Raw genomic sequence first — 282,471 nt, 5'->3', positions numbered from 1 at the left:
ATCATTCTACTAAGACTGATTTGGTGGTTTGTTTTTTTGATTGTTTGGGTAATCATTATCTCTTTCTGTTCTAGGTTTTACTCTGCTGAAATCAGCCTAGCATTAAACTATTTGCACGAACGGGGGATAATCTACAGAGATTTAAAACTGGATAATGTGCTACTAGATTCTGAAGGGCATATTAAACTCACAGATTATGGCATGTGCAAGGTAAGCTGCAGTTCCTTGCTAACCAGTAAAATCAACAATTAAGAAATTGTTCTAATTTAAAAGATGTAGAGACATAAAATGGTGAAGGTTCCAAGTATTTGTTTATCCACATGCAGATAGGCTGTATACTCATTTCAAAATGAGAACAGTTTATTCAGGACACTTGCATTAATTCCAAGTGCAGTCTTCAGTGGAGTGGGAGAGTGGAATCTCTTCCTAAGATTTATTTTGTCTCCATCCTTTTTTTTTAAAGGAAGGACTGAGGCCTGGCGATATAACTAGCACGTTCTGTGGAACTCCAAACTATATTGCTCCTGAAATTCTTCGGGGGGAGGATTATGGTAAGTTGCATTTTTCACTGCTCTTGTATAACTTTTGGCTTATCTCTTACTCAAGATGTTTGGCAGTGGAACATACAAATCTCCATCACACACCTGATCCATTTAACTCAACATTCTTTCTGAAAGAGTGAAAAAACCCTTCAAAGACAGGAAACATTACACCAAGCAAACGAGACACCATGCCTCCCACATCGTAACTTTTTACCAATCTTGAAGAATAGCATGGGTCTTCTAAACTTATTCTTGTTTATAACTATTTTATATACTCTTAAATATTTACTTGCTGTCTTGAATTGTGTTCATTTTTGGACCTTTGTATTTGGCAGCAGTGATCGTAATAAATGTATAGTAATAAATGTATTGCAAAGGGCTTAGATAATGGACATCCCTTTCACAATGTTCAGTGTTTAAAAAAATGAAATTGTCTATGCAATTGCTTGTTCAGGAAGTCCACATGATTCCTGAAACGAGATAAGAGAGTACAGAAGGCAAAGGGTTTACCGTGTATGTTTCCTCTACTTACCTTTTCTTCCTAAGCTTCCAGTGCTGTGCCAAGCAGATCTTTGATCTAACAGACTTCAGACTATATCAGTCTAAGCCTAGCTGCATTTTTTTTCTTTAGCAGTGCATAACAATATAGCTATGTTCATCTCCATAAATGACTGTCTTGCTACTATTAAGAACCATGTACTTCCTTCTTGTCCTTCCCCCGCCTCAGATAATGCACTGTTGGTTAGCAATGACTAAGCTTATATATAATCTAAGACTTTAGGGTTGTAACACCAACCTTTAAACCTGCTGAGTTTCCTTTTCTTTGTACGGCATTCCTTCTTACCCTGCACCCAATGAACCAAGTAATGTCTGTTACAGCTGTTACCTTTCCTCTATTCAGTAGGTCACACAGAACTACGTAATCAGAAATTTAATTGATACTTAAGTTTCTGAGCTAATTCTTCTTAATGCAAGTCTTGCTTTAGCCCTAAAAATGTATTTTTGCTCTAAAAAAAATTAATCGGTATTTTCTCATGTGAATTCTAGGCTTCAGCGTAGACTGGTGGGCACTTGGGGTACTTATGTTTGAAATGATGGCAGGCAGGTCACCATTCGATATTGTTGGAAGTTCAGACAATCCCGATCAGAACACAGAAGACTATCTATTTCAAGGTAAGTACAATGAATGTTCATATACTTTAGTGCTTTGTCTCTACTTACCTTTAATCTAACTTTAAAGATGCAAAGGCTGATGTGAACCTTGGTTTCTTGCAGTAATTTTGGAAAAACAGATCCGAATTCCCCGATCCCTTTCTGTTAAAGCAGCAGGTGTTCTAAAGAGTTTCCTTAATAAGGTAAGAGTTAAATCAGACAATTTGAGACTTCTCAAGAGAAGCTGTTTTTTAAAACCTGTTGACTAATTGTTGTGTAGCAGATGTACCTTATCTACTGTACACAGAGATAGGGTAGAAAAGGTGTGGACATATTGCAGAATTTTAATGGGGCTGGGAAATGTGTTTTAGATATTTCTCTTAGAACCTGAAGTTTTAGATTCTTAGTCTGGAGTTGAGAGTAAATTTCAAATTAAAAGGTTTAGAAATACTCTAAATAATTTCTTTAACTTGAGGAATTGGACAACTGTACCAGATTAGTATGGGTACTTAAATAGGAGTTCAGCAAATCACTCTGACAATTTCTGATGTCCTCCTTGAGGAAAATGCAGAGGCACTATGTACTTGCTATTTGCTGATAGTTAACTAGCCTGATAGTCAAAACCTGCATCCGTGGCAGTGGATTAGTCTAAGCACATGCTGGATTTTATTTAGTGAGTTGCAAAAGTGGGGGGAGAGTAGCAGGAGAAACCAGATTTGGTTAAAATTACTCAGAAGGTAATACTGTTTAAGAACACTGCTTCTGTTGCAGCTTCCTCCTGTCCTCCTGTATTGAGAGCTGTAGTGTTACAGCCTCCTAGTGGAAGGACTTGTTAAAATAATCTTTCAGCTGTATTTATCAGGAACTTGCAGTTGCTATCCCAGTGCAATTGCCTCACATAGGCAATCTGCTTATTGAGAGGGAAGAGTCAAATTCACTTGTGTGTTTCAGAGCTGGGTTAGATGACAGTACGTTTAAACAGGTCCAAATAAAAATGAGGATAGATGGGGTGGCTGTTTATATACAATTCAGTTATAGGCTTCCATATATTTGTGCCTGTTTCAGACAGTAAATTGGAACATTTTCCAAAATAAATAATGTTAACTTCGTTCTCCATTGCCCCTTGTGACAGAATTCATAACAATTCGTAACATCTCACAGAATTCATAATGTGTGTCTTTTTATTCACATGTAGGCTGTGGCACCAATTTAGAAATATTTTTGTTCTTGCACAGGATCCAAAAGAGCGTTTAGGCTGCCATCCTCAAACAGGATTTGCAGATATCCAGGGACATCCATTCTTTCGCAACGTTGATTGGGACCTGGTATGTGAATACCTGTTGGTCTGACTTACTTCCTTTGTACGCAGTGATAACTTGTTTTTGTTGTATGGGATGCCACAAAGAAAAAAACTTTCAAAAACTGTAAGCTCGTAACTGGTGTACCATAGTCATAATACAGAACCTTTTAATTCTTTTTACGTACTGTAAGTACAGTAGTTTAATAGAATGCTCACAGAAAGCATACAAAAGAAAATTAAGGGTAACTTCCAGCCTCGTTTAAAGATAATTCAGTAGGTTGTAACTCATTCTTGGTGTCACTAAATGCATTTATTCTTAGATGGAGCAAAAGCAAGTGGTACCTCCGTTTAAACCAAATATATCTGGAGAATTTGGTCTGGATAACTTTGATTCCCAATTCACCAATGAACCTGTGCAGCTCACTCCAGATGATGAGTAAGTAATACAGAATTTAAGACATTTTGATAAGTCAGTGAAGGAGTTAGATAACTTCATAGAATAGCTGTATTTATAGTACAGAGGGTGTATGTAAAGCAGTAAATAATTATTTCTTGTGTTAGTTTGGAAAATTCTTGTGTGACCTCATAGTAGGCTCAGAGTGGATGGATTCAATATTGTGCTATTGTACGATGTAAAAATCAGCAATTGGAAAGCTACTATAAAGAATTTTAGTTTAAGAAAGGATGAATAAGTGCTATTTTACAAGTTTTAATGGTATCACTTGAAAGAAACTAACACGTGAAGGAGAAGACCTGTTTTGTTGTGTGGTTTATTTCTGCATTTTGTTTCTCGAATATTGCTCCCGAGTGGTTTTGTCACTGTCGCAGGGGCTAGAAAAAAAGTTACAAGGAAAGAGAGGGTTAAAAGCAAGAAAGGGGGATGTTCTCAACTGCAGTCTATTGTAGAGGTCTATGTTTTTAAGACGAACTGCCAGCTAATCTTGCTGCTTTTGAATTTTGTTGAGCTAACAACTTTTTTTAATCTTAATAGTGATATTGTGAAGAAGATTGACCAGTCTGAATTTGAAGGCTTTGAATACATAAATCCTCTTTTGATGTCAGCTGAGGAATGTGTCTGAATTCTCCATTTCTGGACTGTGCCAATTGTTACTCTGTTTGTTTTTGCATGGATAAACATCTCTTCATTTGAATGCACTTGCATAAAAATGAATAACAAAACGTCATACCGTTGCCACCTAGTGTGGATTAGTCAGTAATTTTTGTATTAATTGTCGTCTGGGACAGTCGTCGTGCTGAACCTTGGGCTGCCAGAAGATTTAAAATGTAAACTTCCCAGCAGTCTTGCCAAACTTGATTCTTAATATGGACGTTGGTCTCTGGGGTTCCTGACTGAACAATGGGATCTGGCTGTATACTTTGCCAATACAGTGTTCTGATAAAGGAAAGTTTTCTTATTGCTTTAAGAATACAAATTGCATTAGGGGAAGTAATAAAATACCATTAAAGGACTTCCATTTTTCCAGCAAGACAAGTAAGACCTCATGACTTTTGTAGTTCTAAATCTAAATGTATGATAGCCCTGTTCTCCTTAGATGTCGAAGTTGCAGCTCCATCTTACAGCTACATTTGCCCTTCAGATTTAAATGACAGTAAGGAAAGCAGATTTTTTAACTGAATAGGTCAAGAATGGCTGTTCTCATAGAGTATATTGATCCTGTCCTAAAGGAGTTGATTAACTCAGTATTAGAATCAATAGGCTTCACTCCAAAATGATATACAAGGATTTGCACGCAGTTTGATACAGAGTGCCTTTCTGAGCCTGTCCCTTTCAGTGAGGGTTGCGTGGTATTCAGTGTCAGTTTAAGTAAGTGGAATTCAATTAATACTTCAAAAATTAAAATTAGTAGAGTGCAATTTAGCAGGAATGGGCAGCTAATACTGAAGAGTGCAGAACCTCATGCTATTATTTATTGCTTTCACAGTTTCTGTCTTACTGTATTAGAATTGCATACACTACAGCTATGGCCTAGGTAAGGGCATTGTTTCCCTTTTTTTATTTTAAATCTCACTGCCATACTGTTGCCGGTGGAAAAAGCACGTCTAGAAAAAAATAGGTGCTGTCCACAATGACTCCCTTAACTTTTCCATTTATAGACAGTAATTTGTAATCAAAATCAAACCTTACATGTTGGTAGTAAACTCAAATCTAATAGTAAAGCAATCGGAATAAATAGAACAGTTCAAACTAGGACTTTGTGGAGGTATATTTCTTACATTTCACGTTAGTAAACAGTGTAATATACAGCATGGCTTATTTTTAATGTTTGAGGAATAGTTTTGAATGTCTTAGGCTGAAGAAATGCCAAATGTATCACTTTTTTATTTTTATTTTGTATTTTTGGGAAAAGGGATTAAGAGATATTGAAGAAAAGAATCTGTGTTATATAAATAAGAGCTGTATGGCAGGCTGAGTGTTACTGAAAGCAGATTTAAGTGTCTGTAAACACACATTAGCAAACCTTATCTGAAGCTTTTAATAATATTTCTGTTTAGTCAATGTCTCTCCTTGAAAAATCCTTGTGTGGTGAAACTGTAAATTCATAGCACCAATCTTATGGTGAATTTTTTCACTTACACGTTAGCTTCAGGGGGAGAGATTGCACAATTGCACAGTAGTTGATAGTATGGGATTTGGTTCATACTTTTCTTCGCAACGTGAGTAGGAAACAAATATCGGACTGAATTTTCAAAACTGGGAAGTGATTGGAGGGGCTTCAATTTCAGGGAAACGTTGAACCTCTGCACTGTTAAGTCAGGTTCCCTTGAACTCAAGTTGTGTATTTTCAAATGTAAACTATCAGAGTAAACCTATTTCTAAAGAGCAGCTAGTAACTTCAGTGTGGTTAGTTCATGTGAAATGAACTGCTTGCATGCAGTTTTAAGATTGTGATCAAGTGTTTAGCCTTTCACTCTTACACTTGGGTGACTAGTTTAGACAGCAGGACTTAATTGGTATTAAACTTGGAAGTTACTTAAAGCAAGCAAGAAAAATGTTGTACAGTGGCTTAATTTCATATGGGGTATTATTAAGTAAAATGGCTTTACATAGGGAAGGGCATTTCTGCTGTTCATCACAGAAGTGTTATGGGGTAATACACTGTCTTTTGTGCTCAAAGCAAAAGAAAATGATAATGTTACAGAAAAGAATACCTTATTTATATATCTAACCATTGTCAATGAGATAAACTACAAAGGTCTTACATGACTGTAAGTCCATTCTTAAACTTTAATTTTCTCCAAAGTGCCATGATATTAACAGTTATTTTTCACTGTTGAGCATATAGCAAGTATCATGAATATTCAGAAGGGACGTAGGGTGTAAACAGTTCAGGGCAGTAGGCTTTGTTTTTTTGAATACAATGTCTGCATCAGAAGCATGATGTATTTATGTGGAGTTAACCTTTTTGTACACAAGTTGGATTCTTAGGTGCTCTGCTAGTTAATATTGTCACTATTTTCCTGTTTCATGTGGAATGTGGTCTTGAACATTGTTGTGTAATCATTCCCTTTATTTGTGCACAATTTTTACTTTAAATAAAACATTTACATTAGGCCTCTGTGTGTTAACCTCAAAAACAAATACTGCAAAACTCTGGCATTTGTTTGGGATCCTTGGAAGACCCGTAACTATCCAATATACCTCTGCCAGCCCACGTTTTCCAAAGATGTCTTGTACACTGGAATGCAGGTCCCTCACGAATGTGCTTCAGGAGCCCTATATTCATCGCGCTTTGTGGAGAAAAAGCATCAGTGTCACTTCTGTCTTTCCTTCCAGCACCAGTGATGAAACAAAACTAACACAGGCTTCAGTCAGCTGTGCATATACAAAAAAAAAAAAAAAAAAAGCCTTCAAGTAAAATTTAAAATGCAATTCTAGCTTGTTTGACCAAGGACCTTTTCCAGCTGGAGCTTCTAAGGCGTTTCAGCTGCTGGGGATTTGCAGTTCAGAGCAATGCTGTCATCATTGCACTTATCTTCGTCTGACTTCTGTTTCTTTCACTGCTCCCCACATATTCTCAGATTTCTGACACTGTGGCAAGGGCACTTTGCTCATACCCTGTTACAGATGCAGCATTTTATTATATCTGTATATTAATGCCTGCTGTGTATCTTAAGAAGCATTTTAAAAGAGACTTCCTCTTGCAGCCTGGCTTCTTAGTAGAAGCATGTAGCAGTAGTCCTAAACAAATGCTACATACAGATGGCTGCATATCTTAAATACTTGACCTTCCCCCACGCATGCTTCTTGTTTCTGTTCAGTTTGGTGGCCAACTGCTCTCTGCTCAGTCTGAGCAATTGTTTATGTTAAGACACTCTATGGAAGAAATTAATAGCTTGCATCAGCTGTATGTGCTTGATAACTGCTAACCATGCATTCTCACTCCTCGATGGATGTTCGCAAAGCAATTTAAGCAAGAAAGGTATTTGAAATTGAATATGATTCATGGTGTTTTCCTGAGAGGAGGGAGTTGGGGCTTGGAGCCCCTTTCAAAAGAAGGAAATTTTACCATGTCTTGTATTTTCTTGAGGAGTTCAGTTAGGATGCTTTTTTATTATTATTTTTTTTGTTTGTGTTAAAGGAATCTGAGGGGCACACTTGATGTGTGATCTGACTGTTACGTATTTAATCATTGATGATTAAAGCTAGGGAAGCATCCGTCTCCTGGACCTGTTCATCTTTTTGTGGGCGGTGGGCTTTTTCAGACAGAAATAGAACTGGAAATCTGTTGTGCAGGCATTTGACTTCTAAGCTTGAACCAAGTGGCTGAGCTTAGATCCCTCTTACTTTGGGTGCTGAAGCATTGAGCTAAACACCTAAATTTTGACCGTGATTTTAGATGCAGAAACTAGGTCGTATTTCACAATTTTTATTATATACAGCATTTGTTCATAACTGTTTTCAAAGTAACTTGTTCTGTAAGATGTGTATCATGCTCAAATCTATCAGCTTTTTGAGTTCTGCAACATGAGGTGCAATAGGGTTTCTCTAATACAGCATCTCGTCTGTATTAATCTCTTGTAGTAGGTTTCACAAATACATTGAGTGCTCTTCAGTACTACAACTCGCCATTAAAATTGCCACTAAAATATTTTTTTTTCTTTGAAGACAGTAGCATGCACGTTTTTACAGAGAACACTTCCCTCCCCCGGTCAGTGTTGAATTGTCCTCTTTTGCAACTTTAGAGACTATATGGGAACACTTCTTAAAAATACACTGCTTTTTCCTTTTGTCAGAACAGAAGCTTGTTTGTAAATACACGACTTAAATCTTATCCATTAAACTGTGACAAAATTCTTTACATGCTTAGCAGTGTGACAAACAAGTTTTTGCCTGCGTTAACCAGCTCATCTGAAAGATGATTTCATTTTGCTGTAATACGCTCTTTGGCACTTCATTTTATACGCAGTTGTTTAGAGGACTTATTTTTATTTGCACTTAGAAATGCAGATTAGTTTGTCTCGCTTGCTCTTCTTCTTAGTGCGTGAGTGGAAGAGGTGCAAGGGATCAACCCAAGAGACTGCCAAAGGTGGCCTGCAAGGAACAAAAAGAGGTATGTGTGTGAGGAGGGCAGGACCTGTTCTTTTTTGAAACATACTTTTTTTGATTTATGGTATTTTGGAGGCCTGTATTTTTGCATGTGTCCTGCTTGGTGGTATTTTAGAGATGTATGAAATAAATTATATGCTTTCTGGGAAGCCTTGTGGTTTACCATATGTTATATATGCCTCACTTCTTACTCTAACTGAAAAATGAAACTTCTGCAGTCACTTTTTAATTAAAAAGGAAAAAAATCACTTTTTAAAAAATAATAACTGTTCTTCCTTAGAGCTGACTTTAAAGACAAAAACTCTGTACAGGCTGCCTCGGTTTTAAACCAAAGGTGTTGAAACCTAGCAGTGAGGGTGCTATTTGTGAATTACACTTTAAGACAACTTTAAACGTTAATTTTGTAAGTTTCCGAAGAATTTGAAAATTCAGAACAGTTAGCAACAAAAGCCAGATCCCTCCCATGCTCTGCTATTGCAGTTGATTATATCTTGCAAGGGTTTGTAACTCAGGTTTTAGTTCCTTTTGGATCTGTTTTGCACAGTCCACAGTAAAAATTGTAGGTGGAGTTAACCTGCTTTAGACAGTCCTCTACCTAGAAACTTTCTTATGTTGCCTAATTATTGTAGCTCTATAGCAACATTATTACAGCACAATGGTTACCGGGATTTGCAATTTGAAATGGAAAATGTGCAGAACTTTTAAAACCCAAATGAAATGATGATGCTGAATTCCTAAGCTTCCTACATCAGCAGGTCTAATAAAAGATGTAATATCCACCCACATGCAGCTTGCTTGTATCCCCCTCAGTGGCACGCATCCTCCCTACCCTGGGCAAAAACAGTTCATGTTTGCATGTAAGGCTGGAATCTCTTGTACTGTTTAAACAGAGAAAATTACAAATGTTTATTAAATCCCTCTACAGAATCATTAATTTTACTATTTTCTGTCATTTCCATTCTGGAAATGCTGCAGATGTAGCAGCAGTGCTTGATGTAGCAGCCAAAAAGGAAGCCAATGCTTGCACAGTCATGTAATTCTGCATTGCTGCAGGCTAAAGAACAGCATTTATGAGAAGTACCAGGGTGCTTACTACACACTGCACAATGTTAGAATTCATTTAAACATATTTATAACACTTCTGTGCTTTGAAATGTACAAACAACAAACGTAGGTATCAAACTGCATGTTGAGGTGGAATGACTGGTATTTATTAATTACTGTGCGTTGCTAAATTAGATCAAGTGCAGTCAGATGCAAAGATGAGCCAAGAGTAGTTTTATGGACCAACATCTGTGAAACTTCCTTAAATACACAAATCTTATTTGCAGTGCATGTCAAGTGGCTGGAAAGTACAAAGTTATCAGTCCTGATCAGCTTCCAGTTCATGAAACTCAGAGTGCGTAGAGGCTGATGTTTTCAGGTGCAGACGTTTCAGCTGCGATTCTGCTGCTACAGAGGACTGAGTCTGGCAAGTAGTAGGGTAAATGTAGGGAAGGAAAAGGCGCTTCTCATAATGGTAATAGCTATTATGATAAGTGCTCCCGGAGGAAGGGCTGAGTCAATCTTTAGTGATCTACAATAAAAATAGAGAAACAAAATGAGGTTGGAAAACGCCAAATAGTAGAGTATTAAAGGGAAAAAAAAAATATTTCTCCATTAATTGTGTTCTTCCCTATGACTAAATCGTGGTTTCAGTTTTTAGGAAGCTTTTATCTTTACTTTGGCCTATGTAGAATGAAAGGGATTTATACTTTCCCTTCATTTTCTGTTTTCTCTAGCCCATGAAAAGGGACATAATATTTTTCTACAGGAATTCTATGAAATGTCTACCTCAAGCAGCTCCAAGAGGGAGCACACTTAATTTCAAGTAATTTGGAGGTTTATATCCCTCAGTAAAATTAAGGTTTTCTTTTCGGTACCCCTTCATTTTGTAGGAAAGCCTTGCTTCTGCCTGAGGGCTCTGCAATATGGCAACAGTAAAACAATGATCCTTCTTCTTACACCACCTTCCAATGAGCGTATAAATGGAGGTTGTGCTGTGCTTCAGATTTATGATTCCTTCATCTCTACCCAAATTCTTTAACAATAGAAAGGTCAAGTGGTTTTCTCTAGGCTTTAAAAAATAAATATAACCATTATTGTCTTTATGATCACTGTTACTGTTAAAAGCCCAGGCACAGCTGTTTACACAGTTACTCTAAACCCTGTAATACTATTTAAACTGCCAGCAATTTATTGTTTTTGCAATATAAAGCACCATGTGTCTCCAGGATTGCGCTAGGTGATGTGCAAGCATACAGTGAGATGTTTCCTACCTGCAGATGTTAACTTCAAGGGCAAAACCTGCAAACAAAATAATGTCACACACCAAGGGGAGTGATAACAGAGAAGTCTGTACTTTGTGTATCAGTGCACAACCAATATATGTAGTTTGTAATATGTGAAAAGGAGATTATGCTTCTTTTTATGCATATAAGGGACAATTATATGCTTTAGAGCAATCCTGGAGCTCTACTTTTCTGCCATCATCAGAAGGAAGCGCTGCAGATGTGGTATTTTAAAGGAGAGCTAAAGGAGCCTTGCCAAGCTGTGCTGTGGGGCTGGAGCCCCGCTCAGCCCGGCCTGCCCTGAGGAAACCCGAGCGCATCAAAGGTGCGAAGGCAAAGACTAAAGTGTGCCCAAATCCTCAGCAGCAAGGTAGGCTTTGTTTTTCTCTCTCTGATCATCCTTGCACCCTGGTGCTAGGGAAGGAGAGGACCGAGGCTGCTCACCGTGAGGCGCAGAGGGCACAGGGGGGGCATGGCGTGCCAGGCCCGGGGTCTCCATGCCCAGGGGGACCCTGGCTGAGGTGACCATGCCGGGGGTGGCCATACCCGGGGCCACCAACCCGGGGGTGGCCGTGCCCAGGGCCGCCAGCAGCCGCCTCAGCGGGGCTCTGCCTTCCCTCACAGCCCGGCCCTCAGGGAGCTGCCGCCGCTAAGCGCTGAGGCGAACACCGCGCGGAAAACACCCAAACACCATTTTTTTTCGTTTCATTTCATTTTATTTCCTTTCCTTTTACACATTTTTTTTTATTTTTTTTCACCGTGCCGAGCCGGGGGGGGGGGCGGGCAAGGCACCCTCCCTTCCCCCTTTACGTGAGGCGCCGGCGGCGGCTCCCGCCGTGCCCCAGACGGTGGGCGGGGAGGAGACGGAGAGGGAGGGAGGGAGGGAGGGGGGGGAAGGAGGAGGCGGTGCGCGCCCCCGGCGGGTTCGTGCCCGCGCGTCGCCGCCGCCGCCGTCTCCGCAGTGAGGTCACGGCGGGGGGGGGGGGGAAAGGGGAGCGAGGAGGGGGGCGGCGGCGCGTGCGCGGCGCCTGCTCCGCTCCCGGGCTGCCGGGGCCGCCGCGGCGCCGGGTGAGGGAGGCGGGGGCGCGCATGGAGGGGGGGGGGGGGGCGGCTGAGGCGAGGCTGAGGCGGTGAGGGGGGAGCGGCGGCGGCGGAGCAGCCCCGGGGCCTTGCGGCGTGAGGGGAGCGGGGAGGGGGGCACCGGCACCGGGACGCTGCCCGCGGGGCCCGGCTAACGCTGATTTCCCCCCCCCCCCTCCGTGTGTCTCCCCGCAGGCCGTGTGTGGAGGGGAGGAGAGGAGAGGGGAGGGGACCCCCGGCACGGCCCCGAAGTTGGCAGCGCGGCGGAGCAGGCCCCGGGAGCCCCGGCTGAGGGGCTGGGAGGCTTCTGGTACCTCAGCACCGAGAGGCTCCGGGTGGTTTCTGAAGGGAAAGCGGCCGAGGATGGCCGCTCCCGCACCGCCTCCCTGCCTGCCGAATCGCCCTTCCCGGCGGATTGTGTGAAGCGGCGGCGGGGTGCGAGGAATAACCCGTATCACGGCGTGTTTTTGTAGCAGAGAAGCGAACAAATATTTATAAAACTTAATATCTAACCTCTCCAGTCTTAATTTTGTAGTATTACACGCGAAATGGGTCACGGTTTTTTTTCCCGTTGGAGGCTGAAGCGTTAACTTCGTACCGACAGGAATGCAGAGCGTGGTGTGCCGGAGGTAACCGAGATCGCTTCAGGTTGTCGTGGTTTTCGTATTTTTTTATACAAACCAGCAGGAAAATGCACGCTCGAGACTTTTAATTAATTAAAGGGTCTGGTGTGTAGCGATGGAAAGCCCGCAGACAAACTTCCCGCTGGGTCTGGTTTCAGAGCAGAAGAGGACGGGGATGCAGGAGGACGGGAGCCCCCCGTTCAAAAAAGCAATGACAGAAATGCACGTAAGCAGCCAAGTGCGAGTCGTAATAAATAAATTGCCAACAATAAAGAAGGAAAACTTGGACGACTATGATGAAACTCCTATGGAGGCTGATGGGGAAAATGCCAAGCCAAACAGTACTTCAGTCTCTGAGCCTTTGAATTTAAATCCAGGTCTGAAACACACGTTGGCACAGTTCCACTTGAGCAGCCAGAGCTCCCTGGGTGGACCGGCAGCTTTTTCAGCGCGCTATTCCCAGGAAAGCATGTCTCCCACCGTCTTCTTGCCTCTTCCATCACCACAAATCCTGTCTGGGCCGCTGCTCATTCCTCCAGACAGTTCCACCGAGCTCACTCAGACGCTGCTGGAGGGGGAATCCATCTCTTGTTTCAAAGTCGGAGGGGAAAAAAGACTTTGCCTGCCTCAAGTGTTGAATTCGGTTCTCCGAGACTTTTCTTTGCAACAGATTAATACCGTGTGTGATGAACTGTATATATACTGCTCAAGGTGCACTTCTGACCAGCTTCATATTCTCAAGGTTTTGGGAATTCTTCCGTTCAACGCTCCCTCCTGTGGGCTGATTACACTGACTGATGCTCAGAGACTATGCAATGCTTTACTGCGCCCTCGCACTTTTCCCCAAAATGGCAGTTTTCTCCCCGGTAAGAACACCTTGGCCCAACTGAAAGAGACTGGCAGTGCCTTTGAAGTAGAGCATGAATGCCTGGGCAAGTGCCAGGGTTTGTTTGCACCTCAGTTCTACCTTGCGCCGGACGACCCCTGCATCCAGTGCCTGGAGTGCTACGGGATGTTTTCACCCCAGACGTTTGTGATGCATTCGCATAGATCCCCCGACAAGAGGACCTGCCACTGGGGCTTTGAGTCAGCCAAGTGGCATTGCTACCTTCACATTAACCAAAAATACTTAGGGACGTCGGAGGAGCGGGAGCTGAAGCATCTCTTGGAGGAAATGAAGGAGAAATTTAGTGAGAAAAACCAGAAAAGAACTCGGTCCAAAGTAAGTTGGCCTGCTCGTGTAGAACTCCTGAATCTTTCTCTGCTCACGTGTAAATACGCTGTTTGGAAGCACGTTGCTTGCCTTTTGTAAATGGGAACGCTTGTCAAATCAAGCCCAAGTTAAATCTGTGACAGGGCTTCACCATGGAAATATATTTTCGATGAGCAGGTGCTGTCATTTCCCTCTTCGGGCCCTGAGTAATTTCATTCAAGCCGGTTTGGTTTTGTCGGTCCTTTTTCCATTTTCAGATCGGCAGTCTTTGGAAAGTTCAGAACTGTTGCGGAAATACTCATTCTCCCTTTTGACCTTTGAGTACGTTTTATGCGGTATGCCTTGCGGCAGCTGAGCCCAGCAGAAAGGAGCTTGAAAATCAAGTGTTGCGAATTTCTTTGTCATTTGCTAGGTTTACACCAGCACACACGCTCGTGGTGTATGGCCACCTAGCCTGCCAACCACCCATCCCACGACTGTGTGCAGGGTAATGGTGCATCAGTAAGTTGCTGTTCAGAAGCCCAGCTTGTTCAGCTTTCTGTTTAAACCAGTGGTACAGAGAAATATGCCAAAAGAAGAGGGGGTTTTAAGCTGTCCAAGTAATGAGCTGTAGGCCGGTATCTTGACAATGGTTAATAATAGACATAGTATTTTTTCCTAAAATACCGCTGCAAGTCTGCAGTGTGGCTCAAAAATACAGAGCTGCTTTTTCCCCAGTTTAAATAATAAGACGAGCATCAGATACATGGTGAACGTTGCTGGGGAAATAATCATGTCATGCTCAAGGAATAAGTTTTTAAGAGTATATTTGGTAGGAGCAGAGAGTAACAAGTAGATGACAATGAAATGTGCAGGGAATGCCATCAGAGATGTTTGCCTTCACAGAATATACAAGTTTATTGTGCATAATTTAAATTTAGATGTTCTGAAATGGTTCCTGCCCTGCGCTGTGTTTCTTTTTAGTTTATTGGTCATTTAAATGTCTGCTCGCTGGCTGCTGGTTTGATTGATCCCTTTTGCCTGTTGGGTGTTGGGTTGTGGACTCCAAAGGAGCAGCAGCAAGAGCAGGCAGGATCAATGGGCCCAAAAAGGTGTGCAGGGTATTTGACACCTTTCAGTGTAAGCTCCTCAAAACGTAGTGTTGCAGAAGGGCTTACGACAGGAACAAGGATTTGTACAGCTGTGCCAGCCTGCTGTAAGGGATTTTATCAGAACATTTCCACGAAAATCTGCAATATGGCTTGCTTCCACGTGCTGAAGTGCTTAGAGATACAGGTGAGCTCATAGCGAGGAGACTGCTTGTCGTCTGATAAAGGCTGTCGTGACAATCTTTGTCCTTGCAGTGCCAGTACAGGTAATAAACTGTCGCGGAGTGCCTGCATCTGTGGAAATAACCTTCCAGAGTCACACCTACAACACTGCTTGCTTCCTGCTTTATGGTGGCAGATTTCTGACCACAAGATCTTTCAGTTTCCTGTATACGGATGAAAAAATAGCTCAAGTTAACAGTAGCAGTCATTTGGGCTGGACTGCTACAAAAGAAATATTAAAAAAAACTCTTTCTGGAGTCTCCCATTGCACACCTGTATAGTTCTTTCTTCTAAAGCAGCACATGAAATCAGAGTGGGAGAAAAACTCTGAAAACTTGAGCAAAGATAAAATGGTGGGGAGGGTTTTTGCCTTTTTTTTTGGTCTCGCGGATATTCATCTTGAAAGTACAAAAGGTTAGAAGAGTTTAATAGGGGAGTGTTGGGATCACAGCCGCTGCTTCCTTGTCCTGGGGAAGTTTCTGTAAAATAAGACCCAAAGCAAGAAGAAGAAGCTCGGAGGTAGTAATAATAAATTTCTAATTAAACCTTCTAATTTCTCATTTCTAATGTCTTTGGGACATTCCAAATGAGATCCTGTGCCTTGCCTCTCTCCTTAGCATTTCACTCCGAGCTTACTCACCTCCCAGCGTACTTACGCTTTTGCTTTCAGTATTTTAACAGTAGCCCGATGTTGGCCCTCCCCTGCTGTACTCACACGGTTTTGTACTAATAAGAAAGCTGTAGGCTGTGCGTTTGCCACCAAGTTTCTTGTTTTCTGGCGAGTTCTGGGCTCCGTGGCATCACGCCTGCCTGCCCACTGTGGAAGTGCCTTTGGAAGTGCCCGCGGCACAGCCCTTGGCGTCACCACGGTTCTGGTGGTTGCTGCACTAAAACTGTCCTTGGTTCTCAGGCCACGAGGTGACCACTGTGGTTAACTCCAGAAATGTCTCGAGACAAATGACAAGACTTACTGCCTAAATACAGAATGCACAGAAGGTTTTTCTAAGTTGATGTCTTCTGATGCATCCGGAGTAATCCTGTTTGTTACTGCGAAGGGAATGGAGTTGTCAGGTTACTGCAGCGGCCTTGCCCAGATCCCTAATAAAAGGTCTCAACTTCCTTTAGTGGTCTTCTCTCTAACACCAGTCGTTTGCACTTCATTCTTATGTTTCGTTTTGTAGTAAAGCATCTGGCAAGTGCGTATTACGATGTGGATAGTTTATTGTAGAGGCTCATACAAGCCTTGGAAGTATGAAATCCGCTTTCTGCCTCTCTCAAGCACTCGTAGCATGTCCCTGGCAGAGTTCTCAGCAGAGCTTTTATGTAGGTTTGTAAAGAGATTTTCTTTCGGTTTCATTGCTCCTTTACCCATAATGGGAAATTGGAGATGGAAGAAAATTCTGGTGCTTGCATCACCCTGTACCTCTGCCAAAGGCTGTCTGCTTTCCAGTACCCCAGTTTGTCTGCTGCTGCCCAATTCTGTCTATCTGTATTAATGAAGTGCCATTCCACTCTGAAGTGTTTATTAAAATGTGAATAACATGTGCCTCTCTATTACAGGCACAGTTACTGGGTTTTATTTATTTATTTATTTATTTTTCTTCACTTTAGGTGGATTCACAGCAGAGCCTAGATTTATCCCAGTGGTATCCCATTATAAAGCAAGAAGCAGAAGCTGAACCTCAGCCACCTTCCTTTTTCCATCCCAGGTAACTGAATTTCCTGTGCAGAACTCTGAGCGTCGTATGCATGGGTTAAATTCTTTTAACTATTTAAAGATGGTTTCAAGTGGGAAAAAAAAGTATGTACTTGCAACCTGAAGTGTTAGGAAGAATAATCGAACCCTAACTTTTATTAATTTCTTAGTGTAAATATTAATGAACTGCTTATGAGAGAATTATTGGTACGGGACTCAAGTTGTGATGTATGAGTGTTCTTCAGTAGGAAATAAATTTGAAATGTAATTACAGTTTCCCTTCTCAGAGTAGAAATGGCAGAAGCTAAATTTTAATCTTTCCTGTTGTAATGTAACTCATGTCTGTGAAAAGCTGCACAGGGCCTATTTACCATGAGTGCAACTTAATTTTCTTTCAAAAAAAACTTGCAAAAACTGTCTGAAGACTTTATCCCACACTGAAACAATGACTGCAGCTGAATTGTTGGTTGATTAGTTTCCTGGTTTTAGAAACCAAGTGCGTGTCCTTCACATAGTGTGCACTTTGTATTCTGCATCAAGCACAGAAACAGCCTTTGTTGAAGTACCTCTTACCCTGCATCCCTGCGGGGCAATGCATTTAGTTTGTACGGGTGAGATCAGGCTCTGTGGACGAGCAGCACGCATCAAAGCGACACACATGCACACTAGTTCCATGCAGACTCATGAATAGTAGAACATTTCTGATGGTTCCTCTGTTGGCTGCTTCTATTGGTGCCCCTCCAGAACCAGGAGGAAGGAAAGTGGTGAAGGCAGCAGTGTTGACTCCAACATCATGACAGTAATTATCTGGCCACTGACCTTAACAGATCTGGCAGTTTTTCCTTCTGTACTAGATGAAAGCTGAGTGGCTAGGTTAAGGAAATAGAGACAATTTTTCCTAGAAGTCAGGAGCTGTGAAATCCAGACAGATTTGTAAATGTACGTGGAGAAAAAAGGTGGTCTGATGCTGGTCTCAGGTTTGCCACAGCACTGTCAGTACACGGCTTCGCTGTTTAAAGAGCAGTTTGCTCATTCCCACTACACTGATCCCTTCCGCCATTCTCCGTTGCTAATACGAGGATTACGAAAATGCTAGAGTCTGGATCTGGTGCCACTCTAATTTTACTCTTTGCATTTAAATGAAGACTTCAAATGAGTTTGGTATGATTTTTTTAATCTGTCATGTTTGAAAAATCCATTTTTTGATGACTGTAAAACTCTAGATAATCTAGTCAGTAAAGATGAAGTAGGTCGTTAATTTCTTTTGTGCAGGAAAAATTTTGAAAGGATGTGCTTATTTTTCATTGGAACTTTTACTGTTTGAAATCAGATTAAATTAAACTTACTGCTCTCATTCATCATTTGTTACACATTTTCATTCTTGATTGTACTGTTCTTCTGTTGCAGTTACTACCTTTATATGTGTGATAAAGTGGTTGCCCCAAATGTATCCCTTGCATCACAATACAAGGACGTTGCAAAAACAGCAGTCAAAACTTCAGAAGTAATTAAATCTTCACCTGGACAGTCAGAGAAAAAGCTCAGTAGTGGAAAGCACAAAAAAGTTGCCTCGTATCCAGAGCTTTCTCTTGAAGAACAGGAAAAAATTGACTTGAAAACTAGCATGGAACAGCATAAACATTTAGGTGAGTGAATAAGCTATAAAGAAAATTATGTTGAAAACTTTTCAGTTTTTATAGCATATAATTTTGGAAAGCTCAACACCAACCCAGTATTTTCTGATTGTTTCCACTTCAGTTTTCCAAAAACTCTTTTGACCTTTTCTTAATCTTCAGTCCCCTTTGCATTTTTTTTTTCCCACTCTAAGCTTAGTTTCCTGTGATTATTAGGCTGTGTTCTTCTTTTATCTATAGATCCACCTGTGTCAACTCATTCTGCAAGAGGTGGAAAATCCGAGCGCATTTCTACCAAAAGCACTAGAGACTCTAGACGTGTTGAAGTAGGTAACGTGAGAACCTTGTCCCCCACTCTCATGAAAGACATCAGTTGTGAAGATGACAAGGGGAGGATCATGGAAGAAGTAATGAAAACCTACATCAAACAGCAGGAAAAACTAAATACTATTTTGCGGAGGAAGCAGCAGCTTCAAATGGTACAGTGCCAGTCTGAATGCCTTTAACGTTTGTCTACAGAAAACTAATGTTAGATTTTTGGTTCTAGAATCAATCTCACAGGTGACTTTCATGTAAAAGCACCAGAACACACAGATACTTTTTCACCAGCTTGAATCCAGACAGCAAATATTTAACGTCCTGTGCTTTTATTAGGTTGGAGTTTACTAATAATCGATGTGTTTTCAGTTTGTAACTACTGTGTTCAAGGAGCTCCTTTTATTTTATCCACATGAAAACTACCTTCGAGTGTTTTCCAAACATATAAATATAGTTTAAGTCCTCTAAAAATTTCTCAATATTTAGGATTTTAAGGATCCTAATATCCATCAATATCCTAGGAAAGATGCTATCACTGCCATGTGTAACAAGAATACCACCTTCCTATGTCTATTTGATAAATCTTGTTTTTAGGGGTTTTTATTGATCTTTTTAATAATGGATGACATTAGAAATTGGTGTTCATTTGTGATTTTGCCTCATTTCTATTTTCTATATTAACTTAGGTAAATACTGTCTTGGCTGCTTACATTCATAAGCCAGACCTATATTTTTTAACATTAAGCTCAGAGTTGGTCAGCTCAGATAGGGTCTCAGCGCTGCTGCTTTTAAGGTGTTCTGCTGTTGGAGGTAAAGCTTAGAGAGAAGTTTAAATATATATGTATATTTTGATATTTTTCAAAAGGTTTTAATGTTAACAGAAATAGAAGCCAAACTGTTTCTGGAAACGCTGGGTACTTGAAAATATAAATTATGTCATTATATTGAATGGAGTTCTTGCTACAAAATTCCATGGCAGCACTGATAAGTAATAAGTACCATTACCAGGCTATTGTTACCTTAACGTAAATGTGCTTTTTTGGGCCTCATTGTTTCTAGATACACATTTAAATAACAAGACCAGTGTTTTGCTTCCCTGGTGTTAGAACCAAGGTGTATGTAATCCTGATCTGTCTCCATAGGAAGTGGAAATGTTAAGCAACTCTAAAGCTATGAAGGAACTAACTGAAGAACAGCAGAATTTGCAAAAAGAACTTGAATCTTTGCAAACTGAGCATGCTCAAAGAATGGAAGAGTTTTATTTTGAACAGAGGGACTTGGAGAAGAAACTGGACCAAGTGATGAAGCAGAAGTGTACCTGTGACACCAATTTAGAAAAAGACAAAGAAGCGGAATATGCTGCACAGGTGAGAAGTGTATCAGTAAATTGCAAAGTTATCTCTCATCCAATGTAAGGTTTCGTCTTCTCCATATCTTCTGATGCCATAGACTAACTCTGAAATAAGGGACAATGACAGCATGTTTATTTCCCTGTCCCTTGACTGAAACTGAGGGAGAAACTTACAGAAACACTTCATCTATCAGGTGCTGCATGGTTCCCATTTCAGATACTTGTGTCATATTGCTGAGGAAATAATTAATCATGAACATAAGGTCTACAGTATTCTCATTTAAAATAAGTCATGTTTTTAATGTATGTAGGCTTGTCCATGTTACAGAATTAAACATTATCATTTTAGTTACAGAAATAAGCTGATAATCTTTTTCTTCTTTTTATTGGGAGGGAGGGAGGAAGAGGCAAGTACCAAACCTCTTGACTTCTTTTGCATCAGGTTAGCAGCATACCTTGCTGCTCTTTGTGTTCCTTGGTGGTACCATCTTCTGCACCATCTGATGAAACCCATTCTGTGCTCTATCAAAGTATCTGATCAAGAATTCTGTTTTGGAAATTTTGGGGGGATTTTTGTCCCCCTGTTCCTGTCTTTTGGGTTCAAATATCATAACCTATGGAGGTTTTTCTTTCACCTTCTTTTTGACTTTTACTATTGCTTCTTTTTGATGGAGGTTATTCATGTCATTGCAATAGGAAAAATCCACTACATGACCAAGACAGACTTGGAAAGGCCCTCTTCAAAATTTGTTGCTGTTATGATTAAATGTGTATTGAAGTACTTCATGCAGTCACAGAAAACATAGTCTTTTAAAACAAACAAAATCCGAAACATAAACTCAGTAAAACTTTGTGGTCATTTGATCATAGTTTTATATATTATCTGTTCTTATTGTCTCAAAATAAGAAACAGGCTGTACTTGAGAGACTGGTTTTGGTATTTTTAGGGAGTAGGGCAGTGACTAGCATCATAAATCCTTCTCATGAATTTAATTTCATGACATCCCGCTCCACAGATTCCTAGCCTTTGCTGCCAGAACTAATCCTCTCTGACTAAGGTCTGATTTGCCAAACATCTGGTACAAGCCCTATTACTGCAAGTAACAACATGTTCTAATTTATGAAGATAATCACGTATGGTGTGTTTTGTATGGCTTGTGTAGTTTACGTTCTTTAGAGGATAAAAAACATAGATTGTTCCCCAAAGAGGTATATCAATTGTTTCATTTGATGTTAGAATACTAAATATGTTCCTTCCATGAAAGTATTCTTGATTATTAGTTGTCTAACTATCTGGAATATATCATTTGACTCTTTTTCTTCATTTACCACATCTATTTTTTGGACCCCGGGTTCCAAGCAATTGTCAGAAGCATCTGAGCTAAGCAGAGGTCCTGGCAACAGTTAATTTCCCAGAACTGTCTATACAGCATTAAAACCAGCTTTAATCTGATGTCTTCTTGAAGCCAGTTGCCCCTTTCTCTCTGAGAACTGTGGCCTGAGAAGTACATTTGTACTCTCTGTACATTAAATGAAATTAATGAAAATAGAGGGGTTGGAATTTGGGTAAATGTTTGCTCTTCTATCCAGCCCTGCCTGAAGATGTACTAAGTGTTTTCTCCTCCTTTTTTTTACTCCTTTGTTGACTTGCCTAGTTTAATTGCTGCTTTACCCTGTCAATCACAACAGGGCAGTATAACCAGTACTGAAGCCTTTCCTTACAGCTGGAAACCAAAGCTCAACCAGAGACCTGCTTATGTAGTACGTGCTGTGACATGCAGGCAGTGGGCTTTACCGTGCTGCACCAGTCTACATAATCAAAGCAGTGGAGTCAGAAGACTTGTGTTAGTAGGCTAGTACTGTCTAAGAACTACTTAAATATTTCTGATTATATTAAGAACTGTTTAAATGGTTCTTATTACACAAGTGAAGGTCGGTGTCCATTGAGCAGTATGTTTCTCTGAAATAAGCACAGCAGTTTCTTTGCCAAGGTTGCTGTACAGCGTTCAGCAAACACTAGTGCTCCTGTATGTTCCTCCTTTTTTAATTCTCATGAGCTGTTTTATTTTTTTTTTCAGTGAGATGTACATGTAGCGATTATTTAGATAGACACCCATCATCATCATAAATGCAGATGGAGTTTTTAGATTCACTCCACTTCTGAATCTATTTTTAAATTCAGTGAGGTCTTTTCATAAGAAACAAACATGTAAATCAGTGGTAGACAAGATAACTGGTTTCTAGTCTCCCTGTTGTAACTGAAGGTAGCATACATGTAGGCAACTTGACATGAACTTGGTCACACTTGAAAAATTCCTTAGACTTTTCCAGATCTCACTGTAAAGAAGTTTTGATGGGAAAGAACTGACCCCAATAAATTCAAATCAGTTTCTTAATTATTTAAATCTAGGTGCAATATTTATATGTATATAAGTATGGAGTTGGACTCAATGATCCTTATGGGTCCCTTCCAACTTGGGATATTCCATGATTCTCTAAACAAACTGTGGTTAATTTTAAAAAATGATTTTGTTTCATATATATATATAACAGAAATGCCTTTTTCAGTAGTGGCTGGTATCATTTGGTCTACTTAAGTCTTTCTGATGGTCTGGCAAGTTTCACATTCATGGTACTCCAAAGATTAAAAACTTATTAAATTTTCTGCATTGAAGCACAAAATATTTCATAAGAAATCCTGGATAGACTTGTGTTTATATTTGAACACACATAAATGCGGTTATATTCAGGATTTTCTGCATCTCATTTCACTTTCATTTATGCTAAAGAATATCAAAAGCAGTGTTGGTAGTTTTTGTGCATTCTAAAAATGCATTAAGGCTTTGGAAAAAAATGTAATATTTTGTCAGGTGAGAGAAGTTAACTTGGGAAGTGGAAGAGTGCTATTTATTTTGTAATTTGTGAAACATCTGATGCAGACATTATCACGGTCTTCCATTACATATTATTGATATGGGCTGATGTGGCAGTTCATCTAACTAGAATTTATATGTGTTTAAAAATCAATGTCTTCCATTTTTTTGATTATAATATGATGTTTGTGGAACTTTCCTTATTGGTGTCATTTGCTACTGGTATAGTAGGTGTAGCATAATCCTTGATAACTGTAGAAAATGAGCTGATAAATAATCGTGAAAAATATTTCTATCTGATTCATAGGGTGGTCATCAGTGGGTTCTTGAATGATTGATGTTTACAAATACGTTTGCTAAAATTAAATGTCTGTCTTCTCTTTTACAGCTAGCAGAATTGAGACAGAGATTGGATCATGCAGAGGCAGATAGACAAGAGCTTCAAGACGAACTGAGGCAAGAACGAGAGGCAAGGGAAAAGTTAGAGATGATGATAAAAGAATTGAAGCTACAGATCTTGAAATCTTCAAAAAATGGAAAAGGAAAATAGAAATTCAAAGAGGAAGCATGACTGTGTCTTTCAAACAGGGTGTTTTGTTTTTTAACGAATTGTAAGCTGTTTCTGTGTGATAAGAGAAAGTATTCTCTACAGATTTCTATTTGCCAGACAAGTCCAGATGAAGATATACATATATATAAATAAATAGATAGGTATACATTTTTAGATTTTCCTAACTAATGAAAATCTGCATTTATTTGTACTGGTGTTTCTCAAACTATTGAAAAAAAAAAAAAAGAAACTTATGATTCAGAGTGACCAGTTTCTGTTTATTTCTAATGCAGACTTGAGGACCCACCTTTTAACATTGTCTGTTAAAATGTAGTTGGTGATCTTTATTTTAGTATCAGTTGCACATCCAGTTATAAAAAAAAATAATAATAATAAAAAATTGAAAAATCTGATTCCTTCAAGGCCAAGAATAGTTTGGGTTTCAGTGAGAATTTTTTGTGTTTTCTAATTGGAGAAAGTAAAGGCAGCTTTTCATCAAAAGGTAATACTCAAAATCACCATGACAATAGATGATTATCAGAAGTGATTTGCCAGCATGAGTTTTTCCCATAATTTTGTTACGTGAAATCAAGCTGATCTTTTCCATATGTGCTATTTAAGAATTCATTCTCTCTAAAGCATTTTACAGTAATCATTTGGTTACTATGCTAGAAGAAGAAAACATTAGGCTTTTTTTTTGTAAATTAAAAAAAAAGCATCAAAAATGAAATCTTCTGAAATATAAAAATCACATTTTCTTTTATTGTCTTCTGTACTGCAGGTAAAGCAGACTGTTTATGAAGGCTTGTAGTGACAGGAGAAAGGGCAATGGTTTAAAACTGAGGGAAAGTAAATTTAGATATAAGAAATTTTTTTTAATGATGAGACACTGGAACACGTTGCCCAGAGAAGTTGTGGGTGCCCCATCATTAGAAGCATTCAAAGCTAGGTTAAACAAAAAAAAAAATTAAAAAGGAAATAAAAAAAAATAAATAAAAAGGAAAGAAGAGGAAAAAAAGTATTGGTTTCTTTGGTACCCCAAGCCTCCATGCTTTGAGCTTCTTGCTAACTAGTGGGTTTTTCTTTCATCACATAAAACAGGCCTTAACTGACATAATGATAATTGCTTAGAAAAATCAAGTTCTAAGATATGGCACTTTGAAAATCACTTTGATAGTTTCTACATTTGAATGGCATGGTAACGTTGCCATGAATTAAGAAATACAGCATGTTCGTTGAGCTATAACATTTAAAAATGTGTAATTGTACAGAATTTCTGTTTTATGTATATATAACATTTACTTGAGTACTTCAGAAGTCTGATGCCTGGTAGATTCAATGCATGACTACAGATTAAGATGAAGTACTTCTTTGCACTTCTTTCCAAAAAGTTTGATATAGCTGACAGGTGTTAGCTGATTATGTCGATGACTAGAGATGTCTTAGCAGTTTTGTTATTTCACTACATAATTTTAAACTGTGCTTTAGCTCCTGTTACATTTTTTAAGGTACTTAGGTTTATAACTCTCATAATAATTCAGTTAGTACTGGTGAAACCACTAGTAAAAGCCTACTAGCACCGATTTTTATTCTGAACTAGTAAAACTGAAAACTTCTAGTTCTTCCTTATCTCTCTGTTAGTGGTATAATAGAATTGAGTATCATAGAGAAAGATAAAATTGCACAAATCTTTCAATCGAATGAAAAATTAGGTAATAAATGTCATGGAGTCATAGAATGATTCTTTTATAGCTGTATATAATTTTGTCTATGGGCTCTATGTCATATTTACACTGATAATTAAGGCAGGTTAGGTGAAAAAAATATGAAACACTTTGGCAATGTTAATCAGAAAAGAGGGCCCAGATTACATTTTTCCCTTCTTCCTCAACTCCATCTCCAAATTATGACTGAAAAAAAAAAAAGAAAAGACTGTCTTTACAGCCTAGTGATGGTTTGGAAGGAAATGTACTGATTATAAATTATTCTGCTTGCGTGTTCACCACTTGCTTTAAGATCACTTGTATGTTTTATTTTAATAACCACCAAGAACATGGCTGTAGGGGGAGTGGGCAAGGATGTTGGTAAAAGTGTGATTATTGGGCGCTGCAGCTTGAAGTTGGATTAGCTAAATTGATAAATAGGAAAACACCATCATGGGGAATGACAAAATTTCATCTGGGTATTATCAGAGGATCAAAAGAGACTGTTTGGAGCTGCTTTTCAGTATCAGTGTTTTGAACCAAACTTGTTCACTTGTCAGTGTAGAGAAGGCCACGCGTTAGGGCTGGAGTACGGGATTTACGCAGTGTTTGTAGCTTAGCTGTCGAATGTATGGCATCCTCACGGGGTTATTATACCAGAGTACTGTATATTCACTCTTCATTCAGGTCTTGTCTATGTTACGTGACTTCCGCTCCCATTTTGCCACTGGTTGCAGTGGGGGACCAGTACAGCCGGGGGTCCGTGCCTCAGGCAGTGCTTCCACTGCGTGCCACCCAGGCTCGCTGGCTCCTGCTGTAGACCAATAAAATGCTGGTGGCCGTAGTTTGTACTAATATTTTCACTGCTGCAAAAACTTGAGCAGTTTATAGCAGTTTTAGCAATTCCAGCTGCAGGTAAGGCCTCCTAATACTTCTAAAACATCTGGCTGAAAAAGCTAATTGAGCATTTATTAAAATGACTTAAAAAGTAGCTGTGTAAATATTCCATTTAGTTAATCTGAAGTTAGGATGCATTTTAAATTGTTGTAATCCTCTTAAAATTCTTAAATATTACTTTCAGGTTCTTTACATAACATAAATAATTTTCATATGTGTAGACTTAATTTTATACTGATTTTAAGTAATAATGTATACATAAATGTGCCATAGATTTTGTGTGTTCGGTCTTTGAAAGATAGTTTTTTAGTAAATTGTAAATAATATGATGCAAGTTCCAGAACAAATATGTTGACCCTTTTTCACTACCTTATGCTAGTTAATATTGAGTGGTTTATTTTACAACTCAATACAGGAACTTGGATTGAACGCTTAAGGGCCTTCACTTAAGTGCACACCTAATGGTAGAAGTGAATTCTGTCACTAGGTACCTGCTTTTAGCCATGGCATGCTCGTTTTATGTATTATTGTTTGTTCTGCCTTCAGGTTTTGGTTGCTGACCATTTAGGCAGGAAGCTGTTCTCTCAGATAGTTGTGACATTAAGTCTTTAGGAAGAAAATCCTGGAATTGTTCGCAATTTTAAATCTTCGTTATTAAACACCTAGACTGAAATCAAAGTTGCTTAGTGCACCTTTTGGAACAAAGTAGGATTCAGGCAGAAATACCTAAATTGCTCCTACGCTTTTTGACAAGAACTTTCACAAGCTTTGTGTGCTCTGATGAGCAAGAGAATATAAGAATTGAGAGAAATTTTGCCAGTCTGAAAGTACCCTCATTCATGGTGTAGCCATGTGTCCTTAGACGAAAGAGATTTTATGTAAAATCTCCAAACTTGAGTCCGTCTGTGTTTTAATTTTTGTAAAGCATATATTTTAGCTTGAGAACTTAGGTGAATGTAGTTACGTTTCACATCCTCCAACTAATTTTATTCTATATTTAATATATTAATAGCCTAGGTGTAAAACCATTTGTATATAGTAAAGGCGTAATGCAATTAGTGAAGTAGGAAAAGTGGAGTGGGAGCATAAAGCTACCGGTGGCCTGAAAAAATACGGCTTGGTCCATATTTTAGAAGTCACAACTGTTTATTCATGCATTCTTGATTTATACTGGGGGTTGGATAGCTATAATGTGTTAAGAAATTTTTGGAAAACTTTCCTAGCATTAGTTGTGAAGTTGGCCTTGAAGTGCTGTCACGGTCAGCTTCCTAGAATTCACTTGTTTGTAGAGTATATATTTTGACTGTCAGCAAAGATAACAACTTTGTATTTTTTCTGCACTTAATTCATGTAATTGATCCACACAACAGAGTTTTCTATAATATGGTGAAGTCAACAAACGATATAACGACACCTACCTGTTAATCTGTGCTTGAACTATACCAGTAGTTTTATTGAAGCTGTCAGCAGCAAGCAGCAAGAAGCTGCAAATTTGGATCTTTTTGCTCATTTGTAGTGAGAGAAGTGTTCATCAGTGTTTTCATTACAGAAAGCTTGTAGAATTTTCTATTTGTTGCACATCTATTTCAAAAAGATCCTTTTTTTTTTTTAGCTTTTGTGAAAGCAGACATTGCTTACCAATCGCACGACAGGTTCACTGTGTGTCTCTATTATTTAGATTTTTGCCATTACTTTTTTTTTTTTTTTTCCAGAGTTAGTGGTTCAGTTGGGAAATGCTTGAAAAATGAGTTTTAAGCACTTCATCAAGCACAGCAAATGGTTAAAATTTTGTATTTGGAAAATTGATTATATGTAACAATACCAATTGATTTTTTTTTTGTCTTCGAATATAGATACCTCACTTAAAGGAAAGCACAGTTATACTGTATTTAAAATAATTCTAGGAAATAATAAAAAGTTGGTCTAAAATATTTTGTTGCAGTTACGTTGCTTTCTGTGATGGACAAAATCTGTTTTTGTGTTTTCCTACTTGCTCTCAGAAGTATTTATTGATGTTGACATGCCAATACGATTATCTGAAATTCCAGAAAGTAGTTGCAAAACACCAGTCTGTTTAGCTCAAGGCGACAGGGTGGATGACTATTCCGAAACCGTAGTAAAAGCCTGTGAAAACGATCAGTGCATTCAAGGATTTTTAATACTTTGCCAATGATGTACAGTCTTACTGCTAGCGTTGCTGTGGTTGCATTACATGACACACAAAACTGTCCTCTACCTCACGTGAGATTAACAGATATTTTATATGGTTTTAGTAAACAAGAGGCTTCTATCTGGTCACTTAGTTTACAAATTTTGAATTATATTTATTGAAACATGACATACTGTGCTCTTAGCTTATACCTCAATTGTATTTTGTGCTGTTATCCATTTTCATGCCATGTAAATACATGTACAGATTGTGGACTCAAATAAAAAACTGTAATGTCACAACGCTTGTCTCCGTAATGTTTTTGTACACTGAGATACAAATGTGACTTTCTGAAGGTGTTTAACAACGGTGCTTTTTTAGAGAAGACAATCTGCCTTGCTTTGATCACAATAAATGAAGACCTGATTACACTGAAGCTTTGTTAGCAGAACTCCCACAGCCTGCAGCAGCTCCCCACTTTTATAAAGGGCATTTTTAGCAAAACCTACAAGATCTCCCTCACAATGAGTCCATTTCCTAAGCCTCGTAGGGCTCCGTGAAGATATCGACAGTAACATTTCTCTGTATCTTGACACAGAGTTGGTGTTTGTATGTGTAAACACAACCACTTGTGTATTTGGCATGTTCTCCGGTGCACAGCTTTTGTTGCTACTTAACTACTCCAGCAATGTTTGAGTCGTTCACACCTCTCCTTATTAGATTAGTAATGAAGAAAATAACGCACATCACCATATAAAACACCGCGATGTATAACCATTTAAAATCAGAAATGATAATTATACTTTATTTGCTGAAAAATATTTTTATTTACTGCTGATGGAAACTCTGCCCTACAGTGGCTCTAAGGAGTTCCCAGGTTTTGTAAAACCCACAGGATTACATGGTTTCAAATCTAGGAGATGATGCTGTGATCTGTTGAACACAATCATGTCTTCCAAGAAGAACAATACTAGTTTCACTCGAGAGATGATGTTTATCTCCTGAATAACAAATGAGCAAACGTATTTTGAGGGAAAGATTAATCCACCTAGAACCAACCCCTAGGCAATGTGGAGATGGCACCCGGACATAAATAACAGCAGTGAGCATCGAGGAAGTCAATGGCAAGACAGCAGGCAGCATGGCTTTACAAAAATGCGATTAACCAGGCACAGAAAATGAAACGACAAGGAGCGTAGGCAATGATATAATGCAAAAGCAAACATTAAATTTGTGTTTATTATAAAAGCTCATCTTTACAGGTGATTTTCATCCCTGTAGTACTGTTTAGGCAGTAACTACAGTGTTCAGATGAGGTTGTGATGAAACAAAGCTGTGGCCCCTGAATTGTGATGCTCAGGAATGTGAAAAATAAGGCTCTGCATGGTCTTATTCGTGGTTTTTACTTTGTTTGCTAAGGAACAGGAAAAATACTGCTGGATGAAGAGCAGGATATGTTTCATTCACGATTTACTAACCCTGGAGCATGGCTTTCAATATTTCTGTTTCATCAACAGCCACAGGAATGAATCAGTCACTGTTCGGTATTTTGCATCTGATTTTTCCCCTGCCGATGCAGTGCTGGAGGCACTCCGCTAGTGGTCTCCCCAGGCACGTTTTTTTCCGTGTAAATCCAAACCCTCTGCAAAATCAGAAGCTGTGGTGGACACACAGTGATGACATTCCTTTAGGGATGTGTTGGCGTCCAGTAACATAAATGTGTTTGCAATAATACCAAGTAAAAAAGGGAAAACAGCGTGTCTGCCTGTTTCTGCAGATACAGGATTGTCTGTGAAGTTTTCCTTTTGACATTTGGAAACGGGCTGTTCTTTGTTTTATGAGGTAGGCTAAAAGTTACGCCCGTAATGAGTCTGAGTAAAAAGCCACTTATTCTAAATGTTAGCGTTTAAAAATGGAAATGAGGTGCTGCCTAAAGCAAACTTAAGACTCTGAGGGTGTTAATTAAGACTTTTGAAACCTCAGGCATGAGAGAACGCAGAGATGGCTCTTTTATGTTTTGCAGTTACTGAAAACATCAGAAAAGAAACAAGACCAATTATGTGCATTTACTGCAGGAGTGCCGATGGCTCTGAGGAGACGATCAGTTCCGTCTCTCGAGTAACTCTGTCCACCACGTTTCTTGCCTTATTTTTCCATGATGTGACAGAAAGTGTGATCGTTTGTCTTCAGCCCTAAAACACCGCTTTGATTTTTATCTTGAGCCTGAATTTTCAGCAGCCGGGCTGCCTGCACGTGAATAAAGTAGCCTGTTTTGTCGTCTGAGCACTGGCGGAGGCGATTCTGCATCCCCTGTCCACATCCTCCTCCTCCTCCAGCTCCCTGCGATGAGCTGGCAGAAGTTGGGGCTCCCCCCTTGCTCCTCCCATGCGCTGTGGGGCTGGAGGCAGCTCTGACCCCTCCCAGGGAGGGAGCTGGGCAGAGGCAGCCTGATGTGTGCTCGGGGACCTCTTCCCACCAAAGTCCAGTCCCTCCTGCTCCCAGCTAGCGGCAGGTCCTGGCTGCACGCGTCCTGCCCTGCCTCACACAGCTCCGCAGCCTCCACTGCCAAAGCTTTGCCCCTGCTCTCCTGCCCAGCTTGTAGGACCAGGGCCTCATCGCCATGGTGGCCACCTGCCTGCACCTGGCTGGATTTGTCTGCAGTTTCATCGGGTGGATCGGGGTGGTGGTGGCGACCGCCACCAACGACTGGGTGGTGACGTGCGGCTACACCATCACCACCTGCAGGAAAATGGACGAGCTGGGCTCCAAGGGGCTGTGGGCAGACTGCGTCATGGCGACAGGCCTCTATCACTGCAAGCCCCTCGTGGACATCCTCATCTTGCCAGGTACGTGTCCCCCTCTGTGCCCTCGTCCCTCCTGCCCCAAGGCGCTGCTCTGTGTGGTGCTGCTGTGGGGTGAAATGCTGGCGAAGCTCCTTCTGCTTCAGCAGCCCGGGAGATGGTCCATTAAATATGCTAAGGAGTGATAGCCCTTAACATGATACCCATTAAGTTCTACCTGTTTTTAATCATGTCTAGGTATGATGTGTTATCTCTGGCTATTAAAATCCACTTAATGCTATCAATCATTGCTCTTAATAAACACTCGCCGTTTCTTTCACGTCTCATTTCCAGGTTGTATTGCAAAACATACATAGTATATTGAGATCTAAGAGAGTATTTCAAATTTCGCTTTGAGATGATGATGAACTGTTACAAATGTTAAGGATCAATTCCTTGAAATGATTTTGAGTATAATGAATCCTTTGGCATCTATTATTAATGCTGCTATGGCTTTTAATCTTCTGAAAGATTGTCATCAGTCTTGACGGTCTTTGGATATGTTCTAACACAAGACAGATCTTTTACACAGTAAAGAGATATAACTACCCTTAATTTGTCATGATACTTTCTAATCATATAGTAATTTTCATCTAGTTTACTGCAAAGCAAACATTAAGCAAGGTGTTCCATCAGTGTTAGTACATCTTTTGAGCTAACTAAATCCGTCTTTGTGTGATCCTGTCCCTGTAAGTTCAGTTAATTATTTTACCTAATGATTTTACCTATTTAAATTGCTGTTAACTCTATGGTGTTTCTTTGTTCTGCTACATTTTAGAGTACACATCATCAAGAATTTCAGAGGTGCCCCTTCCAAAACTGGCAGGGCAGAAATAACCATTCCTTGTAGCTTTCATTCATTTTTCCTTATTTATTTGTTTAAAATGTTGTGGAAATAATTTCACAGTTGCTAGAAAGTTTATTTCTGAAATACTTTCTGATACGATGCCTAGTCAGTATTACACAGTGTTCGGCAATTTTGAATCTCTCAGACCAGCTCCTATTCTTCCCTTCTGTGCATGTATACTTATATTTTAGTAGATTTACTTTCCTTATAGCTACTATTGTTAAGCATGATGCAGCACAGAAGTGAGAGAAAAAGCTTGCCCAGAAGAAACAGTATTGAATGAAATTTAATAAATAAGTAAATAAGTCTTTCATCAAAAGAAAGAAATGTTTCTTTTCAGCAGAAACAGATCACAAAGCAAGATTCTTCTGCTTGTAACTCATCTGAGACCCATAGCTGTCCACGAGAGAAATTCGTCCTTGCTCTGCCTGCTCGCTGAATTGTATTTAGAGTCTTTCATTGACTGAGCCAAGTCCTTAAACTGGTGTGTTTGTGTGCATGTTTGATTGAGATCGATTACACAGAAACCACACTGGGCATTGCCATCTTCTTTGTTTTCTCATTTTCTGCCCTTAACCCCTTAGAGAACTTTTTTTGCTCAGTTTCCTGCTGAAAAATCAATGAAATGTTTGTTATACCTGGGCTCTGCCTTTTCAGGAGGAGTGAAATCCTCAGTGCTGCTCTCTTATCCATATGTTGGTGGGATTTGCTTGAGGCACTCATCTGCTGCTATTCTTTGAGGCATCACAAAACACCGTGTCTGCGTGTGGCAGCTTCATCTTGTTAACAGGAGGGGAAAGAGAGCCAGCATTGTCACTCCGTGGGGGCTGTCCCGAGAGCTATATGTACTCAAAACTCAATATGTTCTGACACAGTCCCTCACAGACTGGTAGAAATAGCCTGCCCTGCATAGCCCCTGTTGTCCCTCACTGCCTTGTGCTGCCTGCTGCTGCTGCAGGGGACAGGAAGGGCGCGGTGGTGACTGATGGAAGGCCAGGGGATCCCGTGATGTCCAGAGGGACCCAGATGAATAGCTTGGCTTTGGCTGTGAGAGCTCAAATAACTACAAAGTGCAGTTATTTCTCTTCCTCTGTCTGTGCCGGTGGTCAGCTGGACTCCTGTTGTGTGACCCTGGTTGCTGTCCCTCCTTCTCCCCGGTCCTCAGCTTCCCCTGGTGGCAGTATCTCATGGACCTGCATGTTTGAGTGATGGGTCTTCAGCTCTGCGGCCCTCCTGACCACAAACCTCGTCTGGTGGTAGCAAGCTGATCTCTGAGTCTTTAAATTCTAGTTATTTATTCAAGGCTGAAGAGATTCAAAAGATCCTTCCTCCCAGTTTCCTTTGCCATCCCTTCCCCTATTTCCCAGCTCCATGATGTCTCCGCATCTTGCTGGGAAGGCTTTGTGTTTTCCAGACAGTGCTCCTTATGCTGTGGAAAATTTTGAGCTTGAACACCCTGTTCATGCACTAACCATGGTACTGTGGTTTCACGGTCAATATTTATTCACACAATGGCTTGAACCTGTCTCCAATACTCCATGCACATGTTCTGAGCCCATCAGGCAGGAACCTTCACCCAAAGTTCTCCACCTCTTGAGCCGAATAATCAAAATCCCTTTTCCTTGCCCCACCAACAGGGTACGTCCAAGCGTGTCGAGCACTGATGATCGCCGCCTCTGTCCTGGGCCTTCCTGCCATCTTCCTGCTGATAACCGTCTTGCCCTGCATCCGCATGGGCCACGAGCCCGGAGCCGCCAAGTACCGCCGTTCCCAGCTGGGAGGGATCCTCATCATCCTCCTGGGTAAGGCGCTAGTGGTGCCGCATGGTGCCACCTCCAAGCCCCCAAGCGGGCCGGGTTAGGCCAGGCTGGGCCTCAAATGCTCCAACCAAAGGCATGAGCAAGAGGAGCACCAGGCAAAGTTAGCTGAGCCCTGTGGGATGTGAAGCCCACGAGTCAGGGGGTGCTTTTCTGTGGGGACATCATGGGGGAGAGCACGGAGGTGTCCCCCCCGCCTCCTGCCAGCCTCGCCCCCCGGCCTCCGAGTTCCCCAGGGAATTTCTTCCCGTCCTCGGGGCCCGCGGAGGACATTGTTTTGAGCAGCTCAGACTGTGGAGCTCATTGTCCTCCACGCAACACCTGCATGTTCTTGAAGCCTCGTCATCTCAGCAACAGGCTGCGGTGCCTTGTTTTTACCCGTTTGTTTGGCAGAGGAGGAGGGGAGAGGGAAAGTGGCCTCTTTGTGCAGCTCTGCTGCTCGCTGGCAGCCAGCGCTGACATCATCCTCGTCTTTTCTTCTTCTTCTCCTTATTTTTTTTCAAGTGGGCACCACATATAGCTGCCATGAAAGAGGTACTCGGTGCTGCAGCTTGGGGAGCTGCTGCCTGCATGCACCCAGCTGGGGAAGAGCCCATGAGGCAGGCAGTGCTGAGAAGCTTTTAGGACGAGTCAGGATGTCTGAAATCTAAGGGAAAGCACAATGAGAGTGAAACCAATGTGCCATTTCACTTGCCACAGCTGGAAATCCTACCACCAGCTCGATGGGGCCTGTTCAGGACATCCTGGGCAGGAGCAGCCACGCAGGAGAGCTGTGGGAACATGGCCCTGATCCCTGTCCTGAAACCTTGAGTCACAGATTTGGTCTTGGCAGAGAAAGAAAGTGGTTTTTTTTCTTGTTGTGAATGAAATTTTAGAGATGGAGGAGTCTACTCTGCCTGATATCTTAGTCCTGGGATGCAGAGGAGTGCCAGCAGAGCTGCATTTTGTACCAGACAACTGTGAATTTTTGGTTTCGGTCAAGGAGAACCATGCTGTAAAATCAGCCCCATTTAGCATGGCTGCAGATGTGGAGCTGAGAGCATTGCTGCAAAATCTGCTTTGCTGAAGGGCAGCAACAGGGTTACAGCAGAAGGGCGACAGGCTTACAGGACCAGCAGATGTGGCAAACAAATGGCCGTGACAATATGGAGTTACACAGGAACAAGTGGTGGTGGACCAGGGGGTTTGTGGTCTGGTGTGCCACCACATGCCCTGGTCCTGCAATGGTGTAACACTGGTGGGGAGAACAGATGTAAGAGGATGAATGAGAGGAGCTGCAGTGCCCCACAAGCTGCAGGAGCAGAAGTGAGGCCACCAGCACACCAGGCTCAGCCGTGCGGCTCCTCTCTGCCTACAAACGGGCTTCTCCTGTGAGAATGGCAAGAGTATATTTACAGAGACCTTGGCAGACAGATACTCTTCGGGACAGGTTTGGTCTTCTCATTTTTTTCACCCCTGTGAGTTGTGGAGCATCTGCAGCAGAAGGGATTTGCTCACACCACTAATGTCCTGTGTGAGCTGGGCAGGGGCAGCCCCAGGTCCTGGGAGCTCGGCACCACACCACCCTAACTGCATTGCCCAAACGTGTTTTAGTCACAGTTACAATAGCACTATTTTTGTCAGATTACAGATAAAGAATTTAAGTGTTCCTTTTGCTCTTAAACATTTCAAAAAATATAACCAAGCCATATTTATTTTTACTCTTTTTTTTTTTTTTCCCCAGTCTGATTAGCAAGAGAGTCCTCTTGGAAGGACAGCAATGTACAGAGCTCGGGGGACTTTGACATTATTTAAGCTGATTAATGATCTGTTATTTGAAAAACGAGGTGTTACCATTCCAGAGCATTTAATAACTATAAATATCAGGCCTCAAAATACATAATACTGACTTACAAGTCACTAAGTCCTGGTCTGTTCTTATTTACTCTCTGGTCACTGAACCCTCACTTGTGGTTTTCAGTGTTTGCTCCCCAACCTGAAGGGCTCCAGCCTTTTCCTCTAAGTCAAACCCAGCTCCCAGAGGTCTGGCTAATAGAAATTGAATCCAAAACCACTCACAAACATCGCAAATATATTGAGAGTGGGGATGTGATCATGGAAGTCGGCCCCACGGTAAAACATCACTTGTTGCTCAGGGAGGGGATGGCAGTTTATCACTGTAGTGGTTAAAAAGGAAAGAAGGGGTTGAAACACAGTGTGGAACCAAAAAAAATATATAAAAAATATATATATATATTGAAAACTTGCCAGGAAAACAATGGGCTCAGATATTCCATTGATTTTTCTGTCCACTGATAATAGCGGGCTGCAGAGTGCAACATGTGTGCACACCCTCCTATCCTGCCTGCTGATGTATTTATGTCTTTGCTCGATCCTATCTGACCAAGAGAATTGATTTATTGCTCAAAACAACCATCAGCAGTGGTTTGCTGTGAGCTGGTATGAAAACATTTCATACGCTAGTGTTGATGGAAAAAGCCGGGCCCATCCTGTGTTGTTGATACTAATTCAGGAGACCCCTTGCTGGTACCCAAGCGGTGATTTTCCTAGGGGAAGTGAGGGACCTGAGAGACTGAAAACCAGATGGAAAATATGTGAGTTATTGGGAATTACCACCACAAAGTGTCCATATTAGCTATTGTGTACTAAATAAATGGTATTAATAGGTTCTTCTTGACATGGCTTTCTCTCGGAGGACTCTATCCCAAGAAAGCCAAGGTTTGAAAGTGTTTTTTTCTTTTTTCTTTTGGGAAGCTGTAGGCACTAAAAGACCTTTGTAAACCACGCTGTTCCCCCTAGAAGAAATCACAGAGTCATTGAACCACTTAGGTTGGAAAAGACCTTCAAGATCATCAAGTCCAACCAATTAATCCCTTTACACTGCAACACTCAAACTGTGGCTTGAGCCTCAAAATTTTCCCAGGTGGGCAGGTGGCTTAGGTAGAAGGGAAAACTGGTATCAGAGCAAATACAGAGACCTGCGTATGGTCCACTGACCAAATGCTGTGCTGTGCACGGGTAAAATGGTTTTGCACTTTTGGAGGCCAGACCATGAACTCCAACACTCTCAGTGCTGTTCTGTGATGTTATTTAGCTGGAATGACTTTATGAGATTTATTTGTACAGCCATAGATATCCAGATAAAAAGACTGCCTGTAAAAGAGAAACAAAAAATCACATATCCATTATTTCATTCTGCAAGACCAACTGCTTTGAAAAAGAAATCTTGACTTTGAGTTGGCAACTCAGGATAATTAAATTTAGCCATGAAAGAGAAGCATTCTTTCTTCCGCAGATAACTTGTAACTTACTGTTAGGGAATTTGGCAGGGACTCGCCGTCCCTTGAGCTAGGGCTGTAGTGCTTTATCCTCCCCACTTTCTGTCCACGTGTGCTTCCACCGGCTAATTAAACCATGCCTATAATGCCCGATATTAAGAGATTCAGCTCAATGGATTGAGCAAGAGCATTGCCAAAAAGGACTCAGGCCTGCTGGCAGCCTGGCAGTGTGACCCCAGTAGGTAAAAGCTTTCATGGGGTTCAAGCTGCAGAAAGTGGGCAAGCTTTTCGGTATGCGTGTGCCCCAACACATGCTTCTGATTCCAGCTAACTTTGCTGGCTTAATGAAAAGTATTCCTTCTGTTTGCAGGCCTTCTCTTATTTTCTGCTGGACTGTGTTGACAACAACAGCTGTGCTATCTGTACTCATTCTTTTTGAGGGAGAGGCAGAGTCTCTCAGCATTAGCACAAAGAAGAAGCAGCAACAGTTCCTACTCTAGCAGCTCCTCCTTGTAGGGAGCCTATCATAAAATGCACTGGAACATGCCCTACAATGCCTTTTGCAATTCTTTTGGGTTCCTTGGCAAAACAGCTTATCTTCAGTCTTTCTCTGTGATACTAGACCATCACCTGAAAGAAATATCGCAGTTCCAGACCATCCTTTTCACACCTCGGTGTAGGATTTACCATGCCCAATCCACATGGAGCAATGAAACCTTGGGGCAATCCTCCTCCTGGCAACTGGGCTCACTGGTTACTGACAGCAGCTGGTAGCCTCCAGAGGCAGAGAGGCCGAACCAACCCCTGCAGAGCCCTTGGCTGGTGTTTCAGCTTCCTAGGACTGTCAGCATTAAAATAACGTGCTTTCACATGTGGCTGATCCATATGCACAAGAGCTGCTATTGTCCGAGCATCCCTGAGAGCTCTTCTCAGCCCAGTGCAAGTGTTTTCTTCGGTCCCGTCTCGGGGGGAGGGCTGGAAAAGATAAGGCTCTTATATTCTATGGACATAAATATATATATATATTTACTGCTGACAGAAAAAGAAAAGATGATTGTGTGGTTTTGGACAACAAAGACGCTTTTTGTCTGGAGCCCATCAGAATGCTTTGCAGATTCTCATCTGGTACATTTTTGTTTTAAAGCGCTGAGGCTCACGAGCTGGGAGCAGGACTGATCCCCACGCCGAACGGCTCTTCTCCCCTCCCTGCCTTCTCCAAAAATTCCTTCCAAAGCCACAGGGTCCTTGCTTTGAGAAGGCCCAAAATTATTGCTGGCTTTATTAGCATCCTCCAATGTTCTCCTCTTTTCCATAAGAAAATATTTTTTCTCATAATAACTGCAGCTATTGGGGATGGGTTTTCTGCTATACCGGCCAGGAGCTCGGGTTTGTTCTCCGCTCTAACTAAACAATTTTATTTTTTCTCTCACCCCTTTTTTTTCCCCTCTTGCAACCTTAACTTTTTGACACCGCCCCCAGATATCTTTTAACGCGGTCGGTGGAAATCTGTACCGCTGCCACAGCCCTGTTATTGTTTTGCTCTGATTCTCCGATAGCCACAAGGATGGAGTCCTGCACAGCTTGTCCCAGAGGCAAGTAAATATTGACGGATTAATTCTTGTCAGATGTACCGGCCATAAAGGAGTATTGTTTTAAGACCTGCTCCTGTGAGCTGCTTAACACAGCCGCTCCTGTTGCACGTGGGGGCTTTGCGGGATGGAGGAAGGACCCTCGGTGAGGGCGAGGAGCGGGGTGACACGAGCAGGATGCAGGGCACGTATTTTCTCCATGCTCTGAGCACACCACACACAGAAAGCACTGTGCCCTCCAGCCTGGCTGCCTGCAAAGTCCTGAATTCAAACACTTCACTATCCAGAGGGTGCCACACGCCACCTGCCCAGCAGCCTTCCTGCTTCTCGTGGAAAAAAAATGAGCAAAACTTGAAATCCTCCGTCATTTTTTTGACCTGCTTTGTAGACTGTAGGTTGCATACCATGTTCCCTTAGGATGAGGTCTCGTTTCTACTCATTTCAACAGGTTTCTGGAAAGCCTTGTGGGGTTTGTCGGATTGTTTGACAAGGGAAATTTTCCACGGGGAAGTGGAATTCACTTTCCAGATTTGGGATACATTTCCCTCTCCATAAAACAAACAAACAAACAATCTAAATACCAACACCCTGTACTGCTGCTGCTTCTATTCCTGCCCATTTTCTGCCTGTATTTTGTGAACCCTGCTCTGTCTTGCTAAGCACTGGGATATTTCGTGAGTGTTTGTGGCCATTCAGTTAGAGCAACTGCAGTGATGCTGATCGAAATGGGCTGAAGCTGTAGCACACGAGGTTATGCAGAAACAGTGATTTAGAAGAGTTAACTCTGAGCCCCAGGTTTTACTGTCTTACCCCTGGTGTGCCCGTGGTCAGCATGGGGCTGGGCCTGCAGTGACTCTCCCCTCCTGTCTCCCCAGCCATGTGCGGCGTCGTGGCCACCATCTGGTTCCCCGTCTGCGCCCACCGCGAGACCACCATCATGAGCTTCGGCTACTCGCTGTACACGGGCTGGATCGGCTCTGCCCTCTGCCTCTTCGGTGGCTGCGTCATCGTCTGCTGCTCGGGGGACGCCCAGACCTTTGGCGAAAACCGCTTCTACTACGCCTCGGGCTCCAGCTCCCCGACCCACGCTAAGAGCGCCCACGTCTGAGGGTCCCCGGCACCTCCATGGCCGCCGCCGGGCGCGTTGGCTGCTGGCACCGCGGGCGCCGTGCTCGCTTCTCCTGGCAGGCGCCGCTTCCAAGACCCCGGGGGAAGACCTTAGAAAAGCAGCCCCACTGCCCGGTGGTGCCAAGTGTTCCCGTCCCCACCTGCCTTGTCCCAACCCTTCTCCAAAAAGGACGCCCCAGCCAGCCCGACCCCTCCCTCCTGCCTGTCTCGTCCTCACCGCCTGCCCCATCTTCCTGCAGCCGGGATGGCTCGGATGGTTTGGGGTCTTCAGGTGGGGTTTAGGGTTTTTTATTTTACTGCCTAGCTCACCTGGTTAAAGGAGAGTTTAAAGCAACAAAACAAGACACGAGAGAGACGCTTCCCTGCTGTTGAGAGGCTTCCAGCAGCTCTTTGCTTTCCCCCGTTCAAGGTCACTGCTTTGGCAAGGTTCGGGTGGGAGGGCAGGGAGGAAGGCTGCAACCCTCCAACCAGGCAAATGTTTCTCTTTTGGAAGAGTAGGGAAGTTTTTCTGCCTTTCTCTGTAAATACTTTTGTATGGATTTGATCATTTTAGTAACAGTATTTCCTGCACTCCCCCGGTCATCAGTATGAAGGAAGCAGAACCCGAAGTCCTAACCACACGGTAAATAACAGCGCCTCTGTACATAGTTTCAAATGACTTTGAGGGCTCTAATCTCTGCATTCTCATTTTTTTTTTTCCTTCTCTTTTTACTTTCCTTTGTACAGATCAGTTACTAAAAAAGTATTTTTACATTTTTAAAAAATCTTTGCTTTTTTTTCCCACAAGTTTGTGTTCTGTCTGTCTTGCATCATTAAACAGCATGTTTTTAACTCAACGTAATGCACCTGGTACAGCACAATTCTGGTGAGTACTGATGATGCCTTTGTACTTTAAGCGAAATACTGTACAATAAATAACAGAGTACCTGCAAACACTGCCTTCTCTTTTTCCTTCCTTCCTGTGTGTTTCCATAGCTGGCTTTTCCATGACACGGGTTTCCCAACGATTTTGAAGTGTTTTTTTTTAAAGCAATTCAGGATGAGAGATATTGCTGTGAATTTAAGTGTTAAGTTCTCAGTCCCTCTTGTTTTGGGGGAACCTTTAAAACCCGAGTAACCCCCTGTATGGTACCGACTGCTGCCTTGCACATTCATTCTTTCAATGTTCCCAATAGCGGCTTGCACCAGGGAAGGGATTTGCTGTACCCTTCACATCTGGGAGATTTAGAAACCCACTGGGACGATGGAGGTACAGCCCCAGCACTGCCTGGGCATGATGAAGTCCACAAGTCATGATGCTCTGAGCTAAAATAAGAGTCTGATCTGTGGCCATCACTCTCTTTGATTAAAACTGTAAGATGGAGATCTAGCTCTGTCCTTACGAGAGGCTGTAGCAATTTAATTACGTTGATACTGGATCCCATCTGTTCCCAGGGACATTAACTCCGTTCAAATAACTGGTGTGAGCTGGGCTTCAGGCCCAGGGAAAGAGCAAAGGCCGGGGGCTGCTGCACGGAGCAGGAGAGGAGGAGAGCTCCGACCCGGCACTTTGGGGTGGTGGGGAAGAATTGGAAAACAAGGCTGCAGGTCGAGCCATGCTGGACTGGGGTCTGTCTGCTCATCTTGGTCTGCTTCGGTTGGAGAACCCCATTATTTCCAGGGGAAAGGATGCTGCAGCTCCATGCCTTACCCTGCTGGGTGAGACAGGAGCATTTAAAAGGAGAGGAGGAGGAGGACAGCCGTGGAAGCATCTACCTTCGAGCCCGGGCAGCCTTGAGCAGGACTTCTCCTGCCTGCAGCACCCTGCAGCACCCACAATGTGTGTGCCAGCCGTGGGACACTTGTGGCCATTACATCAGGGGCAGGGCACAGTCGGTTGTTGTGTGCGCCGCGGGGACGCCGTCAGTGCTGCCATTGATGTGCGGGTGCCGCGGGCCGGGGCAGCGCGGGGACGTGCCAGCTTGTGCAGGCGGCCGGGATTGTGGATTGTGCGCCCGTTAACCCCGGGGCTGGCGGCGAGGGAGCCCTCGGAGCAGGAACCCGCTGTGATGCTGCCCTACAAATGGAGGGGAAAGCTCAGAAAATCTTGTTGGTGCAGCAGGAGGAGGGAGGACGGCCAGAGTGGTGTCAGCAGGCTTGTTTTCCAGCACGGTGTTGGTGCTGCAATGAGGCTGTGCTGGTGCAGGACCCTATGGGGAGAGAGCCCTTCCAGGCAGCACTTGTTTTGTTTTTTTTATTTGTTATGATTTGGGCTGCAACTCAGCACCTTTAGGCATGCAGGGCTAGGGGCCCTGCCCAGGGTCACTGGGTACCCGCAGCTGATCCCAAACCCAGCCCCTGGAAGGCTCCAGGCAAGCTGCTTGGAGGAAGGAAGATGCTTTATTTTGGGGAGGGGAGGGGAGGAGAATAAGCAAAGCAAAACCATCTCAGAGCAGCCACAGTGAAAATGCAAATCTGCAACCCGCAGTGTGCGGAGCGAGGAGGTGCCAAGTGTGGGATGGGACCGGTGCGGGCATGGCAGAGGGTAGATTTTGGAGAGATTTCGGGGGGGAGATTTCTGGTGGCACCGTGAGCAGCTGGGATAACACCGGTGCCCCCAGGGTGAAGGAGCCCCGTGGGGCTTCGCGCTGAGATAGTCAACCTGTGGTCATTGGCTCTCAGTTTTTTTCTTTTTTTCTTTCTTTTTTTTTTTTTTTTATTGTGTAAACGAATAACCATTTTTTTTTTCACAACAGTGCAAGTAAATACCAAAGTCAGCCCGTTGAAGTGGATTTTCTACAAAGGAAATTTTGAAGCATTTAAGGCAAGATCTGTTCACCTCTAATTTCAATTTAGCATTGAAAAAATATTGGACCCTCACTGATCAGCTTAACAAAATTTATACGGGAAAATTCCATTTTTTGTTGTTTAGTCTACCATTTAAAAGATTTACATTACTATGGAAGTTGGTACTAATATACATTTGTCTCTGACTTCCTTTAAAAATCCATTAGTTCCTCTTTGTTTGTTTGTTTGTTTTAATGTAAAGGCACACAATAAAGCTTTATGCATTTATTAAAATATACAGATTTTGGTAAATTTAGATTTTTTCTTAGTATCTCGATAATATATATATATATATAATATGTATATTTGTCAACAACACAATCATCTGAAAATAAAAGTCACTCCATAACATATCTGCATATTTTTTTCTTTCCCGTGACACACTACAAGACCCCATTGTACAGTGCACCAATGGGCCGTTGGAAACCACAAAAATAAATAAATAAATAAAAAAGAACAAACTCCGTTAACAAATACACCGATTTGATACCAGAACCGCGGAGAACTGTTACACCAGAAAGTACCACCTGCAAGAAAGCAAGATCTACATCAGAAGGACCGAACAGAACAAGAGGAGTGAGGACCATTTACAAGCCGGATCCGTGATGCCCGAGCGGGCTCGGGGTGTGATTTTTCTGCGGCGTGGGGGCTGCTGGCGTGCTGGGCCGCGGCGTGAGGAGGTCTCTGGAGGGACCGAGGGCTGGCCAGCCGCTGTGGGAGGCGTGAGGTATTTCTGCTCCCCCTGCCCCAGGCCCCAGGGTGCTGAGCGGGGCCGTGGCGGTGCTGGCGCTGCTCTGCCCGCGCTTTCCTACTGCTTGCTGCCCAGCTTCCCGGGAAGGGATGGGAACATGGAAGGGGTGGGGAAGGGATGGAGAAAGATAAAGGGCTGCAGGGGAGCTCCAGCAGCCCCTCTCAATGAGTTGATCCAATGGAGCGGTGCCTACAGACACCAGGAGCAAGGATCAGGCCCTTGCCAAATGATACCCAGGCAGACACGACAGACACTGGTACTGGAAACTGCTCTGTAGCAGGAGATTAAGGCTGCAAAAGGAACAAGAGGATTTGACTCGATGGGGTGCTTGGGCACGTGTTTGCGGGCCGGCAGATGCCTAAATGCCGTGCGGAAGCGGGATGAGGACAACCACCACATGGTTTGGTAGGAAATTAGCATCAGCCGTTCTCCTGGCTGAGATAAAGCCAGACCTGCGAGGGGCCATCCTCCTTGGGCATCTCTAAGGCATCCTTGAGGAGAGCAGCGACCTTCGTGAGGGCTCAGCACCGCCAGGGACTGAGCACGGAGCAGTTTCCCCAGCGGGTTAGTGGACATCACGACAGCTTTTGGGTGGGAGCCACTTGGGGTTTCTGCTTGCAAAAGTCTGGCAGGGGCGGGCAGCAGGAGGAGATGCCAGAGCAAAGCTTACAGGTCCTGTACCAAATCCTTGCTCCCATTCTGAAGCCCTCCCATGGCTTGGCCAGGACACTGAAGGTTACAAACTCCAGCAGTGGAGGTTGTTATCCACTGGGAAAGGGGCTGTCGCTGGCAGCCACCTGGGACAGGAGCAGTAGGTGGGACACTTCTGTACCCACGGCCAGAGCCTCTCCTGGCAGCACTGCAGGGGGACGGGAGCAGGATGGGGCCATGCTCTGGCTGTACTGGAGGGTTTCATGGTGAGAAACATCTGGCTGCTGAGCGCCTCTGCCTCGTGATCCACCGCCTCCTTCTGTTTTGTGTGACAGGAGCAGCCGTGGGGCACGGACGTGCCCTGAAGCACAGGGTCAGAACAAGCACTGAGAGGTGCCCAGCGCTGTTAGGGAAGGGAACAGGTTGGTCATTTTGTGAAAGACACCAAGTGGTGGGCACAGCGTTCAGCCTCAGTGACATGGCCTGCGGGGCTCGATGACCGCTTGCACAAGGTGGGCTAAGGCAGGAGTGGGTCACAGCCCGCGGTGCGACCAGAAACAGGACCAAGCTCAGATGTGGGGATCTCAAGATTTGTTAGAGGCTGTCCCGAGAGGAGCAAGACATGGACTAACTGTGAATCCCAGTATTTGGGACCTTTGGGTTCGGGGTCTGGGGACGAACACAGGGGCAGCCCGGCTGCATGCACTGAGCGCCTTAGCTCCAGCAGGCTTGTCCATCTCTGCTTCCCACCTGCCTGCCCCTCTGGCTAAGCCATCACTGCTGGGCGCTTCAAGGAAAAAAAGGAAAACCACACGTGCTAAGAAAGTGCCAAATACGCAAGAGCAGCTTCACACCACTGCGGACATCGTGTGAATATTCCCCGGGGAATACCCCATCTCGTCCCCGCGCGCGGCTCCTTCCAGCCCTCAGAGCCCTCCCGCTTTGGCACATCTCCCCTCAGCACCGCCTGGGGCTCGCTGGGCACCGGGGCTCCCGCGTTCCCCGGAGCACGGCCCAGGACACCCTTGGGTGGGGGTCAGTGGCGGTCGCAGAGTGTGTCCCGAGGACCGGAGGTGACGGGGCAGCGGCGGGGGACGGGATGGGGCAGGGGAGCCGCGGGGCCCCTTCCTGGCCGGCCGGGCGGCGCGGCGTGCCCCTGCCCGTCCCTCTACTCGGGCGAGTAGTCCAGCTCGTCGTTAGCGATCAGGGCCTCCGAGGGCGGTTTGTGCCTGCCTTTGCTTTTCGATCTGCTACCGGTCCGATGGCTTTCCTTTGCTCCCGCCATTTGCTGGTACGAGAAGCCCTTGTCCTCGGCGGGGCCCCAGCCTGGGTAGCTCTCGCCCTCGGCGGCATAGGAGAAGCCGTCGTCCACGGAGAAGGGGTCGACGTCCACGTCGTAGCGCTGGTAGGTGCTCTGGTGCAGGGCCTCCTCGCGGGCGCTGATCTCCAGCGTGCTGTTCCACATCCCGTAGCCGAAGTAAATGAGCAGACCTGGGGCAGGAAAGAGTGAGAGGATGGAGGGGAGGCTGGCCCCATGCCATGCCCACATTCCTCTCCCAGCCCAGGCCCCTTAAAGCTGCTCCTGCCCCCAAAGCCCATCCCAGTGTCTAGCCCCAGTCACCACCAGCCCAGCGCCAGGTTGGCTCCAGCCAGCGAGGGCCAAACCTAAATAAATGCTTTTATATTGTTAAGCTTGTGTGTGTTTTCATGGGTGTCTGGTCTTTGAAACCATGCAGTGTGTGTTGTCCTGCTCTCGGCTGTGACCGGAGAGCTGTGTGCTTTAAACATCAGCTGGGACGGCTGCTTCACCATGTGATTGTGCCATCTGCAGCCTTGGTGGGAAAGCAGCTCCCGGCAGGCTTGCCCCAGCCTCCTGCGTGCTGACAGCCAGTGTTTCCCTCCTGGCATCCTCCAGGCCATCCTTTTCCCTCTGGAGTTTTCCTGTGCTCTCAATCTCTCTCCTGGTGGTACCCGCAGCACTGTGTACCCCAGGGTGGTCAGGCTCAGATCATCTGGTACTCAAACAGCTCCGAAATCCTGTCCTCCCCTTCCCAGAGTCTCTTTTCACATTATCCCTCTGGCCCTGCCTCATCTCACCTTCCTGCTTCCTACAGGAAGGCTGGCGGGGTCCTTCACGCGTCAGCCGTGTGGCTTAATTGACTCGCTGCCACTGCTGACAGCTGGAGAGGTGTTGGATGTGCCCACAGGGGAAAGGATTAATCACAGAGGATTAACTTGATGCTTTGAAGTGGAAGGGACAGGTGGAAGGGCTTTCCCTCGCTCTGCAGCTTCACCTATTGCCTGGGAGGGCCAAAAAAGCACTGAGTGTGTCCAGCCCAAAGGCTGCTTGTGGCAGCTACTGCCAGCAGCTCAGCTTGGGGCCAGGGGATGCTCAGAGATGGAGGCTGCCTGCCTTCCCTGTCCTCCTGCAGCAAAAGGGGGAATGGCAACGTGGAGGAAAAAAGGGGGTAGCAATCTCCCCATGAAGGACGGGAACCCTGAGGCTGCACTAAACTCTCAGAGATGCCACAGGGAGGTCCGAGGTCTGTTCACATTATCACCTGATCATCCCTGCCCTTATGGGATTCAGCAGCTGCCTCCGACCTCAGTGGGTGCTCATATGGCTACTATTTCTCCTAAAAGAGCCCTTGGCTTTGATATTTCCTCCTTGCTTCAGTTCTCTGTAGTCCAGACGTAGGAGCCTTCAGGAGAAGCTATGAGCCGCTCCTTTTCTCTTGTATTTTTGGCGGATGTGAATTGAAATGTAAAGCAAAGGAAGCTACGGACATGCCAGGCTGCTGGCTACCTGCCAGGAGGCTTAAATTTGGCCAAAATGGTCCACAAGAGAGCACTGCATGTCCTGAGAGCCCCTTGCCGCAAAGTGAGGGGTTCAGACCAAGCCCAGGAGCTGGAGCCCACCGTCCCACGGCCCTGCCATTCCCAGGGCTGGTGGGGTTGGGCTGCTCTGGGTTTTGGAAACACAATGCTGAGATTTGAGTGTGGGCTGCTGAAAGAGCTCAAGTGGGTGAAACAGCAAGAAAGCAGGCAGATTTCTGTAGGAAACCTGCCTGGGAGGCAATTTCCAGAGCCCACCTACTTTGCATCAGAATGCTCATCAAAACAGTCACCTTTGCATGCAGCAGTTTACTTCCATCAAACTGACATTTTTCTGGAGGTGTAATTTTCCAGTTAGCTATAGTTTGGGGGCTTGATTAACTGAGGTTTCTAAGATCTTCAGGTGTTACATGGGGCAAACGCAAAGGACTGGGTAGCCCAGCTGAACAGCATCAGCCTAAGCGCTGATTGGCAAAGTTGCTATTAACACCCTTTCAAAACAGGCTCAGTTAAAAATAAACAAAATAAAATAAACAAATCTGGGACTCACCCACAAAACACCAGACGGCAAATCGGATCCATGTGACTGTGGAGAGCTTCAGCATGAGATAGATATTCACCAGCATGGCGAAGGCGGGGACGAAGGGGAGGCAAGGCGCCATGTAGGGCAGCTTCTTGGGGTTTTCTGGCTGCTGCAGGATCACAAACACCAGCACGACGATGAGCAGGACCATCAGCACGACGAGGAGGACAGCCCACCAGCTCTGCTCGGAGATGTAGTCAGCCCCGAAAATGATGAAGGAGCAGAAGATGAACATCAGGACGAAGAGCAGGAGCACGCAGGTGGTGACCGTGTGGCCGGTGGCCGCCGTGGGGCGATCCATCTTCCCAGGCAGCCCCAGGTGGATCCGCATGGTGTAGTAGCGAGGGCCGATCAGCTTCTTCAGCTTGATGAGGTAGATGTTCTCCGACTCGTCTGCCTCGATCCCCGAGGTCATGTCGACCGTGCCGTAATTGGGGTGATTCACGCTGTAGGCGGATTTATCGGATTTCCCGATGAGCATCTCGTTGTCCCCCAGCGACGGCAGGTTTTTTGCCCCGCACGTGTTGGTCGGTGGGCCAGAGAACTCTTCTCCTTCGCTCCCCGGGGAGCAGGCCTCCTTCTCGCAGTCGGCCAGGATGCCCTCCTTCTTCTTGGTGTGCTCCTCCGAGAGGAATTTGACGAAGCCGTCGATGTCGCTCTCGGGCTGGTATCGGAGGAGCAGGACGCAGACGGAGACCAGCGTGTAGGCGAGCAGCGTGCCGATGGACATCATTTCTATCAGGTCCCGCAGGCTGACCAGCAAGGAGAGCAGCGCCGCCAGGAACCCGGAGACGATGCAAGCCACCACCGGAGTTTCTGTGTAGGAACTGACGTGGGACAAAAACCTGGAGCACGAAAACAATTGCAGAAGGTTAAAATTGCATGCTGACATGGCTCCCTGTCACAATAACCCATACCTGGCTGGGAAGGCTCTGAGCTGTAATCACTTCAGCTCTTCTTGGAGCTTGAGCTCTGGACAGCCAAGGATTGGGAATACTGTGGAGACTGAGGCTGGAATTAGATCTATCTCCAACTGACCTTACAATCTGAAATGGACACTTGCAAATTCAAACAAGTGCCAAGTTTTTGTGGAAAATAGGCTGCTCCCTTTTGCAAGAAACTCTTGAATTAAATGCTCATCCTTGCGTGAGATGAATCTCTAGGCACCAACAGCAAATGAGCAACTTTTGTGTAGACCTCTCCTGATTTTAGTTTGGTGCAAGCCCTGCTCCCCAAGCCCTGAGCCTGTGCATGCTCCTGTGCTCCCTGCAGTGACAGCTCCAGGCTGACGGGGCACAGGACAGCCCCTGTCCCCCCAGCACTCTTCCCCTCCAGGTCCCACAAATAAATACCCGTGCAGGTGTGACTGACCTGAAGAGCAGCCCATCTCCAGCCATGGCGTAAATGACTCTCGGCATCGGGAAGAGGGAGCCCAACAGGCTGACGGTCAGCCCAGCCACGGACCCGATGGCAACGATGAACTTGGCTGCGTAGAAGCCACGGGCCACAAACATTTCCATCAACGGGGACTCGGTGTCGATGGCATCATACGGCACCATCAGCGTGAGGATGATGCTCACCTGGGGAAGGAGAGGAGCAGATGTTTCAGATCCCACCAAAGAAAGAACCCTTGTTTGAGGGTTGAACAGGCACACTGACTAATGAGGAGAGGAGTTGAGAAGGTGCTCAGCAGGTACTATGAGCAGGTATCCAGCAGGGACATGCTATGTGTGTGTATATATATCTGCACACATAGCTAGTACTTACGGACACGTATGCTGTCAAACATGCAACGAGTGAGGCTGTGATGGCATACGGGATGGAGGTGTTGGGACTTTTTGCTTCTTCTCCCGTGGTGGCGATGATGTCGAAACCGATGAAGGCGTAGAAACACGTCGCGGCCCCCTTGAGCACCTGCATGGAAGACATGAGCAAAACCAGTGGTTGGGCAAAACCATTCTGCACACATCCTGCCTGTGCTGATCCGGCAAGAACTGGGGAGTGGAGTTAGGCCTGTGTGAGGGCACTGAACATGCTGTGGATCTGCCAGGTCCTGCCCATCTCTGGGAGCCCAGATGTCTTCTATGAAAACCAGGAACTAGTATTAGGCACGGTGTCTCTTCTCAAAACAGGTGCTTTAGTGAAGGAGCCTGGTTTGGAGGGTGCGTATGTGCAGCCGGGTGTCCCCCATTTGGGGAATGACCCTGGGAGCACCCATAACCCAGTGGTCTGTTCTAGGGAATGCATTTCAGTGTGCCTCCTGAGTCACTTGAAGCACCTGCAGCCCATTCATGGTGCCCCACAGACCTGAGCCTGCGCAGTGCCCAAATCTGCTGGGATGTCCTGGCAGTGGCAGGTGAGGAGACTGACAAATTTCCCAATATTCCACCCAAATCCTTTTATATTAGTAGGGATTTGTAGCATGTTGACATGCTCTTTCTTAGCAAGACGTCTCATGGGGCAGCAAGATCTGCTAGCAGAGGAAGCAGAACAGAGCACGAACAGTCAGACGCGCGCTGCTCTCCAAACAACCTCTGCTTTGCTTGGAAGCTGCGGACAGGTTGGAACACTTGGATGAGGAATTATTTGTACTGCTTAGTTATTTTCTTTTATTATCTTTTTTTTAATGTACAGTATTAGCAAGGACATTTATAGGAAACAAACGAGGCAGGCTAAGGACTGTGTAGCTGTAAGGAGAGCTACTTTACAGTTCCAAAACCCTTTCATGCACCTGGCTAGCTGGATACTGTGTGCCCATCACCTCTCTATCTCAGTTGTTTAGTGATGGAGCACACAGGAAAGTTCACCTCTTGCAGGGGACTACCTCTAATAACTTTTCAAAGTTATTAACCTAATACTAGTTCCTGGTTTTCATCCTTGTGCTCCTGCGGATCTCATGTTTGTGCTGTGGTGGATTACCTTCTGCAACCGATTTTGGAGTGAGACAGCCACCTGAAAATCATGGGAAAACCCTATTGATTTTGATAGTGTTTTGGATATATTTTTTTTTAAACCTATGTATTTTTGCCAGGAGATATTTGCTAGGTTGAATTAGAGCAAAACAGCTATTCTCTATTTTCTTTTTTTTGGTTCAGATTGTATGGCACACAAAGCCAAGCACAGTCCAAAGGTAAATCTGACTGCTGCTCTCAAATGGGCCTCAGTGCTCTTCTCCTCACAGCCATGCTCTGGCGGACAAATACTGACTTATCGAAGGGCAGTGAAGGGACTGCATGGCAGCCTGGGACCCTTTCAGTAATTGAAATTCTTGGTTTACTTTGCTTTCTTGCTTATTTTTCTGCACAAAACCCCAATGGAGTCAAGCAGTGTAAATCTGAGAAATTATCTTGGGCTTGGGCCAGCTGAGATATTTTCAGTCTCTGTTCATCCTTGGATAAAAACCAGTGCAAGCAAGCTAAAAAAGCCAAATATGTCCAAATTCTCAGTAAGCTCTGAGGGAACATCCATAAAATAAGCACTGGCAGGTGGCATTATGAAGTGCTCAAAACAAATGCTCAAGAACATTGTTGTTGAAAAACAGCCAACGTAAGTATCTCCCCCTCCGCAGAGGCTGAGCTAGCTCCTCCTGAGTGCCCTTCCTTGATCGGCCACTGCATCGTGCTGTGGTGAGCCTGAGGATTAGTGGCATTTCCTGGGCTACACTGTCACATGCAATTTGGGGGAAGAGCAGGGTTAATTCTAAGAGATGACAGGAGACACGAGCAAAGCATCGCAGTATCCCTGGGGTCTGGTGGGTCAAGGAGGGCTCTGAGCCTGCAGGGCTGGAAGCTGGAGGTCTCTGGCCGAAGAGCAGGTGGGTTTAGCAGGGCCAAGACTTGGGGAGTGAGGTGGAAGCAGGGTCCGTACCCTGTGAGCAAAGCTGAGGGTGTGGAAGGGGGGTGGCACCATGTAGGTGCCATGTGCCCCACCGCCTGCATGCACGGGACTTACCCCCGGCCACCCAAATGGCAGGAATTGCCCTTCGGACCAGTTGTCAGCTTTGACGAAGAAGAGCCCAGCAATCATGATGAAGATCCAGACTGCCAGGTTAATGACGTTGAGCACGTTGTTCAGCCCCACCGAGTTCTTTACTCCCATGGCCACGATGATGGTGACAATGACAGCGATGACCAGAGCAAGAAGGTCAGGGTAAGACTCCTCTCCTTTCCCTGGGTAAGAGAAAAGAGGTGCGTAACTCTTCATCTGTAGCTGCAGAAAGCAACTCCAGAAAATCGGGGGGGGCCTTTAGAAATGATTTTCAGACCCTGAGGTTTTGTAGAACAATTTGATCTCACTGCAAAGGTGGTCTCCAGGTGGCCCTGCCTCTGTGAAGTAGAGCTCTTTAATTAAACTGAGAAATCCTGATGCCTCCACACACAGGAGTCTGGGAAGGGCAGCAAACAAATTATCAGATCCCAGTTTGCAACATGTCTATCTGCTAATTAAAATTAATTAAAAAAACAATCAAAGATTAACTTTTTGTGACAAGGTTATGGGACAGCTAGCTGTTGTTACTGGTAGGAGCTGTGGACAGTTACTGGTCGCATGGGACCATCACAGCACCGATCTTCAACAGGTTAGTTCAACAGGCACTTCCTAAGAGTCTCCGTGTGTGCTTCAACAGGACCAAGCTGAGTCCTTGCCCCGGGAAATGTGCTCATTAGCAGTAAAAATTAGACTAATTTTTCTGGGTATTTATTCTGCTAAATGCTGTCTCAGTTCAAAGAGGCTCAAAGCACTGGGATCATGTATCTCTGGCCCCCAAAACCCAGCCCATGGACCAGATGCAAAGGCAAAGTACCAGAGGCAGACAGATGGTAAATAATGAATGAAACCTAATATCTATGTCTGACTTCTGACGTGCTTCCAATTACTTTTGGGGCCCTAATTAGTGGAAGAAACATGGCAAGACGTGTGTGCCTCCGGCCTGGTTCTCACCCAGCCCGTTCAACGTCCCGACGCTGCTGATCATCCATCGGCTGATGGTGTGGTTGGCCAGCGAGTCGAACATGCTGCTGAGGGCGCTGGCGCCCGCGGCCGTGCCGATCAGGTACTCCAGGATGAGGTTCCAGCCGATGAAGAACGCTACAAATTCGCCCACCGTCACGTAGCTGTAGGTGTAGGCAGAGCCCGTGGTCTTGGGGACCCGCACACCGAACTCAGCATAGCAAACACCTGTTTAGAAAAAAAATATCACAGAATCACAGAATCACAGAATTTTCTAGGTTGGAAGAGACCTCAAGGTCATCGAGTCCAACCTCCAACCTAACGCTAACAGCCCTCCACTAAACCATATCCCTAAGCTGTACATCTAAGCGTCTTTTGAAGACTTCCAGGGATGGTGACTCCACCACTTCCCTGGGCAGCCTGTTCCAATGCCTCACAACCCTTTCTGTAAAGAAGTTCTTTCTAACATCTAACCTAAAACTCCCCTGGCTCAACTTAAGCCCATTCCCCCTCGTCCTGTCACCACGCACGTGGGAGAACAGGCCAACCCCCACCTCTCTACAGCCTCCTTTAAGGTATCTGTAAAGAGCAATAAGGTCACCCCTGAGCCTCCTCTTCTCCAGGCTGAACAAGCCCAGCTCCCTCAGCCGCTCCTCGTAGGACTTGTTCTCCAGGCCCCTCACCAGCTTCGTCGCCCTTCTCTGCACCCGCAGAGAATATATGAAGTAACTTAAGGGAAAAGTGCCTGAGGTGCCAGGAGTTATGAAGGGCTGCAGTCAGCATCAGAGCCCAGGGACATGGCAGTAGACCATGGTGACTCCCCATCCCCAGTCTCTGGGCTTCCAAAGCATCCCATTTCCCATTAAAATTAAGTTACAGTGGATATTTTTTGAGGACACAGTTCAAACCACCCAAACATTTACAGCCTGTTGCAGAAGAGCCCTCTCACAGGTCCATGCCTCATTTTCACGCCGTTGAATCAGTGTCTGCAGTGCTCTGGGGAGAGCTTTGTCTTTTCACCCACAGCCTTCCCTGCAGCAAGAGCTCACTGCCGCGTGCACCCCCGGCACAGCCAGCTGCAGCCCCTTGCAGGCACACCGTGATGTTGGGGGAAATTCATCACCAGGGAGCAGAACTGGTGCTGCTGCTGATGGTATTACCCTGGTGGCCCTGTTTTCATACAGTAGCTACACTGGTGACAGACTTCTCTGCCTCCTCATCCCATAGTGGCACTGTACAATGATTTTTTTTTGCCATTTTTTCCTGAGATTTTTTCCCAACAATGGTTCCTTCAGATGTATTATTTGTGGTGCAAATATGCCAACAAGATCCCAGCACTTGAAGCTGCAGGAGCCACCATAGCCCTGGGGCTCGTGGGAGAGTGGTGGCTGCAGTGAGACCTGCTGGAGGATGGACTATGAGCATCTTCAGAGTAGTGCAGGGTATTTAACTGGAACAGTCTGGGAGAAGATTTCGGTGGACTTTAGTACTCACCAAACTCCTTGTGTACTTACTATGTCAGGATACTTTTCAATAAAAAACCTGACCCCGACACATTGCTGTCTTAAAACAACCAGCAAATTTTATTTAGAAGTTGTGGATGGACTTAGAAATTCCCAGGATATTAGTCAGTATGAGTGCTGGGAGGGCACGCCGCCTGTCCCCATCCCTGCGACCCCAGCTCAGCTTTGCTGCCCTGCCTCCCTGCTCAGCAGTGTCACACACCTTAACGGCGTCGGGATGTTATTGTCATTGTGTAAACACGTACTAATTACTGAGTTCTGTCTCAACCACCGTGCTCTGTTCTGAAGATAATAATTGCTTCAAGTTTGCAATCAGTTCAGTAGATAAAGAGGAATGAATAATTTATAAAAAGTTTGTGAGCTTGCTGCTCTTGCTGTAAGTGCACTTATTACATGGCACAGACACAAAATTATTGGATCCCTGAGCTTAATTTGGGTGTGTTTCTTGTCCTGTTATAGGGGCTTTGTACATTCCATTCTCTCTTTAGCTTGCACGCATGATGCTGGCTGTGCTTTTCAATGCAACTCTTCAAAAGCTGATTTCTGTAAGGCTGGCCCAACTGCAGGAGCAACAAGATGTACCGATCAACCCTCCCCACGCAGTCATTATTCAAAGCTGATTAAAAATGCATGCACTCTGCAAAGGTAAGGCATTCACAGATAACTGCAGGCCTGAATGATTTATGAAACAGGTGCTCTGATGGGGACAAGTATCTGGTTTCTTTCTTTGAAGGCCTTAAAATCATATAATCTTTCTTGGTGGCAGCTCTACTTTTAGCCAATGACAAGATAAGGCCTAAAGAGGATTGTTATTGATGCAGAGTGATAGCAGCAAAGCAGAGACATTAATATGTATAAAATGTTTGAGTCTTCAATTACACTACAAGGATCCCAAAATAGAAGGGTAATCTTTCTCTGTGCATTGGGTACCGCAACATGTTGGCTATATCTGCATTAGGTATCAGCATACATTAAGAAAATAAACTAATTTTTATCACAGCGTGTGGTACCAGCCCAGGGGATACAAGATGCAAGCTCTGCCTCCCATCCCACTGCCACTGACCGTGCCAGCTGGCATTAGTCAAACCACTTTGTGATGCTACAGGTCCTCCAGCAGAAGAGGGGTTCACAGCACTTCCCTCACTGTGTACTGCTTAAAAAAGAAGATAATACAGTAATTTATCAGGGAGCAGATTTTATCTCAGTAATCCCTGCTTTATCTGTAGTGTAATGGTGATAATAAAACTGTGAAATTAAACGTGAATCCATGGGTAGAGCTGTAACAAACCTGTCCTGTACTTGTGAGAGAGCAAAGGGATGCAAGGGCAGAGCCCAAACCCTTCCAGCGTGAGGAGCTGCGTTTGGTCCCTGTGGGAAACTGGCCTCCAAGAAAACCACACAAAAACAGCAATTGTGCAAACAGCCTGCAAATGCTGCCTCAAGTAACACCATCAAATTCAGTGGCACTCCCGTTCACAAAAATGATCCCCAAGTTTTCGTGGAACTGGGGCCTTGCAGCACCGCTGGGAAGCTCCAAACTCCGTTTCCGAGCCCTTGCTGGGTTTCACTTGCCAAAAACACGCTGCTGTTACAAACAACAGCAGCGCCAGTGATGAAGCAGCCAAGGAGACTATGAAAACACCGCATCCTTGGGAAAGCACGTTCCCAGGGCTACACAAGCAAGGGGAGATGAAAGTGGAGCTGGGAGTGGCAGAGCCGTGGGCTGCGGGGGCAGCAGAAGCACCCTGTCGCGGGGCAGGACCCACGGCTTGGGGGAAAAAGCCCCATTTTGGAGGGCGGTGTGTTTGCTCAGAGGAGACCTGCCCAGGCTCACCGGGTTGCTCTGCTTGCACTTGGTTTGAACCATGAAATGGGAGGCGGGCAATGATGAAAGCACGACAGTCTTGAAAAGCAGAGCTGGGTCATTCCCGTCTGGTACTCAAGTCCTCTGCCACTGACTCAGGGTTTCCTGCTCAGGAAAAAGCAGGACGCCAGACTGACACAGCAGGCAGAGCCCTGCTAGCAGGGAGAGCGGGGACATCACATCATCGCGTTAGCGCTGATCTGGAAAGGACAAACGCCAGCAGGACTGGCTTCATGTGGAAACTGCAGCTCGGGCCATATGCTCAGCTGGGGTCACAGGAGGCGATGGAATTCACTGACTTTTCACTAAAATATATAATTCCTCCCTCTCCGCAGATTGCTCTGTTTGTTTGTCTTTTTGGAAACTCAAAGAGTGATCCTGAGTGAATAGGAGCCAACAAAATCAGCTCCAAAACTATCTGAGGGGTTGTTTAACCGCCAGTAACGTCCACAACAAGAGAAGGCAGACCCGGTGCTGCACAAGCCGCTGACATCCCTCCCATCGAGGCAGGGCTCCCACAAGCTCCATCCCTGTGCCGTGGCCATGCTCTGCCCTGACCACACGCAGCAAAGCTCTCCCTGGTGGCTTTAAGTGCATTAAGCACAGGATACAACCCACGGTAAGCCATCAGTGGGTCATTGCAGGCTGCTGGCCCGTGGCAGCACGTGAAGGAGCGTCCACCCCCCTAGAGCAGCCAGCAGGTGCTCGGGGCAGTGCCCCACGCACAACAGCCGCCCGCGCCGCTCACCTGACAAAATGGAGGCGACGGCGGCGATGATGAAGGAAACGATGACCCCGGGCCCTGCCATCTCCTTGGCCACCAGGCCGGACACCACGTACATGCCGGTGCCCACGCAGCTGCCGACGCCGAGGGAGATGAGGTCCAGGGTGGTGAGGACCTTGGCCAGACGGGCTCCCTGGCCGGCAGCCGTCCCCGTGCCCTCCAGCATCGACTCCACGGGCTTGGTGCGCAGGACGCGGGTGCGCAGGGCATGGCCCGCGGCCCCCCAGGGCACCCGCCGCGGGTCCAGGCGCGAGACCAGGCCGCTCATGGCTGCGGCTGGAGGAGCTCCTGGATGGATCCACGCTCAGGGCTGCGGCTGCATCCCAGTGCCCTGGTTCCTCCCGCTCTACGGCCCGGCTGCAAGAGAGAGAAAACACCCTCATAACGTGGTTTTTAGATGAAATAGTGAAGGAAGAGGGGTTGTGCCACATTGGGAGAGACCAACGTGGGGCCGTGAGCTGCTTGCTGACTGGTCTCCAGCCCCGGAGGAGCTTTGCGAAGAGAAGAGATGGGCTTTTGGAGCAGCAGCAAGAAGCTTTGGGGTCTTGCAGAGCTGAATGAAACCCAGAGAGAAGCTCAGCAGCACCGCGGCTGCTGCAGTCATCTTTTAATACTTCAGCATTATGCTGCCTGAACCCATCTGCTCTAAATGGCCATTATGCCTTCCAAATCATAAGATCGTCTTCTAAATCATGAATTATCTTGTGCTTTTTCATCTTCACTCATATTCTCAAGCACTGTTCAGACACTGCCCTTTCTCTGCCCTCTCTTTCTCTTGTTTTTTAACAAACTGCATAGTTCTCAGGCAAGCAGAAATGACTTCCCAGTGACATGTGATGACTTCTTGACTTTGAGCAAAATAATCAGAATTGACAATCTCTGCATACTAAAACAAGGAAAAAGGAAAAATGGTTTATTTAAGATGAATTGTAGCCTGACAGTTTCCTTCCTGTTAATGCAGAAATCTTTTTTTATTATTATTACCTCAGAGACAAAACAATTATTTTTTCCATCTTTACATCCAAAACAAATTACACTGTGTCTACCTGGCAGCCTTGTCTTGCTGGAGTTTATTGAATAAAGCACAGCATTCATTTCATGTCTTGGTTGATCACAGTCCAAATTGCGCTGATTCTTACTTTGAGTTACCATCCATGTTCTACCTAAGAATAATAATAACAAAAAATAGATACCACTCTTGATCAAATGTGCACCTTTGGGATGAAAATAAAAACTGGGTATGGCTGCTTCAGAGCCGTATGCCCATGTGCTGGCACCTCTGGGGCTGCATTTTAGCCATGGGACAATGAACTCGTCTAACCAAAGTGATCTCCACCTCAAATTCATCCTTCTTTTCTCCACAGCTGTCACACAGCATCTCTAAAGTATAGGCTGGCAAAGAGGTGTTGTTACACTTCACTTGACTGTGTCCCATCCTTTATTTTTTTGTTTTCCTTAGTGTGCCTTTATGAATGCTCCTATTTGAGTTAGAAGGACTCAGGTCACTATGTTTAGGTTTGCACCAAATGGACCTCAATTAGCCAGGGAATTGGGCAAACGTTTCTGTTTTTTGAACTGCTGCAACCCAGACGCCCTAATCTCTGTGCAATTTCCTCCTGCAGTTTGAATGGAAAAAAAAAAGACATCCTTTTCTGGCCGGGGTTGCTGGACAAGCCCAGGCTGAGACCATGGCACACACAGGCCCTCTTGAGCCACCAGGTGAAAAGCCTCAAAATCAGCTGAAATGAAATCACTTCATAATTGCAGCTACATTCGATCAAAGCGATTATTGGAAACTATTCCAGGTGTTTAAGTGAGATCGACATATTGCTGCTCGGCAGCTTGGGAACAGACTCTCACCCCACCTGCAGCCATAAAACATCTCATGGATGGACAAGGTTTATTTAAGGTTTACCTGGGGCAGGGACAACTCATTTTCTGCCCTGCTTCACTGACACCTCAAAAGACACTGCAAAGCAACCGGCAGTCAGGGAGAGCTTTTTGGTGAGGCTGATGCGCAGGCGCTGCTCTGCGATTCATCCATTCCACGACTATGCAAATTTTGAAGCCTTGAGAGACTGGGTTAAATCCACAGCCAGGAGGAGAGAGCGGTTTTCCTCGTGGCTGCTGTCTGCTCTCCTTGTTACACACACAGAGGCTGAGGGGAGGCCGAGGGGAGGCTGCAGTAGCACTGGCGCAGCAGCGAGGGCCGGCCCGGCTCTGCTCACACTGCTGCCACCGCGCGCTTGTTAGCAACTACTGTTTGTACCACAACACTCTTCTTCATTAGGGTAAATTAACTAAAACAGCAATCAAGTCGGAAGGAGAGGCCTTGCAGTTTACAGGCGTGCATCCTTCAAAGCCTCTGGTTCTGCGCCAAAGTTTTCCTGACCTAAAGCTGCCGTCCTCATCACCCCCAGCTCATCCCTCAGGATGCCTCATCTCACCCTTGTGTTAATTAATCCCATCTGCCCAGGGGGTCGCCAGAGGGTCCCTAAGCAAGGTCCTCTGCTAAATAATGCCGGGAATACAAGGAGCAGAACGTCGATGGTGATGAATTAGAAACCAGAGCTCCTGTTGGTGTATCGATGGGGAGGCTGTCAGGGGCACTCATTAAGATGAATGTCAGAGCCAGAGCAAAGTTACCTCATCACCCTGGGCTTGGAGGTGCCCTAGTGCTCGGTGAGACGGGGACAGAAATCTGGAGAGAGTCAGGAACACCCCGATGCCCCCTCCAATGACAGCGTTCTTGCCCTGGGCCCCCTGCCCACCCCATGCAGGGGCTGCGTGCTGCAGCATCACCCGCAGGGACAGCAGCGCGGGAGGCTGGCAGCAAACCGCTGCAACCCGAGATGCAGGAGAAGAGAAAGTGAGAGAGAAAAAGCCTTGCTAGCCTCGCTTCCCTGCCCCCTTTGTTGTTTTCCTTTTAATTACCAGGCTGGTATCTGTGAGGCAGAGTGGTGGGAGCAGACACGAGATGCTCATTCCCATTTCAGCCCCTACAGCGGGGAGAGAAATGACGTCAGTGTCAGGCGGCCGCGGACCAGAGGGATGCGTCTGCCGGGCTGCTCGTCATGCTGCTGTTTTCATCGCCAGTGCATTCAGATTTGGGGTTTCGTGCGCTTGTTTTTACAGCCTCAGGCCCCAGCCAGGCTGCCCCTGCCACAACTGGTGCTGCCGCTGCCTGCAGCCCGCTGCCATGACCAGGAGAGCCCGGCACGGAGCCAAGCGCTCAGGCTGGTCCCTGCCACCACTCACATCGTCCAGCTTCAGCATCTGCCCTCTGCCTTTGCAGATAATTTGTGTTTTGTTTTGTTTTGTTTTTTTACTCTCTGTTTTTTTACCTCTATTTGAGAAATTCAAGTGGAGCTGTGGTTATTTAAAACTAAAATTCTCGCTAAATAAAAATAGCGACGTATTTTAGGTTTAAGTGCAAATTTGTGTTGTATCTACTAAAAACCAGGTTCTTTTTTTTTCCTTTTTTTTTTTCCTTTTTTTTTTTTTTTTTTTTCTGTGTGTCTTCAGAGCAAAATGGAATTGGAGGGGTCAAACCACATTTTTCTGTGCTGCTTTCATCTGTGTTATTTTAGGTGCTTTACCAATGTTAATGTTGCTGCAAGATGGCCAAAGCCCATTATCTTCTTTTGAGAAGTAAACATAATAAAAGGGGAGTTATTTAACTTGGCCAAAGGCATAAGGCAAGGGTGCCACACATCCAGAGCACATTCAGGAGTCCTTAAACTTTGTATTCCTGTCTCCAATACAAGAAAGAGTCAAACTAGAATGGCCTCCTTCATGGCTTGCAGCCACTTCCAAAGCTAATTAACCAATTAGATATTTGGGCACCTATGCCGGCATTCTGGTTTTGCATTTTTCCACCCTTTTTGTACAGGTAGCAGTGACTCTGCGTGGTGCAGAGCAGTGTAGGACCAAGAGCAGGACGCTGATGGCAGACACAGCCATCTGTGATGCAGTGCTGTAAGTAATGCAATATGCATGAAGGGCTCCATTTGTGTTTGCAAAAAGCTATTTAACCAACAGGAGGAAAAAAAAATAAAAAAATAAAAAATAGTTATGGAGAAAGAGGTATAATCAATTTGCACATTTCTAAAAAGGTCTAGTTTGTCATTGTTGTCTTGAGATGGCAAAGTAAAAGCCTTAAAAAACATAATGATGCTGCTAATGCAGGGAAATGACAAATCAGTAGATGGGTGAGCTGAGCAGAAGATGGGGAACCAGGAACTTCTTGGAACTACGCTGGCAGGCTCCGTCTATGAGCATGATGAGACCACATGAAATAACTAAATTTATTTCTCCCTCAGTAAATGCAGAACGCAGCTCCCTTTCAAAAGTGCACAAGTGGTTAATTCAGTCAGGTTTTCTAAGGAAGCTGCAGAGAAACCACACTAAAAACGACTGATGCTCCTCTAGCCAGATCCTGTTGAAAGCAATGTTGCAGGGTGATCTGCAAAAGGACGCCCACGGTGCCGTGCACATTTAAACCCCCGTTTGCCGCAGCTGCCTGACTTCACATTCAAAGCCCAAAAGCTCGAGGTTCTCAGATACGGCCTCCCCTGTCAGAGCCACGGGACAGTCAGAGAAATGAGACCCCTGAAGCGGGCTGGGGGGCACAGCCTGAGGCTGTCCCACGGGGATTGACATGTTGCCCTCCAAAATTCAAGTGCTAAAGCTCTGTGGAGGGGGCACCCAGGACCACCAACACCAGCACGTACTTTACAGCCTCTGGTTCTGACCACAGCCGCTCACAACAGCTGTGTGGGCACCTTTTGGGGACCATAGTGAGCAGCCTGGTCTCAGTGCCACAGCAATATTGCCTTGTATTTGCAGCTCCATGGTTTTTCCTGGGTTATATTTTCAGTAATTACTGCTTGGGTGAGATACACGCTTTCTGTAACACATCCCACTGCCATAGAGGACCAGGGCTGCCTTTCTATCAGTGAATTGCTTAGACCTGGGTTACCAGACAGAACAACATTCATTTTAAAAATGTCTTTGCTTTAATAACATGCAGGAGGAAGCCGTTGTAATTACTTGGTTACACTTTCTTTTTCTTCCTCTGCAGATCCATACTTTTGTGCCATAGAATGAAAGTCATTACGGTTTGCTCCAGGCCAGCCATGAGAGCTTTCTTCATTTGACATAATTCACAGAGCGAGTTACTTATTAATGTGTGAGCCTCTCTAAACAAAATGGATTTTTACTGTTGCAAAGTCTGGCTGATGCATCATCATGACAACTTATTTCATTTCAGGATACCGTTTTGAATTTCAGTGGCAAAAATACAAATTACATTTTTCAGTAAAGTACTGATGTAACTCTAAGGTTTGTTGTCCAAACCAGAAAAAAATAATGACCTGTATATCATATGTGGGATCTGAAAATCCACTGTTTTTAAGTTTCTACTTCTATTTTAAAGATTGCTCTTTTTATAGAGATTCCTTTATTCCCCACTAAGAAACTGGTTTTTCCTCCCGACTCTCACCACCAGTTTTTGTGGCTCTCTGCAAAGCCCTTCCATGAAATAAATTAGCAGGACTCTGGTCTTCTGCGCTGTAAACACATCAGGCTTACACGCATGGTGCAGCTCCTGCTGGCTTTCAAATGCATTTCTCTTTTGTATGTGCACAGGGTCTCATTAATTAGTTATCGTGTTCCATCAGCAGTTATACAAGTGTAATTGATTATGCCTCACTGCCCTGTTTCCATGATTTTGTCTATTAGCTAATTAATGCAGGAGAGGTTCTCAGAGAAATACATTCCCCAGAAGGAGCTGGAAAGAGGCATTCTTCAGTCCAGAGCCTCCTGAAGCCTCCAGAAGCAGCAGCAGCAGTAGTAGATGCAAATCAGCAGGCTTTTTCCATATGGAAAAGGCAGCCAAGAGCTTGCAGGGCAATTTGGGTGGTTGCAGCCCGTGTCACTAAATTCCTCAACAGAAGTGTGAGGTAGATTCAACGCACATCTAAGGAAGTGAATAGCAGCTCCTGCTGCTTCTATTACACATTTGGCTGCTTATTATTATTATTCGCTAGGACAAAAAATCCCTGCCTTACATGAGTAATCCTCCTGCATTTCAACAAAACTGATTACATGAGTAATGTGGACACAAGTTGATCAAAGAAGATGATTTATAAGAGATTTTCCGTGTTTAGTCATTTATCATCATAAGTCAGGCAAATGCACTGCAACACCTCAGCAGTGTGTGGTGTGAGTAATACCTTGTGCTGTAGCATGAGTGCTTTTTGACATTTCCCAACAAGTGAGTTATGAATGTGCAACTAAGACTACATCAGCATATAGGATGCTTCTTGTGGAGCAGAATTAAATGAAGAAGGATGTGTTCTTAAAAATGCTAATAGCTCAAAAATTAGGGTGCTATAGTACTCCTGAGTAAGGCAAACAAACTGTCTGGAGATGTCCTTGAGTAGCAAGGGAATCAACACGAGCAAACATGGTTATCTCTAGCTTAAAATTTGGTTGCCATTGAAGCCCTGCTAGCTAACCGTGTACTTTGTCTCAGCCTCCCTTAAAACTGAATTGAATAGAGTTGCTGAAATATTATTGCTGTGGTCATTAAGACCTGGTTCAATAATGCTCTTGGGCACATGCTTAAAGCGAAGATTTAATCAAGCTGTTGCCGGTGAAACGTGCCCAGATGTGCAAGCAGCCTCTAAACACATGGGGGTGGCTCCAGCCTCAGGTTTAAGCGTGTGCTGAAGGACTTTGCCAAGAAAGACCCAGACAGCACCAGGGGAGATGAGGACCTACAGGAGGAGCTGATCAAAGCACTGACTTACATCCCAGTCACTGACAAGTGCGGGCAGCAAGAGTTGGTGGCTACTGAGGGCCAGCACCCAAACCCTGTTTACTTGTGGATCCAGCTTGTTTTTTAATATTTACATGAAGTTTAAACACACATCCCCCTGTAGACACTTGTGGCATAACAGCAGGAACTCTTCCAGCAATAATCCCTTTCCCTGTAAGCAGCAAACCGCTTGCCCCTCTAACTCCGTACTCCCAAAATTATGATGCAGCATTTGAAAAACCTGCTCTCTGTTTGTTCACCTGCCAGGTAGATTCAATTTATTGTGTGATGTTGTTCAGTAAATTATTGATATGGCCATCATGCAGAGGAACAGAAACAATAGAATCACGTGTGGTGTGGCTCCACCCCACTGTTTTTGTTTCCTAAGTGCTTGGGCTCCTCTCTGACAGTCTTATTGCAAGGAAAGAATAGTTTTCTCCTAGGGCCGTTCCATTGAGGTGACAGCAAGGGATCGGCTGCGGTGGCAGCCTCAGCACCAGCTGGAGCACCCAGCCCTGGCTGAGCCCCGTGACGATGACCGTGGAGTCTAGGGCTGCTATCTGATGAGCCACAGGAGACGTATACAAGAAGAAAAATTGCTCAGTACTAGAAGGCACTTTCCAGTAGACAACCATAACTTTGCTACATCTCATTGCTTTCAAATAGAAAAAAAAAAAAAAAGAAAAAAGAAAAGGTGATGAGTTTCTGTGGCTCACGGATCTAAGCTGGAATCTGCTCCAATTACATAGTGGGTGGTTTAATGACTTCAGCAGCCACCCTGGGCTGAGGCAAGACTCTGGCCAGGATTTCATCTGTAGGAATCAGCTTAAAATGCTTCCTATATTTCTTGACAGGACCCTTTTGCACCCTAGATCTACTGTCTCTCACAAAAATTACAGGTTTGGGCCCAACCATGTCATTATGCTTTATAGAGAGAGCCAAACAACAACGTGCTGGTTCAATATACACATTATGAGCATCTTAATAGCTTAGGTGCTCTGAAGGCAAAGTTTTAACTATTTGGGGGCTAAGAAATCTGAGGGACTAAGCAAATCCTCATACAGACTACCCTGTTACCATCATAACCATTTTTTTCCATGAAGAGCCTGGGTCTGTATTTACATCTCTATAAGCTCATGCCACGTTTGAAAGCTACAGGTCTTCACAGGAAAGATATTAATTTACTCAGTGAAAAGTGGTCCTATTCTCAATGAATTTTTTAGAAAAACTCCTGATGCCTTCAAAGGAAGATGGATGAAATCTTATTATATGTAAATGATCTCAGAACTGAGCAGACTGTCTTGTGCTTCAAAAAGGAAGCAGTGTTAAGTGAACCTATACATATACCCTTTAAAATATTTTGGATTGTGATCCTTGTTGATACGATCCCATCTGAGACTCTGGAATTTCATAAACAATGAATTTTCATCATTTTCACATGATCTTAAAAAATATATATATCTAGAGAAGGCTAAGTTATGTCTTCACTTAGGAGTCATGACTGAATCCCCAAGGAAAATGATTTACGTTGTAAATTGCTTCACTTCACTGCAAAGCACACAAAGAAAGGGATCCTCTTTAGGGAGAGTTAATTAATGAGGCAAGTTGAAAAAAATAAATAAATAAATTGGGGTTTTCAAAATTCAAGTTGGTCACTCATTTGTTCTGCTCTCAGTACATGGCTAAAACTCCCCCTGGGAATATTGTGCTTGCCGAGAGGGGAGGCTGGGGCACCTGGGAGCAGAGCTGTACGCCCCTGTGCCTGACCAGGAGAATGAGGGATCAAAGGCACCATTAAGTCCACTGAGTTCATTTTGTCTGAATTAGCCATTAGCTTCCATGCAATTAATCCTGCAGGGAGCCAAATGACTTGCTTTGGCTAAGTTGCATCATTTGGGAGAACGTCAAGTCTTGACATAAACAGATGGAGAGTCCAGCAGGTTTTCTGATAGCTCCTTCATCAGGTCATCAGCCCTCCACTGTTCAAAAATGTGAGCCCTCACTTAAATCAGAATGTTTTGGCTTTAGCATCTCAGCACTAATTCATGCCGTGCCTTTCTTTGACAGATGGAGAAGTAACTCAGTGCCTGGTAATTTCTTTCTGTAAAGGCTCTTAGATTTGTGAATCAAGTCACCTCCCACCCTCTTTTTTAATGAATCAAATTGACCAGGTGCTGGAGTTCTTCCATTATAAGGCCTTTTCTCCAGTACTTTCAAGCTTTGGCTTTTCTTCCTTTTTTTGAACTCCAATTTTAATGTAATTTTTGTTAATATCTACTGCATCCTAGCAGTCTCAATTGCCAAAGACAGAGGTAAAATTTCCTTGTCATATCTCTCCTTGCTGAACAGCAGCTTTATGAGGCCTTTTTGGCCTCAGTTCTCCTCAACTGCTCATACTTTTTTTTTTTTTTTTTAACTTTAACTAAATCAATACATATTGTACACATTGCCTCCTTTCTATCTTCTCAGATATTTACTGTACATTTGACTTTACTTTGAGTGGACCCAGGCTGCTTCATCTGCATCATTTACCCCTCATCAGTCTCTGTTTTGCTGGCAAAGTGTAACACCTTCGACAGATGAAAATGGGGAACAGCACTGGGGCCTCAGATCCCCACAAGAACCCCTTACTTCCCTGCTGTCACGCAGCACGGATTCCCCACGGAGCTTAATGTTTTAAGAACAGCCAATTAGTTGGTTTAATCTAGGTAACTGCTCACTCTAGTATTGCTTTTGGCTTGTTCGGTTTTTTTGTTTGTTTACAACGTGTTGTTCAACTACGGTAAGTCATATGCCTTGTGTGTGCCGATAAAAGGAGTCTATGTAAATATCTGTAGCAATCAGACTTTCAATCTCATGACAGCTTTTGGGCAATTAAACAAACGCCTTGGCATGCTAAAATGTCCTTACCTACTACTTAGGGGCGCTGGGAGGATTAATTAGTTAATATGCTAGATTAAATCAGACGCGGCCCTTTTGAGCTGAGAGTCTTCTCCGGGGCTGACAGGAGTAAGGCTGCTTCCCAGCCCTCCCCAGAGCCCGTGCTGGTTTCGGAAGCCCTATATTAGGGCTCCGTATGCACGGGCTGTCGCGGGAAGGCACCGAGTCGATCTGTCTAAACTAGCATTTAATAGGCCACGGAACCCAAGCAGGGAAGTGATTCCCAGAAAGGCGATGGGGCTGTTCCATGAGGCGCAGCACAAGCGCACCCAGCGGGGGCTGTCGGGCGCCCCCAAACCCCCCTGTGCCATGGACAAGCAGTGACCGGGGGGGGCTGGGGTACCGAGGATGCCCAACTCCAGCACCGGGCCCCGACTCGGAGCCACTTCTGCCGGCGGGGCTCCAGCACCGGGGACAGCGCCCGGTCCCCACGCCTGGCCCCGGGGCTCCGCATCCCCCCGGACCACCCCGGGGGGGGTTCACCCCTTCTCTCCCTTTCTTTTCCCACCCTTCCCCACCAGCCCCATACCATCAGCCCCCCCCGGCTCGGTGATGCCCCAGCATCTCCGGGAGCGCTCCGCACCTCGGGGGCTCTGCGGAGGAGCCGGGACCGCAAGAGGAGCCCCCCCCAGCGAGGGGCAGCGCAGTGCCTCTTCCCTTTTTACCTCCCCAGCACTCTCCATCCCCTGTCCCTGTCTCCCCCCCCGGCCTTTTGGGCACTCACCGGAGGCTCCGGGGGCCGGCGGGGGCGGCTGCGCTGCTGCAGGCGGCTGGGGGGGGCGCTGGGCACCGGCGGCTCCGGCTCCCGGCAAAGCGCACGCAGGGCGGAGGGAGGGATGGAGGAGGGATGGAGGGAGGAGGGAGGGATGGAGGAGGAGGGAGGGATGGATGGAGGAGGGCGCTGCAGCTCCTCAATTATTCAGCGCTTCCCCCTCTCCGCTCTCTCCCCGCCCCGGCAATACCACCGAGACGGGGCAAAAAGATCTATCCCCCCCCCGCTGCCCCCCTGCCCAGGTGTCCTGAAGGATGCCCTTGGCCTTCCTCCAGTGGCCCTGCTGTTGTTTTTTACCCCCCCACCCGAGGATGGGTTTCGGCACCCCGTGGGGAAGCTCCCCCTTCGCTTTCTCCTGGAGCCGCACGCCGAGGTTTGGGTGCTGATGCTGTAATCCCGGAGCGGGCAGAATTAGGGCTGAAAGAAAATGCCTCATGCAGTGCAGCCTGCCACGTCCAGCCCTCTGCCTGGGAGGAGCTAGCAGGTGCAGGGCATATTTTATATCCCTATCTGCTTTTGAGGATAGCTGCGCTTCGTGTTCACGATTATTTCCTATCTTCCCATTGCATTTTTATTTCTCGGCTCTTGCTATTTGTTTCCCCATAGAAGTGCTCCCTCTCTGCATCCATATTCTTACTGCTCCAACATCAAACCCAAAACGTTTTTCTCTCCAGTGATGTCTGTGGAGGATCAGATTTCAGTCTCCATTACAGCGTCATGCTGTAACTCCTAGCGTGACCCATTCCCAGGTGCACACTGTGCCTTGAAGCTATTCACTCTTTTAGCACTGAAATAAATGTCTGCTGGTAAATATTAGGAGCGATCCTTCAGCTTCTGTCTGGCTTGGACCAGTGCCTGCCTAACATGAGCGACCCCAACAGGAACAGCATCAATGCGGGGACCTTGTGGGGGCCTGCAGAGAAACACCACACACACAAACCTTGCCAGGACGTGCATGATCCTGGCTTCGGGCAGGATGGAGGATCATCTCCCATTTCCCTGGTACTTTCTGTGGCTTTCCAGATGAACGCCATCATTTTCCCAGTTTCTTACCAGGCTCCTTCCTCTCCTCAGCTTGCCTCTGCCTCCCTTTCAGCCCTCCCCAAAGCAGTCCTCTTGCAGCCACTCTCTTCCCCAAGGAAGGCAGAAACAAGCTGCTCCCAGGCTATCCCAGCCAGCAGGAGCTGTCACAACAGAACCACACTCTGCTCCCCTCGTGCTGCTCCATCCAGCACAGATCAGAAAAAGCCTCACTGGAGCCCAGTGCAGCCACCCGGTTACTGTCCTCACAACCAGCAGCATTGAAAACCCCAGATTTGCTCTTTTCCTTATTCTTTGGTTGCCCATAAGCAACACTCGGAGCTGCAGCTGCTCTCCCCTCTGTTCCCCGTGCTTCCCATTTGGTTGTTGTCTCTCTTCTCACTCACTTGCTTCCCCCTGCTGCTTTTGCTCAGTTTGTGGGCACCAAACGCAGCTGTGGGTGTCCGACCTTAGGAGCATGCCTGCCTTCCACTGCTCTGGCTGTATATATGTATATTTGCTGTACATAGTCTTCCTGTCCCTGTTACAGCCCAGCCTTGGTCTATTTTTTATATGTCTGCTTCTCTTTTATCCTGTGGTACTTACAGTCAGCTACCCGAAACAACCTGCCATCACCTTGAGCAATAAAGGGAGTAAATGTCTTGTCTGAGGCTCACTTAAGCTCTTTCTCATTATTCCTTGCCCTGTTCTCATGAATTTTGTAACTTCCAGTCTTGCAGGAAGATGAATTTCTACAGCTGCCTCTCTAATGGTGCTCTTCTGTTTGATTAAATGCGTCTATCACCTGGATAACAGCTGGGGGAGGCCACAGTACCCTCCAGAGAAGCCCCACCAGTGAGAGCAACCTCACATTTGGGTGAAATTTCCCATAACAGCCAAGCACGTGAAAATACCCTCGTGGCAGAATTTCCTCTGCCCCCAGGCACTGAGTAGTTTCTATTCCAAAATTAAATTAAATTAAATTAAATTTAATTTAAAAATCTGCTAATTTTCCCCAAACGGCAAGTGGCTGTCTGACCAGTCATTTAAGTCCTTAACCCTATTGTGAACTTGACTCAGGCTTTGGCCTCAGTTGCACCCTATAGCAGGGACCCCCATCTGCTAGCTCATTGTCTCAGCAGCACCACATGTGGCCTTTCCAATTTTGTGGGACATAACTTGCTTTCCCTGTGACTGAATAAACACAGGCAGAAGCCACCCTATTGATTTTCTTTCTTCCTTTTACTAAAATGTTTATTTACCTCTCTCCTAATCCCCTTGTACTTGTCTCCCCCGTGACTAATTAATTAAGTTTTTAAAATACCACATTTCCTGCAGTTTTCTGGGCTGTTTCTTTGTTTACGGATCTTTTTAACTTTTGGGCAACCAACAGACTCTTGGCCTGCTCCCTCCAAGTTCCCCCTGGGCTCTCAACATCCTGACCTCACGGCCTCCTTTCCCTTTGTGAAACCTCAGAGAGGACAGGCTCGTCTTTGATCCCTTTATTTTTCTGAGTCTTCTGCAGCGTTGTTTCTGACAATATTTTGCCATCATCACAAATGACTAACGATCTCAGGAGAGATGGTTTGGGTTCCCCTTGGATTTACAGCGTGCGCCCAACCCATGTGTTTGGCCACCCCATCACATTTTGGCGCATCTTACACCATGTCCGGAGGAAATGTTTGCCCTGGAGTGAATGTAGGTCCTGTAGGAGCCTTCTGCGATGCTCAGCACACGCTGTAACCACTGTGGCTGGTGGCAGGGGTCACCTGCACGTGGCTGAGGTTGGCAGGACGGCCTCAGGGCAGGGAGAGAGCAGCGCCTGGGGGACCTTCCAGGGCCAAGTAGCTCAGTGCCGCCTTGGTTCTTCTGATGTTCAGGTAAGAGACCCCATCCCACAGGTGCCCTTTGGAAGCTCCTGCTCCCTCTTTCCCCTTTCTGTAAAATTGGAATTACAGGGATGCTGCTGGAGATCTTTCTCAAAACAGTTTCCGCTGGAAAAGGCTGTTTTCACAGAGCTGTCATTTGTGGGTTCGCAAAGGTCGGCTGATTTGAGCTATCCTTGCAAAGAAGAAGCTCTTTACCCAGACTATTTAGAAATAAGATCACATGCCAATCAGAAATTGCATTTGAAATCAGCCTGAGAGTTGAAGATGATGGTGTGTTTTCAAATGTTCGCTCCTCAGCATCTCTGGGTGCTGGCAGGGTGAGGCTGCAGCTTCTTCCCCTCGATGTCCCCGTGCCCACAGCCCCTCCGGCAGCCTGACGAACAGGCTGAGGGCACGGCCTCCATCACACACTTTATCATTTAACAAAGGCAGCTGGCGAGCATCATCCAGCCCTCGGGGAAGGCTGATGTTCTGCAGCAGAGAGCGGCGTCTGCCTGCCAGCAGCAGGCTGCGCGTGGGGACATCCCACGGACACGCTGCTGGGAGGTGCTGGGACCTCCACCCACTCGCTCTGCGTGCCCAGTAACTCCTGTCCACACTCTGGTTTGCTCCGTGGCGTGACGAGACGTCTCGCCAAGCTGCAGGACCTCCCGGGCACCCGCTGCAAGGCTCAGCTGGCGCGCCTCCGAGCAGCGACCAGATGGAGCCCTGCAGCAGTGCCGGTATTTTTAGAACCGTGGCCAGGACGCTTGGCCCCTTTTTTCCTTGCTTTCGCATCACTAGAAAACTCCATGAGTCCCCTGCAGGGGTCAAAGTGATTTGGGCATTACTGCGGGAGGATAAGAAGAGGGATTAATCCTGCCCTCTCGTCTCCTGCGGGTGGCTGGGGGCATGGGGGTGCCAGCGTGAGGAAGGGCAGTCCTGTGCTAACGCCCTGACTCCAGACCTTGCTGGGGTTACTGGCTCTGCCACTGCTTTTCTGGGTGAACTTCCTCATTCCTTGCAGTCTTGAGGCTGAAAAATAACAGTGGAAATACTGCCTGGTCCCAGCTTGTGTCTTGCCTGCTCAGAGAGGGATTTCTTTGGGTCAGGGACTGTCCCTGGGTGCTTGGTGGTGCTGAAGCTGGTCGAATCCTGACCTCGCTGGGGCATTCAGCTGGGCAGATGGAGGTGAGCCCTGTGGGAGCAGGCTGAGCCTGCCTCCTCCCCGACCCCATCAAGTGTCCCCCACACATGCAGGGATGCAGCAGAGCACCAAAACATCGGCATTAACCTCGGCCTTGGGGGACAAAGATCGATGTGATGGGGGCTGCATGGGGACGGGGACAGCAGCGGGGACCTCGGGGATGGGAAGCAGGAGGGAAGCGGCTCCTGGTGGCGCTCCCCTTCCCGCTGCAGATGTGCCCTGGGGAGGCTGGATAAAGCCGCCAGCGAGAGGGATTAAATGATTCAGTGTTTGCTGGCTGCTGCGCTATTTAAAGGACCACACACTTTTTCTTTTTCTTTTTTTTTTTTTTTTCCTATGAACAACAAAACCAGGCAGAAGCATCTGCTGCCCTCCAGTTTCCTTCAGCCTGTGGTTTGATGCTAATGCTCCAGGCGTTGTATAGCTGATGGGAGCAGTGTGTCCCCCCCGGGTCACACCATGAGGAGCTGGAGATGTCGCTGAGCACCAGCTCCCACTGGCCTGCAGGCACCTTGAGCTCTTCTGGATTTCAGGGGAGCAGGCGATGGCAGGATTTGGTCTTAATTTTCTGATTTTTCAGATTTTTGGACTAATCAGAACCATCTCAGTTTACAGATCTTGCATCTTATTCTGTAGCCAGGACAATAAGTCATATTAGATGAATTTGGATCTTCTCCAAATGGGCCTCTCACAATCCACTCTGGATTCACTGCCTGGTCTTGTCTATGGGGGCAGCCACGTCAAGAGGCAGACAAATAGATGGTCAGACTGGCAGTGCCTTGGGCAAGCAGTTCTACACTTTGTAAAACTGCTTTCTTGGAGGTTCTTGGGGGTTTTTGGCACTTGTGCCAGTCGAGGGCTGTCGAGAGCCCCCATCGCTCTCACCTGCGCTCCAGTGGCAGGCCACAGCCTTTGTTTTGGGATTGCACATGAGTAGCTTGCTCCCTACTGCTGGGAGTGCCAGGGTACAAGTACTGGAGTATTTTAGCATTTACCTGCTGCATTTCACCCAGAGACTGAGCCAGTTCTGCTTGAATTGAAATAAAAATAATAATAATAATAAAAAAGTGCATGCTTGCTCGCAAACCGGCTGCTTGATTTATCCATCCTTTTATTAACGACAGACGGGGTTTTGCCCACAGCAGGGTTTGCAGAGGCTGATGTTTGCGCCGCTGCTTTTGCTTTGCATGCAGATGAGAGGGTTCATTGTCTGCTGTTTGTTTTGCACAAGAAGTGCAAAACCCTCCAGCAGGCAGCAAAAATCTGCATGCCCAGCATAGCAGCTGCGGGGGGGGCGAGCAGGGAGGGACAGGTCCGTGGGTACCCCACTGGCTGGCACTCAGCACCATTAAATATTCAGCAGGAGGGTGCCCAGGAGCTGGTGGCTCTGCAGGAAAGAGAGGAGTGTATTGACCTGATCGTTTGTTGTCATTGACGTTCCCATTGATCCGCTGTTCCCCCATGGTTTCGTACTGCTGAAGGCAAAGGGCAGTGCTTGGGGAGGGCCGGCACCGCGGGTGAATGCGTTATCTGCAGGAAACCACGGTTTTCTCTGAGCTAAATGCAATTTCTCCAGCAGATGAAGCTCAGCCAAGGTATTTCCGATAGGTCATTCCAGGTCTGTTCCAGCTTCAGATTCTGATTTTGGATCTTGGCTGAAGGACAATGGGCCAAAGCCTGCCCCTCTCGAGTCCCTGCGGATTTAATATCGTAATGCAGCCTTGGTCGAGCGCTGCCCCAAGGAGAAGCGTGGCACCTATTGAATTACCTGCACACATTACTCCAAATCTCCTGCTCAGGAACAGGCAGGGCCTGGCGCAGCTCAGCTTTCAGGAGAGCCTGATAAGATCGTAGCCCCTGGTAGCACAGTATCAGGTTTTGATTTGGTATTCATCACATCATGGTCAGCGATCGGGGTGCCGGCTCACTTACGAGCTGCTGCCGGGATCTGGAGCCCTGCAGCTCCCCAAGCCCAGGCCAGGAGCTCCAGCTGGGGACTGGAAACACTTTGCATTCCCCTGCCAGCCCAATGCATCTATTTTCCAGATGTGTTGCTTCTGTGCCCAATCTGAGCATCCTCATGATGATGAGTACCTCCCCATCCCATCCCACAGGCAGGAAGGTAACAGCATCATCCCGTAGGAGATGCTGGCCCTGGGTCAGCGGGAGGTTTGCGAGGGTCTGAGCTGAACCTGCATCTCTGGGGGGTATCTTTCGATGAGAGGAGCCCAGCGAGGCTTTAAAAGTCACGCAAGATGGACCAGATGGCTTAACACTGAGATTGGATTTTAGGTTAGTTTGTGTATCTTCTAGTACCTTAAAATAGCCTCCTTTCGGTGTGGTGAGGCAAATGAGACAAGACATTAATATGCACATCGTGGAGTAAATAGGTTTCAAGCAAGCTTCTGCAGCACTGGGGGAGGATATTAGGACGGGGTGTTTTTCATCACTCATGTGCCAGCTAGTATACAAAAAATCTTCTGATCTTACAATATAGGGAAAGGGTTGGAAAATTGAGGAACAAATAAGTTCTTCTACTAGTGCATAGACAGAAAAAAAAAAAAAAAAAAAAAAGGTTAATCCAGAGTGCAAACCACATAAAAGTATTGCTCAAATTCAGGTAGATTTAGCATTAAAAATTGCACATTTAGAGGAGTGTTTTTTGAAGTGACCCAAGTATAGGCAAGATGTAGATCTTGAACTCTTGTGGACAGTACACAAATGAAATGCTCTTCACATTGACTCATCTTGTATTTCTTTTTGCTGTTATTTTCCTGGCCCTTAACTTAGCACACTTATGAAGACTGGCTTTTAGAAATTACATTGCCTGGAAAAATCCACCGGGCTTTTCTGCAGAGGAGTTAATGGCTTTTATGAAAAGGTTTACCTAATCTGAGCTGATGTTTTCAGTCTCATGAAACCAGCGCTGAGCAGAGCTGGAAGCGAGTGTTAAAGATGCGGCTGGTGCCGTCTCCTTCCTGCAAAGCACACGGGAAAATGAGGGGCTTTACCCTGTGTCCTGCTTCTGGGTACAGCAAAAGTAGATTTCGATTAAAAACCGGGAGTGAGTGAGTAGTTTCTTCATGTGTCCAGGCAGGAAGAGAGCGATGAACACCTCAGCTGGACAAGCCAGATTAATCTCAGGTGTGTCCTCACCACTGACACAGAGCATCGTCAGCCCGGCTTCTGTTCAAACATACCCTGATAAAAACTAGGCAATATCCGATGTATATTTACCTTCTTGATTTACAAGAACAGAGATCAGAAAGGCCCCTGAAGCAGATGATTCAACCTTTTTCCTCCCAGCTTACCCGACTGCTGGCCAGGCAGGGGAGGTGAGGGATGGGTGAGGAGGGGCAGCTGGAGGTCCCCAAGTCCTCCCGTGGGGACAACAAGGACAGCAGGCATCCCAGCCAGGCTCAGGGCACTTCTTGGGCAAACAGCATGTGCTGGGGGCTTGGTGGGGGTTACAAAGCTAACAAAGGGCAGGTTTTGCCATACAGGAGCATGAGCGAGCAAGCAAACCAACCTAAACATCAGAGGAGTTGTGTTGCACTACAAATGGAAGGAGGAAAATCCCTCTGCTTCGTCTTCGTCAGCATCTCCACCATATGCAGCAACATGAGCAATTAAAATATGCTAATTCTTCATTATTTTCATACCAGCCTAATACAAACGGGTTTGATGCCAGGCTCTTGTTGCCATCCTTTTGCACAGGCTGACATGGAGCCAACGGGGGCTGCCCTGCAGCAGGGCTGTTCTGCAGACCACATAACTGGGGCTGTGCCACCACGTCCCTGCTCCTGGGAACCTTCCTGGTGGCAAGCATCAACCTGAGGGGCTTGGGAAAATGTCTTTGTGCTTCATGGAAGTGGCACAGTTAGTGGTCGACCCATGAGCTTATCCTGGTGTCACCCCAGGGGACAGCAGGGACCTGCCCGGCTTTCACTGCTACCCAGTGCATGGGGGGAAGATCCTGCAGGGGAAAAAGTAGCACTGATGGCAGGTAAAAAGCAACCTGATTTTGGTAGCAGATCTGTGGTTTAAGGAGAAATTAAAACTGGTTGTCCATTAATGAGTTTATCGTGCTGATACAGGATTATTTGGAGTTCGAGATCTGACTGCAGACTTGGCTGCTAATTTTAGCACTACTGGATTTCCTGGAGTATTTTTATTACACAGATAGGAGCAGGGAGAGTTGTGCATCATGCACATTTGCTGTAGGATAGCACACATCACGGTGTGCAAGTTATTTAAGCTCCCAGTTTTCTGTCCCAGACACAGCCAAGACAAAGCTGGAGAAGGGGATGCAGGAGGATGCTGTGCACTGTGCTTCACTGCTTCCACTCTCTGCTCTGCAAATGTCTGTGTTTATCAGAGGAATGCCCCTTTCCTGACAGGCACTGGTCTGGAGGTGCATTCTGCTTCGACACAGCTCAGGAGGAGCATGGCTGGCTGCCTGTCGGTGGCTTGTCCCAGGTCTCTGCCATCGGTTTGACATCGTGTGTGTTTTCCTTCTAATTTTCTTTTTTTTAAGCAAGAAGTGCCACGGTTTTGTTGATGCAGAACAAGTAACAGTTCATTTGCAGCTCCCCAGATGAAGCTAAATTACTCTGAATAAATTGAACATTAAAGCAGCATCTGAGCAAACCCAGTTTTCTGTCGGATTCATAAATCCTGCTTGGAAACGCAGACCTGCAGCATAACAGGTTTCTTACAGATAACAGCACATGGCTCCTGCCCGCCCTGCCAAGACCCCCACTCATAGTGCTTGTCTAAGTCAATCCTCCATTTTTTTAGGGCTTTATATGATTTACAAGGTATGATTTCCTGCTGGCAGTGGGTTGCCTGCAGGTTTGCGTGGAAGATGTTTGGGAGAAGCCTGTGACCCTTCCCAAGTGGAGTAACGCCAGTCGGTCTCACCACACAGCAGCTTGGGTCTGTACGGATGAAAACAAATGAGCACTTAAATTGAAGGGTGATTTGGCATTGTGCAGTTGGAAGAGATGTTCCCTTATGGTAATTAATGATCTGAAGGCAGGCGGCAGAGGACGGGCAGGAGGAGCAGCAATGTCTGGGACCTCACTGGTGGCTCTGTGCAGAGGAAGAAGCGTGGATACCCCTGGGGAGGGAGGAAATTTGTACCCAACACCAGCACAGAAAGCCAGAGCTGCACCCTCCCTAGGGAAATGTGTAATTGTGTCTCCTCGGCAGGGAGGGCTGCCGGGTCGTATGTATCTGTCTGCGGGTGCCACGTGGCCAAGTCTGGCAGCGGAGCCGCACGCGCTTAAATCAGGGCTGGGTTTGCCCTGCTTACTCTGTTTACCGCTGCCCTTTTCTGACATTGCTCCCCACTGACGCTGTAATTTTCTGTCAGAACGTAACTGCAGGGCTGTGCATTGCAATCCCGTGTAATTGCAGCCCTCACCCCCCGGCCATCCCATGCAGCCCGCCTTCACACCCCCTCGCCCCCGCAGAAGCGCACTGCCATGCCATCACATCAGGTGGCTGCGGGGGGACCTTGCTCTCCTCCTGTCCATCCTCCTGCCATTATTTTTATCACTCCACCTCGAGGTTCGTTGCTGCAGGGATGGCCTCTGCCCCAGCACTCCCTCCCAAGGCGGGCAAGGGGGTCCCGAGGGCCGCCCCCCTCCCACCATCACAGCAGAAGTGACTCAGCCCTGCATTTTCGGGGCTTTTGGTGCAGGCTGGAGGAGGATGAGTCACGGGAGGCGCAGGCAGAGGCTCAGCTGGCAGCAATCACTGGACGGTTCAGCCGTGCTGAAGGTCCGTGGCCTCCCACAGCAATCCCTCCCACCCACGGCGTTGGCTGCGCTGGGTAAATGCTGCACGTGGCAGCTGAGCTGAGAGGTCCAAATTATCATCAGGTTGATTGCAGCTGAGAATAATAAGAAAAAAAATATATCTTCTTGCCTAATGAGGACTGGGGAAAATGGTTCTCTGTTAGCAAAACCCTTGTCAGCCTTCTGCTGCAAAGGCATGGGGGTGTTTCCACTGGGGATAGGCAAGCCCACTGTGTCCCAGCGCTCAGCCATTTCACAAATGAAGCCAGTGAAGTGGGGTTTGGCCTGATCAGTGCTTGTAGGAAACACTATTGATTTATTTTTTCCCCAGTGTCACCGTTGTTCCCCCATTCACGCAGTGTATTGAGCCCACTCAGTCCTCGCTCGCTCAGCCGGGTGCTGTGTCCTTCACATCCTCTTCATCACGTCAGGTTGCTGCAGCTCAGACTTGGTGCAACTCAGTGCCAATAGCTCTCTCCTGGACAGATTGCTGCTACAGAGGCACTATCAAGCAAAAGACACCTGGGGATTGCTTTGTTTTCCTTTGTGTTTGGCTCATTGAACCTTTCTGTACAGGCGATGGGCTGTGACTCAGAAGGCAACCCCTGGATGAGCTGCCCGTAAACCATCAGCGATGAAAACCGATTTTTGCACACTAATAAAGAAGCAGAGTTGTCATCAGCTTTGTATTAGGTTTATTTACAAACAGATGCTTGGCTGCTGATGGGAATGGTCTCAGTCCTGTGCCCGCGCTGAAGTGAGCACCAAGAGGCTCTGGTGTGGAGCAGCAGAACTGCTGGATACCAGTGTTGTACACCCAACGCACCCATAAAAAAAAAAAAAAGGTTGGTTTGCCCCCCTGATAAACATCTCCTGTGGGGTTGGGCAGGCAGTAGACATGTACAAAAACCCTCCTTTTTCACGATGACAGTGCTGAAAGACAGGTGCCTACGTGGAAGCAACACTAGTTGGAAGCCCACGAGGTGGCCAAGGCGTTCTCCTGCTTTGCACCCTGACCTACCCTAGCGAAGACTGAACAAGAAATGTGCGTGAGCTCCTGCCCCAAAGCCCTGGCTGCAGGCAGGGGGAGGAAGCCCAGGTTGCACGGATGGATATAAATGGACCTGGTGGGTTTTTACAGAGCAGGATCTGGATGAGACCTCCTCACTCTGAGCTGAGGTGGGCTTTGGCTCAGAGGAGCCCGAGGGAGCATTTCCATGAACTCTGCCAGGCTTTGCCTAGGGCCCCTCTTTGTGTCTCTGCTTTTGTGGCTCACAGGTAAGTGACTCCTGTTTGTATAACCTTCATTTCCTGCAGCTTCTTGAGCAGAAAGCCTGTTGTGCTTGTAGACACCTTCCCCATAACATCTTTATTCTTATGGAAAAGATAGTTTAAAAAAATAATAAAAAAAATAAAACATTTTAGATGTTACTCAGGTTTTGACTGAAGACTTTGTTGTATCCATTACAGACAGTACAGAGGAATGCTGCAAGCATAATCATTGGCATTTTGAGCAAGGGTAAAAGTTTAAAATACATGGCACGGAGTGAATAAAAACAAACCATGAGCAGTCCTGCTGTCAGGTGCCCAGTGTGAGCAGGAGAGAGGCGAGAGCCGTGGTGGATGCAGCGTGTCGCTGGCAGCTTTCTCTTGCTGGGTCCATAAATTCTTGTCCAAAGCCCAGAAAAATCCAGGGGCTCCTACTGAGTTCCTTGGCCTTGGGATTAAGCAGGATGTAAAACAGGAGGACGTGGACAGTGATAACATGTTTGGGAAAAGTTATGCAAATGCTGTTAAAGTACGTGGGTTAAAATATTAGCTCTGGCAGAGGAAGACTGCTGAAGTTTCAGTCGAGCGGAACGGATACTCAATAAATTAAAAACTCAGGAGCTGGCTTTCAAGCAATTGCTTTGTAAGCAAATGTTCCCTTTTGCGGTCTGCATGAAATGTGCTCAGGGAAGCAATATAGCTCGTCTGTGTTCTCTGGGGGTACACATTGCCATCACCAAATCCACCTGAAGAAATGGCCACACTTGCACTTCTGTTGGCATCTGGAAGCTTGACAGAGGTTCAAGAACTCCTTCCATCCTTCTCCATATTGCATGGATCTTGCCAGAACAGAGTTGTGACCCATTTGTAACTGTGGGAGGAAAACTGCATCACTGCTGTCAGGTCAGAGCCCCTCAGCACCAGCCCAGCACCCACCATGAGCAAGGGCTGACTCGTATTTTGAAATTAAAAGCCTACTCCCAGAGGTTGTGTTGTTTGTTTTATTATTTTTTTTTTTTTTAAAAAAAGCTCGCTTTTTTTTTTTTTTAATGCTGTAAGTATGCATGTCTTTGATGCTTTCAAGGCAAAATCTAGATCACATAACGCTATTTTCTGTGATGATTTCAATTATCTAGTAAATCTGCAGTGCTTTTATCCACCACAGCTTCTTCTCCCTGGGAGGAGAAACGAGGTCACAGACTACAAGGAGGAGTTGGCGAAGAGAAGTCATTTTTTGGCAGAAGGAGTAACATCTAATGGCAATGAGCAAATTTATAAAATTAAATTAATAAACTGTGACCAGTCAGTGCTAAATTGCTTCTGGGCAGAGGAACAATGCCGATCCAGTTTGCCTCCCAGCTGCAGAATTTCCAGCAGCTCGAACAGCTTCATATTTTTTTTCTTAATTTGTAGTGGGTGCCATCCCTGAGCTCCCACCCCAGCACCCGCTGGAGGAGCTAAGGGAAAGGTAGGTCCATACCATGCACTAGGGATTGCCCCTATAACTGTTCTCCTTGTACGAAACCTCCCAAAGCTTGTGGCTAGGCAAAGTCTTGACCCGTGTTTGCTCCAGCAGCAAAATCAACGGGCACGTTGCATCAATGTCAGCAAGGAACTGATGGCCAGCACCTGGGGATACACCACGCTTCAGCCTGGACCTCGGCACCTACCCCACCACCCCTCTAACTACCCACCCTCATAACTAACCTGCTTTGTTGCTCCCAAGGGGCTTTTGGGGGTAAACTCAGTGATGCCCTTGGAGAGACACTGATGTGTTGAGACCCTCTGGTCTTTAAAACAATTACAAGAAAAGCAAAATGAGTGTTAAAGGTTTTGCTTTTGTTTTTAAATGGTTGAAAGGATGTTGGAGCAGGAGGCTGGAGCTTTATATTGCTGAAGAAAACTGAATTTTGATTAGTCCCTGATCTGCTTTTCTTTTGGCTTGGGAAACAAAAACACACACAAAATAAAACCAAAGACATTTCTCTTGCAGAAACAATTTATTTGCACTGCATAACAGCAGAGCACTGGGACATGGTTTGTCCCATTTTCAGGTTTTTAAAGTACCAATTTCATGTGTTTTTTCCTTGCCTGGATCCTTAACACTCGCCTTTCTGCGTGTTTTTTGCCAGCAGGGTTTTTCAGCCCAGCCTTGGTGTATCAGAAAGGGGTTTCTGTCCTTCTGCTTCCCGGGCAGAGCAGCATCTCCGACAGTGACCCTGGAGCTTTAACACTGCAATTCCCACTGATGATGGCAGGTTTTATCCACCACAGCCCCCGGCTGCTTGCTGCGACCCATGGCTGTGAGCTTTGGCAAAGGCTGCGTTGGGCAGACCCCAGGTGGGGCTGTGGGGAGAGCAAACATGATGTGGCCAGAAGACAGCAACGTGCAGGTCCTGTGGAAGCCCATACACCACACAAGTCCCTAAAATGGCACCAGCAAGAAGATGACAGCCTGTACTTTGAGCCCCTCTGGCTTTGGCTGTCCTCTCTCTCATACCGGTCTCCGTGTACAGACTGAAACACAAAACTCTGCTGCTGCATAAAGGACACAGAGCCGCATTAAGGAAATTGAGCGTGGCATTACTCATCCCTACCCACACGGAGGAGGTCAGTCCTGGTGGTCCTGGTGCTGCTCGGCTCCAGGAGCCATCTCCCTGTACTTTTGGGCCATGCCAGCAATGCTCCTGGCCAGTCCCACAGGCATCAGTGTGGGTCAGAGACCCTGCCACTTCGTTCTGCAGGTGGAGGGAGTTAATGGCCATGGGCATGGCTCATCCCCTGCCAGCTGGCCATCATCCAAGGAAAGAGTCCCTGGCACTTTTAATTGATTAGCAGAGAGGTAGCCTGATTGACTTGGCTGTCTGCTTACTGGGAGCAGAGACTTCTGTCAAGATCTGGTCATTTGGAGGCGGTGAATCTGTGCCTCAGTGAGGACTTCTGGATCCGACCCAAAGTAAATTAGTTGAGATGAGTTGAAAAGCAAAGCAAAAAGGCCCAGAGGGCCTGATACAAACTCTGAGTTGTGTATGAAGGGCTATGCAGGCAGCCTCTTTATCGTGCTTTTCTTTTGGCGTTCCAGGGGATACACTGGGCAAATACCCTGGGAATAAAGGAAATACTTCTATCAACAGAAAATCCACAGACAGTCTCCAAAGGGCAACCCTGCTAACGAATTTGTTGATGGTATGTTCTGCCTTGGGCAGAAACTGCTGAGCACCATGTACAATGCTTAAACTTGATTACTTCGTGTTGTGCAACTATAATCACTTCTGAGCATTAATGTAGGCGAATTAGGAGCAGGATTAAAATTATTTTGGGGAGTGAAATGCGGTCCTTCTGATGAGGCATAAAATTAGCTGTGTCTCAGCAAAGGCCCGGCTAAACTGTTGTTTACAGGGGCTTCTTTCAGAGTTGTGACGTTGATGGATTGAGTCCAGATTTAATAAAAAATAAATAAAATAAAATAAAATAAAATAAAATAAAATAAAATAAAATAAAATAAAATAAAATAAAATAAAATAAAATATATTAATTATATGTTCAGAGCCTTTGTGTGGTGTTTTGCTTCTGTTGCTCACTACAAGATAGGGTTTCTTTTCCACTGCTACTTAATTTGTCACAGAGGCATGAAAGGCAACCTAACTTTTTTAGATAGGAACCTGTGTCCCTTGTTGAGAAAGGTGAAAAATACAGGATTAGAAAATTGACTTGAATAAAGCAGCTGATGTACAGGGACTCCAGGAGGAGAGCACACAAACCGTGTGCATGAGACGCGGGGTAATGGGAATGAAGTGGTCACGCCTAACCTCGAGGGAAATGCTAAGGCAGAGTAGGAACCTCCTCGCTTTTAATGCCCTGCTTCTGAGCATTGTACTTGTACGGATAAATGATCCAGGCTTTGCTTCAGAGAAGCTGTGCGTTGCCATTACATTATCAGAAAACAAACACACACCAAAGTTGTAGGAAAGTGTCAAAGCCAGTAACCATCAGGAGAAAGATGCCTGATTTCATTCAAAATGACCTTCACATTAACTTTCACCAGATAGGGTATGACCAGAATAATGAATCGAGAGCTGAGTCACCACACACTTGTGCTCGGGTGCCTGAATCACCCCCTGAGTCATGTCTAACCCAGGGTGTTTCTGCAGGAATACCTGCAGCTCACAGCAGCGCAGGGTATTTGGCTGGGGCAGCTGAGAGGCCGTGCCTTGGGCTGTGCTGCTGTCCCTGCTGACCCCAGAAACCTGCCTGTGGCCACAGGCAGCCCCATCCCACTGTGCTATGGCACAAAACCACCCTACATCCACCCCTCATCCCGCAAACCAAGGGACAAGGTGTACTGATACCCGTCCTAGTGACCTAGGTGCTGCTGGAGGACCACAGGGGTGTCCTCTTCCAAAAACTCAGCAAATGGTACATTTTATAGCCACGATTCTCAGCAAGTTCCCAGCTGAGCATGCTTCTGGCCAGCAGCAGCTCCGTTAATTCCTGCTTTTGTGGTGGTGCCACAGCTCAGCGTGGGACGAGGGGGTGGAGGCTGGGAGGAACGCGTGCCAGCAGCATTAGTGCGCGCTGCTCGGCTGTTGTAGGGAACGGGTAGTTTTCACAATGGGGTCTGCAATTTTATACTGAAATTTAATGTCTGGAAAATGAACAGTTTGCGGTTTTAATCCAAGTATCTCTGAGCAGGTAAGGTTTGCATTGTAAATGTTGGTAGGGCTGAGCCCTGAGGTAGTTCGTGCTTTAGGAACAACTGGAGGAGGCTCACGAGATACAGCTCAGAGCCTGATCGGGGTCTCTTGGTGGGGGTGGCTGCCTCCACCACAGCCTTGTGGACACACACAGGTCCTTCCTTCTGGTTAAGTTCCTATCCAGAGCAGTGAGCAGACATTTCTTATGAGCCTGAGTGGGCCCATGGGCTGTAGGAGGGTGTCTGCTTGTTTTGTGGACTCTGCAGGTCAGAGCTACCGGACATCAGGCTTGGGTAATGACTCCTGGAGCAACGTCAGAGCCCACTCAGAGGATTTACGGATGAGCCAAAGGTCTTAGGACAGTGAGGAAAGGAACACGCAGTTCCTGGCGCCTTCATCCTCCTCCAAACACACAGCTTATCGTATTTCTTTCAGGCCATGGAGAAATGTTTTATATTCAGGTGGACATTTGATCCTGTCAGCTGCCACCTTTTCATGTGAGTCATTTGCTTTGAGGTTTAGCCTGCAGCTCAGGCTGCAGTGAGGAACAGACACCCTGACACTCAGGAGGCAAAGGAGCAAAGCCCCTGCCCTGGCAGGGAGCAGTGAGCAGCCCAGAGCCTGGCGTGCAGTCCCCCCTCATCACAGCTCATGGTTGCACCTACACCTGCTCCAAATCTCTGATCCAATCTCTCGGATGAGAAAAGGGTTTTGGCTGCGGTTATAGCTTGGTTTTATGGATGTTGTCTTGCCTTCCAGTTCTTTGTTGGTGTTTCTTTTTTTTTTTTTAATCAAGAGATAACCAGCTAATTCAAAGAGTGAGGAAACCTGCCAGACATAGCACGGTTGGTTTGCTTTCCTTCTGTGTAATCACTTCTCTACTCCTTTTTCATTAAAATGTATTTCCATTTCATCTTCCTAAAAACAAATGCATCTCTTTAAAGACATGCCAAGAAAATGAAAAGATCACTGCAAGGCCACGGCGATGTCAGACACGGGCTCCACTGGCTATTTACACTGGGACCCTGGGGCAGCACTGTCCAGGGGACGAGCTGGGCTTCCAGGGGCTGGCATGCTTTTGGTGGCACCTCACCATCCCTATCTGTCTCCTGTGTGCCCAGGTTTTAATTGCTGTTCCACATCACACCTAGTTGGCCATGGTGTTTAATGCCAGATAATGGAGGTTTGCTCATTGCTAGCTTTAGAAAAAGGTTTGCAGCTATAAAGTCTGGCAAAGAAGCTTGCAATGTGGCTCCGTGTGGTCAGTTTTCATGGATCAAGTCTCACCTCTGAGGGGTGGGCTGCTCTGCTTGGCTGCTCCATGGGAAACTGCTACAAGCTCAGAGAAAAGGGTCAGCACAGCCATATCTGCATCTAAATGCTCTTTTGCTTTATCTGCCATGGGTTTGTGTGGTGGTAGATCGCCAGATGTTGGAGAATAAATGCTAAAACTGCTGCTGGAACACTGCATCTCACAACAGGAATGAAGAAGTCGCCTGCTATGTAGTAAGACTGAATGTGTATGTAGCAGACAAGAAGTGCTGCGATCAGGCACACGGTTAACAACAACATTGGATTTAATATTCCCAATATTTCCAAACAAGAACGCTTCCCCCAGCAGCCACTCAATCTGAGCATTAATTAGAAAGAAAGATTCTAAAACACACCAAGGACATATTTAATTGCAGAAGGGCTTTCCCACTTTGGCTGAGGTGCCAACCAGTGTCCGGCTGCGGTCACCTGGGAATCCTCCCCTGGGTGTCATGCTGAGGGGGACGCCGGGGGTAAGGCTCTTACCCAGTGCATTATGTCTTCTCTTGAAAGCTGCCTCTCTAGAAAATAAACCGGGCCATTCACGCCAGCCCTCTGGCACCAGCTCTGGATGCAAATCCCAGCTTGCCCAGCTTGCCCTTCTCTGCGCTGCATGCACCGAACTGGGAGGCGTTTTGTGCGCGAGGCCTGCGGCCACAGACAAGCCCCCACTTTGTGCTGGGCAAACACTGACAGCTTTATTCCTTGTTTGCTCGCTCTCAGAGACCCTCAGCATCCTGGTTTGAATCGGGTATTGTGGCTCCTCGCTGGCAGAAATGTAAATAAGAGAGAAATTTCATGTATTTTAATTACCTGAAGGCGGCTGTTTTAATCTGGTGGATCCTCTTATGTGGTAAAAGTGAGGTTGCTATAGAAACTGTGTCTACAGGAGAGGTACCGCCAGCCTGCCTGCAAGCAGCCAGGGAAGGGGGGCAGCGAAGGGACTTTTTGGCCACCTGGCACAGGCCTGGGTTCCCAGTGGGAGTTTAGCCCACGTTGTGTTGCTCTGTGTGTGCTGTGTGATGATTTAACCACGAGCATCCCCTGAAGTGCACGTAAATGTTTCTTCCCTACACTCACCCAAATGCAGCCCGCCAGCAGAAGCGGCATGTTTATATGCCCTGACTCTCTCACCAGTATTTATTAAGGTATTTATTAAGGGCAGTGTTGATTTTTAAGGTTTTTACTAAGGGCAGTGCTGCATCCCCGCTGGCAGGTTCCCAGCAGGACGGGCTTCCCCTGCCCTGCCCGTGGCTCTGCGCTCCCATCCCAGGGCTGTGTCGAGGAAGAGTTGATTCATTTACTAAGGGGAAGTGCTGATAAGAGCCATGTGATAACTGGCAATAAAGCAATAACGACAATATGTTTCAATATATCAGCAAATTTTCCATTATATAAACCTTCTCCCCTTTTCCGTTCTGTAGATTAAAAGGAACGGGCTATAAGGAGATTTCTCATTTTAGTTAAGCCCATAACATTTGGCAGATGTCTATTGTGTTCTAGGATGGACTTGTTTTGCAAGGGTCTGGCTACCCTTGGAGGCACTGCTCATGCCCTGTGTGTTGGTCCAGACCACTATTGACGAAGAATCCTCTGTTATAAGTCTGGAAATGATCCTGAGCATTTCTAAAGTCTGGGAAGCAAAAGAAGGGAAAAAGATGAAATCTTGAGTTCGTTAAATGCTTCTAAATTCATTACATTCATTAAATTCATTGCATGTTAAACAGAATACATCGTTTGCCAAAAAAAACTGCATAGTGATCACTGAAAAACAAGTGCATTTTGATTCATAGGCTGAGAAACTACAGCTGTTTACTCCGTGTGCTCTTCATCCACATATTGACAAGCAGCAAGAGGTAACCTATCTCTGTCTTGTCACATGGCAAACGTATGATTTCCATGAACAATATTTCCATGAGGAATTGTAAATTTTTGCCAACCAAACATTTTGTGTGTAAAGAAAATCCCTGCAGGGTAACCATAAGACATGTATGCTGCATAAATACATTTGTTTTACAAATGATTATTTCAGCCAACACCATCAATGTGCTGACATAACTAGAATGTAATAATTCCCTTTAATATAGGGCAAGGCTTGTTGTAATTGAAAATAAATGCTTGATGTTGTCCAACAAGCTTGACTGCCATAAAGGGGACATTCAGCAAGAAACTCCAACATCCAAAGCAACATTGGAAGATGTTTTGGAGCCAATATGGAGTTCCCTGTGGGGGCACCGTGTGTACCAGCCCTTATCCCAGCATAAGATTTCAGTGGTTTTACAGATTTCATCCAGACTCATCCATTAGATGATCATACCATAGCAAAATGAGTCTTAAAGAATTCTAATCCAGTTCATGGAAAATAATTTTTCTGTCCCAGCTACCTCAGTTTGAACCTGCCTCACTGCAAACAGCATTAGGGACAATTAAACACCATCCACGCTGCGCAGGTAATTCCCAAGTGCCCTTGTCTGAGACGGTGATTTAGGGAGAGGGGTGGCAGGGGAGTGCCAGCACACGGGGAGTATCTGATTCCTGGGCACAGAAATATTGCAAACCACGTCTGGGTACTGCACTATTAGGTTAAATTAAAGTCCTGTTCCTGACATAGCTCCTGCCCAGCTAGATATGAATCATTAGCCTAAAAAACAATTTCCTAATTATCTTTCCATTGCAGGATAATGCAATGAATTTTGTAAAGCTGTAATTTTATCCTGGTTGATCTCCATGTCCTCTCTTTTCTCCAGGGACGTGCTCTGCCCTCCTCTGAGGTTGTCTGTGACGTGGTCTTTGGCAGCAGGCGGGTGGTGGTGAGTGCATGGTGGTGAATTAAGGGAGCTGCTCTCCCCGCCTCACGGGGAGGTCTCACCAGGAATCTGTGAGCCTGTCCGGGTGTTTGATGTCCTCTAGCGAAGCAAATAGTCTCTCTTAATGGTTGAATTGATCTTTGTGGCAGATAATAGGACTGCTTTGCTGACTGACCTGCTGTATCGTACCATACATAGTTTTAGGTGGTTTGTATTAAAGAGGTAAAACAAAAAACAAAGGATCAAGTTATGAGGAGGTTCTGTGATTGTGCCTGCAAAAGTGCTTGTGTTCATAGACATTTATTTCAGTACTTGTAGATTTTTTTTATTTTTTTTTAATGGAATTTATGAATAAAGCTAAAGCACGAAAGTGTTAAAGCAGGAAACTCTGGCACTCCTCACCCTCCAAAAGCAAAGATATTCACAGGCACAGGGCTAAATGGATCATGTTCAGAAACACGTCCTCTGCTCAGAAAGAGGGAAATAGCCCAAACTGATGTCCTTCATGTGGTGATGGGAAGCAAGAGACATGCCATCACCCTTGCCTCCCCGTGTTGCCTGGCCTCAGCACCCATATCCAGGTCTCCACTGCCAGGTCCCCAAGGCTGGGAGCCTCCCGATGGCTCTGCCACTTCGTCCTGGGAGGAAAATCCACAGCGTGCACAGGAGGGGAAACATGGGAGAGTCCCCAGCTCCACTTAGTGGGCAAAGCACAAACAACACAGCCCTGCAACAACAGCTGAAGATAGCTGAGCAGCACATTTACAGTGCTCAGCTGAGCCTCGCGTAGGACAAGGCTTGCTTTTGCTCCAAAAGTTGAGTAATGCCACAGGTTACACTGCACACACCTCTCCTGAATCATTTGCTTCAGTATCTCGTGCTCCAGCTTCTGGCATTTCATCAAAATTGGTCTTCTGGGGACGTGGCTTAATTAAAAGCCTCCCCCAGCCTGGCTGCAGCTCACCCTGAAATGCCCTTCTAGTACCAGGGCTTCGGCCCCCACAAAACGTGAGAGCATCAGATGCTGTTTTTTTCTTTATTCATCTTTAAGAAACAAAGTTACGGTGGAACCAGAAAAAATGGAAGTGCCTCCATTCAGAGAGGCTGCAAAGAGCAGATAGTGCTTGGTGTTTTGGGTGGCTCTCTATTTGGGATATCCAATTATTATATATGTGGATTATCCAATTATCCAATATATGCACTTATATTGCATTCCCTCCTGTGAAATCCAGCCTAGAGAACCAGGTTTGCCCCCCAAGCCGCTAGTGTTTCCAACAGTGGCTGGATTTTTTTTCCACCCTTCCCACAGCCCCACTGCGGCTCCCCCCTGCTGAAATCACCCTGTGAAGCTGCTGAGCACCCAGGTAGCTGCACAGCAGATGTTGGCTCCTTGCTATAATTTTTGGCAGTTAATTAGCAGCTCCATTACTCACATCAAAAAATGGAAAGCTTTAATTAAACTCGCAAAGGGACTGTGCAGAACCAGCCAGCAAGTAACCCCTCGGAGCTGGGGCGCGTGGGCTGCCAGCAGAGCACCAGCACCGCAGCGCTCAGAAAACAGGTTTATTAGAGAAAAAAACAACAGGGGGGGCAGAGCTGATGCTGACCTCATCCAGGTGTCTGTAGCTGAGTGAGCTGTTTGCACTCAGAAGTGATTTTTTTTTTAATTTTCTTTAATTTGGTACACCAACCTGGCTCCAAACAGGGTTTGTGTGTCTTCGCTCTGTACTCCCTGTCAGTGAGTGTCTGCTCCTTGCTTCATTTTTTTACAAGGGATGTATCTCTCCATCCTCTCCAGTGAACTTTACTCCTTTCATTCCCTCTCAGGATATTGGCAGCATTCAGGTTTCCTTTCTCATTTCATGCCTGACCCCTTTGTGACTGCTTGAAGCTCCTGCGGGACTCTGCAAAGCAGAGTCTGTGGTGACAATGTCCCTGCAGCCCATGTTAAAAGCTCCCTTTTGGCAAAGCGAGCTCCGTTTGCATGGTGAGGATCTAAAATGCCTTTCCTTTTTGGTACAGACAAGTTGGTTTGAGCTCAAAATGGAAATGCAGAGCACGAGGAGGAACATATTTGTAATTCTGCGAAGGCAGCCGGCTGAAGGCAGAAATGAAACCCATCAGTCCCGTGCCGTGATGGGCCCTGTTAAATTGCAGGCACCAGAGGGTGGTCGTGGGATAGATACAGGAGGCCCTTAGCAGAGGTTTTAGTCCTAGCTGTGTGCTGGTGCCGATGTCTGTTGTAGAAAGGTTTTGTTCTGAGACTGAAAAAGACGTGTTGCACTGCGAATCCAGACTAGCACGCTGCCTTATAGATTGCATTTAAAACATTTTATTGCTGCACTGTGTGATATAATTAGCTAATGTATTTAACATATTCAGACAACTCAGTTCTGATATTTTCAGCCTGTCTAAGACAGTTTTTCTTACCTTACAGCTCCAGGCAATCCTGTGGCCTTAAGCCCGATGAGCCATTTCAAGCCCAAGGCTGGGGCAAAGCCCCATATTTCGTGCACAGGCTGGCTCTGGGGGGCACGGGGCCTGGCTCTGGGCTCTTCTCATGTCAGAAGAAATGCTGTGCTGCTGAAATACCCCACATGCACCATGAGGCAGGCAGGGGGGACATGCACACTGCATGGCAGATGCTCCTCATGCACTTCCAGCATCCCGTCTCCCTCTCCAGCCAGGAGAAACCTGCCTGTGGCACTGGGGGAAGTGTGGGCTTTCCCTTGTGCTGCCCGGGTAGCTGGTTCAGCCTCCAAAATCCATTTACATGCTGTGCATCTGCCCGAGCTGTGCTCGGGAGGGAGGTTGTTGCATTAAGCCGCAGATCTCAGAGATTGCAGTGATATTTTACACGGAGAGATGTGATGTCCTGAGGTGCCCCGGCTGGCAGGGACCAACAGCCACCACACGTATTTATCTCCTCCCTCAGTTATCTCCAGGCTGAGCCCTCACAGCCATGCATTGCCAACACACCTCAACATTTTGGAAGGCAGAGCGAAGCTGGGGAGCGGCCGGGAGCAACCCCAGAACCAGAATGAATTTTTTTTTTCCTCTCCCCAAAGGTGGTAACCTATTTTGGATCAGTCTTTAAGAGGATTATAATTCTGCTGGCTGAAATAACCACAGACTGCATTCACTCACAAAGTGCCGGCAGCTTTCTGCCCACACTTTGGTCTCTGGCTCTGGGGGGAACAGAAGCAGAGGCTGCCCTGTGGCTCTCGGCAGTCAGGTCACTACTTAAGGCTGTGATGCTCCACAGGTTTTTTTATATTCTGCATGAAAAATAGTAATTAAAAAAAAAAAAAATATATATATATATATATATTATTTAACAAATAAGAGGGTGATAAGGGGGTGATGGCTTTATTTCAATTATTTTCCTCTGTTTTGTTCCCTCTGGATGCCAACTGCACCTCAGTATTGATGGGGGGGGGGGGGGGTACTGATTTTAGTGCCACTAAAGGAAAATCTGTGACTCTAACCATGCAGATCATGCAATTCTGGGCTGCGTGGGGGCTCCCAACAGTTATTTTATCAGCCACAAGCCACTGCTACATTAAAGAATTGGGTTTTGTGTAGCCTGGCATGGGTTCCCATGTGGTACTGAGGCAGCCAGACCTGGAGCAGGTCCTTAATTCAAGTTTCTCTTGAAATAAGGGGAGGGAGCCAAGGCTGGCAGTGCTCAGTCCCCTCTCACAGGACTGCGTTCCCACCTGCAGAGCGGTGTGTGAAGAGCAGTGTGTGAAGACGTACTCAGACAGTGACATGTGAAGCCAGAAGGATCTGGCAGGATGCTGCAAGCCATGAGAAGAGGCTTGTCATGAGGTGGTGATGAGGAAGGTGAAAGAGAGATTGGTGCAGGAGCTGCAAGGTTGCTCTGAAGACCTGAGATGTCTGAGACCTCTGAACACCAGGCTGCAGTTTGAGCAGCTCTGTGCAGTTAATGACCTGACCAGGAGCACCATGTCTGAATAAATGTGTGTAATTAGAGACATCTCCTATTTTTCTTCTGTTTTGGTTGACAGTCTCTTCTCACACAGTTCTCCAGCATATTTTGCATGAGCACATTAATTAATGCCTGCAGTAGCATGGAGAAATACAGGAGCCCATGTGGTGGTCTGTACTGCAGAGCTTTCCCTGAGGTGGAAGTCCTGCTGCAGGCACTGCATGCACTGCACATCCAGCACCTTGGGCTGGGTGGGGAGGTGAGATTGGGCAAGTATTTATGGCACTCTTTGGCCCCTATCAGGATGCGGTGTGTGGCTTTCCTCTGTCTCCCCTGTGTGCCTGCCTCCAGCCACCGGGTGCAGCCCCTGGGCCATGGCCCTGCTGTGAGCCAGCTTCAAGCTGAAACCATGACAGAAACCATGTGAGGATTTTGTGTCCAGATCTAGCCCTCGGCACAGACCAAGCTGCAAAGTTGTTCATCAGCAGCAGCTGCGCAAGAAAAATTGAAACTCTCCTTCTCCTGGCATTTATCCACGGCATCTATCTGCAGCCCCTGAGCACAGATATCAGCCCTTTAGCTAAATGCTCGGGAATCTCTCCATGATATCACCGTGCTTGGCTCCTCTCTCGCAGTGCTGTCCTTGGAGCCTCAGCCCAATAAGCCCCTCAGGAAAGCCCGGCCCCCGCAGCATCACATCAAAGGGTCAGGGACAGGGCCCACAACCAGCAGCTCCCGCAGACCCGAGCCTCCTCCCAACAGCAGATTTCCCTGCAAAACAGAGGTGCTGTGTCTGTTATCTCGGGCTGGAATAGCCTCTCCCAGGCACTCCAGCTTTGTCCAAAATGGACTAGACTAATTGGAGGCAAGAATTTATGTTTTTATGGAGCCTTTCTCTAATGGTGTGAGCCTTCTTCTCATTTCCTTCCTAAATTATTTATGGCCAGCTCATTCCCATTAGTTCTTCCTAGCTTAATTATTTTCTTTTCCTGCTGTTATTCCTTATATACTAATAAACAGCAGCAACATCTTTTCTCAGCCTTCTACTCTTTGAGCTAAATATACACGAAGACCTGATCTGGACCCTGATCCCAGGTTCTCCCCCCTCCATGGGTGAAACACCATTACATGGTGGCAAAGAGAGAAGCCTAAATAAATAAACTGCTTTCTAAATGTGGGTTTATGTGTGTATATCCACGGCAAGCCATTAGTTAACCCACTTAATTATCTCTGTAACCGCTGCAAAGAAGAACCCTCTGCATTGCTGACATAAGCCTGGCATTCAGAGGTTAAAGAGGTCTTCCAGGTTGTATTTCTGCTTCATCCTCACTGATTACATTAATTTACACTAAGCTGTAATGCAGAAAATTGAGTGATTTTTGTGAGAGCCTTTCACAGACAGCATTTCCATGTGAATAGTTTAGGGTTTTCCTTATTATCTCCATCACCAGCCCCCTCACTCAACCTTTGCTGTGCCCTGAGGTCTGCCTTCAGCGTGCTGCAAAATGCAGTGCCTGCACGTCTCTCCCTGAGACTCAGAGCAGAGTTTTGTTGGCATCAGCAGCACAACGGTGCTTAGGAACCGTCTCATGAAATTTCATCCAGTTTTGGATTCTCCTGCTCTCTCCCCAGATTTATCACTTCAAATTTGGAGCTATAAATGGATCATTTCAGAGAAGAAAATGCAACTGAAACCCTAGGAAAGCACATTTGGCGTCTGTTCCATGATTCCATCCATCCCCAACATGCTAGGTCCATGCAACATCACAGGATCACAGCATTGTGGGATCATTTATGTCAGAGAAGACCTCTGAGACCATCGAGTCCAAGCATTAACCTAGCACAGCCTCTGCTTTCCTCTGAGGCACCAAGACAACAGCCTCATTTTCTGCAGCACCCAGCAGCACCCACTGAGTGCTTCTGAGAGCTGTTTTATTTTGTTCTGAAAATCTGATGGGATGCTGGAAAAACCTGGCTACGAATGGCTGTGAAAAATCACGCCAGGCTGCCTTATTTGCTTTCTGAAAGCCCCAGTTGACTGGAAACTAACTGCAACCCTAGCAGAAGGATTAATTCAACTATTTTCTTAAGGAAAGATAATTACTATGAATCTCTCCAAGCTTACACAGAGTCAGCAGTAAGGCCTTCCCCCGCGCTGTCAGCTGTGACTGCGGATCTGGCTGCGATGCTGTAAAAATCCATCATTCCCCTCCGGCGGGGCCAGCCAGCGGGAGGAGGCACCACCAGCCTGGCACCTGCAGGCACAAAGCTGCTGCCCAAACCTCCCCTTCGCTGCCTACGGGCGGCTGCAGCATCTGCCATGGCTGCTGGCTGTGAATGTGTATGAGGGAGATGGGTTTTGTTTAAAAGATGCCGGTCCTGTCTTACTGGAGGTGCACAGACCGGCAGGATGCACAAAGGTGAGTTGTGGTGGGACCCCAGGCTCAGCTCTGTGGATGGTGAAAAGGGAAAGGGAAAAGGGAAAAGGGAAAAGGGAAAGGGAAAGGGAAAGGGAAAGGGAAAGGGAAAGGGAAAGGGAAAGGGAAAGGGAAAGGGAAAGGGAAAGGGAAAGGAAAAGGAAAAGGAAAAGGAAAAGGAAAAGGAAAAGGAAAAGGAAAAGGAAAAGGAAAAGGAAAAGGAAAAGGAAAAGGAAAAGGAAAAGGAAAAGGAAAAGGAAAAGGAAAAGGAAAAGGAAAAGGAAAAGGAAAAGGAAGCCTCTCTGAAGGGCAGTTCAAGAGAGAGGGGAGGCAGCAGAGCTGGAGCTGAGCAGCACTGCGATGCCCATGGCCTGCTCCAGCACGGGTGGGATGGATTCTCAGCAGGGACTGACTTTCTTGAGTTGTGTTCACACTTTAAGAGATTTCTCACAGGAAAATGTCAGGTTAAAAAAAAAAAAAAAGGTGTTTTTATTGTTTTCTGCTGTCACCTTTTCCTTAAGGATCCCTCTTTCCTCACGGTAAGCTCTCCAACCAGGGATTTATTTACCATTTTCAAAAGATTGGCATGAAGGTACCATGCCAGCAGAAATAAATACCCATAATGATATGAATATTCATCTTATGTTGGTATCTTCCTTTTGAAAAGAGACGAAAAACCAAAATGCAAATTGTTTCTGGGTTAACTTGAAGCTTCTTTGTAATTAGTTGGTTTCAAAGAGTTTTTGGAGGCAGAAGTGATTTTTTTCTACCAAAAGACATTTTTTTCTACCCTAAGGATTTTTCATGAGACGTGAAGCATGGCCACATACACTTTATCAGCTCTTCACATGACAAAGATTTGCCAGACAAAAAAATCAGGTGAGGTGGAAGTCCCTCTTTTGCCCGAGGAGATCGCATCTTTAATGGCTTTGGAGATCTTTATGGCTTTGAAGACAAACTCACAGGTTTCTTCCTAATTTTTAGCTCATGGCTTCTTGCCTGTTGAGGGAGGTTGAACATCTGGAGCTGTTTGGCCTCTAAACTTCAATCAAAATCCAGAAGAAAGGGGATTGCAGCTTGTCTTTTGGGTACCTGCGAAATGTCGCTCCTCCAACCATGGTACAAGTTGTTGTTCAAAGCCCTTGAAAATAAATTGTTCTGCACGTTGAAGAGTTGGGGTCTACCTGGACCCTGGGTTGTGTGCCTTGCTCCCATCCCACGTCCCTGTGGGTCCCCGTAGGCCTCCTTGGGACTCCATGAGTCTGGTACCCAATGCCACAGCAGATTTGCTCTCCACATCTCCACTTAGAGTCTGCAAATGGAAATAAAAAGCCTCTGAAAGAAACTGTAAAAGTCATTTCTCATGATCCTTTCCAGGACATTTTAAAAAATGAAAAACCCTCTGCTCTGTCTAGTTAACCAAGGTCCTTTGGAGCCAGGAGACTACTGAATATTTAAAGAACAACATTATTTGCAGCAGTTCATAGCTAATGAAGTCTCGATTCATATTTCACAGTAGGTGAAGAAGAAAAGCAAAATCCATTCCCATCACAGCTGCAATATATTTTCCAGCCGCTTGTGGAACAGATTGTGCTCAGCACTGCGGCCTGAACCACCAGCACGGCTGGCACGGGCACAGGGGTGGTGAGCCTGGGCTAAAGATGCTCTCCTTCCTCTGGCACTGTCTGGTGTGTCCAGACTGTTGCATATGTTGTCTTTTTAGTGTGTTTTTGCAATTCATTTAACTCCAGTGAGCGTTGGGTGGTGGTGGAGGTGCTGGAGATCTCTCTGGCATGTGGCTGGCAAGGAGGCTGCTCTGGGACCCTCTCTTCCTGGGATATCGCGGTGCAATAGGGAGGGAGAGGGCTGTAGGGGTGGTTGGGAATAGTGGGGCAGCCTGGCTGTGCCTTGCAGGGTGTCGGGACCCTGCTGGCTGAAGATCCACCACCACGTTCCCCTAGGGGCCACAGGTGAACTCCCTGATGCGCTGGGGTGCAGTGTTCTGCTGGCAGCGAGGGCGAGCATCTTTGGTCTGTGCTTTTTCATGGCACACCCCAGCTGGAAGGAGAGATAAGGAGTACAGACACACCAGTATGTCTTTCAAAGTGTAAAAAACAAACAAACAAAAAAAAAAAAAACAGAGCTGGAGTTCGGCCACTTCGGGTCCCAGGTTTGTCATCCACCCCGTGCTCTAATTGCATTAAAAGTGAGCATCTCAGGGGCTGCCAGAGACTCCATTTTCATATTGCTTTGGCTGGGTGCTCTCCTTTTTACTTCCAGTTCTGCTTTTGCTAAGTGCCTGCAAAACAAATTAGAGCAAATATTCCCTCATCAGGGCAACGCTTTTTAATTCACCGAGCCTATTTGTTTGTACATGTTAATGCAGCCACCTACGTTGTGCTGCTGGGGACCTTGAGGGAAGGCACAGAAGCACAAGGGTCATTAGGAAATTTAATTTGCTGGGTTATCAGCCGTCTTTCATTCGTCCTGGTCCCTTGGATTCAGGATCAGAGGAGAATGGCATGAACTTATGTTCAGCACAACATTTTAAATATCCCTGCAGTAAACAAGAGCTGGTGTTTACCTCTTTCCCAGCTCAATGTAAAAGTCAATGTACAATTCCTGTGCATTATTCTGGTGTGGTGCTTGAGGCTGGAGGACTCCTGGGATGCAGAAAGACTTTTAACAGCCTCTCTGGGTCACCGGACTCCTCTCATCTCCTCCTCGTCCACAGGAAGCTGCTCCCAGGTCTGCTGGGCACTTAAAATTTTAGGAAAAAATGCTCATCTCTAACCAGTGAGACAAACTGCCCAGAAAAACAGATATGGGAGGAAACTTCAATGGTTCATGTAAACATTTTCCAAGGAAGGTTTTGATTTTGGTTAATCAGCCAAGAAATTGCCTGTCAACACAATTCCTCAGCTTGAGGTCCTGGAGATCCATCATTTGCTGCTGGGTTGTGCTAGTGCTCTCTGTCCCATAGAGGCAGTATTTTGGAGCAGCTACTTCAGCAAGCGAGCTGGAGCATCCTGCTGGCTTATCTTTCTGTAGTGAAGTAAAATCCAAGTGCAGACTCTTTAATAGTTGGGTCCTGAAGCATTTAAGCTTCAGTTTTCGGGCCTCAGGGTATTGTGAATAATATCTACAGGGTGACATCAATGCCCGTCCTTAGAAATAATAGCAAAGGAGGAATATGAAAGTACAAGTGGATGTGCCTGCACATACCAACGCCTTCATTCTTAGAGTTAGTTAAGAAAAATACCCAGGGAAATGTAAATCAGATATGGATAAAGCACTCAGCTGAGAAAGTACATTGTGCACAGCTGGACCAACCTGCACCAGCTGGGCAAGTCACGCTTTCCATAATTGTGCATTCACCTTACTGTTTTTAATGAATTTTCCCCCAACACTGCACAGGGATACTTGCAAGGTGTTCATCATATTGTTCTTTGCTGGAGACCTGGATCCTTTCCCTGCTTTTTTACCTGACAGTAAGCAGCCCAGAGCAGTCAGTTACAAGGGATGTGTAAAAGCTGAGCAAGCTGCTGCACCTGCAAGAAGCAGAGCAGTTGGCACAGCCATGCCATGGTGGGTGCCCAGCAATGACCTGGTCCCCCTCTGGCCCTTGGTCGAGTTGATCTGAGCACATTTAGGTCCCCCAAGTCCTGTTATTTTATTACTGAGACATCAAATCCACCAGTTACCTGAGAACAATCAATTTAGTTGTAGTTGCTCTGGACCAGTTCAGGGAGCTCTGTGACAACAATGCTGTTATTACAGGGGACATTTCACCACTGCCCAAACCTCTGTTTTTTGTGGTTTCACTTAGCATGGGTTGGGCTGATCTCTGATTGCACCTGGATGTTTCAAGCCCACAATTTTTTGGCAGATCTGCTGGCAGAATATGAGAGCAATGGCTCCCAGATGGACCTGAGTGCTTTGATCAGCATCTCCTCTCTATCAGCATGTCCTGGGACAACACTTTGGTGCAGCTGGGTACCAACACACACGAGGATGAGGTGTCCTGGGATTGAGCTGCTGCTGGGACTGAGCCTGCACCACCTGCCCAGGGGGCTGAGGGTTTGGGTCATGTCCTGCCTGCAGCTGGGGGTCCTGGGCAGGGCACAGCTGCAGCTCTGTAGGGCAAGACCTGATCCCCTCCCAGTGCAGCAGGGACAGAGCTTGCTGCTCGCTTCACATGTTGGAAGCAAGCTCTGCCTTTATCACAGCCCGACATGAGAAGTGCATCAGATACGTTGTCAACCCCCCGGGGAAGTTTCGTGAAAAATGAGTGCAGCACTGCTTAACCCCTGCCTCCAAGCCAGATAAACCCTCCTGCTATGAATTTCACATTAAAAGATAAACCACAGAGCTCTCCCAAATATCAGGGAAAGCCGTGACTTAACTCAGTGCTCTGCCTTGCAAGGATTGCCCACTGCATCTCCTCAGGTGTGCTGCTCACCCATCCCATGTCAATCTGATGCTACCCCAGGGCCAGTGTTTGCTCAGGGAGGGCTCTCATTATGAGCTCTTCTGGAACAAAAGCTGTTTTTTTTTTTTTTTTTTTTTTTTTTTTTTTGTTGTTGTTTTTTTTTGTTAGTTTGTATGTTTTTTGCTTGGCTTCTGATTTCATGGGTTTTATTGATTTTTCAGTCACACGGAGAAGCAGGCTCCCTGCCCCAGGTGAGCACAGAAGCTGCAGCTTTACACCACAAATCCTGCAGCTTGCTTCCTCAACAGATAATTCTGCACCTGTAAAAACATCGGCTGCTTTGTGCCTCTTTATTGTGTTTGTGGGGGGAAAAACAGAGCCCCCTAGAGCTTTCCAGTGTGGGTTTTCAGAACAGCTGATGGTGTTACGCCATCACTTCCACGGGATTTCTTTTAGCTTCTGTGCATCCCCTCAGTCCACAATGAGGCTCCAGACTACTTGAAGGCACCAATATTTCAGAAAAACATCGTTATTCTTCTCCCCACTCACAAGGGTGTCAGGGCCCGACCCAGAGCTTGCTGTGCTGCCCCATGAGTGGGGTTCAAGAAGCACAGGGGTGCAGCCAGGGCCGGCTTTGCCCAGGCAGATGCGACCCGCAGGAGAGCAGCACTGATCTTCCCATGGCATAGCGGGTTAATTTGGCTCCATCTTCTGCTGGCTTTGCAGATATGCGCCTGCTTTTTAAGAACTGCAAGCCTGGCAATAACTGGTGTTTGGAGAAATAATTGGACATATGTATGGTAGGAAAGGAATTTAGTGTGTTAAACACACAGATACCAACCCTGGCTTGGGAACACCCTGAGCAGGGGCTGCTGCCAGCCTGTGGGTATGGCCAATGTGCTTCCTGCTGATCCTGACCCCTGCTGAGGAGGTCCTGGGGTCCAAGACCCTGGGTAGAGCCCAACACAGTTTTTTTACCACGTGTTTTGCTTAAAGCCCTTGGAATGACATGGTTTCCTGAAACTGCCGCCTGGGTTTAAAAACTGAATTCATTTCTATCTCTCCTGCCAAGAAGAGCTGGGAAATACTACTCCTTAAGCTGTGGAGGAGTGAAAAATATTTCAATATTCAATGGTTTTTAAGCCAATATCATGAATTTTGGTGCCCTTCTGTGACTCTTGAGCACTGTGCCTTGGCAGCACAGCTTGTGAAGAGCTTTCTTGTGGCAAGCCCGGCTCTGATGCAGAGGGCAGCGTGCTGTGCCTCTGGAGGGTCAGCAGTCCCTGCTGTGCTCTACAGCAGCATCCCCATTCCTGAGACTACCCAGAGAAAACAGGACTTGCTCCCTGCCTCTATCAGTGCCTCCAATCCCACACCTTGAGGTGTAGGAAATGGCGGGGCCTGCAGCGTGCTGGTGGCAGCTCCCTCCTGCTTTGGGCTGACCATCCCCTTTCTGCCAGCCCTTTCCAAGCACCCACAGCTCTGCCCATCATTTCTGCCAGCCCCATGCCATGTCCAAAGCCAGGTGCCACGGGGGGCTCGTGCCCTCCCCAGGGTCCCAGCACCCCAGGCTGGGATGGGGAGTGGGTGACAGGGAAAGGCCTGGGAGCTCTGCAGCTCCCGGCCCACTGCGTCAGCAAAAACCATCGCTATCTTCGAGCTCGCTGCCTGCCAGAAGTGTAAATATTTTCTGAACGAGCTGGAAGGAGGAGGGCTGGTGAATACATTTTTGCAGGAAAATGTTACAGAGCTGGGAACAGGGACTTCTGAGCACCCCCTTATCTGTGCTGGCCGAGAGGGGCAGGCAGGGGCTGCAGGCTGGCAAAGAGCGCCTTGGCCTTCAAAACAAAGGATTTCAGCCACCTGCTCCCAATTCCAACATTGGCACACTTTGTTGGTATTGTTCAGTGCTGCTTTTCCTCACCCTGTCCCAGCTGATGTTGTTGTTGGCTTTGGCACCAGGAGGGGCGGCTGGGAGCATCCCAAAAGTGTGCGGGGGCAACGGAGCTTCTCAGTGCCCCAGTGTGCCATGAGAAAAAACAAAAACAAACAAAACAACAACATGATCCCATTTAAAACCACCACCAAATCCCTAACATAATGGCAAGAGCACTGTAACACAGCTGAGACATGTATCACGCTTGGTGCTTGCTGTTGTGGGGAGGGGGTGTTTAAGCTGTCTTGCCAAGTTCAACTACTTAATAGAAAAAGATTTGTTAACAGAGTATTAAAGCATTTCTCTCCTAATTGCTTATTTAGATGCAGCTTGGAGGGGCAGCAACTGCAAATCCTTCCCAGCTGGTAGCTCGTCAGTGCTTTGTGAGTTTAGGAGTCCCCAGAGCACAGGGATTCAGGGGCCAAGAGGTAGTGGTGCAGATTTAAGGCTGGAGGGGGCCTGGAGGCAGCATCTCACCTGCTGTCTGGGGGTGTCACCTGCCTTGGGGCTGTTTCAGGGTAAGTTTCTGATACTTTTGCCCCCTTTATTACTCCTCTCACTCCTGTTTTGTGCTCTGCAGCTCTCAAGGAGCAGCTCTAACAGGAGCTAGGGCTCAGGTATCAGCTACAGTGCCAGCACAAGCCTAAAAGTGGCTTTGTGCAAGCATCCTGCCCAAAATGTGCATGTCCTGGGGGAAGCATGTGCTGGGAAGCTGTATCAATAGGGACAGAGGGAATGTGGAAGTGGTCTCCAAAGGCAGCAGATGCTCAGCATCACCTCCCTGGTGGTCCCCAGTTCCCTCTACCAAAGAATGCAGGGCGCTGTGCCTGGGCACCTGCTGTAAAACCATCCCTTCTGGGGGGTGAGGGCTCCTCCAGCTCGTATTTGTGTGCTGCTGTGAGGGCAGAGCCCAGGGCTGCCAGAGGAAACCCAATGCGGCAGCATGAGGAGGCTTTCGGCCTGTCTGATCTGCCCGATGAGATTTCTTCCTTTTGTTTTGGTCTTTAAAAAGAAACATTTTATCCGTGTTTTTGTCTATATTCGGTGTAATCAGATCACCCCCTCCACCGAGGCTCATTTCCTGCCGCTGGGTACATTGAAGCTATTATTATTTGTTTTTCCATGGGCCTCTCTGTTTCTAATTACTTTTCGTTGATGTTATGTGAATGTGTTGAGTCTGTGCCACCCTTAGTACCTGCCAAATGCTGGCTCTACCATACGCAGTAGTGCCCCAGCACATTTCCAGACATTTCAAGCTATTAGTTACCTCCATTTCTGACCTTATTACTTGGGGGTGTATGTTTAAGGATAATTTCTGATGGGCCAAAAGGGCAAGTGGGCAGAAAGCATGCAGGATGCAAGGACATTTAGAAATGACTCTTACTAGTGATAGTTAAGTTTGGTGATCATTTCTTTCTCTTTTTTTTTTTTTTCTTTTTTTCTTTTTTTTTTTTTTTAATGGAACTCAATGAGAGTTTTGCTGCACTAGAGATAATACTGCAGAAAAATATATATATATATTTCTATATGCTCATATATAAATAGCTTATGTGGAGCTGCTACTGCTGCTCTGTCAGCAGCTCTTTCTCTTAGAAATCTCCACTTCATTTTTTTTATTTGCCAAACATTAAAATTTTCCACGTGCAGGAGGTCTCTCCTAAAACAATTTTATTTGGAAGAGCCCAGCAGAAATGTTTTTTAAGAAATGAAAGGGGGAAACATTTATCTTGAAGGAACGGGGGTGAAAATTACACACATAACATATGTATAATTTCATCTAAATTAAAGCCATTTAAGACTTACAGTGCAATTGCACTCCCAAGCTGCAGGCCGAGGGCTTTTCAAGCTGCTCGGGATCCTCTCCCTCTCACCACAAAGAACAGAATTAGCAATTTAGCAGCAGGGTCCAGCTGGAGACAACACCTGGCAGCTCCCTGGCCACTGAGCCAGCACAGCAGAGCTGCCATGCTCGGCAACTTGGGTGCTGTCAGAGGACAGACACTAAAATGTGGATTTTTTTTTAATTGTATTTTCTATTTTCTTAAAGCTAAACGTGATTCTAATCTGGATTATTTTAATGAGCTTCCTTATGTGAACAACAACAGGCTCTGCTTCCTGGCCTGCCACCTGCATCATACCTGGCCTCTTCAGCTGTGGAACAGGTGAAATTATGAAAAAAATAATCAATTTCCAGGTTTTTCTAAGGTTGTCTTCTTGTCTGTGCAATTCAGATTTTTTCATTATTATTATTTTATTTTTTTTCCCCATGAAACCCCAAGGAAGAAAAGGAATTCCTGGACTCCATCCTCACTGCAGGTAAGCTCAGTGACTAATACAACTCTCACAAGCACTTTGGCATTTTTTCTCAAAAGCTAGCCATGAAATAAATTGTCCTGCTCCAAATCCCAGGTGTTGTTTTCCTATCTTTTGTCTAATGATAACGTGTGCCTGTTGGGCAATGTAACTACACACTGCTTTAAAAGGACGGAAAGATAACAAGGCAGCTTGATCCTATTAGCTTTGATTTTGTTTGTGGTTGTTACATTTAATCTGCACAGTTTTGTTGTGTCAGCCCACTTTAAAGGGTGTACTGTCACATAAAAGCACAACTCTGAAAAAACAGGTGGAGATGTATTTTGAAATACAATTGTTAGTCACGGTATTTGTTGCTTAACTAACTCAGTGCAGCAAAGAAAACAGACTGGTTGTGTTTTATTTTTCTCAACTACTCGCAGCTTGACTATAAAAAACAATGCTGCTGCTTCAATGCAGTGTCAGCTTCCAATCCTATAATCACTTGTAAAAAGCATGAGCAGCTTTTTTGGTTTCCAGTAAAGCAAGCACATGGCCACCTTCAGGTGCTTTAAAATCAACAGAGAGGACTCCGTGCCTAATGTGAAGTGGTTCGCAGCTATTTGCTTTGCAGGAAGCAGAAGAGCAGTACCTGTTTAAAGGGCAGCGATAAACACAATTCTAGACTCCTCCAGTTTAAGTCTACGTTTATTTGACACAGAAGCCTTGAGAGAACAGTGCCTGGAAGCTGGCAGTCTGCAGGCTCAGCACCTGGAACAGCCATCGGTGCTGGCAAGGTAAGCTTTGTGCTCAAACGTCAGCAGCAGACAGCCCAGGTGACACGCTTGCTGCGTGCCTGTGGCATTTTCTCTGACCTTAAATGATCTTCCACAAAAAAAAAAAAAATTCCAAAGCAGCACTCTGGTATGGTCCAGTTCCCTAGATCAGGGGCAGGACTTCAGGTGTTTTCTTCAGGTGTTTCCACTGAAGTAAAGCTCAACATGCACAAGCAATGAAATAATTAGCACGGCAGCCAGTTATATACCCTGCTCCCTTACTTCTGCTGGTTCTAAAACAGAAAAATTAAGAGAAAAAAACAACGAAGCAGTGATTCCCCCAGTAGCTGTGGTTCAGCTGCTGTATCCTCTTATCTCCCTTGGCCCTATTTCAGTAACAGCTGTTCAAGCAAATTGAAAAATGACAAACGAGACCCCAAGGCCTTTGACGACATTTATCTCCCCTTTCTGTACTTTTCATTTACATTTAGGTAGCACCAGAGGGTGTCATGTGGCTGTTAATGCATTGCTTTGTGCTTTGGCAACTCTCTAGGCTGTCTTAAAGGTTTGCCTGCAAAAACAATGCTGGAATAATCAAAAGTTCACGAGGAAATTAATTCCGTAGGCAGGCTTCAGCTTAAACTAGCGAACTTGTTCAAGCAGAAAGTTCAGAATTACAGCCCATATGCATCCCTATTCTACATTACACAAACGTGGCATTATTAATTCCACAGTTAACTCTACCTAAAACCCCCGTTTCTGCCTCCAGGTGTTTGAAAGCCCAGTCTACTTGGCTGATCCGAAGGAATTGGCTGCCTCCTAACAGCCTTTGAGTAAATTCAACATTGCACAGGAACCCAATTTATCATTATCACAAGCCTACTTCCAGCTTCATAGAAATTAGTATGTATGCACTAACTATTGCAACTGCAGGCTCACAAGCACTTTTTTTGGTAGTAGAAAATAAAGTTTCTCTTTATATGACATGAACCTATGACCCGATTCCTAATGTCTGGAGTGACTTAGTTCCAATGCAGAACAAGACACATATTAGGATTAAACAAATAGTCCCCAAATTCAAATACAAGAACTATAAAATACATGATCATCAAAGTAGAAATACCTACGTGGATTTAATGGGGTCATTTACTGACATCAAAGCACATTTCATTGGTTCTTTTAATATTTGTTTTAGGAAGGTGCTGGTTAATGAGATTCGTCTCTCTGTCCTTACATGTCAGTTACAAGATTTGTTAGCTAGATTTATATTTGTTATACTCCCATTTTACTTGTGGTTAGTCATGGGAATACCACAGCCAATTAATGAGTTGGACAAATCACATGGAAATAAAGTCTTGTTCTGTTAAAACATTTAAGTTTTTTTAATAATTAAAAATATACTTTTATTAAACATTGCATCGACTCCACATAAGTTAAACAAAGAGCTGGTACTTTTACTCACAAAAAGCTCTAGCATGATTTGTACAAATATGATTAAACAATGAAGATGTCCTACAGTTTTACTGGGTGAAGGGCTCAGTTCTGCTTTTCCACCTGGACTTTCACGGATGCCATGCTGAATAGCCCTCACTTCTGGCAATAAAAATAGAACTGCAAATCAAATGATTTCCCCTGCTGTCCCGTAATTACAATGTAAGAAAAAGGCTTGAAAACTAACCACACTCTGTCCAACAGAGTACAAATTCTTTATTCACCAATAAGTTAAGTGTTCTCATAAATAGATGTTCTATTTTTTTTGTACACTGTAGTAAGTATAAAGGTAAGCTTCATCATTCCTCAGATTCTGATCCTTCTTCATCTTGACTGATTTGGAAGTAGCGTAGCTCATATGTCTCCTTGTCAGATGCAACCACACGAAGCCAGTCACGAAGATTGTTCTTCTTGAGGTACTTCTTTGTGAGGTATTTCAGGTACCTTAGGAATATTAATTATAAGTTAGAACTCTGTCATTTCGCAATCCCTACTACAACTTGAACTCCACCCAAGACAGGGTCTATCAGGACAATGCAACTTTTACATGCTGAATTTCTCAAGGAGTGACTCAACACTAATTACATCAAGAAATCAAGAATTATCACGTGTAATAGGTAATAAACCTACATCTTCATTCGTGATATATTAAAACTTATTATTATTTGCATTTTGACCAAGTAACTCAAGGCCAGTTAACTCCAGAGCACTAAGAAGTAGCTCTAAATCATGTTTAACACAACAAATACTGGGACGTTGATATCAGAAAAGAGAAGCGAGAGTGTGGGGAGGGAACTGTACGCCTACATCAGTGTAGAGATCTGCTGCGTGCCTTAGCACACTAAATAGATCAAGGCCTCATTTGACTCTAGGGCTTCTCTTGCCACAACACATACCGTGTACACGAACCTTTTAGAATCATTATGCCACGGGCAGGGCCCCTCCCACCAGCCCAGGCTGCCCAAAGCCCATCCAACCTGAACACCTTTAAGACTGGGGCATCCAGTGTCTCCCCACCCATTTTAACATAGCTAAGTAATTAATAAACAGGCACCCATGATATGAATTCAGCTATGACCTTAAAAGCATGCCTTTCCTCATTACACTTTTAACAAACTATATAAAGTCCCTCCGTATCAGTATGTCTGTATTAGAGAAGCACTGATTTGCAGTTAAGTCCTGAGCTTTAAGAAACGTTTTTTAATACCTGATCTTGTAAACCTGTTTGAACTGTCTCTCACTAATATCAACGTGCATTACAAAGATCTAAGCCAACACCTTCTCTGTACACATTTAAAATGCGTCAGATCCAACAGAACAGTGTTTAAAACCCACAAACAGAAGGCAGACCTTTTAGAAAACTGCTTCTCAGATGTCACCGTGATCTTGTTCTTCAGACGCTCAATGTGAACGGTGTTCCCCAAGTTTCCTGTTTTTCCATTGACCTTAACTTTCTCCTTTAGGAACTGTTCCTGTTTCAACAGCAGAGAAGAAGTAGAACACTAGGGAATGGGACCCTAGGTATGAACTAGGGAAGGGACCCTAGCCATGGAGCAACGTTAAAAATGACTATAATAAATGTCTATAATGCAATAAAACTTTACTTATTTATTTATTTTGAATTGCACACTGTAAAAATAACCACATTAAGAAAGGATTCAATTTAAAATCTATGAATAGGTTAAAAAAGTATCTATAAACTAAGCATAAGCCCAGGATCCTCTCAAACCCCGCCGATTAAAGAATCGTTAATTTCGCCGCTCCCCAGCCGCCGCCCGGCCGCCCCACAGACCGAGGCCTTCGCCACTTACAAAGTTGCCGGAATCGAAGATCCCATCTTCGACAGGGTGGGTCAAATCGAGGCAGAATTTCCACGTCGCCTTCTTCGCCTTCCTGTCCTTTTGCTAAAACCAATAAATAAATAAGTAACAAATCAGTACCGACCTCATCGAGCACGCCGCGGCCCGCAGCCCTCCTCAGCCCTTGCACTCACCGCCCCCATGCTGCCTCCGCCGCGGCCTGCCGCCGAAAGGCCGGCGCCGCTTCCGCTCCCTCCTTTTATAGCCGGCCCGACGTCGTGACGTAGCACGCAGCGCGGGACGGCGCGCCTGCGCGGGCGGGGGATGCTGGGAGGGCGGGGCTGGGCGCGGCCCCTGAGGCGGTGTCCCCGCACCCCCCCCCTCCCGTGACAGAGCACTCTGAGGCGCAGCGGGGCGAGTCACCTTTTTATTGAAATTGCCACTAAAACAGCAACAACAGCGCTTCTGCCTCGTGTACAATCCCAGGCCGAGCTGCTCGAGCGTTAATAAACAGTGTTAAGTCACCCGGCAAGCACAGGGGCCGGCCAGCAGCGACAAGGCGCCTGACAGAAAAGCTGCAAACACCTCAGAACCACCCAACGGCACCCAAAATGCACCCAAACTGTGCCCAAATCTCACCCAAACCAACACAGCCCGTAACCACAAGCACCCCACCTCACCCCCAGCCCCGTAACAGCAAGCACAGCTCAGCTCCCCCACAACACCGAGATCTTTTTATTATTTCTGGAGCAAAACAGACACTGACATTTCCCACCCGGTTGGCGGTGCGGTATAAAACAACGCTTCTGCTAAAACAAACACGGGGAGCCGGCACCACGGGGACACACGTTCCCTCAGGTGATGGCTCTGACAGGGTTTGGGTCCCCCAGAAGCAGGGGGCACCTCCCCACGCTCGCGCCAGGGCACGGTTACAACACACAGCACATTTAAGAGGGGGTTCAGCGACACAGCAAACATCGAGGGCAGCTCCCACGGCGAGTTATTCCTGCAGACAGAAACCGTGGGGCCGGACCACAGGCGGCGAAGAGGCTCCGAGTATCCTGGCATGCCGAGCCGCTGCTCCACGACACCCACAGGAGCCGAGCCTTCGGTGGCTTCCCAGCATGAGACGCACGACAGATCCTTTACGAGGTCTTTTTATCCTGAAGTTTAATTCTACTGTAACAAACTACGTTCTAATTAACCAAAGAAAAGTGGGATTTTATTGATTTTTGAGTTCTGTAAGACTGACCTGCAGTAACCATAAGAGTTTCAACTGTCAACAAATTTGACTTCTTTACAGATTCTGTAAAATTACCTGTATTGTGAAGCTACAGACTGTGCACCATTTCTTGGTACGTTATGGGTTAGAAAAACCTGCAAGAGGCTTGAAAGCAGTTACATTAAAACAATGAAGTTCAGCTAACTCCTTAAAAAAAAAACAGCCCTGAGAACATGGCTCAACTAGCAAGAGCCTAGTTGAAAAACCACCATTATAAGCAAAAAGTAGAAGGATCTATTGAAATCTTGAAATATTATGTGCCAACATTTGAGGCAGGAAACACTGCAGTCTTTCCAATTCTGTAAAGTAGCATGAGAAACTCAATGGATTGGAGCCATAAAAAAATGCATCATTATTTGGAGTGGAAATACTTTTCTTTGCTTCCTAGTCTTCTCAGCCTTTATTTTAAGCAATTGCAGCAGCTTATAGCTTTCCGTTTTGACACAATTTCTTTTAAAGTGTTAAAGACAGTACTACAAAACAAGTAGATGGATAACGTTTGTTTTAAAGTAAAGCTATGAAAGAGGAGTTTCCCTAAGCATTTGGTTAGGAATCTTACAAATACGCATCTAGATGGACTACTGATCACAAGCAAAGTTTGTTGCAAATTATTCTGACAGCAGACAGACACCTTGGAAAAAAAAAGTCTCGAAGTTTTGTTCTAATTTAGAAGCAACGTTCAACCTTACTGAAACTTGGAGGTTATACTTAAGACTCATGCTTATGTATTATTACCTATGGGAAACTTCATGCATGACAAACCAATGCTACGCACTTCTGTAGTGTTTGAAGTGCTTCACAAAAGACAACTAAGTATATAAGAACAAACCTATACTGAAGTACTGAATCATTTAAGTCTTGCAGAACTGAAGGTTGTGATAGGACATCCTGAAGTCCCAAGGAGGGCTCTTCCAGCAAGCTGGAGGCCATAAAACCTTGATCTTTAGATTGCTGCAGTACCTGGAAACTCCATCCAGACCAGAAGCCCACTTGTAGAAACAGGTTAAAAAACAGCCCAGAAAACTTACAGTCTAATTAAATACCTAGACTGTGGGCCGGTTGCATCAAATACCTGTCTTCCAACAAGGTTTCTGGGGACTGACAGGCACCTGAAAGTGGACTAAAGCCCCGCCAGAAGGAGAGCAAATCCAAGTCTTGTAGACTTCAAGCATTTTTAGAAGCATTTATAGCACAGTAACAGCATTAGAGCTTGCCTTAGTATGACAGCAACCTCTGACTTCCTGTGTGACAGCTGATCACAGAGATCAGCCTGCTGTTAAGACCACGATCAATGGTTTAGTCACCTCCAAACCTTACAAAGCCTGTCCCTCAGATACCATTGATGGAGGCAGAAAGGAACATAGCACAGACTAACTTAAACTCTTAAGCATGTCTTTAGAAACTGCTCTGAATTCCTTTCCATCTCTTGCTTCCACCGCTTTTTTTTGTCACTTCAGTCAAGGTGCTATTTGTAGAGTTCACCTGCAGCGTGCATTGTGCTAGGCAAGAGCACACAGCACTATCTGACTTCTCTGCCAGGTGTCCCAGGTAACTGTGCTTCATTACCGGAGTATGTTTGTTTATTGCTGTCTTCACCTTCATTGAACTGCTCTCCCTGTCGTAAGAAGTCTATGAAGGACGCGTGTTTTTGCCACCTATGTTAGACTTCTGAGGTTTGCTAAGCCCTACCACACTACGTACGAGGGCTGTTCAGGACAGTTGCCGTGAGCCCTTTGGGGATTAGAGTACATACTATTAAGCCAAGAACATTTTAAGAGGTTAACAGCAGTGTGAAGTCTGACTCTCACTGCCAATAGAGTTTGAATCACGCAGGCTGCCCAGGGCAGCGTGTTTACAAGTTGTCCTCCATCTGCTAACAGCTGCTGAAGCTTAAGGCAAGTCCACGGAACAGTTTATCCACTGTAAGGGAAGGTTTGAGCCATGGGCTAAGAAGTTTCCCACTCATGAAGAGTCAGTAAGTCTTAGAATTGAAGCTGAATGCCATAAACAGGAGTATGCTAGTTATCCTCCCGTGACTAGTTCGGAAAAGCTTTGCGTTTGCCTATTAAGCTAGTAAATAGAGGCATGCATGTGTTTCAATGACTCCTGTGGATAGGAGCTTTCTAAACTATGTAGCAACTTGTTTATTTTTCTAGTTAAGCCACGGTTGTTCAGTATTGTCTGTCAAGTCTATATTTTAGAAATACAATAATTCTATTTTTTTAAAAAGAATCACATGCATTTAGTTTAGGCTCGATGCTACAATTTGTCCCACTTTCTGAAAAACATGTGGTCCTTGTGCTACAAAAATATGGTCTGAACCTGAAGATTAAAACCTAAAGCTGGAAGCACTGCAACAGATTCCCATGGAGTTTGTCACCCTTTTATAGTTTAAGATAAATACAATAAAGGAAAGCAATTGAACTGCATTTTTCTATTTTTTTTTCAAGTCTGACAAAGGCCTCGAGTGAAAGTCTATAGCTTTAGCATCCATTCTCACCTTTGTGTCCCCTTGACCTATCTATGTCTTATCTACCCTATACTCCAACTGCCTGCCTAAACCACAGGTAGGCTTTGACACCATTTTAACATTACAATAAGCCAACGAGTTGGCAAAGAAGAATACAGAGGTAATACAGTTAAGTTGCACATGGCCACTGGGGCTTGGTCAAGCCAGCTGGCATTTTTGATCACTTGAGTTTCTTGGTCTAAAATTTGTGATTGGCACCTACAGTTCTGCAAGAGTCCCAATCCACAAAATACTTAAGCTTTAAAAAAAAAAATTGCTACTTTTTATTGTCAGTTCTATCTAAACATGTCAAGAAAAATACTATTTGTGCTCTAGGTCACTTTATAATCCTAGATACCTACTAGCTTATCTAAAAGCCCCTGAATACTGGATTTTGTCTGTTCATACAGACAAACACTGTTTTGCTCAAGCAAATAAAAATATATCCACTAGTAACACCTGATTGGTTTCTTAGATCCATAGCTGAAACCCACAGGAATGTTAAAATAGTTACAATTAGGAAATTAAAGTCTCAGTGATTTTGAAAACTGCCAGTTAGCCTGCAACACTAATCCAGAATCCAGCACTGCTTTTTAACAATTCAAAAAAGAAATGAGGTTGCTTGTGAAGGCCAGAGCTTTGGTGACAATCAGAACCAAATTTAAAGATCTGTGGTTTGTCCAGACCTGAGCAGTTGCCCGGGGCTGGCGATCCTCTTTATTTGCAAGGCTTTATGGCTACAGCACATTCTTCATTCATTGCACTTATGACGGATATCTGGAAGACAAAGACAAGCAGGTGAGTTCCAACCCCGGACAAAAGAACTGCTCCTAGAAGTTCACACCATCGGACGTTCACGCCATCATCTATCCCACCTTTCATTTGAGAAGAAAGGATGCTGAAGCTGTCAAAATTAGCAGATGAGACTATTGTAAATTTATAATCAAAACAAAATTGCTTTCAGCAAAAGAGCCAGCACTAAAGCTTTTGACATCTAAGGGTACTACACTATTTCCTTCCAAACAAGCTAGACCTTCACAGTGCAAGACCTAAGCACATCACGGCTTGTTTTCAGCTTTAAGCTGTTTCTATAGCCCAGATTACATCAAAGCTTTACACAAGGAGGAGTGGAGGCTCCAATTTACACTGCGTGGAAAGCGCTGTTGGAACGTATCTAGATGTTTGAAACCCCCATATCACTTCACTGTCAACTGAGCCAGGTTTTGGTGCCTTATTGGCTGCTCCAACACAGAATTACTTCCAAGGAATATCAAAGGACCAATTCCCATACTTCTAACCCTCTCTTTATGAAGAGATACAAATGGTTGATATTAGAATATTGAGTTCTTCATTGTACAGTCAAGCGCAGTTAACCACAGCTCTTCTTGTCTGCTTTATTCTGTACCTGCACATCTTCATTGGCATTGAACTTTCCTTCGATTTCTTTGCCCAGATCACCTTCTGGCAACTTTAGATCCTCACGAACTTCACCACTTTCTGTCAGCAGGGAGAGATACCCATCCTGAATACCTATCAGCTGTGAAGAGAAATTCATTTTTATAAAGTTTAACATTAGCGCTCACTAGCAGGCAGCAGCTGAAGATAAGCAGAAGGCCCAGCTAACTGTTACAATCTCAGCACTAAAGAATTAGTGTAACAGTTTAAAAAAAACTAATTTAAGTCAATTTAAACAACAGATTAAATCACCAGAACCCTTCTGGTTCCTTCTGGTTATTTCCTAGTATGTAGGGCACTGCAAAACTTTCTTGTGATTTACAAGATGTCTGCTTCCAGGTCACTGGATCAGCTTTTTACATTTGTGAATTAGAAGCAATAACTGGAACAGTGTTCTCTGAATAGCGTTCCTTTTCTAAGGTGTAGCAAGTACAGAATTGTTCAACTGTAAGCTTCGATACCTTCATTTGTGCAGTGATATACTATTATTTATTTTACAGGCTAAGGAATAAATAAGGGAACATCCCCCAAACTCTACACCACTGTTACAATGCTGTTTTCAACCAAATTGAAATCCTGAGCTAAAGGAACAGCCGTTTTGACAGAGCGGGTTAGGGTACCTGCAACACGTTACAGTAAATCCCAAAGGCAGCCCTAACAAGTCTGAAAACCAGCAAGAATTTCAGTAGCATTAAGGGCCCAAGAACAGGAGAGAAAGACCACCAAGACCACATGAACAACCCCTTGGAAGCTCTGAGCCCCAAGAAAGGCTAGTCACGCTTTAAACGGAATCAACTGTTCTGAAGAGCTGCTAACACTCCAACTTTGGCTTTGTTGAGCAACTGCAGCTTTCCCAGCGATCAGGATGCACCAGCTCCTGACCAGAACTACCCCACTACTCCCAAGACAATGGGAAGATGGCTGAGACATTACAACTCAACCTGAATTAGGCCACTTTTAGGATCACGGAAAGCGTTACAGAAGCCTGTCAAATTCCCTCCGTACATATGTATTTCAGAGCAGATTACTGAAATTACTTGAGCTCAACTAAAGCCAGCTCCTGCACAAGAAGCAGAGAGCACCACAGCAAGTTAGTACTGGCATCAGAAGTGGCTTAAGAGTGTTTTGTTGACTCACCTGTGTAAGGGGGAAACTGTGAATCACAATATATGATTAAATTCACGTTTATGTGGAAACCTGGTTATCCTTTAGATAGTAGTAGTACCTAATAGCAGGGAAGCCTCTCTCTAAAGGATGCCAGTATCTCAAAGAATAAAAAAGTGACCTTACAACATCAGCTAGAAGAAACGCTGTTCCAAATTATTTCTACTACCCATCATTTCTAAAGACTGCTGCATGAGGTTGGTGGTACAGGGAGCAGCTCTCCCATACAGCAAACTCCAACACTTTTAACAGTTCAGTAAATGCTACTGGTGCAGCAATGCCCCACTGAGACAGCCAAGTGTGCCAAACCATTAGTTCTCTACCTTCTGGCAACAGCATGTTATTAATTGACAGACAGTTTGGAGGTGAAGATAGTTTACTTTTGGTACCGGGAGCTTTAAGCTTTGCAACGTGTGGGTAGACACAGTGACTATTAACTCACTTGGTAATCATTCCTCTTGATGTTTGGAACATCCATGTTGTGAGTTGATGGGCAAATATCTTCGTATTTCTTACCATTGAAGATATCGATACCAACCAGGTGGACCTACAAGAAAACAGAAATAAGCTCAGTTACCTCTTGTCCTAGAGGAGCAAAATTCCACTGCCATCAGTACCATTTGTCCCATGCATGTTTCTTTTTTTTTTTTTTTTTAATTATTATTTTTATTTTTTAAGAGATCACATCAAACGGACAAAATCCTGCCTAGCCCCTCTGCTTGCTGTATGAGAGCAGCCCAGGCCCTGAGAGAAGGCCTCTCAGATATCCCTTCGCAGCCCATTACAGAAGATCACCCAGGGAGTTATCTTGCACAGCCATGGCCTACCCGAGTCCTACGATACAAGCCAAAGCGCAATGTGGCACAGGACTGTTAAAAGGCTATTTATTTCAGGCTCTAGCTGTTCGGAGAAACAGAACAGGGACAACGTGAGGGGTAAGGAGACCAGAAGAGGTGGCCATGCACTGCGATTAAAGCAGCTCCCACTTGGATTGCTGGGTTACCGGCCACTCTCCTCAGCTCCTTTCACTTTTGCAACGGTTTCAATATCTAAGAATGCAGGAGAGCCTAATAAAACGAGCCAAAAAAGGCAAAGGGAGGGAGAGAGGGAAAAAAAAAAAAAACGGTAAGAGCTTGGTAGCGAGAGCTCTAGCTTTTGACTTCTAAGCAGCCTGGTTGTTGTAAAACTCCTGATGCCCACCACGCAGCCCCACAGCCACCACGCAGTCACGCTGCTGAGCAGGCCCCAGCAGCCCTCACGTCCCCGGCAGGAGGGACGCGGGAAGGGAACACGCTCCGTGCTGCAGGATGGGAAGCAGCAGCAGCAGCAGCACGGCGAGACGGCAGAACGGGGCCCAGGCAGCGGCTGCGTGCCTGGCGTTACGTAAGGCACTGGGGGCACCTCCCGCGGGCGAGCTGCTGGGGTCGGGCACCACGGGGCTGTGCTGGGGCTAGGGCAGCACAGCACGGCCCTGTAAGCCCCACCACCCCGCTCACACACCCTGTGAGGGTCCTGGCACTGGGGGGGGGGGGGGCATTACACCCCAATGGCGCTGCCCCGTCCCCAAATCTTTACGGTGTGGGGCTGTGCTCACCTTGGCGTGGCCGTGCTTGCCCGTCTTGGAGGTGGACATCTCGACGATCTTGCAGGGGCGCCCCTTGAGCACCACGAAGCCGTTCTTGCGCAGCGCCGAGCACTGCATGGGGTAGGTGGACGAGGCGCCGGCGTCGCCCGTGGTGAAGTCCAGCTCGTCGGCCATGGCGGCGGGCTGGGGGGGGGGGGCAGCGGGCAGGGGGCGTCAGGGGGGGGACACCGGGACCGGGACCACCACGGGGGGGGGGGGCACCACGTGCCCGGCGGGGCGGGGAGGCGCCACGTGCCCGCACCCCCCCGGTAGCGCCCAAAACCCCCTCAGTGCCCCCCCAGAGCCCCTCAGTGCCCCCTCAGTGCCCCCCATTCCCCCCTCCCGCTCCTCCCCCTCCACAACCCAAGCGCCGTTAGCCCCGGGAAGGCGATGGGGAAGGGAATGGGGTCACGGGCTGAGGGTGGGGGGGTTATGGGGTGGTTATATGGGGTTATAGGGGGTTATCGGGGGTTATGGGGGGGTTCCGGGGGGGTCCCGGCGGTGCCCGTTACCTGCGGGGGCCGCACACGCGCCCGAGCACTGCGGCGGGAAGGGCGGCGGGCAGCGCGCGCACCACGCCCCGCCCCCCCCGCGCTTCCCCCCCGCGCTTCCGCCCCGCGCCCCGGCACGAGGGGGCGTGGCCTCACCGCGAGGCCCCGCCCACTCGGGTGAATCCTCGCCTCATCGCCGCCCCGGCGGCCTGGCGGGGCGCTGTGGTGCCGCCGGGCGCTGCCGTGAGGGGGGGTGGTGGGGTGGGGGTAAAGGGGATTTGTTAAGGGTATTGGTGGTACAAATGGCATTTATTAAGGGTATTGGTGGTACTGGACGTGGTGCTGGCTTCATTAAACGTGGTGGTGGTACTGGACGCCGTGTTGGTGTGAAATGTGTTGGTGTGGCCGTTGTGTGGGGTTGCTGCTGCTCTGTGTAGCGTTAACTGCGTGAGGACCGTCACACAGGAGTAGTGTAGGACGTTATAATAGTAATATGGTATAATCATATACAATTACATTATATTTACATAATATTAATAATTCCAATTATCACTGTAATACACAATATTATACACTAATACTAATAAAGGCCAAATATCATAGAATCACTGAATCCCAGACCCATTAGGGCTGGAAAAGCCCTCCAAGATCAGCTGGTCCAACCACCATCACCCACCAAACTGTGTCCCCAAGCACCACGTCCAACCTCCCCTTGACCACCCCCAGGGATGGGGACGGCACCACCTCCCTCAGCAACCCGTCCCCACGCCTGGCTGCTCTTCCTGAGGAGAAATGTCTCCTCCTTCCCCACCCGAACTTTCCCTGGCTCAACAAGAGGCCGTTCCCTGGGGGTGTTCATTCCTGTCGCCCTGTATCTGATCCAGTCAGCTCAGGCCGTGGCTTTTCTGGCACCATCTTCCTGCTGCAGGGCTCTTGGGCAGCCCCTGGGGCACACAACAAGGTTTTAGCAAACCAAAGGAGGAACGGGTGTTCCCAAAGTCTGCTCGAGAAATGTGTTTAACAGCCGACGCAAAGGTCATTTGTCAGTTCAACATTTCTCCTTTACTGTCAGAAAATAATCAGAAACAAAAGCGTTTTGCAAGCACTGCGTAATCAGTCAGTCAAAAGGACTTGAAGCTGTCTAAGAGCAGTGATGAAAGCTTGTTTTAATTAACATAAGGCTCAGATGGCTCTCTGTAAGGTGTCCTACCCATCATCTACAGCATTAATAGCACAGCCCTCGTTAGCCTCCGACATCAATCCTGCTCTGCTGTCAGGGGAGAGACATTCCCAAGTGCAGCGATGAACGCAGCCACACAGAGACAGATGGATCCCGAGCAAAACAAGGCCAAATGGTTATTAAAAAAAAAAAAATTAAACACACACACACAAAAAAAACAACCCTCCAAGTCATATTCTGTAATACTTTTAGCTATTTGACTAAATTCACCCAATGACCTTTCTGTGGAGTTGCTGTTGGATGAGTGGTGCAGGGCCCAGTCCTGCCTGGGGCAATACAGATACCTTACTTTAAACACCACACAAACAGAACTGTGGAAAATCCAGAAAAATGGTGAGATGTGTGTGGTAGTATTGTCAGAGTGGGTCCCTGCAGCTGGCACCCTGAGCTAGTTTGCTGCTCTGCTCTTCCTGCCACAAAATCCCAAGTTTATCCTCACTGTTCAAATGGGGCTGCAAGAGGGCTGGGTTTTAACTCCATGCTTTTAATCAGTTCGTCAGCAGTTTCTGAAGTGTTTTTTTGTTAATTGATGACAACCCGTGAATAGATCCCACTTCAATTTGTGCAGTGTGTACCCAAGCAGATAGGTGTGACTCTCCTTTACGGGCCTCCCAGCACCCAGGGGCGCGGGCTCTCTCCCGTTACCAGGGCGGGCAGTGGGTGCTGCCTCACGCAGGCTCTGTGATGATACACATTGCCCTGGGGAACTGCCCATTTTTCTTCTGTGTCAGCTGATAAGCAGTGTCTGAGCTTTAAGTGTTTTTACATTCACGGTGTGTGTATGCTTACCTACAAGTGTGCGACTAGTTGCACGTGCTCGAGGGCATTTTATCTTGTGATAAAATACTTTATGAGAGAACTCCCGACTCTTCTGAGCCCGTTCTGGAGCAGACTGGGGCTAAGCACTAACAATAATATATTTTCTCAGTGCTTCAGGGCATAAATTTGGTTGATTTTCTGCAATTAACAGATTCATTTTAGATGATCTGAGAGATCTTCCATACTAAACCTAGTTTTTTGCTGAGGTGCAACTGTAGATGATACATTTTTTTTGAGACACAAAGTAAATATTCCAAGGCAGTCTTTATCAGAGACTCAGTTAAAGAAAAATGGAAATCAGATGCAGCAGTCATTGCTTGCAGATCTCTCTCTTTTGTTCAGATCAACAGTTACTAGAAAATAAAGAGTTTCTTGATTGTACTAATGTGATTATCCCATTTTCCGTGCAACAATAGCAATTTGATTTCAAAGTGTATTTGTAAATACCATGCCTTTCATGTTTAAACATATTTCCTTTCCTTTTGTGCATGTGTGCTTAGAACACTGCGCAGCTGGATCACATCTTTCCTTTTGAGGAGGCTCGGTGTGTTATCAATCTTCAGCTCCTCTGTCCACGTCTTTATATAAATTGCACAGCAGAAATTATCAAAGAGAGCTCCTCTCTCCAGCCACCTGCCTGGCACATCGCTGCTGCAGCCTTACTACAGCCTTACTTCTGGGAAGAATCGCTCTGGGGAACATCGAGGAGGACAGCAATGTCCTGGGACATCCAGGTGTAAAACTGCTGAGCCATCTTACCTGGGATCGCAGTCGTGTCCTGGCTGCTGGGGATGAGGATTCATGTTGGCTTCTGGGGGCAGCCTGGGCTAGGAGGACAAAAAAGGGTCTGGGAACTGATGATCCTGTCCTGTAGAGGGCAATTCCAGGCTCAGCAGCCCCTCTGTGTTCCTAAATACAATCTCTCCGTGCAGCCTGAACAAGCCGAAAGAGCCTCTGCAGTGACCTTGCCATAGGCATCCCGCTCTGCTCCAGGCTCGGCTTTAATCCTGTGTGCACCTTCTGCTTCCTACAAAGATCGAACCAGTGACTCAGCCCGCTTTGCATTGGCCTTGAGAACGGGATTCTGGGATGCTGGCTTCCTACAGCTATTAGGGGCTGCAGGCCGTGGGATGCTTAAAAAACTACCTGAGATGCTTAAAAACGACTGCAGCAGTGCCTCTGCCCGCCCCGTGCTCGCTCCTGACTTGATCAGGCGAGGGGTGTGTGTGCAGCCGCCGGCTGAATCACCCCGGGCACACGCTGCAGATAAGAGCTGATCAGTGAGACAGTGCCAGGGACACGGAGCTGGCTGGAACCAGCTGTAACTTGCACCAGGAAGGGGGAAAAGGCGCTGCGGGTCCAGCTGTTCCCTCCTCCTGCGGCTGACGCAGCACTGCCACGGGACAGCCGACCCATGACCCCGGGAGCCCCGCTGCACTGCGCAGTCCCGAGGGCGAGTAAAGGGGGCAATGCCAGGCACTGCACGAACGCCTGGTCTGTAGTTCTGCATACAGCCTGTAAGATTTAAAACCCACTGAGTTGCAGCCAGGATTTATTGCCATCCTGCGGGGGAGGACAGTTCTCTTCCAGCGCGGCTGCTCACTGGTGCCTCTGGGCGCAACCTGCCAGCGGTGCTTTAGTGAAACTCTCAGCGCAGCACTTAAATTAAATCCCATCTTTCCGTGTGCTCCTGGAGCCAGACCTGCTGTCCTGACTGGCAATTCCTCAGCACCGATAGGTCTCAGCGAAAGAAAAAGACACAGAGCACCTCAGAAAATACATCAGACCCTAAAGCCCGGTGCCCTGAATATGCAGCTCCTGGTTCAGCTTCATCATCCTCTGCCCATCAGCTCAGCAGGGGGAAGGTGCCTCTGCTCGGTGGTGAAAAACAAGCTGAAGTGAGGCAGAAAAATCTGTGATAAATTAGCGTGGAAAGTGTTAATGGAGCCAAATGTCCTGAGCTTATTGGATTAGGGAAGTCAAACTAATTTTTAAATTACGCCTCGAGAGTGGGAAAGTTGATATTGTTAGCCATTTATCTGACACAACAGAAAAGTCTTAATGGCTGTCATCTTAGCACATTAGGAAAACACTGTCAAAGCTCTTGCTGACAAGATGCTTTCTTAGGGGCTATTAATTATATTGCATTATTAGCTAACTACAGGATGGGAACATACTTTGCATGTTAACTAAAGTGCAATGACCATTTAGCTAATAAGTATGACTTGGTCTTTTAAACCTTAATGATTAGCAACTTAATAAAACTGTAACAGAGATAAAAATAATGATTGAACAAGCTGTGTCATAAGAGCAAGTTTCAGCTGGAACTCACATGTAGCGAGGGTAGATAAAATGCTAATTGCAGCCTGATGGGATGAGACAGACGTAGACACGGCTGCAGAGCTAACAAACTCCTCTGACCCTTCCCTGCATTGCCATGCACGGTACAAGCACAGTGTGACAGCTCAGCCCGGTGTATCTGCTTCATCCATCCCCAGCAGCCCCGGTGAGGACAGGGATTGCCGTAGCATTTAGCAGCACCCAGCTCTGCGCACCCTCTCCCAGGCTGCTGCCTGCCCCATGGACAGCACAACCATTAGCAGAATTAATTTGAAACATCCCAGGACGAGCAAAACATCGTCTCTGGGGGGCTATACAGGTAAATGAATGAGAACAGCAAAATGCACCAAGGCGTGTTGTCCAGCTGTGGTCTGAGAAGGTGAGAGAGGATGCCCCGTGGGGGTCCCAGCCTGGAAGAAGACTCGTTTCCCTTTCTCCTGGCTGAAACTCAGCACGACCAAGCGAGGAAATGTCCCGTTAGCCTGCAGGAGGCCCAGCACACCGGCAGCAGGCCGTGGAAAAGCAGCTGGGTGGGAGGAACTTGCTGACGTGTGGTGCCTGCTAGCGCTGAGGCTCCCGTGGCAAGCTACCTGGCCTGGGCTGTAGCTCAGCCAAAAGCTTCACAGAGAATTTTTTTTTTTTTTTTTCAATAGGCAAATCAGGCTCTCTGCTGGCATTCATTTTGCGATAGGCAGGAAAACACAACCTGCCCGGCTCAGAGCCTTGCTCAGTTAGTGACCCCGCACCGCTGGGTTAGGAGCTCTGAATCCAACCCACCACTGGGGCCCAGTAGGGATGTTTGGGGACGGTGGGTGCCATGTGGAGCCCTCCCTGCCGCTGCTGCCCCATCCACCTACCCTAATAGTGGGGCAAACACACCTCGAGCCCCGTCCCTCCCACAGGCTCCCCCTGCAGAGGCACAGCACCAGCTGTGAGGCTGCCCCAGGCTCCGTGCAAGCAGAGCGGTGTCTTACAGCAGAGGGCTTGCACAGCAATTGCTGCCTGCGGAGCAAACGCACCCTGCCAGCAAAACACCTCCCATCTGGAGCTGGACATACGGCTGGGATGTACGGACAGGAAAAAAAACACAACAGCACAAGCCAACAGATGCCACAGATGTTGTTCATTGCCACCTTTATGTAACAGACATAGATAACCGCTGTTATTGCAGGCATCCCGGGAAAGCCTCCGGTGAAATCTCCTTGCTCCAGTGTGCACACAGGGCCAGCTGCTGGGCCAGGGGAACCTCGTGCCCGTGCTCCAGCTGCTCAGAAGGAACCAAAACTTGCCTTAGGGTCTTAATGCCAAGTACACCCAGGAAGGAGGTTCAGGCCTGTGGAAAGTCCATGAACCTTCTTGCCTGAAACCAAAGCCACGGCAGCCGGCTGTGGTCCTCCTTGGCCCACCTCTTCTCATGCCTTTCTTCATCTTTGATCTTCGCTTACACCATGGCCCCTGCTCACTCGCAGTTGCTGTGAGCTCACGGTGACCCAGCAGTGCTGGTGCCTCCTCTTTAAATAAATACGGGGTGTCTGTCCTGAGGAGCTTGCTGGGCAGTAGCCGGGTGTCACACCAGGGAACGTGCAAACCTTAAAAGCTCGAGCGGAGAGCAGAGAGCAGCACATTTTCCCCCAGAAGGAAGAAAAGTCCTCACAGTTTGCTTTTGTCACCTGGCATTCTCTCACACAGAAGCAAAATGAGCACGAACAAGGCTACAGAAACACAGCCACCTCCCCCCCACACGCTGAAGCACAGCCAGCAAACGAGACCCCAGCGGTGCCAGGCAGGGGGCACCTCCCAGTCAGTGGGGCAGGAGCCATTTACCCTTCGGGGTCCCCTTAGCTGTTACGGTTGGCCTGAGCACCATAAATCATGACAGGAAGATGGGCACAGAGGGTGGGGAAGGAGGGCAGCGAGGGAGGGGAGCGAGCAGCCATGGCTGCCCCGTCCCCGCGGGGCCTGTGTCCCTCAGCACCGCGGGCGCTTGGAGCCGCCGGCACCGCTGCCTCGCTGCTGGTTGCCCAGGGCCTCAGCTCGTTCAGCAGGAGGAAGCGGTGAGCATGAGAAGAAAAAGTGAAGGCACGACGCCTCAGCATCACCCCACACGGTCCCTTCGCTCCAGCCGGGCGAGGGCCCTGCTCGATGCAGTGCTTTCCCCGCTAGTACGGCTATCAGCTCAGCACGATGCGAGGCGTGGGGACACGCATATAACGTGTTCATCCCGTGCTTCCCCCGGCTCTTCCTGAGCCCGTCTGTGCCCGTGGTGTCAGAGCAAAGCGCCAGGTGGGCACCTGTGGCTGGAGGGTGCAGGCGGCCGCAGTCAGCAGTCCCCCTGGGCTGCCGCCTGCCAGGGTGGCGCAAAAGGAGACTTTTGCCCAGCGTTTCCCGCAGCGCCTGAGGGAAGCCCAGGCTCCGTCCCTTCTTTCTGCCTGCGTGGCCGTGCCTACGCCACCTCGCCGCCTCGCAGCTCTTCCAGCTCGGTCATGGTCTTGGCCTGCAGCTTCTTGCGGCGGAACACGGCCGCGATCTCCTCGAACGACTTCCCCTTGGTCTCGGGTACTTTGAGGTAGGCAAACAGGAGGAAGACCAGAAGCAGGACGGCGAAGATGACAAACACGTACGATCCGCACAGGTCCTGCAGCGGGGCGAGTGAGAGCAGGGACACGGCCGTCAGCACCACGGGTGGCTTCTCGTCACCCCACCCCAGATGATTTGGAGACCCGGGGGACACATGCACACCCCACTAACCTGCCCTTGGGCCCTATAGGTATTGGTACCATTTTCCCGAGGTTTCTTACCGCAATGTACTGGAAGCACATCCCCACGATGAAGTTGCAGGCCCAGTTGCAGAAGCCGGCGATGGCGATGGCGGCAGGGCGCGGGCCTTGGCTGAACAGCTCGGCTACGATAAACCAGGGGATGGGCCCAGGCCCCACCTCGAAGAAGATGACGAAGAGGAAGATGGCGATCATGCTGACGTAGCTCATCCAGGCAAACTGGCTCTGCAAGAGGACACGCTCGGCGTTACGGCCCCAAAATGACTCTCTCATTAGTTATCGCTAATTTATTAGGTTTCTTTTTCAGATTTTTCCCCCTGCTCAGGCAAGTGGGGGCTGGACGTGTGTCATTGAGACTCTGAATGTTTGTGCTGGTGCTGGCTGGGTGTGTGGTGGGACTACAGGGGACAAAGAGTGCGATGTCTCAAGGCACTGCCCTCATCAGAGACAGCTCCAGCTATGGCTGTGTTGTCCCTTCTGAGGACAAATGTCTTCCAAGCTTCTGTGAGAAGAAGCTTCAAAGCTTTCCCCTCGAGGGCTGGTTTGTCTTCTCTCATTTGCAAGCCACAGAGATAACGTGAGGAGTGAGCCTTACCAGGAGCACGAGTCCCACCGTCATGGCCACGGCGCTCAGCAGCATGCCCATCAGGCCAGCCAGGAACAGGGAGCGCCTGCCCGCCTTCTCCACCAGGAACACCTGCAGAAACACACAGCCGGTCAGCTGCCTGCTCTCGGGAGCTTCCACCAGGTCCATCGGCAGCAAACAGCCTGAAACAAACTTCTCCTACACGTGTATTTCTGGCTATGGACTTATTTTTCCCCTGCATCTATATTTGTCACTTCACCCAGTGGGGAGATGCAGGCAGCCCCAGAGGACAACGAATCTGTTTGTCCTAAGATACCCTCTGAGGCTGCCTGCTCCTTCCCTTCTGCTCTAAAGGACACCTTTGGCCATTACCTCAACCTCAGACATCTTTTTTTCTGCAATTATAACAAATGCTCCCAGGGGATGGTCTCATTGCTGGCGGCAGATCATCCTCCCTTCTCCCTTGCCAAGCCCTGCACGGCCGTCAGTGCTTCTGCCTTTTGGTCAGGGTCTGTCATTCATTGACAGATGCGGGTAATTTTTAAAGGGCTTATGGCCAAAAGAAGCAAAGAGCAAATGTCCCCAAGGTGGATCTGGGACTGAAGAGACCGTCGGAGCTGGATGCAGCCCTCCTCCGGCTGCACAGCCTCTGTGCCTTGTTTCACCGTAACCACTCGGGGTTTCTCCTCTGCATGGGATCTGCAATGGACTTTCTCTAAAGAAGTTTTACCCCAATGCCATCCATAGGGTGGGCAAAGATCTTTTAGGACTGCGTATTTCTACAGGGCATCTAGTCCCACTTCATGGTGAGCAAAAGTCCTTTGCTCCCTTATGCTCTCTAGAAATAGGAGGGAAAGGGCATTTCCTGCTCTTCCTATATTAATGGCCACATTAAAAAATAATTATCTCCTGATTGGAATTGTGTTAATCCTCCCAGGAGAGAGACAAGTGGAGGGAAAGGCAAAGAAAACTGGAGCCACCCTTTTATTGCTACGGAGTAGTGCCCAGAGCTGATGAGAATTGCTCTATTATTTTATTGCTGTGGAATAGCCTTCAGATATCAATCATGCAGATGCTGTGTGCTTAGGGGTGGGAAATTGAAAGAAAACAGATAAGAGAGATTGCGAGCTGCTGGCTTTACTCCAGCCCCTGCCTGCTCCTCGGGGAAATCGGACCCGCAGAATGTGTCTCGAAGGCAAATTTTGGTTTTGGGGCAGCACTGAGCTACCTGAGCATCCCCGAGCAAGGCAACGCAGCTTTCATTCATGGTGCATTCAGCAGAGCTGTTTGGCAGCAATGAGCCCTGTTTCAAGGCTTGGTTTTCCAGACGAGGGAATGCCCAGGGAATGATTTTTTTCCCATAGGGTGTGCAGGGTGGGCCCTGCAAAACTGCGACCCCCCCAGCCCTGGGATAAAATCGTGTTTCAAAGTCAAATTGCTGCTCACCCGTTTTTGTAGCCTAGGGCAGAACTATTTACTTACAGAGATAACAGTGAAGACCGTGTTCACCACTCCAACGCCAATGGTTGCATAAACGGGTTGGTCAACTCCGGCTCTCTCAAAAATGTTTGTAGAGTAGTAGAAGATCTATCAAAATACAGCGGGACGGAGGATTAGGTAACAGGGCAGGGGGAACTTTTTGTTCTCCCCAGGGAAGAGCTGCTCTTGCTTGGCTGAGATTTGAAGCGATTTAATTGCAACCGATCTTTCAAATTGTAATGATTTGGTACAATAATTAAAGCTGAAACTTTCCAAGAAACCTGAGGGAGTTAAAAATCCCGTTGCAATTCCCCTCCTGAACTATGGCATTTGCACGTGGAAAACTTTTCTTCCGTGCAGCCCCGTGTTTAATCTTGAAAACCAGACCCCCAGCACGGCGTGTTGGAGGCAAACACCTTGGTGGGACTGAGCTTTAGAAGGATTTTAAAAGACTCTTGCTACAGTGGAGTGACTCTGGTCCCGCCCTTCTCTCTAAGAATAAGGCGATTCCTGCCTCGTGGAAGTTAAGGACAGGAGGTGAACGTGGGTTTCTTTAGAGACAAAAGGATTTGGGAGGCTCACCGCATTGATTCCCGAGAACTGCTGGGATATCTGGACCATCAGCGCCACGATGACGGCCTGCCGGTACTTCGAGGAGGTGAAAAGCTGCCCGATGGAGACTTTCTTCTCACTCGCCGCTTCTTGCTTTTCTTTCTCCATCTCAGCAATCTCTTTCATCGGGTCACAGTTTCCTCGGAGCCTTTTCAGACCTAACGAGAAAAAAAAAAAAAAGATGAACCATTGATTATGGAGCAGCCACGGCCACGCTGCGAGATGTGTGAGCTGCTGCAGGAACTGCTCGGGGTTTGCTGCGTGATTGCAGTCGTGGGGATTTCCTACAAAAGTGTGGCAACAGAAAACCCTGCACCTGCTAGATGAAAGCCCTGGGGTGGAGAGGAGCAGTGTGGAAAGGAGCAGCTGCACCCAGGGACACCTGTGAGCCCTCAGCCAGGCTCTCCCCTCGGTGTTTAATACCACGGACGGTGTGAAAACAGCCCCAGACGAGCCCAGAGGTTGTGTCTTACTCTTTTTGGCCTCCTCCACCTTCCCCAGCTTGATGTAGAGGTATCGGGGGCTCTCGGGGCACAGCAGGAGCAGGAAGAACTGCAGCAGGGCGGCCACGCCGGACAGCCCCAGGAGCAGGGGCCACATCTCATCGTTGCCGAGGAGGAAATCCAGCCCCAGGACCTGCAATAATAGGGTCAGGTTTGAGAGGAGATTTACCCACAGGTTCCCAGCTGGGGTATCCCCAACCACTGCGATACCCTCTCTGCCCTGTGCCTTCTCCTCCTCACCTGGCTGATGAGGATGCCCGTGACGATCGCCAGCTGGTGCAGCGTCCCCAGCGCTCCGCGGAGGGCGGTGGGAGAGACCTCGCTCACGTACATGGGCACGAGGCCGGAGGAGAGCCCTGCAGGGAGCACACGGGGCGTCAGCACCCCGGGACGGCAGCTCCGTGGTCAGCAGAAACCTCTCCCCAAACCGGGAGGGAGGACGGAGCCCACATCCCATGTCCCACGTCTCACATCCCATGTCCCACATCCCACATCCCATGTCCCTCATCCTGCCCAGCCTGCCTCCCGCGGGGCCAGCAGCGCTGTGCACGTGAACACGGGCAGCCCGGCATGGAGCAGAGCTGCTGGGAGCAGTTATTGCGGAGCAAAGAGCTCTCTCCAGTCTTTCCTTGACCCGTCAGAGTGCAGCGCTGCCTTTACACGCCAGTACCAGTGATAGCGAGCCGCATTTCTGAGCTGATTCCGATACAATCCCCTATTATCTGCCTGATATCTTCTCCTCCCTATCCGTGGAGCTCCTGTACTAGGTGCAGCCGGCTGCAGATAGTGCTGTTGTCCGGGGAACCTTTCAAACACCGTGAGTAACAGCGCGCTATGTGACAGCCACCACCGAGACCCAGCCTTGACATCAAGGCGCTGCTCCCCGCTCCCTTCTGGCGCGAGGGAAACCGAGCTGATTTTATGACCGAGCTGGCCCAAACACCCCTGGGGAACACCCCGGATTGAGGAGGACGGGTGTGTGGGGGGAGAGGCGAAGTGCCACCTGCCAAACCCCTCGGGAACCCCAAAAAATATTAAAAAAAAGAATAAAGTTACAAAAGGTGAGAAGCCCTCAGTGTGCACTCACCGCAGTACAGCCCCGTGATGGCCCTGCCGGCGATGATGAGGATGTGCGACGGCCCGAATTTGGCCAGCCCCATGAGGAGGTTGCCCACGATGGAGAGGACGTTGACCACCAGCATGGCCTTCACCCTGCAGGGAGGCAGCACCGCTCGGCCCTGCGCCCCCAGCACCGCCGCAGGAAAGAGCCAGCGGGGAAAGGGCGACGGGGACACGCAGCAGGGGGGCAGTCAGGGTACCTAAAACATGTTATAGGGCCGGGGGAAAGCCTATCCAGAAACCTTCCTCTTGCTTTTGTCATACAGGGAAAGGTGGGATCAGTAAATGCTGCTCGTTGATCTCTGGTCTGAGAGCTCAAATAAAACATCTGATAAATTATTTAGGGTTTTAATAAGTCAGAGCTCTGGGATGCTTGGAGCGGTATTTTGGAAGTTTGAGGGGTTTTTCATTGTATTAGGAAAACCAGCATGAGTGGCGTTTCTATAAGAAGGACACCGTTTTTTGGAGGAAAACAAACAGGCAAACAGAAAGGCTCCGGCTCTGTCTAAAGTCTGAAATTCCTGGCGAGGGGTCTGGGTGCCGTGACTCGCCTGGGGAGAGCTCGGGAGCAGGGAGGGCAGGTGGAGGACTTCCAGCCCCGGGCTCTGCGCTCACAGAGAGCCATAAATACCTGAGGAAACGAGGCCGGTGCCTCCCAGCCCTCCACCCCCCCCGGCGCCCCACGGAGACCCCCTCAGGTGCGTGGGGCCATGCAGCAGCCTCCTCGTTAGAGGGCAAACCAGAGCCTCGTGGCCGGCACGCAGGAAAAATCGGGGTGAAAGATGCCCTTTTTGCCTCAAACGGGGGGGTGGGTGGGTGGGGTGGGTGGGCTGCTTCTCACCTCCCCAGCCGGTCGCCGATCCAGCCCACGGTGAAGGAGGACACCATGCCACCGATGGCGAACACGGACACGGAGAGGGACCAGAACATGGTGAGGACGTGCGAGGAGGCGGCCGGGTCCTCGGGGGGCACGAGCATCCCCTCGGTGCTGCCCCAAGCCCCTGTGCCGGGGACGGTGCTGGGGACGGTGCTGGGGATGGTGCTGGGGATGGTGCTGGGGACGGGGCCGTCCTCCTCGGAGGCGTTGGTGGCCAGCCTGTCCATGGGGACGATGCCCAGCACGCGCGCATAGTGAGCTTCTATCACCTGCAAAGAGGAAAATCGCCGTCGGCTCACGTCTGTACCCCCCCGGCTGTGTTTTGGGGTGTTTTCCACCAGGGAATGGGGACACCCCGGGGTTCCCCAGGCTCCTGACCCTGCAGCCCGGCTCGGCGCTTACCTTCTGGGGCGCGTTGATGACGCCCAGGCTGTAGCCGTACTGGAAGAAGCCCAGCACCGCGGTGAAGACAGAGAGGACCAGCGTTCCCGTCAGGTGCTGCCGAGGGAGCAGAGAACAGCCTCAGCCCCTGCCCTGCCCCAGGACCCCCGGGTGAGCCCCCGGGGTCGCTCTGCGCACAGAGCAACCTGAGCCCACCGCCCTGCTGGTCCCTGGGGGCTTTGTGGGGCCGGCAGCAGGAAGGGGCACAGCAGTGCTGCTGGAGCAGAGCAGCTCAAAAAAAAAAAAAAAAAAAAGATTTTGGGGCCAAGATTTTGTTTTTCAGCAATCCCATTCCAAATATCTTTTCCCTTCATCGCGGTTGAGATTATCCCTTAAGGTGACAAAGTTCTTAAAAAATAGCAGCAAATAATCCCTCGGCCCCTTTGCCCCTGCTCTGTACACAAACCTCACAGGCCAGATAATTAAGGGGGAAAATTTTGTTGGCTTTGCTCTTAGCGGGCAATAAATACCACCCCTGGGTGCTGGTTTCCCTTGGGAATTCCAGTGCACAGGCCGTGCTGGGCTGTGGTTACCTTCTCCGCTTGCATTTTGCTTTTCTTTTCCATCCCTCGGTTCCTCCGCTGCGCTCCTGGCTCTGTCCTGGGCTGCGGGACGAGGGCTCAGTGCAGGAGGAGGGACAGCGGGAGCAGCAAAGAGGTTTGACACGGGAGATGGAGCTATATCACCTCCAGGGTTAATGAGAAACCCGTCTCCCCAGCACTTATATCCTCCATCTGGCCGGCCCTGAGCCCTTCCTGCCAATCCCGTGAAATTTTGGGGGGGACAAACGAAAGAACGGGACGGCCCCAAAGACAGGGGGTGGACCTGGGGGATTTTTGGCTGTCCCTCGGTGAGGCAGCCAGCAGCACCGGGATGTGGTGTGTGGGGGGCTCGGGGATGTGCCGCAGCCGGGCTGTGGGCGCTCTGCACCCGTCTTGGCTTCCACCTGGGATTTGTTTGCTGAACCCCCAAACATCTTGCTGAACTTCAGCAAGAAGAAGTCTTTCTGGGACGTGTAGCAAGGATGCTAGAAAACGAGTGGTTTATTTCACCATCACTTGGCACCTGGTTGAAAACAGCTTTGTGTGTGTGCGTGTGTCGTGCACGCAGAGGACGCACAAACCCCGATGTGTGCGGGTCTCTGTGCAGCCACCGCCGCACACCTGCAGCCACGGCATGGATGGAGACACGACACAGCAAAACGGCCCAGAAACCACCACGAGGCCGTCCCTGTTTGTTACGAAGCCCACCACGGGGCTCGCGCCGTGCTGCCGATGCTGCTGATGCTGTCGGGTATCGCTGCCCTGCCGAACTTTGCACCTTGATGCAAAATCTGGTCTGAGCTGGTCTCGTGGGCGCGGGCACTGTCACCATCAGCTGGCGATGGATGCAGAAGCCAGCGCTGGCACGCCAAGGCCTGACTCAGCCCCGAGGTGATTAACGCGCCCAAGGTGAGCTGCGGTGGCTTTGGCAGCCGAGGTGGGGTGAGTCACCGATGCTCAGGCAGCCTTCACATGGGCGCTACATGCACCTTCTACGGAGGAAGAGGAAAAAAAAAAAAAAAAAGAGAGAGAAAAAGACCACTAATCTTTGCTCTGGTCTCAGAGTAAAACTTTAACCTGGGCAAAGTGTTCGCTGCATTCCTGCGCGCATTGATCGCGGCCCTGCCAGCTTCGGGAGGATCTGGGACACTTGCACGTGTTCCTGCGTGGGGTGCCTGAGGTGAGGAGAGCAATGGGGGCACCGGTGGGGCGTGGATGATGGGAAACACCAAAAAAAGAGAGCGGGGTGATGCTGGGGTACCCAGCGCTGTGATGCACACTGCCAGAGACTTGCCCCTGGGCGAAGTTTTAATTAAATACGTTAATTAAATACGTTAAAGCATGCATTTGGCTCCTGGTGGCACTGTCACAGCCCAGCCCGTGTGTTTTTCTGAACTGGGCTCTGGATGTGGCTGTGTTGCCTTGCGCAGGTTTGCAGCGGGCAGCTCAAGGCTGGCTTGCAGGTGGGAAAAGGCTGCTTGGTGTCCGAACCCAGGGCTGGTGCGCAAACCCAGGGCTGTTATAAATCCAGAGCTGATGCGTAGACCCAGGGCTGGTGTGTAAAGCCAGCGCACGACCCCAGGGGGCTGTCAGCTCAGCGCCTGCCAGCGCACAGTGCTCCTGCTACCAGAGCGAGGTGCCCGAGCCCAGCCCGCCCGTGCTGGAGGAAAGGCGGCCCCAGGAGCTGCAGGAGCAGAAGGAAAAGGAGCCGCACGCCCGGGTGCTGAAGGCACAGTTCTGGCTGACGCCAGAGAACGAGGGCGGTGGTCCTGCGAAATGCACAGATAAAAACCCCGCTGTGCACCCTCGGCGTTGTTTGCCCACAGCAGCACTCCCACTGCTGCTCGGCGGGTTCCTTATTAATAACGTGCAAGATCCACGCGCGGTACCGCGCCGCTTGGTCGTCCCCGCTGCCTACTATGCCGTGCCTACCGCAATTAGCGGTGCTGCCAAACACGATGGGTTGCGATAAAAGCCCTGGGTTAAGGTTTGTGTCAGGCTGAAGAGCTGAGCGTGCTCTCACAGCACTGAAAGCGGCTCAGAGCACGGACAGCGAGGTTTCTCTGCGCTGGGGTGGCCAAAACACCCTTGCTGTGGTCCTGGGCTTACTCTGAGGCAGCTTTCTTGTGAAAAGCAAACCACACGAAGCAGGAAAAATAAACCAGGAAGACGCAGCTCCTAGGGCTGTGGATCTCCAGATAAAAGCACGATGGTGAGAAGCACACCGGAGGTTTGCACGGGAGCGTTACGCACTGCAGGACTTCAGGCACATCCAGGTAACACCACCCGCGGCCGTGGCGGTTTGCAAGGGGAGCGCTTGGGCTGGGTCTGGAGGTGGAGAGCGGTGCCAGAGCACAGCAGGGGGATGTGGGCAGCCAGCAGACACCTCTGGGATGTGTCAGTGGCAGCAGCATCCTGCTCCCTGAGCAGGATTTGCTGAACAAACCAACCTCTGCCAGGTCTCGCAGTGAAGCAGCGAGTGGTGCCCGCGCCATGCCTGGCACGCAGCCTCAGTGCCCAAATCCCTGCACCAGCTGCAAGGGGCCGAGAGGCCAGGGCTGAGCCCAGGAACCGCAGCCCCACAGCCTCAGCCATCCCCCAGCCTCCAGGGGCACGTTTAGGGCCACCCTGAGCATTCCCCTTCTGTCCCCACATACATGTATGCAATACCAACCCCAAAAACACCCTGCAGTGAGAAACGTGCCGCGAATCGCGCTCTGACAGGGGTTTGGAAGCGCTTTCAATCTGCAACAGGCTCAAATGCATCTTGCACTGCAGCCTTTATTTCTCATTCTGGGACGCCCCGGCCCCTGTGCACTCATCCTGCCCCAAAATGTTGCTTCCTGAGACCCTCCAGGAAAACAGCATCGTGGCTCCGAGCCCTGAGAAGCCACTGGAGCCCGGAGACTTGCTGCCAGCTATCGCCCCGCGTGGTGCTCCCAGAAATCTGAGAGGCATGGCTTCGTGTCGAAGGCTCGTGCTTTATTGCAGTTGGCACCAGAAATGCTTTTGATCCGTTATGTCCGTGTACACACTGTAAACAAGACCGTGTTAATATTGGCTTCTTAGGATTGCTTCAAATTACTCTGTGGTTTCAAAAAATACATTCACAAACTAGCGTATGTTTAAACACAACGATTCCTTTTTATTTCATAACTGTACTCAAAACCCCACAATTAAAAAATAATAATTTAAAGCCGTGTATTCTGAACCAGTCACATCAAGGAGGGGAGCAAAATAAAGAGGAAAGGAGAGTCATCAGTTTGCAACATAATTTAATAAACCCCTCTGGTTTCAGGTAGCGACCACAGAGAAAATACAAAGAGCTGGTGGCAATCAGTCTGCGACGGGACTTGTCCCGGGGTTTGTTCCAGCACTGTGGTATTAGGGCCAGCACTGCAGCTCGTGGGGCCGTGCTGGACCAGAGGCAAGTGGCCAGCAGCAGGAGGGTGCCCGCTGCCCACGAGGTGGCCCAGGAGGCTGCCCCCACCAGCACCGAGCCGCGTGGCTGTGGGCATCGTGTCCGGTCCCATCCCGACCCATCCCATCCCCACCGCTGCACCCCCCCGGCAAGCAAACATTTTTTGCCCTGGATAAAGATTCGAGTTTGACCAGGTCCTGTTGATTTAATCATTTTTTAATAAAGCCATCGTTACTGAGTACACCAAGATTGCCAGGTAAGCTCTCTATATGTCGCTGGAGGTAACAGTGCTGTGATCAACAGCAAAACAACAAAAACAAAACAAAAACAAAAAACCCAACCAAAAAAAAAAAAGAAAAAAAAAAGAGAACAAAACCCAGAACAAAACGAGGTAGGTTAAAAACCAGCAACACAGACCTTGTTATGCGACACCCCAATACCACAGGCGGCCATGCTTGCAGCTACTGAGAAAGAAAACCCCAGATACGCACTGAAAATGTAAATCAACTGAGCAGAGTTTATAAGGACACGATTCAACCTGAACTAAACACACACACATTTCGGCACAGATGTTGTCTTCCACTGTATGTTGGGTAATTCGTAGGGAGCGGAGGGGGCAGAAAACGAGTATAGATTCAGACCCTTGGCCGAAGAAACCACACACATATATATAGTTTGAAGCTCTTTACAAGCCCGATGCAGCAAGGCGCAGGGTGGGCGGCTCGCTTCGGCCCCGTCGCCTCCAGGGGCGAGCGCCCGCGGCTCGCGGCACCTCCGGCATCGGGCCCGGTGCCCGCGGCACCCCCGGGAGCCGTCTGCGGCCGCGGCCCCCCCGCGGCACCCGGTCCCCTCCGTCCCCGTCCCGGTGCCCCCGCGGCGGGCGGGCGGCCGTCCTCTCCCGCCAGCATCCGGAGCAACAGCAAACGGCACCACTGTCCCTGTCACGACACAGCACTGGGTGAAGATCCATATAGAAATATGGATTGACAGACTTGACAAAAATGGTAGCTGATTTTTATTAGTCTAAGGCTAGTAGCTTAGCCATTTAAAATCCATTTCCCAAAAGAGGGGAAAAAAAATCTATTATTTTTCTCTTCTTTAAAAATCCGTTAAGCCGTTGCTGCCAAAAGCAACATGTAAATGTTGGTGAAGGCAAAAGATTTCTAAAATTACCCAGCTATACGGTTATGGCCTTCATCACAAAGATAAAAGGTACATTTATTGTGCTGTCTCTCACCAGATTTAATTGGTAACTTTACAACATACTATATATTTGATGCTAGCAGGCAGACAGAATTAAAAACAGACTTTTTGACACTTGTTTCTTTCCCCGTTCTTACAAAGTAGGGGACAAAGAAAAAGTAAAATTAAAAAAAAAAAAAAAAAAAAGAAGAAGAAAACTCATAACCCACTATAACACAGCGTAATCAGGAGACCTGGGGAGGCGGTGTCCCTATTCCAAGCGCGAGCGCCCGTCCCTGCCGCGCGTGCCCGAGCCCCCCGGAGCGGCTCCCTGGGGCAGCGCTGAGCCGGCGAGGGGAGCGTGGGGAGCCGTGATCCGCAGGGCCCTCCGCACCTGCCTCTACAGTGTTAGTCCACGTGTTTAATGTCCTTTAAATTAGAAATAATGCCACGGAGGTAAGTGCCGAGTGCTCCTCTGTTACCAGTTCATCATGGAGTTTCTGTTGAGGGTCATGAAAAACACTTGGCTGCTTCCTCCGGATCTCACCGACGCGAAAAATACCTGGATGGAGACAAAAACACCCCGTATTAAATGCTGGCAAGGGTAAAAGGGAGTTTATTGATTGTCTTGTGAACCAGGGAAGCAAGAGCTGAGCCACACCCCGTGCAGTCTGCTCCATCCAGACCTGCCTCTCTGCTCTTTTCTCTGGGTGAGAGCAGAAACGTGGGCAGAGATGTGGGAGCTGCTGGACCCGAGGGGTGCTCGCAGTGCCTGCAGCCCAGCCCGGGGAAGCGGCTGCCAGCGAGAGCAGCGCGGCCCTGGAAGGAGCCAGCCCAGCGAGCCCAAGCAAGGCTCGGCTCAAATCCCAAGTGCTTATTAGTAAACACCGTAATAAAACCTCCCTCGCTATCACCACTGCAGAGAGCAAGGTTTGGAAAGCCTTAAAAATACCAAGTTTATCACACAGCACTGCCATGGCATCATTTATTATGCAACATTAATGTGACTGCTTCCAGGGCTTTATATCCTGCTAAACGTTAACCATTTGGGTCAATACAGTAGTTATCTGCCTTGGCTGAAAATGCTCTTCTTTGCAGAAGTTAGTTACGTTATTTCAGCTACTTCTGAATGCTACGTCAGGGAAAACTCAAACTTTCCTTCAATATTTTCAAGACACACAAAGCCATCAGGGCTCTCTAGGAAGAATACGCAGTTCGGTGCTTCCGTCTGGATCCACCAACATCTGACCACAGTGGAAGTCTTAAAAAATAAGTCATTTTAAGGGGACACTTCTTCAGCTTCTGCTGCTAAAGTATGTGAAGACTTAGTCCTTTCTGAAAACAAAATCATTCAGTCTTCACAGGACTTTCATGATTAGCCACTTGCCCAGAAAGAGAAACACCTGTTTGAGGTATTTGAGATGCACCAGCGGTCAGCTGGTTCCATCATTTTAGAAAAACAGAGGTGCTTTTTACCCCCCAGCATTCTTAGAAAAGGAAAAAATCAATAGGAACAAAACAGAAAAAGACCAATTTAAATGAACAACATAAAACCTAGAGTCAAGTTCTCAAAAGTAAGAAAAAAAAAAACAACTAAAGGTATTTGGACACAACTAAAACTCAGTTTCATGGGCAACTTCGCACGAAATACCTCAATTAAAAGATAAGGATACGTTTTTTCCAGAGTCCCAGTGTAACTTCATGCAAAAGGTAGGCCAACTAAATAAACTAATTGCGGCCTCAAATCTTGTTTATTGCATGTTATTAAACCCTGCTCTGGCGACACAGCAATCAGTTTCTTCACGTGTTTCGAGCTTGTGCTCTTTACAGAAGAATTCCCCGCTCCATGGTCCTGGTTTATCCTGGTGAAATCTTGTGACACGAGGCAATACCGCCAGCAGAAATCAGATCTCCGCATTCAACCACCTCTTCCATGAAGATATCCCTTCTCCTCCAGGCATTTCTTCTTCACTCATTCCCTGCACACCTTCCTCCCTCAGCAACACCCAAGCCAAGGGTAATCTGCACAACCATGCAACTTGACCACGCAGCTCTGATGCCCCTCCAGAACAATATTTATCAACGTTGTCCATATAAAGAGATGGGGGTCCGTGCAAAAAATAGCTTATCACAGAACTACAAAGGCATCTTAATGTCTCTACACCCAAGTTCAGATTAGGGTTACTTCCACAACCTTACTGCTACCATTTCTCAACTTTTGCAGTTTATTTGGTGGCCTCAACAATTAATGTTCTGATGCAACACTTGAAAGAAATTCAAGCCAAGTCAACAGAGACCTCACTTTGAGTTGGAAGAGATCTTGGTTGATATTCCCACCACAGGCTGAGATCTACATCCACTGAAGAGAATTAATTGGGACTGGGTTTATGGGTATTGTTTATTAAACAGGACCTTCAGCTTAATTACTTATTAACCCCAAGATAAACTAGACCCGAAGTCTAAAAGTAGTTGGTTGTAGCGTAAAGCATGGATACAAGCTTTGAAGTGGACTCACCTTATCATTTCTTTCACATAGAAACTTTAACCTTTGAGCTCGCTTGTGCATAAATACTCCGTCCAAATGTCCTGTCTCCACTGACCGGATTTCAATAGCTTTCTCTCCCCAGCCCATTATTTGATTGGAATGAATGTAGGCTGTCAAAAGGAAGCGTTTGGCACATGTTACTACAGGTGTTGAGCTAAATATTACACAATGGGCACAAAAACTCTTATCAGCTGTTACTCAAAGTCTACGTAGACGAATCACAGAGCTCTGCTAAATAGCCTTTAAGTAGTACTTTTAATCCAGAAGTTGCTGAGTGCTTTAAAGAGAAGATGTTACACTTCTGCTTTCTGCAGGTGAGGAGCTGGACAGTGACCTGCCTGCACAGTGTGCGGAGTCTGTCCCACTCTGCACCTAGCGCCTCTTCCACTCAACACAGCATCCCACCAATATAACAGCTTATACTTAGGATAAAACACGGATAAAATATTCAGTAAGTCATCTGCTTTTTCTGTGCAGGACCAAACTGTATAAATTTAGCAAGTGCATCTCTTATCTGGCTGAGAGAAATCTCCTTTGATAAACAAAATCCCAAATGACTCTAACTCAGCATCCTTGACTCTGCATCTTACACTGTTACCTCTGTCCTCTACTAAACCACATCACTGAGCTCTACATCTAAACGTCTTTTAAAGACCTCCAGGGATGGTGTCGTATGTGTTTTATGCAGGTGAAGAGGAAGGGTTGACCTACCCACAGAAGTAGGCATCTCTCCCCACTGGAGCACCACATCTTTAGTTATCCGTCCGTAGGTGTTCACGTACACGCCTTCGTCCTCGTAGCACACAAGCATCTCCATCCCGTCTGTTTTAGGCAGGATGACAATGGCGTGAGGAGTAATATTGCCCTGAATCTGCAGTTAAAATAAACCCTACAAGTCAGAATTACATTGAATGGAGAAAGTGGTAGGGGGAAGGGAGCAGAGCCTTAGAAAAAACAAAACCCAAAACCACACCGAGAACAAAACCCTCACTCCATTCAACAAACAGGCATCAGCTTTAGAGATAAGCTTGAAGGAGAATAAACTGTCATGTTTACCCTACCATCAAAGCTGTCGTAGACATCAAGGATAAACAGGTTCAGCAATTATAGAGAGATCACAACATATACACCCCCAAGAGTGACGGCTGACACTTGGCAGTAACACAGATCAGCAACTGTTGACTGATGAATCCATCTTCTATTCAAATTAAGGCAAATAAACCCAGAATTTTACAGGTAGCTCTAGAGAGGAAACATTCCCCTTTCCTGAGGGTAGTAACAGTAACTTTCCACCCCCACCTGACCTTCCATAGGTAAGAAAACAAAACCATCCCAAACTGCCCCCATATTTCTCCTGGGTTTCTTGCCAGCTCTTGCAGCAGCTCTGTTGCTCTACTCAGCACTTCCTGGATTCCATCAATAACACCATTTCTCCCCCTAAGCCCCTTTCTCATGCTGGTTGGTACAACAGCATGGATGGAGCTTAAATAAGTCACCAAGAACATCCTTATCTACAATATTTTTTGTAGCACTGGTTCTTTCTTGAAATAGCCTATGGACCTGAGAGAGAAGCTGTGGTGAGTCTCCGCTGCCCGGGAGTTGGGCATTTCAGCCTACAACCTGGCTGAGATTTGGGCTACCTTAATCCTGCAACCTTTGCTTGGGCAAACTGCACCGCCTCAGGGCATCTCGCCCTACAAAGAGCTCCATTACTGCTCCATGCGGTGTCAGGACTAAGATTCTCCTTTCTGTGGGACCTGGCAACCTTACACCTGCCTGCTTGGGCACAAGGACAGCAGTGGCCTGTGTGAATGATGGCCATGAAGTAGGTGATACCTCCGCGTCCTCTTTAGGCAAGCTACCAGTGAGGATGGCACTGGAGAATGTCATACCCACGGCAGGGTGTCCCCTGACCAGTCAGCATTTTTGAGACACCAAAAGCCCGGCCAAACCTTGCTGGGGACCTGCGTTAGTCATGCAGCAGCACTCCCCCATGTACTCACGTGAGATGGTATATAGATATCATAAGAGTTCCCAGAATCTACATCAATCACATGGAAACCAGTGTGGGATCCAAAGATAACCTTGAGTCTCTGACCCTCTTCTACAGTGAGATCGACAAGCAACGGTTTGTGCTGGAGATCTGCAAAAGACTTTTATAATCCTTTCAGTGAGTATCACGGAAAACCAACAGATCCCTACAGCAGACTGGTGCAGTTTTGAAATCGCATTTATTTGACCGTGTTTCCTATTAAACGTGTCATTATTTATATTCCTGCCTCTGTTCCTACGTCAGACACATCAGGGGTATTACGCACTCACTCCAGCCATCCGAGCAGAGGTGCTCACCCTTGCCAAGCACAGCTTTTCCCCAGGAGCCCGAGGCCAGCCCGACAGTTTGGTCTCTGAAGGAAGGAGCCAGAGACCTTGGTTGTACATCAGCATGCAGCTCAGCCAGCATGCAGGGACCCCCCAGTTCTGGTGCTGCTCAGCGTAACCAAGAGCAAAGTCTGCACACAGCTGTGAGCACCCACCTCCCCTCTCGGTGGGTATCACCGCTCCAGTTTGGGCAGCTAAAACAAGTAAAATCAGACGTCCTTTATCCTGTTCAAGCTAACGTGCTGGGTACACGCTGGGATAAGCTCCCTGGCACGGACCAAGCTGGGACAGAGTACGTCCTCCCATGGCTTAGGTCTCCAGCAGGAGGGTGAAACACCCCCAGGGAGAGAGAAGGGCGAGTTGCCCCCTGCACAAGCACCCCTCTGACTCCTGACAGGGAAAATTAGTGAGTGGAAAAGCAGCAGCAGGAGCACCAACCAGCATCCTAACTGCAGCCCGTGGAGGCTGGATCCCAGGCTACTTAACTGCTGCTGAGCTCTTCAGATCACCCAGCCCATTTATTCTGGCTTTTGTTCAGAGAAAGCAAATGTGACCTAATACTGAATAAGCCCATTTGTGCTGGAAGGATGCAAAATGAGATTACTCAGCGTGAAAGTCTCCAGAAGGCACTGCCCCTTGTGACTTGCTGCTGCACAGAGCTTAGAAGGAAAAGTGCTTTAAAGTACTGAGTACGAAATACCCGTTGGCAGGTTATGTAGGAGAAAGGTCTCACTGAAGGAAACTGAGGTAGATGAAAAGGGAGAGAAAGAGAGAGGGAGAGAAAGAGTGGGTCATTCTCCTGGAATTTCTATCTTGAAACAGAATCCACATTGCAGAAGGGGAGAGGACCTTGCAAAATAAAAATGGAAAACAATGCCAGCCCGTTTTCATATTACACGTGGAAAATTAGTCAGAAGTTAAAGCAGGCAAACGAACACAAAAGAAAAGCAACCCAAAACCCCAACTTAATTTTACTCAAGGACACTTGGCCAGCTTTCTGCAAACTTCCCCTGTGAAGCCTCCCAGGAAAACCTAGAATTAATGCCTAATTGTTAGCCATAAACAGCGCGTATCACATCTCTTCAGCCAGGAGTTTCAGAACTCGCTGCCAGGGGAAGTACAAGGATGATAACGTTTCTGAGGAGTGCTTTTGTTTGCGTCCTTGAGACCTGAAAGGCCTGGCACCTCGCAGCAAGTCTGTCAGGAATCGCTGCGGGTGCTTCTCTTCATCGGCTCTCAAGAGACTGAACCCAAGTCTCAGGTCCCCGAGGGACTACATAAGCAAGACACTTTTCTGTTCTGCATTGTACAGAAACCTCGCGTATTTGCAACCACAGAGCGTATTTTGGTGACCAGAAAAACGTACCTTAAATGCCATAAACTTGTGATATGGTTTAGGAGCCCAAGCATAGATCTCTACAGCATTCTTTAAGGCAATCACCAAGAACTTGATTCGTTCATATTTCACTAAAATTAAAAACAACAACAACAACGTTTAAAACATTCACTTTTGCTTTGTGACTGAGTAATTTATCTTTAAAACCAGCTTCTAAGGCTCTCCCTCTGTTGGTTCCCACATGGTAAAATGTCCACCTAATACATATAGATTAATAGCAAAATTATTTGTGGCTGTGGTCTGCCCACAATTTTAAGAGAAATCATCAGATCAAACCTAAGACTATAGAATAAACATCTCCAAGACTCCAAGTGTCTTTTGCCTGTAACATATGCAGTACATGACTAATCAAATAAAGCAGAAGATGTTTAACAACAAACCATTTTATCACGTAGGCTATGATAGAAGAACTCCCAGTGCCCAGTGCTGTGGGGCAGGCAACCAGCCCTCTGCATCCAGTTAGCATCACCCTCTCCAGGCTCAGAGCTATGGACACAATGCACCTTCTCAGTGCGAGAGCCAACCAGATGCTATTTTCACAGCTGTAGTGACACAGAAAATGCCTCCAGCCATCTTCCCACTGGCGCCAGCCCAGCAGGGTGGCCCCAGCCACTCACCAACTTTGTAGTGGATGCAGCCTTCCAGGTCCCCAACCGTGATCCAGCCCTGCTTCTTCTCCACTTCGGGGTCGTTGTGTAAAATCCTGTTTCTCAGCCAGGACAGATAGTACACTCGCAGCTTGTTCTTCTTTCCTGTTGGCAAAGGAAACCTGGCCATAAGAGGCAGTGAGAAGTAACAGAGCACCACCCAGCCCCATGGAGAGCCCCAGGCTCCTCCTCTCTGTATGCCACACAGGGCAAGCAGAACATGCTTGCATCGAAAACCTTGAGATTTCAGTGTTTATTTTCACTAAGGTATTTCACTAAGGTAAAATTTAAGTTATTTTCAAAAGGAAGTTGAAATAATAATATAGTTGTTTTTGTATTTTTGCTTGTGCCTTCGTCTCCCACTCCGCTGGCAGATGCAGTACGAGCTGGGCTCTGCTTACTGCAGGCTGGAAACTCCAGCTTGCACAAATCGGTGCTCACGGAGAGAGAACCAGGCATGGCATGGCCAGGAACGCAGCTCTTACACCTCAGATATGGCTACGCAAAATGAGCCTTTCAGCTCCAGCATGGAAGGCTCTCATTTTGGACAGAGAAACCTGGGAACACCGCTCTGCTGACCCAGCTCTGCCTGCAGCCCTGCTGGGGAGCAGTGAATGCAGCTGATGTGTGAATGTCGACTGGGGAATATGGACGAGGTTATCGATGGGGTGCGAGAGGGGTACCTGATATTGTTACAAGGACGTTCAGGCCCTCGAGCACATCCATCTGTTGGAACCGCCGTCTGTTGATGAGGTTGTACACCTTCCCCTGCCCGCTTCGGTCCAGCAGCATCAGGCCATTTTCTGTGCCCACCAGCAGATTTACACCTGAAATGGAGATAGCAATGGGCACATGGAGCCACAGCTTCTGCCCACCAGCGGATTGCACCCCGAGCTCATTCTTCACCACCACCCCATGACAATCACAACTAAGGGCAGCGATCCCACAGACCAGAAGCATCACTTTTACACCAAAGGGCCTCGGGGACAGAGCTGGCATTAGCCTTGCCCAGGATGGAGAGCAGGACGACCAGAGGCAGGAGCTCGGTTCTGCCATAAAATGGTGTCGCACTGCTAGCCATGTCCCCTAAAAGCTCTGCCGAGGGCACAGTGGGACCAGGAGCTCACCCCACAAAGCAGCACAGAGTATCTCCGAGTTGAAGCGCTTCTTGTACTTCCTTATCTCCGGGGTGTCGCTGTGGGGGCGGATGTTGGTAGGGTTCACGTTCACCACGGAGATCTTCCTGGCTTCGTTCAGCTTGGCCTGCTCCTGTCTGAGCAGCTCGCTGGTGAACAGTGCTGACAAGGAAAAAACAAAACGATGAGGTGTGACTGATTAGAGGAAGAAAACCCTTGTTTTATCTTCTGATGGGAAGTTATCACTATGCTACAAGCCATTAGTTTCAAGAGGTAACATCAGTAGTTCCTCACGGGTTGGAACCAACACCAAAGCCCTAAGAGGTGATGTCCCCTGCCATGCCCACTGAGATGACCAGCCCTATCCTCTGCCTGCTTGCCCTCATCCATCCATTTTCAATGAATTCTGAACACGTGCAAGCTTTCTGAAGCAGCTGCCACCTCCTGACTCCGCTAAAAACATTTCTGCCAGGTGCCTGGGCAGAAAGGGATGTGTGGATTTCTGCTGCTCCCTGTCTTCTCTCTGACCTTTCTGGTGGGATTTCACTGGTGGGGGGGAAGGAGTTGGATGGAAATTGGAGAACACAAGGGTACAAACTCGAATGATCTTTGGACAAGGGTAAGTGAAATCTGAGAGGTTCCATGGGGTTATTCAGGCCCCACAACCTGGTTTCCATGAGGCCCTCCCCTCTCAAACTGGCGACATTGCCTCCTACCAGTAGCAGATGACTCTTCATCCTCGTCTTCATCTTCATCGGTAGGTGAGGTCTGATATACTCTAGTGTCCACAAAGGGGGTAAAAGAGGCTTTGGTGCTACTTCCCATCCCATACTGCAAAACAAACAGCAGAGAGAGAGCTCAGAGCACAGAAATACCAGTGACATCGTGTGTGTGACTTCCTGGTGAGCGCACAGCGCCGGACCCTGCAGCGCCCTTTGGGAGCTCTCTGAGCGTTTGATCCTCCTCCCCCAGAAGTGACCAGTGAAAATGTGACACCAGATTTGTGAACACCTCTGCAGCAGCAGCAAACAAGAAGTGCAGGGCACGGGGAGCAGTGCCCAGCCCCGGTGCCGCGGGCTCAGCTCGCAGGTGGAAGCACAGCGCAGCCGGAGACTGGTTAGCGGGGAAGCCGCAGTGTCAGAGGCAGAAGTGAAGGCAGGTAAAACACTTCTATGCTCGTGGCACACCTGCTGGGATGTCAGGGGTTGTCTTTCCTGTCATTGTGACCGCCCCAAAAGAGATTTGTAGGATGGCTCTGGGGAAAACCCCATTGTCCTGGTCCTCCAGCATGGGGCAGGGAGCACGGATGTGGGAAGTGGCACAGCCACATTGCTCCATCTCCCCTCGTTCCAGGCTCCATCACACGTCAGGCGTGTGTCTGTCACGGGTTCCTTGCGATTCCAATAAAGGATTTCAAATTGTCTACAGCACTTCAGGTGCAACTGCAGAAAAGGCCACTTCTGTGGCAGCAAAACTGACCCTGAATGTATCGTAGGGGATGCCAGAGCCAATGGTTTGCTAAGGCAAGCTGGAAAGGAATGAACTCCAGCACCACACTGCTGGCTTTGCTTTTGCCATCGCTTTGTTAAGGCAGAAAACAAGGCCAAGACCTCCCAAGCAAAACGAAATCCTTCCCTTGGGAGTCAAAGTGCCACGAACTCCTCCCCTTGCAGAGCAGCTTCGTTTTATGACAATGTTTGCTCAGGGTATCCCTTGGTTTAAGGAATGTAGGAAGGACCTACATTCAGAGCTCTAACAGCAGCAAAAATCAGACCTTACTGCAGCAGCACTTTCACACTTTGATTCCTTGGGACATTTTCCTTCCCTGAAACACACCTTGCTCAGCTTCCAAGCCACCAGAAAAGGAAGAGAGAAACCCCCCGACTCCTTGCTGAAGCTTCGCAAGGAGCACACAGACAAAATGACCCCAAACGGCCTCTCCTGGTCCTTCCCCAGCGGCACTGAGAACATTTGGGGTGAGCCAGCATCCCCGCACTGCGCCTGCCCCCGCGGCGCTGCGCCTCCTGCTTCCCTCCCGATCCGCATCCCATGGCCTGGCAACAGCCCCTGCGTTGCCATAGAAACAGGACGATTTCCAAAAAGTAAATGCTAACGGAGACCCATGCGAGGAGTTAGCAGCCCGAGGCAGAGACGGCTGCAGGAACAGATACCATATTTACGTACGCTGCATGGCCAAAATATTTGTCTGTGCACACAAGATACACTCGCAGCTCTGTGCTTCTTTCACACCCAGCAAATACACATTTTTTCCTGTGCTGGGTATCTTTTCCACAAAGCACCAACAATTCAGGACAGAGAGCAACTTCAGTGTTTGCAGGGATGCCTTCCAGCTGAGAGCTAGGCGCTCTCCAACAAATGAATTACGAAGAAATCCCTCGTTCCAATGCCCCAAGCATTTTTTTCTTCATTGCTCAGACTCAGCTGCTCTTCTCCCAAGAAGCTGGCATTTTAAGAACTTGCAAGCCTGTTATTTAAATATTAAGCCCTCATCTTCCTCCAGGTTCTGTTCAGCTGACTCCAAACCCATCTTGGCTTACAGAAACAGCACCAAGCTGCAGGGTGCGATACTGCTCGGTCCCTTCCACCCTCCTCAGTCCTGACACATCACAGCCTCTCCGGCAGAGAGATACCCATGAGGATATCCCACCAGAAATGGGAACACCTTATACAAGCAGGACAAGGGATAACTTCCCAGCAAGGTGCTTACGCTGCTGCCTGCCAGGCTGCGAGTTTTGCTGGCAGCGCCGTGAGTCACCTGAAGAACCCCATCCAAACCCTTCCACTTCCACCCACTCCTTGCTCCGTCAGCCCTAAAAACGCAGTTTCAGAAATGGAAAAGATCTCGGTTGGTATTCCATAAATGAGTCTATTTAAACCCAGGCCTTGCAAACTGCTGGTGTTTGAGCAGTTCCCGGGTGACTCTGGAAGATGTCACGTCAGGCCCAGCTGTCCCAGCGCTGCTTCTGAAGGCAACGAGGAAATGGGTAAAACCTGGCGGTCAAGGCAGGCACCATCTGTTCTCACGTTTCATCAACACAATCCCAACCCGTTCCTGTTTTTATGCTGCTAGTAAAAGTAAACCGTCAAGTGAGCACATCATCTCTGTGAAAGAGGATAAGGTGATCGTACATCCAACAAGACAAAAAGAAAAAAAAAAAAAACAACAAACAAAATAGCTTATTCAGCAGCAACTGGATTGATTTTCCATGGGAAAACAAAGAAATCTGTGCCAGTTTCCCAGAACTGGTTCTGGTAAGCAAGACACACCAATTCCCTTGTCATATGTGAAATGTCTTGTGATTTTTAGGACTCTTTAGACCTTGTACCACCTTAATGCTCAATCACGTCCATCTAAAAAAGCTATGGGGGAAAAATGCTGTGACAGAAAACAGAGTCATGGTAAAAACTCAAGGTGTGCCAAATTTTCCTAGTCTGAAGAACTATATGGATTTTTTTTGGCTTTGTTTTGTGTTAACCTTTTGGGTCACGTTAAGCCTCAAATATTGCCTAAGCAGCAACTGGGCCCAGGTGAAGTTAACGGCATCACTGGCTCTCCTATTTTGCTTCATTTCCATGTACCAGAAGATGAGGACTTCCACACCAGCTTGCAGCATTCAAGCCATCATCACAGCAAAACTCCAGCTGGTGGGCTTGAGCTAAGGCCTAATTTACAACCCCACCACCAGGCACAGACCCGTCTCCCAATAACCCATCGGGTTCCCCTTGATTTCCACTACACTCACCCACACGGACTGGAAACAAAGAGAGAGGAGAGCAAAGAAAGCCAGGGAAGGAAGCAGGAAGGGACCTCGCTGGGACAGAGGTGTTAATACTTGTTTAAAGCAGCGCAGAGGAGAAGGAGGAGCCCCCACCACCTACTTCAGGCACCGAGTCCATGTCTTGCGCATGCGTGGAGACTCGCCCCAGGGCCTCGGTCGGTGTGCCCGCAGGCGAGTGGCTTTGCTGCACCAGATCAGGGAGATTGATGTGGCCTGCAAAGCCATTGCTGGCTGCGTGGCCAGAACGCTTTTTTTCACCAGAGGTCTGCAGAGACACAAGGCATGAGGAAGAAAAGAGAAGGGGAGAAAAAAAGAGAAGAAGAAGAGAAAAGAAAAAGAAAAAAACAACAAAACCAAGTTTTTTTTTTTTTTTTGCAGTCCCCCAGTTCCCTGAGCAAGCACAGGACGAGGACCCTCGCTGCTGGTTCCAACCCCATGCAACCTGGCAAGCAGCAAACCAACCCCCGCCCCAGGAGAAATAAAGACAGGATTAATCACAAAGTCAATACAGAGTAATTAGCCACGTTACAGCAAAAGGAGAAGCCTGATCGGTGTCATTTCGAGGAAAGGAATGGCGGGCAGATTCCACCCGTGCCACCATGGTGCAAGCCCCATGGCCAGCTCTGCCCCCACGCTGCCACCAGCCACGGTGACAGCAGAATCTGCCCCCGTGATCAGCATCAGCCTTGACGGCTTGCACAGCCACACCGGCCAGTGGCCTGACTGCAAATGCCAACACAGTCCTCCTTGCATGTTTCTGTAACCCAAAACAGCAGTGAACAGCGGCAGCGTTACCCTGGCCTGCAGCAGCAGAGCTCTTCACATCTTGCTCTGAGCGCAAAGCTCCCCGCAGCACCAGCAGCAGGTCCCTGGCTGCAGAGAAAAGCTCCCTCCAGGGGTGTTTTCGGGTGAGCGCTGAGTGCAGCTGCCTACGCCAAGCAAGCACTCGCCTGTTCTAACACATTCGCCCTTTCTCTTCATCCCCACCTCGTGCAAGACAGGTGATAGGAAACTTCTCCCATCCCTGCCCGCTGTTTCGAGGCATTTGCCATTTGATGAGTCCAGGTACCTGGAGCGCACTAATGAAATCCTTAGAGGCTTGTCCATCTGCAGGGATTAGTGGAAAAATCCCTCTGATACAGGCTTGGCAGCTCACCGATCAGCTCTGACAACATCTCTCTTTCCATCATCCCTTACCACAACCTTCAAACACCTTGTCACCCTGCCAGGGCAGCCCGGCAGAGCCCGCGGAGGTCAGTGAGCCCTTCCTCTGGCTGCTACGGCTGCGGTCAGGGACAAAGAGCAAACATCCCACACACGGCTGCAGCTTGGTTTCCTATCACACTCCCTCCTGCCAAAAGAGATTTCCCTGCTGCTTTTCTTTCCTGTGACTTTTAAATCCTTCTGCAGCACTGTTTTATAGGACTACTTCGCTGGTGTGGCACGTATCTTATAGCTGCAACGCAACCCAAGCTCATTTCAGAAATGCCTGCCTGTTAGAGCAGTGCCTTGTATTCCCACTCAGCCTCCTCATTGTTTCTGCTACAAGGATGTGCTCAGGGCTGAGAAAGTTTCAGGGGTCTCTGCTCCAAACAGGTAAAGGACAGTGAGGGAACGGGTGAGCTGTGCATTCCCCAACAGCTCCAGAAGTCACGGAGGAAGGCAGCAAACACTGTGTGACTTCTTTGCTAACTCTTCATTCTTGCAAAGTTACACTGATTTTTTTTTCCTTTGTGTGTATTTTATACAAATAGAATTAAGAAATAAAAAAGCCAAGTAAGCCTTTGCAGCTGATCTAAAGGTTGCTCCTTTACCATTGCCCATTCCAAACTCCCCTCCCTTCTTATCCTCTCCCATCCAGCTCCTCTTCATGCCAGCAGGAGGATGACTCCCCCGTTTTACTACCTTGCAGAGCCTCCTGCCCTTTCCAGGACACCTGCTACATTTCCAACAGCATCACCAGCATGTTACAGGAAAAAAAAAAAAAAAAAGAAACACTGGGGCAGAATTTCCACAGCCAACTGAACATGCTTTCCCCTGCCTCTTTTCTTCAGTACCATCGATCAGCAATGCCCAAGCCATGCCCCTTTGTTAGCTCTGTGCTCTCTGGGCACCTGGGAGCTGTGCAGGTTGGGAAAGCCTGAGGGAGACTTGGTCTCTGCGAATTTGGCAAATGCACTGGATCAAGACTTTTGACTGGAAAAGCAGCAGCAGCAGAGTCTGCAATGTCCAGGGGTCAACAGCAGCCATACCTTGCCTCCCCCCAAACAGAACCAGCTGCCTGTAACCACAGGCTTCAGGTAAAAGCCTCAAAAAGCACCACATCTGCTCTGCCTCTGACATTTGTATGATGGTAAAGGTTGGGAAGCACTGGGGAAGCTTTGGGCCAGGCTCCAAATAAATGCTCTAAATTGAAGACAACTTCTGTTGCTCGGAGCTATTTTGGGATTACAGCAGAGTCGTTTATCTGAACATCCACCCCACCATGCCCCAGCGTTACTATTCACTGCTGTTTGTAGTTCTGAGAAACATTTGCACTTGTCACATTTGCTCAGAGTGTAAATTGCATTACGAGAGCACTAATGAGCACAATTTACTCAGTCATTTTGTGTTCCGGATACACAGCACTGTTAGCTGTTGTGCTTACATGGGGAAAACCTCCTGAAGATGCTCCATGGAAATATTTGTTTTACAACTTACCTCCCTCACCATTAAAGTCCCTTCCCTTGAAATATTGCTAAACGTATCTGCATGGGAAGTTTCTAGACCGTGGGTTGTCACCATTCCCAGGTTGTACGGCTCATTGCTTCCAGGAATTCCTGTTGGTCTGAGGACAGAATGGAAAAGCGTTAGTGACAGGCATTTCCTCAGCTGAACTAGATGAAAAATCCTCCAATACGGTATTATTTACAGACAGGGTATCATGGGAAGGAAAACTAGAAAATATATCTACTTAAATGTAAGGGGAAATTATTTATGTGGCCAGAAACACTGCATCAGGCTCTGTTTAATGGATTATCCCCAGTACTACCAATTTAACCCCTGTAAGACAGGCAGTGCCTGGAGTACCCAACCCACCAGAGAACTCTCACAAACACAGGGTGGGTTTTTGCCATCTGTTTTGAAGACCAGATCAGAAGCTTAACGAGGGCTTGCTTTGGCTTTTCAGGTTACAGGGTCCAAACTCCACATCCCAGCTCTGCCCAGCACACAGGGGCACTACCCAGGGGCAGGAGTCCCACCCCACCAGGCATTGCCGGGGCAGAGCTGTGGGAGCACAACGCAACAGTGAAGTGGATGGAGCTTGGAGGAGGTGAGGGCAGGCACACAAGTTCTGGTCTGTAGCTTTCCACCGTTATGCAGGTGAAAATGTAGCCATAACCCATGACTTAGCCTTGAAGTACTGAGAGACAGAGAGGTAAAAAATAAGTACAGGCTCCTTGTGTTAAAAAGGCACACTCAGAGAAAGAGATCATCATCCCGAGGCTGTGCCCGCTCTGGCAAGGAATGTACACTGTCATTTTCAGAGAAGATTTCGGGAAACAAGAATAATTCTTCCAGTGACAGGCAGACCTGGTTGTGGTTCTCCTAAAACTCCACTTTACAGCTGGTGATGTGCCAGCATTAATGAGGGTGCCTCTGTCACTCAAGCTAATACTGAGCAGCAATCAGGCTTTGGCTTTGTCCTTACCAAAGAGGTTTTTGCCTGGGGCATGTCCTGCCAGCCACCAGCGAAGCATTCCCCATCCGTGGCTGATTCTGAGTGATGCCCCTGAACCGCCTCCTCCTCCAGCCTACCCACATCTGGCCAAGCTAAACTCAGGGCAGATGTGCTCACAGGCAAGGACACAATCTGACCAGCTCTGCTATGCCTTATGAAACAGCAACCCTGTCTTCCTACAGCAACCACCAGAGGCTGGTTTTTACAGTAACATCACAGCAAATTGTCTGGAGAAGCAATTCACAGCGTGGGCTTGCTATCAGTCCACTTGAGAGTTTAACTGCCTGTTTAATGCACACCTTCTGTACGGAAACATTGCCAATCTCCTCCCCGGGACCCAGTTCCCAGAGGTACTGGAGTGCTGGGAGGTGCTGACTTTATTTCTGTGCTCGTATGTCAGGAGAGAGACTGGATTTTACTCTCAAACATACCAAATTTTAGGATTGCTTCTGAGTGCATGTTGCAGGTGGGGAGCTCCCACCATGACTTTGTTATGTTGCAGTACGAACAGGCGAGCTGCTTAACCATAATCCAAATGAAACCAAAAACAAATGACAAAGCACGCCTGGATTACCCCGTCCTGCCTGGGTGCCAGAAAATGTTGACAGCAGTTCTGAAGCTGCTGCTGACACACCTGTTTCTTTGCATTTAAGAGCGATACACACTGGCTGTTCTCCATCACTGTGAATTCACTCTGTAGCACATCCTTGCCTGCATCGTATCAAACCAGATATCAAATAACAGCACACCATGCTTCTGCAGCACTTTTCATGCAATGAGCTTGCACCTCCATCCTATCATTAGCACCTAAATACCACCAAACAATGGGAAAATAAATTTATTCCTGTTTTAGAAAGAAAACTGAGGGAAAAGAGGTTATGTAGATTCTGAGGCAATAAAGTGAGTGAATGAACAGTTACTGGAGCCCCAAATCCTACTGGCATGCAGTTTGCAAGTGACCCTGCAAGAAATCCCATGACATGAGCAAAATCTGGCTTGTCTAGCCCAGAGAAGAGAGATCTTAAGGGAGCCATCACAGTCCTCAAATATAGAAAATGTGTCTGCAGAGACAAAAGGAATAAACTGTCCCACTTCTGATTAAACACCTCTTCTGTGAGTAGCCGTAGGCCCCCTTCATACCTGTGTGACTGCCCATCCCACTGCTGCATATTCACGACCATCCCTCTCCCTGTTGACTTTCCCTGACAAATCTCAAGAGCTCTGATTTCCTTCGTCTGCTGGGAGGAAGCTCCAACCCTGGAGCTCAGCTCTCTGCATGAAATGGACCACGAATGTCTCCCTGCCGCTCCTGACCCAGCCAAGTCATGGATGAAGTCAGGTAGATCCCCACTGACTAATCATCCACCTCATTTTGCACAAAGAATGGAAATTAAGACATTAACATGCTAAAAATCTCCTAAAGCCTTCCCACAACTCCTCTGTGAATTCAGAAGTGCAGGGGAGTCAAACCCTGCTACCACACAGAGCCACGAGAAATGCCCCCGGTGAGCTGGTTCAGCAAAATACTGGTGGAGGTGCCTCACTGAGGTCACCCTGCATGAAGATAGTTATGTGCTGTGTATGTTGATGCTGTGCTTCCCTCCTTCCTCATCTACTGAGATATTCAAAAGCCCAAGTGTCTGATGTCCTATAACGGGGAGACAAATGCACTATTGTGGTCTGCTGACTTCTTAGTTTCACCATTTTAGCCTGCACAGTGTTTGAGACAAAGACAGAAAGCAATGACAAAAATTCCCCATTATTATGTGCTAAACCTGGCTCTAACAGTTGGCATGGGTCAGGTTACCAAACACTGCACTTCATTATGGCTTGATTCGGGGCAAGACCAAGCTACAGAGCAGACAGAGCTTCAACAAACCAGCCCACAGGTCTGCGGGCAGGACCAAAGGTGTGAATGAAGTCAGGTACATCCACTCTGGCTACAAACCCACCTCACTTGGCAGCAGGAACAGGTCCATTAAGTTGGAATACAAGTTCACTGAATGCGCAGTTACATAATTCAGCTTTCCTCATTAAACATTTCTAATTCTGATCAGGAAAAAGACACATCTGAGCAAATTATCCCTTTCAACCATGACACCATTGCTTGTGCCAGCCCCTGAACAACGACATGCTTTGGACATGCCCCACACCACAGCTACTGCTCCTCCAGATAAACAAACGATACAGTTTCTTGTTTTTTTCCCTGAAAGAAAGAGCTTCTTACATAAGCCTCGGGATGTCACTGACAGGCACGGTCCCATCATGCGTCTCGTTTTCCCCGTCCTCCTCCTCTTCTTCACTGCTTTCCGACTCCTCGCTGGAGGAAGAGTAGTCTGTCACCTTCTTCAGAGGGCGATTGGTTTCTTCAATGCGCAGCTCCCTCAACTCTTTGGCTAAGGCCGTCAGATCCTAAAGGGGATGGGGGCAACAAAACAAGAAATCGATGGCTCTTATATCTAAAATGAGGAGAACGTCACATACATCTCTTCAAAAGCCAATGCTAACAGCACGAGCAACGAGAAATAGCTTTACAGAGTCATTACAAACATGAGACAAATGTAAGACAATGTTTGTAGCATGTAGCATTTATTAAACAAAACAAAACTGATTTATGCTCACTGAAAAATCAATAGCCAACCTGTTCTTTTTCTGTTTGGAATGCGTATGTGCATATATATACACACACTTATATGTATATACACGACAAAATTATATTTGTTGGAAAAGGTGAAGTTCAGTCACCATCATAGTAAACTGGAAAACAAGGTCATTTCAAAGATTGGCTTGGAGAATTTCTCCTGCAGGGTTTTCTCCTCTTTCAAACTTCTCAAAGAGAGCCCAGAATTGTATTTATTCTGTAATAAATGCATTTGGGAAGGAAGCAATGACAGCATCTCCCATGGAGTGGTGCAATCCCCAAGTCAAGAGCTGCTTCAGTGAGGAGTCTCCGCTGTCAGGTGGCTGCCGAGAGGCGGTGAGGAGCACCCCGGAGAGGTGCCTGGCTCACTGCAGCGCCCTGCTCAGCGAGACTTCTGAGTCATTGCTCTGAGTCAGCCACGCGATCGAAAAAATAAAATAAAAATGAAATCGTTAAAAGAAAGAAAAAAAAAAATCCCTCAGCGGGAACCATTAAGCACTTTATGTGAAATGTGACAGCCTACAAGCTAGGGGGAAAAAGCCTTGAAACGAGAAAAAGATGGGAGCAGTCCCAAAACCTAGCAAGAATTTTTCAGTTTACCATGACTTTGATGAGGCCTTAGACCCGACAGTCATAGAAAATAGACACTGCTATTTAAAAACAAGGAACATTGCAGGCACCGTGTAGAAAATAGACTTTTTGTTATCTTACATGCTTTTATAGCAATGCAGGGGGAAGCAGTAGGGCAAAAAAGCATGAGAGCTCTAATTAGAATGGGTTAGAGTACTCTGTTGCACAAAACATGCACATGACGAACAAAGCATCGCAATTGTCAGTCTTACCATTTCTCCCTATATTAGTGACCGAGGTAGCCATCAGTGCATTCGGTCAGAGATAAAGGATTAGGGAGAAAGAAACTCATTGAAAAACGCTAGATTCCACAACCGTCTCATGGCCACACTCTCTCTTTACTGCACGCCACACATTTCCAGTTTACCGTTCCAGCGGGGCGATTACGGCAACATTAATTATGGTCAGTTCTTAAAATCTATCCCGTCGACACGTGAAGAAAGTGATGGAAAAATGCTACTGCTGAGATGGAAACCTAGCATATTTTTAACCATAAATAGGTAGTATTTTGCAAGCAATTTCTACTTCGGTTATTGGCTAACTTGAGGACATAACAAGCTCGTTGTGTCATTCGGATTAGACTTGAAAATGAAGCGCTTGTTGCTTCAAGTGGAGTAATCATTTATCCCCAGTTCCGTACCAATCAAACAAAATGCTTTATTGACATTTAAATTTGCCCTCGAGCCGCACCGAGTTGGGTCTGCGGAGATGAGGAGTGCTCAGAACGGATCTGTCACATCAACGACACAGCACCACAGTTGGGTCCCCGCTGCCGGCACTGTGCCGGAGCAGCGCTCCTTCTGCTCCCAGCTCTGCCCTGCCCTACTCCGGGCACCCGTGGCCACGAGGCCCTGGGAACCCAGAGTAGGTTTTGGCTGTTTTCATTTTATAATTTTATAATTAATGTTCTTAAGGTGTGCTTCCAAGTCTACTGATGAAGAGGAGAGACTCCTGTGGACGTCAGAAAGCTTTGCAATCATGGCCACAAATATCAGCATGTGAAAACAAGCTAATAAAAAAAATTAGGAATAATCTATGCTTCAGAGCAGATACCCATGAAGGGTATTCCATATCCCTCTCCAAATCCAAACGCTCTCTGTAACTCTAAGGAAAGGCTCTTTATCATGATTAAAGAGAGAACGTGGTACTTACAGAGTTTATTATTATGCCAACATGTTGGGATTGAAATACAGTCAAATCTGCAGGTAGGACAACTAATTACTTTAATTAATGCTGGAGCAGTTTCCAGGATACGATTGTTTCTTTTCTTAAGTAAGAATCGGTGAAAATTTCAACAGTTTAACAATACTCTCTGCTTAGAGTACAAAATATGCTCTCGTGTATCGAGCGCTTTCCTTTGATTTGGATTAAAGCCTTCACCAGTGTAAAAAGGACTTTAAGGGAAGACTGCGTAAGAGCCTCATAAATGCCTGCGGCACTACAGGACTAGCACAAAATCCCTCCTACTCACAGGGGTGGACCATGAAAAATACTTCTTTTTTGCACCTTCCATTGCTAACACGTTTGAAGGCACGATGTGCACGGAGGCAGCTCTCCCTGCCCATGCAAGGGTTGGTGGCACACCAAAAACGTCTGCAAACCACCTCAGGCTGCTCATAAAGCCTGGGCATGGCAGAGCGTGGATTCAGGGATGTCCTCCAGATGCCTCTGCCCAGTGCAGACCTGAACGGAGTGAGATTGCTGAGAGAGAAAGGCTCCAATTTGGCAGCACTGTGACACCTGCAGTGCCTCACACCGAGCCTGCCGCTTCTGCGGGGCTGAAAAACACGGGCGTGCTGAAATCCTGCCACCAGGCTGACGAACGGCCATACCCCATCAACCCTCCTTGGTCATCGCTAAGAGATAGCCAAATATTTTAAAAATCAGCTCAATTAGTTTTTAATAACTCATTTGGAAGTTATAATAGCAACAATACTCCCAGCCAATATCACCAGGCAACTCACGGCTCCGAGCTGAGGCTTTGCCGCAGGACGGTGAATGCTTTGATGCTATCATGTTCGCAGATAATGAGCACTTCCTAGGATTAAACGGCTCAACTGTGTTGCTCTTGGACCAAAAACCATCTGACAGCTAGAAAGCACTACGTAGCTCCACACGTGTCTGGAATGTTATTACTGAAGGTGGCATAATGCGGAAGTTAAAAGTATCAGCGCTCTTTAATTATGTGTAATTGCCAAGATGTCTTTAGATTTAATATTTGCTGGAATCAAGTTAGATTGGTTTCCAAAATCACATAGCTCATTTAGCTTGAATTTAAGCATGCACGTTGCCTCTCTTCAGGCACTGATTTATGTGCTTTTTTCTTAACAAAGCACCTCATTAAACACGAAGCATCGGTCGTGTTGTATCCAAAAGCACAAGTTAACTAACCAGCACGCTGCCTTCCCCCTTTCCTTTCTTCTATTTACTTTTTTTAAAGAGCAGGCTGCTGCTACCAGTGCTCTCAAGGGCACCCCTCCACCTTCTACCAGTATTTTTAAACATAACGAAGAGAACCTCAACACAGGAAAAATTATGAAAATGCCCCAAACACTTCCCGGGGGCTGGCGAGTGCCCTGTGCAGGCAGTGCCAGCTTGCTCTGCGTTCAGCCTCACTGAACGTGGTGGAGGAGTGAGCTGAGCGAACCCGGCAGGAGCTGGTCCCAGCAAGCAAGGCAGCGATTTGGGGTGGTGAAGTGTGTTGCTGCGTGCAGCCTGGGTAATCATGTATGTCCTTGCCTATCCTGGTTTTGGTAAACACATTCACCTGCAGGGGCTGGATAGCACCTGCGCTGCAGGACGAGATTCCCAGCCGGTATAAACCAAGGCAAGGCAGCTCTGCTGGCCCTCGATGCAGCTGATGGTCTGCCTTGTAACAAGGAATTAATCACTGCATTCACTGCTCTGTTTCCCTCTACTTGCCAAATGCCTTTATTTGAATTAGGCCTAAATTGCATTTCAAATATAGCTCGATCTGCCCACCGAAATCAATGGGCTCCTGCGGGCTGTAGCTGGGAGCAGAATCTGATGTGCAGTTCAGTCTGCCCGGATCACCTCCGCTGACCCAAGAAAGCTCTGCTCTTGGTCTTTCTCTTTAAAAATGCAGAACAACAGTAGCAGGAGTTGCTCTGCGTGTGAACGTTAATGTACGTCTTGCCAGGGCCCCCACGTGTGGTCTGTCAGTGGGTCTCACGCAGCCCGTGGGCAAGCCAAAGGTACCGCCAGCTCTATTTCCCTCCCCGCAGGCAGGCTCCCGGTGCCGAAACACAATCTCCAATCTGCCCCAGGATTGCATTATCACCTTCTTGAATGGCAGCACCATGAAAACCCAGTTTGATATTAAGCGCTAGCTAGTCAACCTCACATTGGCATGACCCGCTGAGAAAAGATATCACTAACCTCATCTATAGCTTTCTTATAGCTCTGTGGGTAAGGGAAGATTAATCAGCATCAGAGGAAACAGATCAGGACAGGAAAAAGCCAGAGGAAGGGCAAGCAGGTTAGAAATAAAATTAGAATTGTTAGCTCAACGCTGTGGAGTGTAAAGAGAAAACAACATCAACAAAACATTAATACAGATTAAAAAAGAGAAGCAGTGGAAATTCATTCCGTTACTAGGTCGACTCTGCAGTTTTAAAGTACAAGTATCAACAACGTTAAATCAGAAAGAAACACTTTGGATGAGGTTTTGTTGGGCCTTTGCTAACAGTAGTAACACAGGAGCGTACAGACGCCACCACCCAGCTGCTGTGCAAGCTGTGAAGGCTCTCAGGGCTGGTCACCCAGCCTTCCCGACCAGGAGCATCCCTGCGGGCCGCTGCAGGGGCACCATGCAGTACGGAACACAACAATGTGCCACGGGCAGACACCGGGCCCAGTCTAGCAAAACACTTAAGCACCTGCTTTATTTGAAATCACAGGCTTAAGTGCTTTCCCCTAGAGCTGGGCTCCTGATCAAACTCATGCACTCTCTTAAGCATTCAAACCCCCCTCAGGCTCTTGTCATACCGCCACTTCTGAGTCTCTCAGCTGGAGGAGCAGTGGTACTAGCCTCTTTTTTGGGGTCCCCACGGCTGTGCTACTGCACCGGCTGGACACCCGGCCAACCCGGCTGGCAACATTCCTGCAGGAAATAATTTAAGACTCACAGCAGGTCGGCTTGGCCGCGTCACGTCTCTGTTGTCTTCTTGCTTGATCTTAGGGGGCTCGTGGGAGAGCACGGGTGACCCTTCGGGTTTGACGTTTCCTAGGCAAAAAGGAAACAGAGAGAGGGGGTGATTAAAACTCTGTCAAGGATACAAAGGGTGTGCACTGTCCACAGCCATCTCTGCCAAGTGCCTGTTGGCTTGGGGAAGTGCCTGCTACCAGCACCACTCCCAGCCCCTTGTGATGGGTGGGCAGAGGAAGCTTCATCACCCTCCTGCCCGCACAAGCAATGCCCATTACAAGCAGGAAGACCCTACAAACCTAGAAAAGGACATCTTGAGCCTAAATGCCTTGCAAATTGGCACTTTCTGTCTACCTAATAAAGTTTTGCTACGCTTTGCTTCGGTTGTCTTGAAAAATCCTCCTGCTGCTCTCTGCCTGGCTGTCACTGCAACAAGTCTCCCTCCATACAGCAAGAGAAGCTACAGCCCAGCCCAGCCTGCTCCCAGCGTTCCTGCCTTTCTTCTTTCCACAAAGAAAACAAATTCACTCTGCAAAAAACAGGGCGTGTTATGAATTATAAACTCTGCAGCACCTGACATCGCTAGGACATTATTTGTCACAGGATTCCTCATTAGTAAAAACAAAAACAAACAGAAAAAGACAACTGGTGATAAATTACTTTTCCTGACTACCTAAAGAAGTGATTATTTCAACAACAGACATGTCATCTTACAGTCAAGTCATAAAAAATTCAAAGCATGGATGCCACATTTGTTTTAATGTGTTTCAGTTCTGTGGATTTATATTCTCGAGCTGTGACAAAAATGCAGATAAACGGGCTGTCAGGGCCTTAGCAACTCCAGCTGCAATTAAACCAGGGAACAGAAAATCTTGAAGAATGGCTCTGTGATGATAGGAAACAACCCGGCTAGGAATATAAACTCAGTGTAAACCTGGTTCCTGTCTGAAAGCATTTTAGAGAAAGCTGCTTACAGGCTAATTCATTCCTCTGCTCTCATCGCGTGCTTTGCACAAAAAATGAAGATTAAAAACAAAAAGAAAAACCCAACAAAACCAGAAAGATACACCCACCCAAGGTGGAAGCACAATCCCAAGAAACTGGCACAGATGTCAGCTTGGGGCAGTGAAGACAGAAAGCTGGTATTCTTGGTTTTTATCCTGCAGCATAACCCCTGTCTCCTTTTGTACAAATGACTTGGCACTGCAGTATTTCAGCAGAGCACAGGAGCTGAGTGTGCTGCCAGGGGCATGCAGCAGTGCCTTCAGCAGGCTCCAGGCAGAAGGCAGTGCTGGCATCTCTGTTTTCCAGGGGGCAAGTCGGTCACTGAAGTGCATCAGAAGTGATGAATCCTTTGCTTTATAAAGGGACGTTTTACAGCAAAAGCCACCTCACCTCTGACTCTGTTGCGCTCGCTGGAACCAGCCTGGGAGCCTGGCTGGGAGCCGCCCTGGGAGCTGGGCTGGGAGCTGGGGGTGCTGGAGCTGGAGGAGCTGCCGCTGCTGGTCCTCTGCAGCGGGCTCTCGATGATGGGCTCTGTCCTCCTCAGGTCCGGGTTGCTGCAGGGGCACAAAGAGAACCATCAGCTGAGGCCACAAGGGCTTCAGGGCCTCCCCAAACTGACAGACAGCTTCACAGTAAGAAGATGCCTCTTCTGCTGGGGAAGGCAGGGCTCAAGTCCCTTCAGAAGCCACTGATCCTGCAAGCCTTACTGAAATCCAGGGGAGCTGAGAGGCTCTGCAGAATTAGGCACCCAACATCTTCATGGAGCTGGACAACAGCCATGAAGAAAAAATGGCGAGAGCAACGTTATTCTCTTCTTTTGCCAGATTTGGCAAAAATGAAAAGATTCTTTGCTCAGGACTCCCTTTCGGCCTGCAGACGTACAATGCTGGAGCTATCTGAATTAACCTCCGATACTCATTATAACATCAGGAAGCTGCAAATTGCTGCTAGCCAGAGAAATATTTTTGTAAGGAACATATCTCAAATTTGCAACAAGGCTGCAGGTTACTTTTGCCACTTATTCGCACTTGCCAATTTTCATGGCTTCACTTCAAGCTTGCATAAGTTATCCACTTCAGGCATTTTGCTCCTTGATTTCTTTCCCCCCTGTGAACATACAGAAGTCTAGAATAAAAAGCGTCCTTGATACACAAAGAGTGACTAATATCTCGCAGGGTATCAGATGCCCTTAGGAAGCTAATTCTTATTTGGCACCGAGATGACATCAGAAGACATGCTCATGCAGAGTTATGCAACTTGTTTTTATATGGTATTTCTGTTAAGTGATCTTATAATTCAAAGTCCTGATAAGGATGTATAGAAAATGCTCTCCATCAAGCCTAATTAGGACCACGTGTACAGAAAGATGACCCTTGCTGCCACAGAGCATAATGGCTTTGCAATCAGAGGCACTGAACACTAAGGACAAGGTGTGTGCTGTGTGCACAGTGCATCCATCACTCAGACCTGTTCAGAGAATGGTCTGAAATTTGCCCAGAATGGTTCAAATTTGTGCATCGCCCCGTTGCCATCACTGGGTTGTTGGCAAAATTGTTTGGACATTGTCTGGCATTAATATCATATAGAATCACTACCTCGTGTTATCTTCCACTGACACAGGCAGGTATTAAAATGATTAGGGCAAGGCAGCAGCTTTCTGTGCCTGGAAATAACCCCCCCAGTTGTTCCAAGAGGGTGACATAAAAGAAAGAATATTTTTAATACATTTACATTTGTGCATGGGTGGAATTAAGAGCAAATAGGAGAGGTATTTAAAAAGGAAAATTGGAGAAATGGTACATTAGTGTGAGGGAAATGAAATGTGAAATTATTTCACCGACTACTTAGTTTAATGGAGAGGGCAGCCTCCTAATCATTTTCAATTTTCATCAAACTGAAGGCTTCCAGCTCATGCTGTACAGCTGGCACGTCCTTAGCTAAATTAACTCATGAAAAAATGTATTTTAAAACTTTGGCAACTGATGTATTTACCTGTACTGACCAGGACTGGGAGATTGAGGGAAACATTAGGTGACCTTCAGCTTGAATCCCGCAGTCTCGCACTGCCCCTTTTACTCTCAATACCATTACACACTAGGACTGTGCAGGCCAATGTCACGCCACATTTTAAATTGTCCTTCAGGCTGCAGCTAATTAAAAGCACAACATTCTCAAGACTTCAAAATGCTTCAGCCATGAGCAATAAAGATGAGCAAAAATCCGTGACATGAATGTTTTTTTCCTGTAATTTAAGAAAAGAACAACAAAAAAGATGCTTTCTCCTTCTGTTAGCCCTGCCAGCTACTTTAAGTTGCTGCCTGCTGTACCCAAGTTTGCTGATGCATAATGTGGGTTTTGAGCTGGAAAGAAAGACATATGCTGAGAACTGGTTGCAGTGCACAGCATATGGCAACAGCCATCCCCGTGTCTGCTTCTTGACCTCACCCTAACAGGACAAGACGGGAAGAAGAAATCAGAGAGCTCCACCACGCAAGGCTACATGCAACACGTTTATCCTGAGATTCTCCTGTTTGATGTTTATAGAGATTTGCCTACACCACTTTGCAAATCAGAGGCAGGCTCTTGCATGACTAAGCCATGTTTTTTCAATCCCATTCTGAGCTGAGCCTCTTAACGTCCCTGCTCATTTTCAACATGTCAGGGGTAGCTCTGCCATGGGCTTCCCTGACACACAGGGAAGAGGTCAGACTGCTGCTGCAATGCTGCAGCCTTCCTCAGAAGTGTGAGTGTGACCCCAGGGAATGCACTCGCACACAAAAACATACCTGAGCTAAACCTGGTGAGGGTAAGAGGAAGAGGGGAAGAAGCTACGGTGTTATTACTTCCCTCTCATTCCCTGTCACATTTTAACATCAGTAGCATGAGAAATGGGAAAGAGAATTGGTCCCAGGAGGCCAAAAGGGATTTAATCCTTGATCAACACCTAAGGAAGAACTGGCTCTCACCAAGCTGTACCAGTGCCTGACCCCCTGCACGCTCCTTGGTCATTACCTGGAAAAGCTGAGTTGTAGGAAATTTGTGGTATGTACCACTGAGATCTCCCCACTGGCTTACAACTGCATGAGTCTCTTTATAAGCAAAAGGCAATTTCTGGAGAGCCCAAACCTGCTTTCACTAAAGAGAATGGCCAAATTCCTGTTTGACCCCACAGCAGCAGACACAGCATCCAGCTACAAACCCCACAATGCCTAGGAACATCTTAAGGCCAGTTCAAAGGGAATATCTCTGGGACTCCACGCACTCACAGCCTCTGGTGCTGATATAAAATACTAATGAATGCAAGCCCAGCTCTCCACGGCTACAACAAAAGCATCGCAGAACTCTTTGTTTTACACTAGCTGGCAAAAGGAGAGCCGAAGCCCAGCCATGCTGCAGGCACCCGACCAGCCCGGTGGGACCTGCTCAGGCTCCCAGCCAGGTGATGCCAGGAGGAACGCGGGCAGTTTCGTGCCAGGATCACTGCTGCCCACCACACGTGGTGCTCCTACCTTGCCCGGATGGGCTGCGAGCCCAGCCTGGGTCCCAGGGCGCTGCCGTTGCCCGGGGAGTTCTTCCTCGCCAGCGCCGGGGATATGGAAGTGGTTCGTTGAGGCACCTGGAAGGAAGGGAGACATTCAGCATCACCCACAGATCGGAGAGACCGGCCTTTGGCATTTCCCTAAGATCTGATTTATGGCCGATTTCCCGCTGAGAGATGCAGTGTTTATGGCAATTAGAGAATATCAAGCTCTCGGCTTTGACAAGGCACAGCCTGAGCCCGAAGGGAGCAACGAGCACCGCAGCCCTGCTGCCCCCTGGCAACTCTCTAAATGCTGAACGTATGTGTGCACATCTAACAAAACCCAGAAATGGCACTTTTAAGGTAAAATTCAGAACAAAGTGCATTTCAGAAGCCATGGTGGAGGTTTTAGAGTATCTAGTTCAGCCATGACACACACCAGCAGAGAGCAAGTGTTGGCTGGTGGCCAAACACGAGGTCCAAACGGAGCCACCTAAGGCTCTCTTTCAAACCATGTAACCTGTTCTGAGCTGAGCCAAGCCTGCTGGTTGCCAGATGCTCCAGGCAGGACAGCTCACAGCAGATGTACCTTCCAGAAACCCAGACCACAGCCTACAATTGCTACAGCACATAAACCCAGGCACATGGGGCCAGGTCATGCCTGGAAGCTCAGACACCGCTGCAACACCACATGGAAAATCACCCAGCACCAGAGGCTGGCGTGGGAGGCACAGCGATACTCACCGTGCAACACCAGCCATCAGCGAGGCCAAGGGCTCGGCAAAAAGGATTAGGCATTTTTTGGGAGGACAGACACACAGTAACGTTAGACAAGGTTGGAAGGTTTGGGGAGAGAGGAGCTTTGTATTCTGCAGCACACCAGCTGCAGCCAGCTCCCCTGTGGGCAGGTCACTCGGCAGTCAGGACCCCTGCAGTTTCTGTTACCTTCCTCTGAAGCATCCAGTCCCAAACACTGGCAGAAACAAGACCCCAGACCCCAGAGAAAGCTGGCCCCATCTCACTTGGCAATCCTTTTGTTCCCAGTTAGAAATGCTTTGACGTTGTTTCAGTCAGTAAAACGTGAAGTCAGACTCCTCGTGTGTAGGACTGCCAACACGCCAGCCCTAAACGTGAAACACCACTCGAGGTGGGGACCTTCCCACAGCCCGTACCTTCCTCAGCTCAGGGGGAAATACTTTTTAGGAAAGACTTTTCAAAATTAGGTTAAAAACGTCAGCCACCCTTCTGCGCTACTGAGGAGCAAAGCATGCAAACAACTCCTGGAGCTGTCAGCTTGCTTCTCCTCTGAGCTCAGCACCGATGCAGCTTATCCCTTGGTGGCAGACGGAATGGGAATATCGCTACCATCAAGTGACACACCACAACGGGTCCCCTGCACGGAGAGGCTTACCTGCTAGCTGGTATTTTTCACTTGAAAAATGCAAGCTGCTTGCTTGTTAACACGCAGAAAAACTGCCTCTCCATCGCAGACAAATATTATCTGCCTCACTGTAACTAATCAATTTGTAATAATTTTTGTCTCTCGAAAAGTCCTCCCGGGCTGAGAGCTGATTAACTATAAGGGGAATTTTAATGGCCAAGTTATAATTCATCCAAACTGGAGGTGTATAAACAATGCAATTGAAATAGTGGTCCAGAAGAGTCTTAATTAAAGAGGTACTGCCAGATGCTGCCATAATGTCAATGAAGGTATAGAGCTGCTGGAGCCCTTACAAGTCTTCCATCAAATATTGATCGCAACTGGAGGCACGAAACTGAACTAAAAGAACACGTCTTATTGAGCATGACAAATTTTATGTTCCTATAATTCTATTTAAACAGAAGGTTGTTTTGTTTCGTTTTTGTTTTTGTTTTTTTTCCTAAGGAAAGGAGAAATTGATTTGTTTTGGCCCCTGTCCGGCCTCGAGAACCTTCTTTGCTGGAGGGCAACACTGTTTTGCAGCGCTGCGCATGCACCCAGAAGCTGCTCCCAGGGTTGGTACTGGCCGTGGAGCCACAGGGACACACTTGGCCAGAGGTGCTGAGCGCAGAGCCGGAGGAGAGAAGCAAAGAGGACCGGCGTTGGCCCCATCCTACGGGGACCAGCTCTGGGATTGCCTCTTTGACGTGCTGAAAGCGAGGAGCGATAGTGTTACCTTTGGTGGAATGTCTTCCTCCTGCCGTAACCAAGAACTTCGGTCAAACTTTTCAATGCGAGGGGGCAGAGGAGGGTTTTCTGATGTGGGGTCCGAGTTCTGCCTTGGCATCTCAGTGCGGTGAGAGGTCACCGTCAGAGCCTCCTGAAACCCAGCCATCCCCTTTGCAGGCTGTTCATGCAGTGACTGAGACCCAGACAAGGAGCTTCCTTGGGATTTCACAGTGACCAGATGTGGAATCTAAGCACCAAGTCAAAACAGAACTATCAGTACAAAATGGAAAAAAAGGGAATCAAAAAAAAAGAATTAAAAATTTGATTTTTAGAAAAAAAAATTGATTAGCACTTTGGATGCATTAAAAGCCCCCTTGTTTTGAGATCAGCACTGCCTTGGTTTCAGGAACTTCTGATTTGTATCACTTCAATGCAAGATCAATTAAAAATCATGCTCACACAGCTCAGAACTTTAAAATCAAGCAATGCCACAGTCAGAGCCATGTTTCAAGTTCTGACCATCTCTGCACAGGCACTGTGATACGGCATTTACTCACAGCAGCACCGGAGGAGGGAGGGCAGGGTGCCCCCTGGCCAGCTCACGCACGCACCCCGTGCACCCGAGGCTGTGCCCACCATGGGCTCAACGTCAAGCTCCTACACCTCTAACTCTACGGTTGTGCTAATGATGTTTGGCATGGAATTTTGTTGTTAAAAATAATAATTAAAAAAAAAAGAAAATAATAAATAATAATAAAAAAAAATCTTCAGCAATTCTGAGGCATAGATGGCTTAAAAAATTATCTCGAGGCATGAGTTTCTACAGGTCTAGGAATCCTTAGATCAGTGCTACAGATCTAAGGCTAATGAGTGAAAGGAATGCTGACATCTCCTTTGGAAAATCTGAAAAATCCACAAAAGTAGAGTTCATGAAATCAGAGCTTCTTCTGAGAACCCTACAATGACCCTCACCTTGATACAGCAGAGTTGTAATGTTTATTTCAAAGACATTACATTTCTATGCATGTTTCCATTTATACGTGGGCGTGCATGCATGCAAATGTGTACATGTACATATTTACATGTGTCTCTGAGTTTCAAGCAGCTTTTTCATTAGTATTTTATTGTCAAGCAAAAGCCTTTATAGCTGTTGACAATATAGGTCACCAAAAAGGCCATTGAAACAAAATTTTCAGACTCAAAAAGAAAGCAGGAAATGTTTGGTCCATCAGAGACATTACTGCGATGTCTGTGAAGTGGGGCTGTATCCACTTCCCCATGGCTATGATGCACACACCATGCACACACATTGGGAAAAAAGAGCTGTATGTTTAAGGGCTCTCCAGTTCGTATTCTGTTTAAAGTTGGTGTTGTCCTGTTGACCTACAGGGGCACGTACCACATGTGGATGGCACTTAATGGGCACACTTTCCTACAGAAAGCCCACCCGGATGTGGAGCAAGGGCTCTGTACCTCCTGAAATGCCTGCTTGAGTCTGCAGATCTGCAGGAGCATTTCCAGTGGCTGACCCAGAGGCAGCACCGATGCTCCAAAAACACTCTGTGGAAGCCTACTTACAGACCTTGTGACTGGGGGTGACTTTTAAATCACGATTCCCCTCCTCTGTGACGGTCATGGTGATCTATGCCTTCTCCAGATGTGTTTGTGACTGATGTTAACTCAATGGAAAACCAAAACAAAACCTTGAATTAAAGTGACAAAGAAAGCAAAACCTCTTTCTGATGATCCCCAGCAGCAAAGTGTCCCAGGTCTTTTGTCCCAGACACTGTGGTTTTAGTCCCTTAACAAAACAGATCCTAAGAGGAAGAGAGCGACTGCTGCACTGGACCAGACCAGCGGTTCCTCTCGGTCCTCCAGCTTGTTTCTGGCAGTAACTAGTACCTGATGCTTCAAAGGAAGGTATAAACCAGCATGATGTTTCTAACACATGGAGGTGATAGGAGGAACCCACTCATGAATGTAGATGCTGCTCTTACAGATACACTTTAGGCTGAGAAACCAGGGAGCACGACGCTACTTTAACCCATTGCTTTTCCTTTTACCTGTCCAGCACCCCCAGCGTCCTGGGTGCTGTGCGGACGCCTGCCGGGGGAAGCACCATTACCTGTGGGTCCACGGGTCTGAGCAGGGGTGGGGTCCGGGCTGGCTGCACGCTGCTAATACTAAAGGACTCTGATCGAGGAGGCAGGTTGGGGTCCGAAATCCTGTTGGCCACCTTGTGTGGCATCGCCGGGGAGCTCTGACGGTTGAGTCGGGAGCGCTCCTCCACCTGTGGCACGAGAGGAGGAGAGTGGGTCACCCTGCAGAGCCACGCGCCCTCAGTTCCAGGGAGTGGATGCCTTCCTGCTTATTTGCTAAATTTTGCTGTCATGGCTTCTATGAAAAGGCCAGGGTACTGCGAGTTTTGAACGGGCACAAGAGGGGTCCCTGCAGCCCTGCCACATTCACCAGAATTCCAAATTCACCAAAATTCACACAGCTCAGCTCCCACAGAGCACTGCTGCAAGCGATCAATACCACTAGGAAACCTGAAAGGAACCTCCAGCTTCTAAAAGGTAAGAAAGCCCTGTAAAGAGCCATTTCTAATTGAAAACCAAGGTATGCAAACATACAGGGAGCTCTTTTCAGATATTTCAGGGTGTTGTATGACTAGGGAATCCTCGTTACCCAGCATTGTGCAATAAATGCATTTTACAGACTCCAACAGGACCACTTGTAAGTTTTATGTGCATAATTCATTTCAGAATATGAAATGGAAAAATAAAGCTCCAAGAAAAGGCAGCGTGCCTCGGAGAGGTGTTTCTAGAAAATTATTTCGGAGAAGAAGCTCTTGCTTCTTCAAAATGTGTCTTTGAGCAAGGGGACCCTTTTCTCTCACCACCACAAACACCACAAGGGGTGCTTTTGTTTGATCTGAATGAAAGAGTAAACATGGCAGCCAGAAAATGGCTGGCTTTGATCTACATTTAGTGAGCCTGGCACCTTGTCGTGTATGGAAGGAAAAAAACAACACCTCTGTTACTGATACAGAAATAAAAGCAAAGCCCACTGCTTTCAGCTAATCTTGATGGAAATGCAATGGTTTCAGGTAGCCCAGATAGATGTGCAATCTGGGTACCACTGCAATTAGACTGTGTGCATTGGTATTCATGCAGCATACACTATGCAGAATTTCTGATATCTCAACTAGAAATCTGACATAGATTTTCATTTACATTGACATTCATGTCATTAATGTGTTAAATGCCCTTAGCATGTCTTAATTCTCCTAGTTGCAATGTCGTGCTGAAAAGCAAGCCATGAAACAAGTAGCTTGGAAAGAATCACAGCTCTTTGTTAAGTAAATACTCATGCAACAAAAGAGCCATGATATTAATAAAATATGAATCTTCTCCTCTATCGGATGCCAAGCAGGAGTCAGAGAAAAAAATAGGTGAGAGATTTATGTTACAGACTCTTTCTCTTCTAGCCCACCGTGACCAGCTGGGTAACTCCTGTGTACCAAGAGGGCTTCACAGCTTACCCTAGGCACTGCCCACCGGCAGCCAGAGGCTGTGCAGAACTCACAGCGATGCCCACAGGAGTGGATGCAAGGACAGGTAAAAGATCAAGGTGGGAAGGAGAACTCCCTGTGAGCAAGGAAGCAGCTGCATGAACGCTAGGTTGCAGGCTCAGTCCAGTAATCTGCTTATCAGCCCAGCCTTGGCATGGACAGCAACAGCCAAAGATGATGCCACTGACAAGGAGCAGGAGCTCTCTGGCAGGCTGCCAGCCCACAGCATGCGGCTGATTACGGAGGACTTCAAAGCTTGTGTCGGGGAGGCAGCAGGAGAGTAATGAAACGGGGATGTCTGCGGACTGGGAAGGAGAAAGGCATTTGGTTTTCCCACTGCCAGCATCTCCTCGCTAGCATTTGGTTTCACCAGCTCAGCAGACGATGCTCTTGGGACTCTCCGGTTGTGCTTCGTGGAGCTTTACCCATTCCACCATGAAGCAGAGAGGGGAAGGAGCAGCACTGTGCAGTGCAGAGCTCTGTAGGAATTCATCATGGCTCCAGCCCCAGCCATCTCGTGTATAACTCAAGATTCCCCTCAAACGGAAAACATCCCCAGCAGCTCTTGCGCTGCTCCCAGTGGAAAGCTGCTACCGTTTTAACACTTAACTTCAAAGCAAAAGAATTATAAAAGCCACAGGGACTGATGAAGGAGCTCACATGTGCTGGCTGCTGCAGAGAACAGCCTGGTCTGTGAGGCACTGCCGAGCCCCCGGAGTGCTTTCCTGTGCTGCAGGGAACGTGTCCCCCTGCTGCTCCTTTACACACAGTCATGCCTGGCATGTCTCTGCCCCAAACTGTCCTCCAGATGAACAAGCTGCCAGTGCTTTGTCACTGAGAGGTTGGGCCTGGTTGTCTGCATCACTTGGATCAGCAAATGCTGGTCTGGAACAGAAGAGGCAGGAATGGAGAGAGCTGCTAAATCCAATACTTTATCCCATGTCTGCAGGGTCCTGGAGTCATCAAAGCCTAGCTCGATGAAGACCAGTGATGTGGATAAATATGTTTATAAAAGAGATGTATGAAAAACGGAGAGGGTCAGAGCACAAGGAGAGCTCAGATTCGGTGATCAAGCAAAGTAGGTAAATTGTGCTAAAAATGGGACCGTGCGAAGTAGATAAAACAGGGTATGGAGGAGAGAGGAGTAGTGTGGGGGAGTTCCCAAGGGTGCTTTGTCAAGTACATCGAACACCTGCTCCCAAGAGCATAAAGATGGCACAATCATTTCTTTGAACATTTTGTAAGAAACTGGACAGAATGACACAGGTGAGGAATAAATGGCTTGGACAGCTAATCGGCGGAAGCTGGAGACATTCCAGAACACCAGGAAGCCTTGTCTTGCCTGGGATTTCAGCAAAGGGTAGGAGGCTACCTTCTGACACTCTTATTTGCATTGTACAGTTCCCAGTGCCTCTCTTCAAGAGGTACATCAAAAAAAGACAACTCTCCCACAGAATAAAAGAAGAGGGCCTTTGTGCTTGAAATTGAAAGCCAAACCCAGCACTTTGCACCTTCATCCTAAATAAAGAATAAGATTCCTTTTTATAAATCTTTGTTATAGTTTCAATGACACTGTACAGAGGTACTTCAGCAACGTTCTAGATGATTTATTCAAAACTAGGCAATGAAAGGCAGAGTTTACTCCCTTTTTCCTGCCTGCTACTCACTCTTAACACTACTGCAGATACACGAGAGACCCAGTTTTACACAAAGCCGCAGAGGCACCACCCAGGTGGAAGCCTCTCCTACCAGAGGCAGCTCAGTGCTGCGCTGTGTGGCACATCTGGCCTTAGGCAGGAACATCTTGTCCACCAACCAAGCCTCTTCTTCCACATGAAAGGCTGGAGAACGATCCTGCAGCTCTGCGGAAATGTGCCTGGTTGCCACCAAAAGACTCTGAAGATCGAATCAGAAGGGAATGAAGGAGGAACCAAAGGGAGGATAAAGAGGTGCTCAGAGTTTACCACCTCTGCCAGGACCAAAGGGTCCCAGACACTTGGCAGCAGAGCAGTGGTGCTGCTCAGTAAGAAGAACGGGCGGGTTATTAAATGATCTTTTGCCCAGGAGTAGGGTTACAAAATTAAACCGACTAAACCCAAAGAACTTCAGAAAAATTAATAACAAGAGCGGGCACCAGTCTTACTGGAACTACCACAAAGAGATTAAGGACAAAGAAAGTGTTTGCAACACCATCCTGAAACCGCACTGCAGACAATGCATGTCTTCATCTTTTCAAGACTCTTCAGTCAGGCAATAATTAATATTCAAGATCTCACAATTGTTATAACAATACTTTCTTTTTGTTGGGGAGAAAAAGAGAATCAGCAGTGTGGCTTGCGCTCCTGCAAATCATGAAAGAAAAGCAACCCCTATAGATAAAAGTCCTTGGCAAGGGACAAAAAGATGCCTGGTCCCTGTTTGATTATGGAAAGCTGAATTAGCACTCAGCAAGGAACCCCAGCACAGCTACCTCTCTGCATTGGCAGGCAGCTGCCCCCTCTGCAGCAAGCAGAGCAAGGACAGGAATCTCCTGGGCTCCTTCCTGGCGTGTCCACAAGCACCTCGCTATGGCTGAATCTCTCCAGGAGACTTCCCCTCGTGGAAACAACCGCACCACCGCGCTCCTCGCTCTTGCCTACCTCCTTGGCCCATGCTGGCTTCTCACTGGCATTTATCCCTTCTTTGTAATGGTAGAGTGGTTTCTTCTCCGCTGGCCTCTGGTCCTGCCGCTGCTGCTGCTGCTGCTGCTGCAGGGACACCAGGTAGTCCCGCTCCTGCTGGAGCTGCCGCTGCAGCCGCTCCGCTTGCCGCTGCTCCTCCAGCTGCTTGCGCTTGTACTCCTGCCCAGAAGAAAGCACAGTGACACGGGTGCACGGAGCCTGGCGAGCGTGTAAATGCAGGACAGCAAACCGCAGCTTTATCTGCTGGGACGGAAAATTGGGCCCAAGGATCTGACAAGCTGTTTTCTGGTAAAGCTCATTAATTCTAAAGACTCTGGAGACTGAGCTGTAAAGCGTCCCAGAGGAGAGGCAGCTGGGAGGACGTAGCCAACAAATTCAGAGCTTTAATCCCAGCTCTGGCACTTTGCAGCTGGTACATTTCTATCTCCATTTTCCACATAATGGAGGGTGGTAGCACTGCCTCACCAGAAAAACAACTTGCTGACGGCTCAGACATCCGCACAAAAACCTCTGCATCCCATCGCCACAGAGCAGCCATGCAGGGGAAGAGCTACCAAGCACCCCAGCCTGCTCTGGGGCCTGGGGACCCTCCTGCCCTTCCTTTGTGGGAGGCTGGCAGGGACATGCTTTGCTGACGTGGCCACCAAAGTCCCTTGGTGGCTGTGGTGCTCCCCGGGAAAGGTGGGAGACACCTTGGGGTTTTGGGAGTCTGCAGATGAGGCATGTGGAAATTTGGTCTGCAGAGGGATGTTGCTGCAAAGCTGCCGGGGGAGAGGAGACTTCAAATCCACGTCTGAACCAGAAGGTCAGCACTGACATCCCTCGGCCAGGGCCAACCAGAAGCCAATTAGATAAAACAATGTTCTCACGGGGCTTATAAATCAGTATTGATTTTGCCCAGATTTTTCTGGATGAGAAGAGCAAAGGATCAATGCGATGAGGTACCAAACACCACCAGTTCATGTAGAACTCAGCCAAAGCCCAGTCTGTGGAGCACTTTGTAGGACTAATTTGTTGTTTGTGGCAATGGCTGCAGAGCAGAGCCAACTGTATGAGCTCCCTGAATCCCTATGGCTCTGTGAGGTTTAATTACTAAATCATTAACACTTTTTGAAAGGGCCTTTTTAAAAGGCAAGGGCTTGTGAGAGGGTTTTGCTTTTCCCCAAATAAATTCAATAGGAAGAGAGACAAATAATAATCCCTGTGGATTAAAAGAAAACACAGTGAGAGTAACAGCCAGCGGAATTAAAAAAAGGATCAGTCAGAAAATAATTAAAAAAATAAATGAATAGAAAGCATCTAGAATGCAAACAGCACAAGCATTCCTGTGAGGGAATTAAGACACAAACCTTCACGCAAACATTAAACATGGTTTGCCCGGCCAGTCCAGCTCCATCCCACTCCAGCATGCTGCAGACAGCCTCAGAAGTGCCATGGCAATGACCAGGGCCGGACCGTGGCCTCTGACGGAGGCCGAGGCACACAGGGAGGCGTGCATGGCACGGGGACACGAGGGCTTGGCATGCTGGCGGCAGGGCTGGGGTGGCAGCAGTGTCCCCGTCACAGCCCACTGGCACGCACGAGCCATCCCCCATTTGGCAGGAGGCGTGCGGGGTCACGGGTGCATGCGGGTGGGAAGCAGCGAGCGAGGACGGGGCCTCCCATTTACCAGAAGTAGCGCTTGCTCCTGCAACAACTGCTGCTGCAGGATCTCTAACTGTCTCTGCTCCTCCTCTAACTGTCGCCTGATGTACTCCTGGAGGCATGGCAGCAAGGATCAAAGGAAAAAGAGAGAGAAGGTGAAAGAGACGGTGTTTCCCAAGAGGAAGAGCCTGTCAGGGGCACGAGGTGGGCACCCAAATCCATCCCACCCGAGAGCTGGCACTGATCCATCAGCCCGGGCACCCTCCAACCCTGCCCGAAGAGCCCAGGACATCCACTGCTCTACAAGGGCCTTCTGAGGGAAAAGAGCTAAAACTGCTGGGAAATAGCAAACGTTAACTGGGAGCTGCACGGAACCCCACCCCGGGGACTGGAGGATGGGAAGAACCTGCATCGAGTGCCTCCAACCTGCGGGCAACAAGTGGATCCACACAGAAATCAATTAGGACAGTGGGGAGCGACACACGCAGCGCTGCCAATTAAGCAATTTACTCTCAAGTGGTGACAGCGGCAAAGAAATATGAGTGTTTATGAGAAGATGGGCCTTTTATCTTATTAGACTGAGAGGCGTGCAGGTTGAGGCCGATGGCCCCGGGCTGCCTCGTTACCTGCTCGTGCTCCGCGCGCCGCCGCTCCTCCTCTCGCCGCATCTGCTCCTCGTAGTGCCGCCGCTGCTCCCGCTCCTGCTGCTTGCGCAGCTCCTTCTCTCGCCTCTGCTGCTGCAGGGGGCACAGGCACAGGCACAGGTCAGCTGCCACACAGCGCCAGCAGGAGCATCCCCTCGTCTTGCAGCCCAAAACCACCCAAAAGGCTTGAGGGGGGCTGCAGGGAGAGCTACAGCCCACTGAGACGGCAGCGTGTCCCTCTTATATTGGCTGAGGCCAAAACCTGACACAGAAGACCCCAAATCCAAGGGTTTTCCCTTTTCTTGATTCTTACCCGTCAGTCATGTTATCTGCTAAGAAAAATAAGGCTCTCAGTCAAGTTGTTTGAAGATCAAACCGCTTTTTATGAGAAGGGCTCACACATTTACAGCCTCTTCCCCGGCAATCAATACAGCTTTGTAAGGACGTGCTACTGCGATCCCCCCGCAACTCTGCTCACTAACATGGCAGAAGACATGCCCGCATCGTGCCCTGCTGAAAATAACGAGCTAGCAACAGGCCGAACCTCCTCTAAACACAACACAAGTGGGATGGGGACTCCTGGTTTGCAGGCCACAAAGGTGGTGAAGGGCCTAGAGGGCACAGTGCGTGAGGAGCAGCTGAGGGCCCTGGGTCTGTTGAGCCCCGAGCAGAGCAGGCCGAGGGGAGGCCTCATGGCAGCCTGCAGCTCCCTCATGAGGGGAGTGGAGGGAAATGGGGTGGCCATCATCTACTGCCTGCTCTGGGGTGGCCCACACTTCTGATGTGGGTAACACGAGGGAGATGGGCCTCCCCTCCTTCTTTGTGAATGTACAAAGAATGGGACTCATGATTTTTCTCCCCTGCTAGGCATCTTCTCCAAGGCAGGGACCTGGAGACTCCCAAAGCGCTCCGGCATCTCCTGCTTAGGAGCAGGGGTTTGGGAGCAAGCTATGGGCACTGCCCTGGGGATGAAACCCACTGCTCCGCACCACCACAGCCAGCTCATCAGCAGAGGGCACTCAAATGCAAATATCGGCTACCAGGGACTGCAACCAACTCATCTGGTACCTGATCTGCTGGGTGCAGTACCGCACACGCAGCCCTCACTGGGAGGCAGCCCACTGAGGCACAAATCACAGCCTTTTTCCCCCCCTCCCCATTTTTTTTCCCATCTGGACATTTTCGCCACTGCCAACATGCAGCGGCGGAGCTGGGGCAAGGAAGGAACCGGAGGGATTTAAATGCTGCAGGGTAGTTTGGTCACAGGGAGGTCTGGAGCAGGCAGATGACTGCAGAGGCTCTGCCCAAGGAGCTGGCTGAGCTATCTGGAGGTGAAGACGCCCGTGCTGTGCAGGAAACCTGCACTGTGTACACAGACGGATTTGATACCTGTTATCCACACAGACATCTATCTGCAGATACGTCTCTATAGAGATATGGAGCCATGTATTTATAGATAGCTATCTATACATAGATGAATATTCTAACAAAAATACCCCCACACTGCAGTATGAGGAGTCATCGCCTGTCTCACACCTCTCCATCCACAGGTTACATCCACGGGGATCCCGCACAGTGCCTGCTGATCTCCTCCAGCCTCACCTTAGGGCTGCAGCACAGCTTCAGTGCCATCCACAGCCATATTTAACTCGCCTCAGGGCAGGAGAATCGCACCAAACCTGAAATAACCTGCCAGCTACAGACTCTGCTGTGTCCCACACGCGCTGTCACACTACCCACGGGATGCATGTGTTACTCCGCGCGTACGCGTGTCCTCGTCGTATGGCTGTTTTTATGCTTTGGGCTCGATTCTAGACATGAGATGCTCCGGGATGGAGCAGTGACACACGGGATTTCCCAGCTTCACCAACTCCTGCCTGACCTCCTCAGATGAATGCTGTGGAGGTCACTGCTGCCAGGCATTCAGGTGGCCCCGAGGAGCACGGAGCATGGGTTGAATACACCCTAAGCCGAGCTCACAAATGCAGTTGTATCGCACTGGTTTAGCTTGGGAGGGAGGAGGGGCTTTTTTTTTTTGGTATTTTTTATGTTTTTGCTAAAAAAGCATGCTGCTGAATAAAACGCATAATGGTTGTGTGGGCTGGGCTTGGCTGGCAGGAGGCAGGGGACTGAATGCCACAGCTATTTCTCCGATAAAAATCACCCGATTGGGCTTTATCCAGGAGGCACACAAAGCCAACTCCCTCCAAGAGAGAACAGAAAATGCTGTTCCCAGGAGGGAGCTGAGCACTGCCATCCTCCCAGCCAAACGCACACCCTGCTGCCCGGTGAGCCGGCCCCATTTCTGGCCTCTCCTGAAAGGCACACACCTCAGCACCAGCCTCCTGCACACCTCAAAGCCCTGTCTGAAGCAGGACTTCAAATCTGCAAGATGTAGTTGAATACTGAAATGAAAGATTCATAGATCTCTCTTATTTGCCTCCTTTCCTCCCTGTCTTCTGCCCTCTCCCCCTCCCTGTGAGTGCACACTGCCCACGTTTCTCCAAGCCTGCAACTACCGTGTGTATTTACACTACCCAGATTTATTATTCATGCAAGGCAAGAGCACCAATTAATTAGGGCTGCATTTATGTAACTCTGCAGGTAAAGCTATATGTAGATGCCTGCAACCAGAATGGGATCTTATTCGTGCTGCACAGGAAATGACAGGTTTTAAATATTGATGAGGGAAGACAAATGAAGGCAAAGCCCCCAGTGGGAAGGCCCTTGGGGGTCCGGCATGAAACAAGGACTTCAAAGGAGCAAGCTCTCTTTGCTGTACAAGACGTATTTAGGAAGAGCAGCAACGGGAGAGCTGTTCAGGGTTAAAGCCTCCCCACGAACCACAGGGCTCTGTGAGGCACCAACACCCGCAAGATGCGGCTCTCGGAAACCTCGGCGGCTGCTCCCGAGCAGAGCATGAGGCAGCAAAGAAGTGGAAGGGGAATTCCAAGTAACAAATGCAAACAAATATTCTAGGTGGTTGTGTTGTTGTGACAGGCTCATTTATCTAAGCCACCAGGGAAGGAGTGACTGTGCCTGGAACATCATCTTCCCTGACACACCAAGCACCGGAGCACAGAGAGGTGTTTTCCACTGGTAGAAAAACTGGGTCAGAACTTCCTAGCACAGCAAATGGGAATGGGATACGCTCTGAACCACTGCAGGTTTTGTTTGGGTTCATCACGAAGGAATATGACTGAGACTGTGTGCAGGAAGAGGCTCATGCTTCAGAAGCTCCGAGCTCTGCAGGCTTTGTAAAAAAATAAACAAAAAAAATAAAGAAATGTAAGGCTTAGTGCACACCTGTACTGTAGGAGACGCTGTAATACAGCTTCTCTTGTATGTGGCCATTCTGGCTGCTGCCAGGATCATTGCAGTGCTACCATGAACCCCGTTACTATGAGAATGTTGTCCTAATGACAATGTTCCTACAAGCTATATGACACCTGCATATGCACCAGAAAATAATAAACAGAATTGTAGCCAGCCTAAGTTTACCTGTAATTAATTTCTGGAAACCTTTTGCACTGCTCTGTAAGAATTTCCAGTAGGTGGTTAACATCTAGCAGAGCTGCAGCAAGTTTTTATCCACTGAACCTCCAGCTCTGTGGCCGCACTGGCTGAAATGTCACATGTAAACAGCGAGGTGCTTCGATTTGCCTTGTGTGTTCCCTGTACAGATCTGACCTTTTGTTTTCTGCCTTAAAAGGAAAAAAAATCCACAACACGACATAAAAGTGAGGTTATGAAACCTCCCCCGACAACATTTGCCTGCTGTTGCTACCAGGTCTGCAGAGATTTGTCCTGCAGTATCCCCAGTGCCCCTGCCCAGGAGATGTGCTACTCCTCTAGCTCAGCTGGCATTTTGGTGTTAAACCTGCTGCAGCAAGGCTCCTTCTGTGCCAGCAACACATGGAGAGTCTATTAGGGGACTATAAATATACAGAAAGATTAGAATACATTCAAGCTAACTCACCGTTCTTCATTAACTGGAAAATGGCTCAGGAATTGCGCTGTAATTCAGAGCAACTGCCTCTCCCCCAGTCTGCACAAGCAGGCAGCTGGGGAGCACCTGGAACCTTGGCCCTGCAGCCCCACAGAGCCCTGCCAGCACCCTCACCACACACCCCTGGCCCCGGGGCATCCACTGACTGCCAATCTCCAGCACAAGTCAACTCCGGGCATTTTTGAGCTTCACATCCTCCTAAGCCAAAGCTTTTGGTACTGCACTTGGGGCCAGCTGATGCAGGCAGTCAGCCTGACCACGTCCGTGGTGTTTTACTACGAGTCAGAGCTCTTCCTATAAACATGGTAACGTGTTGCAGGATTAAACAGGCTGACCTAGGCACCCCAAAAGCCACCAGCTCCAAGTGTGCTCCAGCAAAGCTACTGTGAGAAGAGCCAGAGAGGCCAAAAGGAATCTGCCTGGCTGCTGTTGAAGCATATTTGGGTACCGCTGTGATGAGCCCGAGCCGGACTGGTGCTGCTCTCTGGAGCAGAAATGCAGCAAGACAGCAGCAGCGCGCTGCGTGCCTGCGGGCACTGACCTCGATACTGAATTCAGCACAGCTGTGACAGCCTCTGTCTGGTAGCCTCTGCCTGGCCACCAGGCGCACACTGCCCCAAAATGTCTGGGGAGCACGTAAAAACCAAACTACATCCATCACTGGGGGTCTGTGCCAGGATTAGCGGCAGGAGCAGTCTGAGCAAGGACAGGCTGCCCTGGGACAGGAGTGCCACGGGGTGGAAGGGATGCCCACACTGCCAGCACGCAGCTCCCTGCTCTGTCCTAATCCTACCTGATCGTGCGGGTGGCTCTGTGCTGGGCCGGACAGAGGACGCCTTTCAGTTACCATCCCACTGTCCTTCCCAGTTGTCCAACACAGCAGGAAAGCAGAAATACCTTTTCTCTCGTGGCCTGCTTTGCTCCAGCTGAAATCTCCCTTTCAATTTAGATCTGAACACTGCAAGGCAGCTGGAAAGAAGGTAATGGGCAAAGAGCCCAGGGGGGCTGTTAGAGTCATTGGAAACAGAGGCATTGATTTTAAATACTGGCCTTGGTGGCTTCAGCTTGCAATGACATGGGGGAAAAGGGCAGAGCAGGCTGGGGCTGTGCCTCGGCAGCCTGGGGCAGAGCTGCCAGCTTAGCGAGGGGATTAGTCCTCCATCAAAACCTGCCTGAGGAGCGCAGGCAAAGAGAGAGGACAATTTTCTTCTATGTGAAGAGAACATATTAATACAGTGGCAAGTATTGTATTCATTACAGGATTTCAGCTAATCTGGTGTCTGCTTTTATCCTGCTGTTGTTCCACTTCTGTACTGCTTCCAGCCAGCACGCTCTGACAATGGCAGATCCAGGCTTCCTTACGATAGTCCTTAGATAAACATTCATTGGTGCAGAGGATTTCGGGGTGCGTGCATGTGCAAACCTTGTCATCTCGCCGGCTTTGTGAACTGTGCAGGAGGCAAGAAAAGCCTAACTTGCAACGTACCAAACACAGAACGCTCTGCACACTGACAACATGACAGACCTGCATATTTACCAGCCTGAAAAACGCTCAGCCTGTGCTTAGCCAGTGCTGGTTTTCGCCCCAAAGACAGCCACAGCAGGACCACCTTGACGGAGGGCCATGCATTGCTCATACATCACGTGCAGTCAGCTGCCTGAAATTCCTTCCCATCTGAGCTTCCAGCCCAGGGGCATTACCCGTCCCACAGAAACCCAGTCTAGGGAAACCCAGATTAAACAAAACAGATGCTGTGGCTCAGTCAAACTAAGGGGGTGGGTGCTCTGATAGCCCATTTACTGCAAGACTTCTTTCAGACATATTGGTGACCTCTTCAGAAAGCTAATTTAATTGCCCTTAACATATAGTTCCTTCAATCAGATGCTTGGGATGAGCTTTTGTGAGTCAATGGGTTTCTTTGACCAAAACCACATCAATAAACTTAGAACAAGAGAAAACCCCTTATTGTTTTGTGAACTTTTGCAACCCAGGAACTGTGAGTAAAGCCAAAAGCGAGCACTTCCTCACAGAGCCAGGCTGTGCCACTCACCGACACCCAGAGACACCCAGTGAAATACTGCAGCTGGATTTTAAATGGGGTGGATAATTTTATGACCAATCGTATTTGTAGCTGGTATGTTAAGACAAGGGTAATGAAATCTTATGCTTCGGGGCACATAGGGATCGTTGCTCAAGTCAGGCAGGCATCTGCTCCTCCCCCACAAGAGAAATTGTAATTGGCAGGGCTAAAAGGACCCAGGCTGAAAATAGGGATTAAATGGGACGTAAGCGGTGCATGGATGTGGGGAAAGGGTGAATGGAGTTGTTCAGCTTCTTCCCAGGTATCACAGCAAAAAATAAAGGCAATGAATGTGACAGACGTATGTCCTGAGTTCTGCCCATGTGGACTGAGTACAGCTATCACACCGACACAGGACTAACTGTGCTCAGTCAGGAACCCTTCTGAGTTCGGTATTTAAAGGGTTTACTCACAGCAAACAAGCTCTGTTACCTCCACAAGGGCTGGCAACACTTGCATGTGCTGAGGAGAGCAGCTGGAGGTAGGTACACAAAAAGCACGAGCAGGGGGTTTTGTTCAGTGTAACAAAACATCCGAGTTCACCAACCACGAAGGTCAGGAACCAATGCTGAAAGCACCCACTGGGACCTGCTGCTCAGCTCCCCCAGCCACCTGTAGCAGGTCCAGGCTGGCCAGTTACCTCCTCTAGCCTCCTCCTCTGCTCCTTCTGCTCCTCGATCCGCTTCTGCCGCTCGGCCAGCAGCTGCCGCTTGTGCTCCTCGTTCTCCCGCTGCTGCTGCTCCAGCTGCTGCCGCCGCAGCGCCTCCGAGCGCTCCTTGTTGGCCAGCTGCAGCCGCAGGAAGTCCCGTCTCAGCGTTGACTCTCCGGGCAGGTTCAGGATGGAGCTGCACGGGAGAAAAGCACCACAGAAGGTCCCACGCGCATCCTTAAGACTTTTTCACGTCTGTCGTGACCCCAACTCCCAGGGCTGTGCGCCCCCAAAGCACCCGGGCACGCCTGGACAGCAGGGATGGAGGGAAGGGGGTGCCACAAGCATCAGGGCAGGGCAGGAGGCACAGTGCCAGGTAGAACATAAGCTTCACATCATCTCCCCTTCTTTTTTTTGAATTTTCTTCTTAAATAGAAGCCCTGAAGAAGACAAGGCGTTGCGTGGACGTATGTCCTGGCAGCTCAGCCCAGACCACAGGGCACGCTTGATCTACTTAGAGCTCACCGACAATTTATTTGCTGAAGATTTCTTTTAAAGTAAGTTTCTCACCAAAGTCCCTTGTGCTGCAGTGGCACGCACTATATTTAGCTGTTCACAAAGCACATTTAGCATGAATCATTGCCAGCTATTAAAATACTACATTATCTCAGGGAAATAATGGAATAATCTGATACTAATTACAATGAGACTGAAAAATGTCATAAAAGAAAGAAAGTTCCAGACCTATTGTGCTTGCAGCATCACTGGGAAGGTTTCATGGTGAGAAGTTGCATGGAAACAGGGAGACAGATGCACTTGGATATAAGGAAGCACATTGTCAAGAAGCTTCTTTAGTTTCACCCCACGTTTTTCCACATCTAAATACCCCCAGGGGCAGTTCTTTACATACCCATCTGTGTGTGAACAAATGATTCTGCACGTGAAAACTGAGCAGTGAGCTGTGCACATCCAGTTTTACATCCCACAAGCTGATGTGTGCAAGCAAGGCCTTCTGCACATGCAGCCCGTGAAGAAAAAGCTGCAGGAACCTTTCTAGACCCAAACTAGCAAACACAGGGTACGAAAAAGTGTGATTCCTCATCAATATGACCACGCTGGCTCTGCTGAATTATGGCCAATATGTTTAACGAGGTAATTTCTGCAGCAATTGGGAAAACATCATAGGAGAAAGAAAGGAGTGCTATGGCAAACCAGAGTGGCACAGGACTGGTGTAAATGGGGTGAGCCTGCAGCCCATGCTGTGTTTCACAGCAGGGATGATGCTGATGCATCCTGGATGATCTGCATCCCTTGGGCACCTGCCTTCCCACGTCATCCCTAAGAGCACAGCAGCTCTAACGGCACGGAGCAGGGCTGCCTAGCAGGCAGCAGGGTACCAAGGGGACCTGCCACATTCCTGTGACAATCCCACTGCAATCCCACAGCAAACAAGGTATCTGGGTCTTCTTCCCAAGCTTTCAGCCGAGGTGATCTGTAGCATCAGCTTAATTCCCACCCACCACCTGACAGGGGGAATGTACTCTGTTCTACCAGGGAAGGGGACTCAGTGATCAAACTGTCCTTTTTCCATTTCTAGTTCGTATGAGCCTGTAATCCAAGCCAACTTCACACAGAGTTAAAGAGACACAAGGGTAGAAACAAAATGTTGATCTTTACCTGGGCTCTCCAGAGTCATTCTCCTCCTCCTCCTCCTCACTTCCACTGTACTCGTACTCTGTCTCATCTAGGAACATAATTGCTTATCAGTGCCCTTTACTGGACTCATTTGTTTTTCTGATGGCTGAAAACCCCAGAGCTCTGAGGGAGAACAGAAAACTCATTTTTTCTGGCATGAAAAAGAATACCCAGCATTGTTTCTGTCCGCTTGCTGATGTTAGGGGGGCTGCAAGGCCGGGAAAGCTTTATTGGTCTCCCTGGCGCCTTTCATGCTCGGCGTGCCAGAAAGAGGGCTGCAGTCCTGGCTGCAGTGGGCAACAGCCTCCAGCAATCAAGAACTCAAAAGCAAAGATGAAAAATAAACATAAAATAGAGATTTACCCCAATACGGCAAAAACCCTCTTCAGGAGAGTTCTTGCAAGTGAGGTGCACCACAGGCAATGGAAGGTGGGGATCAGCTATTGCTCCGAAGGTGAGAACTTCTCTCTCCCTAAATACACGCTCTTCCTATGCAAACACGTTTATTTTTCGGGCAATGAAGACATCGACATTAAAAGCCCAACTGCAATGTTGTGCTGCACACTGTGATTTCTACTGGGATATCATCTTTATCAGATGAAGGGAATGATAGTAAAAGAAAGGCTTGCGTTTATCCAATTACTCTCCATCTCTAGGGTACAACCTTCATTTGCCAGACTAAACACATTTAATACTTCACTAAGATCCAGCTTTATTGTTTTGATTATAGCGAAATCTATTACAAGGGGCTGGAAGGTACACATGAAAAATTAATATTGCTACCAATAAGAAGAGAAATAGCAATATATATTAATTTGTTGAATTCTACAAATGAGCTCTCAAATTAAAATTCAGCTCACAAGCAACAGAGTACTTTAACAAGTTTCTTCAGCTATCTGATCTTCCCTTCAGAGGGCTTTGATAGGGCCTGGAGAGTTCACTGAAAACATTCAGTTTAATAGGTTACTGCTAGTCAATGGGATTGCTCTGGGGCAAGGGTCTTATCTGGATGTTCATTTGCACAACTCTGCTCGTCGCTGCTGCAGCAAAAATGTCACGTAGATCAGCAGACTGTAAACGAGGGACCTGGGACAATTCAGCTTAGCAGTTTCTCCCTCCCACACGTTTGTATGTACATATGCACACGTACATTTTATACACACATCTGAATGAATCAAAGCTTAAATGTGCCACGTGGAAATTACCACTTGGACAAAAAAGACATCATTTTTCATCAGAAAAAAAAAAAAGATTTAAAAACAGCAATTAGCTGTAATGACAATCACCTGTAGCCTTTGTATGAACATCACCTGTTTTGTTACAGGTAGTTATTTTCATTGCAACTCTGGTTATGACTGAGAGGAGTCAAACCAAACAGAATAATTGGACCTTAAAACCGTAACAAGAGGGTTCACACAAAAGGACAATGCATACTCAACCTTTCTGGGAAGAAATTTAGCCACCTGAGTAAGGGAAACTGAGACTGAGACTGCAAGCAGCCTGGGCCTTTTCACCTTTCTCCTTCTATCCACATCCTTCTCCTGCACTGGCAGACCTTGGTCTACATGAGGGATCTCCAAGGACACGCAAAAATCAGTGACTGCCCAGAGAGCAGCTCCTCCACTGACCTTTCTCGCCTCGCTTCTTTTTAGTCCTGTCGATGTGGTCCTTGAGCTGGATGCGGACCTGCCTCTCGTTGGGCTGGTCTCTGATGAAGGGGTGCTTCATCAGCTGCTCCGTGGTTGGTCTCTGGCTGTGGTTCTTCACCAGGCAGCTCTCAATGAAGGACTGAAACTTTTTAGACCTGGCCCAGGACAGAAAAGGAAGATACAGGGAAAAAAAAAAAAAAAAAGGAAGAAAACAGTTAACAGCATTGATTTTTGTATTAGAAAGTGAGAGACCTGTGGGTATTTGAGAACACTGTTCAGATGCTGCGTTACTCTTGCTCAGATGCAGCCTTCTGAGAGGATTCAGGCAACTTCCCTGTTGACACTCAGCATGGTCTCAAAGCTGCACCATCACAAGTGACGTTTATCACTCTGTCTTCTCCTACTCTTCCCATGCATGTCATTATCTACATTTTTTGCACGTGTGATTAGGGGAAAACACCATTCTGCTGATCCTGGGAACCATCAGCATAACCGGGGAGTGACCAAAATCAAATGGCATCATTGGTGACCAACAAAATGCATGGAAATGTGAGACCCTTTGGTGAGACCCCTCCTCACCAGCAAACAGTGAGATTCGATCTCAGCCAAAACAAATCCAGCCAAATCTCTAATAAACAAATTTCTCTTAGTCTCAAGTTTTTACATATCGAAAGTTTTGCTGCCACTAATTTCACCACATCATAAGCCCAAGAGAACAGGGATTTACAAGAGGGATGTTGACAGGCCGCCACGCTGCATGTTGCTTTAGCAAATGGGAAAATGAGTGCAAATTAATGTCAGAAGCCAACAGATACTACAGAATTGCATTGAGAAATAAAACAATAAGCTTTCAGGGATTTTACTTTTAAGCTGTCAGACTAAAAGTGATTTATCTTTTAAGTGCTAATCCATACAAATTGAGATGCAAAAATAAAATACACTACTGGATCCAATTAAATCCTCCCTCCAGCTTTATTAATGAGCCAATCTTCCTTCTGCACCTTGCCTCAAGAAACCCAGCGTCTCTGTGTATCCCACAAGGGCATGTCCATGTGATGCTCTAAAAACACACCTCTAAAAATGATTCTCCTCTCAGTCTGAACCTAGAGAGCCTCCAGTTATGGGCGCACAGCCCAGTGTGCCCTCAGATATGGTCGAGATGAAGTAGTTTAAAAAATATCCTCCAGCAAACGATGGGTTTGTCCATCTCCTAGGGCTCCGAGGCAGTATTTGCAGAGGGATGCAGGACACAGCTCTGTGCCCAGCCCGGCTCTGTCAGCAGCTGGCTGAGCCAAGCACCAACCTTGTGCCTCGCCAAGCTGCTGTGACAAGCTTCCATCTGCAGCAGCAAGAATCAAACCCAACTCAGCATTGCACAAAATGCCCCGGGAGCCTGCAGGTGCTTGGCATTCTTTCCCAAAAAGGCAGCAGACAACAGGTTTCTTTCTCCCTGGCTCCGATTCAGGGTGGCACCTTCACACGGCTCATCGCTTCCCCCGGCGCGGGCCAGCCTATCTGCACAGCCACACGCACTGCTGCTCCTCCAGCTCCTGGGGTTTGCAAAGCTTAAATCAATGTTTGCAAAGGCTTTCCAGCTTCTTGGATGAAAAGTGCTATTGCAGTGCAAATATCACTTCATTAACAAAGAGGTTTTGTCATTTCTTATAAAGCAGGGGTTAGGAAGTGTTTATGGTAATGGCATCACTAAAGTTCAAGTAGATTTTACCTGTGAAATGCAGGAAAAAGGAAATAAAGCTTCATTGCTGGCTGGTTTTAATTGGAAGAGAAAAGGATACCAAAGAGTCTTTAAAATCACAGGAGCACAGCGGTGCTTTAAAAGCAAGTTCAAGCATCTAGCAAGCAACAAAAATGTTTCCTCTCTAGGATTTTCAATTGAGCAGCTCCTGTGCTGCTGCTACCTGTCAGCTGCTTTCACTGGCTTATCCTCAGAGGTGCTGCAGTCTGTTAACTGCCTCTTTTAGGTAAGGAAAGAGATGAGCTTCCTACCTTGGGTACTCTCGTGTGTCTCTGCACACAGAAGCAAGAACAAACCCAGACCCAAAGAAAAAAGGAAGGATGCAGAAAGGAGGAGCTGGCAGGCAGGCTGTGTGATCTGAGCCTTTCTCCATTTTGCTTTTCTCTTGTGATTTGTTGTTCTGAAAAACAGCCCCCTGGCAGCTAGAGAGCCACTGTGAGAGCCTGGTCACGCATCTCCACTCCTCCTGGGTCTTGCAGAGCTCCCAGACTGGCCAGGCCCAACACCTCTGGCTGAGAAGTGAGTCAAGGACAGGACATGAGCGAAGCCTGAGCTCAAACAGCCGACTGCTCAGGGCCGAGCTGTGCAACCAAGCAGCAGAGCAAAGCTTAGGGCATAGAAATCTGAGAGAGAGCCACCTGCATAGCAGGGGAAGGTGGTGTCAGGGAATGCCCTGGCTGCTGCAAAATGCATCGAAGTATCTCAGACACTTACCTGAGGGGGAAATAAAATATAACTACCACCCCAGTTCAGTTTTTACCTTAAGAAGATAGGGAAAATAGTCTGCTCAAAGCCTGCTTTTGTCAGCTGCCTTCTGTCTGCAGGCTGAGAAAGCCTTTGCTGAATAAACAGCATATTTGTATGAAAAGTAAACTGAAGTCTTACAATCCATTTCATGCTGTAGCCGTGTAGCATAATGAAGTAGGAGACTGGTGATCTGGCAGAAAACAAGTGTCTGAATTGTTTTCTCAGCTCTGTCTAATGGCATCCTAAGAACACTGCAAGGAGAGGGCACCTTCGATACCCTCTGGCAGAGGTAGCATGGTGAGGTCCCTCTTGTCCTGGTTTTGCACTGGAATATCTGAGGATGGGGCTGACAAAATGAAGTCATCTCTTGCTAAAGTCCAGGTGAGTTTTTAGGGGTCTGGCCCCAAAACTCCAGCACCATGCCTCAGATGCAGAGGACTCCTCTCCCCTCCCAGCAACAGCACACCTACTGCTTTGGCACCATCTTTTCAGTCCCTGCCAACTACTCTGCTCCCTTTTCCTTCGTGTTTTCAAAAAGATAACGTGCATCATTTCAGGGAATAAAGCAAAACTCTCCTCACTGATGGCAGCCTGTCTGGGAGGAAGGGGCAGCGCTGCTTCTCTAGCGCCTGGCAGATCCCTCCTGACAAAACTGCTGCTGAACCTGAGGCAGGCAAAGAGTGCAAACCAAGGCTGAGTGTTTTTAAGGACTCCAGCTCCATCGGTACAGAACATACAGTAACAAAACAACATCTGCTGGGCTTCAGGAATATTTTTCCTAAGGGTTTTTATTGGCATACCCTGCTTTTTTACAAAACTGTGATGTACTTTTTCCTCCAAATTTTTAAAATAAAGCCCAAACTAAGTACAGATCTCCGCATTCCTGGGCCTTCAAGATAAACTATCGTTTTTCTGGCACGGGTACATGTTTCCACTTGCAAACGGAACCTTACTGGAAAGAAGGGGGAGCCAAGCAAGGTGTCATCTGCTTTCAGCTGTACAAAGCGCCTTGGAAAAGCTGTCTCGGTGCTGGGAAGGGCAGTGTGAGAGGCATTTCCCTCACTACCTCCCCAGCTATCTCCTCACCCCAGGCCCAAACCTGCCCCCGTTTTACCACCACTGAAGACCGAGAAAGAGACTCACCACTTCTTTGATTTCAACCTCGGGGCTGGGTTGCGGGGGATGAGGAAGAGGGCTCGCATGGGGTGCATGTCACAGAGAGCTGCAAAGAGCAAGAAGAGGCATTAAACGGGGCCTGGCATCCCCCAGACCCTGTGTGCTTCCCAGAGGGAGAGCTGGCACTCCAAAATTAGGGCAGTATGAACGGTGTGGATGTGCCAGCTAAACCCTGTGTGCCACACTGGTGGCCAGTAGCATACCAGTGATGAGGAGCAGCCTTTTAACTGCTTTCATCCTTTACTCCCTCCATTATCTGCATTTTTTTGGGAGGAAATTGAGTCACATACAGCTCAGGTGACGTTGCAGGAGCCACACTTTGCTCACTGCCCACCACAATTCCCATGCTGATCTGGCAGCTTTCTCCTACCACATCTTGGACCCTGCAAACTCCATTTCACCCAGCGCAGGCTGCTCAGCAAACCCCCTGCACGGCGTTTCTCGCACAGATCCCTGCGCCGGCTGCCACTCAGCAAATCCCAGCGAGTTTGGGGCGGCGTTAATTAAAGCAGAGCCAGGCTTCTACTTACGGGGAGCGCCTTCCGCCATCTCGATGGCCGTTATCCCCAAAGACCACAAGTCACTCTGTAAAACAAAGCAAAGGGAAACACGTCATGCTGTGGAGCACTGTCACGACAGAGAGCACCAAGCGAGCCCCAGAGCTCAGCCCCATGCGCTGGGTCTCTGTTTTCTCTGCCAGCCCCCAGACCCGCAGCACAGGAGCTCATCTTTTACGCTCTGCCCGTTTGTTAGGGCTTTAGAGGAGACTCCCATCCCTGCTGATTATTCCAAGTTTATTTCAATGCCTTCAGAGAGTTTTTGGTGGATGACAAGGCCAACCCCTGCAGCCACTTTGTTGGGCACTGCTCCCAGTGGCCACGGCGGGGACGCTGCCTGGGGAGACACCAGCATCCCAAATGTCCCTTGTAGCTGTGGCACCCCAAAGAATGAAACCCCAAATCCCCAGTGAACCAGCAACAAACCACCTTCCTGCTTCATGGATGGAGAAAGTGGCAAGGGGCAAGAGGGGAGAGCAGCTCCAAGTGACCCCACTTCTGGGCAGCGGGCACTGGGCACCACGGCTGCTTCTACTGATGGCCATGGGGTGTAGGTGGTGAAATCTCCCCGAAGCAGCACCGGAGCACTTGGCTCAGCGTCACCTGCATGGTTTGGCATGAAATCCTAATGCTGGTTTCCTGTGTGAGGTCTTTGTTGTGTAACAGGTCAAAACTGCAACCTTCAGCGAGTATTTTGGTGACAGTTTCATGTACAGCTCGCTCTCAGCACCTTGCCCTCATCTGGAGGTGCTTCTGGGTGCTAGAGAGGTGCCCTCCTACTGCTTGGATGCAGACAGGGATGGGGACACTTGGCCTGCACTGACCGGGACCATCTCCCCCTTCCCAACAGGCTGAGCTGCCCCACAGCATCCCGTGCACAAATCCCCGCTGCCTTTCCAAGCCTTTGGCAGAGCCAAGGCTGAAGCTGGCAGTTTCATGCCCTGTGACCCGACCATCCAGTGCAGCAGCCAGGCTTTAATCCCCCTCACAGCCACGTCCTGATCCCGGGGGTGTTTTTAGCCCACGGCAGCAATCTGGGTCCTGGACAAGCAGGGCTGTAGGCTCCCTGCTCAAAGCTGGATGCTACAGAACTGGATTTGTTACAGCGCCGCTGCAAGCAGGCTGTCGGGGATAGATTAGAAACATGAAGTGCCTTGAGATACCTCGGGACACTCTCTCGAATCATGCACTGCTCGTTAAACACAAGCTTGGAAGCAGCGTTTCGCCAGTGGGAGGAGAAGCGGGCACTTTCATTTACTCGGCTCCCAACCTCCCTCAGCCCACATGGCTGGGTGAGTCTCCTGAATGATCAGTGCCCAGAGCGCAGCTATTTGCAAAACTCCTTTGATTGCCCGCTTGCATCCCTTTTCCTTCGGTTTTCTCACTTGCAAACAGGAATATTTATAGCCCCAGCTCCCTGCCAGAAAGCCCTGGTGGGCTCCACTCCTCACCGGGCCACGCTGGAGGAAACTCCAGGTGAGAAAAAGAAACCCCACAGCTACACCTCTCGGGCCGGTAAGGAGCCCCGAAGGGTGGCAGGAGAGGAGGGAGAGGCAGCGTGTGCTCGGGCAAGGGGAAACGAGAACTTTCCTTCACGGCACTGCTGCAACTTGTTTTTTTTTTGGCAGAAGGTGGCTAATTCATTATTTTGGACACCATGTATAGGGCTGCCTAATGATTCATAACTCAGCACCCGATGCGTCGGGAACAGAACCCAGACTAATTTTGGTGCCTTCATCTGAAGCACAGTCCCTGACACATCTCCAGGCCTGGGGGTGGCGGAGGTGCCAGCTGGCACCGCACACTCGGCTAACGCAAAGCCAAGGAGCTTTCTCCTTCCTCTCTCCCCTCTCTGCCACGGACCACGAGCACGGGGCTGCTCTCCCAGCAGGTCTGCTAACGACGGCTTTGTCCCCGCTCCTCCTCCGGCCACAGGTCTCACCGAGCAGGTCTTCTCCCCAAAATGAGCCACGACTTCAGGCTTCTCCGGGAGCCCAGAGTGAAAGCCGTAAGGCTGGAGCCACGGGCAGTGCCGTGCTGAGGGAGGGGGCTTTGCCACAGCAGAACGAGACAAGAAGGGCCAGGGGCGATGGCCAGGGCAGAAGCTGTGGTGCCACGGGGAAGCCCCATGCACGCAGCTGATGTGGCTAAGCTTAAAGAGGTCTCTGGCAGAGTGGCCAAACCACGCAGAAAAACGAGCACCCCCTGAGCAGGTCCGTGTCAGGGGGCAGGACAGACCCTGCCCTCCCCTCTCCCTCTGTCTCCAGTCCTCACACCCCGTTCTGCCTTCGCCCTGCTTTCTGCCATGTCCCTCCGCTCGCTCTTCAATCTCCTCTCCGTGTCAGAGCCTTTCCAGGCGGCCTCAAGCCTCTAATCCTGCAAATTGGTTCACCCAAGACTGGCTGCTTTTCCCAGCACAAAGCACCGAGAGCTCAGCCAGAGCCAGGGCAGGCACCCCTGGGGACCACAAGCAGCTCCCCATATGCCCCCTCCCAGGGAACCATCCCGGATTTGCAGTTTCAAGGCATTTTTCCTCCTTTTTGACTCAAGTCTTCCCTTAACAAATGCTGTCCCAGTAGTTCTTGCTACACATCTTCCTACCTGCCTAAAAATCCTCTCTCCAATCCCATTTGCAGCACTTCCACAGGACAGTCACATCCATTCTTTGTCTCTGCCCAGCTGGGATTTGTGCTGCATACTTAATCATCTCAGTCTTTCCACATGATTCAGTACGCATGACCCCTTCCTTTTGGTTGCCGCTGAACTCCTTCCAAATTCCTCGTGTGTCTTTCCATATTGAGGTGCCCGGTATTATACGCAGGATGCCAAGTGATCTTAAAACTGGAGCAGCGCAGAAAGGGATTATCACCTCCCTAAGTCTCCGAGAGAAAGCAGAAAACTCAGTGGGAAGCACGCATTTTGTGCTGATCTGGAATTCAATTTTTTTTTTTCTTTTTGAGCCTGCGAAGCTTTTCAGTCCACCCAGCAACAAGCCGCAGCGCTAATATATTTGTATTGTCTTGACTTGGGAAGGGAAGCAAGCTCTCTTTTTTTTTCCCTTTTTCCTTTTGATTCTAAGCTTATTGACAAGTTATCTCTAAAGAAAAAAGGAAGACTGTCTGGGGCAAAAGCCAACAAATAACTTCAGCAGCGTGGGGTTGCTATCTTCTTTTTTAAAGTGGTTTATTTTTGTGAGGAGGTATTTACTGCATCCTTCCATAGATTACACAGGCATCTCTTTCTGGCGGAGAAAGCACTGAGATCAGAGGCTTTTTGTCCAGCAGATTAAGCCTGTGAGGATTCCTTTTTTCACCCAATAAGTCTCATCTTTTGTATTCGCTATTTTAAGCCAGTTGGCTAAATCTGAGCATCTGATTTGCATGCCTTTAAAAAATTGCCATTTACATTTTTTTCCCCCCACTTCAAAGCCAGAGCGTCAGGTGCAGGGACACGAGCTGGGGCACAGACTCATGTCCAGCAGCTCCCACATCCCCGCGAGCTCCGAGCACACCCCGCAGTAAGCGTGTCGGCAGCAATCAGCCTTCTGTTTCATGGCCCCAGTCAAGGAAAAACCGTAAATGCCAGCCCACTACAAGCGTTAGATCCTCAGGGACAACAGAGGCACTCTGCTCCCAACCTTGTGCCATCAGCCATCGGCATATTCAGTGTCCCCGTTGCTCTGGAAAGAGGAGAAACCTCAGGGATCTGTGAGGGTAGAAAGTTGCCTATGAAGTTATCACCCTTCCTTGTAAAAAAAAATAGGATCACAAACCCACATCCCTCCAAACACGGGACTTGCAGCTCTCTTTTCCATGACTGGAGCATGGGCTTCAGCCCTGCTACAGAGCACAGCAATCAGGGGAGCTGAGGAAATGCCTGTTTTAATTGGTTAATCAAAGAAAATTAAATAATTGCGGATTAAACTATTTCTACGTGTCCTTATCATTAACAATTTATGTAACCCTGAGTCTGAACTGGCACTGGAGAGCTGCTCTCAGGAAAATCATCAGTTCCAAAGTTGACTGATACACTGAAATGGCTGCAATGCTCCTACGAAAAGAGGCTGAGAGAGCTGGGATTGTTCAGTCCAAAGAGAAAAGGATCTGGGGACACCTTACAGCAGCCTAAAGGGGGCCTGCAGGGAAGCTGGGGAGGGACTCTTGGTCAGGGAGTGAAGTGACAGCACAGGGGGTAACAGCTTTAAATAAACTAGGGTAGGTTTAGATGAGACATTAGGAAGAAATTCTGTGTTATGAGGGAGGTGTGGCCCTGGAACAGGTTTCCCAAAGAAGCTGGGGCTGCCCCATCCCTGGCAGTGCCCGAGGCCAGGCTGGATGGGGTTTGGGCAGCCTGGGCTGCTGGGAGGGGGCCCTGCATGGCAGGAGGCTGGGACTGGAGGAGCTTTGAGGTCCCTTTCTGACCCAAACCACTCTGATTCTATGAAATACCAAAGCATCTTTTGGTTACTTTAAAATTCTCTGGGAGGCCAGTAATTGCCCTCCAAATTGTACGGCCATGGGGGGCTGTTGTGCTATTACACTGCAACGCCCTGCTGTTAAAAAGCAGCTACCTAGCCCCATAACAAAAGGTCACAAAGACCTTTTTAAACATTACTTTGTAAAGCGACCTCTCAGCATGTGCACAAACAGTGGTACAGCCAGCTGCATGTATCTTTCAGCTTCTCCTCCAAAAGCCCAGGTTTTAGTGTTTTTCTCTACTCTCTGGGCCTGCTCAGTGAACCTTAGGGTGTTTGCAGTTAGAAAACCGAGTTCTGGACACTTCAAAAAAAGCAGGACAAAAATTAAGGGACGTGCCTATAGATGCGTGTCCAGAAACCTGCACTAAGGCAGAACTGGGATAAAACAGAGTAAGATTTTCTTGCTTTAAACGCCACCCTTCACTGGGGTTTGAATGGGCAGGTGGGAATCATCTCCCTCCCGCTGACCTGCTATGTGGCACATCGCTCTCTGCCATGTTAGAGTTCAGCAGCAATGTTGTGCTGCCACCGATCCAAAAATAAACTTTAAACAGGCAACAGAGACATGTGAAAAGAAGGTCAGACCCCCGAGTGTCTGATTGTGTGGCATCCTTCAGATCTCCCCGTGAATACCTGCCTGCAGGCCAAAAGATGTGATTTTGCCCTTTCTAAACCTGACCTGACTTCTCTGCAGAATAAATTGAGCAAATACAGCATGTTTGATGGTAGTATTTAAACACTCAGCACTGAAAAGCAGAAGAGCAGGTAGGAAGCCTCAGTCTGACACCTTTCTCAGCATGGGGAACTACTTCCTCGCAGAAAATTTTGAGACGTGAGCAGCACAACAAAGATTCGCGTTGGACCTGAAGTCACTTCTCAAAATCTAACAGCCAGAAAGCAGGAGGAGACTGTACTGCCCGTCAATGTACTTTGCAAAGCTGCGAGAATATACCGAATTCCTGACTGCTCGAGTTTATGGTACTAGGGCATAAAATCTGAGATCATACCAAGGTGTTTATGATCACAGACTCTAATCTCAGGCACTGCTAAATCAGCCAGCACACAGAGAAAACTCTGAGTCTCTCAGCTGCTTTAATCCCTTGAGTACCTTATTAGTGAACGTGCTGGACTTTGCACAGACTACATCTGTAGTGATGTACAAAGGAGTACAAAGATGCTTGTTTCAGTACCTTGAAGTCGTAAGTGGCATCAGGGTTTTCATCACAAGCAATGACCTCCGGGGCCATCCAGTAAGGCGTTCCGATGAAGGTGTTCCTCCTGCCCACCGTTCTGTCCAGCTGGGCGCTGACACCAAAATCCACTGTGGATCAGAAAGACAACGGGGCACCATGAGGTCAGAGACAAACCCGAGCAACGTTCTTCTGGTGAATGTAAAACATTAAAGTACGTTAGCGCATAGTCAGGAGAGAAAAATATGGCTGGAGACATTCCTGCTTCATCTCTGCTGAGGTCAACAGATCAACAGAGGTCATCCAAGGATGAATCTGATCATCTGATTTCCAGGTTTCGTAAGAAACCCGATGTCTTTTCCTCCTTGCCAGGAGGCAATGAAAAGAAATCACAGCTCCTCATACTAATGAGGAACAGGGTTAGAAACATGAATAAGCAGGAGCCTTTGTTCTATGCTTTTTCATTTGAATTAAAGCCTGCCAAATGTTTGTAGAAGCCTCATTTTTCTACCTAAATTCTTGCTGCAAACGGCAGAAATGCAAAAGGCTTAAGGAACTGAGGGCTAAGGACAAAGGCCCATAGGGAAATGTCAAGCATAGAGCTTCAAAATGAAGCAAAAACTGATGAAATCAAATCAATGAGAGAATGCTCTATGGTCCACTAAGTTCACTTTGCACAACATAATGGTTGGAGATTTGCCCTGGAGAATTTCCCCTTGGAGGGGAATCTTCACCAGCATAAAGCCAAACGAGCTGGTGGTGCCATCTGTTAAGCTGGGTTTTTATTCTGCTGTGAAGAGGGAGGAGAGACATGGTAAAACAAGGTTTCCACCTCACTTTCCCAGTGTAAGGGATCTTTCATCACTAGCATAAATTAAAGCGCACAAAGACAGCTTTAATAACATGGGTGCTGGACAACTGAGGGTATCAGCACATCATCTGTGCTGATCTGCTGTCATCTGTACGAGCTCCATGCGGATGACGGGTCGTCTCAAGGGTGACTAACACTGCATACCAAATTGAGAGTAGTTCTTGCAAATGAAGCTCTCTCCCACAGGTTGCCTTGGAAAACAAATCTGGATTATGTCACACTAAATTGATTTGATTATGGTCCTGGAGGACACTTCCACAAAGCAGTGGGGAAACGGGCTTTGAGAACATCCAGGGATGCACACAGGCAAATTTTCAACCTGGGGCATGACAAAATGGTCACGATTGCTCAACCCCTATCTGATGGCAGAGTTGCTCAAGCCACCTCTGTAACAGAAACGCCACTGAAAAAAGATCTTTGCATGCAGAACTTGGTCATCAATCACTGTCAGTTTATTGCATGGCACTTGATCAACGCCCAAGGTCATGTTATTGAGGCTGGCACAAGAAAAAACACACAGTAGCTCTTAGGATCTATCCCATTTCTCCAAGTCATTTACTGGCTTTACCAATTTTTTCTTCTCTCCAGCAAGCCTACTTGCAATTTCCAAGAGCTCTAACCCACTCTTACCTAGTTTAACTTCTGCATTTTCTGTCAGCAATACATTCTGTCCCTTAATGTCTCGATGAATTACTTTGTGCTGGTGTAGATGACTCAAGCCCTAGAGAATTCAGAAAAAGGTTAGAGGAATCCAAGTTCAAAGCATGTCATTTTCTGACGTTCCTCCTCAACCAATTATGGCCCAGAAATGAAAGATTCCCAGCTGGAGTTAAGCACCTGAGAACACTTGTTTAGCATGTGCTGAAAATCCTGCCCTGTGTTACACGCTGGGAGGACATCCCCAGCAAGTGCAGTGCCCACCGGCTGCCTCTGTGTGCTGCAGTGGGTGCTCTGTGTTGCAGGGGACAGGGACTGTCAGCTCTACAGGGATTAAAACCAACCTTTCAGTTTCTGCAGGAACCCATATTAACCCAAATTCCTCCATATTTCTAGACGTAACTTTCCCCATGTGCTTTCTTGCCTTAGGGAGCCATTTGTGTAGCAGAAATCACATAATGTTTTTGCCTCCTTTCTGTATTTCCATCATCCAGAAACCCAAAAACCAATTCTCTCTGTTATATCGGTCCAATAAATGGGGCTCCAATATAGAGGAAAGCCTGCATCAAAAAAGCTACCATGCAAATACCAATATTATAACTTGCACATATCCCTAACAGAGATATAGCTCAAATTAAAAGCCCGTCTCAAAGGCTAAAGGTAAACGAGCTTTTCTGTTGTGCTTTTTTATTAGCTCATTAATTTCTTTTTGCAACCTTCTTTTTTATTTCATTCATTTATTATTTCAGTTCCAAAGTAACATCCACCTATATTGCCAGCTAAATAAAATATGGATTTCTTTAAAAACTAATTTTGCATCAGGTTTACATTTCACATTAAACATTCATATTTGAGGAAGAAAATAATTTCTGCTATTACTGCTGGTAGTTATTAGTCATTTTTTGCTCGTTACCTTGGGACAACACTGTGGAACAGATTAGATCTGTAGAGGAGCCCTGCTGCACTCAATTTTTAGCCACATTATGCCCAGTTAGAGGCTCCTTTGTGCACTGGAGGCAAAGCAAAAATTTCACTGGATTTCCACAAATCCTTCCCCGGGGCAGGGCCAAGTCTCACGACAAGCCCCCAACTTCTGAAACAAGAACGAGCCACGCGAATTGCAGCAAAGGTGGGAATCTTTTACGCCCTGCAACACTATTTTTATGACCTGAAAGCCTCTGCAGACCTCCCAGCCTGCAGGCCACCAACCACTGACTCGTCGCGTGGCCACAGCGGAGCGGAGCTTGCACTTTGCAGGGTCTAAAAGTGAGCGGTGACACTTGATGGTGGCCCTGGGACATGACTCAGTGGTTAGGTTGTGACTCACTACCAGCGGCTATTTTAAGAAGTAGGCCCACAGAGCTCATACATTTAAAATAAGCCCGTGCAACTGTGGTTTCCTGACACTGGCAGAAATGTCCGTGCAGCAACTGATCAGCTACAGCGCCAGCTCCTTCTGCGCATCAGACTGGTGGTGTCGGCGCTGATGGTGGCATCCAGGGTCAAGAGAAACGCTGTGTCAGCCCTGGGCAGCAGCAGGAGCCTCGGAAACCGTGTCAGAGACAGCCTGACGAGCTGTCAGAGCAGTCATTTCGTCTCATTTTCCTTGAATGGCTCTTCCACCGTTTTCTTCACGTGTCTGTTATTTCTGTCTTCTCCTGAACAAAATCTCACTTTGTGGAGCTCTAGATTTTAATGTCAGGGCAGCCACTACAATCACATAATCTGACCTCATTTGCAGAAAATGAAAGCAAGCCTTTGCTGGAGGTGCCACCTCCCAGTATATGAAACTCCAGCGTGGCCCATTTTAAGACATTCCAATCAAACATTGATCTTGCAGGTATAAAAGCTGCAGCATCCTCATTAAAGCCGGAGACACGTGGATTTAATAAAGCACGCGGTGCTTTTTAATCATGCAGACTCTTTCCACAGATTTTATTAGTCCTCACCTTTCCGTTAATTGAAAATATAATTCTATTGTAAATAAATCTTTGCCCTATTAATATTAAAGGAAATTATATTTTTGTTGAAGGAGAAAAGAGGGTTAAAAGTCAGGGAGCTAAGAGAGCTAAAGGGCATTAACTAGCGCTTATTCATTATGCATCATACAAGCACATGAATCATTCATGCCTACCGGCACCGAAGCAGCTCCAGTCCATGGCAGCGCGGCAGCCACGGAGCCTCAGGAGCCAAGGGCTTCACGTGTCCCCTGAGAACCAAGTGCAACACTCCACCAGCATGGCATTTAGCTCCCTGCGGACACGTACCCGTAAAATCTCTCTGCAGATGTAGGCAATCCACTCCTCCTTCAAAGTGTTCCCCTTCGTGTTCTTGATGAGGTCGGTGACGGAGCCCGCACCGCAGAACTCCATCACCAGCTGCCAAAAGAAGCAGAAGGGCAATTAGCACAATTAGCCTGAGAGCATCCTCTGGGCTCCTGACCCGAGGGTAAAACCCTGCCATCGCAGCTGTGGGGCTGTGGCAGTGCTACGCAGAGCCACCACCACGTAACCCCGACCCTATCAACCTTTATTCCACGTGGCTTCAGTTAAGAGAGGGAACAACAAAAGGCTGGAAGGCTGGAAAGGCACGGTGCTCTCCACGAGGATGGGAACAAGACGCAGCAGTCACTTCAATGCTGAAAAGCAGCAGAGGCAATCGGAAGCCTTGAAATCTCAGCTCCTGCTCTTGCACGCCCTACTTTATGCTTACGATCTATCACCAGTCTCTCGTATAAACAGCAAGACGAGCAAGACTCTGCCTCTTGCATTTAAACTTTTCAACCCTGAAAATGTGAAAGCAACGTGACATGTTTGAAAGCTTCCCACAACCTTAAGAACCAGATGTGTTTTTCAACTTTTTCTAGCAGCAGATCCCTGCCTTTGACCACCTTTTCAAGCAGACACCTTTCTGCAGGCAAAGCTGGCTGTGTGGGCTCCCCGGGGACCGCCGGAGTCCTCCTGCGCGGGCTGCTTCAGATCAGGCTGGGCACCACCACCTGTACCACTGACAAAGCTTCCTAATATCAAATACAGGAATACAAGAATCTAACCCGGGCCCAAACCTAATCTTGTCATTGAGCAACTGGGAAATAAACACACAAAAATAGCCCCGGATGCGAGTCTGCCTCCCAGGGCCATCACAGAGTGTGCAGGAGACATCACGGTGCTGGGAACACGAGCCCAGCCCGGATATACAGCCAACCTCCTCCAGGACCTGACCATGTGCTTCTCCCAAAGTGAAACCACGCTTTCCAATCAGATCAGCTTGTCTGCTAAAAGGTGTTTGCTCTCCTTACAAGCCATGCCTCGCCAGGTTCCTCCTTGGGCATGTTTCAGGCTCCGTACCGCATGGCAGTGAGCGATTTCCCAGCAAGTGACATCGCGTCATTAAACGCATGGGCCAAGAGAAAGACACAACAAAAGGTTTACTCCCAACCAAATTGCTCAAACAAGGCGATTAAAAAACTGTCATAAATAAACAAGGACAAAACTCAGGCAGCGCTGCTATAAACCTCCCGAATCAACAAAACGCTTGAGCAGAAAATACCCTCGCTGGCTGAGAGGCCGCTTCGACCACGCTCCTATCTTTAGTTTCGATATTAAATTTCTCTTCTCTTCCTAAAACGAGAGCTGGAAGATTCCTTGCATGTCCCTGTGATGTCAGGAAACTGGCTTCAAGAAGCAGAGGCGTGACTGGCCAGGCTCTGCCCCATGCACAGGCAAGGCTGCAGCGCCTGCAGCCGTCCCACCCAGCCGCGTGAGAGCAGCAGTCAGGCTGGATCACCCGACTTGGCTCCGACCCTGGCTTACTAATTACTCCCTGATTGGGGATTAATGGAACAACTCGTTTCAAAGTCGCTTTTCCTGTCTTTTCTCCTTTTGGCTGACTGACACCCGGGGAATATCAGGACCTGCACGTGTTTCTGATTACGCGAGCACTCGGGATACCGCCGCAGCAAATCCTGAAAGGAAATCCCTGGATGGCTGCCCCAGCCAAAAACTCCTTCCAACCCAACAGGCTGACCTCTCCCTGCAGCACTCGATGGTCCCTCACCACGGGAATTCAGCCACAGGTTCTCAGCACTGAGGGCTTGCAGCAAGAGGCCTTGCTGGCTGGAAAGGACGGGGGCGGTTGGGTAATAATTTTGTTAAAAATCACTGCACCTCTGTCTTCTCCCTCTGCAGCCAGACGGGCTCACTCACACCGCCCCTGCTTGTCTGCACTCCTCAGAGCTAGGGACGAGGAAGGGCACGGCACGCTGTGTATTGCAATCACAACACTTAAGGGAAGATGGAACAAACACCATTAAAGTAGCCCTTGCATCCATTAATCTGCCAGATTGGCTTTCTGGAGCTGGCAACTCACTCGCTCCTCCGTCCTCTCCCTCATTTCCACAGAGGTGAGACGAATTTGGCACCAGGAGGTGAATAATGCGGCTGCCTGCTGATGTATCCGAAATCTGCAATTGTGAAATCTCGGAGAGATTAAAATAAGAGACAAAGGGAAAAAGGATCCCAGGGGGAGGGTTTCCAGCTCAGCTTGTTAAGAGCTGCACGCTCCCACAACGCCCCCAGGAAAGCACCCAGCAGCAGCGGGCAGCGCCAGCACCTCCTGGGCCAGCTGGGCAGGGAGTTGCTCCCAGCAAGGCACTTCAGCAAGCTCTGCTCCAGGAGATATTGCTGCAGAAAGACAATGGGGCTGTCAGCGCATCCCCATCCGCAATGGCAAGCTGGCAGGCACCGGCCTGAACAATCACCATGTCCAGAAGTTTTGTAGGATTGAGAGGGAAGCTGCAAGGGATCCCCTGGCACTGCTGGGTCACTGCTGGGCATCCACGAGCTCAGGGATCCCTGTGGGTGCCTGGCAGCTCAGGACAGCCTGTGATCTTCTGATTCTCGAATTTCTGCTAATCCTCAGGACAGATGCTACTGAAGACCCAGTTATGGTTCATACCACACAGCCTCCAAAGACAGAAAATTCGGAAGATAGAAAGGAGTCACACCACTGGGCAAGGCGAGACTTTGCCCACAAGAACAGTAACTGCACATTAGAGCAGATACAGGAAGGAGCAATATGATGATCAGGCCATCCTCAGAACGACTTCAGAATTATTTAAGCAACAAGGCAGATCGTGGCACAGGATCACTACACAAACCCCTCATGGGTATATTGAGGTAGGAAACCACCAAACAGCCTTCCAGGAGAACAGAAAAGGGAACAGGAGTTCCAGCTGATTTTAGGACTGAATAGTACACACGTAGGAAAGGCTTCAAATGCTGCTCCTACACAGGTGCTGTCTCACCAGCCCCATGTCTCCAGGTGAGAGCTGTGCCCAGCACACACTTGCGTCGTTAGCAATCTCCTTAAAGGATGCAGTCATGATGGGGTAAGACAATAAACTCGAAACGCAGATTGCATCTTTATTAACCATAATTAAAAATTATCATCAAGATGGGATAAAGGTAATATCATCTGCTGAAATTTAATCTGCAAGCCGCTTATTGAGGAAGTATTTTTGAGCACAGTTCATTTAGCGTCTGCTTGGCTCTTCGCATCAGAGTGACAGCAAAATTCATAGGCGAGGCAAAACCAGAAGCAGCAGCTGTAAATCTCTGCGTCTGTTGGATCACTCAGGGAGCCTGCACAGCTCTGAACCCAGCCACCACCAGCTCCCTGCTGGGATCGTCCACAAAGACCTCTGCTCCCGTTGCCACTGCACGTCACCCCAAAGGGCTCAAACACGAGCTTCTCCAGTACATACAATGAAAACAATCACACAAGTCCCCCAGGCTAAACGCTGCTGGAAACCCTTCCTCTGCTGGGTGCAGAAGCAGAAGCTGGGTGTGATGCAGCCTCATATGCCCTGGCCACAAAAGCTTCCCACCTCACCCCACAGTAGGCTCCCTTGTAAAAGGTTCTCCTTCCCCACACCTCGTGGCAGTGACAGAGCCAACGCCGGAGCACTGAGATGCAGAAACCCTCACCTCGCAGCTCAGCACAAAACCCGATGCCCGCTTCAGAAACAGAGACATCGACTGAATCTGTGTTAAGCGCAGGTTAAAATATTCCTCAGAAAAAAAGCACCCCCGTTACGCACGCTGAGCTGCGCGCCCAGCACGGCCCCGCCACGCCGCGGTGCTCTCCCTGTGACAGCAGCAGCTCTCGCCCATCTCCGTCGCTGATAAGGTGCCTGGCTTCGAGGCCAGACAAGCAAATCCTGTCCCTCGGGGAGCCGGAGGGCAGCCACGCGTCCTGAGTCAGCTGAAAGCTTCAGGATGGCAGGGGAAGGAGCTGGGCTCGTGGTCTTGTGTTTGCAACATCTGCACGGACCCAGCACCCCGGTTTCTTTTCCTGAGGGAGCTGCCCCAGATCAAGCACTGCAGAGGATGCCGTGGGTGGCCGTCCCCCTGCCGGGACGCCCAGTGCCACCAGCAGCTACGCCGAAGCCTGCCTGGTAGCAGCTTTTTTTTCCCTTTTCATGACAAATCCACCTGCCGGTGACAGCGAGGTTGCCATGGAAGCGACCCATCGGCAGCAGCACCGCTGGCCCTGGGGACCGCCGGGCTCTGCCCTGGGCTGCCACCAGCAGCAGCAGAGCCTGACACGGCTCTGAGATGAGCAGGGACAAGGTAACGAGCTCCTCGCCATCCCCTGGGCCATTTCTCCCATTTCTGCAGCCCACCCTCACCTTGCACTGCCAAGCAACACCTTATCCACGATGGGAACGAGATCCTGGGTTTGTTTTTAATGTTCCATAAAGGCTGTCCCTATGACCTTCACTTCCTTTTTTTCTTTTTTTTTTTTTTTTTATTTTTTTTTATTTTTTAAACAACCGTATCAGATTTTCAGGTCTGCGATACACATCTCTATTGTTGTCTGGCACAATACGCCCCGCGCGGCTCTCTAATTTCAGGAAAACTCACTCGGTTTCTGAGCTCGTCTTTCAGGGCGAGTGGCTGCTCCATTCAGGAGCAGCATCACCAAGAGCCCTGCTCATCACCAAGGCACGCGGCAGAAGCGCTGACAATACTTCATGTCAGGAGCCCGCTGCGTTTCGGCGAGATCTTAATCTCCGCTGAAAGAGAGCTCTGTTTTTTATTTCCGTATCAGCCTCCCGAATGTCGATAAAAAGAATTACTTGGGCATTATCAGAAACCGCTTTATTTCAACAAAGGGCCAATGAAAAATAAACAAGCCTTTATCTGCTCCGCGAGACTGATAGAGTTCGCACGAGTCCTAATTCAATCAGATGCTGAACCAACAGCTATTTAACACAGCGACACCAGCGCTCCTCTGCTCCGCAGCCAGGGAGCTGCCTCCTGAACGCCTCCGCCAGCCCGGCAGCAGGCACGGGCTGAGCTCTCGCATGCCAGCACTCCTCAGAGCAAGGGGAGCAGCTCCTGCAATGGTTTCTTTGTTCGCCCCCCAAGAAAGGCTGCAGGATTTGAGCTGACAGGTAGCTGCTCGGAGAGGAAGTCCCGATTCCCTCATCTGGGCAAATCAGTTTAAAAAGATGACTTTTATTAACATTTGCATACACCAAGAGCTCTCGGAACTGGGGCTGAATTAAAAAAAAAACATTTCCCTGTTCAGGCTGTGTTTTAACCCCAGACCCAGGCAGCAGGAAGGCGCTGCACCCCTGCACACAGGGGCTGGGCACAGCCCGGGCAGTGCCTGGCTGTCTGTTCGGGTTTTGGCACACACTCGGTGCTTTTTTTTTTTCCTCCAGGCACTCCAGCAGCACAAGGGGAAATGCTGTGGGTTGGTTTTATTTTTTTTTTCCCTTCTTTTCTTTCTTTTTTTTTTTTTTTTGACACCGATTATAAAACAGCTAAAGCCAAATGGAATTTCACGGGCTGAAAAGGCACTTCTCAGCTTGACAGCTTTCTCTTCGCTGAATTCCAGGCCCACTGCAAAGAACAGGGTTTTTTTTTCAAGAGTTCCCACAACAACAACAGCAAAAAACAAAAAACCCACAACAAACCCAAGCAATAAAAGCCCCTGGAGCCCCCAAGTCTCCTCACTAACTGTGTACACCAGCACGTCTCGGGTACCTGAGTGGCACCGAGCCCTGCTGGTGCCATTTTTGTCCTCAGTGACTCTCCCTGAAGCCCCCTGCCATGTGGGCTCAGGGGCAATCAGCTGTGGCCACTGCACTGCAGACCTTTTCCTATACCAAAGCCAGGGTTATATGGAAACATTGAAGAAAAACAACCTGTGTGAACTGTATCAAGACGCAGAGGAAGATGTTGGGAGCAGTTTCTTAGAAGGATGAAAACTGAGGTTTTGGATGCTGACACTAATTCATAACGTTTTAATATCCTCAACGTAGGCTTCATCTCTGCAGTACGTCCCCTGCCTCCAGCTGAGCCATGGGTATCTGTTACTGCTGCAGGCTTGGGCTCCAGCAGTCTGCTTTGGACACAGCAAGGCTTTGGACGCCAAAATAAGCTTTCTCCTTAGGACTCCTCCTTCCAACCAAAGAGGACATTGCTGCCTTCTCAGAACCGAAGGGAGAACACGTACAGCACTGGGCAAACCTGAGAAAAGGCTGGCACCGGTTCCTCTGGCCTGAATGCGTGCAGCTACAGCCAGCTCCACCACCTGCAGTACTCTGCGCAGCAAAAATCCTGCACAACACACATGAGACAGAGGTCATCTGTGCCGCATGGGCTCAGTTATGTGGGTTTGGGTGTCCCAGCCCCGGGCAGGCCACCCGCTCTGCTGCCAGGCTGGAGAGGAGCTGGCTCTGAGCCATCTCAGCCCAGCCGAGCTCAGAGCAGAGCAGGGAATGGTGCTTTGTGTTTCTAGCCCTTGGGGTAAGAAGGAAGGCAGTGCCACAGGCTGTGGTGCCGCCTGCTCTGTGTAGCAAGCAGCCAGGGCAGGAGGAGGAGGTGGGCTCCCATCATCTCCGCTCATCCCTGGTCACAGGTGGCAGATTGCAGCTCCAAGGACTGGCAATGCTGAGTTAATAACTGAGAAGCCACTGGCAAGGGAAGCAGCAGGATGAGGCAGCAAGGATTTATGGGGAGGCAGAGCAGCTTCCATCCCTTCAGCAATACAAGGCGATCAGCTCTGACACAGCTGAGGAGCCGCAGACCTTCCTGCCCTCCCTGCTCCATCCATCCCTTCTCTTCATTTCCTTGCACTGCCTCTGTGCAACACAGAGCACAAGAAACAATACTGAGAGCTGGCAGGAATCAGGAGTGGCAGCATTCCCCACCCAGCCTCTCAGCCTCCATCTTCCCAGCAAAGCTCCCTTCTCCTTCCAGCTGTTTTTGAAGCATTTGTTTATTTTCGTAGGATACACTAGTTTTCAATTGATTATTATAACAAAGATGCTGCTAATGACAATCCAGAACAAAAATGGTTTTAATCATTCGTCTGCAAAGACTTTGCAGCAGAACAGAGAAGCATTTCCCAGCGCAGGAACAGCCTTTTCAAAGTCATTACTTGAAAATAACAATAAAAAAAAAAGGTATTTTGTGTAACACAGGTGCTGGTAAGCGGGTAACACAGAGAAAGTGGTTTTGCTAAAACCCAGCTATTTTCAAAGAAAAGAAAGCAACTTACCCAGAGCTGATCATCCATTCCCGGTGGGTTCTTTTTAATAAAAGCACCATAATACGTAGCGATATTTCGGTGGTGAGAATACTTCTTTAACATGTTAATTTCTTGTTTGATCTCTTCTTCTTCATCCTAGGATGGGGGGGGGGGGAAAGAAAAAAAGAAAAAAAGAAAAAAAAAAAAAAACAGCGACACTGAGAGACAGCACTTCACAGGCTCCAGCTTCTCTTTGCTACACTGGTGAACTTCCACACACCCCATTTCTGATCATCCTCTCCCCTCAGTTTCCTTTTACTTTTTAATTTATTTATTTTTTACAGTCACTTTTTGCAGTATGTCATTGACACCAGAGGCCTGGGAACACAAAACCTGGACTGGAGACTTTGGCCTCGCAAATTACATCTTCTCAGCCCACCTTTTCAAACTGAATTTTTTAATTCACGTCATAATTTACATTTGTACCACATTGCTCTGAAGCTTACCCACACTTGCACTATTCCGGTAGTGCATCAGCACAAGCTCTTAGACCTGTCAAGAGGCCCACCAGGACGTTTTTCTAGAAAACCTTGCACAGCTGTAATTTCACAGGCCGTGGAGCAGTAGTTAGCACCTTGATGTTGATGAGTGTTATTATAAAAGGACCGGGAGGACTGTCACTTCTTTCTCTCTGTATGTCCCCTCTGTCCCCCACTTGCTTCATCCTGCCTTCAGTTTTACAACCCAGCAGATGACAAGAGGACCTGGTGATCAGCCGAACGGCAGATGCAGCTCCTCTTAAACACCAGTGCTCCCTGACCAGATGTCACACAACAAAGCCAGAAACACAGATTTCTTCCCAAACTACCATGAAAAATGACTTATGATTACAGTTCTTCAGAGAGAATTCAGGGAAGAAGAGTGAAGAGGAAGAAAAAAAATAAAAGGAGGGAAGCTTGTATAAATGACCTCCAATTCTATCATGGCCAAAGAGGGTGAGGAACTGACCCAAGGGTTACAAGAAACACCTGGGGACTATTCTGAAAGACCATTAGCACCTCCTCCCTTCAAGCACTCAACAAGTTTGTCTTCATTTGCCTGGGGAACCAGGGAATGTACTGATTTATCAGGCCCTGGAGGTTTTCTTTTTACTGAAGCTCTTTGGTTCAGAAAGCAACTGGATGCTCAACCATGCTGGAGGCAATGAGGAGCTGTCAGTGCCAAAACCCACCAGCTCCCTGGGTACCACTGGCCAGGTCTTCTCATCCCCCTGTGGTGTCAGTCTCTCTAGAGAAAACAGAGAGTTTTCTCCTGCAGTGGCTGGAGAATACAGCCCTAGATCTGGCTCTAGATCTCACCTCAGCATCAACAGCAATAAAACACAGTCAGTCCTCTACTATGCCATGGGCTTGCTCAGTTTTCCCTGTGGTCGTTGCCAGTCCTGCCCAAGCCCGGTCCTACTCTGAGCAGCTTTCTGGCAGTGACTTGGGGCTCGTGGCATTCCTTCAGAGTCCCTGGAGGTCTCACCTCTGAACTGACAATAGTTTAAAACTACCAAACTAAGTGTTGACTCAAATTTAAGCCCCTCTTTGGCCCCAAAGGAGTATTCTGATTTTTCAGCTTAAATTTGTTGTAAACTCACACTTTACCTCATGGGAATCTCACAGTCATTCACGCCAAAGCGCTATGCTTGATGGGTCTGCCCATTCCCTGACAGCCTGCTTCCCACCAAAACTAGATGAATGGTACTTCCCATTAAAATCTTATTCAAGAAAGAACATTTTCATGTGACCTTCCTATATGCATCTGTTTAGGCTTTTAGGGATCATAGCAATTTTACTTTTTTTTTTTTTTTTTTCTGTGGCCGTAGGGAAATGGTAAAGCCATTTTTTTCCCTAAATGCTGCTATTTGTTTGCTAATTTGTAAATTTTTGGTTCTCTTAGTCTGATGTAAGTTGCAAAAGAGAAACCAGGCTGAAACCAGGGTGCTGCATTTTTTTCTCTGGATCAATAGGATACAAAAGGAGTACTTTATCTTGCATAATAAAGTTATTCAAAACAACACCTGCAGATAGTTTTGGTGAATTGAAGGTTTTTGGTGAAAAACTTGGATTTCAAAAAAAAAAAAAACACAACACGTTTTATGAATCCAGAATTGTGTGGCTACAATTTTCTTTAGATTTTATTAATCCATTCAAAAGAGCCACTGCTGGAACAGGATGCTTCATTGTTCCAGCACAAAAATACTTAATCTCAAAACTCTTCCAGAATCATTTTCCTCTCCCACATTTATTAAAAACACAAACTCTCAATGGCACATCTCAAATCATCTCAAAGTGTGTTTGCTTCCCAGGAATACAGGCCTTCCACAATCCCCACATTATAACATGCAGTCCCCTTCCCCTCTTATCTGGCAATTCAACAATGCAGGAGTAGGAAGATACATTACCCCGGTGACGTCCATAACCTTAATAGCAGCAAGCTGTCCTGTTTTAACATGACGACCCTGCAGAAGAAAATAGAAAAGTTTGTTTATTCTGCTTGCCTGGCAATGTTTCATTCACAGTAAGCAATATCTTTAAACAATCTCCTGGCTCTGGCAGCTTTCACACATTTTTTTTGCTTTTTCAAGAGCATCTTCACAGCAGCCATGATGGGAAAGCAATTCCCTCCCCTTCCTCCTGCCATTACAATTAATTAGTAAGGGGCCTTCATTGCTTGTTGTATTTTCCTGGCAAACAACTGCTGGAAATATCCTTCAATGCTCAGCCATGCAGAAGAGCTCCAGGCCTCTCCTGAGCACAGCCCATGACTCGGCTGTAAATGGCCTAGTGGAGCTGTGATTACAGAAATACACGGAGGTACTTATACGATGCTGACTGCAGTCCCCTCGTGTCCTCGGCTGAGCCTCAGCTCTCACAGACCTGGGGACACGCAACAGCCACCACCCAGCTGGAGGCACGAGGGACTTCCAACATGAGCCTGTCGGCTGCTCGCACCCACGGGACAAATCCTTGAAAACCTCCAAATGGAAATAATAACTCTTGGGAAAATCCTCTTGAATTTTCTTTCACCAACAGTAAAGTTAACTGTAGAGACAGCAGCTTGGTGCTGAAGAACACCCTGTCTGTGGAGGCCATTGGAAGGCAGATGTGGCCTTGACGTGCCTGACCAACCCCAACACCCAGCAAGGCTCCACTTCACACCAAGAAAGGATGTCAAACCATTATACGCACTGTCCATTAATATTTATTTTTTAAAATGCCTCATTGAATAGGCTAGAGAATCTTTAGGTTCAGATTTGCTCCTTTGCCACCACAGTGACCCCAGGCAGGCAGGCCCATCTCTAGGAGATGCTGGAGATCCAGCATGGAGCAGAAGCCCCGTGTGGGGACACAAAGTCTTGCTGAAAAATTAGCAAAGCATGGAAGAAACTGCTCATCTACACTAATCCTCGTGGAAAAATGACTGGCGGTGAGGTGGTAGAGTGAAGCAACCTTGTGTTCGCAGCCACTCCTCACCACAGGAGAGCCCCAAGGCCCCGCCATGTGGGACACTGCACAGAGGACACAAGGGACAGCAACCCCTCCTCCATGACAGTTATAATTAGCACACCAAGGACACCACAGGGAGGGGACAAGCCACAGAGCTGTCCAACAGCAGAAACAGGAAAACAAAAAGAACATTTCCTAAATGGCAACCCCCCTCACACGGGGAGCCGGCCCGCTCAGCGCAGGCCCAGGCCCAGCCGCAGAGCCATTTTGAGGAGCAGCACAGCGTCGCTTGCTCCACATTTCTGCCTTCACCAAGAAGCCAATTTCACCCAGCAGGGCTCCTTACTCATTTAATAACGCAATTTATACGGCCTGAGCAACTGCATGTCCTAACAACGGGAAAAGAGCTTTATTTTAAAACATGCAACGTAAAAGAAAACGCAGCCCAGCCTGAGCACGCCTCCTTGAGCCTCCTCACCCTGGGCCATGGCTGTAGCATCCCTTTGACACAGCCATGGGAAGGAGAGACACCATCTATTTAGACAGCATGATCTGCAAAAACAAATCCTCCCTAAATCCATCCTTGTTTGCTCAGCCAGGAAGCGCCCACACTTACTGAATCTTTAATTAAAGCCGGCGGAGCAGCAGCAGGGGACAGGGGAACACAATCACGGAGCATCGACTCCTCAATAAAATGGAGGAAGGAGAAGGTGAAGCAACTCATGGCATTTCAAGTCATGCATTCGCTAGTCACACCTGGCCTCATTTGACATACCGACACTTCATTCTGCCTATCTATGCAGCCAGAAGAAAGAGATATTAGCGTTGCCATGATGCATCTCACAGAACCTCTTTAGGCACGGCATGTGACCATATAGTATCCCTATGCAGCAATTCATGAAGCAGCGCTAAGGTCAACGGTTCTGAAATTCAGGGTTGAACTCAAATGGGTGCTACAGGGTCTTAATGGCTTCTGCATGAGCCAAACAAAGGGAAAAATCTGTATAAGGTTCAACAGTCCAAGGATTTCTTTGTTATATGTTTTAAACTCAGGGCTACCTCATATCTTTGCACAAAACCAGGCTTTGTTCAAGCTGCCTGTATTCTTTTATGTTCCCAGTTAACCCTGCTTGTGCTCTTCACAATATGTGGTGCAGGGAAAAGCAGGCTGCTGGCAGCAGGACGTGTTGCACTGGGAGCCACAGCACAGCACTGGGGCTCCCAGTTCTCCACTGGGTTTTCTCCTTCCAGGTGCACGTTCCCTGCTGGAGGTCACCATGTGGCTCCAGCACACACCCGGGGGTGGCACTGACTGCAACTCCCTCCTGTCTGCGGTGTTTGCATGACTGACAGCACAGTCCCTCTTTCATTTTGCAGTGGGATAGTAGCACGGTTGTAGCTATAGGGCTGACGCTGCCTGCTAAACCCAAATTCAAGATGAATCAGCGTCTGCTAGTGACTTTGCAGTGTGAGCTTCAATCTTAAAAAAGAACTGAAAGTGAGGGTAAATAAAAATAACATGGAGAGACCAGCAGAGAAGCCACTGAGAAAGCTGCCCAGGCCATCTAGGCCCTTGCTGATGACCCAGCAGGGGCTGACCTTACAGCACCCCTTGGGCAGTGTGGGTGTTTTGGGTGCAGATGCTCCTCGCTGCCAGGGTACCCCAAGCAAAAACCCCACCACCGCGGGTGCCCACACCGTCCTTCTCCCAGAGATCCTACACAGGCTGTTATAAACATCAATAAGCTCAGTTCTGCAAGCAGCCCTGCCAGTAGAGCAGGTGCCATCCTTTTTATTTCACAGATTGGTAAATGCTGAAGCTGTGAAACTGCGAGGCTCGAGCACGCAGGGTCACCCAGCCAGCCAACAGCAGCGCTCAGAATAGACATGGGGATGCCCCGGCTCCCAGCCCCATCCCTCTACCAACGCCCCGCACACCTCCCAAATATTTACAGATGAAGGTAAGAACTTAATATTGCGCAAACATTTACTAAAACAAAATAAAACACTTTGAAATTTATGTTAATGTAAACCATGAGGGACACTTACTCATGCAAAACTCAGGCAAAGCGGAGAGCATTTAGCCTGGGAACTGGTAACAAAGCTTTGCTTTTTCATGCAGTTTGTCTGCAGGGATGGCTTGTTTAGCTCCATCTCTGCAGGGCGTTTCTCGTTCCAGCTGCACATGCCGAGGTGCCTCTGCGGTGACCCCGCAGAAGAACAGACTGCGGGGCCAGGGCCGAGCTCCTCTTCCACCTTCCCCTGCCGCATTCTGCACAGCACGAGCACTTGGCCCTTCGTTACCAATTAATCTTTGCCTTCAATGTGAGATACTCGGTGTTCAGCACTGATACTTTCTTGCTACATATGATGGTTTCACTGAATTTAGAAACCCAGTTCATTTTCATACAACTGCAGGCATTCTCTGGTGTTGTAATTCGGATGCAAACAGCACAGACAGGCTAGAGAGAGACACTGAAAATGAAAGCGATAGATACAATAGGGGAACAAAATTAGCATGAGAACTGTACGTATTAAAAGATTTCATGCCAGCAACAAGCCCTTTTGACAGCATTAATCACCAACCACATCCTGCGTGTTGGCCGTGCAGAAGTAGGCACATGTGCCCAAAAGGCAGCACCACGAGCCCCAGCATCCCTGCCCCGGCAGGACTGGGGCTTGCTGCCGCTGCGCTTTGTTTCCAAAGTAACCGGGCTGAGCGGCGCTGCCAGGCTGCTCTCAGCAACGCGTGCCACTGCTCCCGAAGCCAAGGCAGGTTGAAATTTATAATTAACGTGCGGCAAGTGCTAAATTGGCCAGCGTGAACTCTGCACTGCTGTAATGAAGCTGCGAACGGGGACTGGGATAGCAAGGTTGACCAAGAAAAGCGCCAGAAAGCTTCTGTAATAACGTGGTTTTTACCTCTCCAGCCACTCATCAAAACTCACCGACATTTTCGTTTAAAGCAATGCTGGAGCAGAGACCCCTCTTACAAACCACCCAAGCGAGCCCAATTGCACTACGCCCATGTGCTCCTGAGGTTGGCTCTGCTCCCCAAAAGCAAGGATGTGGGTTAAAACAGCGGGTTAGGACTGCAGATGCTGACATTGAAGAGAAACTCTTTCAGTTTTGAAAATTTCTCCATGATTTTGGTGCCTCCGTGCTTGGGAGCTCCCCCTGGGGCCACAGGAGAACGTGTCCAGAGGCAAAGCCTTCAGGACAAGCACCATCCTCCTCAGCAGGGGTACCCAAACCCACCACTCACTCCGAGCACTCAGACCACACCACCTCCACCATTTTGGGGTGACAGGAGTAAATCAAGTCCAGGGAGAGCGGTCCAGCAATTGCTGCAGCCGCCTGCCCTCCCCATGCCCTCCCCACCCCCTGCCTGCTGCCATCAGTTTATGCTGAGGGCCCTCCAACCCCGTCTGCGCACGGACAGGAGGGATCTGCTCCTCAGCAATCTGTAACAGTTTGCTTCTTGCCTCCTTTGTCTTCCTGCATTGTTCTGGATTTTTCCACAGCATTATCTCCTGGAATATTATTTATCGTAGGCTTTATACTCAAACGCTTCCAGATGACCCTCCCACCCCCGCTTGGTTGAAGCTTTTTAATTCTGCACACAAGTGTCTACAGTGGCTCATCACGCCTCTGGAGGGTCATCCGGAGCGGATAGATGTTGGAGCTGGTACAAAAACGCCTTTTCTTTTTTACCTTTCAAAAAAAAAATAAAAAAGAAGAAGAAGGAACTGGCTTTTCTGGGGCTGAAAATGCAAGTTTCTAGGGGAGATACAAAACTGAGGTTGGGATTTCTTATGCCAGGGGAGTGAAGGAGCTGGCAGCAGCAGGATGCACACCAATGGAGCAGGCAGCACCCTGCCTGTCCTACAGCTCTCTGTGCCCAGAGCTGCCCCTCTGAGGCTGGGGACACCCTGGGGTGGCTCCTGCCAATTGCCAGCTGCTCACACAACAGGTTCTCCAACACCTCCCTGCTCCTGTCCCCAAAGCAGGTTTGGCATCTGGCTGTGTTACATCCTGGCTGAACAGCTAGATCTGCTTTCATCTCCATAAATTCAGCCCTGTGCTACAGACACCATGATGACTGGGATGCTGTAAAACAAATAGGAGGAAATAGGAGCTCCTAAGGCGTTTTTCACCTCTCTGGCTTTGCTGTCAAGGTTCACTTGGGCATAAACCCACATTTCATCCTCAAGATTATTCAAGTGTGAACTTGAAAGCTGCAATGGTTTTTAATTAAAATTCATCTGAGCATAAATTCCTGCTCCTAATTGCTTTCAAAATGTTATATCAACTATCACTAACTCGATAGTGTCAAGTATTAAGACTAATTTCTGTGAGCGAAGCAGGCACCAGCAGCACTTCTTCAGAGGTTGTGGCCCTCACACTCCATAAAACGTAATGGGCCAGCATGTTACGGGAACACAGCTAAACGCCTTTAAACGCCCATCTGATGCACTCAGGCTTCTATTTACCAAATAGAAACATTTACCTGGAGAGCACTCCAGCAGGCAGGGGTTGCTCCAAGTCCACAGGAGAGGTTTACCCGTGTGTGGGCAAACAGCAGAGGCTGCTGAGGCTGCTGGGGCTCTAGGAGGGGCTCAGCCTCAACCCAACAGAGGAAGGCCACTTGCTGTGACACACGATGATGCCTTTTGTCCTCGAGCATTCGGGATGCCTGCATAACCTGGCAGAGATGCTCCCCAGGGCACCTCCCTGCGACAGTGTCCGTCGGAGGTCTCGCACATGTGGCACGGGGGAGCCCCCTGAGCCAGCCCAGATTTCCAAAGGGAAAAAGGAGGCACCAAAGCTGCCAAGGCGGGCTCAGTGGGTTAGCTCCCTGGCCTTTGTACGCAGTAACCACCTATCCTGGCCCAAAATTCAAGCCCATAGCTTTAAGGACAGAAAGAGGATGATTTTTGCAGTTTGCTCGCAAGAGCATGAATTTCACCTGCCGTTCCGTGCCCAGAGATTTACCCCACTCGACTTAACTTCCACTGTCTGCTCCTATTTGTCCACCCAAATATATGAACCTCCAGCTGCTGAAACCAGCAGGACACGAAGAGAATTGTGGCTCTCTCGTGAAAGGTGAAGCTCCTGCTTCCTTCTGCTCCAGATGTCCCCTCCCTGCCTCCAAACCCCCGTGCATGCATAATCCCCGCAGCAGGCACTTAATGGAGTGCCCATGTTGCAGCCTTAATGCTCTGAAGGCAAACACTTCCTACCCAGCCATTTCACAATGCCATTAGTCCCGTTACATGGAAACGTTAAAATAAGAGGCATTTGGGTGCTGTTACAGGGCGCTTCAGAAATTCTGACGGCGACAGCCTTGCTGGGAACAGACCGTGGAGTCACCCTCGCAGCTGAGGAAGGAGAGCCCAGGAAAACCCCGTTTTGTGCAGGAGTCTCAGCAAAATGACACTCCTGCAACTGTGAGGGTGTGGGACACCTGAGTTTTTGCCAGGTGAGACAGCACCAGTTAACTTTCCTGCGTCCCCACACCATTTACCACCTGTGGCAACCCTTCCTTAGCCCTGTTTCTGCAGGCACACTGCGAAGGGGTTTGCAGGGACAGCAGGAGGGCACTCGCAGCTTCCTGGACTCTATTTCTACATTCAAGCCCTTCTGCAGTGGAGCACTCCCACGATGAGCCAGAACTTCCCACGGGTCTCTGCTCCCACTCCTACCAATCTCTAGTTTGCCCATAGTTCAAGGCAATTTTGGGACTCAGTCCAAGATTTTTAGCACAAAAGCACTTTAGCACCAACACGCCCCAAATTGCACGCAATTTTTTTCTGGGAGAAGTGCTATCCCAGGAAGCACATTTACCGGGAGAAGCCTGGGAAGGACCAGGAGGCTGCTACCCAACAATTTTACAACCTGCTCTGCTTCTCAAGCCTCAGGCTGGCAATCACAGCACGCACACGTACGCTGCTCTCGGGACTGAAACCTCGGTTTCGACTGCTCTGGGTGCCCAAAGATAAGCGATGCAGATGCTGTGTGCCAGGCCCACCACGGCCTCTCTTCTGCTCCAGTTGCATGGCAATTGTGAGGAACCAGGGAGAAGCTCGTCTTCCAACAGAGATTCCTGCAGCAGCTCATGCAGATCCCACGGGGCCGGGCACATCTCACCCTGCAGCACCCCCGCGCTCTGACCCCGCGCAGGGAGGCAGGGAGCAAGGCAGCAGTTTTACAGGGCACTTGCAGAGCTCCCCAGCTAAGTATAAAGGGGAAATTTAGAGAGCAGGCTCTCCGTTTATGGGATGATATCTGCAAGAATCATTGCTTCTGTTTTATAGCACTGTGGGTCTATATTCAGTAAATTCACTTAAGCGTCAGCACCGCTAAAATACACCCGTGTTGACAAACACTGGAGTGCGCTTCACAATGAAATTACAAAGTGCTGGATGTGCATCCGAACTGTCAGCCTGCATTAAATTAGACCATTTTATAGCACCCAGCGTGACTCGCACTTGGCTTTTACGGAGTAGAGGCACGCTTATAGACTTCTCAGTTTCCCATTGGAAAGGATATTGAGGGTGCGCAGAAAACAAAACAAAACAAAAAACAAAACAAAACAAAAACTCCATAAAGTTTAAAGGGGTTAAAATACTTATGTACGGAAAAACAGGCTTTTCCCAGTATGAAAATTCATCACTCCCTAAAAGAAGCTGTTTTTATAAACTATGCACTCAGCTTTGCACTTGGCTTGCACATCTCTTAAAACTTATCTGAAATACATCCACGTCTTTGAGAAAGTAATTAAAGCATCAGATAGTCTAAATATCAGGTCAGCATAAGAGAAATGAGTCATGTAATAGGATGGGACGTGTTTATTTTAACAAAAGCAAAATATCTGTTTAATTAATCAGAGCAATCACGGCCCAAACCCTATTGCTCTTGCTTGCACTTTAGCCTCAGTTACTTGCAGGGGAATTTCAAGCCCGAGTGGGCTCACCACCACCCTGTGGATTTGGGACCAGCTCTTGCACCCGGGCCAGAACGTGGCTCTGTTTCACTGCCCCGTGACAAAACACCCCAGGAAAACTTCTGCCATTTTCAGTGGGAGCTCATGCTGCCCTTTTTGAGAGAACCAGCATGACCGTGACACAGGCAGCCACAATGACACTGCATTTCCCTTCGATTTCATGGATTTCCACCTCTCCGTCATTGCTCGGTTTCACAAACAGCTTTCAGAGCTTCAGAGCAACCCCGTCGACCCAAGGCATTAAAGGTCACAACTAACGTGATGCAATTCCTTTGAACTTGGGGGAAATTCAACCTCCTGAAATCGCTTTCATGAATCCGAGCTGCAGACAAGAAGTAACAAATCTCAAACATTTTGACGCCAATATGGAAAAAGCATGAAAAAGATGAAAAAGTGCATGTAATCACTCTACGTATTATTTGCTGGCAAAGGGGCTCTCCAGAGCTCTTCCTCTATTGCCCAGGCCTCTCCTGCAGCAAGCTTGAGCACGAATCCTTCCCTCCAGCCAAGCTGCTGCCCTCCCCACAGGGTGCTTTCGGAGAGCAGAAGACTTTCACTGAGCAGGACAAGCGCAAGTTTTACTCATATCCGATCCTCCCTCACATTTGTCATCTTTTCCAACCTTTTAAGTAGTAAAATCCTGGAAAATGTTCAAAAAAATCAGAGAGAAACAAAAACAGAGTGGATTATTTTTTTTGTTCCCTGATGCTGGGCATTTTTATTAATACTTCAGGCTGGATCGAACAACCAGAGCTGTCCCTCGGAGAGGCATAAATCCTCTCCTGGCCCAGACGTCTTTAATTGCACAAGGCCAAGCCAATGCTCTGTGTTGACCGAACAAAGCCGACCTTTGGGCTGAAGTATTTCTAATCCCGCTGTATCAATTCAGGCTCTGATCGGGGCCGTGCAGCTGGGAGAGCTGCAATTCCATTACAGCGGTTCCACAATAGGGCTGACGTTAAGTAAAGAAGGCAGGATTATTAGATTACCGAGCTAAATTGTTAAATTAGCATATTATTCACCTCTAAAAATAACACTCTAGCACATAGGTGAGCAAGGCGGTAACGAAACACATCCCTTAGCCCAAAGTCTGCATTTGTGCCATCCCTTCTCTTGTTCAAGCAAAGGGGACTGGAAACACCAGCCCTTCATCTGGCTCAGGGAGAACTGAGACATTTCCCTCCTCCATGGATAGAGCCATGACCGTAGGAGGTCCTACATCAGCCTCAGATCGTCCACAAGTGCTTGAAGCTGTAGGGTTTGAAGAGCTGCACTTCATGGTCAAAAGACACCTTGCAGTGGAGCAGACCGCAGGGTGTTCCTGCATCTTGCAGGGCTTTGCCAGGGCCCAGAGCAAACCCCACTCACCTAAAGGACGGCAAAGCCCCAACAAGAGCAGGTCTGGGCTGGAAGGTGAGGTGCCTGAGAGTAACAGCCTGGAGCAGACAGGAGCAGAGATGATTGCTTTGAGAGCAGAGGTGGTGCTTTGTTCAGCAGCAAAGAAGCAAGCACACAGAAATAAGATTTAAGGAGTAGCCTATGGAAAACTGAGGCAACCTTGCCGAAGGAGTAAGGAGAGATGCTCCTAGCACAGAGCAGTACAGAAAAAAGAGCTGGTCCCACACAGGAGGCAGCAGGAGGTTTTCCAGCAAACCCAAGGAGCATCTGAGGAATGGAGGAGGGCAGGGATGGATTCGGCTATCGCTGGAGCCATCGCAGCCCCCCCAGGCCTTCAGCCCCCCGCAGCACACAGCCCGCCTGCCCCTTGCCCCCCACTCCTGCGCCTCTCCCCGTGCTGGGAGCACACACTTTGGCGGCTGGAAGACGGCAGCACAGCCTGTTCCCAGCAACATTAGTTCATGACAGCCATGTCATTACCACCCTGTAACACCCCCACTGTGCTTCTGTTTCGTATCGGTGCCTGTTCAGCGCCGCGGCATTCAGAACTAGAATTAAATCTCCATTTAAGAGACCCGCGAGGCGCCCTCGCGCGCAGGCCGCGGCTCCGAGCGCAGCACCAGATTGCTCCTTCCAGCTGGGAAATGCTGAACCATGGAGGGCAGAGGGCTGCCCACAGGGATCCGGCGTGTGCCGGGACCGCCTGGATCCCCTCAGGATCCCCTCAGGATCCCGGGCTCTGGAGGGCGGCCTGGGAAGGACATGGCCTCCCCCAAAGGGCCAGGCCATGGCTGGGGCCTTCCTCCGGCCTCACAGCCCGACGAGTAGCAGGGCACCACAACACGTCCAGGATTTAGCCAGCAGGGATGGATGTCCCCGGGCAGCTGGCAGCTTTCTGTGCCCTTTCCTGTAATTACCAGGCTGCTCGTTAGTTAGCCGGGGTGCCAGCACAGCCTGTGCTATTCCCACCTCCTGGGAGCCACCGGAGGGAGGGATTTCCACAGGGCCCAGGGGCACCAAAGTGTCCAAAATGTTAATGTGGAAAACAATCTAAAGCTGCAGGTAAACACACACCTAGATTCTTATAAACGAACAGCTCTGCATTCCTTTTACCTGCTCTTTAATCCAGGCCCCAGATCAGTAATGCTTTCACATGGCTGAGGGGGAAAAAAAAAAATGGCCCTTGCAGAGAAAACCCCACACATGCTGATGGAAATGTGGTTTCTTGAAACACCTCTTCAGTGCCATCTGCTTGGCTCCGGTTCTAGTTTCATAGTAGCAAGATCCAATTTTGGAGGTGGCATGTAAAGTGCAAGGTGGATTTTCAACCAACAACAAGGCGGGGAGAGGCACCCCTGAGAGCCGGAGTGCTCGGGGCACGGACAGCCAGACCCGTAGCAGGGGATATAGGGGAGCCAGGTAGTGCTCAGGCAGCAGTTCTGGAAGCTGACTGACATCCCTGACTATGATTTTTTATTTTTTTTTAAGAGTTAATGATACTGCAGGCAGTGGCAATTATGTTCAGACAGCCCTTCATGCACAGAACTAATGCTCATGCTCCCAATTCCCCTGCACCCAGCAGAGATGAGAGAGGGCCGGATGACAGCTCGCAGCCAGTACCTGCAGGAGAGCACTGTAAAATATTCTGCCGCCGCTAAAGGATGTCTCTTTGGACTGTGACCCACGAGTGATTTCACAGCTGGCCGGTGCTGACGGCTCAGCCTGGGAGGCAGAATGCCAAAAACCCACAGAAATGAGCCGGGCACCCTGCATGCAGCGAGAGGACCAGGCTCTCCGAGCACCAGGAGCATCTGATGTCCCCCTGCACGCAGGCACCGTGACAGAGCGGTGCAGACACCAGCAGGTAACTCCTCACACAACACCGATCGCACCTTTTAGCTGTCCCTCTGCAAGGAACACTGACTGGGAAGGCAAGCCCAAATCTGTTCTCGGTGATTGCCGCTGACCATTTAATCCAGGAAGTTTAACTCGATGGCTGTGGGTGGTTTTCCATGAAGGACTTCCATTGCATTTCGTGCTCGAATTGCCAGTGGCATAAAATGGCCATGGCCACGTCCACATGAATTACCCAAGCTGCCTGAGCAGCCCAGCCTGCTTTCCCTTCCAGCTTTCCCATCCCCTCTGTTTCTCTATTTCTTTTAAAACCTCTGCAGTGACCCAGGACGAGCTCCTGTGTCCCACCCTGGCTCTCGCCAGCTCTGCCACCCAGGTGCCCCAGCAGAGCAGCAAGGCAGCTGAACGAGGCTCTCACCAGTTTCACCCCCACCTGCAAGCTGGTAGCAGAGCTTAGGTTTCACAGGGCTTAGGATAAAATGCCACAGCTGCCAGGAGCTTTCGTGTATCAATCTTGGGGTGCCTTAGATCTCACTGCTAGGAAAATAAGTGGGAGAATGACAGAAGGAACCCACATCCAGTGCTGCCGAGGGCTGAGGTGCTCTCCTAAGCCCAAGGACCCTGTAACTCAAGATGCTGCAGACCCCAAGTTGCACATTTCTGTCTGTGTCAGCCCAAATAGCAATTTGAGATCTCACGCACTTCAAGGCAGCTGGGCAGCACACTCCCTTTCAGCCAGAGTTGCCTCCAGGGCTTTTGTCTGCCCTGAGCAGCTGTGACAACTCGCAGTCCATCCTGGCCTACTGCGGGTCACTTACTGCCAGCAGTCAATAAACATTTTGCAGTGCCTGCGCTCTGATTTAAGAGCAGATTTATTATTTAAGCCCTGGCTAAAGCCATGTATGTGATATCCATGCTAACACCCCTCTACAGGGCTGCAGCAAGAGCTCTGTGCCCTCTGGCTGCTTCACGCAAGTCAGGGAAGGAAAATGTAGAACATCCTACTGGAAAAGGGAGCCCACGAAATGACATTCAGACCCTTCATCCCCATACTTCCTTTCCGTATGTCACACACGCGTTCACCGCTGTGTTTGGGATAAGGAAGGGATTTTCTGCCTCAGCTGCCAACCAGCCCCGCTGTGGCTTACCTTCTGAGCCAGCCTGCAGGTTGGGATCAACAGAGCTGATCAGCAGATTAAACTGCGTTGCTTCTCCAGCTTCTCTTCCCAAGCCTCACTTTTCCCCCTGCAGCAGGAATTTCCTACCTTTGCACCGCCAGGCAAAGCCCTTCAGTTACCAAATGACACAGCCAGACCACGGCCTTTTCCTGCCTGCCCAGACAGAGCCACAAAACGAACTCCTCCCTGCACAGCCACGGCTCAGAGGTCCCCGTTTCTCCGCAAAAAGCAGCAGAAGCAGCTCTGCAAAGGGAGAGAGGCGTGCGAGGGGTTTGCTAGGAAAGGAGCTGGCAGGAGAGGACCCCACAAAGCAAAGAGACCCCCGGGCACACGCACCCGTCTCCAGTGGAGGTCTGGTAGCGAGGAGAGGAGGAGGACCTGGGATTAGCACTGGGAGGTTAAACCCATCCCGGGGATTGCACGGGGATAAAACAGCTGAGGAAGGAGTGGGAGGAAGCCAGAAAGCCCCGAGTGCCCCTGCGGCCTTCGGTGCTGGGCGACCAGCACTGGCACAGCCACGGGTAGGTAAGGGACTTGAGGCACTGCAGCCACTGCCCACGTTTGGCGATGAAAGCAGGAGGGCATCCAGCCATTAAAGAGCCATCTGAGGGCAGGGATTTTTCTTGCTGCTAAGCAAACCAAGGCAGACAGACAGCTCCTGAGCACGGGCAGAGGGTGACAGCCGGGTACTGGGCTGGAGGAAGATCAGGGTGGAAACCTGAACGCCCTCACGGGGACCCTCAGCTCACCCAAACCGTGCGCAGCTCTCGCCGTGCTGTGGGTGGATCAGGAAGGAGCCAAACCCAAAGCACCGAGCGGCCGATTCGGCCGTGCTGAGGCAAAGAGAGCGATAAAACACTGCTCCATAAGCACCCCCAGGACCACATGCCGCCCCGCCAGCAGCCGCCGCAAGCTTTTAACCCTTCTCCAGCAGGATCGATGCCGGCCGAGCACTAAAAGCAGCCAGTGTGTCAGAGACAGACTCGGATTAAAAATTCAGGAGCTTTCCCAGCAGTGGGAGCTGGCTGCAGGACAAGAGCACAGTTAGTTTTGCTGCTCGGTGTGCCGGGGCTGGGGCATCCGTAACTGAGAGCTCCCTAAAAGCCAACCCACGGCAGGAGTGGGGAAAGCCCTCGCTGTGTGCTCCCACAAAATGAAGCTGCCAGTCTGCCCATTGCTCCTGACAGCCACAGCTGGGGGCAGTTTGATGCCTTTAACAGGCTGTATAAATGCCCTTTGTGTTACAGCCTGAAGTCAAGGTGTATTTTAACACACCACAGGACCATAAATCCTACGGGATGAGGGGAAATGTGCCCTGTGAGGCTCTGCAGGGGGTTTTGCAACAGTGCCTGATGGCAGCTGCAAAAAGCTTCCCAAACCAGGCCCAGGAGATGGTGTGCAAGCACATTTGGGAATAAAAGGGGTTCCCCCTCACACGGCAGCACTCTGCTCCCAGCCACGCTCACAAACACCGGCACGGGACAAACTCTGAAATTTCTCTTACAGCCTCTGGTCTTCCCCGCAGCCTTACGGCGAAGGACACGAAGCTTTACGTTTGTGACTCAAACGCTCCTGCACAGAGCTTCCACACCACTGCTTAAAAAGTGCGCTGGAAATCGTTAATTAAAACCCGCTCTTGTGTAGGAGATGACTCACGGCGCTGCAGGCTGCAGACCTGGCCCCGCAGAGCCACGCCGGCTCATCAGCGATTCCAGCACGCTGGCAGGAAGATGCAGGGTGAAAAATGAAATGAAGTTATCCGGAGCAGACCCCTGAGCTCTGGTCGCCCCCTCTGCGGGCACAGCAGCAGAGCCCCGGCCTTACAGAGAGAGGATTTTCGCCCAGGAGCTGGTGAGGACCACACTGAAGCCCTGTGTGCAAGGGGAACCGAAGCCACTTGGCTCCCCCCGCCTCAGGCACAAGGACCGGCTGACCCGCAGCAGCTCCAGAGAAACCTTCTGAGTGCCTCCGCCTGCAAAACGGGTTGGAAAAGCAGAGCTGAAGGCACAGAGATGGGGAATGAGGAGGGACAGCCCAACCCTTCGTGCCAAACAGCGAGCAGGATCCCGTGGCTGCTACAATAACGGGGCTGGCTCCAAATCCAGCCTCTGCCTTCTGATGCTCCTGGGTCTTGAGGAAGTTTGGCTCCAGACCCACGTGAAGGGTGACTTCAAGCCCTGCTCCTGCCCCCCCTTCTTGCAGGACCCCAGTTGCTGCTGGCAGAAGCTGTGTCAGAAGCTCCCCAGCACGGAGCGCAGAGACGAGCCCAGATAGCTGCAGAGGGCTCAGGACACGACAGGCTCTTGTCTATCAGATCACAGGCAGCGCTGCCGTGCAGGGATCAAGGAGAGCTCCCTTCCTGCCAGCCAGCTCCTCTCATCCCCTGCAACCCGACCTGTAACCAAGGCACTCAGCTCCTACTGATCTATTCCAGGGGAAGCTGACAATGCAGGGGGAGAGCTGCACCAAAAATGCCTACAGAAATGATAGAGACCCTCAACACGTGTTTTTCTGCATAAATGCCATCAGAATTGCAACCTGCCCTCTGCCCCGCGAGCAGAGAACTGCCCTGCCAGACCGCCTGCTGCTCTGCACCCAGCTGCGGCTCCGTGCTGGCCGCAGGAATACCACCTGGGGATTTATTTTCATTTCCAATACTTCCACGAGCTGGCAAAGGCAGCTGGGAGACAACAGGCAAAGCACACAGCCCGGCTGGCCCTGCTCAGCTCTGTGAGGAGCAGGGGATGCTCACAGCAGGGGCACTGTGAGGTGATGGACTCAACCCTCTGGCCACATCTTTACATCAGATCCTCCTCCTCCCGTTCTCCCCGTGTTCAACCTTGGCCCTCGTGGAAGGTGTTTGCTCCCTCGCATCACAGAACAGCACGCGGGTCCCTCTGAACACAGCAGCTCCTCTACAAGACTCTGCTTTTGTACCCCGAAGAGGAGTTCATACTGAATAGGAACACGCGTTTTTAACATGCAAAGCACAGCGGATCATCCTTAAAAAAGCAGAAACCAGGAGGGAGACTTCTCTGCCAAGTGGAGACAACGGCAAATGGGCTAGATTCACACCACAGCAAACTCGGGGCCACTTTGTGGGTACCCTGACAGCATCCTGACCCACATCACCGTTCCTATAGGAACCGGCTTTCAAGGCTCCCCCAGGACAGACATCGGGGTGCCTTTAGGGCAGGCTGACCCAGGTGAAACTCCGGCTCACCACAAGGCCACCACAAACGCTTCCTGGCCACCTAACGACACGGCCATCGCTGTGGTTAACACTCTCAGCAGCGATGTGGCCGAGCAGTGCAGCCCCTGGCAGTGCCGGCAGCAGAGGCGATGATGCAGGAGTCCCAGCTCATGGCGCTGCCTACAAGCTGTGAGCGCCGGCACTTCCAACAAAGGAGGCACGTGAGCAATCCCAGACAAAAGAATGAGCCCTCATCGAAACTTCTGACATGCCAATCTCTGAGTTGGCTCAGGTACAGGTGCTGCGAGTCTCTCTCTTTTTTCTCTTCCTTTCTTTTTTAAGCTCTTCACATTTTGTTTCCCTCCTCCAGGTTCCCAAATTCCTACAGGCAGAGCTGAGCTGAAGAATTCCCTGAAGGCTGCGGCTCCCGGTACCTTTCGGATCAAGAAGCAGCAGAGATGGCAATAACTGAGCTGCTGTCTGCCCTGCACGCACTCCCCAAAACTCCTGCAGTGTCTTTCCTGGGCCCTCCAGGATCTCAAAGCACAAACATGGACAGACCAAGCATGGGAGCAAACAAATCCCTGCAGATCAATGGCAACAGAGGGGGAACAAAGCGCCTCCACGTCGCTGCAGGGCTGCCTGGAGAGATCAGTCACCGCTCTGAGCTCCCCTGAGCCAAGCCGGGCTGCCTCCTGCAGGAAAGGCTGACGGGGAGGTGGGTTTTGTGGTCGTGGAAGGGAGCTGTTGGGAGCAGGAGCTTGCAGCAGCATCTGCAGCCTGGGGAGAGCTCCTTACCCGTGCCTGGGGCATGCAGCAGCCTCGTGTGGTTCTCAGCTGTCCTGAAATGCTGGGCCTGGCCCTCCCGAAAAGGCTTACGCTGGTGATAAATGATGGTCACCCTCACAGGCCTGTGTCACGTGCAGATGGGGACAGGGGAAGAGCCTTCAGTAATTGCCTCTGAAACCTGCCTCAATAAAGCATCAGCAAAGCACAGCGCTGTGCATTAATGTAAACGTGTCCCAGTTCTGCTGCACACCGCGTCAGGAAGCAGGAATGAAAGACACCTGATGTGACAACACAAAAGCAGATCTTTGTCTCCCCTGAAACTCTTGGGCAGCCCGAAACCACTTCGAGGAAACGCGAAACCATTTCTCCCTCTGAAAGCTTAATGAGGAGGTCAAAAACGCAGCCTTGTCCTTCCAAACAGGGGAAGCTCCACGTTTCCTGAACAATTCCATGCAAACCAAGCTGACCAGAGGTTACTCTCCTGTCCTGTGCTGAGAGATGAGTGCCTCGTAAAGTGCAAACACTGACTTAGAAACCTACAGGACACCCTTCCTGCAGAAAGCCAGCCTGGTCCCGCGGCACCAGCCTGCTGGTTTGGAGAGCTGCTGTTGAACAGGTGAGTGAACAAAACAGTTCTCCAGGAGACAGGCTGGGCCCTCCTCATCGCCAGCAGCCCAGGGTGGCTCCCCGGGACAGGTGGCACCCCACGACACCCAGGTGGCACCCCGAGACACCCAGGTGGCACCCCAAGACACCCCGCTGGCACTATGGGGCCGGGGCTGTGAGCGCCTCTTCCCCGCTCAGCACGTCGCGAGGCTGGGAGGAAGAAAACCAGAAGCGCCACAAAGCCTCGTGGAGCAGACGGTGGGAAGAGCAGTCGCTCCTCTCCCTCCTCCCCCAGACCCATTATTTATATAAAGTCCCTAAAAATACCACTTCGGGCTTCCTGCAGCGTAGCACTGACAGCTGCTTTTCTCCGGCTCTCGAAGCCCCGCGAGCCCCCGCTTCCTCCCATTCCTTGCTGCCTTCCTGCCCCGTCCCCCCTTTTTGCTCCTAGTTTCCCCTCTCCTGTTTATTTTCATTCTTTCCATCTTCCTCCCCTTCTTGCGCTTAGCTTTTCCCGTTTCCTCCCCCCTGCAGCTCCCCGCCGGCTGTGGGGTCCCACGGAGGAGAGGGCACGGGGGGCTCTGCAAGGCTGCCCCGGCCAGAGCACGAAACCCTCACGGAGCAAATTCCTCCTCTGCCCACCCCTGCTTCTCCTATTGTGGCACCCGGGCACAAAAGAAATGAAAATGAGAAGAGCAAAAAGCAGCTAAAAGCATGCACAGGAACACGGGGTGATGCAGCAAGGCGGCAGCACGCCTAACGTAGGGAATGGCAACCGGACAAACGGCAACTCCAAGGCTGCGAATCATCCTGTCCTGTCAAAGAATAGGTACGCTCCGAAAAAAGGGCAAAAAGGTGGGCTGAGAACATCTCCTGGGTATGAAATAACGTGTGTGGCACTCGGCGCTGCTGTCACACACTGTCACACAACCCCCTCCTCTCACCGTATAGGCAAACGTAAAGATTCCCATTTTTCAGGGAACTCGCTTGTTACTGCAGTGAGAGAATCTGGATTTAATTAGGGGAGTACTCGATCAACCGAGGGACATAAATACAAAGAAAACCAGGTTTATCAGTGCGGGTGCTTGCAGAAATGCTGGGGGAGAAAAATATAAGGCAGGTGAATAGCACGGTCCTGGTTTGCTCTTCCATAAAAAAGGCAGTGAGCAAGTAACTGCAAGTCGAGAGCTTCTAGAAACAGCTCGTGGGACGGCTCAGGAGCTGAGTTTGTTGGGGAGAGCCTGGTCCTGAGGTAACTATGGTTAAAAATGATGAACCGGCCTTTGGCCAGCCTCAAGGGAAGAATTTTCTGCCCCCAGGTCGGGTTTACAGCACCGATGTCTCATTTTCACCCATGTATGAGGAAAGTTGGGATCACCACGTGTAAAAGATCACCCACCATTTTGGGGAGGTGGCTCAGGACATGGTCAGAAACCCAAATCCAGCAATCTCTGCTCTACTTCACCCTCCTAAGCCCACAGATATCACCAACCCAAGACCCTGCCATGGGATGTTAGAGGTGAGGGACAAGACAGGAGCAGCAGGCTCATGAAAACGCTGCTCCTTCCACGTTTGGGGTTCCCAGGTTCAGAGCTGGCTCAGAGCAGCAGGAGTATTCAATATTCACGCTTTAATGCCTGGATAAAGGTTTGGCCGAGAGTTTAATGGCGCAAAGTGACTAACAAGGAGCTGGGGAACTATTTGGAGATTAACTAACTGATTTAGCGCCGTGAAAGGGCAGGTTGTAATTTTAGGATTAGAAATCCATGTTTTGGCCGTCAAAAACTTGCAGAAGAAAAGGGCCAGGAACAGCAGCACAACGCAAGGAACCAGCAGGGCGAGTGAAGAACCAGAGCCCCGTGCCGAGAAACTTTAAAAAAAACACGTTTGGAAAATAAAAAAAATCATCCTGCCAGAAATACCACCTTGTGCTCTGCGAGAAAGGGCCCTGAACTTCCCTCTGCGGCAAACCCAAACCCCAGCCCTTAGAGGAGCAAGCACAGAGCTCCTCCGTAGGGCTATCTGTGGTACCCTTTGGTACACAGACACATTTACTACACGTATTTCTAAGAGCTGAATCAGCACGGCACATCCTACCTTGTTTCCATCACTCCTCTTACAGATGCTGGCTCATCAGGCTAACCCCCCGAGGGGTCACGGGGTGAACTTTGCTAAAATTGGAGCTATTTAAGCAGAAAAATGGTCCTCTCGCTGCCCGCAGCATCCAGGGCATTCTCTGAAGCTACGTTAAGCACAATATTTATCTTACCAGGCTCTCAGTGCTCTGTGTCTTGAGATTTTTTAGCATCCAGTTAGAGAGGATTTTGCAGGCCCATAAAAAGAAAAAAAAAATCCACAGCGAAGTGGAAACAATTTATGGGCATATTTTGCATTTAATTTGCTTCATTTTTCCTCCTTCCTTCCTCTTTCGATCCAGTTATTCCTCTTGCCCCCGCCCAGCCTCACCCCTTCCAGTTTAGGTTACTTCCAATTTGCAAAGTTCGATACAAACAAACTCAGCCTGAAAATACACAGCGAAGCCTTCGATGCTGCAGAGGTTAAAAATAGGCTTGAAACCCGCTAATGTCAGCATCAGCATAAAAGAAAGGACACCCTGACAGCTCTAATTATTACATTCTCTTGTTTTGCACTTCTGAAGAGCAGCAATTAAATCTGGGCTTGGGCTTATAAGGAAAAAGTGAGTGCTCTGCACCTGCAGAACCGAGCCTATTCCATCGGAGGCTTTCAGCTCCCCAAAGCACATTATCCAGGGCAGGCTGCAGAGCAAACCGCGGCCGGTGAAGGGCTCGCTGCTACCTCCCTGCTCTAGCAACCGAGTTATTTTGCAGCCAGTTCACGGGGAAGAACACTAAGAATGGAAACATCTCCTCTCACGCTTTGCTCCACGTATTTATTTAAGCGAAAGCTCACCATTTCTGGACAAAACGCTCGCAGACCGCGTCCGTCTGCAATGCCTGAAGCTGCCATATGGCGATAAGAGCATTTTGCTCAGAACCGTTTTTATTGCAGCAGCCCCTGGGGACCTGAACTAGGTCACTTTCCCATCAAGGCTCACTACAACCCGTTAAATAAGTGGTGCAAGCGGGGCCCTTTCAGCACCTTTCAGAAAAGAGCTGTTTTGTTGATTAGAAAGGTAAAGAGAGGCAAGCAGCACAGTTTATGAAACCTATTTTCCGTGACTCATAAATATTAATTCTTTGATGTTCAATAATCTAATTGAGTTTAGTGTTTGCAGCTGTTCCCTCATCAGCAACGGTAACGAGGGTCTCATTTATTCTGATTACCTGGCTTTGGGAAAGCTGCTGGCAGTGCCCACCCCGAGACCTCTGCTCCTTGTCACACCTGGCTGGGCTCAGCCTGGGGATCTCTGTGCCCTGGGGCAGGGCAGGGTCTCACCCATCGACCTGGAGGGTGCAGCAGCCTCACCTCCTTGGGCAATTCGCCTTCATGCTCAATTCCAGGCTTGTACTGAGTAAAGATGGGTTGGAAAAAAAAACAAAACCACCCCACAAACGTTCCTTTCGGCAACAACAAAAGGTAAAAAGGCAAATCCTGAAGCATTTCACTAAAAAGCCCTGGGCAGCGAGGTTGGGGAGCTCACGCTGGGTGCACCCAGCCCACGGGGACAGGGGTCAGCGGGGTGGCCCTTGTGTGCCCTGGGTTCGAGAGGCACGTGCTCCAAGCAGCTAAGTGAGAGCAAAGCCAGGCCTCTCCATGGAAAATAAACGTTTAATCTGCATGAAAGCATATTCTTTTTCTTTTTCTAATGTAAACCAGTCCTGACCAAGAGCGCTTGACCAGCCGCTGGGTGACTAAGTGGGAATTCAGTCTGTGCAGCAAGGGCAGGCACCATCTGGGGAGCCAGGAGAAGAAAGGCGCAGTGTTTCCATAAAGCCAGTGGAAAAAAAAGAGAGCTGGGAACATTCTTCTGGCAGAAAGCATTCACTCCTGGAAGGGAAACGCTGATAGCCAAGGAGAAAGCCGAGCTCGCAGAGCCAGCGCTCCCCTCCCAGGGCCACCTGCAAGTCGTCCTGGGCGGGAGCAGCGCGGGGCCACCAGCACCACTGTCCCCACGCTGTCCCAGCACCCACCAACACCTTCCCAGTGACCTCGGTGGTGACCCCAGGCCCTCAGATGTCCTTATGGGGGTAGATTAAATCCCTCAGTCCTGCCCCGAGGCGGGGGATGCTGCAGGAGGGGATCTGTTCCCCCCAACAGCCCCACCGCCCTGGCACGGAGCCTGTCTGAGGCAGGCAGCACTCTGCTGGCAGCATTTTCTGCCCTGCTTCATGTATTTTCCTCATCTTTTTCAGGACTGAGGAAAGGACCGAGCGTGCCCTAGTACCCAGAAAGCCTTCCCAGCTCTACCAGTTTTTGCAGCAGGAGACCTTCCCTCTCTCCAAACCTGGCTTTTCTTCTGCCCACGCCTCATCACGGCTACAAGCACAGCTTCCAAGTACTTTGCTTGCTACGTACTACAAATATTACATAGGAAAGCCACCTCTATTCCAGGCATTTTAAATTTACTCCTAATTTTACAACTTTAAAACTTTCAGTGCCACTTATCAGTCTGGGAAAGAACGAATTATCTCCCACCGAGCTCACTGTGCTGTACAAAAATGCTGCATCCCGACACAGCCCTCTGCTGCTGCCTCATAACGGAGCAAAGTGATGTGCTAAGGCCCTTGTAGGGTACCTCATCACGGCAATACCGTCACCTGAGATAACTCCCGGGTGTGCTTCTGGTGCCTGTCTTTACTCCCAGCCAGGATTTTATCTGCGGGCTGCGGGGGCCGAGCACAGAGCGGCATAGCTGGAGGTGTGCATCACGCACGGCCCCTCTCCTGGGAAAGCCTCGAATTCCTCACAGCAAGCCAGCTCTCTGCCATCGCTGCTCCGAGCTGCTGCTGGGCTGCAGGGGTGAGAGGACACTGTGAGAAGGAACACCAGGAGCTGCTTTGGGCATGACACCGTGTGCTCGGCCAGCTCATCCAGAGATCTGTGCGGTGCCCAGCGAAGTGCTGAGCACCCCAGTGCAAACACAGCTGGCGGAATTTGGCCATGGACAATGCAAAGCAGCTCTGACTTGCACATTTCTCTGGGTGTGAAGCATCTGCTTTATCTTTTAAGCCTGGTGTTTGCTCTGACAGAGCCCCTCTAATACTCCTGAAATACCTTTCATACCCAAGGGCTGTGGCACAGGAGCCTCGTGTGCCCGACGCGCTTACCGGCTCCAGGTGGATCTCTTGTGCGGTGAGACAGGGCTGGAAGTTACACGAGGCCTGAAGGATGTTCTTTTTTTGGCAGGGCTCAGGAGCTGGCTCAGCACATTCCCATATTCTGCTCCGTCTAAAAATAATAAACCCTGAAAGGAGCGGCCGAGATGCTCCGTGCTCAGCACGCCCGGCAGACTGCTGCGGCCCGGCTGCGAGGCAGAGGGGACAGGCACTGCCCACAGGACAGATGCCACCCTCATGCCCTGGAAACCCCACTTTGGGGTGATTTGGGCCTGTTTGGGGCCGAGCATCGCCACCTTTGCCTGGTCTCAGTCCCAGGCATGGCAAGGAGGGGATGAAACCTGCAATCTCACTGCGAGCCACAGCCCGTAACCATTTCCCTCCGTTTTGGGGCCACGCTGGTTGCCAACACGCACGCTGTGGGTGCTGCCAGCTGTGGGTTTGGGCCCCATACAGTCCATATGTTAGGAGAGAGGCCCTCCTCCTCCTCCTGGCCTTCCCGTTTGGATGCTGTCCCTCAGAAAGCCACCCTTGGCACCTCCAGCTCAAACTCCAGCTCCCCGAGCTGCCCTGTCTGCCGGGGCACAGCCAGGGGCAGCGAAAGCTGTGCACAAACCGCTGCAGAGAGGACAAAAATAAAAATAATAAAAACAATAAAAACAAGGGCTAACATAATTTTAATGCTCTGCTATAGCAGTGACTGTATCTGAATTCCAGGAGGCATTCTTCAACCTAGGAGCCTCATCTTCTGCCCACAACTTCTCAATCTGCTGCCGCAGTACAGGTACAGCCCGGCCCCGCTGCTACCACCAGTGGCGAGGAAGGGATGGCTCCCTCCTTCAGGGGGCTGTAAGAGCAGCTATCCCACTCCTGGTCCCTTCTGTCCGTCTGTTTTTTTTGCAAATCAAAGCCTGTGATCGCCTTCCGCACGCTGCCGGCATCGGGGTCGGGGCTGCTGACACGCGTGTGCCAGCAGCTGCCCGGCTGGGAGCCCCGCTCTGAATTAGCTCCTTGCCGCGGCCTCAGGCAGCCCGTTAACCTCATTACCTCAAATTCCCCCTCTGTGACCGGGGATAGCAGCGCTCCCTGAGCTGCCTCAGAAGGGGAGGGGGCTTGTGAAGATTAGTTAAGATCCGCTGGTTAATTAGCGGGTGAAGCGTTGAGCAACAGAGCCACGGTGTATCAGGGCAGCCCTGCTATTCAGTTATCTGACTACGCCCTGCAGCAAGGAAACCCCAAAAGCTTGGTTTTCCACAAAGGCTTCTCAAGACTGCCGTTCAATTGCTTAAACAGCAAAAAAAAAAAGTCACAAGGCCTCACTACTGAAAGCCCTTTCAGAAAGATGCCCAGTTCCTTACCAAACCACTGCAGCCCAGTCAGCCTAAACGCATCAGCGTGGCACAAAATGAATCAGCTCAGGAAATGCCAGGAGCTCCTCTGTCCCCAGCCACGAAGGCAAGGCCAGATTCTGCTCCAGACAGAAGAAAAACACCGGATAATGGGACACGGAGCAGAGCAGTAGAAGAGCCACGAGGTAGAAGAAAAATGAAGACAACCTGCCAGATCTGTTCGTCTCACCGGCACAGAAGCAGGGATGTTGTTCTTACCGTGCCGCCGTGCAGGAATGCCCCACTCCCCTCCTTCCCACTGCCTCACGGAGCACACAGAGCGCTCCTCCAGGAGTAAATCATTTAGGATCTCATCTCAGCGAGTCACTTACACTTATTTGCGGGGAGCAACGCGGCTCTCCCTGGGATTTAGGCTAACAGCGAGGAAATGGTGCCTCGCCGACTCCAGCTCCAGCAGACGGGCAGAGGAAGGGCTCAGCACACCTCCACAGCAGCACCGCGGGACGCAGCACACTCCTGGCGTGGCTGCTTTCATTGAGGGAAAGGTGAGCAACAGAAAGCACAGGGTCGAAGCACAGCATCTGCTTGCCCGACTGGGGTCTTTTTAAAACTCCAGACCCACAGATAAGAGCCTGGCAGAGCCCCCAGCGGCACCGATGGAGGCCCGCGTATCCCTGAAATGTTTATCAGGATGGTTTCAAGTCTCAGGCACGTGAACCCTGCATGGGAAAGCCCGTGCTAGGAGCTGGCAGCCCCGGCAGGCAGCACGCACAACCTGATACCCTGACCCCGACTCGGTCCGCCTTGTAAGTGAATCAAAGGGGTGCTGTAATTAATAAGACCACAGCGTGATCAGATCAACCCCAGCCTCCTGCGAGACACAACTTTCACCTCTCCAGGCTGCAGGCACCTCTCGCCAGCGCAACCCAACTCACCCGGGGCTATAAAGCACTGAGACAGGGGGGAAAAAATGTGAGAGCTGTCAGGAAATTCAGACCTCCAGCCATCAAAACGAGGCTGTAATTCTTTTCAAGAAACGCTTTCTCAAGAACTGGTCTGAGAATTAAAAATAGCTGCCAAGTTCACCTAGCTCCATCCCCTTATCCTTTTATCTTCCTCAGCGCTAAATCCAGGCGTGGAGTCCGGCTCAGCCAGCAGGTGCTGGAGCTGCCCCCAATCCTCCCAGGCCAGGCAGGGCTCCTGCAGGGGCACGGCTGGGTTCGGGTGGCACATCTGCAGGAGTGGCTTGCTTGAAAGAGGGAGTTCTCTGCAATCCTTTCCGCTTTTACATCTGTCTCAAAGGTGTATATGTTAAGGAGGTAAAGATTAGATGCATTTTGAGTCCAGAAATATATAAAATTTTTTAAAGAATCCACTGTTACAGCTGAAGAACCCTGTGCTTTGTGCTTTGTTCTCCACCATCGCTGGAGCCTGGTGGCCAACAAACCCATGCTGAAGAAATGTATTTTTAAAACCTGCACTTGGCGAGGTTTTGGCAACATTTCCTTTTTCATCCAGACCTTATCGCAGTTATTTTTCTGTTTCTGCTCAAGACCAGCTTATCACAACAGTTCCTATCAGGAACTAACCCCCCAGACAATTTTTGGAAGTGAAGCGATGCCGTGGCAGAACTGCCGTGTCCTGGGAGAGAGAATCCTCACAGAGCTCACAGTTCGAGCACCAGCTGCACGAATGGGGGTGATAAAAAATAAAAAGGACCCCTCCAAGGCCGTATGTTCAGAAGGTAGCCACCCAGCACCAGAAGCCCTTCGACAACACGTGCAGCAGGTCTCTCAGCCACTACTACAGACAGCTACACTGGGCTGATTTCCCCAGCACCTGGCTGCTTCCACGCACACCCATTATCACCCACCGTAGCCCTACTGAAGATGTACATTTAAGACAATTCCTTTTTCATCTCCTCTTCTGTTACACGTAACGATCCCCAAGTGTTTTAGGACAGTTGGTGCCCATTAGAGTTGAAGGCGAAGGGCAGCCGATCGTGACCTGGCGTTGCTCCGGGCTCCCATCGCCTCCCCTTCCCATGACCCAGTTCCAGGCAGTGCAACTGGATTACAGCCCCCACTGATCCCCTTGGGGTTTCTTGCTCAGCTTTTGCTGGCGAAGCAACGGAAGGGGTCATCCGTCTTTGGTGGGAGTGCTGAGGCAGCTTTGTACCTGCTGAAGAGTGAAGCTTATCTCCTTGGAGCTCACTGCTAGTAGCCAGCAGCCAGACAGCAAAAATACCCTGGAACTGTTAAAAAAAAAAAAAAGGAAGTGTGACAAACAAGATGCGTTCCTCGATACACGGAGCACCCAATCTGTGCTCCCAAGGCTCAGAGCAAGGGCTGCCAGTACAGGCTGCTGACAACATTTTATATTATCTCTCCGCTGCAGTCCACGCAAGCATCCATCACCGAGATGCTGATGATGTGCTGAAGGACAGACGGTTATTGTCCGCAGCAGATACCCACCACAGCTGAAGCTTCTGTAATTACTGTTTCTTAAGAGAAAATGAAAGATTTATTACGCGCATAATACTCAATGAAGGTCTTTTCTTGAGCAGAAGAGTGGTTTGCTTACAGGCCTCCGTCTGTAGGTCACATTGTATTACCCACGATAAAGCAGTTTCATTTTTTCCAGCTGTGATTTTGGTAGCGTGGGGCTGCTCCAGCTGTAATTAAAAGCACAGAGGCTACTGGTACGCTGCTGTGCCTTCCCCAGGCACCCTGGCACAGAGGTACCAGCGAGGACTCTCACTTCCTACCCAGACAGTTGCAGGCTGTATTTCTTCAAATTATGAAGCCATAGGTAGGGAGGATTTATATTCTGTTGTTGGCTAAAGGTCCGCAGCTGAGATCAAAGCAGTTAGCTGTAGCTGCAAAGAGGAGGTTGCAAAACACATCCTAATTTATCAGTGGGGATTCTGTTCCCTCGTAAAGTATGTACCATCCACAGCAGGCAGATGAGGCAGGAAGGCAGGACAAGAAAAAATCATCAATCATTAGAGAAGCTACCCTTACTCACAGATTTGCTGTTTTAGCTACGTTAGAAATCCTAAACACAAGATAAAATCTCCAGTCTGTGCCATTATGCGCCTTCTTTTTTTAAGTTTTCAATGAAGAACAGCACATGCACACACCACATCACAGGATCCCCCAACTTTTCTTCCTTCTCTTCATCCATTTCTTCCAACCAGCTTCTTGCTAAAGCTGAGACCAGACAGCTCCAAACCAGCAGAAATGCCAGGAGGACAGCCAGCCCCAGCCAGCAGCAGAATGTGGCAGAGGAGGACCACAAGATCCTAAAACCACAGACCAAAGGCAGACAAACTCTGCCGGGAAACAAAGCCCATCAGGTGAGAGCGAGCACCCGCAGGGCCTGATGGAAGCGCAGCAGACCTGCTGCTGCTCACAGGCTTCACACCAAGCGCCAGGACACACGGTGCCATCCTCCTGCTCATGGTGAGAGCTCCTGCAGCTCCTGTTTTACAAACTGAGCCCCCAGGTGCAGGACGGGGGACGTTTAGCCCCCGGTTTCCTCTTCCTTCTTTACCAGCAGGACATCCTCCCTCCACGCAACAAGTCGTGTTGAAAGAAGTTGCTGCAAGCTATAACCGAATGGTCCAACAAACTGACGGAGCTGTGCCCCCTTGTTTACACTCCTGAATCCTAATTACTGGATTTAATTCCCGGTTCAGAGGCCCAGGAGGCACCCAGCCACCGCACCAGCAGTGGAGGCGGAGACCTACCTCAGGGTTATAACACCCACCGTGTCATTAAAGCCCTCCGCTGTCATCCCGACAGCGTGCAAATGAATCCTAACCTTACAAAAAGGGATAGGAACGAGCAGCACAGCCAGCCCCGAGCGCTGCCGGTGATGGGCATCAAGCACAGAGTCTTTGTCCTCGCTGCCCCCATTCATCAGCAGCCTCTGCTGCTCCAGCCCATCCCTCCTGCTCGCCGAGCTTCGCTGCGTGACGTCCTGGATGCTGGCCAAGCCTCTTGAAGAATGAGTTACTGTGCTGGGGCTCTCACTCCCCCTCCCAGCACGACCTGAAGCCACGCTCCGATTCACGTGCCTGCTGCTGCAGAGCCTCGCCAGACCTCCTGCCTCGGACCGGGCACATCTGCCCCCAGCCCCAGCTGAGGAGCAACAGCCCCACTGTGATACGCACCAGGACACCACAAATCTCTGGGATTTGTTTGCCATCACAGCAGCCCCCTTGTTCAGCCTGGTTTTCCTTTCAGGAATGCTGGTGCTCATTCTGGTGGTGGCTCAGGCCTCCAAACCTAAGCTCTAAGGGAAAAAAAAATAAAAAAATAATAAAAAAAAAAGTGTTTGCCTGCACTTACCAAGGGGAGGGGGGAAGAAACCACAGCACGGAGGTTATCTGAAGCCTCCGAGGCACAAACCTCCACAGCAGGACTGCGCCCAGCCAGGTGTGCCACATCAACGGCCCCGGGACAGCGAGGGCATTCAGCGCGGATCGGCCGAGAACCCCCACATCACTGCCCCCGGCTGTTCCAGTAACACGAACGCAGTGTTGCTCCCACCTTCCCAAATACTTGGCTATTCAGCGCCCGAAGCCACCAGCTTCCCCCTGCCCCATCCTCTGGGGTTTCTGGGAAGCAACACGCTGCTGCGGGAGTCCCGCGCTGCCAAAACTAACAAGAGGGAGCCAAACTACTGCTGGCTCAATAAATGCAACCCAGGTACAAACAGCAAACTCCAGCCTGACTCCCAGGACTGCAACAGGCTGCTGCATTCCTGCTACACCTCCACAAATGCCTCGGCACAGCTGGGTCCCTGCTCCTCCTCTGCACGCAGGAGCCCACACCTATAAAACAAGCATCCAAATGGTTTTTATTTGTGCTTCTTCCTGGGTAATCGAAGTGAATCACGTAAATGAGGGGCACTGCAGGGCAATCCACCTGCTTGCACAGTCACCACGACACCACTTCGATCCTTCATGGAAGTTGTAAGAAGAATTTAGGCGTTGCATCAATGTTTCGGACTGGCCTGAATTCCCATTTGTGAACATAATATGGGAACTTGGTCATTGCTTAAGCAGTTCTCTAATGAAGAAGAATAAAATAATAAACAGGGCAAAGAGAAAGTGCATCCATCACATCTTTGACAACCTCAATCACGTAGGCTCAAAGGGTGAGAATAAAGAACAGCATTTGCCCTTTTTACCCAAGCCTAGCATTAAAAAGGCAGGATATATTCCTGACTACAAGACTCTATGAATGAAAAACTGGCAGAGTCAATAAAATGTGAAGTAAACCTAATTCATTTTTACTATATGACCTACTTTCAGCAGGTTTTGATTCACATGAGCGGCTAGAGCTTCAAGGTGGTGATTCTGCAAGGTCTGTTCATTAAAGTCACTCTGTTCTTTATGGCTTTCAGCTCCAAGGGATAACAAAACACATTTCTGCTATAGGCATTCTCCAAAAGGGACCCATCGGCACAAATCTCGCAGCAACCTGGGAAGAAAAGGCCATGAATGCAAATGCCAGCCTAGAGCCAAAGGAAGATCCGAATGAAGGAAGTTAATTGCTTTAGGTAACGCAGCCCTGCTGTTTTCCAAGGCCTGCTCCATCCCCCCAGAGCTGGGCAGGGATGGGGGTGATGGTCCCCATCACAACTCAGCAGTCACCCAGCCACCACGCACCCCAGCTGGGTGCAAGGAGGAGAAGCAGGACCCCAGCACGGGGGCAGCTGTGCTGGCAGAAATAACCCCTCTGCCTTCCCACGCCGTGCTCCCTCCTAGCCGACCACTCTTGGGTAATTTATACAGCTCTGACGGCTTGAAAATGACTTTCCTCCCCCCTCTGGTCTCCAGAGAAAAGAAGGAATTTGAAATAATCTGCTGGCTTTCTGTTCTCCATCACACTCAACTAGTGCTGGAGCAGCAATGGGGAGTGATTCTTACACAAAACACTGCGGGATTTTCTGCTTCCCCTCCAGCACCATCTCCCCGTCCCTGCAGCAGCATCGATGGCAGCGTCTGCTCCACCACCACTATGGCCAGAACCCACCCAGACCCCACCAGCTGCCCAAAAGAGCAGGATGCCTTCTTCTCCATATGTTCATCCCTGCCTTATGCACCTATGCAGTCTTGTTAGAGAAAAACCTGTCATTTTGTCTCCTGGCCGTGTGGCAGCCAAACAAACCTCCAGTAAAATAAAGAGGAGCACAGCTTGAATCAGGCTCATAGGCACAAAAAATCCCACGGCACTTACCCTTAGACACCCAAGCAGCCCCACCTGATTTCAGAAGGGCTGTCCATACACTGGGGGGCACGTAAATCACTAACACAGACGACACAGAGCTACTAATCATTAAATAACTGCAACGCATGTGGCAGAGGTGGTCTCATTCCTGAGGGAATCCCAGGCTGGGTGCCTCACCACAGCCCCAAAGTCCTAAAAGTGCAGGGAGCTCAAGTTAACAGTGGCTGCAAGCAGATACCTTGTTCTGTTCAAAATAAATACACGTTTTGATAATCTTGACGGGCCAACCCTAACACCAGGGTAGTGCTCAATGCAGTGCCCGTACCAGGCTTCTCTCCCAAACCACTGCAGTGACCTGGCTGAAGACACAGCCCTTGCACCCATGTTGCTCCCTGGCTGCTCTGCAACAGGGCAGAGGTTGCTTGCAGGCCTCTCAGGAAGGAAGAAGTCTGCCAAAATATCAGCAGTTAGGAAATAAGCAGCTCCTTTTTGTGCTTTCGAGTCGCGGCCTAGCAGACTAGGGCCTGGTCACCTCTGCAGGCCTTGCCCGTCAGCAGGCCCACAAAGGGCGCTCCCACATTGCTCGCGGAGCACAAGTCCTTGGCCTCAGGCCACCGGGCAGAGGCAGGGAAAGGCATTTTGTTGAGAAAGGGGAGATTGGAAGAGCTCTCGTTATCTGTCCTCAGGAGCCGGCAGGGAAACAAGCAGCTCCCGCTACGGAGAAAACATTACAAACAAAGAAAGCAGAGCCCCGGAACAGAAAATGAAGCACAAGACCAGTGCACATCTCCAAGATTGTTATTGCAAGTATACACACATCCTGGGACAAGATTAAAACCAAAGCAAACAAAAAATAAATATAAAATAAAATGTCATGTTCTTTCTGCCAGGATATCAGGAAACCATCATATTGAATGGGGGTTATAAGAGCTTTCTTCCCCCATCATCAAAGCAAAGGATCTTGGAGAAAATGTCCTTCCTGCAAACAGGGGAAAAATCATTTCCATGGAAACTTTCAAACCAGGTTGAGCCTGGAGACTGAAGCAGTAAACCCTGGAAAGCTCGGCTGAATAAAACAGCGTGCAGTGCTCAGCTGGAGCTGAAACTTGACCTTCAAGCCTGGCCCGGCTAACACCAGCCCTGTCAGGAGATAAAATGAAAGCAAGAAGTCCTGCCTCGTGCCTTGGTGTTGTGATGGACACAAACACCCCTGGGTGCCAGCAGCCAGCACGATTAAGACTTCATAGTATGCAGCTACACGGATGTGTACCACCCGTATTTTGAATGTAGCTGGGGATTATTCACAAGGAAGTTGCTAGTCACCTCACAGCAATCGTGAAGAGGCCGTGGAACAGGCTGCAGAATACTTCCCCAGCTTCCCTCAAAAATACTTAAATCTATCCAATTTCTCTATTTTAAGGCCTTCTTTGGGACTTTTTCCAAAAGGCACAAAAATAATCAGTTACAACAAAAGCACTTCTCAAAAGAGGGAAGCGTAAATGCAGCAAGCACAGCGTCAGTGCTTCCACAAACTGGCAACAAGGACGGGCGGCACGAGCAGCAGGAGGATCTGTCCCGGAGCCGGGCACCCTCCTCAGCACCACCACTGTCACCCCCAGGCCCCACAGAGGAGAACATCTCTGCAGGGGCTCAGACCTGACCAAACACCGGCAGCGATGCTGCAGAGCTGCGTGCACGTCAGGAGAGGAGCAGCATGAGTCACGGCACTGCGCCAGCACTGCCCCTGCCCTCCTGCCTCCCATTTATCAAGCCCTCCCTTTTCTTTAGAAAAAAAATATATAAATAAATGTTTCTCTTTCCCCTCCCTTTTTCAGCTTGCGGTTTCTCTGCTAGCTGAAGTTTCTTCTGCTCAAGGGGATGGGGAGCGAAAGCTGGCGAGGATGCTGCCCCACAGCCACCGGGGCTGCAGCCCCAGGATGTCACAAGGCCTCGTTATTTTCCACTCACTTGGTCATAGGAACTCCTTTAAGGAGGCTTGATAGTTCTCGTAGAGCTGCAGGAAAGCAGCAGGTTTTAGTGTTTGATTCATGACACTGACCCAGGCTCTAAAAGCCTCTAATTTTTCCATTATCTCCCAGCCAAAGCCTGCCTGATGTCTCAAACCTCGCTAGTGGGTTCCTTTGTGCACTAACCTCTGGCATGGGTTTAAGACATTCTTTTTCTTGTCATTTCACCTTAATTATTATAGATTTTTTTATTAAATCAAGCTCACAGAGCCAGCAAGACTAAATGCCCCTGCTGTGGCTCTCCAGCTGGTAGCTGTGGGAACACAAACACATCGCGTGGAGGACGCGAGCAGGTTCAAGGCGTTCCTCCCAAGGCACCACAGCTCCCCCAGATCCCTGTGGCACAAGATTGATCTTCAGGACCAGGTTTGAAGCAGCAGCTTGCTCTGATCACTTCTTAAAAGTATCCCCCTGATTCTGTTAAATGTGATTTCATTCCTCAGCTGAGCCCAAACCGAGGGGTTTTGAAGCAAAATAACATTTGTTAGCGTCCCCCTATTCTGCATTCAAGTAGGCTTCTCCAGCCTCTGCTGCTTAAGGCAAACCGACGTCTGTAACACCTCAAACCTTGCAGTGACCACAGACAGATCTTGCCACCAAAAGGGCCTCTCTCCTTGGCACTACCCCGTATCTGCACCACCAAAATTTCTTTAGAGGGTGGAGCACTGGAAAGCTCGCTCCCCCCAGACAGGGGGGCGAAGGCCGTGCCTCCTCAATCCTGAATGCTGAACTGAAGAGGTGCTGAGGCTTCTTTTTACAGTAGCTGTTTCTCCTTAATATGGACCCTGAAGCCAGCTTCTCCTTCCTTGGGGACTCAAGGTCAACTAGATCTTGGGGGAGATGGAAGGAGTCTGTTAAAGGACGGTTTGTGCCTGGGACATGGATCCCAGGTGAATGCAGTCGTCTGGATACCTCAGTAAATTAGCAGGTGCTTACCTGAACATACCCTGCAATCCTCACATCCCTTAGCCTGTTTGTTAAATACATCGTTTTCTACTTCAGCAGTGCCTCTGCTTTCTCCTTCTGGGGAATCTGCTTTCTTTCATGGTCTTTGCTGCGCCTCCATTCCTTTCACTAGGATCGGCAGTACATCTTGTGGTGGCCCCTAATGGTGGGCATCAATAAAACATGACCGGCCTTCCAAGTCCTTTGTTTTCCAGTCAAACATCTATTTGCTTTCTCCCTTTCCGCACGGCTCTCCTCTAAGCCCCGGCCCAGCTGGGGAACCTCTCCATTACTGCAGCTCGGCTGACATCAGTTAGATGGATGCTGTGGGAGCCGTCACCCCGGAGAGCCGCCTCCCTCCTCCATCATCCTGAGGTGCTCATCTATTACAAACATTTTCCTTCACAGCCCGGTGGCTGCTCTAACAAAACATCAACGTCCCTACCCAATGCACGGTATTTGCTACCCGTTTTTAGGCACCTCAGCTTCGTGCAGTTTTATGAGAAGCCTTCGTACCCATTAAGGCCTGTAAGAACGAGTGCCAATGGCCTTTTGTAGGTTAATCCACAAGAGATCAAGAGAGTGCACGACACTCTGTCTATTCAAATTACTCATTTTACAGTATAATAGTATGAATATTAATATTGTCCATTGAAAAAGTGTGTTAATTAGGACGCTGGCAGATTCCTGGACCACTGCCACCCAAAGTATGCACTTGGGCTACGTGACTATTCAAGCAGAGGTCCCAAATCGCTGTCGAACTCCTCCAGCCTGCTAACAACAGCAAAGCACGCGATTCTGCCGCGAGAGCCAAACGGACAAAATAATTAATGAGGGAACGACCTACAGAGGGTTAACGTTACTTATTTTTCCTCTCCTAATGTCAGTTATTTCCCTTCCTAGAAAAACAGTATTTAACCAGACCGAAAATAATTTGCATAGCGCACATGTGCTAGCTGCTGGGAGGTTTTTAAGCAAACAGCACAAATGTCTCATTAATAACTAAGTGCCAGGAAATCCAGAAAGAATTTTGCACCAGAATCCTGAAAACCATAGTAGCTTATTCTTCTGCTGCTTGCTTTAGGCTATAAACAGCCACTGTGCTCCTTTGATAAAACTGGTTTGAGTGGGGCAGCAGCTGGAGAAGGCGAGGTTTGCTCCGTACCAGAAGGATGAACACCTGGGAGGTCGCTGTACTCCATATCCCATATTTTTATGCAGGTAAAGCTTCCACAAGTTCAGCATCAGGCCTGGTGACTGGTACATTAATAGCACACAGATAATCTTTAAAAGATGCGATATTCCCCCCTTCCAGCTTCTGTGTCTATTTTTATCCAGCAGCTAGGGTGCACAATCTTAAGTGCAGTCTGCTGAGCTCAAGGTTAATCATCATTTTCTGCTAGCAAAATGAAAGGTCAGCTCTGTACCAGGCACCAGTGAGGTCTCCAGCCGCCCGGGGGTTTACAGACCCGAGGACTCCAGCACCAGCTTGTGTCTTGCTGCATAGGAGGAGAGCCTATGCACGAGCAACCCCAGCACACCGCCCGCAGCTCCCAGAACACTTGAGATCTGCAAACATATTTGTCTTCCATGGAAGAAACCCTAGGCTCCTTGGATGTTTTTGCAAGACAGATTTGCATCGAGGAGCCCAATTTGAATGGAAAGCCGCAGGTTTTGCTTGGTTGCGGTGATTTCCCTAGGCAGAGGAGAAGCGCCAGGTCCAGAGCACCTGATGTGCACGTGGACCTCCCCTGCTCTGCTTCAGGGGAGGTATTTTCATTTGGGGTCACTCTCAGTTGGGAATATGAAGACAGCTTTCCACATCTGAAGCTACTTCAGTGGCTATAAGGGGTCAAGTGCTTCTCCTCCTCGGAGGGGCTGCCAAAATGTATTTTCACAAACTGGCATTTCTCAGCATGGTGGGACTGACAGCACTTCCAGTATCTCCCTCTTCACAATATTAAGAAATGCAGCTTTTGGCTCCTATCCACCAGCTAAGAGATCCAGTTTCTCTTAGGAACTCACTGCAGGATCTCCAGCAAAGCTCTCTGCCCCCATTACTGCGGCAGACACTTGCAAACATCTGCCAAGACATGAGGACTTCATTCTCAGAAGCTCTCAGCGCCCTGACCCGCGGGGTATGGCAGCAGAAGGAAGAGGCCTGGCAGCACAGCTGAAGGTCAGCTCCCTTTCTGCCTCTACTTAAACTGGGGCATCTAAAATTAGAGCAGGCTGCGAGCGTGGATGACCAGGGCCTGCAATTCGGGGCGGCAGGAGACACCGTGAGCACACGTGCATGGGGCGAGAGGTGCAAAACCAAAGGATTTAGAGCTGCTGAAGATCATCAGCTGCAGGCGGCTACAGAAACCTGGAATAATTCCCCAGGTTACCGAGCTCTTTGGTGCTTAAATCTCCTCCTTGCAAGAGTTATCGCCTGTCACCCACCAAAAGCTAATCCTCTTTTTTTCTGACTTTGCCTCTATCTTCTCTCCGCCCAGCCCCCAGCTCCGTGAGCGCAGAGCACCTTTAATCTTCATTTCAGATGCACTTTCCACGATGTTGCAGATGCGTTATCTGCAGCTGACAGTATTCACCACCTATTTCTCCTTAAAGGAGGCTGCTTGACCTTGTAACAGCTTCCATGCCTCTAGTTTTATACGCTGAGCATTTCTATTTGAATGGATCACAAGTAATCACTCTTCTGTATCCATTATTAGCAGAGAACCAGCTACCCAGAGAGCTACTGCTTTGTGGTGTTTTTTTGTTTTTTTTTTCCTCCAAATGCAGCATTTTTCCCAGGCAGAGACATATTATGGCAATTCAGACACTGACAACTGTGTAAATCACGCCCAGGCAAAAGTTATTGATGACCTCATTCCGGCAAGGTATTATATGATCAGGCTGCCCCACGGTATTTTGATCATCTGAGAGCCCTGAAATTGAAAGTCGCGAGCTCCATTTTGCTCGGGAATCTAACAAAAGGTTTCATCTGCGACAAAAGGCACTCGGAGCATTTCTCTTAAATTATCTTATTGCAAACCAGCAGTAACAAATACTTGTTTGCCTTTATTAACACGCTCTCCCTGCCCATAACCGTTCCCATTTTTCTAATTTTGAATTTAAATGCTTCCGAGTTATTGATCCCTTCTGCTAGAAATCTTTTATCCTGCTTTTATTGGTTCTTGTGCACAGCCTAATTTCAGAGAGATGAGCAGTGCATCCAACATCACCACCCTCCTGGCAGACCTGTCTCCCGGGAGCTGCCGTGATTAATATTTCCCATGCAACACAAATCACATTCTTCAGGCCCAGCTTCTCCACACTGCCGGCCCTCCCTAAATTGGCATTCTCACATCTTTTATTAAATGATATAATTAGCTGATTCCTTCTCGAGTGCCTTCCAAAATAGGTTGTGAATGGTCACCAATAAGGGAACAAAAACCAACACTCAAGGCATTGAGGCACTCAAAGAGGAACCAATTTTCCTTGGCCGTGCCAAGTTTCAGCTAATCTAGGCAGATGCAATGAATAAATAAAAATAAAACCAGGGGTTAGCCATGAAGCAGAAGGGCTGCAGCCTGGATGCACGGCGCTGCTCTGCGTGCTGGGCGTGCTAACCCAGGCAAACCCACGTGTGGGGGGCACTCTGCAGCAAACCTAAACTGAAATAATTCGTAGAGCCCAAGCCAGCCTGCTTGATGAGAAACACGCCACTTGAAGAAAGCCTCTCCTGGACCCCTGGTGCCCCTCCCCAAGCAAAAACCTGTAACGTGAAACCCCCGTGCCCTGCACAATCCGGCATGTGAGCGTAGCAGCACGCATGGAAATCCACTTAATGCACGGCAGCCGGCGTGCAGAAACGCCCTGGGTGCCAGCACTGCAAGGACAGAGCAGACCTCGGGCCCAAATGCTGCTGCTGTTGCTTAACCCTACAGACAAGGTTTCCCCTACACCACCACCGAGCCTGCTCCTTCCCACTACAGCCTGCCCGAGCAGCTCGGAGTACTCCAAACACACTGCACATGCACCAGGGTCTCCATCCCTACAGATTGCTCCGTATCAATTAGAAAACAAACAAAAAACCACCACCAGAGCACATTCAGCTGGCTTTCGAGGGGCCGGCTTGCTGCTTGGCTGCTACAGGACTCGAAGCAGATGCATCTTCTGTGCAAGTGGTAGGGCTCGCCCGCGGGATGCTGCCCTTCAGTGCCACGGAGCAGGTTTTCTGCAGTTTAGGCAGTTCCACGACCATGGCAAGGAATATTTGTGAAAAGTCCCGAAGTGCAATCTTGTGCTCCATTTCAGAAGCCCGCTCCTCCAACAGAAGATTTCCATTTCCCCTTGCAAAGCACCCCTTGGGCTCGCCATTCGGACACACCATTCACGGTTCAGCTGGAGCAGGCTCTTCGCAGCAATTCTGCTGACGCGGCTGTCTCCCTGTTAGCTGTGCACAGAAGAAAGGCTTTGGCCTCCATCCTGGCCCTGCCAAATTGAAGAAAGAGAAGATCTGCAAAGCACAGGACATGAAGGCACTCCCAGCCGGCACCCGCAGCTCTGCCGTAAGAACAATGTCTCTAACGAAGAAGTCCAGCTGCATTTGCAATTTCTCTTAAACGCTGATTGCTGATGACACGTGGATTCCTCCTGCCATAAGCCACGAAGACGTGGTTCCAGCCTTTCATGTTGTCCGTAAGAGCTTCAAACCGAGGAGGTTTTCATCTGCCAGGCTGCGAGGGAGGAGGTCGGCTGGAGGCTGCTGAAAGCTCAAGTTAGCCACTTAATGAGGCGGCGTGTTCCCAACTAATGGCTTTGCTCAGGGACAAATTGCAACACCAAGGGAAGGATTAGCATAAAGGCTTATCAAGTGAAAGATGTGCTGGAGCAGAAACACCCCATCTTTTCAGAAGGTGATGCTGCCACCACTGGAAGGCCACGCCACTGGTGAAGGCTTCAGGTCCCCACCTGGCTTCAGAGGATTTTTTTTCCTTTGTCATTCAGAAGCAGCAAAATCCTAGGATTACACCTAGTAGGACTGATCATGGACAGCAGTGCTGGAAAACATGGAGAGACCTGAGTAATTCGTGATAAAAATGGGACTGTGACCACGAACTTCCCATTGCACTAAATCACTTTTCCTTTTGCTCCTCAGTGTGATGCAAACTGGTGTAATTCATGGCTGATGTAAGTGCAGGACTGCTCACCCCAGCCATGCCTCACTCCCGACTCTCCAGGGACGAATCCATCACGTCAAGTTTAAAGTTAAGAGAAAAAAACAGTCTGCTTAAATTTGCTTTCATTGTCATTGAGGCTAACACACTCATCCCATCCTCAGCAACAGCCTCTGAAAAACCTCGCTTTTTTCTTTAAAGGCAAACTTTAGTTTTTTCTTTAAGTGCCACTCAAGACACCGTCCCATCCCATCCCACCCCGCAGACACCCCGTGGCTGTGCCCAGCTGGAGGAACCACCCTGAAGTTCCCACCCCAACTTTCAACGAAGACACACTGGCAACCTGCAAGGAACGAATCCCACCTTTTAGCTAACGAGGAGGCACCCACGAGCGAACGTTTTTAACGCAGCAGCCGCACTGTTTAAGCCTGCTCTCGTCTGATCTAGACGCTACGAAGACAACCATAAAATACATTTCTTCGCGCTGACCCTGTTAATAACCGCTTCTCAAGGGAGTAGAAGCACTGTAACGAGCTAACACTCTTTGTTTATTTGGAATTCAATAGCTAGACTTATTAAAAGAGAGATCCCAGCCAGCACTCGCTGCAGAAAACACCCGTGGTGATGTGATGGAGCAGGAGCACGGGGCTGGGGCGAAGGCTGAGCTCCGGCACGCTGCCTGGGGAAGGTCCTTCAGCCTCCTGGTCTTTAACACCCGTGGAGAGGTAATAAAACCCACACGGCTTCCAGAGCAGGGCTGTGGGCAGCTCGGAAAAATTACCTCTGGGGAGCCACAATCCAATTCTCTGCCCTTTACGCGAGCCCCTGCCCCCAGCAGCTCCCAGTTTGAGCGTGCTGTGTGGGATTAGCTCCCTGCCCTCTCTCTGCCCCCGCACACACCGGTCATTTCAGCTGCCGTTTGCTCTCAGATCCAGTTTTAAAGTGGATTAGAAGAATAATAATAACATGCAGAAGGTTTGTCGTGTTGGAAACTCGCTGCCACGGGTTGCAAGCTCCCCTGTAAAAGAGATGGGGCTGCAGAGGGCGAGGGGGGGTACCCGGCACCCAGATGGGGCACAGCACATGGGTTATGGGCACAGCCTGCACCAGCGGAGCAGAGGAGACACCTCTACTGCAGCCCAGTGGGGATAAGAAAGTCTTAGAAGGAAGCCCTGACCTCCTCCTCCTCCTCTTCCTCAGCTGCCCACACTGAGAAACAAGGCAGGATGGGGACAGGGACAGGGACAGGAGTGAAGGCAAAGCCTTTGCTGGAGACGTGGGGATGGAGCCAGCTCCCAGCCACACTCTTCCACAGGCAAATTCAAACCTGAGAGCTTAAAAAGACCTAAACAGCAAAAAAAAAAATATTACACCAATCTGCCATTCTTATGTGAGGGAGGAAAAAAAAAAACCCTGACAACATTTGGAAGCGGGCTGTGTTTGCTTGGCGCTTTCCATCTTGAGGTAACGAGCGTAAAGGGCTTCCCAGGTAAACCTCAGCACAAACGGCAGATTTTGAGAGCCCCGCTCCCCACTGCAAGGAGCTAACGAGGGGCACCCAGGAGATGCTGAGCTCCAACCATCTCCCTCTGGCACCGCCCTGCTCCAAGCCTTCAGCACTGGCCCCAAATCAGGCTGCATCCACACTGGAAAAGGTGCAAAAAAGGACAAGCAAGAAACATCCCTGAAAACAAACAGTGGCCACTGTGAAAGCCTCAGATACAAGACCCAGCCCCTGGGATCCTGCTTTGCATTTTTCAGTGCTTCTTTGTGTCGTGTGGAGGAGTTTTCTGTTAACAGAGATGGTAACAACCTGCTCTGTGGTGTCAGTGACCAGAGCTCTGCAAGCCTCAGCTTGGGAAGCTGCAGCCCCCGAACAGCAGAGCCAGGCTTGCGCAGGGCATGCCCCCAGCTCCGAAAGGCTTTCTGTTTTCTGAGCAGCTGGCTGTAGGGACATCCCCAAAGCAAACAGCCCCTAGCCTGGTCATTCCTGTGGCCAAACGGTGCTCAGAGCATCCTCTAAGCCCAGAGAGACAAGCAAAGGGCTCTCCTTCCCCTGTGCCCATGTCTGGCACCCAACCAGCCCCGTGAGGCCAGCCACCACATCCTGCAGCGCCGCTGGCTTGGCTCAGCATCTTCAAAGGGAGCTTTTTTCCCCCGTGCCACTGCAGATATCTTCTCTCCTGGCGAGGCTGCGCAGTGCTGAGTGTGCAGCAGCGCCAGGAGAGCGGCCAGCGCCACGGGCACTGCGCCCACCCTGCCCCGGCACGGGCTGCGGAGGGCATGGAGACAAAAGAGGGGGATGATAAATTAACACAGGGACGTTTTGAATCACCTTTTGGAAGCGGCCACAGCGTAAGAAGCACCTTTCCCTGCGTTATTCAGCCGGCGAGAAGTTCCCGTGACATATTGGTGTGTAGGTGTGTGGGGGCTGGCTCCTGCGGGGAGGGCGGGCGGGCGGAGGGTGCTCTGTGTGGTTCGGCGAAGCGAAGCAGCACAAGATGTACCAGTTGCTCTGGTAACAAAGCCTTTTTTTTTTTTTTTTTTTTTTTTCTCCTTCCCCTAAGTGAAACATCATTTTAAGCGTTTTCCAGTCAAGACTTCCTTGCCCGTGTGGCCAAAAGCAGGCCCCGTTTCAGAAATACCCGCACGATTCGAGGCAGCAAGGGAAGGAGTCGCTCTTCCGAAGATAATCCACCGTCACAGGGAAGCTGATAAATCGAGGTCACTGTTTTGCACCCTCTGATTAAGCCAGCACGCGTTACCATACATCAGCGTGCCAGCCCAGCCCCTTCCCACAGCCCAGTAAGAACGGCTGAAACACAAAAACCATCCCGCAAGGTGGGGACCCATAAAAAGGGGAGACCCCGGTGGGCTCCCCACCACAGACAGCCAGCCCGGCAGCAGCAGGGGCTCGATACATGTATGTAACGCTGTGCTCGTGGTACCGAGGGATCATACAGCAGCTTGTCACTCTGTGCTCAGTCACACAGCCCCTGTGTGACCTTGAGGACATGGAGCCGCCTCAGGGGGCCGGCTGGAACCACCGAGTGACCCCAAGCGGAGCATCCGGAGCGGGACGAACACCCCTGGCTCGAGTTTAATGAAAGGAACCAGGTGCTGCGAGAAGATGGGAAAAGGCAAATGCTTAATAAAGCCGTTCAAACCCAACAGCTGGCTGCTGTGGGACAGAAGTGCGGGGAGCTCAGGGCTCCGTGTTCCCCAGCAGCCCAGGACTGGGGGTGCCGGTGCCGTGGGGCACCCAGAGGAGAGGGGGCAGCAGCCAGCCCAGGAGCAGCGCCTGCAGCTCGCGTGCACGCAGCACGGGCTCTCGAGCAAGTCCCAGCAGTGGGCCCTCAGCCATGGAAGCTGTGTACACAGCTCGGGTTAATTCTTTACAGCAACAATCCGCAGGAAACGATCATTTTGTGCAGCGTGGAAACTTCTTCCACCGGGCTAGAAGCAACGGTGATTAATTACCAAACTATTGACCATCGGTCTTTCAGAAAGAGAGACAATAAAACAACTGATTATTAAAAACAATTAATGTCGTTCTCCGCTCAAGCTAATTATTTGAACTGCTGGTAATGACCTGGGAACCTGCAGAGTCTCTGTTCCCACCAGGGCTGAGCCAGACCACGGGCAGGCTGAACGCGGAGCAAGTTCTTCTCTTACACCTCCCTCCTAAAAGCATAGAAGAGAAAAAAAATCTTTGCCTTTCCTTAGCATATCCACCAGCCACTCATTCAGCAGGGGGACGCACAGCAGTGCCCAGGGAGCACGCAGAGCTGGGGACACGCTGGGTACCACAGAAGCACACCACCAGCACCAGGACCACGTTATCCCAGCTCTTTTGGCATCTGCAGGCTCAGGGGCACCATCACAAGCAGACAGCCACACGTGGCTTTTGGAATCCCAAATATTTCAGTCGTTTTCTCATACCCCTGAACCTCAACATCTTCATCTACTGGGCCAAACCGGGGGTTCACCTCCAGATGAATCCATCCTGGCAAACACAAGTTGAGTAACAAATCAAATAACTGACAGAAGACTTTGGGATTTCCTCATCATTTTGCCCCGTATGGGTCAAACAGCCACCTAGCCTGGGCCTAAAAGCTGGTGGCACCCCACGGTGTCCCCCGTGCTGCTCCCTCTGCCACCCACGGCAGCGGAGGAGTGTGCACAGGGACCACGGCCACGAATCCCACGTGCCCTGAACGATGCCGTGGAACTGCTTAGCGATTAGGTGGCATTTCCCAGCTAATTAAGCAATCAATAGTTATTGTGCAGTTATGGAGCCGGCCCGTGGTGCCGGATCTTGTGCCCTGTAAAATAAAGCTGCAAACAGAGAGCTGCATCCACGGCACACCCAGCAAAGCCAGCACACGTTGTCCTCCTGCTGGGGTCGGGAGGCTGCATGGAGCATGCAGTCCTGGCATCACTCACCTCCCTGCTCATCTGTATGTGAGAGGAGAGCATCAATGGTTACCATCTGACCTACCTACTGATTGTTTTGGTTTCATGTCGAGAAGACTGGCATCAAAACCCTGCCGTGGTGATGCTGAGCACGAGTTTGCTCCCACCCTGCTGCACAGGGGACTCTCAGAGTGACCAAAACGGCTGCCTAAAAACATGGGAGGATCCCGTTATTTTGTGACATATTCAGCCCACGATAACCTGCCCGCTGAATGTCTTCCTCCGGTCTTGCACCAAGCCGCTGGGAGGGTGTCTGTGAGGAATCTGGTGGTATTTCCCTTCCAGCTCACGTGTCCATCGGTGGTCGGCACGCCAGCAGTTGCAGCCCCGACGGTGAGATTTATTCAGGCAGCCTGAGGTATGCTCAGTATGCAAGGCCTTTTTGCTTGCTCTCTAATGCAAAGCAGAGCTGAACGGCAATAATGATACTCCGCCACATGAAAAGCCTTCCCTCACGCTTCCAATAATGCTCTGAAGCGTTATCAGAAGTCTCCGCGACTTCTGCATTTAGAGTTTTGTTTCCAGTCAGCAGCTACCTGCTAAAAACAGCAAGGCAGCGGCTCAACTCCTGAAGCCCAAAGCACCGTGTTTCTGTTAAACATTTCTTTAAGCATTCAGAAAAATCCAGGAACGCAAAAATCCCACAGCACAACAACGCCTTGCACTGGAGCTAGCAAGACCTCGGCCATTTATCGAAGACGATTTACAACCCGTACCAGTAGACGCAGGATTATTAGGAAATAAAGAACAGCTTCCAATTCAATTAGCGAGATAAACCATCACCGGCACGGTCCCTCGTTAAAATAAAAGCCAAGCTCTTCAACAAGAGCTCGCAGAGCAAGGATCCTTCCCTCTGCAGCTACTGCTGCTTGTGGCCAGCGGGGGCAGAAGGACAGGTCCTGATGAGGATTTCCCCAGCCTTCAGGTCGCACCCATGTACGACCTCGAGCTGTGCACCTCCACACCGTGTCCTTCAAGCACTGGGGACCCCAAACAGCCCTGCTGTTGGCCTCCAAGCTGGCCGGGGGATGTGACTGCTCGGAGACCCTTTGCTCCTAGGTAAGGGAGCCTCAAACGTGTTTTTAGAAGGGAGCCAGAAGGTCTAAGCGTCTTGAAAAGCGATCCATCTGGTTTGCTTTCAGAGATAAATACAGCGGTGGCATCTGGAGGAAAAGAATCGCAGAGATCTTATTTCCGTGCTAGGTTTCAGGGTGGGACACCATAAACAGTTCTGCATGCTTTCTGTCAAAGTCTTCTTCTGTTTATAAAGTGGATACAACTCCAAGACTTCAATTTAAGAGAATCTGAGCTCAGCCTTAGCCTGAATTCCTACCTCAACGCTTACTAATTGGGTTTGGACAGCAGCTCCCCCCCCGTCACCATCCTGCCTGGCACTGCCAGCGAGTGAATCACACCGGGACAATCTGATTACCCCGGCACATTAAAAACAGCGAAAAGGAGGATTTTCTTTGTACAAGAAGGAGAAGAAGAAACACGGAATATATCACCTCCCCAAAAGCCTACAGCTGAACGCTTCTGGATGGTTCTCCCCCCCTTTGCGATCACACACACAGGCACCAAACAAACCACTGCAACAGGAAACACGCGCAGCGGGGCTGTGCGAGGAGCAGAGCAAACATTAGATAGTTTATTTCCCTTTTCTGCTTTCCACAAAAACATGACACTTTCTAAAGGCCATTAACGGCGCATAGTTTCCACTGATTGTTAGAAATACGCTGAAGTTAAAATTAGGTCACCCCCTGCCATTATTTTAGCGGCTGAGAAGAAAAACAGGGCTGAACCCAGCTCCCGGGGCTGGCCTCCATGCCCGAGAGCCAACAGTGGCACCACAAACACCAGCACCCTCGGGGGAACACGGCCCCGGGGCGAGCAACGAGGGGAAGGCTCCCGGAATATACCCTTGGTAAGAAGGGGGCTGGAGGGGGGCCGTTCTGGTTGGTTTTCACCTCATTCCAGTTCAGAAATTCACACGTCTTCAACCCCCGAAGTTGCGATTCACCCTCGGTTCACTTCAGACCTTCCAGCGTGGAATTGATGGAATTAGCCCGCGGCAGCGGGAGGATGGGGAGAGCAGGATCAGAACAAACAGCTCCTGACAGGTGGCTTCCCAAGCAGCCTTTTCTCCTCTTGGTTAGGGCCAGCTCGCTGTCCTTCACTGCGTGACAGGCCAGGGCTGAGCCTTCCCGCTGACCGAGGCGGAGCACGCGGAGGTATTCCTTCCTATTGTCAGAAGGGAAGGTGGGCAAGACAGGCAAACGGGATCTCTGTGTGCACACAGGCACAAGTGCAATGTAAATACAGATCCAGTGCCCACACACACAAACCTTTGGAGAACGGGGCCCATGGGGTTGCTATCTGCCAGCAGACCTGGAATACGCAGCGAATTCCACGTGCACCTTGCCAAGAAACATGTTTACACCATGCATTAAGCACAGATAAGGCCAGACTCCAAAATAATTCGACCCCTCCTAACGCCACAAGAATCATCCACAACAAAAACAAACCACGATTACAGATTCTGGAATTCCCTCAAGCTGAGGGGTGATGGGGACAGGCGCCGTGCTTTAGCAAAGGACGGACACTTTAAACGTTGCAGGAAGAAGCTCACGGGTTTCTAATTTTGTTCTCCACGGTCTCCTTTGTACTCCCGTTTGGAGAGCTGCTGCCAGACGTTTGCAGGAGCTTGAAAGCAAACCCGCTGAGCGCCGTGGGTCTCCTCCAGCAGCAGGTTTCTGCCGAGCAGCGAGTGGCAGCCAGCCTGCGTGCTCCAGCCCCACGGTACCGGCAGAGCAGCAGCCTGAGCAGGCTCCTGGACCACGATACAGCTCTGCTGGAGAGATTTATCTACGAAACCCCAGACTCCCCGCTCCCTCCCTCATCACAGAATCCATAAAAAGCAATTGGGGGTGGGGGGAGAGGCAAAGAAAGCGATCTGTTTTTAGTGACAGCTTCAGAAGTAGTACAAATTGCGGTTGTAGGAGCTCCACGTGCTGCGCGGAGCTGGAGCACATGACAAAAAGGCAAAGCCCAGCGAGGTTTTTGTCAGGCCTGACACTGCTGGGACCTAACGAGGCCGGTGCAATGGGATGCTCCACGGCCAGCACACGGCCAAGGCGACCAGGATCACTCCAGACACCGGCGTAGCCTTACCTTATAGACTTGCCCATAGGTGCCATTGCCGACAAGCTCCACCAGCTCAAAGATTCCTGCAGGATCCTAGGAAAAAAGGAAGAAGAAGCATTTAATGCGCTGGACTTCTAACTCTTCAAAAACAAGCTTCCTATAAAGAGAAAGACCAACATTTTCTGACAAACGTTTTGAACATTTTAAAGTCCTCTGGCAGCCCAGGGATTGGAAGCATCACAGTCAGGGGGAGCAGAGGTGTTAATCCACCCCGTGTGCTGAGCCAGCCCTGCAGGGCCGTGTCCCAGCAGCATTTGTGTTGTTGCCCTGAGGCCTGGCACATCCTGGCCATTAACTTTCTGGCCTCTCTGATAAATAACAGGACACCCAGAGCTGGAAGCTGGCACCAGAGCACACCCAGCAGCCCCACTGTCATACACGTGCACATGTAGGAGCACACGCAGCGACACTGCCCGAAGCCAACATTCGCTGTGAGGTACGAGGGAGGGTGGGGAAAGAATAAACTGGCGCTGCTATTTTCTCCCCTCACTGGGTTTTCCCCGTCCAGCAGCTCTATTTAAGCTCCTCTGTTCCTCCTCCTCTCCCCATGCTCACTCCGTCTGGGTCCGTGTGTTCCCCTGCGGACCAGGTGGGCACGTGGCTCTCCCCCCTCCCCGCTCCTCGCCCGGCCTCGAGGACATTCGGGCCACCAAAAGCCACCAAGCTGCAGGCACTCGGAGGCTCTGGGGGGTTTTGAGTCACTTCTGCTCTGAAATGTCTCGATGTCCCAGCGAGCCAGGTACCTGCGGCCTTACAGGATGCGGGCGGCGCGTTAGCGGCTCTGCCTCATGAAGAGGAAGAGCAGCCTTCGGGAGCATCCCTGGGGACACAGGCAAAACCATATGAAAACGGCCCAAAAATGCCATCCGCCACCTGGAGCTGACCAAGGGCAGCGCTCCCCAACAGCGGCTGGGGAAAGGGAAGCGGCGCTGCGCCGAGTCTGAACCAACTGGGGGAGGAGGAGGGGAGGGATGGCAGCAGCTGCTGTTTATTTCTTGAATTTCTTTCCTTAGGGTTATTCTCTGCAGTGCTGGAACAACTCTGGAAGAGGCTTTTCAAGTGCTACAAGTATATCTATTTTTGAATGTTCACTGGGAGATTAAGAGAGAAGAAAGCTGTGCCTAGGGCAGATGATCAGGAGGCTTGGAGAAGCGCATCCCGGGAAGCAGCTGGCCATTTCTGATAAGGAGAACCATTTTGTCTGACACCTTTTCCGACCGATTCCCAAACCTCAGCCCCAGGAGTCCCCCCTGCCGCCCTGCGGGGCCACCTGGCCTCACCCAGCTCCTCCAGGTTTACCCCAGCTCGTTTGCAGCACGGCTGCAGACGTCCCCCCCCACCACCACCACCACCACCACCAGCAGCACCACGCTTCTTCCTTCCTTCCCCCATTTCCACGGGGAAGCATTGTCAAGGTAACGGGGCTGCTCGCCGAGCCACGGGGCCGGGCAGGATTTGAGCAGAGCCCTAGCAACACGCCGGGAACGAGGAGGGAGAGGAGGGAGAGGAGGGAGAGAGGAGGGTGCTCGCTCCTCCCCGCGCTGCTGCTGCTGCTCCTCGCGCTGCTCTCACCCCCGCAGCTCCCACACAGCCCCTGCCCGTGCCCAGGAGCAGCGTGTCGCCAGCAGCCACCCAAAGAAGCACAGGCAGAGGTCAGGGCAGGGAGAAATCCTTCTTTCCGCTGAGCTGGCTCAGCCCAGGGATGAGCTCTGTGCCCTCACGGCTGCTGGGGGCTGTCCCCACGGCTGGGGGACGCGGCCACCGCTGCGAAACCCCAGGGGATGGGCACGGGAGGCAGGCAAGCAGGGTGGGATGCTCAGTGGGAGATTTGAAACTAGCTGGAGAAAAGAAACCCAGAGCACAGAGGTCTGGCTGGGGACCAGCCCCGGGCAGGCAGGAGGAATCTCGGCCCAAATATAGCCTGGGCTGCAGATGCGGAGCAGCGCGGCTGCTGGCAGCGGCCCCGGGGCTCTCTGCTCACCCTGCCCCGGCTGCCTGCCCCTGCCTGATCATTCAGGGCTGCTGGCAGAAGATGGGCTGATTAAAATCGAGGAGGGCCAGCGTTTAAGACAAACCCAGGAGCAATTTTCAGCCCTACGTGAGCTTCAGGCTGCATTCACAGAGCTCTGCTGAGAGCCGCGTACACACAGAGCAGGAGCCGGTGCCTCCTGACAAAGGAGGGGGCAGAAAGGCAGGGCAATGCCCAGCACGGCTCGGGGCTGTGCTTCGGGGACCCCAACACCCCACGAAAATCGGTGGTACCCAACTCTGAGCGGCTAAAAACGGTGTGAGACACGGAGCAGGGCGAGAGCAGTCTTCTCCGGTAGCACCACAAAAAAACGCCCCCGGTATTTGCATAAACAACGCACCGAAAGCCCTCGCCGTGTCAGAAAAGGGACTGCTGCACACAGCTGATAAAGCTGAACGCCTCCCAGCTCCGGCAGCAGCACACGCAGCCTCTGGGAAGGCCTTATCGGCGCGAGGCAAGCAGCAGCTGGGCTCACGGCAGCTCCTTCTCCTCGCCGAAATGGCTCCGCTCGGCGCAGACCCCGCGGGACGGCACCGCTGCCTGCACCGCCGAATTTCGGCGAGCCCAAAATGCACAGGAGCCACCAGGAGACCCCCAACAGCAGTGACCACGTGCAGGGCCAGGCCAGCTAAGGGCTGAGGGCTGCAGGTGCTCATCCGTGGCACAGTGTCCCTAAAAACCGCCAGGCAGATGCCCACAAACACAAGAGAAGTCTGCATGCCCAGCTCGCCTCTTCTCCTTGCAGGAGCCGAATTTTTCTCCCCTCCTGCCCCCGCGCTGAAGGTATTTAGCAGCAAGGGTTATGTGAGGAGACGGGGGAGAGATGGTGGTGGGGAACCGAGGGGCACACCAATTAAAGCCCTGTTGCTGTGAATGCACGGGAGGGGAAATGAGAGATCAGAGCCTCTGTAATCACCGTGCACTTATTCCCCCAATTCTGAGCGGCTAATGACAACTTCCAGCCAAAAAGCGTGGAGATAACCAGTCATTAAGCAAATGTTGTAACCCTAGAGAAGAAAAAGGCTCGGTGTGACTGGAAGCAATGCACCAGGAGGGGTTAGCAGCCGGCCAGCATCCCCAGGCTCCAGGTCGCTGATGCAACTTGCTTTAGCCCACACACGGGGCACCTGCACGGGCTGCGCTTCCCAAAACCACACGTCCAGGCTGCACGTTGGCAAAGCCAGAAGTTTCAGGCAGCCACGCACATCTCCCCAACAACAGGGCCAGAAAAATCTCAAGTCAGCTGGTATTCCCTCAAAAAAACCTCATTACCGCGCTCATTTTGCAGGCGCTGAAGCACTCGGATGATCTGACAGAACAAGGTCCCGAGCCCCCTGGGAAGCCATCCCAAAAGGCACGTGGTTTAGAGCGAAATGGAGGGTTTGGAGGAGTGCTTGAGGACAGTTTCTTTGTAATAACAAACTAGTCGCCTCCGTCTCCAAGGCTCTCCTAGCTAACAACCTTGTGAGCAATGTGAGGATGGGCAGCAGCCAGGAGAGGATTGCTTACAGAGCTGCAGACGGCAAGCAAAGCAGCGAGGCAAAGGCCGAGGCAATAAAATATCGAGTTACTGGGAACTTCCAGAGAAAGAGGCTGATGGTACCTTTCTGAGCTGCGAGCACTGCCCTCCCCACACACAGACGTACCCCTACGCCTGTCCAGTGAGAAAAGCAGTACAAAAAAAAAAAAACACTCAACGGGCTGCTCGGGTATTTTGGGGGATATTTGGCTCGCTGAGGGTTTTGTTTTCTCTCTGAAGCTGCAGTTTGTCCTCCCTCACCCCCAAACACCCAGCGCCACGTCTCAACCGAAGATGTTCGGCAAGGAACAGCGCTCCTGCACGGCAGGAGGGAAACTTGTGAAGGCCAAGCTGTCAGCAGGAGAAAGGTTTCCCCACCTGAGAGCTGCGAGAGGCCCGTGGACCAACCCATCTGAGCCGTTCCTGCCCAGCATCCCACGAGGAGCTGCTCCCTGCAGCCCCCTCTGAGGGTCGCGGCCGTGCTTTACCCCCCCAAAGCCACACTCGAGCTCTCCCAGGCCTCCCACCCTCCTCTCCCTGGCTTCTTGCTGGAGAGCCCCAGCCCTCCTTCCCTTCCAAAATGTCCAGCCTCCGAACAGCTGGCGACAGCAGAATTAACGAAGAGCTAATGAACATTGGGCATTTCGGTCACTACAGCTGGATCACTCCTTCAGCTCCTACCCCTTCAATTTAGGGCGTAAGTGTGGATTTGTGGCTAACAACTCATGGGTCCCACAGCCCGGGTTGTGCCAGAGATGCTAGTAAGGGACAGCAGGGACTGCGCTGACAGGCACAAAGCCAGCCTTCCTCCAGGAGGACACATTTGAAGCTTGACTCTCCCCAACCCTAAACCGAGTCGGATCCTCTCTCACTTCAAAACCCTTCCCGGCACATCCCGTGGCTCCTCGGGAAGGCCTCCTCAATCGTTGGTGAACCCCGACGTTTCCAGCGCCGCGCCGGATGAATGCGGCCCCAGCACCGGCACCGATTCAACACACGCCTCATTCCAGCACACAACTTCAGCAGGACAATATATAAAAGGCCTGGCTAAGCTCAGAGGCTCTATAAAGCTACAGAGCCAATTATAAATCGTATCTGTAGTCCCCAGAAGATCTGAAGTCAGCGCTAGCATTGTGCCACACTTCTTAGGATGCAAGAGATCAATTAGAGCCCAGCAGCTGGACACGCTCCACGCTGGAAGTCACTCATCCGCAGTTTCAGCCCAAGAAGATATTATTCCTAACTGTTTAGATCTCGTCCCTCTGAGAAATAAAGAGTTTCACCTCGGCCAGCAAATGTTTGCATCCAGCTGAAATTGCTACCTGCCAGTAAATGCTGTCAAAGGTTTGGGGGACCTCAGAGGAGCTGCTTTAATTACTTACCCGAGCTGCTGGTCCAGGAGCTGCAGCCTCTCAACGCACCTCTCCTAGAGGCACATCTGAAAAGCGAGGTCACCGCCAAGCCCGGCACCAAGAGCAGACCAAAATTCAGCGTTTCCAGCAGCCGGTCCCTTTGGGGGTTTGCCTGGGGATGTCTGCTCGGGAGGCAGCCTGCACCTTTCTGAGCCTGGAGATAGCAGCCTCCAGGGGAGGCCACAGAGCTCAGATATCTGCGATTGCCTTCTCCAAGCCAAGGCAGCCTTGCTCCTTCCTCGCAGCCAGAAGAAGACCTCAGCGTGGGAGAACGCCTCTCCCATTTTGTTTCAGAGAAGGACAAAGCATGGCGCAGATCACATCCCGTTATTTAGCATCCCGCTAGCTGCAGCAGCCTGCAAGAGGCAGCCAGCAGACCGTAGAAAACGCAGCGATGCTCCACGGGCTCCCCAAACACGCACCATGGACACGTCTGTCACAGAAATGTCTTGACAAACCGGCAAAGTTACTCAGAAATCAGGAACGCCAAGGATATGTTAAGTCACACGCCTCGAATCTAGGAAGAGCTTCCTCACTCGGGAGCTAACAGGGTGCAGGGGAGGGGGAGGGAGGCTTCGCACCCTTTCCCTACATTTCACAGGCTCCGCTGAGTAATGCCAGCCTCACCGGGGAGCCCGGCCGCCTGAGCTTGACAGACCCTCCCTCAGACTGGGGGGAACGAGGTCCCGCAGCAAGAGGAGCAAGATCCTGCCTGACAGCCACACGCGCCGAAATGATTCACAATAATTTTTTTGCCAGGTCGTAAAGCCTTTCCCAGAGCAAAGCTGCTGTGTTTCGCAGTGGCTCGTGTTGTAAAATGCTCCTGTAGGCTCTGGGAGCTGCTTTTTCTCCTAAATCCCATTAGTGAACGGGGTGGGGAGCAGGGACTGCCCTGCAGCTCACGTGCCGGGGGTACTGCAGCAGTGCTTCAGCCCAGGTAGGGCAGCAGGACCTCTCGCACGGGTCTGAGCTGGGTTTGCTCCACAAGTCACCGTGGCACCCGGTGCACCCAAGCACCCCTGTCTGCTTTATGGGATCAGTTCGGGTCCCGCAGGGGACAGCTGCACATCCCCGAGCAGGACTGGGCCCATAAGCAGGGATTTTCATCACGTGGGTGTTGGGATGTGCAAGGGGGTGGGAAACACTCCCCACTGCTCCTAAATTAATTGCTGTTGTTGTGATTTGATTTGCGAAAACCTCCAGGGCTAAGTTTTGTTTTAGAAAACTACAAACCCATCAGATTAATCAACTGAGAATAAATCAGTTTGAGTTATTTATTTCTCCTCTATCTACTCCTCTTCAGGCTTGGCAAGTCGCTGCATTCTTTCCATCCCGTGCAAGAAAAAGAAGACCAGGGCTTTGGGCTCGTCATTATTTTAAAGGAACTTCTGCAACGTGGAGCAGCTCTGTGAGCCTAAACCACGGCACAGGTACAAGGAGGAGGAGAAGTGACGGCTGGGGCTGGTCTCCACGTGCTGCAGGCACCAGCCCTGCGCCCAGGTGCTGGGGAGAGGAGCAGAGCGAGGAGCTCAGCCTCCTCCAGCCACATTTCGCTGCCTCTGGATCCCTGCACATCCTTTCCCCCTGATTCCCTGCCCGCAGCTGCAGCAATGCGGCAACGCCTCTGCCAGCGAACCGGGGAGAAAAGCCCTCACATATATTATGCTGGAGAAAATTAATCTTGTGTTCCACAGAATATTAAGTGGATTACATCTACAGCCTCCAAGGAGGAAAATGTTGATTCCCATGTAACTTGTGCCATTATTCACCTCTATTAACTTTTATTTTTTACCAGCACAATGTTTGTCGTGGTAATTCCTTGTTATTCAGTCCAGACTTCAGCCAGACCTCGACACGCCGAGCAAGGAGAGCACGTGGGACCTCTCCTCAGCCACGAGGAAGGCTCAGAAATCATCCTGCGGTGGCACTGTTACTGCACAGGGCAACGTTCAAGGTGGTTTCTCAAAGCCAGCTTCATTTCTGCTGGACAACTCCACGGCAGGATCACATTTGAGCATCACTCGGCCACCCCCATCCAGGCCTCATGGAGCCCTGCTCTTTCTGTGCGGAGGTGCTAATGACTAAAAAAGCAGCAGGCTCCGATAATCAGCCTCAGTATCATTTAAATCCTTACCTATCATTCAAATACATGCTCCCAGAGGGCGGCATACCCTTTGAAGCAGAGCTCGCGGGGAGTGCAAGTCACTCAGCACGGAGGAAGCAAGCCCAAAGCCACACAGAAAGGATGCAGCCCCCCGATGGGGACGCAAACTCAGCCCGAGCACTTCTGAATCTTTCACAAGCACCTCAATGGGTTTCAAGGGCCAAAAGGAGCATTTTGATGATGTTGCACAAAGTAAGGAAGGAAAGGAAATGTGCTTTTTTTTTTTTTCTAGATGTGATGCATAATCAAAAGCTCAGTCCTGGCTTGACATACGTAGCGATTCTTTACTCTCCGTGTAAATCTCACTGGTCTGTGCAGAAAGAGGAACAACTTGTAACCTGTAATTCCCAGGCTCCGTCCCCTCTTTTACAGTTCCTTGAATAATTTGAATTCTGCACAATAAACGTCAGAGCTGATAAGAGAAGCCTTATCGGATGAAGTAACCTACAGCTTTCCACGTGGGCAAGATGCAGAGCTAATGGTTACAGAACCAGATAAGGGTGCCCATAACCACAAATCAAACCTGTGCAAGGGCAGCAGCAGCGCCGCACTCCGTCAGGCAGTAAAACAAGCAGTACGACAAATGCCCTGTAGGTTAGTGCCCAAGACACCACTTCTGCCCCTTTCACTCAGCTCTCTTCTCCGTGTTTTGTCCTCACCGAGTCCATCAGGTGCTCTCCGTGCACTGAACTTGCTGCCAGTAACAGGGCTGCACCTTGTCCCCTGTCACGGCTGCTCAGGACTTAAGAGCTGGCTTCACATCGCCCTCGCTCCAAGTCCCAGCATTGCCCTTATGTTCCTCTATATGACTGGTGCTACCCGTTTTGGTGCACTAGTCTTGGTCACAAATTCACTTTTGCTGGTTCTTTCAAGAACTCTGACCTGTTGGTTATCTTCCCACCTGATTTCCTCCCTGAGAATTGACACCTGCAAGTTTTTTTCCGTTCCCTAGTGTCCCAAAGCTCATTCTGTGTTGGCAAACCTACAAGAAAAGCATTTATTGAAGGAATTTGCTCATCAAGTCTTGCCGGCACTGAAAACACACCTTATCTAATCTTAGGAGAGCATAGTTTAATGACTACAACACAGGATGAGAGGCCAGAAGGTCTGACTTCTACTCCCCGCTCTGCCAGGGCTGCAGCGCCTGTAAGTGAATGTAGACAAGATGCTTGACCCCCCCCCCTCACCTTGATTTCCCCTGGTATACTACTATCCTTGCATTCCTTTCCTCACAGGGGATCTTATCTGTGAACTCCTCATTAGCATCTGCAAAGAGTTATGCCTCTCCGGATGTGGACGTAAAGCCAAGCAGAGCTGCAGCACCGGCCGCTGAGCCTGGAGACATCCTCTTCGGTGCTCTCAGGCAAACTGAGCAGCGCTGCACTCCCCATCTGTGCTTAGGGAAAAAAAAATTAATTCTTTCCCTCTACAGGAAAGAAAAAAAAAAAAAAATCACTATTATCCTACAACAGCTGGATGTGGAGATAGGGTAAATCCAGACCCGGCACAGATGCTGCTGAAGATGAAGACCAGAGCCTCAGCTCCCACGGCCTTGCACACAAGAAGGCTCCTGCTCTGCCCTGCCTCAGTGCCTTGCAGTCTCTGTGGGGTACTAGAACGCAGAAAGGGCTTCTTCTGGTATTAATAGAAACTTCCAGTTGGAAAATAACTGGCTATGAGCAAGCAGAGTAATATTTCAGGTCTTCTGGGGAGGAAAAAGTCACCCCACCCTGACCCGCTCCCACTTTTCCCACTTGCCTTAGCTCACACCAGCAGCACTGGTGCCAGCCACGGCCACTGCACTAACTGGGACTGCTCCAGAGCAGCAGGACCTCCTAGATGGACCCACAAACGTCCCATTTCCCCCCGAGTCGGGGCCGGTGCAGCGAAGGACAGGAGATACGTCCGCTCTGGTCTAACCGCAAGGAACAGCAAGGTCTCAGTGGAGCTGCTGGCCCAGGAACTTGGAAAAAATAAAACAAAGGGCTCGGCTCCTTTTAAAAGAGAAAAGAAAAATGTCCTATTGTTCCATAATTAATGGAAAGCAGAAGAGGCTTTATGAACTCATTGAGAAACACAGGGTGAGTATTAGAAAGCACATCTCACTATTTCATAATCACAAGGTGAGCTGCTTGCATAATACCGAAAAGGAGCATAATCGAGGCTATCACCAGGCAGTTATGAAACTTGCGTTTTAAATGCTTGATAACAGTAACAGAGTAATTAGGTTTGCCGAGCGATTTTGTTTTTTCCTTTTCGGTCACTGCAAAGCAGATGCTGCGGCCTCCAGCACTGGCGAGGCGCACACGCGATGGACGGGCAGGGATGCGCCGGGACCGTCCCCTGGGTGCTTCCAGACGCACCCAGGGGAGGCTTTGAGATCACACCGAGACACAGGCTGTGACCCTGAGAGAGTAAACCCCAACAGAACTGCACGCCGAGTGAACTGCTAAACCCCAGCGAGCTCCTAGGCCTGCCTCTCCCGTGGTTTTAGCCATGAACATGCTCACAGGCACCGCGCCGGTGTGACCTGCACACCCGGCCTCCCCAGCACAACACATCATAGAGGGCAGCAAAATGTCACGGAAACCAAGGGCAAACCAAGACAGAAGACAGTCCCTCCCCCAACCACTCCTTCTATTTTTAGGCAGCCAGATTAGCTGGGAGCAGTTTTACTCGGGTCTGGTAATGAGTAATGCTCCTGCATCTTCTCTCGAGGACGCTTCCTCTGCCGGCCGGCGCTCATGCCGGCACTTTGCTTTAAAGCAACTGTATGGAAGAGATCACACGAAGTGGGAAAACTGAAATACAACTTCATGGGAAAGGCTCTCAGGAAAGTGACCCTGGCTTTGAACTTGGGCCAGGTGTCCCGCGTTCACCACACTGCTTAATTTTTTATTTTTTGTTTTCTTTTAGATGGGAGTGGGGCACGATAGTCTACTTATCCATGAGGTAGATAATTGATGCAAATGACAACTGAATCATCTGTAGTTGATGAGGATGGTACAACGACAGCTCCCAAGAGCTGCCACGGCAGCAGGACCACCGGGCTGGTGGTGGGGCCTCGTTAAAGAAGGGGACACCAGTCACCAAAGGAGCAAGACAAAAAGGAGACCTGGGTGCCACTGCGCTGGCAGCTTCCTTTCAGGTTCCTCCCTCTTATCAGGGAGATCTGTTGCCAAGGCACGAGATAACAATTTTCTACTACGCAACCACTTGCATGTTCAGTGTCCTTCGGATGCTTCCTGAATGCTCCGACCGCCCTGACAGCAGCGCCTGGGGACGCAGCTTTCCTCCTTCTCGTCTCCTCAGGGCCTCACTCAAAGCTTCAACAAAAATCAGACAAAACCACCAGGCTTTTGACAGGCTAAAAACCCTTTCCAGGAGCGAGGTGCCCCACCACGTGAAGAGGAGAAGGCAGAGCCTGAGGAAAGGCCTCCCAGGGCCATGGCTTCCTGGTGAGCTCCTGCCCAGGGCCACACCACCTTGCCGCAAGGCTCTCACTTTCTTCTGCGACTTGTAAAAGCTTGTTTATTGAGGAAAAGCAAGAGTCCAAGGCAAGGAATCGTTTAAGTCAGCTAGCAAATGATTAACAGCAAGTACTTCGGATTGCTCGTGGCCATAAACTCATCCTGCACCCATCTGGCAGATGGCAGAGGGGAGCCCACAGCGAGGCTGTACCTGGCTGCAGGCGAGGACGCGACCGCTGGCGGCCAGCTCTGGGCCTCTCCTCTCCCACATTTAGGATTTTGTTTCTCTCCACCCTCAGGCCTCCAGGCCTTGCCACCATGCCGCCCTCCATCCCCACGCTAAGCCCTTTCTGGGCAGACCTCGCAAAGGCGCCCAGGGCTTTTGGTGCTCGTGGCACAAGCGAGCACCCACACACCTCCTCCCACCCCCGGGCTGCCCCTGGCACACAGGACAGCTACCTGGGCTGCCACCCTTTGGCAACACGGCTTTTACGTGGAAGGCAGGGAGGAGCAGCGTGTCACGGGGCTCTTTCAAACAGAGGCCACAGGAGCAGCAGCGTTTCTCCTCAAGGCCTTTTCCTGTTCACGCCAGGGCTCCCCGAGAGCCCAGCGCTTCAACGCTCGAAGTATCAGCACCTTTTAAACGATATCCTGAAGGCTCGTCTTTGGCCTGGCTTTTACATCCCCCGGTGAAGGAGTTAGGGGGATTTGGCACTTTCTCCTTGAACCATCGTTACAAGTGACTCAGATTATATTGCAGCATGAGTCATCTTGGCAGAGGTCACCACCACAAGCAGCAGCGACTCTTCAATTATTTCCTCCAAGCTGAATTAAAGGTGTATTGTTATGCTAATTTACACTTTCTCCATCCTATCTTTCCATCTCCTGGCTGAGGAGCAGCTTGGGTTCTCACCCCATAGCCCAGACTAGGTCTGGAAGAGCTCTTCCACTGCGGGGTGGTGACGAAACCTGGGCTTGCAACTGGGAAGTCTTCTGGGTGGCTTTTCTGCTATGGCACCTGGTGTGTAAAGCACACAGCTCCCCATCCCTCCTCCCAGCACTGCTCCACAGGTGCAACAGGTTGTCAGGCCTTCCACATTCCTGTTCTTTTCGCACTGTATCACCACAATTTCATAAGAAGACAATGTTGGCCCAGTGACTGGGGTGCCACACATCCCCCCACACACCCCATTTGCCCACCAGAGCTCCCCAACCAGGGCATCAGAAGACAGAGGAGATTCCTCAGCATCCCTGCCAGGGCCGGGCACAGCCGCTTCAGGGCACTTGGCTCAGAAAAAAAAACAGTTTGTCCATTAGAAAACACAGCCATTACCAGCCTGGTCACCAGTGGAGCACTCTGCGTTGATATTTATAGCAGCAAAACATTCAAACAGGGAGCAGGGATGGTCGCAGCGGCTGGGAGATTCACTTTGGAGACCATTTGTAAACCTCTCCCGCTACTGGAATCCCATTTAGCTATTACAGCCTCTTCAGACACACCAATACACCGATCCCCACAGAATAGCAATAGGAAGGGCAGCGGCATCACGGTATTTACTGAGGCTAATCAATACGCAAAGGCTGGAGATTTATTGCAGCAAAGACAGCCCGTCTGCATAGCCAAGAAGTGCATTTAAAACCCTTTTAATTTTGTTGCCTCGGCCTCTGGTTTTACTCCAGGAGCAGTTTCTTTGCACGCCCGTATTTCTTTCCCCCCAAAACAGACGCATTTTGCAGACGCACGAAAGAAGTCCCCCTAGGAACGCCTGCCATGAATATTTAGCAGGAGGATAAAGCAGAAAACACAACGGTTTGAGCGCAGTGCCCTTCCTTTCCAGCCAGGTTTCTCATTTGAGTAGAGGCCCATGGCTAATTAAGCAACACCCAGAGCGCTGGGAACGACAACCTTGCCTTAGGAAGAGCAGCACTCCCAGCCCACGCGTCGGAGAGGCTCTGTGCTTTCCTCTTGCGTGGTAAAAACAGGAAAACTCCCTCACCTCATCCATCTCCAAGCCGTGTGGTGACACCTGTGACCCTAGGGAAACCTGCTGGCCTTGAGCATCACCTGGGCTCCGCAGAAGATTAGCAGCTAATTTATTTCACTTGCTCTGCTAGAGACACTGACTTCTCAGCATCATTTCTTTTCTCCTCTATAAATCCCCCTTTCCTTTTCCCATGCTCCTTCCTTCGCCCCAAATCCGGCTGCTTTTAGCCCCCAGAACCCAGCTCCTTATTCATTTTTGGTCAGCTTCTGTAAGCTGGGGAAAAACTGGGCATCCTAAAGGGGACCACACTTCAGGAATACTTCACTTCTGCCATTACCAACATCAGCCCCCACCGCCTGGCACTTGGCATCTGGGGAGCCAGGACTTTTGGCCGGGTACTTCGTTTTCAGTGAGGAGCTGGGACAGGCACAGTGCAATACTTCTGAAAACCATGGCAGCAAGACAGGAAGGAGATCTGCAACTTCTCTTTTGCCAGTTTATCTCTGAATCATATTAAGCTTTTATGCTTGCATACGAAAGAGAAAGGAAAAGGCAAATATATTCTGATTTACAGGGAGATTTCTATTGTTGCCTGGACATCAAACAGCACCCAATTAGTCCTGCAAGGATCTGACCCACAAATTATGAAAATAAATGCCTCTGCAGCTTTGATCTCTTGTATTTCTGTAGCATGCTACAGCAGTTATTAGACACATTTTATTAGATTCAAGCTGTGCGATCTCTTCCTCGGCAAAGGCTCTACTGCCTCAGATGCATCCTAAAGCCTCCATCCAGCAGATTAAGGGCATGGTCCCAAACAGTCACTTCTGTCATGCCCTGAACACATGACTCAGCTGGCAGGAGGCTTTTTCCTGCTGAGTTTCAAAATTAGGAGCAAAGAGAATTTTTAAAAGGCGGGGGAGCAGGGGGGGGAAGTGTCAGCCGCCTAAATTAAATTCTGGATTCTTTGTTGGTTTATAAAGGAATATACATCCTCTGCGACATCCTTGGCTTCTAAAAAGTGTTGTTTTCGGAAGAGCTAAACAATTTATTTCTTTTCGCACTCTGAAATGACATTGCTGGAGGAAGCAGGCGAGAACTGTAACAAAAGGTTTCATGCACTCCAGAGCTGAAAACCACACGTGCGTTCACACGAACAGAAACACATCCACCCACCCCTGCTGCAGTGACAGCGTGTAACACAAAGAGGATGTTAGACTCAGCCTGCTCAGCCTTTACTCCGTGGAGTAGCTCACTGCTCACAGCACAGAGCAGCTCCTGCACCTGCCAGGGGCCGTGGCAGCTTTCGGTACCTCCTTGGGAAGGACGGGAGCATGCGAATCGCCCAGGTCTCGGTCACAGGCGAGAGGGTGGTGTCTGCACGAAGCCATTCATGCTGCTAGGCTTTTTGTGGCAGGCCTGCTTATCAGCAGCAGAACAAAGTGCGTGCCTCCTCCTGGATTCATGGTAACTCAGCTGAGCGGGGCAGTAAACGCGGTGTTTGCTCACCGATTGCAGGAGGAAACGCTGGTTCCCGGCTACGCACGTCGCATCTGGATACTCCAGCGCTGGCTGCCTGATTACAGTCATCCATAATTCAGCACCAGCCCGCAACCTTGAACTTCTGGCAAGCACGGCAGAAAATTAACACGGGAAAGCAACATTCCAGATCAAAGGGAAATGGCTCGCTGTCCTCCGAGCGTTTGCCGTTACAAAATAAGATCAGGCGTGCAGAGGGATGGGACCGAGGTCTGATTAAGCTTCTCGCCAATGTTTTCCAACCTCGCTTGCTTTGCCTCTCCTTCGATACCACGCCTTTGGGGGGAGCATCCTCAGCGTGTAGGAAGGGGTCACAGCCCGCACAGGATTCCTCTTGAGATCACCGCAGAGGGGGAATATGGGCACAGAGGCACCTCCTTTTTCCCAGGGCTGTGTTCGTTAGGCAATCCTCCATCAGAAATCACAAGCAATTCAGACGCACAACATCAAGCCTCGTTTATATAAATGGTTTGCCAGAGAACAGAGCAGGCAGCCCATGGCTTTCCATGTACAGCCACTGTCCAACGTCACAAAAGGGGATGGAGGAAGGAAATCAGCACTGCTGCTTTACAGCTGGTAAATACAGCCCCTCACTTATGGAGCTAGCGATGACTTGGGCCAGTGGTTTTTGACCCGCAGCCTACAGACGGCTGTAAGGGCTGCCTGGGGGGTAGCTGAGGTGCCTGAGCACCAGCAAGCCTCGTGTGATGGAGGCCACCAGGGAAGAGAGGCCCCGCCGAGCAGAGCAGGATGAAGCCACCCGGGGAAAGCAAAAGCCAGGCAAAGCCCCTGGCCCCCAACCCTGGTCCCTGCCGAGCCTGGTGCCGAGCCCTTACCATGAGTCTGGCAGATAAAAATTACCTGCACATAGCGGGGATGAAAGCCTGCTCTAACCACTCATTTCTGCATGGAATAGAAATCAAATTTCCATTTTAGACACGCACACACCAACCAAATACCTGCCTCTTCACTGCCTCAAACCCTGACCCAACGAAATGCCCACACTCATCAGCCTGCCGTGGATCATATTGCTCTGAGTTCATGCTTAAGCAGCCCAAATTATTAATTTTGGTATCCGACCAGGACACAAACACTCGTGAGAACAGAGCCTCTCGGTGCCTTTAAAAACACCAGCCACTTAGCCACTTGCACGTGGTGGAAGAGCTCCAAAGAGCAGGCAGAGGAACCAACCTGTCACCGTGCCTGCGCTGGACGTGGAGAGCTGCAGAAGAGCAACATCTGGGCTGCACAGCCCCACGAGACGGGGGAAAAATAAAAATCAGCCTCAGGCAAGAAGATGAGGCAGAAGCCAGCTTTGGTTTTATTTTAACTTCCCGTGAACACACAGACACAAGGAGCTGCATCATGGGCAGAAAATAGCATTTGCACCACGACCAAAATACTGGCTTGAGGAATGGCGATGAGATGCAGGAGGGCTTGCAGCTGGACATCTTCACTCCTTCAGCGATCATTCAGAGAGCGGTGTTGTGCTAACAAGGTCTTATGTTAAAAAAAAAGAAGGGGAGGAGGACTCAAAATTCCCAAAGAACATGGACATCCCCAGGGCCCCGAGCTTATACAGGCCCTGATGAAGTCCACGATGGAAGACCTCCAAGAGAGTCTAACCTCAGGAGTCCCAGCTATATACAGGTATCTATTTATAGATACATAGATAGAAATAAACGTTTGGTGAAGATCGGTGCCAGATCTTGCACGCAGCATATCATGTACGAGGCACCGCAGACACGCCTTTCTTAATCTCCAGAAACCATCTCTAGTAAAATTTGTTCCTCTTTCTATTTAGGAAGAAGGTGACCTTTGCGAAAGCTGCTGAAGTTCTGCGGAGCTACATGTTTTAAAAAGGCATTGGAAGAAGAAATCCACCATAATGCTGCAAAGATAATGCTCCCGAGTAGCGGCTCGCAGTGCTTACGCCCCATTAGAACTTCTCCTAAATCTTTCATGATTCTGAAATATTCCATAACCCGATGAAGTCCTGGAAACAGGACAGTGCCAGCATGTTGGGGCTTTTTTTGTTTGTTTGTTTGTTTGCTTTGTTTTTAATATGAGAGCTTGTATCCTCCTTGACAATGATCGGCTAATGCAAACAAATGGCCACTGAAAATTCACTTCTATACAAAGCAAAGCTAAAGGAACAGCAGTGACATTTTTGGGTTTCGTCCAAGTCTTCCCAGCAACAGCTAATACCCACCGGCTCCTTAATTCTGCGCTGTCTCCTCTCCAAGCCTGAGCACCAAAGGCCAGCCCTTTCCAAAACAACTAACGATTTTAGGATCCAGTTTCCCGAGAGTGCACGGTCAGCACTTTGCGAAAGTAAACAACAAAGCCTTGGGTTTTGTTAATGAGCCCAAACCAAAGCAACAACCAGGTACAGGAAGAAAGCAATTGCTCCTTCCCCCCAAAAGGGTGCTTGTTAAGTAGGAAACCCTCAGCCAAGCCCAGGTGAGCCATCCCAAGGCACAGCTGTGAGCTGTGGGCTCCTGCCCCTGGCTGGTCCCACCCCATGGGGCCATCATCTCACTGACAAAGGCTTTCCCTTTATCCCCTTACCACCTAAACCCCTTTTAGGGGGCTGTTCCTGCAGCCTGGCGGAGGAGAGGGCCAGCTCCAGGTGACCACCCAAAGGCCTCCTCCTGCTGCTGAAGTGCCCGCAGCCATCCCCAGCACGTCAGCCGTCTGGGAGTGGACGTGGCAGAGGAAAAGCTATTGACCTGGATATTTTAGCAGGATCAAGGCCACAGGGTTCAGCAAGAGATGACAGCATTCACTGAGACACACGCTTAACAAAAAAAAAAAAAAAAAGCCCAAAAGCCCAGCCCCGTCCTTCTGACTGCTCTCCCGGCGTGCTCAGCTGTGCGTTCACCAGAGAGCATGGCCCACTGCATCGCCACTCACACACATCCCCTCTTTCTTCCAAAAATCTGTTCTCAAACACGGCCATCAACAGCCTGTGCGAATCCCCATGTGAATCATTATTCTGCTGATAGCAACGCCAGGGCATTCGGCTATTAAACGTGCTGAGTGGGCTAGCAAAGATACCTCCCAGCCTGGACAAAAGAACATTATAACGCCGTTTATCTTATCCCCTTGTCAGTATAATATGCAGCACTACCTGTTCAATGGCCTCATCATTTTAAATTACAGTTTTCTGCAACATTAGCAGTGCTCATTACCAGCGGCACCAGCGGCAGACCTCTATTTTAAGAGCATCCTTGTGACGCTGCAGGCTTCGCCCTGCCCTTCCTCGCACGCTCGCTTCTCCGCGCTGACCTGGGGACACTCGGATACCATGGCAATGAGCAGGGTAGAAAATGATTGATAGAAACGCGTCGCAGAGAAGGCAGCAGCGAGCCAGAAGTGCGCTTGCTAGATGCACCAGGCCACGCATTTTAATCAGAGCTCGGGGCTTTGTTCCTGGCCGAGCCGGCAGCGCGCTCACGGAGCAGATGCACCGCTGCGGCGGCGCGTGGTGGCACGGCCACAATGAACTCCGCTGTGGCAGAGGCACGAGTGCATGCTGGTTTTTGTTACCCCTACAAATCCTGCCCCAGAGCCAAGCCACACTGTGCCAGAGCCCCGGGAACACACCCCGAGGGAGGCGAGGCAGCCAGGGCACGGGACGGGGCGAAGTGGCAGGCAGAGGTCCACCTCCCTGCATCTGCCTTTGCCTGTTGTCGGTAAAAGCCAGCCTCCTGGAACGTTTTGGTGACTCAAACTCCGAGATAAGCAGCCCGAGCGTTTCCTTTCCCCGCTGCTCAGAACGAATCATCCCCCCCCGCCAGATTTTGAGTCACTACCTGCTCCCGGCAGCTCCGGCAGCCAGCTCGCACCCTCACACACGTAGGCGCAGGAGCAACGTCCCCTCCGTCCGGGCTCCCCTACGGCAGCAGCGTGACACTTCTCTTATTTTCTAACAAATGAAATTTCGCAAGGCGTGTGGAATTACTCCTCGCTGCCATGTTTTGTGCTCAGGCAGCAAATTCACTATTGATTTCTGATTCAGACCCGGTGGAATGATTCACGCTTCTTGCCCTATCTGCTGGATTTATGACCTTTAACAATTATTCCAAGTGCTAAAGGAGCTTAGTTTAGAAGATCTATTCCTTGGCAAATTGAGCCCCTATTCTTGTCTCACTTATAAACCAACACATCTCTCATAATTTAAAGGAAAGCCCTCCCCATCAGGACGCCGCTCCTCTGCGCCTCGGACGCGGCCAACTTTTCCTAATTCCAATTTTATAATGGGACTGGAAAAAAATCCATTTCCTGCAGAAAGAGCCTCCCCGCGAAGCCCTGCCAGCCTCGGCAGCGGTGCCAGAGAGCTGCTCTGCACAGGGCCAGGCAGGGGAACAACCTGCAGCAGTGCCACCAGACGTCCCTTGTCCCGGGTCACCCCCCGCAGGCTGGGCACTGCTGGTGGCTCTCAGGGCCGGAGGGAGAACATTTACTTCTGACCCAAAACCAAAACCCAGACCGTGTCTCGAGAACATTGCGATTAACAAGCCACAAAACCCAAGAACCAAGCACGTGGGGACGGTTTTCAAAAGAGCTAGCAGCCTGGTTCAAGAAGAGTTCCCAGCACCAATGCTTGAAAATGAAACAAAATCTGAATTTCAGGGGGTGGGGGAGAAGAGGGCCCCCTTCCCTTCCCTCCCCAAAGGACACTGCTTTCCTGGAGTAACCCCACTGCCTTCAGCACCCTTCCTCCTAAAACACCTCCACCTAGCAAGGGAAAGGAGAGCTCCGGGTCTGCAGGTTGTGCACGGTCCCCCCCTGCTCCAGCCTCGCCTGCGCTGTGTACTGCTGAGCAATCATTTACACTATTAATCAACCAGAAACTCGCCAGGAAGAAAGTAGGGCAAGTGAATAAAGATAGGCTTTTTTTTTTTTTTTTTTTTTGCACTGAAGCAAATAATATTTCTAAAAATACACTTGTGCTAGTCTTCAGTGGATTCCGCTTAATTTTATTTATTTATCTATGGCAGCAGGTTGAGGGAAGCAGCCCCGCTGCAGCTCCTCCTGACGTCTCCCCCTCCTCGATACCAGCTCGCTGCCCTTAGGAGCGAAGGGATGAAGAGGAAAGGGGGGAAAGCAGGAAGATATCTCCAAGGGCGTCGGGGAGGAGGCAGGGCACGGCGGGTGGGTGTTGGGGAAAAGCGGGGAGTGGGGAGCAGCCCCCGGCTCCGTCTGCGCCCGTGTGTCCGCGCGTGCACGCCTGCGACATGATTTATTACCCGAGCGCAGCCAGACGCCGCGCTGCCAGCCCCGCTAGCAGGGAAGGGGGATAAAAGGGGGGTCCAGGCTGCCCGGAGCACTGCAGTGCCCCCACCCCAAGCAGCCCCGCGCCCCCATAGCGCCCCACAGCAGCCCCTTTGCCACCCAGCCTTGGGGGACAGGCGGCACGGGGGGCACCGCGCACACCCCGGGTGTAGAGCCGTGGGGACGCGTACACACGCTTGCGTACACACATCCAGCCCGACATGTGTGTGCGGGTGCACGCACAGGCGGATATACACACACACGTCTGCATGTGCACACTCACAGGCGTGCTGTGTACGTGCAGGGGCATACGCACGCGTTTATTACATACATGCGGGAGACATGCACGCATTTGTGTGCGGGCAGAGGGACAGGCACACATTTAGGTAGGGGCAAAGGGATATGCACACATTTATGTACACACGCAGGGGATGTGCACACACATTTATGTACACGCAGGGCTATTTGCACACACATTCATGTCCGTGCCTGTGTGTATGCACACATTTCTGTATGGGCAGGGGTTTGTGCATGCACATTTCTATACCAGCAGGGATACGTGCACGCACATACACACACACAGGGCGTTATGCATGCACATTTCTATACCAGCAGGGATACGTGCATGCACATACACACACAGAGGAGCTTATCCATGCACATTCCTACCCGTGCAGGGTACCCGCATGCACACAGATACCCGCAGGGGTGCATGCACACTCACACACTCACACACACACACAGCCCCCCAGCCCTCACACCCTCCCCCTCTCCGCCTCCCCGCGCCTCACCCGCAGCGCCGAGAGGTCGATCTCGTCCAGGCTCCGTGCGGGCGAGTCGCTCGCCATCTTCCCTCTCCTCTCCTCTCCTCTCCTCTCCTCTCCTCTCCTCTCCTCTCCTCTCCTCTCTTCTCCTCTCCTCTCCTCTCCTCAGCCTCTGCCGCTGCCGCCGCCGCCGGCGAGGCGGCCCCGCCGCCCCCGAGCTGGCAGTGGCGGCCGCCGCGGCGCTGGCGCTATTTAACGCCTCCCCTCATGCGGGGAGCCGGCGAGGGAGAAGCCGCCCCTCGCCCCTTTCTCTCCGTCCCTCACCCCTCTCGCCTCAGGGGTGGCGGCGGGCAGGGCTGGCTCCGGCTCCGGCTCCGGCTCCCCTTGCGGCTCCGGCGGCGGCGGTGCTCGGCATGGCCGCCTCCCGGCCCAGCGCGCCGCCGGAGCCGCCCCTGAGGCACGGGGAAGGCGGCGGCCGGGGGCGGGCAGGGGGCGGGCGAGCCCCGGCCCCGGCCTCGCGTGTGGGGCTGAGGGGGCCGGGAGGGCACCGACAGCCGGGAGGGGGTTTGGGGAGGGGGTTAATGGAAGCCCGGGAAGGATTTTTGGGGGGTGTCACGCTTTGGAAGGGATGGGGGAGGCGGGGGGCGTCCCCTCAGGGTGCCTCATGGGGTGGTCGTGTTGTGGCCCCACAGGAGGCGGGGGTCGTGTCACAGCCCCACGGGCACCTCAGGGGGGCACAGAGCATCGGCAGAGCCCCCAGCCCCTCGCTCAGCGCCCACACCACGTCCATAAAGCCTTCAGAAAGGACCAAACACCCCCCCCCCCCAAATGCAGCAGTAGCCGGCTTCCCCTGTTTTCCTCGCTTCCCCTTTTTCGGATGCGGTTTCTGCCAAGCCAGGTGCCACGTATAAATATATACGTATAAAAAAATCTGTTGCCTTTGAGCGCACCGTATGGAGGCTGCACTTACGGCAGCAACTCTCACAGGCTTGTGTCAGGATCTCACAATATGCAGATCTGGGAAGCGGAAACCCTACACATGAGTCAACTGGCAGGCGGATGGGGTTTTCTTACGCTTTTGGGGCTGGGGATGCGCTTTGTGAATTAAAAAATAAGAATAAATCATCCTGCAGCCAGCTCTGCTCCACGGGCTGCGAGGGACAGAGGGACAAAAGGGGGCCAAGGCCGCTGGCGGTGCAGGAGCTGCATCAACGTCTCGTTATCCTCGTTAGCGCTGATGGTGGCACCACTGATACGGGCTGGGAGCAGCCCGGCAGCGTTTCAGCTCTCAGGGCTGCCCTCTCGGCAGGATGGGGTGGGTTTGGTGGAGAAACAGTGGGGAGCAAAGGTGCAGCACCAGCAGCGTGCCTGGCTTCAACCCCTTTTTCCAGTACATAAATTGTGACCCCCTCAGTGTCTCACACCACCGTTAGTCCCCACATTTAAAAAGCCAGATTTGATCAAAATGGTAAACTGAATAAAATAAACGCACATTTAAAAAACAGAGGGCTGTCGCATTGCCTCTGAGCACCCCCGTGAATCTTTGGTGGTGCTGTTGTGTTTTTTTTTAAACCAGATGCTGCCTGTGTCTGTCAGACCTGGATGTCGCAATGCTTTGCTCCCAGTTGTGAAGCTGAAAGCAAAACTGCTCGGGAACTCTAACAAAGCAGTGTGAGACTTCCTACTGCCTTCATTGTTCTGAAGAGAAATGCGAAGAACAGGATGAGGGAGGACGCTGCCTTTCTCAAATGTGCTTCCCTTCCGTGCATACAAGGTATAATTTGTGAAACAAGTGAGGATTTTTAAAAAATAATGTATCCTCCAGTCCTGCAAATAGACAGATTGGCCTGATCCTATGCATGCACTTGCAGCCCCAAGCTAAGCTGCGATTTAATTACAATCTATCCTCTGCCTGTCAAGATGGCAAAAACACAGAGAACCCTTCTGTAACAGTAACTTAAGACGCACAGTGAGTGATAGCGGGAGGCGAATGGAAAGGCCCAGGGAGGGCCACGTCCCCAGGCTGCAGGAAGCTTTTTCTGTAGAAAATGGAGTTCCCAAGGTGTTACTTCATCTCACAAGGAGGTGTATGTCTGCCTCTCTCTACACCCTCTTTGTGTCAGGAGCATCTAAACAAAACCTTGCAACTGGAGTCACCACGTGACTTTTCGTGCGAAAACGAGCGCTCAGTTGAATCAGCCTGAAATGTTTTGGGTGTGAGTCAGTGCGACATGAAATCGTGCTTCTGCCCAGCAGAGCTCCCCGGAGCTGCTGCTGGTCCCTGCTGCATCTCCTGCACACCTCACGGAGCAGGAGCCAGAGCAGCCTTGGTCAGCTCCGGTGAGCGACGAGCACCGTAATGAACCAACGCTCTGCTGTTGGCAGTGGAGGGCTAAAGTCAGGACAGGGGTGTTGATTTGTTCATTAAAGGGCATTGGCTCGTGTATAAGCTATCCAGTTCGTTTGACCTCTGCATAAAACCAAATTTAATCATCTGGCAGTGCCACTGCTGTTAATTGTATCATGGGGTTACATGTAAAATTAGTCAATCTAAATGACATGTAAGGCCTTGTCCCATTAGCAGGAGCTTCGCGTGCTTCAGGTTTTGGAACCTTCTCTAGAGGTTTAGAGGGGAAAAAAGGGAAAGAAGCAAACAGGAAAGCTTGTCTGGAACCCGTTTGGGGCCCCATCATGTGATGTATTCCACCATCCTGTGTGGGTCACATGTTCCCAATAATTCTGTGAGCACTGACAGCATAATTTCACTGATTCCCTAAATCCAAGCTGTGATACCCCAATGTCTGCCCATGTAAAGCAGTAGTTAGAGGGCTCTGCCCAAACCAAAGGGAGGATGTTGGAAAATTAATACTGTGAAATGCATAATAATTGGATTTTAAGCTAACTTGATAACATGCAGCTGCATTATAAGAAACTCAGAAATGAATGGCTACATGTGTCCTACATGCATCTATTGATCTTCCCAAATGCACTTTAACTGATTCATTATCATTTACTGATTGCTCGTCTTTCTTCTGCTGATACAGGTTCCTCGGGAAGAGGGAAGTGTTTTTCTGTTGCATCCTTGGAGCTGGGCAGGACTTCATGTGTGAACCTTGCTGCCAGGATTTTTCCTATAGCTATATATATATATATATATATAAAAACACTGTAAATTGTTAATCGCTCCCTCAGTTAAGCATTGTTCAACTACAAAGCCCTGTAATCACTGCAATGGGGGAGTAAATGGAAAAAGAGCAAAGGCTCTATGGAAAAAAAAAAACAATAATAACAACAACAAAAAAATCTACCTCCACAGATTCATATCCAGGGAACAGCACTGTGCATTTAAATAGCAAAGTCCTGGGGCACTGCAGATCAAGAGGCAGTAGATGGTACACTTCCAGGAGCTCAGTGCTCTCACAGCACACCCAAGCTGTTCTTCCCCAAAATACGCAGCACTGAGGACCAGCGCAGTCTATTTTTATGCCCCTTCCCTTGCAGTTGCTTTTGCTGGCCCTTGAGGGCTGTGCCCACCCAGAGGCAGAAGCCTGGCAGTCCCCAGCCACCAGGCCAGCTGCGTTATTTACAAGAATACTGACATTTCAATACAAAGGTGCGATTTTTAGGTAGTGCAGAAGTGAAGAGAAATCCCATTTTTGCACTGCTTGCGAAAAACCTAATGCAGCCTTGCCCTTAGCAAACCATGTTCCTGTAGTCCCGCAATTTCTCCTTTTTTTTGCCGAGATCTCAAGGATCGCATCTGTATGCACAGCCTGCAGCACGAGGCAGCACGGCCCCCCAGCTCAGCAGGGACGTGCTCCAGTGCCCACCCGTGAACCCAGGAGCATCACTGCTCTCAGGCACCACGACTGCAGCCCTGCCCATGGGGTGGAACATCTGCTCCGGTTCCAAGTCCCCTTTATCAAAATTATTTGGATAAAAATAACCCAAATAGCCATAGCCTCCTGATATGGTTATTTATGCTGACCCATCTGCATCTGAGCTACCCTAAGACGAGCGGTATTTAGGCTCTCTCTTTCCTATCTTGGCTTGTCTTGCAGACCAAAGGCAGCCCCAGGCCTGGGAAACACCTGACCTGAAGCCACCCCCATCTGGCACTAAGCACAGATCCGTCAAACAAGAGAAACTGGCTCCATCTTTTGTCAGATGCAAATTGCTGGGAGTTAATTAAGACACATTTCAGGATCAGTGAGGTTTTTTTCTTAATGATAATCTGTCCTGAGGTGTGGGTAGGGTTCGACATCTCTCAGTGAAGGGGTTACAAAGCTGGAGCTGCACATCGCAGTCAGCACAGGCGGAGGTCCCACACGGCCTCAGCTGCAGCCCAGCATGCAGGGTGCTCAGGGACCTGACAGCACGTGTGCACCTGCAGGTCGGAGCCAATCTGGGTCCAAATCCTCCTCGGTGTGTTTATTTTTCCTGATTTTCATTCCTTTTTAATGCTTGGTGTCTTCCGCACGGCTTGTGAAAAGTGTTTTGCAAAGGGGGTAGAGCCACAATGGCAATATGCTGCTGCCTTTCTGCAAGCACATTGAATACTCAGTTTTTTACCTCACAAAAAGTAAAAGTCTTTTATATACAAAAAGAAGGAAAAAAAAAAAAAAAAAAAAAAAGGAAAGGAAAGGTTAAACCACAGTACAGACTTTCCAAGTCTGATATTTCAGGCTTCCCACTCGTAGTCAATAACCAAAGCAGAAACCAGTCAGAAAACAACCAGAGGTGCTTAAAGCAACTTAAAGTAATCGTCTGAGTAGTGCTTAACGTGGTGGTGTCTGAGTAGGAAGACAGGGGCTGAGCCAATTGCTGTTGCCTTTATGTGGAGTTTTCTCTCAGAAGTGTTTACTTCCTCATGCTTTCACGGAGATGTGGCAGTCTATGAAAGCATTCCTCCTGGAAGTAGATGAAAATGGCTTTAAAAAAAAGAAAAAAAAAAGGGGGGGGGGGGTTTCTAGGTCCTGTCACAACAAGGAAAAGCTTAAAAAAGATAACCCAAATGTTCACTACAGGCAAGACATGCTGTGCTCTTGTGAAATGGATGGAGAATTTCAAAGACATCTGACATTCTGACTTGCTGAAACAACATCACTGTCAGGGCTCCCACAAATACCACTGCGCCCTGTCAGACAGGAGCCACCCGAGTCCATTCCCTATATACAAACGTCTTCTGCAAAACAGGAGAGTGTCTTCAGGCTGCCGTCAGGCCCAGGAGATCCCACAGAGTTCAGATGTACTGACTGAAAAAAAGCTGCCGGCGGCCTTCAACATCTGCTTTGTGGCCATCTGAAGGCCTTCCCCAGCCTGCAGTATGGAAGAGCCTTCACTCCTAAAGGCCCTGGCTGAAGTCATTAACACCACCTACAGACGGAAAAGTCTCCAAAGGGGTGAAAAACCAGTCAGGAGACCGGCCAGGATGGCCATGGCATCTCCTCACCTCCGCCATGCGGCCTAGTGACTAACGCAGTTAATGCAGCCACAAACATGGCATGAAAGGATGGCTGATCCCTCAGGGCCTCGAAGATTACACCACCCTGCCGAGAAATACCTCCAGAAAGCCACAAAGAAAGACAAACAGGACTCCAAACAATGACAGCAGGAAAAGGAGTCCTTGAAATACAGGTGTCAGGTGATAACAGGGGGCAAAACCAAGACGAAGGTGGAAGAGACCTGGAAACGAAGCCACAGCCAGGGTGCAAAAAGCAAGGCCAATGCTTGGGTCAGCCCAGAGTTATACAGAACAAAAGAACAAAACCACTTTGAACAAAGTGATTTTAGTGTTAGCACGTGATTTCTGAGAAATGGAAAAGTACCAAAACATCGGGCAGGAAATGAGGTGGTTTTGAAAATGAGCATGTATGAAAGGTGTGCTGCATGCTCAGTGGAACGACTCCATCTTCAGCTAGGAGAGCAGGAAGGAGCAGGTTTGTCTCCACTCTGACAGGGGGAATCCCTTGCACGCATCTGAGCTCACAGCCTGGGCCCTACAAATGTGTTACCACAAGGAAGCCATCAGCTGAGAACTAGATAGCAGGAGGAAACTGGGGCACTGAGAAAAGCCTTCCCAGGGAAGGCGGATCGACACCAAACGATACAGACGCGGACGGCCCCATTTCCCCTGTGCACGAGTGTTGGAGTGGGAAGGAAGAGCTGGAAAATTTCCTTTGAAATTCTGGCCCCTACAGGCTCAAAGCAGACAGCATATTAAAGGAGAGATTTTTAAAAGTGATGGTATATACTTAATTAATCTCGGGGCTTCAGAAGTTTGTGCTTCTCAGTTTGCAGCTCCTGGCACCGGCAGTACCGCAGCCTTTGAAAGCAGGCGGTGATGAGTGGGGAGAAGCACACCACAGATGACAGCAACTGGAGAGAGATTTCTTTGTCCACACAGCCCAGGCACTGCTCCAGCTGTGCCTAGAACAAGTCTCTGGGGAAGCAAGGCACCAAGTCGTCAGGAGCTTCTCCATTCCTCTGTTTACAGAAAAGGTCAGGTCAAATTTAATCTGCATTACTCAAGTTCCTGCTTTATCTGATATTTCTGCGTCTGATAGCAGAGTCTGGAGGTGGGACCATATCCTTGATACCAGATTTTAGCACGACATTTGTCTATATGCTGCATGGCTACTGGGGCTTTTCCAAACCAGCCTCTGCAGAGGAGCCAGCTGAAAGGCCTGGGGCAGTGGCAAAGGCAGGAGAGAGCTTTGTGCCTCTATCTGTTGGATGAGATGAAGCCTGTTTTGATGGTAAGTGGTGCCCATCAAAGGGGCTGTAAAAATCAGCCACCATGAAGAAAGGTTGGAGAGGAGGCTGCAGCAGCATCTGGGGGAAACTGAGGGTATTTCCCCAACTGATTCACTCCCTGACATCCGTTATACACCACTTGACTTTTAATAGCATACACACAATGCACTGAACACGGGGAAGCAATATCTGGAAGAGAAAGAGTCCTGAGTGCTGAAAACGTGCAATTTTCCTTACCTGGCATAAATGACAGCCCAGCACAAAATAAAGTCAAAGGTGTTCCTGTAAAACAACTGATACATCAATAAAATAAGCAGGTAGCAATCTCTGCGTGTGCCTTGACTGATGAAGGGGGAACGGACCAAATCCACCGTGACGTGCAGGGTGACCGCTGAGGGCACAGATCCAGGCTGTCACAGGGAGGGGACACAGAGATGGATGAGGCAGAGTGAGACACAGCTAATGGTGATGGGGATTTGCTGCAAGCAGCAGCATCAGAGGTCTCGGGGCAGGTGGTCAGTAGGTGAGGTGAGCCCACCGGTGAAATCCTCAAGCCTTAAGACAGCAGCGAGCTGCGTACGCCTCCACGGAGATAAACCCTTCTGATCCACAGCACCCCGCCAAGATGCATGCTCTATGCAAAATATCTCTGGATTACTTCGCTGCTAAAGAAGATTTCAGTGCTTTACACAATAAATTAAGAGGCAAGGTAGACATATTCAAACAGAAAATCCACTATCCGCTACATAGGCAGGTGGTGGATTTGGTGATTTAAGAGCAATCATGCTCTCAGAAGCACCTCAGTGACATACACAGCAAAGTATGAGTTTTGCAAGTGGTGTAGCTGACACAGGCTGTTTGCTGAAGGGGAATTAGGCTTTTCCTCTGCAAAACAGAGCATTGAGAGCTAGTTCACCTGCTAGCTGATGGCACTTTGAGTGCTAAAAACACACATTGCTTTTGGAAAATAGCACTTGGGCTCCTGAAACACACAGGCTCTCTTTCAGCCTTTGTTTTCTGTCTTTTCTGTCTCTAACATGATCTAGTGTAACAGTCAAGATGCAGCTGACCTAAAATTGACTAATAAAGATAATGAAAAAAACCTGTAAGACAGCAGCTTTTTCCAGTCATGCAAAACAGCTGTGCTCACCTTTACCAGCATTGCCTGTATGCTGTTTCGGGTCCTGACAGACTAAGGAATCTGGGAACATAAGGAGCACATCAGCCTAACACCAATGTTGAGATTAAACACAGTAAAACCAAGAAAAGCAACAACTGCTTAATCAGAGAGAAAGAAGCTTAGAGGGTGAAAATGGCATTACTTCACGTGGTGCTGGAAATGTTTGCTTCAGTTTGATCACCAAGATGCTGGGCACCTGCTAACACACCTGGACAGGGAAATGGCTGAAATCAGAAATCTAGCAAAAGGCTGTGTACCATTAAGCCCTACATTAACTTCTTTTTGCAGACTTATAAGGAACAAAAGGAGAACGTGCTGTCCTGTGCAAGACGCAGGGTTCTTCCAAGTGTGTGTCACCATGGCAGGGGGATGGAGCCAGTTCACTTCATTCATCTCACAAATCTCACTATATTCAGCATTTTTGCAGATCCTGGAACCACGTATCTATACATGACCTTTAGTTCTCATTTAAGAAGAGATAAGCAACTGAAGATCTTTGCCTTAGGAAAGCAAGTCTGAGAATATGATCCCTGGGAGGATTAAAGAAACCAAAGGTAAATTCAGAGGACCTGGAGATGCAGCAGATGTGATCTGCATGGTCGCAGGAGACCAGTGCCTCCACACCTCGCCTCAATTACAGCCCTGCTGTAGCCCTACCAGCAGTAAAACATTGGAAATGTGGGTGACAGCTTAGCTTACACGCCGTCAGACACAGCCAGTGTAATCAGCCGCCAGCTCCCTAAAAGGAAATCCTTAGCTAACAAATATGCTCCGGTCTTCTGAGCCGGCAGACAATGGTCAAACAGTGAATAAAACGTATCCGGACCTCAGGGAAGTGTTTGACATCATGCCATGCACTGGACTAATTTCCTGAAACAGCAGAGCCAGGCAGGAGGGTGGTTTGTGCTGGTGGCACTCACTCTTCCAGCTCAGGGAGCAGGAGGGTGAGTGCCACACTGCTGTCCCTGGCACTGCAGCCCCAGCTCTTCGTCCCCAGGAAGGTCAGCACGGCCCCTGGGCTCTCTGCTCCTCTGTCTGCTGCTCCACTCCCAGAATTTCATCTTCTCCGTATGCAAGGCATGTCCTTCATGTGACACAGCAACACAGGGCTTTCCTACGGGGATTTGACAGCGGGCAGGAAAATGATCAGTTTACTTCTATGTAAAGAAAAAAACAAACAAACAAACAAAAAAAAAACAACTGCAGATTCTTGCCCATCATGAGGATGAATATCACCTCCATTTTCTCAGTCTGCTCTGCCCTATATAAGGCTGTCAGATTTCCAGTGCAGAGAAATGATGTGCTTCTGGGTCCCTTAGCATCGCAGGGTGCTGGGACCCAGGAAGGAAATGCCTAACAGCTCTGCTGCTGTGACTGCTGTCCTCACCAGTAACATACTGGGAGCAGGTGCTGGTCTGAGACTTGTCTCAGGACAGGATCCAGCTGGACAATGACAACTGGATTTTGATTGTACTGGGAAAAAAAGTCTCTGTTTGAAGCAGCACAGCTAGGCTCGGGGAGACTGCTCCTGCTGAGGCATTTAATGTGATTTCTGCATAAATCTTTCTGTTACAGTAAAAATAATAATAATGAAATGGTGAGACACAGGTAGTATACAGACACAGTGGAAACCAAATTTGGAGTGATTCAGGCTTTCTTAGGGTAATAAGCAGATAGCACAGTTTGACACACTCTCGTGCAACCCAAGAGCTTGGAGCCGGCGTGGAGGCTTCAGTGACCGATTCATTATTCCGCACAGGCGCTGGCTGCTCAGCCACCCCAGCCTGTACCCATCTGGATGCCAGGAGACATTCCCGGGGTGTGTGGCTGTGCACAATGCGACCACCCTGCAGCGGGGCATCGGTCTGCAAGCACAACTGATACCACACAGACACGGCCTGCAAGAAAACACCCAGATATACACATCGCAGCGAGCCGCCCGAGACCTAAGGCGGAGGCACTCCCGGCAGGGAGATGTATTTTGGGTGTATTTTGGGTGTATTTAGGACACGGCGGAGGCAGCGCTCGGGGGCCGGGAGGCTCCGGGCTGCGCCCCCGGGGGGCAGGGGCAGGCCCCGGGCTGCGGAGCTGCGCGAGGCCGCGGCTGCGTTAGGCCGCAGCACCCCCTGCAGGCCTCGCTCCGCAGGGCCCGGGGCTCCGCAGGGCTCCGGCACAGCCTCCTCGGGCAGGCTGGGGGCTGACAAACGTGGTGGTCTTCACAAACAGCCTCCCACTGCCGCACTGGGCCGGCCCTGTGGCGATAGCTGCCGTCCTTCCCAGAGTTTCTCCCTTCCACATCTGATACTGGCCCAAATTGGGATTTTCCACACAAAAACAGACGTTGCTGTGCTTAAAATTAATTCCATATCTACTTCACATTTCTGAGGTTACACAGCTTTGTGTTCGATTTCATTAGCCATCCATCTATTTCAAAGGGAAACACGTCTAAAACATGTGGTCCTAAAACATGAAGAAACACCGAAACGTGAAGTCTCAAACCCATCTTTCAAGGCAAAATTAAAAGATGCTGGGTGATTACACCGAGTCCTCTCATGACGATGCACTTTACACTGGTGCTGGGGACACACCACACTCACATTCCAGCCTGCAAGGCCCTACTGGGGTCTCTCCACGTACACTGGGCTGGTAGAGAAGAAAATCAGGATGCCCAGCAAAGAGAATATAAATACTCTTCTGTCTGTTTTGTGAGATAAACCAGAGGAATGCGATAAACACCAAAGGCAGCACAGCCGGAGCAGAGCATGAGGAGGCTGGAGGATTGGTTGGATGATCACTCAGTTCAGGAACCGTGACCTGGTGCAGAACACCCTTGGGTGCCAAAGACCTGGTACAGCCACAGATGTGGCCCTGGTGGTTCCTCCAGCTGAAGCGATGGGGACAGCTCTTGCCAGAGTTTCCCTTGTGCCCCCACTGCCCTCCTAGCTGTACCCTCACCCAGGACCCCGAGCCCATCCGCCCCGCAGGATCCGTCTCTCCTCGCCCTTATCCAGCCACCCAGCTTGGCCCAGGGCAGCTCTCCCAGCAGGGACACGCCACAGGGAAAGGCCACCAGCAGCACGTGCCCCGCTCCTCGCTTCCTCCGGGCACTGCTGAGCTCCAGATAACAGAAACCTGTCAGGCCCTGATAATGCTGTCTTCCCCTCCTTTGTCCTCAAGTGGTAACAGGATGTTTAATTATCAAGATCAGGCTGAATATGGAGAGATTACTCATCATTGATCCTGGGTATAAGCTGTTTCCCTTGCAGAATAATTTCTTCTTTTTTCAGAACTTTCCCCCCCCCTCCTCTGTCCAACTTAATTTCCACCCCGGCCACGAGGCTCAGTAGAAAGTCTTACCATAATCATTTTGAGCTAAATATTCTGAGTAATCAATCAGAGCAGTGGAACCAATTTTGAAACTGTCACTTTTAATTTTTCCAATAAAAAAATAAAATAAAATAAAAATTGAGCATTTCACTCACACTGCTGTTGGGATTTGGGCTCTTAAAGCCTTCACTCCACCGCACCGGTGCTTCAGAGATGTACTTGAGAACCTGAAGAGCTGACACAATTGCAGAGAAACAAAAACAGATTGATTTTTAGCAGGGAAAAGAAACCTGTTTTTTTAGGTGCCTTTGGACCTGTCTGACCTTTTATTTCTTCCTTCCCTGCTTTCCAGCTCTACAAAAATAACTAAGAGGTACTGGTGATTTCACACACGCAAAAGGCTGACACTAATCAAAAAGTTGACGACTTATTGAGAGCTCAGTGCACAAACAGATGGCTAATGAGGGCCCAAAGAGCAAACCTGCTTGGTGCAGAGGGCAGGATTTCTTCCTGTCCCTCTCTGGCTCGGGACATCTGCGGGCACATTGGCCACAGAGGCTTACCTGTGGGGGGAGGCAGGAACGGTCTTGGCACAAGCGGCTGGAGAAAGCTGTCCTGGAAAGCGTGTGTCTATTAAATGTAGCAGTGATTGCTCTTTTTGTTCGAGGCATGCGTGGGCTGCATTTCTGCTCAGCGAGGAGCGATCAAATTAGAGGCTTTGTGAGTCTTTCATCAAGCGCACTCTGTGGCTGTAGGGAAGTCAAAGGGAATTTTGCCACTGCCCTGGGTGGAGGCAGTGCACCTGAGCCTCCCCTTCACAATTTATGCCAGCTGTAGCCCGTAAGCTGCCTTTTACCTGTATTTTTAATGGGCTAATGGATGGGGGTGAAGTC

At 48.9% G+C, this 282,471-nt stretch overlaps 8 protein-coding genes and 5 long non-coding RNA genes across 20 annotated transcripts in view; 8 read left to right on the top strand and 5 right to left on the bottom strand.

Moving 5' to 3' along the window:
- Positions 1-6,568, top strand: part of PRKCI (protein kinase C iota) — a 24,139-nt gene extending 17,571 nt beyond the window's left edge. For both annotated transcript variants that reach the window (XM_084530198.1, XM_084530199.1), the window contains 7 exons: positions 75-210; positions 464-551; positions 1,590-1,715; positions 1,818-1,897; positions 2,930-3,019; positions 3,315-3,430; positions 3,986-6,568. In XM_084530198.1, coding sequence (XP_084386324.1) covers positions 75-210; positions 464-551; positions 1,590-1,715; positions 1,818-1,897; positions 2,930-3,019; positions 3,315-3,430; positions 3,986-4,073 — 724 coding nt within the window. In that variant the 3' untranslated portion in view covers positions 4,074-6,568. The remainder of the gene's footprint in view (positions 1-74; positions 211-463; positions 552-1,589; positions 1,716-1,817; positions 1,898-2,929; positions 3,020-3,314; positions 3,431-3,985) is intronic.
- Positions 6,569-12,145: 5,577 nt separating this feature from the next.
- Positions 12,146-28,592, top strand: SKIL (SKI like proto-oncogene). Its single transcript, XM_084530195.1, has 6 exons — positions 12,146-13,818; positions 16,731-16,828; positions 18,223-18,461; positions 18,690-18,928; positions 19,910-20,134; positions 23,380-28,592. Exons 1-6 carry the CDS (start codon positions 12,712-12,714, stop codon positions 23,539-23,541), a joined length of 2,070 nt encoding a protein of 689 aa, XP_084386321.1. The 5' UTR covers positions 12,146-12,711; the 3' UTR covers positions 23,542-28,592.
- Positions 28,593-30,650: 2,058 nt separating this feature from the next.
- Positions 30,651-40,722, top strand: CLDN11 (claudin 11). Its single transcript, XM_084530217.1, has 3 exons — positions 30,651-31,136; positions 33,615-33,779; positions 39,537-40,722. Exons 1-3 carry the CDS (start codon positions 30,911-30,913, stop codon positions 39,767-39,769), a joined length of 624 nt encoding a protein of 207 aa, XP_084386343.1. The 5' UTR covers positions 30,651-30,910; the 3' UTR covers positions 39,770-40,722.
- Positions 39,815-67,113, bottom strand: SLC7A14 (solute carrier family 7 member 14). Its single transcript, XM_084530194.1, has 8 exons — positions 67,041-67,113; positions 56,518-56,910; positions 52,374-52,610; positions 51,387-51,604; positions 49,203-49,349; positions 48,807-49,015; positions 47,403-48,280; positions 39,815-45,508 (listed from the first exon to the last, which is right to left on the bottom strand). Exons 2-8 carry the CDS (start codon positions 56,819-56,821, stop codon positions 45,186-45,188), a joined length of 2,316 nt encoding a protein of 771 aa, XP_084386320.1. The 5' UTR covers positions 56,822-56,910; positions 67,041-67,113; the 3' UTR covers positions 39,815-45,185.
- Positions 67,114-100,174: 33,061 nt separating this feature from the next.
- On the top strand, positions 100,175-103,863 carry LOC311441725. 2 transcript variants are annotated; one of them, XR_014696181.1, is made up of 5 exons: positions 100,175-100,323; positions 101,853-101,967; positions 102,085-102,121; positions 102,732-102,894; positions 103,643-103,863. It is a non-coding gene; the product is annotated as an uncharacterized lncRNA (long non-coding RNA). The 2 variants fall into 2 exon arrangements; XR_014696182.1 differs by having other exon boundaries at positions 100,191-100,323; positions 101,911-101,967.
- A 692-nt stretch (positions 103,864-104,555) lies between these two features.
- Positions 104,556-106,504, bottom strand: RPL22L1 (ribosomal protein L22 like 1). Its single transcript, XM_084530187.1, has 4 exons — positions 106,358-106,504; positions 106,176-106,268; positions 105,715-105,836; positions 104,556-104,808 (listed from the first exon to the last, which is right to left on the bottom strand). Exons 1-4 carry the CDS (start codon positions 106,364-106,366, stop codon positions 104,664-104,666), a joined length of 369 nt encoding a protein of 122 aa, XP_084386313.1. The 5' UTR covers positions 106,367-106,504; the 3' UTR covers positions 104,556-104,663.
- Positions 106,505-106,577: 73 nt separating this feature from the next.
- On the bottom strand, positions 106,578-114,774 carry EIF5A2 (eukaryotic translation initiation factor 5A2). Of its 2 annotated transcripts, XM_084530186.1 has the most exons (6): positions 114,710-114,774; positions 114,168-114,341; positions 113,016-113,120; positions 111,360-111,491; positions 110,641-110,731; positions 106,578-107,359 (listed from the first exon to the last, which is right to left on the bottom strand). In XM_084530186.1, the coding sequence occupies exons 2-5, from the start codon at positions 114,330-114,332 to the stop codon at positions 110,672-110,674; spliced, it is 462 nt and encodes a 153-aa protein (XP_084386312.1). In that variant the 5' UTR covers positions 114,333-114,341; positions 114,710-114,774; the 3' UTR covers positions 106,578-107,359; positions 110,641-110,671. The 2 variants fall into 2 exon arrangements, with proteins under 2 accessions (XP_084386312.1, XP_084386311.1); XM_084530185.1 differs by having other exon boundaries at positions 106,876-110,731.
- Positions 114,775-120,191: 5,417 nt separating this feature from the next.
- On the bottom strand, positions 120,192-128,174 carry SLC2A2 (solute carrier family 2 member 2). Its single transcript, XM_084530184.1, has 11 exons — positions 128,015-128,174; positions 127,443-127,538; positions 127,005-127,309; positions 126,132-126,256; positions 125,285-125,400; positions 125,015-125,177; positions 124,512-124,699; positions 123,933-124,037; positions 122,460-122,561; positions 121,886-122,089; positions 120,192-121,722 (listed from the first exon to the last, which is right to left on the bottom strand). The coding sequence occupies exons 1-11, from the start codon at positions 128,045-128,047 to the stop codon at positions 121,531-121,533; spliced, it is 1,629 nt and encodes a 542-aa protein (XP_084386310.1). The 5' UTR covers positions 128,048-128,174; the 3' UTR covers positions 120,192-121,530.
- A 131-nt stretch (positions 128,175-128,305) lies between these two features.
- LOC311441719 lies at positions 128,306-132,844 on the top strand. Its single transcript, XR_014696177.1, has 2 exons — positions 128,306-130,299; positions 130,802-132,844. It is a non-coding gene; the product is annotated as an uncharacterized lncRNA (long non-coding RNA).
- On the bottom strand, positions 131,645-270,741 carry TNIK (TRAF2 and NCK interacting kinase). Of its 5 annotated transcripts, XM_084530180.1 has the most exons (33): positions 270,460-270,741; positions 270,343-270,414; positions 250,121-250,186; positions 204,416-204,472; positions 201,997-202,122; positions 194,688-194,798; positions 192,394-192,484; positions 190,893-191,023; positions 185,199-185,253; positions 184,636-184,714; positions 180,969-181,144; positions 179,323-179,389; positions 177,637-177,841; positions 170,889-170,999; positions 170,288-170,374; positions 168,577-168,777; positions 164,489-164,653; positions 162,371-162,610; positions 160,204-160,310; positions 157,085-157,248; positions 155,670-155,767; positions 150,478-150,662; positions 147,230-147,356; positions 144,630-144,794; positions 141,446-141,560; positions 140,721-140,891; positions 140,277-140,420; positions 139,564-139,698; positions 138,917-139,017; positions 137,175-137,324; positions 135,883-136,042; positions 135,142-135,281; positions 131,645-133,188 (listed from the first exon to the last, which is right to left on the bottom strand). In XM_084530180.1, the coding sequence occupies exons 2-33, from the start codon at positions 270,397-270,399 to the stop codon at positions 133,105-133,107; spliced, it is 4,071 nt and encodes a 1,356-aa protein (XP_084386306.1). In that variant the 5' UTR covers positions 270,400-270,414; positions 270,460-270,741; the 3' UTR covers positions 131,645-133,104. The 5 variants fall into 5 exon arrangements, with proteins under 5 accessions (XP_084386306.1, XP_084386305.1, XP_084386308.1 ...); XM_084530179.1 differs by lacking the exon at positions 270,460-270,741 and having other exon boundaries at positions 270,343-270,451; XM_084530182.1 differs by lacking the exons at positions 144,630-144,794; positions 270,460-270,741 and having other exon boundaries at positions 270,343-270,451.
- Positions 224,823-226,075, top strand: LOC311441721. Its single transcript, XR_014696179.1, has 3 exons — positions 224,823-225,042; positions 225,283-225,653; positions 225,819-226,075. It is a non-coding gene; the product is annotated as an uncharacterized lncRNA (long non-coding RNA).
- On the top strand, positions 252,687-259,664 carry LOC311441720. Its single transcript, XR_014696178.1, has 3 exons — positions 252,687-255,872; positions 256,417-259,358; positions 259,552-259,664. It is a non-coding gene; the product is annotated as an uncharacterized lncRNA (long non-coding RNA).
- On the top strand, positions 262,663-266,683 carry LOC311441722. The gene is made up of 2 exons (XR_014696180.1): positions 262,663-265,921; positions 266,076-266,683. It is a non-coding gene; the product is annotated as an uncharacterized lncRNA (long non-coding RNA).
- Positions 270,742-282,471: the final 11,730 nt, after the last annotated feature.

Source organism: Aythya ferina (assembly GCF_964211825.1).
Source record: "Aythya ferina genome assembly, chromosome: 9".
Classification (NCBI taxonomy): Eukaryota; Metazoa; Chordata; class Aves; order Anseriformes; family Anatidae; genus Aythya; species Aythya ferina.
This window is presented reverse-complemented; position numbering and strand designations above follow the sequence as displayed.

Coding starts and splice junctions, on each gene's coding strand:
- SKIL (XM_084530195.1), top strand. CDS start 12,712: ATGGAAAGCCCGCAGACAAACTTCCCGCTGGGTCTGGTTTCAGAGCAG. Junction 16,829..18,222: donor CCTTCCTTTTTCCATCCCAG/GTAACTGAATTT, acceptor CTTCTGTTGCAG/TTACTACCTTTATATGTGTG. Junction 18,462..18,689: donor GGAACAGCATAAACATTTAG/GTGAGTGAATAA, acceptor TTTTATCTATAG/ATCCACCTGTGTCAACTCAT.
- CLDN11 (XM_084530217.1), top strand. CDS start 30,911: ATGGTGGCCACCTGCCTGCACCTGGCTGGATTTGTCTGCAGTTTCATC. Junction 31,137..33,614: donor GGACATCCTCATCTTGCCAG/GTACGTGTCCCC, acceptor CCCCACCAACAG/GGTACGTCCAAGCGTGTCGA. Junction 33,780..39,536: donor GATCCTCATCATCCTCCTGG/GTAAGGCGCTAG, acceptor CTGTCTCCCCAG/CCATGTGCGGCGTCGTGGCC.
- SLC7A14 (XM_084530194.1), bottom strand. CDS start 56,821: ATGAGCGGCCTGGTCTCGCGCCTGGACCCGCGGCGGGTGCCCTGGGGG. Junction 51,605..52,373: donor CGGGACGTTGAACGGGCTGG/GTGAGAACCAGG, acceptor TCTCTTACCCAG/GGAAAGGAGAGGAGTCTTAC. Junction 49,350..51,386: donor TGCCATTTGGGTGGCCGGGG/GTAAGTCCCGTG, acceptor TCTTCCATGCAG/GTGCTCAAGGGGGCCGCGAC.
- RPL22L1 (XM_084530187.1), bottom strand. Junction 105,837..106,175: donor TCTTCGATTCCGGCAACTTT/GTAAGTGGCGAA, acceptor CTGTTGAAACAG/GAACAGTTCCTAAAGGAGAA. Junction 104,809..105,714: donor GAGAAGCAGTTTTCTAAAAG/GTCTGCCTTCTG, acceptor AATATTCCTAAG/GTACCTGAAATACCTCACAA.
- EIF5A2 (XM_084530186.1), bottom strand. CDS start 114,332: ATGGCCGACGAGCTGGACTTCACCACGGGCGACGCCGGCGCCTCGTCC. Junction 113,121..114,167: donor GCAAGCACGGCCACGCCAAG/GTGAGCACAGCC, acceptor GTTTTCTTGTAG/GTCCACCTGGTTGGTATCGA. Junction 110,732..111,359: donor ATGCCAATGAAGATGTGCAG/GTACAGAATAAA, acceptor TTTGTCTTCCAG/ATATCCGTCATAAGTGCAAT.
- SLC2A2 (XM_084530184.1), bottom strand. CDS start 128,047: ATGGAAAAGAAAAGCAAAATGCAAGCGGAGAAG. Junction 126,257..127,004: donor ATCGGCGACCGGCTGGGGAG/GTGAGAAGCAGC, acceptor GCCTCCCTGCAG/GGTGAAGGCCATGCTGGTGG. Junction 124,038..124,511: donor AGTTCTCGGGAATCAATGCG/GTGAGCCTCCCA, acceptor GTATTTTGATAG/ATCTTCTACTACTCTACAAA.
- TNIK (XM_084530180.1), bottom strand. CDS start 270,399: ATGGCGAGCGACTCGCCCGCACGGAGCCTGGACGAGATCGACCTCTCG. Junction 179,390..180,968: donor AAAGAAGCGAGGCGAGAAAG/GTCAGTGGAGGA, acceptor TTATGTTCCTAG/ATGAGACAGAGTACGAGTAC. Junction 147,357..150,477: donor AGTGACATCCCGAGGCTTAT/GTAAGAAGCTCT, acceptor TTCTGTCCTCAG/ACCAACAGGAATTCCTGGAA.